This window comes from Trachemys scripta, chromosome 6, assembly GCF_013100865.1.
Source record: "Trachemys scripta elegans isolate TJP31775 chromosome 6, CAS_Tse_1.0, whole genome shotgun sequence".
In the NCBI taxonomy this organism is placed as follows: domain Eukaryota; kingdom Metazoa; phylum Chordata; order Testudines; family Emydidae; genus Trachemys; species Trachemys scripta.
This window is the reverse complement of record NC_048303.1, coordinates 99,266,539-99,547,618: the sequence shown is the minus strand read 5'-3', so window position 1 is coordinate 99,547,618 and position 281,080 is coordinate 99,266,539. Positions and strand designations below refer to the sequence as shown.

At 40.6% G+C, this 281,080-nt stretch overlaps 2 protein-coding genes across 4 annotated transcripts in view; one reads left to right on the top strand and one right to left on the bottom strand.

Moving 5' to 3' along the window:
- Positions 1 to 9,132, top strand: part of ACER2 (alkaline ceramidase 2) — a 36,318-nt gene extending 27,186 nt beyond the window's left edge. For both annotated transcript variants that reach the window (XM_034773643.1, XM_034773644.1), the window contains exons 5-6: positions 4,716 to 4,853; positions 5,577 to 9,132. In XM_034773643.1, the coding sequence (XP_034629534.1) occupies positions 4,716 to 4,853; positions 5,577 to 5,763 (325 nt within the window). In that variant the 3' untranslated portion in view covers positions 5,764 to 9,132. The remainder of the gene's footprint in view (positions 1 to 4,715; positions 4,854 to 5,576) is intronic.
- Positions 9,133 to 55,332: 46,200 nt separating this feature from the next.
- SLC24A2 (solute carrier family 24 member 2) lies at positions 55,333 to 234,348 on the bottom strand. Of its 2 annotated transcripts, XM_034774524.1 has the most exons (11): positions 234,111 to 234,348; positions 229,981 to 231,072; positions 145,681 to 145,719; positions 144,323 to 144,431; positions 118,744 to 118,794; positions 103,714 to 103,812; positions 101,601 to 101,707; positions 84,758 to 84,892; positions 68,710 to 68,799; positions 66,802 to 66,968; positions 55,333 to 63,381 (listed from the first exon to the last, which is right to left on the bottom strand). In XM_034774524.1, exons 2-11 carry the CDS (start codon positions 230,914 to 230,916, stop codon positions 63,132 to 63,134), a joined length of 1,983 nt encoding a protein of 660 aa, XP_034630415.1. In that variant the 5' UTR covers positions 230,917 to 231,072; positions 234,111 to 234,348; the 3' UTR covers positions 55,333 to 63,131. The 2 variants fall into 2 exon arrangements, with proteins under 2 accessions (XP_034630415.1, XP_034630416.1); XM_034774525.1 differs by lacking the exon at positions 118,744 to 118,794.
- Between the last annotated feature and the right edge of the window lie 46,732 nt (positions 234,349 to 281,080).

The window sequence follows — 281,080 nt, the reverse complement described above, 5'->3', positions numbered from 1 at the left end:
CCCCCGGCTCCCGGCACCGCGGCCCAGCGCATCCCCCCGGCGGCCCGACCCCGCGGCCCCGGCCCGGCACTGCGCCCTTGGACCCCGGCCCGGCCCCGCGACCCCGGCCCAGCCCTCCCTCCCGATTTTCCCGGACATGCCTGGCTTTTGGGGATTTCCCCCCGACGGGGATTTGAGCCCCCAAAAGCCGGACATGTCCGGGAAAATCCGGACGTATGGTAACCCTAACTTATTTATTTTATAGACTTATAAAAACAATTTTAAATAATCCCAAAACCATTATGTTATCTTGTAACTACTGTCTCCACCACATTCCTTAGGGGTGTCTTAAATCTCACTGTCAGCAAAAAAAATTTCTGATATTCAGCATAAATTTTCAGTCTCATCCCACTACTTAAAGCTCTTTGAAGCATGCACAATTACTCTCCTTCCTTGCTGATCACACCCTTCAAATATTTGTAGGTATGGCCATTGCTTAAGGCAGCTACATGTTGAGGTCAGGTTTTCTGTGTTAAATGTGCACAATTATGCATATGCATTTGCTTTCCACACTTACGACCACAAACACCTGATTTTTTTGAGTGTGTGCATGCACATGACCATTTAGCTAACAGAATGTCAAAGCTTGGCATGCCTTTGTATGTGTCCATTTGTTATGTGTTCAAACAGCGAATCCATACATATCCATCAGTGCCTAGGTATTTGTACATGAATAGTGGCAATATGGGTTTTTGGTCTTGTATGACCTGATCCATCTCACATTAGAGTGAGTGAAAATCTTTCCATTGACATTAATGAGTCATGAATTGGGCTTCTCATGTGTATTAATAAAGTAATCTCTTTAGACCCTGGGGCATTTTATATCTGTTTGGTAATGGGGTGCTCAGCACTGAACATAACATTCCACGTGTGGTCTCACTAGGGAAGTATAAAGAAAAACTCTGTGTCCCTGCCTTTGACGGGATGCCTCTGCATATGCAGATGAAAAATCTCTTTGCCCTTTTCTGATGCTTTATTACAACTATTTAACCTTGAAGTGGAAAAAAGCACTACAGAAGAAATCTGTTATTTCATATTGTAGCTAGCATACAAAATGCGTAAAGCTACCTTTATGTCCTGCCCCCTCTCCTCTGGATTTGTTTTGATCATCAGCCAGATCAGAGAATTCAGCCTTTTTTAAAATCTATCCTGGTTTGCATTCTACATGCAGTAATAATTTCAGTGGCAGCCATATAGGTGTTGTTCTGTTGGGAAAATCACTTTATATTGATATACTTCTTGTGAAACAAACAGAACATAACAGCAACACAGAAAGCTGGCAGTGGAAGCATGAAGTCCTTTATGTACAAACAGAGAAGTTGTAATCATTTTGAATGGCAGATTATTTATAGATGGCTTTAAAAAGGAAATGTGAGACCCTAAAACTAATGTGCAAAAGAATGCAAGAGGAAATCCTATGAACAAGATTATGCAGCATGGTAGGTTTTCTGTTGCTAATCTATAGGCTATAAAGGAATTCACTGCCAAACCTTATGCCTGTTAATAAAGAAGTCCACAGCCTAATCCCAAATGCACGTTAAAAATTCAAATGAAGCAGAATAATTTTAATAGTAAAAAGAATCTTTGGTGTCTTTTGATGGAAAAATATCTTACTAAATCTTGAATTTGCAAACTCAGATGTTGTATCACTGTAGCTACATCTTTAGAAAGCTGTCACCCAGTAAAGTGTTTTTTGTATATTTTTTTGTTTTGAATATTTGCTTATGCAAATATAAGCTTGAGAATTTATACATTGGGGAAAAAAAAAAAGAAAATTCTCCTCTTTTTTTAAGATTCCAGTACCAGTCACAACTCTGCCCAACCTCCACATATGGGCTGGAGACCCTGTGCTCCTGCCAGTCCTTCTATTCCCCCTCTCAATACAGAGTGAGCTGAGATTATATTATGTAAGAAGAAGTTGTAATGAATTTGTGCCAGGATATAGAGTTAAGGTTGTCATGGCAGCAATAGAGGGAGAGGGCTTCTGGCCTCTGTGATGTCTTCTGCTTTCAAATCCAAACAGGTAATGACAGATGTTGGAAACCACTCAGAATTCCCTCAGTTGTCACGCTGGAATTTCAAAATTGAGGGTGACAAACTTGTGTGTGAGACCAGGAATTTTTACTTGTATGTACTGCAATCAGTCATAAAACGACAGGGTTACTTAGGGCTAGTCTACACTGGCAACGCTTTAACGTGGCTTGTGTGGTCACGGCAGAGCACTGGGAGAGAGCTCTCCCAGCACTCTAAAAAAACCACCTCCACAAGAGGCATAGCTACCAGCGCTGGGAGCGCGACTCCCAGCGCTGGTGCACTGTTTACACTGGCGCTTTACAGCACTGAAACTTGCTGCGCTCAGAGGGATGTTTTTTCACACCCTGAGCGAGAAAGTTGCAGCGCTGAAAATTGCCAGTGTAGACAAGCCCTTAGACTGTAAGCTCCTTGGGGCAGAAGCTCTCTTTGTCCTGTGTTTGTAGGATCATGGTCCCTAGGTGTTTCCTTATTACAAATAATAATAATAATAGTGTTCATTGCAACACAAGCAGAATATTTATTTTTGTTGCAAATAAATAAATGTTTGAGATTTATGCTGAAATCTCTGTGTCCTTGGTCCTGAAATACCACAGGTTTTATTGAGTCTGAGGAGTGAGATCTGCAAGACAGGCTCCTGCAGGCAGCTCCAGGTCGGGGCAGGGGACCAGGTTTATAAGGGGACTTATGCTGAACTGTTTTCTCGCTATGAAATAAAATGCAACCTTGAAGAAAAGGGACTGAAATCCTGCTGAGAGTGGTTTTTGACCAATGGTTTTTGACCAATAGTAAGAACTACTCTTGGCGGTGTTTACAGATTGGGCCCCAGGAAAATCCACCCAATTTAAAAACAAAAACCAGAAGCATAATTTTCTTTTTTGTAGAAAGACCAACAAAGCCAAACCACACTTCATCCTACACAGAATATAAGAAAAAGGTCATGTCCCAAGAGACCTCATATTGTATAACTCCTGTACTGAACTCTCTCATTGGCTAAGTAACATTTAATGTCACAAGGAATCTAGACTCCTGAGCAAAACTATGGAGCCCACAGAATTCAGTATCCCCCCAAAATTGAGGTGAACAAATTTCATTACATTAAAAAAAAGAGTATTCTTACTTTACAGGCCTGGCAGCCTAAGATAATTCCCTGTACATACATTGGCATGTGCTTGGGAGGGCAGAGCTCATCAACTACAGGCCAAGCTGCTTATGGCCACAACAGATGGCTCTTTTCCCTCCACAGCAGGAACTATTGTATATGCACAGGTTTGTTTCCCCCATCCATAGTCAAACTCCAGCTTAAGCTAGATTGGGAATTTTGTTTCTGAGGTTCAGAAGCATGCAACATCAGCTAAACTGTTCTTGTCAAAGCCTTTGGGGATGTTTAAACTTTTGGGTTAGCATCATTTGGAACTGTAGATTACTTTAAATTAATAATGTGTAGAAAAAAACAGCTAGTCCTCCTCCACCCCCCACCCCCACCCCCACCCCCGGAAAGCATATCATTCTTCATAGTTATATAATTTTTAAAAATGTTTGCTATATCGAAGGGGCAAGTGAAAATTTGGCCCAAAATTTAGATGATGTCGAAACAAACTTTTACTCAAATTCTAAACCCAAAGAAATGTTTTGATAACAGAATTTTAAAAATTCAGCTACCTCTCCGTTGTGTTCTAACAGTGTGGCTGGGACCACGTTGTATTTAACCAGTTCTTGAAAACTATACTCCAGTGTGAGTATATTTGGCAAGGCTAGTAATGGACCCCAATGCCAAAGACTTGTAATCAGTTTCCATCAGCTTTACCACTGTCTCTAACAATCAGAAAAACTCCTCTGTGTTTAAAATGGTAAAAGTTTTGCTTAAATATTTGTTCTTTCCTTAAGACAGAGTGTGTTTTGTGTGTTTCAAGTTTTGACACCAAACCTTTCACTTATATGGGTGCTAATTAATTAAAATCTTGATCTTAAAAAAAAATATTAAAAACCAAAGAATTCAAGTGTAGTTCTTGTCTGGAAAGTGACTCTTGCTCATAATGACATAGGTGGGTTCCATGTTTATTGTCTTTCAATGACTCCAAATCAATTTTGCTCAGTTGACAAATACTGTAAAAAGAATAATTTTTTTCCCTAATGTTTACCATGCATCATCACCATTTAAAAAAAAAAATGCTGCAATTGGCATTTAGGTCCCTATCTTGTAAAGAGAACTGGGCAGGCAGATTCCTGCTTCCTCATGGTTCTTGTTGCAGGATTAGGGTTGTTGCTGATGTATGAAGGAAAATGGATTCCAGCTCTGGCTTCCAGAACTTTTACTTATGCTGTAGTCCTAACAGGAGTGAAAACAATTTTTTTGTCCAAAAGTTGCACATCAGTAATTAAGAGTATCCAGGAGCAGAGCTGCTGAGTAAAGGTGCCGTTTTGTTTGCATAGTCTCTTTTTTGACTGTGACAGCAGCTCAAATTGATGGTAAGTAAACTCCTCAACATATGACTTTTTCAGAATGCTGCACTGTGTGCAAAGCAGCTGCAGGCTTCTTAAAGGTGTGCAGCCTAGCATTCCAGATTCCATCCCAAGGCTCAATATAGCCAAACCGCATAGTGACTAATAATGGCTTTTCTTCCCTTCCTTATGTCACTTTTTAGGTGTGAAAATTTGCGTGTGTACAAGCTGGGCCTCTTTTCAGGTCTTTGGTGGATGTTAGCACTTTTCTGCTGGATCAGTGACAAAGCATTTTGTGAGATCTGGTCTTCATTTAACTTTCCGTATTTGCACTGTGTATGGTAAGTACTGTGTGTAAACTCTGTTGTTTCATTTAAAGAAAAGAAGCCCTTAATACAGATGTATGCACGTAGGCTGTCTTGTGCATTGTCTGTTGTTCCTGTCACCATGATGATCAGCTTTACTAGTAAGACTCCCAACCAGTAGTGTTCACACATCCCATCCACTTGATAGATATATGTGCCCTCCTGGTCTATTTAGTTTCTGCAGACTCTAACTTCACTTTTAATGAAAACTAAGTTTCTAGGCTTTACAAATGCTGAAATAACCTTCCAAGTGTAAACCAATGCAATCTTATCAGTCTGAAACAATGGGTCTGAGAGGTGACAAATCTCTGCATCCTTAAAAAAAGCCATGACAGCAGACAGGTAGACAAGGAAGGTCAGAGCTCACTCCTTCACACCTATCCACCTGTGAGCAAAAGTCCCTTTTATTCAAGACCATACTCTCAACGTTCTTCCCCAAACTCTGTGTAAGTGTCTTTTGCAGCATATTCAAAGGTCATCAAGTTTGGACCAAGAATGCTACAATTCATTGCATATTTGTAGTATAGTTATCTATATGCTACATCTTGTTAGTCCTAAGAGGACAGGGATTGACACTATCCAGGCTCAGGAGGGACAGGAGAAAAGGGTAGGGACTGATTAGTCTGAAAACTTGGTGATATATTTGATATCTTTACTGAATCCACGTGATTTTTTTTCTTTGTTTTTCATTCTCCTCAGGCACATTCTCATTTGCCTTGCTGCTTATCTAGGCTGTGTCTGTTTTGCCTACTTCGATGCTGCCTCCGAGATCCCTGAACAGGGCCCTGTCATAAAGTTCTGGCCCAGTGAAAAATGGGCTTTCATTGGTGTCCCCTATGTCACCCTCCTCTGCGCACATAAGAAATCACCTGTGAAGATTACATGAAATCAAGCACCTAGTGGAGGGGACAATCTATTTATTTTTTCATCACAGACTGTACTTAGGTCAAGGTAGTGGCTAGGGTTGTTTTTTCTGACTTCTATGCATATGGTATTCACAAGTGTTTTGTTAATACATAGTAAAATATGACCTTTCCTCACTTTTCTGGAGAGGAGGCCAGAAGGTTTATTGTGGTGCTCCTGAACATTTATATTAGAACTCTGTATTGACACTGGTTGGGTTTGTTTTGCACTCTGTTTTTGATGTAGCATCCATCATGGTATACCGGTAATTCTTTCCAAATATCAAAGTTAAGGCTATTTTTCAAGGTTGGCCAAAACTGCTGACTGTAAGAGACTGATTCTCTTTTCATGTTGGTTCTGCCAGAGCTCTATTTAGTGAAGGAACAGTGAGGGGGACAAAGGTGCCTTTAAGCCATCTTTGTGCCTCCTCTATTCTGTGCCCAGCTCCGAGTATACGTTAGAGCAATCTTGAGCGTACTTTAATTTGCACCTGGATGCATTTAGCCATAAGTTGTCATGGTGGTATTCCAGCGATGTTTTTTTCCAAAGTCATGTCTCCACATATGGACTGCAGAGGGGGGTAGTGTAGAGCCATTGTGGCAGCTCTGCACTGCATGGGAAATTCCCCAGTTGCTAAATACATTAGCAGAGCTGCAGAAGAGGATGGCAACAAAGGAAAATCGGACCCAGAATTGTTACACTGGTATAAAACAAGAGTAAGTGAGACAAGGAACAGGCCTTAAATCCAAATAAGAAATTCAGGAACCCTAAATTCCTAATGTTTTCCTCAAACAGTTCAGAATGGAATGACGGTGTCTTTTGGCTAAATTATCTACAGGATGCTAATGAGTATCAGCTTGTGTGGTGTGTAGCGGAACCTGGTAGCCATTACAAACGTATTTAAAAATGTATATATTCCCAATAAGCATATGAAGATGGTTATAAAAATCCCCTTCTATCTCTGGGCTTAAACTTTACCACATCTGGAGAAAAAAGATTAAAGGGTGAGACTTTCAAAAGCATTTGATATTGGCCTAACTGCTCCCACAAAATTATATGGGAGTTGTACCAATAACTTCAATGGGAGCAGTGTTCAGCCAATACTGAGCAGTTTTGAAAATCCCACCCTAAACTATTAACACTAAAATTTGGATTAAACTATTAATAAATAAAACAAAACCTTAGACTCCAAGTCCAGTTGGTGAGAGTTGGTTTCTGACTAAAGCCTTTCAAGTAGAAATGAAGCAGTTGTATCCTAATGCCCTAGTAGTTGTATTTAGTAAAGGTAAATGACAACTTAAAATCATATTTAGGGCCTGCATGTCCTTCCAATAAGCAGTGAAGTTTAAAACTTCAATGATTACATTCTTTGAAGGAATGTGTGGTATAATTTTTGCCATTTGTATCAACCTGTCTTGTAAAACATTAGGGACAGTCCAAAGGGGTTGTATCTGAATCCAGTTTGGTTTTAAGGCTGCTGTTTGGTTTTGACTCCTAGTTAGGGCTATGGTTGAAAGTCACTTGCACTGAAATATTGCAAGCTGTTTTCACAAGTTTTTAGGACAAAATGATGCAAGGAAGGAGTCACTGATTTTCTGAGACTTCTACCATCTTTAACTATTGTGATCAGCTGTTCTTGAGAGAGAAGGACCTTACTGTTTGAGATTCAAATCAATACCAAAACTAGGGGTGGGGCTTCAAGGAATTGGATTTGAGGTTCTGGTTATGACCTGCCTCTCTAAAATATTTAACTTCTAAGCAATATCTTACTTTGTCACCAATACTAGGCTCCAATGTGAAATAATCTCTAATGTAATATAGAAAGTTCCCCTCCATTTAAAATATATATTGCTACTTGCAGTGATAAAAGTTGATCCTTAGTTTTACAATATATATTTTGAAAAATCAAACTGAAGTGCTCATACAACATTAGTTTATTCCAGTTTGTTAAATATGCAAATATAATAATTGTTATAGCTGTAATAATTATGCTTTTCCAGTTAGCTGAGGCCTTTATTGCTTTACTTGGGATGAATTTGGGAGTTGTGAATGTTACCTAGATTTTGGTCTGTATATAGCCTCAGGGATATTTCTGTTTTAACCTTATTCTAACACCTAACACTTAATTTGGATTAGATGGGAAGTGTGTTGTGTGGTTTTAGGAAGCAAGGCATGGTAACTTACGACAAGTGTTCCAGAGCTCTTTGGTGGAACCAACTCTTCAATATCACATACTGAGGGCCTGATTCTTTGCTATCTTATATCAGTGTTGGCTCCATTGGTTTCAGTGGAGTCACTTCTGACCACACCGGTGTAAGCAAGAGGAGAACTGGGTCCTGGAACTTTAAGCATTCTCTTACACTTGGCTGCTGTGGTCACAGAAATGTACTTTATAACAGTTTTTACTTGAGAATATGCTACTGAGAGATGAAAACCCAGATCCTCTGCTATGGAATGGTGCAGCTCTTGTGGAGCAGGGGCAAGGGAGGATGTGCAAAGATCTGCGCCCCCAGTGCTGGTCTGGGTGTATGTTGGTCTGGCCCCCTGGTGTAGCTTAAGTCAGCTGGGTGTAGAGAAGCCTCAGCTAAACCCTGTATCCCAACAGCAGGGAGGGGAAGGAGGGTGAAGGAGCCACTACCTTGGATCTACAGCAGCAGAGGGTTCCCATATACGAGGCTGTACCTCCCTTTGTCAGCTATGCTAGACTTAGGGCCAAAATCTGCCTGTGGTGAAGTGAATATTGTACACTGGAGGGTCTGATACAAATAGTCCTGTAGAAAAACATAGACCATTTCAGCCCAAATGCTACTGCATTCTTTATTACAGAAATACAAAGGGAGGAAGCATCCCCAAAGTCTGAAGAAAGTGATATGTCACACTAGATTGATCAGCCCTTCCCATTTCAAGGGCCACTGTCTGTGCCAGAATAAACACATTCTTCTATTTATTAGAACATGGTTCTAGAGGAAAGACAAATATAACACGGTATGAACCAAATCGTACTCTGCCCCAATGAACACGTTAGTTTAATTGGAAAAATCATTAGTGACTAAGGGGATGAAAAGACACAGCCTGATTCTTAACTGCCCTGCACCTTGTGTTGTTATTTCCACCAGTGCAAAGTGCTACCAAAGCACTGCTATCAATGACCACATGAGATACAGGGCAGTTGAGAAGCAGACACCTTAAAGCCATAAACTCTTTCCCCATTAGTGACTCTTTCAATCTTCTTAAATTACAGTGGGGTTTTTTCTCTCTCTCTCCTTGCAGTTTTCAGAGTAGCAGCCGTGTTAGTCTGTATCCGCAAAAGGAACAGGAGTACTTGTGACACCTTAGAGACTAACAAATTTATTTGAGCATAAACTTTCGTGGGCTAAAATCCACTTCATATATATATCCTCCTACTGTATTTTCCACTACATGCATCCGATGAAGTGGGTTTTAGCCCACGAAAGCTTATGCTCAAATAAATTTGTTAGTCTCGAAGGTGCCACAAGTACTCCTGTTCTCCTTGCAGTATATATCATTTAGGCTGGGGGGAGAGGGGACGACCTCTTTTAAGCAGGTCCAATCCTGTTCCCATTAAAATCCATGGTAGAACACTAATTGGTTTGCAGGAGCAGGGAGTTATTTCCCTATGTTTCAGAAGTATAACAAAAACCAAGTAGAGGTGGAATACCCAGAGGCCCATATTTTCAACAGCATCCTTTGATTTTTGGGGGGGGGGGTGCCCAATTTGAGGCACATAGGGCTTGATTTTCAGAGGTGTTGGGTGCCCAGAGCACTAGATGAAATTAGAGGGAGCTGCAGAACATCTGACAAATCACATGCTAGCGGTTAGATTTTGTGTGGCCCCTCTAAGAAGTGTAGCAGATAACTCTGAATCTAGGGGGAAGATGATTAAGGCAGCCTTAACTGTCTTTGCACTATCCTGATCCTTGGCTGCTCCAGGGACTGAAACGGCCCCCAGAATAACTTAGACCCCCCAGGGCTATGTAAGTCATGTCAGACTCCCATCACTGCCCTATGGGTACAGCCCTACCAAATTCACGGTCCATTTTGGTCAATTTCATGGTCATAGGATTTAAAAAATCGTAAATTTCATTATTTTAGCTATTTAAATCTGAAATTTCATGGTGGTGTAATTGTAGGGATCCTAACCCAAAAAGGACATGTGGGCCAGGTCACAAGGTTATTGTAGGGAGAGTTGTGGTACTGCTACCCTTACTTCTGTGCTGCTGCAGGTGGCGATGGTGCCTTCAGAGCTGGGTAGCTGGAGAGCGGTGGCTGCTGGCCGGGAGCCCAGCTCTGAAGGCAGAGCCGCCACCAATAGGGATCACATAGTATGGTATGCCACCCTTACTTCTGCAGAGCTGGGTCCTCAGTCAGAAGCTGCCACTCTCTGGCCGCCCAGCTTTGAAGGCAGCAACGTAGAAGTAAAGGTGGCATGGTATGGTATTGCCACCCTTCTGCGCTGCTGCTGGCGTGGCGCTGCCTCCAGAGCTGGGCGTCCAGTTGATAGCTGCCGCTCTCCAGCCACCCAGCTCTGAAGGCAGCACAAAAGTAAGGGTGGCAATACCATGACCCACCGCTAAAATAACCTTGTGACCTCCCTGCAACTCCCTTTTGGGTCAGGACCCCCAATTTGAGAAACGCTGGTCTCCCCTGTGAAATCTGTATGGTATAGGGTAAAAGCACACACAAGACCAGATTTCATGGGGAGAGACCAGATTTCACAATCTGTGACGCATTTTTCTCTGCCGTGAATTTGGTAGGGCTCTACCTATGGGTCACAGCACTACCTGGAATCTTGACAGTATAGCATGTCATGGTCCTGTCCTCCAGTTCACCCCTCCCACTCCTGGACCCACCCTCAGTACACCCCCTATGTCACGGTTTGTGAGAGGATCCTCACAGGGCAGCCTTATAGCTGTCTTGTGCAGTGCTGCACTGGAGGAAACCTCGCTTAGCTGGAACTGGGGCTTTCAAGCTTCTTTATGCCTGTCCAGTCCATTTTACTCCGTGTAAAGGGGCCAGAGTGGGAGTGAGGATTTCACCCTAGGTGTGTCAATATGGGCACCCCAGAACTAGGGTTCACATTTTGCCAATAACATGTAATAAAAACAAATACAAATCTGCTGTGGAACAAGAAGAAGTAAAATTAGTGGTTTAGCAATATAAAGCGAAGATGCTGTCTCATACCAGCAGGCTTCACGCTAGCCTTTAGCTGATAACATAAACCACATTTGTTAACACTGATTGGCGTTAAGATACAGAGTATTTGTTAGTACTCAAAATAACCATGACAATGCAAATAATTGTGAACACATCAGAATTATATGTAAAATGTATAGTACATTCCCATAAACTTGAAAAATAGGTGTTAAGCATTTGGCGTTTCTGAAACGTATTAAAGCCTGAATAGATAGAAATGAGCATAGAGACCACCCTCAATCCTTAAATTAAATTCTGAATTCAGTGGTTAGTGTTTTCCACCAATATGATTTTTTCCCCTCAACATTCTAGGCCAGATCCGCAGCACTTCTTTGAGCAGCTTCAGCACGTAATAAAGGACCATGAAGCCAACTTAGCTAGTTACTTGGGGAAATCCCTGGGTGATATAGAGCCAGTGACAGCTGCATGCTTCTCATCTTTGCACCCCATTCCTAGGGAAAAGAGCATGGGGCCAGTCACTGCACTCTGACTACCCAGCTGCTGGAATGGCCCCTTAAGGCTGTGAATAGCTGGGTACAATTTAGAGCAGCACTGAACATCTGGGCTGTTCTAAGTTGTGCTGTGGGTGGGTGTCTGAATAGCACCAGGGAGGCACTAGGATCAGGAAGACTCAAAAGACTTGTGAATTCACATTTGCCCTTCTCACATCCCACCAATCCTACACTAAGGCCAGCTCTGCCAGACAGGAGGACCAGGCCCTCTGTGTTAGGTAGCCGGCAGCACATTTCTGCAACTGTGGCCAAAGAATGGCACTGGACTTCAGTTTGTAAGCAGAATAGTTTAATTAGAGGGTTGACTCTCCTGTTGACTAGGGACTCGTTCGTCTTCAGATTATGTGCAATAACCTCTTTTTTTTGTAAAGACAAGTTTATATTTCCTATCTGTGTGCTAGAATAAGGCCCCTCCCCCACACACACACTTTTCAAATAAGTCTTACTGCTGGACAGAATTTGCCCAGGGACAAAAACAGGTGCACCAGCAGGTACTGGCTTTAGGAAACAATGTTTTCAATCTTACAGCTATTTGGTGGATTAGCAAATTTAAAATATTTTGACTTCATCTTCTTTGAATTCAGATAGAAAAGATATACATTCTCAGAGATAACAAGGGGCCAAATTCTGCAGCCCTTAATTGAGTCAGACTCCCACTGAAGTTAACTGGGAGTTCTGTATCCATGCTTAAAGGAAACCTATAGATTACAGGCATAGGCTGTCTTTCTCGGGAGTTTAAAGCAGGTAAGCAGCTTCCTACCTTTCTGAAAATTTTGGATCTTCTAGAATCTAAGAGTAGGATCTTACCTGTGATCACCCCCATTTTCTTCAGTGGAGCTATGTTGATTTATACCAGCCGAGGATCTGGCCCTTCTCTCTTTTGGTGTCTGTGAGAAACAAACAATTTTTAAATTAAAATCTTTTGTACACAACCTGTTTGTTAGAGTTTATATAATAATGTTTGTTACTCTCTACTATACAATTGCTGTATCCCTTCCCTCCCTCTATAAAGTTAGTGAACACTCAGTTTGTGATATTTCTCAGGTATTAAAATAGTTTTACTACCAGCTCTTCATCAGAATGGTGATTCTGGAACCGATCATTTTCATATTGCCTGATAAATCCAGTTCAGATAGGGTCTTTTTAATACTGTGTACTAAACTGTTTTGTATATGGTAAGTCATTTTCAGCATTGTTTGTGAGACTCGTGATTGCTGAGGTTCACACTACTAGAAATGATGAGAATAAATTCTACTTATGCTTTTTATTAAATAAAAAAACAACTTTCCACATTTTAAGGGCAGGCTGTGAAATCCTGATCACTAATCTGACTGTTCACTGGGAAGTAGTTTATGTAAATGAGTGGCAATTGAGCATCTAGTTATCTCAGAAGTAAACGAACGCATGTACATGTACTCTGTATGATTTGTCAAACTAACCTCTGGCTTCTGTACTTGTAATATATGTTTATGCAAACAAAAAACATTCCATTCATGTACAGAAGTCTATTGCAGACCTTACTGTGTAAGGATGTATTCCACTCTAAATAAGTGCTCTCAGTCCACCTTGTTTGAATACTGACTTTTCAAAATGTAACTGTTGCACTTTAAACTCCTTATAAAATATTAAGATAATTTAATCTCTTCTGTCAACGCCACATGGTTCTTTGCTTTGTTTTAATTGTGAATTGTGGCCTAATGAGCCATAATGAAAACAGAGCTCTCTGAACTTCAAAGTAAAACTTTAACCTTTTTTCTGAACTAAGGCCCTGATTCAGGAAAGCAGCTGTATCTAGGAAAGCACTAAAGCTTTAAACATGTGCTTAGGTGCTTTCTTGAGCTGAGGCCTAAGGTCCTGATCCTGCAGACATTTAAGCACATGTGTGAATAATCTCTAGTGTGTAAAGTGACTTGAGTGCATGGGATTGAGGCCAAAGGGCCCAATCCAATTCCCATGGGAGGTGAACTGGGCCTTGTGTTTTTAGATTCAGCTAGTGTATTGGAAGACCATTATAGTTGACTATTGTTTTTAAGATTGTTGTTCAGAACCTTGATCACTTTTGTAGGGGTGTGTTCTTTATAATCAAAAATATTATTTGAGGGTATAACTATTTTAATATAAAGACTGTGTGTGTATGTATATAAATAAATACAACTTCCTTTATATAAAATTGTTAAGCCTTATGGACTTCAAAGGGTCTGATTTTCAACCCCATGCTAGAGTAATTAACCACTGGAATAATTTACCAAGTATCGTGGTTGATTCTCCATCGCTGACAGTTTTTAAATTCAGATTGGATTTGCTAAAAGATCTGCTTTAGGAATTATTTTGGGGAAGTTCTATGGCCTGTGTTATACAGGAGATCAGAGTAGATTATCATCATGGTCCCTTCTGGCCTTGGAATCTATGTGCATTTACACAGAGGCAAATGTGTGTCTACTTTTCACAGGCATATCCTGGAGGTACACAGGCATGTCCCGGAGGTAAACAGCCTTTATGCATACATGTTCTTTTAAATGCATATTTAACTTGTGCAGATATCTGAATGTATGCACAAATGTACACCTACAGGGGACTGAAAATCAGACCTAGTGTCTCTAAAAGGGGCAATAAACGTAATACCTGTATTTTCTGTTTTACTTGAAGACTATGTATTGAAAGTTTACAGAAAGTGTGTAATTATTTTGCAATATTAAATTACCTTACAAACAGAATGTGTTCTAATCTTTAAATTTCAAATGCTTATAATAATGTAAAGGACTGCATATTACAGTCAGCTATATTAATACAGGATGGTACAAGCTATACTATAGGGATAAGTTAATGCTGGTAAAGGGCAATGAAGAAGACTTTTTTACAGGTGTTTCAGGGGAGAGAGAAACCCTACATTGGCGATAAGACCGTTAATAAATGAGGCTGGAGATTCCATTACTGATTGATTAGCCTACTGGACTGATTGTGTTTTTTTATTCTTCTTTAAGAAAGTAAAGAAACATTATGGATAATTAGTGCTTTTGAGTTAAAAAATAATAATAATAAAAAAAGTAGGCAAGCAAATTCTTAGAAAAACGAGTAGTGCACAAATCAGCAGGTCCAGCTGACTTGAACTCTTTGAGGCCACAGAGAACCGGGGAAGTAGATTTTGAGGATTGAGTGAGGAAGATTATGGTACTGATCTTCAAAATAGAAAACAAGCAATTGTCAGACAGTGTTTTCTTACACAGTGAAATAATGGACACTTTCTATATCAACCTCGTCTCTGACCTTTTGTCTTACAGACAGTCTCTCCTGTGGCTGCTCACAGGGTGACTGGACTGGGATGTTGGGGCAGGGAGGGGCCCTGGTTGCTAGCACAAAGGTAGGGGGGTGTGGGTGTGGTGGGGAGAAGAGGGGAGAGTGTTTACTCTTCCCATTGCTAGTTGTAGTGTCAGGTAGCTTCACAGGAGCTCCAGGCTGTATGGTTGGTTGTTCAGGTCCAACCTGTGTGAGGAAGGGCTTAAGAAGATCAAACAGGAACATTTTGTCAGAAGTGTTGGCAAGGCATCAAAATCTCGAGTCTCTTAAATAGATCTGACCACTTCCTTTTCACTGTTCTATTTTTTTTTTTAAACACGTGCTGATGCTGTATGCAAAGAACATGGGGAAGTCCCTCTTCCCTTGCCTATGTAGCATTCCATCCCAACTGGGTCCACCCACCTTACAGTTGTCTTGCTGCCTATGGAGCCTAGATTCCACAGCCAACTTTTGACTGGAGCTGGTTAAATAATACAAGATGTGACTTTTAGATAAAGCAGGGGATCCCTTATAATTCACTTGTTTATTGTGTTTGCACTCACTTGCTGGCTATTTGCAAAAATGTGAGTAATTCAAAGAACTTTATGAATTTTTGCATAAAAGGTTATTCATCCAAGAATTTGTAAGATTTACATTATTATTTTAAAAGTTTCAAACATCCAATCAGGATGCAAAACCATCTGATTTTAGGTGAATAATTGCATACCATGGACAAGAAACAGTCAATATTGTTCTGTGAATAGGTAGGAATAAATGTTTGTCAGAAATGGAATCCGTTCACAAACAGGAAGAAAGGGCTCTTTGCTGGATAGCTTATTCACATTGTATAATTTCTACACTTCTGTGTAGATCTATGTATTTCCTTCTGTCTTGAAAAATACACTGAAACCTCCAGTTCACAGAGCATCCTCTTCAATAACAACTCTAGGTCTCTGCAAGCAAACATATGGTAAAACCCATGTGAAAACCACAGGCCTAGATGTTCTTACGTATGTGGCTCACTCAGAGAGGCAATTGCTGCAGTTGTGGTTAGCCAGGTGTCACAGACCGAGTTGCTGAGTTGATTATAAACTACTCGGTCATACAGGGTTGCTGTCATATCTACAGATATTTTTTCCACATCCCTTTGGCCAGGCAGCAGAATCTTCATCCAACATTAATGGAGCACCGCAGAAGTGGACAATGGGAGAACTTGAGCATCAGGTTATAAAACATGTTACCTCTAACAAGAGAAAAATAACAACACTTTATCCCCCAGATTATAAACACACTTTACCTTTGGTTTTATGAACAACTAACTACTCTGAGGGAAATGATGTTAAATTATTTCCCTCCCATTTTGAGGCTCAGACACATTGTACAAGTATGCATAGTGTGCCACATTGTACAGGTGTATACAACAGTGCACCTCTGACTTATTGTTTATATTTATATTTCCCTGCTTGGCCAAACAGCATCCACAGGGATGAGGTCTCTGAACTTGATACATTATTTAAATAATCAAAGGTGGTGTTGGTAACTTATTTACTATTTATCTTACTTACAGTAGCAGCTAGAATCCCAGTCATGGACCAGCTCCCCAATGTGCTAGGTGCAGCACAAACAGAGAACAAAAAGGCCATCCCTGGGCTTACAACCTAAGTAAATCTAGATAAGGGAATTTGTTTAAAATGTGATTTTAAATCTGATGGTTTGTGTCTCTCAAAAAAACCTAATCAGATATTTGCACCACAAGATGGCAATGTTTCACTAAATGCAAGCTGTGAATGAATACAGTTATTCACAACCCATAAGGGATTTCAAACTGATGTTAAAACATGCAGGGGAAAGCTGAGAAACTTAACATCTTTAATGAAATTAGCTAAGGAAACCTCTTTACCTTAAAAAAACCCCAAAACAAAATAGACTATGCAGGGTCATTTTCTACTTCAGTACTGACTATAAATGTATAGTATGTATAGAAGGATTCCCAGTAGAGGATGACATGGTTTACAGAAGCTATCCAGCATTGGAACATAGTGCTAAATAGAACAAATACATTATTCCAGCATTTTCCCTTCTCCCTACGCTTGACGTTAGGAATATTACCTGCGTTTTAACTACTATAGAGCCAGCAGATGGCGCTCTAGGGTAACAAAGCATCATTCCTGCATACATCTATATAGGAATGACTTAAAAAGCAAACAGATACCCCCACTTTCCACAGCCCTCCCCTACTGCATCATCTTGACTTCCTTCTACCAGCACCTATAATACAGTGAGGCACATAAAATCTCCTCCTAGGTTGGTATATTTTGCCCTATAGAATCAGTTCTGTACTTGCTGTTATGGTCTTTACTGATCTCTCTCCTTTTCTAATGCTGTGGGCCTCCAGCTGTGTACATTGACTCTAGTTTAACAAAAGATATCTATTTTTACATCTGTCTTAACAGCCCCTCCACCCATTCCCTGTTTTCTCTCCTCTTTTTATTGGCAGGGGATGGCTTACTCTAAATATCAGGTTTAGAACATCTAGACTTTCAAAACTACAGGCAGATATTTTGCCAAGGTCAAGTCAGACTCTGCCAGACAGATTATCCGCTGGCAGACATCTGCAAAGCTCCACTGACTTCAATGGAACGATGGCAATTTATATCAGCTGAGGATTTGGCCTTTAGTATTTATCCTTGGGAAGCAGATACATTCAGTCCCATGCATTTTCAGAGGTGACCTTAAAGCAGTTCTGTGATTTATTGTGATCCTTGTTCTGTTGTTAAAGAATTGCAAATTCTGCTTCCTACTGTGACTGATATCAGACAGGGAAAGGGGACGCAGGAGGAAGTGTCTGGGTCTGTCGACATCAATGAATTCATAATACTTTGGCAGCATGGCGATGCTTGTGCAAACCTGTACACTTTCATTTATTACTGCCACAGCGCTTTAACAACACAAGAGCACCAGGATTAATATACCAGCTAATTTGCTTGCTCAGCAAGTTGTAATAAAAGTGTGACTCACAGGATCCAGGTGGGGGCTGTTTTTCAGCAGCATAGGAGTGCTGGAGTGGATCTGATCCACGGTGCTCAGGACGCTGGGAAGAAAAAATATGATGCATTCCACTCCAGAGCCAGCAAATTAGCTGAAATGTTAATGAAACCACTGATGCAGTAACACATGACTTAACTTGACCAGATGTCCCTGTTTCCAGGTCAGTTTTACAAAATATGGTGCCTATGCACAGCCCTGACCCTTCCTTTCCACCACAACATGCATCCTAGTTTTTTCTACTTCTGAAACTCTTATCCCCTTTAACACAACAGAGCTCAGGCATGTCTGTGACTCCACAGTCTCATTTCAAGTGCTTTCTGTAACAGGGTGGCCTGCCTTTTTAAGGGTCAGTCAGCCCTGTTCAATTAGCCCTGCCACACCTGTGCTGTGTGCTGGATTTAGGAAGAGTAAAACCCATCAGTTGAGGGCTGACTGAGGAGAGAAACTGCTGCTAGCGGCAGCCAGAAGCCTGACCAAGGTCCAGGAGCTGACTGTGACCAGCTAGAGCCCTTTGTAAGAGTGTGGGCCTGGACTGAATGGATTGCTGAGTGACGCTACCCAAGCTCTAATGCAGACAGGCTGTTGCACCTGGGAGCTATACGTTGAGCCTAGCTGGGCTGAAGATTCCTCTGTGCCTTGCTTTTGTTGGGGTTTATCGAGAGGATTCCATTACTTTGGAAGGGGGGTAGGGGCACTCTCAGAAGTGGTGTGGCTGGAGGGCCAAGCCACTCCTATGGCTGGAGTAGGCCAAAGACTGCTGGGGGCAAACTAAGGCAGAGCACAGCAGTGCTAGGGCTTGCTATAAGGGGGTGCTCTAAGGCTATGGTTCTCGTAACACTGCCAAAACTAATGGTTTTGTTGAAATGGTTTCAGTCTCCATTTTGAAACAAATTATGCCCCAATTCTGGGGTGGCAAAGTGTCGCTGGAAGTGGTTTTTAAGCTTGGTTCTTGAGGAGCATTTCATTACACTGCTGATTCAATAGCAGAGGCAGAGCATTAGATGGGTGCTGTCATGGAGTTCAGGCCCCAGATTTAGGACTTCATTTAACAAAGATTTACAAAACCTAACTTAGAAAAAATGCTGTTTTTTAGAACCAGCCTGTTTTCATGTAACGAGTCCCCTGCCGTCTTCACAGCCCAAGCACAGCAGCAGCGAGCTACTGCATGAACACTCCAGATGGTGAAAGGGACTCATCAGCTTTCAAGTCTGAGCTGTGTGAAACACAGAGAGGGGACAAAAATCCCCGAGGCTTATATTCATGCATGACTTTACTTACCTGACTAAGCCCATTGACTTCCTTGGGAATTACTCACATGAGTAATGTTACTCTCGCACTTGTTTGCAGGATTGGGATCCTTAATGAGTTATTAGTGAGTAAGGCCCCAGTTCTGCCAAGGCTTATGAATATGTTTAACTGTACACACTGTGTCAATGGGATTACTTGCAGTGAGTACCCCTCTGGGGGTGAAAGTTCTTACAGGATTGGGGCCTTAAGTAAAGAATAGGCCTAAATTTCAATCATGGCAACCTAAATCCATATTTAGGCAGTTGAAGTGGCCTGATTTTCAAAAGTACAATGTATCCGCCAGCCCCATTGAAGTCTAAAGGAGCTGAGGGGTCTCGGTAGCTACCTCTGCTCTGTCTAACAGGTGAAATATTTAGAATCCACAATATCCCCCCTTTTTTTTTCTTCCTAAGAAAAATGTCTAATCACCTGGGGCTGGGTTGTGACTAGCACTAATGCAGCTGTGCAGGGGAGTCAGATGGGGCAAGGATCTCTCCTCTACTTACAGGGACGCATTATAGCTACAGGTAGGGGCGTGAAGGGGCTGCACACAGCAGATATAATTCTCACCCCCAGCAGCAAGTGGGCAAGGAGGGGTTCTGTTCCCCTGACATGCCAGCCAAAAGAATTGTGGGGAAACTCTGTAAACCCACCAATGCGGAGCACCCCCCTCATGATGTGACCCACCATTTCAGCAATTCTGCCTAACTCCCTTCCTCAGAGTTCGGTGGTCTGGTGTGATGAGGAGTCGGACTTGACCCTCCAGTCAGGCCATGCTGTATTACTACCCCTTCTGGGGTAGGGACGTTTGAAACAAGTAAGGTCCAATGGAATAACAGTGACTAACATCTTCCACCCCACCTGGGCTCCTCTTCACTCTCACTCCTTTTCCAGAAAAGCTGCTCCTACCAGGGCTGCTTCCCTGAAGTCCTTGCTCCTTTTTCAATGCCCAGCATATGAGTCAACACCACTCTTGTAGTTTTCCCACAGTTTTCCCTCTGCCTGGCTCCTGACAAGCCCTTCCCACAAAGAAGGAACTGCAACCCACCTCTCTCCTGGGTCTCCTTCCTTTTAACTCCACCCTGGGCCTGATCAGTGTGTCAAGGGAAAATGAATAGAGCTTTCCGGCTCTAGTTAACTTCTTCTCGGTCAGTGGGGGTGGAAGTATGTCACACTCTGAAAACTGTAACTGAAGCAAAGTGCCTCCTGGGACTCCCTCTGGGTGGCATAGCATAGTAAGGCCCTGATTCACTGCAAATGGGCACAGTGCCCTGCTGAATTCAGTGAGGCTCTATGTGGGCACATAACATTGCAGGATTGGGTCCTAAACTCCTCCTCAGCATGAGTAAGGGTGGCAGAATCAGGCCCATGCTATCGTGATTCTCTAATTATATCAGTTCATGCAAGATTTTTTTAAAAAATATGTTGACAGTGTCACAAATACATAGTTTGAAATGTAACTAGAAAAACTGGAAATCCTTGAGGAGGGAGAGAGAGAGAGAGAGAGAGAGTGTGTGTGTGTAACATGTCATTTCATTCTGTTCCCAGGTCCTAAATATTTCCAGTCCTTTTTAAATGACATTCCCCATTTCACCCATAGTCCAACAGTCCATGTTTCCTGCTCGGCTACAGAGACTGTAACGGATATACAAAACTAAACCAGCCGATCAAAGAGTTTGAACAACTTTTTCTTGATCTGCATGGGAATCTGAGCCAGCTGATGTCACTAAGTTCCTCTCTGCTTCTTGTCTCCCTGTTCCTAAATTGCAGCATGGCATTAATTCCCAGAGAGTGCACGCTTCTCTTTGCACTGTGCGAAGATGCTCTTGCCCAAAGAAGGTGCACTTATAAGAGATTTAAGGCTAAAGAAAGAAAAACTTGCACCAGGTTTCTGCCATAGGGTGTCTTTCTTCATTTTAGTTCAAGATCAGCAGACTGAGGAAGTGGCGTGTGTGTGTGTGTGTGACAGACACTCCTAGTCATTTAATGAAACAGAGCAATGCCTCATAAAACACAATTTGATGCCCCCAGGAAAGAGGCATCTGCAATCTGTCTAACAAGCGCTCATTCAGTACACTACACTACACTGTTTTCATTTTGTGTCATTTCCCAAATTGTGATGGACAAGGGTATATATTTCCTCTGAGGGAAAAGAATAATTCAACGTACAGGCGTTTAGTGTAATGCACTCCAGAAACCAGAGAAGAACAGCTGTCTGTTCTACCTGTACCAATTTGATTTAATCACATATATTAAAAAAAGCGGCGGGGGGGGGGCACTACAGAGAAAAATGTGTAGAAAAGAGGAAGGGCCATAACCCCATACAATGCTATGGAGTACATGCAAGACTATAGGTGCTTTAGAGCAGGGATGCAGCAAGTGTGTGTGTAATGGTTGGGCTGAGTGATAGTTTAGTTGGTTCTGATTACAGACTGTCTGGCCTTCCTACTTTGCCCTCTCCTTCCAATTGTCCAAAATACAGAGTCTCATACCTTGCCTGCCACTGATAATGTCCACTCCCTCTTTGAATCTGTCCACTAGTTTTCTCTTACTTTCTGCATCAAATAAAAGCTCGTTGTTCCAGTTTTCAAGGCTGTACCTATTCTAACCACTTTTCTATCTGTGCACCTCTGCTGGTGTTAGCAACAGTGGAAGCTGAATGTGGGCGGGGCAGAGGAAACTGCAATATAGACTAGATGGAGTGGCCATAAAAGCACACGAGTCCTGTCTACACTACAACTCCCACCCTTGCTAACATCAGTTATGAAGTTTGTGTGGAAAAGTTCCTACACCATAAACTGCACAAACTGGATCAGATACACTAAGAACCAGTTGGAACCTTGGCCCATTTCGAGAATCAAATTTTGGCTGGAATCAATAGTGTAAGGGGGTTGGTGCTCAATGATGGAGGATGTATTCGTATTGTTTTGAAACCAGAATTGGAAGTAGAGGTGTTGGAAGTCTTGTGAATTTTACTCATGAAATATCCAACCTAATTGTGCAGACTCCAATTGATTTCAATGGGGCCAGAATTTCACCCTTAAATGAGACTGTCTGACATTACAATACAGTTTGAAAATGGCATCTCCTTGATTAGGCATTGAGAAAGAATGTGCAATGCCCACGAACAAAGGAATTGCCATAGCGGATCAGAACAGTGGTCTATACAATCTTGTTTCAGGCAGTGGCCAGTGCCGGGCACTTTAGGTGTAGGAAACCCTGCAGTAGGCAGCTATGGAATAACTTGTCCATAAGGAAAGTGAGACAGGATCCCCAGGGTGCAGCCTGGGACTGTGGGACCCCTGTGCCCCCTTAATTTTCCAGCCTGGGCCATCTTTCACAGTGCTTTGCTAGTGGCAAGCAGCAAACCTCTCCATGTGCTGTTATCACTCAGCATAACCGCATGTGGAGCCCTACACCCAGCAAGATTGCATGAATGCTCATAGAGCCACTCATGAATCACACAGAGAAAGGCACCAGCCGAATCCCCCCTGCTCCCAGCCTTGTACCTCAGGAATATACCGTCTTGCACTGCTCAAGAGTAAGCTCAGTGTAAGCTTATTAATTGGTTCACCACTTCATCTGAGCAGATTTACCAAACACTTCAGGCAAATTCACTGATGAAGATAAACACTAAAACAAGTGTAACTATAAAAGATAGATTTTAAGTGACTATAAGTGATAGGCAAAAAATCAGAGTTAGCTACCAAAGAAAACAAAATAAGTGCACAATCTAAATCGTAAACCTTTAAGACTCTAGGCAGTATTTAGATAAAGCAGTTTTCTCACCCCACTGGATGTTACAGTTCATAATACACAGGTTTCACCCTTGAAACCTGGGCCAGTCTCTGTTGGTGTTTTCAGTCTTCTGAGCATCCTTGTTGCTTGCAGCATAGGAGGGGGAGAGGAGGAAAGGTGAATCTGCATGGGGGCCACTGTGTTCTGTTTTATACCCTTTGTCCATGTGCTTGGAGAGCACAAGTCCAGGCATGTCTGGTGGGCATTGCTGAGTTACCAGATGAAGCAATATCCCCGGTGTGTCTCCTGTGAGCGAGTCATTGAATTGTAACTCCTTGGCTGGACAATGTCTGTTCAGCCCCCATCTGGGTGGTGGTGACCTCTCTTGTCATTGTCTCTGGAGAGCTAGTATCTGAGCACTTCCCAAACCCATAGTATATTTTAGTGAAAACCCTACAACACAATTCTTATAATTTCATATGCATTGATGATATACATCTTTAGATAGAACCATAGCTTCCAGCAGATCATAACCTGTCCCCTGATACCTCACATGGCCTGCTTTAATGCAATATCACAATTATATATACATGATGAATATGGGGGTTACACCATATGCACCCCAAGGTGTAGAGTGTCACAGAAAGTTTCTTATTAACCCTCATTAGTTAGAGGTTGGCTTATGCCATGAAGCATGAAGGGTTTGTATTTTTTTTTAAAACAGAGTGTTGTTTGTTGAAGTTCCTTGCTAGTTTAACACTGTATGTTGTCATCTCTATAAATACCCAGTTCTTTTTTTGAATCCCGCTAAGCTCTTGACCTCAAAGATATCTTGTGGCAATGAATTCAATAGGCTAATTGTGTGATGTGTGGAAAAAATATTTATTTTGTCAGTTTTATATTTATATTTTCATTATTCTTGTATCATAGTAAGTTCGACTAGACATGCCCAAGTCTACTCTGTATCCTCAGACTGTAAAATGGCATTTCCTAGCTCATTGTTAATTATTCTTTTTATTATATTTAAGACATTTAAATGCTTTTGCTCTGCTCTGTAATTAGATGCAGAAATAAATAAATCTTTCATACTGTACCGCAGTTTTCTTCTAACAGTGTTTAGCCTTTGTATTTAAATAAGGAAATAATTCTCATGACTTTAACCACTTCTCTTTTTCTGTGTTTCTTCTTATTTAGTGCTAGAATTATTTATTATTATTTTTCCCTTTGGAAGCATGGATATTGTGCAAACAATCATTGTATCTCGTATACATGAATGATTATAAGAAGAATCTAGAAACAATGGCTATTATTGTGATATAGTTAACTGCAAGGTTATGCAATTGAACATAAAATCAAGAGTTACAGCAGACCTCAGATCTGGCTCCTGAGGGTAGGGACTACCCTCTTGTTCTGTGTTTGTACAGCATCTACCACAAAGGGGTCCTGGTCTGTGATTAGGGTCCCTTGGCACTACCACAATCATTGATTGGCAACCTATATTGACTTTGAGGCTGATTTGATGGAAACATTCTATGAAGAGCTTGTCTTTTTCTCTGTTCTTTATGTATTTGCCTTTCCTCAGTGAGTCTTCGAGTGAGTGGCTGCATTTGTTCCTAGAAAATAAAATGAACCTCCTAATGGGACACTGTGGATTTTGTGGTCATGTGGCTTTGGCATCACGCATGAGTGCAGAACAGTGAGCCTCAGATGGTTAGAAGACCATGGACCTTGCAGTGTCCTAGAGCGTGATTGTACATAATGTCTTCTAATTTTGGGGATCTAGGTAATTTATTTACCTAGGGGCCTATATGGATACCATGATATCTGGGTACCCAAGTACAAAGTGTCTGTAATACTATGATCCTCTAGTAGCTGGCCAATGTAGAGGATAAAAGCTGTTGATATTGGTGTCATCTAATGGAGCATCTCTTTGCTATGGTGATAGAGGGCTGTGTTTCTGGAACACGAGGTTTTGAGCTCCTGTGCAGCTATGGAGTTGTTATAATTCTTACCCTTTTCCCAGCATAAATCACTCAGCTCAGACTGTGCACTACTGGAAAAGACAGCAAACAATCCAGCGATATTGATGCTGTTGCTATATGGGTGGTGGGGATTCTGGGCACACTGTTTATCTAGACATGTCTCACCTTGTGGATCTAAAATACACAAAAGGCATCTCTTGCTTTCTCTCCATGACGACAGTCAGGGCTGCCATGGAGAGATCCAGAAGTAAGAGTATGAATACAGGGTCCTCATCCAAGGACCAGAGATCATCCAGTACTCAATTTGTATTCCACGTCTGACTGACAGCATACCACACAGTGGCAGTAACTAGATGGAATTGGATAGGGTTCTTTTGAGCTTTTCACGGACTTACTTCAGAAAGAGAGGTTATGTATGGGGAAGTAGTTTGTGAGATTATCTGCATCTAGCAATGGTTTCTTAAGCACCATTCAAACTATTGTATGCTTTAGGATGCGTGGTAAACTTCCCCTCTTAAAAAGTGTTAATGATGTCTGTTAATAGCATCCCAGATGCTCTCAACTCTCCTCCATCAGACAGAAAGGGCATGGATCACAGTCACAGGTGGTGGCTGGAATTTTTGCAGTGCTATGAATATGACAAATTCTGAAATAAGAGGTATTGGGTTATTGGGCCTGTGTTTGGTATGTACTCCCTGGTGTCCAGTCAGGTCCTCTTTGATGCAGGCCGTCATCTCTGCGAAGTAGGCTGATCATTCCTTGCAGCAAGAGGCGCTGGGTTTTGGAGTCAAGTAAAGGTGTTCAGTGGAGCATGAATTAGCAGCTGCGATGGCAGAAGAAAAGTAGACTCTCTTGGCCTCTTCCACTGTGTGGGTGTGCATGCCCAAGAGACAAGGATTAGGTCTGAGGTTCTGACGGAGGTCACTGATTCTAATCCAGTTGTCTTTAGATTGATGAGTTGCAAAAGAAGGGGCGAAAGGTCTATGGTGCTGGCAGGTTATAACATATTTGCACTGAAGTTAATCCCTGGATAGAGCATCTGTTTCTCCTCAGTTATATCTTCATCTGTACCTTAATTGTCAGTTTATCCAATAGGCAACTTTCCACTAGGGCCGCTATTAAAAATCAACAGCAATAGAGTTTTCTAATTAGATTATTGATCAAAAAACATCCTGAGCCATCCCTGTTTGTGAGATACAAACTAATTTTGTTTCTAGTTACTTTATTTCAGATGCCTTCAGTAAACAAACAATTAGATTTCCCTCTTTAAAACACTCACATCAGCCTTTTAAAGTGGAGTCAAGGAAAGTTTCCTGAAATTAGGAAGCTGCTCAGGCCACTGTAACCAAATTAAAATGGAATAACTAATAAGTATATAACAACTTACCCAGATCTCCCACAATCACTTTTTGTAGCTTTAAAAAAATCAGTTCTTTAAAACAAAACCAACCCCCACCCACAATGTATTCAGCTGCTACGTGATGCACATTGTATAAATATGTACACAGAGGTGGAGATAGTTACACATATTGAACATAGTTATTTTTCTACTGTGCAGAGGTTCCTTAGTTTCTCTCTCTTGGTAGGTTGATAGACCTGGACTGGGTGCCTGAATTTCAGACCTACTTTTCTCGTTTTCCCAAATTCACATTACTCCTGGGGAAATTCTGCGCACAATATTTTTAAATTCTGTATGTTTTATTTGTCAAAATAACACAATATAATCACACCAGTTTCAATTATTTTTGGTAATTTATTTCAAAGTACCTGTCAGCAAGTATGCCTGTAACAATACAGACAACAAAAAAGATTCAGGAAATGTTTCTTGACAAATAGATTCTGTACTAGGCATATTAATACAGAACTCTGAGTAATAATTCATTTAAACTACAATACAGAACCATATTTCCCGCATGCCTCAGAAGCAGTACAAAGGCTTGGGGGAGTCAGGGGTAATGGAGGAGCTGAGGGAGAGGGAAGTAAATTGCTGGGAAGGAGCCTGGGTGTGAACTTGGAGAGTTGTTGGGTATGGGTGGGAAAAGTATGGAACAGGTGTTTTGGTGTGGGGCAGGGAGGGATTGTTAGGGAGATTCCCCCATGCAGACCCTGGCTGACCCCTAGCCTCTCCCATTCAGTCAGGCACATCTGCCCCTGTTCCCATGTGTTCCTGCACACCTATGTGTCTTTGTACCCCCTGTCCACATGTGTCCTTCCACACCCACTCAGACACCCACTCCCCCCATCCTCATGTGGCCCTACACCCCTCCCCCTGCCCCCATGTGTCTCTGTGCCCTCACCCAGCTACTTCCCTGTCCCTATGTAGCTCTACATCTCCTTCTCCATCACCACGTGGCCCTGGACCTTCCTCCCTGCTGTAGCCCTGTGCCTCCATTCCCATTCAGCCCCTGTCCCAGTCTGTCCTCCCCCACTAGCCCTTATGAGCCCCTTTCTGACCCCCAGCAGCCCCACGCTGTCTGTCTCCCCACGCTGTCTGTCTCCTGACCTGGCCCACTGCAAAGAAGGCAGGCTCTTTCTCTTCCCTCGCTGGCCGGGAGCTGCTGCTGTGGTCTATTACCACAGCACCCTCTGGTGGGCAAAAGGCAGAACTGCAGAAGTTATTTTCTGCTAAGAGCTGCTGCTGTTCTTGCGCCACAGTGCCCTCTGGTGGGAAAAAGGCAGAACTGCAGCAACATTTTGGCAGAAGTTTTTTTTGTGCAAAAAATTAAAAATATGCTTGGCTCATTAATTATGTTCATGCACAGTAGCACAGAATTTCTCAAGGAGTATCACATCCTACATCTCTTTCTAGTTTTTGAGGAATGGGGTTGCCTATATGCCCAACCCCTAACCCACATATATTGCAGCGAACAGCAGAGGCTAACAGAGGGAGTTTGCCTGGGATCTGTCTGAGAGGAGGTACTCCAAGTGCTGCATTGGGGGGGGCTCTGTTGGTGAGTATCTGAGTGTCTGTTGCTGGGAGAGTTTGTCAGTTTGACCGTGTGCTTGATTGCTTGCTTGTTTGTTTGAAAAGTGTGAATTGGGAGTGCTTTGTTCCAGGTGGGCCTTGAGTGGGCCTGACTGGCATATAAGGGCAGTCAGCAGCGAACCAGCTGAGCGGTGAACAGCAGAGGCTAACAGAGGGAGTTTGCCTGGGGAGAGCTCACTGAGGCTTTCATCTGCGGGTTTCTCTGAGTAGTTACTGCAACAGCTGAGGAAGCTCTTAAGAGGAAGGTGATAGGGAAGGTGAGCGATCAGCTGTTGTAACCTGCACAGGTTGTGCCATGTTTGTCTTTCTTCCACAGGACAGAAGCCACTTTGTCTGTACAAAGTGCAAGCTGGCCTCCATATTGGAAGAGAAGGTTTGAGGTCTGGAGAAACAAGTATCGACTCTGCATTGCATAAGGGAAAATGAAGATTTCCTGGACAGATGTCAGGAGATGCTTCTACGACCACAACGTTCTAAAGATTCCGAGCAGGCGCAACAGGGACAGAAGGATGGTGAAGAAGTTTGGCAGCATGTGACCTCCAGAAGGAGAAAGAGGAGTGTCCATGTACCAGCAATGGAGATACAGGTGAGCAATCATTTTCATGTTCTCTCTACGGTACTAATGCGGAGAGTGGACTAGATGACACATCTGAGGGAAGGGAGCAGAAGGAGACTCCACCGATTAGAAGTCAAAAGATGCACTGTCCTAGGGATGAGGGTTCCACAACCACCACTCCCAAGAAGAGGAGGAAGGTGGTGGTTGGGGACTCCCTCCTCAGGGGGACTGAGTCATCTATCTGCCGCCCTGACTGAGAAAACCGAGAGGTCTGCTGCTTGCCAGGAGCTAGGATACACAATGTGACGGAGAGACTGCCGAGACTCATCAAGCCCTTGGATCGCTACCCCTTCCTGCTTCTCCACGTGGGCACCAATGATACTGCCAAGAATGACCTTAAGCGGATCACTGCAGACTACATGCTCTGGGAAGAAGGATAAAGGAGTTTGAGGCACAATTGGTGTTCTCGTCCATCCTCTCTCTGCAAGGAAAAGGCCTGGGTAGAGACCGTCGAATCGTGGAAGTCAACGAATGGCTACGCAAGTGGTGTCGAAGAGAAGGCTTTGGATTCTTTGACCATGGGATGGTGTTCCAAGAGGGAGGAATGCTAGGCAAAGACAGGCTCCACTTAACGAAGAGAGGGAAGAGCATCTTCGCAAGCAAACTGGCTAACCTAGTGAGGAGGGCTTTAAACTAGGTTCACCAGGGGAAGGAGACCAAAGCCCTGAGGTAAGTGGGGAAATGGGATCCTGGGAGGAAGCACGAGCAGGAGAGCATAAGAGGGGAGGACTCCTGTCTCATACTGAGAAAGAGGGACGATTGATGAGTTATCTTAAGTGCCTATACACAAATGCAAAAAGCCTGGGAAACAAGCAGGGAGAACTGGAAGTCCTGGCACAGTCAGGGAACTATGATGCGATTGGAATATCAGAGACTTGGTGGGATAACTCACATGTCTGGAGTACTGTCATGGATGGATATAAAATGTTCTGGAAGGACAGGCAGGGCAGAAAAGGTGGGGGAGTTGCGTTGTATGTAAGAGAGGAGTATGACTGCTCAGAGCTCAGGTATGAAACTGCAGAAAAACCTGAGAGTCTCTGGATAAAGTTGAGAAGTGTGAGCAACAAGGGTGATGTCGTGGTCGGAGTCTGCTGTAGATTGGACAAATGACCAGGGAGGAGTATAAAAATATCGCTCAGGCATGCAAGAGTGAAATCAGGAAGACCAAATCGCACTTGGAGTTGCAGCTAGCAAGAGATGTTAAGAGTAACAAGAAGAGTTTCTTCAGGTATGTTAGCAACAAGAAGAAAGTCAAGGAAAGTGTGGGCCCCTTACTGAATGAGGAAGGCAACCTAGTGACAGAGGATGTGGAAAAAGCTAATGTACTCAATGCTTTTTTTGCCTCTGTCTTCATAAACAAGATCAGCTCCCAGACTGCTGGACTGGGCAGCACAGTATGGAGAGGAGGTGATCAGCCCTCTGTGGAGAAAGAAGTGGTTAGGGACTATTTAGAAAAACTGGATGAGCACAAATCCATGGGGCCGGATGCGCTGCACCCAAGGGTGCTAAAGGAGTTGGCGGATGTGATTGCGGAGCCGTTGGCCATTATTTTTGAAAACTCATGGCGATTGGTGGAGGTCCCAGATGACTGGAAAAAGGCTAATGTAGTGCCCATCTTTAAAAAAGGGAAGAAGGAGGATCCGGGGAACTACAGGCCAGTCAGCCTCACCTCAGTCCCTGGAAAAATCATGGAGCAAGTCCTCAAGGAATCAATTATGAAACACTTAGAGGAGAGGAAAGTGATCAGGAATAGTCAGCATGGATTCACCAAGGGGAAGTCATGCCTGACTAACCTAATTGCCTTCTATGAGGAGATAAGTGGCTCTGTGGATGAGGGGAAAGCAGTGGATGTGTTATTCCTTGACTTTAGCAAAGCTTTTGATACGGTCTCACACAGTATTCTTGCCACCAAGTTAAAGAAGTATGGGCTGGATGAATGGACTGTGAAGTGGATAGAAAGCTGGCTAGATCGTCGGGCTCAACGGGTAGTGATCAACAGCTCCATGTCTAGTTGGCAGCCAGTTTCAAGCGGAGTGCCCCAAGGGTTGGTCCTGGGTCCAGTTTTGTTTAATATCTTTATTGATGATCTGGAGGATGGTGTGGATTGCACTCTCAGCAAGTTTGCAGATGACACTAAACTGGGAGGCGTGGTAGATACACTGGAGGGTAGGGATCGGATACAGAGGGACCTAGACAAATTACAGGATTGGGCCAAATAAAACCTGATGAAGTTCAACAAGGACAAGTGCAGAGTCCTGCACTTAGGACGGAAGAATCCTATGCACTGCTACAGACTAGGGACCGAATGGCTAGGTAGCAGTTCTGCAGAAAAGGACCTAGGGGTCACAGTGGACGAGAAGCTGGATATTAGTCAACAGTGTGCTCTTCTTGCCAAAAAGGCTAACGGCATTTTGGGCTGTATAAGTAGGGGCATTGCCAGCAGATGGAGGAACGTGATCGTTCCCTTTTATTCAACATTGGTGAGGCCTCATCTGGAGTACTATATCTAGTTTTGGGCCCCACACTACAAGGAGGATGTGGAAAAATTGGAAAGAGTCCAGTGAGGGCAACAAAAATGATTAGGGGTCTGAAGCACATGACTTATGAGCAGCATTTCTGCCGCCCCAAGCAAAAAAAAAAAAAAAAAGCCACGATCGGTGGCGGCAGTTCAGCGGCAGGTCCTTCGCTCCTAGAGGGAGTGAGGGACCTGCCGTCCCTCTCCCTTGGCCGCCCCAAGCACCTGCTTGTTAAGGTAAGCTCCTGCTTATGAGAAGAGGCTGAGGGAACTGGGATTGTTTAGTCTCCAGAAAGGAAGAATGAGGTGGGATTTGATAGCTGCTCTCAACTACCTGAAGCGGGGCTCCAAAGCTCGGCTGTTCTCAGTTGTGGCAGATGACAAAACAAGGAGCAATGGTCTCAAGTTGCAGTGAGGGAGGTCTAGATTGGATATTAGGAAACACTATTTCACTAGGAGGGTGGTGAAACACTGGAATGCGTTACCTAGGGAGGTGGTGGAATCTCCTTCCTTGGAGGTTTTTAAGGCCCGGCTTGACAAAGCCCTGGCTGGGATGATTTAGTTGGGAATTGGTCCTGCTTTGAGCAGGGGGTTGGCCTAGATGACCTCCTGAGGTCCCTTCCAACCCTGATATTCTATGATTTCTGCAAGGCCTAAAACTACACAATTGGGCTCTATTCATTTTTTAAAAATCAGATCTGATTTTTTTAAAGGGACCAGAGGTAATTGTGGGAGATTTGCATTAATTATTTATTAATAATCCATTTTTTGGTCTTTGAATGCACTGGATTGAGCAGCTTCATATTTTTGGGAAATATCTTGATTCCTTTTTAAAAAGGCTTATGTAACTGTTTTAATTTCAATGGTTATTACACCGCTGACTGCTACTTTTTGCTCACCTTAATAGATTGAATTTGAACAAGATATGCCTTTTGTTGTATGGAGAACTGTACATAGAGTTAAAATGCATAATTTCCCAGGATTGTGTATGCATGCATGTGTGTTATCTTCCCGCCCGCTCTGTATTAGTGGATTTGTCTTGCTTTCATTTAGATGCTTCATTTCATTTAGATGCACTCTGGGAAGTGGTCATACAACTGCAGGTGTCTCCCCTAAAATAAGAAGCTGAGAAAGAGAGAGAGGGTGGGAGATCAAAGCAGAACAAAACTTGCAAGCACAGAGAGAAACTTTTCCTCTTTCTCGCCCACGATCCAGAGATTCCTAATACAATAATTGCTATAGGAGGATCATCCATCTGTGTGACATACGCATATCTGTCTATATAAGGATTTTGTCTTCCATATGAGGATGTTAACAGATTAAGCCTCACAACACACGTATGAGATTAGGAAGTATTATAATTGCAGCTTGGAAGCTGAAGCACAGAGAGATCAAGAATCAGCTTTTGAAATGAGGCCCAAGATCTGGACACTCAAATATGTGTGCACAATTACATGTGTAAATGAGGGTTTAGATACCTAAATAACTATTTGCATATGCTGTTGAGGTAACTGCATAGGCCAGGACCTCTACCCACTAAAACTTTGGCCCTGCATAACATATCCAAGGTCACAGTGAAATGGTGGCAGAGCTTGAACTAGACCTCACATCTCCTAAGTCCCTGACCTGTGCCTTAAACCACAAGGCCTAACAATCCGAGGCAGACTTTTCAGATTCTTTAGCTAGCTGGGCTGAGGAAACGGCATTTGGGCTCTACAGACAGACCACTAGAAAGAAGGATTTCTTTTCATGATCCACACTTTAACTTCCTCCAGAAACAAGGAGGAGAGAATCTGCTGCAGTGGCTTCTTTGTGTACATAAATAACTGACTCTTATTGGCACAAACTACAATGATGATACCAGTTCACATCTGACTTCTTTTGTGATACCACTTTATATCATGACATCTCACATAGTAACTCTTTTCAGCTTACTATTGGTGGGCCCAATTCTTCTCCTGTCAAAGCAGTGGGACAGGACCTTCAGAATCAGGACCTTCATAGTATGCCATGTTATCCTGTGGTATATATGGTGTTAGCTTGGAAGATGACTCATGTTGCATTGTAAAATTAAACCAACTGCTCCCACACAAAATCCAAGAGTGGTCAGTACAGAAGCAATGGTGGGGCACGGGAAAAAAGAGGAATAAAAGGGGGTAAATTGAAAGACCATTTCATACAGAAATAGAAATGCTCCCCCCTGAAATTGTGCAGTATTGTAACCATGGGACGAACATCACACAGAGGTATTTCTGTGTTCTCTGTAACTTTGATCTGACGGGTTTAAAGAATCTCATCATCAGGCTCTGGTATCTTAACTTTCTCTCATTGTCCTCTTGACAAAGGCATTGAAGGGAAAGTGAATAGACATTTCTTTAGTGCTACTTAAGGGACTTTTTCCTGTGAGTCTCAGTACTTCCGAGCGTTAGCACTGCCTTTGACCCAGATAAGATCCCACACATAGCTCTTTCCAAACCAGTGAAGTCTGAGATTTCATTTTCCTCATAGAGCCAAGAGAAATATCTTCTCCAGCCACAGACCTTTAAAAAAGGAGCAGCTGTAAGAATTAACAATATATTTCTTCTGAAAGGTTCTTGAGAGAGACAGATATAATTCACCAGGGTTCCTCTCCAATTGTCTTATAAGAAAACTAAAGTGGAATATAAAATGTTCTAACTATGTAACATTAATTAAGAGTAAATCAGATTTGTCTTAAACAGAAACATTTTATTATATTTCAAACAAGCTTTAGCAGAGGAAATACATTTGTTTACTGGACATTGTATTGAAAAAGAAAGATGCTTCAATTGAAATTATCAAGTAATTTTAATAATTGACTTTAAGTTTTGCCTTGATATGTGTCAAAGCTACAAACTGCTTTGTCCGCAGTAGCATTTTACCACTTGTTAGTTACCACATTGTTGAGATTCCCTTCGAGACCTTTTCCACTTGGCTTATCCAAACACCTTGCCCAGTTCTGGGAGAACACTTTATCCAGTTCTCTGGGATCCAAAACACTCAGTTTGACTCTGGATTTTGTCACTCAGGTTCCTTTATTTTGCATACAGCAAAGCTACACTGAGTTGATCAGACTCAAACTTAGGGGGGTGGGTAAAGGGTGTACCGCACATCCAAAGTTACACAGACAACCTCATCCTTTATCTATACTTACATATTACTTTGCATTTGCTATACATTAAATCACACATTTTTGGATTGGCTTGGTTACTTTGCAGGAACTAATCCTTGTACAGCATACACGTGGAACCTGATTTTACATGACACGTTTATCTTGTCCATAGTCCCTAGCATGAGGGTGTTGCTGCTTAACTTAGCTAGCACAGACATCCTGACTCCAGCATACTGTTTATCAAGCCTCTATTTATAACTTAACCTTCCATTCACCTTCCCAATTATGCCCACTGAGAAATGAGGCATGTTAGTTATGTCAAGACAGGCCTACTCACGTTAGCTAACACCTGGTTTAAAAACAACAGAAAACCCTTTTTTCCTGATGAAGACAAGGCTTGCGAGTCCCACTGAAGGTAAGGGACTGGATCCTTAACCTATTTAAATTATCATAGCTCCATTGAAATCAATGGAGCTATAGCAGTTTACACCAGCTGAGGAACTGGCTACTCACCATGCATACAGTTAAGCATATGCATAAGTCTTTGCAGGGTTGGAATCTTGGTAGAAAAATTCGTGACTGAGGCCTGGTTTTGTTGGCATAGCTATTAGGGATGTGGGTTTGGTTGTTTGTTTGTTTTTTCAAACATAACTATGCTGGCAAAAGCCCTAGTATATTTGCAGTTGCAGATATACTGGCAAAACTGTCCTTTTGCTGGAATAACTTATTTGGCTTAGGGAACTGGTATAGTATAAACTATACTGCCAAGAGGCCTTTATTTATTTATTTTTTTTGCTGGTATATTTGTGTCTACACTAGGGCTTTTGCTTTTGCTGATATAAAATGTAAAAAACTCAGAGAGTAAGTTTTGCAGACCTGAAGAAGAGCTCTGTGTAAACTCAAAAGCTTCTCTCTCACCAACAGAAGATGGGCCAATAAAAGATATTACCTCACTCACCCTGTATCATCAACAAACATAGTTATAGCAGTAAAAGTTTTAAGTGTAACCAGGCCTTGATGTCTGAACAAACTAAACATATAGTAAATGTAGTCCAACCTATAAAACATTGCATGTACAAAGAGCTCACATAAACCAGAAACAGCAATTTAGTTACCATATGATCTTTATATAAAATATTCTGTAATTTTGGCACTTTCAGTACTTTTCTATTCCATTTATGTAATTTAGATATGAATTTTAAAAGGACATTGTCAAGTCAGGTTAAATTTGACCTTAAATTAAGGTAATGTAAAAACAAACTTCTATAAAACTGAAACCAACAGAAATGCTTCCATCAACTACTTTTTTTTCCCCAGTGGAAACTATTTAATTTAAACAAAGCTTCCCCTGGGGTGTTGGCAACCCAAAGCAGAGTTTCCAGGAGGACTGAGAATCTGAAAGTGAAATTGACTGGAAATTGGCTAGAAACAATGCAATTAGAGCCAAGCAAAAAATGCACAAAGTAACCAGCATAGACAGTAAATTCTATTTTGAAAAATTCATGATGAAATCCTGGCACAGCTGAAGTCAGTGGGAGTTTTGCTACTGACTTCAGTGGGGCCAGGTTTCACCCATAAGGATTAGTAACCAGATGTTATTTATAATATAGCTCTTGTCCACACCGAATTTGTGCACCTTAGAAAGTAGTTTAGTTAGTTCAGTGTAACCATGCTGTGGGGATACTCTTATGCCAGTTCGAGTGCCTGAAATCAATGCTTTTTAAGGTGTGGTTTTTTTAACCAAGTTTTTAATCTAAATCAGTATAAAGCATTCTTAATCTGAAATTGTCTACACGAGGGATTTGCTCCAATTTAACTACATCGCTTTTGATTTGGTTATATTAGTTCACAAACTGTGTGTATGCAAGGCCATCAGTAAACCTGTTACTGTTACATAAGTTAGCCTGATAGCATCCCTTTAACATGTTTGTGTTTTGTAACTTGTTCAGGTAATTTTTGTGGAGAAAGATGAGGCCTCATAATCTTTTAGGATTATATTTTTGATATTTTAAAATTCTCATGGGGGGAAATAGCTGAGATTTTGACCCTTCTTGACCCTGGTCCTTTCTGAAAAGTTTTATTTTCCATTTCTGTATCCTATGGTGGGTTTTGTTTTCTCAGCTAAGACTGTCTTAAATTCGTATGTGTAATAACCAAATGATGACTCACTCTAACGAAACTATTGTGCGAAGGTGCATTGGATAGTCTGCATGTATTGATTTGCCTTTGTGGAAAATCCAGCTGAAACTGTTCAGCTGCTCTGTCGATATTAATGATCATTAATTAATTAATTACTGCAGTGCCTGGGAGCGCTAGTCATAGGCCAGGACCCTATTTTGGTTACAGCTAGACAGCTAGATTTTGGAACAGAACAACACATCTGTTGGTCTAATAAAAGTCCAGTAGAAACAGACAGTTTGTCTAGACTAGAGTTGTTGGTTTTGTTTTAACGCCACTTAATGGATTGCCAGTTGACTTAATTAACTAGAGTTAAAACAGGCCTTCAGCCTAAATATACCCACATGAGGAAATCATAGGGTTGACCAGGACCAGCTCACACGTCTTTGAGCACCATTGTCATAAGGTTGCAATAGGTGCTAAGTAGTGTTTAAAGGTGAACACATTTGCTAACCATGCTTACTTTTCCAAGGGTAGATGAGGCCTCATTGGCTGTGTGGCTGGTTTACTATGGGTATGTCGACAATACAGCTGGGCGTGTGTGGACAGACACACACTCGCGCCTCTCAAGCAAACATGCTAAACATAGCAATGTGGACATTGTAGCACAGGTGCCAGCACTGGCTAGCTGCCCAAGTCCAAGCTCACCAACCCCTTGCATGGCTAGCCTGTGTTGCTGCTATTTTCAGCACGTTTGCTTGAGTAGAGCTAGCGTGCGTCTGTCTACCTGGGCTGGGAGGCACGTTCCCAGCTGCAGTTTTGACATATTGTATGTGTCCTTGGGAAAGTCACTGTTGCTCATATTTTTCCAGTGCACCCAGTTTAGGTATGCAACTCCCCCAATGCATGCATATCAGGATTTGCGTGCCTCTAATTAGGTGTTTGCATGCAACCTTGTACCTGGTAATGGTGATAGAGAGAGCGATATAACCAACCTGCCTGCTGCATTTATAAGGAGCTGAGCAGGCTGGTGCAGTTGTCTCCTAGCTTAGGGATTTTGCCATCTCCTTGTTTTCAGTAATTAGATCTCTTGCTTGTGTCCATGAATGCACCTGCTGCTAAGCATTTAGTTATTGACTTGATTCTAAGAAAGAGTGCCCCTGCAGCAGCTTTGCAGGTGCCACATATTAATCCAGGTGAGGATAGCAGCTTGTATGCAGTAAAGAGGGGTGACCAGCTGTAGCAGCCATGCCCTCTTTCTTGGCATCATGAGATATTCAAGCCTCTCATAGAAACTCATCTTGCCATGGATCTCCTTGTGGGCAGTTTGTGTCCTATGGGGAAAGCTGTGGGTGGTGGTGGTGGGGGGGGGGGTTTGCTGGATTTTCCTTTTTTTTTTTTTTGCTTCCAAGAAAAATCTGTTCACAGAGACCTCGTGTCAGGCTCTGTGTCACTAGCTTAGCTCAAGCTAAACCATGGCAGATGTCAAAGCAGCCTTGTGCTAATAAGATTTTTTTTTCCCCTGGTGAGAGAGTTAGTTTGCCAGGGCTGACTTTCAGGTAGAGCAATGTGTGCTTTTGAGCAGTGTCACCTTTATTCTGGCACCCAAACTTTAATGGAAACCAAAAGGAAACTGAGAATTCCTGATTTATACCAATTAAACAAACTTTGCTCTCAGGATCACTGGTGGTCCAAAAAGAGCTGGCTCTCCTCCTTGTTTCCAGATGCCTAACTTGCATTGAAGACAGCTAAAAATATAGATCCCAGATTCGCAGCTGGGATAAATTGGCCTTAATCCATTGATTTGAATCGAGCTTTGCCAAAGTACACCAGCTGAGGCTCTGGCTCTTGTTATATACTTCCCTAATGTTGCTTTTCTGTGCAAGCAATTGCTCCCGTTGCCACAGGGATGTTACATGATTGCAAATGAGGACAGTAGGAAGAAAAGCAGTCTGTGCAATCAGGGTGGATTGATGTAAATCAAAGCAATTTTAAGTTACCAATTTTAATCATGATTTAAATCAGAAAGCAGGAAACCTTGATTTAAATAGATTTTAATAGTGTTTTGCATTGGCACTTTAAGAAAATAACTAGGGCTGTCGATTAATCACAGTTAACTCACGCGATTAACTTAAAAATTAATCACGATTAATCACATTTTTAATCACACTGTTAAATATCAATTGGTACTTTATTGTTTATTAAATATTTGTGGATGTTTTTCTGTTTGGCTAAACAAGAAATAGAACTGAGTAGGCTCTAAAGTTTTACATGGTTTTATTTTTGAATGCAGTTTTTTTGTACATAATTCTACATTTGTAAGTTCAACTTTCATGATAAAGAGATTGCACTATAGTACGTGTATTAGGTGAATTGAAAAATGCTATTTCTGTTTTTTACAGTGCAAACATCTGTAATAAAAAATACATATAAAGTGAGCACTGTACACTTTGTATTCTGTTATAATTGAAATCAATATATTTGAAAATGTAGAAAACATCCACAAATATTTAAATAAATGGTATTCTATTATTATTTAACAGTGCGATTAATCGCGATTAATTTTTTTAATTGCTTGGCAGCCCTAAAAAGAACTAAAGAAAGGTTGAGTCTCATAGCTTGTAACCATTAAAACATGTTGATTTGTAACTAAATATAGGCTTTACACTAAAATGTGTGTAAATACAGCAGTACCAAATTAAGAAATTATAAGCTTAATTTGTTTATTCAGATGGTTACATTTTTATATTCTTGTTAGACAATGGTGAATGCTGCATTTTTTTATTTACTAGATTAATTTTTTCTTGTAACTTGTGTTAAACTCTCTTTGGATGAAAATTAAAATTTAATAAAAATACAAACAGCATTAGTGTTTATTTAAAAAAACGAATTGTAAATGTGCTTGATACTAAGAGACATGCTATTACCTAACACAGCCCCAGCCCCAGCCCATAAAACAAACTGAAGACAGCAGACATATTAAGAACCTGTAAGCACTCAGGTTCATACTGATTCAACATCACTAGGAATACAGTATTTCAAACTTCCTTCCCTCCATGCAAATCAAAGTTGTGTATGAATTTTCCATCTGACTCCTCCAGCATGTTGTGTTGGATTAAAATAGATTTTTTCCTTTAATCCCATCTCTTTCTTCAGCTTCTGCTTGTCCTACAGCAGGTGGATGATCTATTGCTTTATTTTTAAATATTAAGTCATAGGGATAGAGTAATAAAATGGAAGTGCCACCCTAACACATCCCCATATATTTCAACAACAACAACAAAAAGCATCTGGTGCAATATAAAGGAATTATCAAAGGAGAAGAAGAAAAACTAAGTGAACAATTAATTAAAATTTTGATCACAGCACTAGGACAAAGTACAATACTTAACATTTTTCTCTCACTCAAAGGCAGTTTCTCATTTATGTACAAAAACCTGAAGCATATTGAAAATTAATTTTATGGGATTACATTTATTTCTGAACATTAAGAGGTGATTAATGTAGTATTAGTCTCTATATCTAACTTACTTGCCTACTTTTGAATTTTCCCATGCTGGACTGTTGCAGTAAATCTGGGTGGGGGTGGGGGGAGGGAGGGTTACCTGTTTTATGCTATTTTTGCCATATAAAACATAGGGGCCTTGCATACCACGTATGCAGGAATCGGTCTCTGCTTCTGCAGAACTCAGGAGAGCCACAGGAATGGAAAATCTACAGCTGACTAGAGGCCTGTGGACAGTAAAAGTGGCATGCAGAGACCAAATAAAGTCCCACTCATGTGCACCTCACAAGCTCAAGAAAAACTTTCTACATCAATATGGTGGTAAACTCTGCAGCCTCATTTCAAGGTCTCACTGAAGTCTACAAAAAAAAAAAAAGTGATCACAGAGCGCAGGAGAAAAATGAAACTTGAACCATTACAGGACAGCTAATTCCAAAGGCCATAAAAATAAGAAATAAAAATCACAATGAAATTAAAACGAATCATTGCAACTTTACCGGAAGCCAAAGACAATCAGTTGAGACTAATCCTGAATTTATAAACTTTATTAAGTAAATTACATTAATAGATAAAGAGTTACAGAGAGTAAAATAAAACAAGATGGTTATGACAGCTGAAGTTAAACCCAAAAATTTAATGTGGAATATTGAAAGTTTTACCAAGTAGCAATAATCAAACCTTGTTAAATCATTTCACAAATTCTTATCATAAAGTAGTGATTTTAGCAAAATAATTCTATTCTGTACTGAAAATATTAATTACTGCTACTAAAATGAAGACTTAATACAGATTACTGTTCAACACCTACCTGAACTATTTTCAGCTATTATTACACTTTGAGCTTTTTAAAAGGTTCAAGGGAGCCCTTAAGTGCTCAGGGGGTCTGTGGAGATGCTCAACTGTTGGAAGTCCCCATGAATATAAATTCTGCAGAGTCCTCTTCAGCCCATTTTGGAATTAGTCAAGATAGTACGAGCTGAGGTAAGCTGGTAGGCCCAGGTCCCTGTTGATCTTAAAATTAAAAAAACTCTGCCACTTTCAAACACCCACCCTATGTTAACTTTCACACCATCCAAACAGCACCAAGCAACCTCAATTTTCCCTTAAGCTACATCTAATAATGTACATGAACAAAAACATCTATAATTTTCAACAATTCACATCCCTTTTTCATACCAGACCTCAAAAACAATTATCACACAGCACTGCACTTCTGCACTAATACTGATAGCTAACACATGACAGAAATTCCTACATAAACCTTCCACAACCTCAGTCCATAGCTTTCATTTAATACAATATAAAAAAACCTGATAAACACCACTACTACCACTTATATCAAGTGTCCGACTATCAAAAACACCCTAACACAAGGTGCAAAGTTAAAATTGAATATGCAGTGTAATTTGGTTGGTGTGACAGTTAAATAAAGAGTAAATACTAGAAAGTTATGAAATAGGGAGGATACCCTACCTACTAATTTTCAGACAAACATTTAGTTTTGTTTGCTTCTTTTTACAAGTTTGATAGGGAGCTTTAAAAACATTAGCTAAAGCGTTATCTGGGTTTAAAATTTAAAAAAGGTTGTTAACAATCTTGCAGTTTTTGTGTGTGGAATACAAATACATGCTTTCCTTCCCATTATATCTTTGCACTCCTAATAGGAAATAGTTTTTCAATCAAGAATATGGAGATATGATCATACAGCATTGTATTTAAGGTCGTTGTTTCATTTGTTTACAATTATTCCTCTATACCTGGTGAGAAACCCATTAAAAACAAATACATATTATAATTGGGTAGCTAACGTTTTAAGTCAAGTCATGTATTCAGAACACATTTTCTAAGATGTGATTGTTTCATGTAAAACCAGGTAGTCACCTATATAAAACATACATTTGAAATATTTTGTTACTTATCCAGATTAAATCAGCATTTAGATGGAAATTCTTGAATTCTGTTGACAATTTCTAATTGGCTAGCATCTCAAAATAGCTAGAAATTTACTTCAGTTCCATATCACATAGCTATGGCACTGCTCTGGTATTAAAAGAGAGTTTTCTTGAGAGAAGGGAGAAGTGTAAATAGTGTGCACAATGACAGTATGGGTTCTTCAGTGACTTCTTTAGAGTGGGCACAAGGCATCTCGGTTCCTTCTTATATCCTTTCCAAATGGTTCTTGAGCTTTGAACAACTTGCTGTAGCCAACAGACTAAGAATGTCAGAATGACTACTTGGTAAACACAAAGCCCAGATTCCTAAACAACATCATCAACATGGTTATGAAGGAACAGTAAAGGTTAAGTTTCATAAATTAAATCCAAAAGTCTGTCCTGCTTTTTTACCAGAATGTATATGTATGATGCACAGCATGCTTTATAGGCTGATTGCGAAGACCTTTTCTTGGGAGGCCATACATACTGTTAGAGAAGATGCATTATCAGTGTTCTCTCTTGTTGCAAAAAGTAGTTAAAGAAACAGTGAAAGAATGCAGCAGGTAACTATTCACTCATTGGTGTTGTGGTTCATCAACCATTTTCTTTTAATATGACTAATTGAGATTATTATATACTACTGCCTTTTAACAGCATTTAATAGGTGAGAGATGCTAGTTATGTTGTTGAATTCATCCTTCCAATGGATTTAAGTGCTATAGTGATGGACATGGTTATAAATCTGAAGAGAAAAAAGATTTTTTACTACAATATTTATTATAAGGTACATAAGGAATACTTAATATTGCCTTGTATTGCTTAATATTACTACCCTGAGAAATTAAGTTAATTTAACTTCACGGTGTGAGATTGTTGTATGATTTATGCTGGAAGTATCTCATAATTACAGGAATTTCCAATTACTACGTTCTCTGCATGCATTTCCCTCTGCTTTTGCATAGTTCCTTTTCATTTTTTTCTTTCTTTTCAGTTGGGGGCTTCCTTCTTGTCCAGTTGTCTCTGAAGCTGGAAAGAGTATGCAAGATTAAAATCAATAAGAAATGAACTCCAAAATAAAAAAGGATTGTATACAAATTAATTTATTCAAATAAGCCCCCGATTTTTTCAAATTACCTGATATGAACACAATCTCTGAAAAGTAAAACTGGGGCAAAAACCATGACTCACAGCTATAAAAAGCACAGGCAACCTCAAAAGAGTGCTTAGCCAGAACTTTGCCCACTGTGTAAGAGGGAAATGGTAAATAGTGACTATAATGTAATTGCAATATAAGTTAGGGGAAATAACTCTGATGAACTTGTTAAATTAGCATCCTACCAAGAAAAATAAGTGACAGAGGAATATTACCAAGAAAATCCTATTCAAAAGTCAAGATCTCCAAATTTCTCCATGACAATTCATACACAGTGCAAATCAAAATTATTAATAAAAATTCAGCATGATCTCTAAGGGAAATGTGAAATTGTAGACATACATTACAATATCAATGAAAAAAGAATACTTACACTGATTGATTTGAAAAATGCCAAAAGGAATCTCTCTCTCTCTCTCTTTTTTATTTTTACACAAATTAAGAGCAACTGCTGCAAAATCTTCTCTCCCATATTACCGGGGGGTGGGGGGAGGGGAAATCATGAAGCATGGCTGCCCAATCCCAGTCAGGCTGGCAAAGAGAATAAAGGGCCAGGACTTTAGACATAGAATTTTTGGGTGGGAGGGGAATATGAAAAAACAGTAATTGCTGAGACTTATACCCTACTTACAGGGTGCTCATTCTGACCAGCAGGCTACAGTAGCATAATGGAAGAGACTAAAGGGTAGGGACTCGATCCCTAGTTACCAGGAGGTCACTCTGCCCAAATATCTAAAATGCCCCTAATCCCCCACATAGATCAAGGAGGGAGGTAAACTAGACCCTGAGTTACAGAGTGGACAGTCAACTTCACCAGCTAACGGCACATTAATGCCAAGTGAAAAGGGGGCAGAGACTTTGCCCTCAATTACAGGGAGGTCAGGCTGGTCAAGGCAGCAAAGTCCTCAATATGTCCTATAAAAGAGAGGCTCATGACATTCAGCCTAATTACATGTGACCTTAGTTACGGGGTGCTCACTCTGTTGAGAGTCCCTTTCCTTCTCCACCTTCAGTGACTTGCTTGCTTTCCTTCTATTTGCTCGCCGTTTCTTACAGCTCCCTTCTTCTTCTCTTCCTTGGCAGTGTTGGAAACAGAGAGAGAGAGAAAAGTTAGAACTTAGAACAGGGCTCAGACTCCAAGTCCCCAATGCAAACTGAGCGTGACTTAACGAGGCAGCCTTGTTTTCCCAGAGTCTGCGGACAGCCTGCAATTCTAGCTCCAAGAGAGTTCCACCCTGTCATCATACTCTTCACTGGGATTCCACTCCCTCCCTGGGGACACACTGCTACCCAATACGTCCTATTCCTAAGGCAATGTCTCCATGCTTCTCCTCCACAGCTATTACACACTGCAGTTCAAGATTCTCAATACAAAGAGATCAAGAGTTGAATAATTTCACACTGCCCTTAGTCATCTAACACCATTGACTTTGGAATGCATGACAGCAGTACTAGTTCTGATCAGTATTATTCCAAAACTGCCAAAGGACCCTCTCTTTTGGAACTTACCTGCAACAGCTGCAGAATGTGTCATCTCCAGCAGGGTATTAGCCGCGAGGCTTGGCTGCAGAATTCTAAGCAAGCTGGGAAGGGAGGGTGATGGGCCAGGACCCTGGACAGAGTTTCTCAGGGTCATGACTAATATTGACGGATGAGGCTTGTACCCTACTTACAGGGTGCTCGTTCTGACCAGCAGGCTACAGTAGCATAATGGCAAGAGACTAAAGGGCAGGGACTTGATCCCTAGTTACCTGGAGATCACTCTGCCCAAATTCTTAAAATGCCCCTAATCCCCCATGTAGATCAAGGAGGGAGGCAAACTAGACCCTGAGTTACAGGTGGTCAATCAACTTCACCAGCTAATGGTGCATTAGGGGGCAAAGACCTTGCTCTCAATTACAGGGAGGTCAGGCTGGTCAAGGCAGCAAAGGCCTCACTATGTCCCATAAAAGAGAGGCTCGTGACATGCACCCTAATTACAGGGTTGTCATGCTGCCTATATTGCCAACAGAGACCTGAGCCCTCATTACAGGGAGGTCACACTGCTCAGGGTTCCAAAGAGCTCAATATTCCCCGTAAGCCATGGCTGTGTGACTTGCACCCTCATTATAGGGTAGTCACTCTCACTAGCCGGCCACAAGAGCATCATACCAAGAGGCCAAAAGCCCCCCTCAGCCTCACCTCTGCTCCTCCTTCATCCCCCTCACCCAGGCCTGAGGGGCTGCAGCAGGCTCCCCTCTCTCTCTTCCTGGCTGTCTTGTGTAAAATGAGTTAGCAGCTCCAAGCTGGGAGTTGCAACACTTAGATTCTATTCCTGGCTCTGCCATTGACTCACTTTGTGACCTTGGACACATCTATTGGTTTCTCTGTGCCTCAATTTAGGAATCTGTAAGTCTATGTCAATAATGTTTCCTACCTAACAGGGATATTGTGAGACTTAATTGATTGGTCGTGTCACAGAACTGCAAAGCATTATTATATGTTATTTGATATTTTGTTGACTTTTATGTCTAGTTTAGCATTATTGCCCTCAACTTCTTAAAACCTGAATTTATTTCAAGTGAAATTACCTTTTTTATGTGATGTGTGTGTATTGCAATTAACTTCAGCCTTATGGGCAACCAGTTATTGGAACATAAGAGTCTCACACTCAATATTTTTGGCTTTGAAGCTTCATTTTGTTTGAATCTTTATAAATAAATTGTTATGAAGTATTAATACACCCGCTGCAAGCTCAGGAAAAACAGAAGCAATGGGTAAATTACGAGGAACCTGGCAGCATTTGTGCTCCTACACTTTGAAAAATGGGAAAATAACATTAAAAAGAAAAACAACTCTCAGGGTTTTTTTTTTTTTAAATAGTTGACACAATTACCTTACAGAAAAAGAAAAGCTCAGTCATCACATAAATAACAAGATTTATTCATTGTGGATGGGATTTTCCACTGATGCACCATCATTGATTTTAACAGAGGAATGCAATAGCTCCAATACCATTTTTAAAAACGATAGTCTAAAGCATTTAAAAATAGTTTATAAGTAACGTACTTGACATTTACATAATACATGTTGGCATCATGTGGGGTAAGAGTTTTCTTGGTGCTCATTTGTATCATCTGCACCCACCTCATTATTGCAATGGCATTGTTAATCATAATTACTGCAACTTTCTCAAACTCATGACAATAAATCTTTTACATAAAACCTGCTAATCAAATATTATTTTTTCTCTATTCAGCAAAGTGCTGAGTACCTCTGTCTTCTATAAATTACAAAATAATGATTCTTCAGTCATTATATTACATTTTATTTACATTCCCCAGCTACAGCCATATGTTAATTCTCCAGTTCCCTTATTACAGTTCTGTTCCCACTCTGGAAATCAAATAGATCATATTATGCAACATACTATTTTTTATAGAACATTTACTTCTCAATTAGATTTATAGTTTCCCAATGTCTACAACCCCATGAAATGGTGTGTATCTGGAGTGATTCTGTTCAGCTCAGTGGAGTTACTCTATATTTACACCAGTGTAGCTAAGATCAGGATTTGGCCCATCATCATTAAACATTGCCGAAATATGTAGGTAACAAAAAGAACATGTTACCATTTGCCATTTTGGATATCATGCTGATGGTTCTTGGGTAAAGCACTGTGGCCTATTCATTTTTTGGTCATTACTATTAGCTAATAACTGAGTTACAGGATGTTGTTTTGTCTCAACACTTTGGAGACATGTATAACCTTCCCCGGTAACAAACTCATTCAGGCTGGACTGTTGGATTAATATCGAAAACCATAGGATAGATCCTCCACTGGTATAAATCAGTGTAAATCCGTTTACATCTCTCTACTTTCAACCTTCTCTGGCATTATTTTTTACCTCCTAGTGATAGCAATTGTGATTTACACAGCAAATGGGGGGAGTATGGTAATATGGGTGCTTTATACACAGATATACAGCCATGATCCTTGCTTTGAAGAGCTAACAGAGGATGAAATCTATCCCTGTTGAGATAGCCAACATAGGGTCTATGCACCACTTGTCTCACTTTAGCCATAAAAGTGGAATTTAGGTGTCACATAGGCCTTGTGCTGGCCCTCTCCAGAGGAGCAAATGTCACCTGTGATGCCCAACATAATTGTTCTCCAACTCGTTTTTTTTCAGATACACCAAAGCCTGAGAGCACCTGCAGCTCACAATACAAAACCATAGAAGATTGAATTGTTGAATTCTGTAGCATGGATACTTATGCTTCTATGTAAAACAAACAAACAAACAGTTTCACTTATTTAAAGAGACCATCCGAAAGGCCCACAGATTATGTTAGTAAGAAATGTCTACTGATTAATCATTTTTCTATGTCTGTGGGTATGGGGGGTGGTGGTAAGGGGAGAAGTAGTTTCTTATGTACGGTCTCACATCTTTCTCTTCCATGCAGTATAATGCTGTTCCAGGGACATGAAATCTTGCTGTGGGCTATTCTGAAAAGTTGAATGCCATTGAGGTTTCAGAGCAATGCATTTGCATGCTGGCAAACTCTAAGCCCTAGTGATCCTCCTCTGAGCAATCATAGAATCATAGAATCATAGAATATCAGAGTTGGAAGGGACCTCAAGAGGTCATCTAGTCCAACCCCCTGCTCAAAGCAGGACCAATTCCCAGCTAAATCATCCCAGCCAGGGCTTTGTCAAGCCGGGCCTTAAAAACCTCCAAGGAAGGAGACTCCACCACCTCCCTAGGTAACGCATTCCAGTGTTTCACCACCCTCCTAGTGAAATAGTTTTTCCTGATATCCAACCTGGACCTCCCCCACTGCAACTTGAGACCATTGCTCCTTGTTCTGTCATCTGCCACCACTGAGAACAGCCGAGCTCCATCCTCTTTGGAACCCCCCTTCAGGTAGTTGAAGGCTGCTATCAAATCCCCCCTCATTCTTCTCTTCTGGAGACTAAACAATCCCAGTTCTCTCAGCCTCTCCTCATAAGTCATGTGCTCCAGACCCCTAATCATTTTTGTTGCCCTCCGCTGGACTCTTTCCAATTTTTCCACATCCTTCTTGTAGTGTGGGGCCCAAAACTGGACACAGTATTCCAGATGAGGCCTCACCAATGTCGAATTTCTTCCCTGGGTTTCAGACGAGGCCAGACATACTTAAATGCATGTTGAGATGACGCCCCGACTCCACCTATTAAAGGTTCATTTGGCTTGAGAACATGTTTGTGTTTTTGCAGATGATTACAACTGGCAAGAAGGCTGAGTGCTTGCATAAAAGATATATAGTGTGAGCTTAATGAGCTACCTGATAGGCATGACAAAATGAAAGCAATCCAGATTCCCACTTATATTTTATCACAGGCCTTTAGAGCAACTCGCATGTGAAGCAAGACAAACCAAACTGCCTTGCACTGGTAATACTTAACAACTGCTTTACAGTGCCACGGTGTGACCCTAAGAGCATCCCTATGCCAGAAGGCAAGGGACTTCCTGGTATTTAGCAGTGACTTTCAGCTGGCCCGACCAGCTCAGTGCACCCCAAGTCACTATTGTTATAATCTGTATCTAAAAGGTATCATGTCACATGTAATTGGAAAACGAATCACTCACTGATCATTAATATTCTTACGTGATGTATGTATGGTCCACAAAGGATTACACAGATGTGCTGGAATTAGCACTAAAATGTGTTGAAACCAGGCATATCGGGGGAGTTGATAAATGTTTTTTTTTCCCAGACAAAGGACCATGGTTTCATCTGCATGAATGTGTCTCCCATGTATGTTGAGTAAGGTGTGATCAAAGACAAAGAAAAGCACATTTGCATCCAGGCAAACAAAGCCATCAGCAGAGCACATGGGGAAAAAGTGATCACTTGACATTCTCAACAGGGGATGGAAACTGCATCCCCAGGAAGTCTTCCTGCCTCTTGAAGTAGGGCCAATGAACTTTGAGAATATACATTTCAAAGGTAAACTAGACTATAGAGAGAGGGGCAGAGAACCCCTAAGTTACCCTTTACCTGAGGAGACAAGGAGAACTAGTGCCTTGGACTTTGTGGGGATACTGTCTAAGAGCTACTCAGCTATTGCTAGAAAAGGAAGATTGATGAGGAAACTGCCTTGAACAAGGACTGTAGCTTGTTAAACTAGGACTTAGTCATTAGAAAGCATATTTTTAATTTTATTTGTTTATAACACTTTCTACCGTTATCCCTTATATTTGAACTCACTTAAAACCCATCTTTTTGATTAAATAAATGTATTTTACTTGTTATCTAACCCAATCCAGTGCTTTGATTGAATTGAAGTGAATATTAACTCCTGTCAAGATAACAAGCTGTCTCTTGAAAGAAGCAGCACACTTAATATGGTCTGTGAATGTGGTCCGTGCATTGCAGAAAGACATCTGTGAGGAACTCGGAGGCTGGAATTCACTGATTGTTACCTGCTAGACAAATTTTGGGCTGGGAGAGCCCTGAGAAGTTTGCTGGCAAGGCAGACAAGTTGGTATATCAGGGAGTTATCATACAGCTTAGCTGCAACAAAGCTTCTGCTTGCTGAAGCTGAGAGGGGGAGCACAGTGCTTCACAGCTGTGGGTATCCCCAGCAGCTTGCCACACACAGGACTCAACATGCACCCACCTTCTTCTGAAATGAAGGATAACCTGAAGCTTGTCAGATAACCTGAATAGTCTGGTTATCAATTTAAATCATCAGCAGGGGTGTCACTCAATTCTCAGTACACAGGAGCAGCTCAACCAATTAAAACAAACCAATCCTGCAGGACTTTTGCATTTCATTTAATTTAACCAGGAGCTTCCAGGCCAAATGACTTTCATGGTTGTTTCATGTACGTTGTGCTGGATCATAACTTGGGAGGACTCTATTTTTCTAAAACTAAAAACATAAAGTGGTTCTGTTTCCCACACCCGCTGATCATTGTCCATTGGCTGGGCATTTTTCTTTCTGCTTTCCATGTTGCTTTCACTATATTATATGATGCCTGCATTCTTGGACAGCCTGTCTCTGTCCTGCTTCCTGAGTTCCTCTAGCTTGAACAGTTGTAATTGTGCTGCACTAATGACAAGCTATTGTTTAGACCTTTCCCCTGGACAGTTCGACTGCCCTTCTATTTGGAGGCATTGCTTCAGGGTCAGATCTGTTTTTCTCAATGCTCTCTCTCCTGTAACTCAGAATCACATGTCCCACAAGTGATTCTGTCTCTAAATCAAGCATCTTTTATGTTGCCAAAGTTATATGTGGATGCTAGAGTTCTCAGCTCTGTAAGTATCTATTCCCTCGTCTGCTTCTTGGTTTCAGGTAAAAAACAGTGTCTCTACAGTCTCATTCTGTCTGGGATCACTATTCACCAAACACTTATCAGCTGTTTCAGTCATTTTTCCTGGTAACAAACTTTACTCACTATGCATCCTTTCCCCCAATAAAATAGTAAAAATGCTTTACCTTTCTTCCCCCCCCTTTATTCCCCATGATCAGATCTATATACAGACTCAAGTTTGTACTTGTGCAATTTTTTTTTAAATCTGGAAATCCAGCTTTTCCAGTGGCCTGAGTCCCTCCATGCTGTCTGTCTGCTCTGTTTCTAGGTGCTGTTTTGTTTTCCTGTTAATCACACTTTCTTCCTTGCTGTAGTTCTCACTAGATGTACTGCTGCCACCGTATTTCAAATACCATGTTATTACCCAGCATGAGAGGACTTCATGTTTCTAAAAATTAAACCAGCTCTTTATTATGAGAACTATTTACAGAGACCTTGCAACAGCAACTAGCATTCCAGCCATATGCAAACAGATTGTCTTCCGGGTGCCTTCTCTAAATTTTTCACTCCTGAAACCTGTGCTCCTCCTTCCAAGTTCCATACAGGCTGCTACAATGCTGAAGGTTGAAGAAATTCTTCAGCCACTGGGGTGAGCAAGGGACTGGGAGTCAGGACTCCTGGGTTCTATTTCCAGGCCTAGGAGTGAGTGTTTAGCATTAGGAGTGAAAAGCACCAGGCCATTATGGATTGAATCCATCCTTGTGCAGAGAGCCATTAGCAGCTCTATGCGCCACTTAAACCCTTCAAACACGGCATATGTGGTATAAATGTCTTGTGCTGGTCTTATGCACAGGGGTGAATTTCACCCTCTGGGTCCTGTGGGATTGGGGCAGGCAGCTGTAGAGTTCAAATGGAATTAATTATGCCGTTATCAAAATCATTCTTGATTTATGTGCATTTTCTGATATTCAGGATTGGATTCTTCAATCAGCCACGTTGCACTTTGCACCAGCTATTTGACACAAAATGAATTTCAGCCAGCTAAGTTGCCCACAGGAGAATTTCTCCTGTGCAGGGGGAATCTCCATTGCTGTAAAGCTAGCACTGCAGAGGTGAGGTAGTTGCCTCCTATGATTGATGCCCACCCTAATCCAATGTACGGGGAAGACTGGGGTGTGCTGGGGCTGGCAGGGAGCATGGTGGTGCAGAGCTCTACTACACTGAGCCTCTGCTAGTGTATACTCCTTATGGAGCTTATGCTACTGGCAGAAATTAGAGTAGGCCACCTGCTGCTTTAACTTCTGCCAGCGCTGGGCATCCAAGGTTCAGGGAATCATAAGCAATTTCCTACCTCTGTCAAGGTCCACAACATCTGCTCATTCATAGTGGAGAACCAGGGCCTCTGTCTTTGATAGAAACATATGCCTTGATAACGAACAAACATTTTGCATTCTTCCTGATGCAGTGATGATTGCAGCCTGGCAAGTAATTATTTAGTCAATGTATTATAGCAAGGTATTACAGTCTTCTTTACTCACTCCTGATATGCCAAGTGATTTACAACCTTATCGTCAAGGCCGAAATAGATAAATAAAAATACAGCACAATGTTTTATTTAGGGGGGATGTTGTGAAGGCCAAAATTATAACTGGGTTAAAAAATGAGCTAAATTCACGGAGGATAGATCCATCAACAGCTGCTAGCCAAGATGAGCTGGGATGCAGCCCCATGGTCTGGATATCCTAAGCTTTGCCATCCTGTATCACCATAGGGCTTTATAATCTATAGATCATGTAATAATTTCAGTTAGCAGCACAATAATTTTTATAGTAATCTGGATTACTGCAGCTTCCTACAGATTGTATTAGCATGATAATGTTATTTCTGCCACTGGGATGCTGGTGGTGATACTCTTTGTTTTGTTAGTTTACATTCATTGAATCATTATGAAAGTTGAGTACTTAAACTCCAAGAGAAATGGGTTTGTAAATATTTTAAGTAATGTGGAGGGTTAATGGCCATAGTGTCAGATGTATCGCATTTCCTTTCTCGGCTCCTCCCCGTTCAAGAAGATTTCAACTACTGTATTTTCAAAAGTATTCAGCTCACATACTCTGCTTCCTTCCCCAGACCTAAAGACCTGTGTAGTTTGAAAGCCTGTACCTTCCACCAACAGAACCTGGTCCAATAAATGATATTACTTCACTTACCTTGTCTCTCTTTGTTTAAGGGTGAGATGGACCTTTGGTCTGACCCAGTATGGCCGTTTTTATGTTCTTATGTAATGTTACAATCAGGAGAGGTAGAGTTGCTATCTGCTTTTCAGTCCCCTCTAGAGTTAGGCAGGAGTGGGTGGGTCAGGGACATGCTGAGCCGTTTGTTTATGTGCACAAGGATATCCCTTGAATCCTCCAGAGATGACACTTTCATGGAAGTACTCTGCAATTCTCCACTGAAGGTTTTGAAGCAGGACTGCCTTATTTCTTTTGCCAGGGTAGAACACTTTCCGACACCACTCAGTGATAACTTCAGCAGACACCATTGCAGTACACAGGCTAGCAGCATATGGACCTGGGTGGCTTCAGGTGCCTGCAGCAGCTGTGCTGTCTCTGCCTTTGTTATCCTCCAGAGTGAGACCTCAGCTAAAATCACCCCCTCCTATGGAAATGCCATTGCCCTATACTACTAGAATCATGCAACCGAGCAATTCCCTCACTTAGGAAAGGGAGCGATAATAAGACAGAAAATATCATAATGCCACTATATGAATCCATGGTACACCCACACCTTGAATATTGTATGCAGTTCTGGTCACCTCATCTCAAAAAAGGTATATTAGAATTGGAAAAAGTACAGAGATGGGCAACAAAAATGATTAGGGGTATGGGACAGCTTCCATCTGAGGCAAGATTAAAAAGACTGGGACAAAAGAGATGACTAATGGGGTATATGATAGTATGTAAAATCATGAATGGTGTGGGGAAAGTGAGTAAGGAAGTGTTATTTACCCTTTCACATAACACAAGAACCAGGGGTCACCCAATAAAAATTAACAGGCAGCAAGTTTAAAACAAATAAAAGGAAGTACTGCTTCACACAATGCACAGTCAACCTGTGGAATGCATTGCCAGGGGATGCTGTGAAGGCCAAAATTATAACTGGGTTAAAAAAAATGAGATACATTCACAGAGGATAGGTCCAGCAATAGCTGGTAGCCAAGATGATCAGGGATGCAACCCCCATGGTCTGAGTATCTTAAGCTTTCAACTACCAGAAGCTGAGAGTGAACAACAGGGCATGGATCACTTAATAATTGGCTTGTTCTGTTCATTCCCTCTGAAGTATCTGGCATTGGCCACAGTCGGAAAACGGGCTACTGGGCCAGATGGACCATTGATCTGACCCAGTATGGCTCTTCTCATCTTCTTAATACATGATGAATGGGCTAGGCAGAGAGTGGTGTGCTCGTCAGTTGCTGAGCCATTTGCTCATGTATATAGGAGACTTTGCTCAAATGCCACTCCCATTTTCTCTGTATCAGCTTGGCCTTAAACAAAACAGAGGGGCTTTAAACCCAGTGGGTGTGTGACTGTGAGAAAAATCCCCACAGAGGGGAGGACTGCTTTGTGGTTCTACAAGGATGTGAAGCATTTTGGCCCAGATTGTGATTGGCCCTTGCATGGTTATGCAAGGACAAAAGGACAAGCATGAAGGTGCACCCAGTCTCTCTACCTTTGTGTGGCTGGTCACAAGAGCTTCCCCCCAAGCTCACAAGAGCTGCCCCCCCACCCTGAGGATGATCCTGGTGAAAAGGGTAGTGAGAGTGAGGGTGGGGTTTCCGGGAGAACGTTCTAGGCCAGCCTAGTATGATCTGCACATTCCCTGTGTGCAGGGAGCAGTCCCAGCAGGGACTGGGCTCTTGGAAGCACAGTTTTTCTGGTACTCCATCTGGGCTGTGTGGTTCTCCATCTCTCCCTACTCAAGGCTGTGTGGTTAAAGCCACAGTCTAGTCCTTCATAGGTTATTATGATTTATAGGCCCAGGTGAAAAGCAGGCCCAAGCCTGTTAAGGGACATCAGCCTGGACACCCTCCCCGGCCCCCAATACTAATGCACCAGGGAGTTCACCAAGTATCCCATGGTCTCCGTTCATCCAGTTAACTAGCCAGGAGCCAGTTGCATTATAGATCCCAGAAGCTACTTCATCCTTGATGAACTTTATTTAAACTGGTTCTCACTATGGACTGTGCTAGAGATCTAAAGGGCTGGCAGCTGCCCAGAATTCCTACTACACTGCCTCTCCCAGAGGACATCTGCCAGATGTCATCCTGCAAATAAATGAGCACTGTGAAATGCACAAGATAGAATGTTCAAAGTTGCTGCCATCTGCTAGCTGGGTGTGGAAGTTTAATAGTCACACAACGCATTAGAAGTTTGAGGTCTATAGAATTTGCAAGTGCATATTAGCAATTTGGAAAAATTCAGCCTAAGGACTCTGAACCTATTAACTTGCTAGTTCTCTGCTCTTCTTTTGTAGAATAGGAGTGCCCAAGTACCTGTGCTCATAGCTCTATACAATAATACCACACCTATACCTATCTGTGCATTTGCCAGGTATAATTTAGGTCTGCACTTACATGAGTAAGGATGCTCTTGTGGTTAAGACATTGGACAGAGTCAAGAGACCTTGGTTGACTCCCACCTCCTGCCACAGATTTCCTGTGGGATGCTGGACAGATCACTTAGGCTCTGATTCAACAAAATGTTTAAGTCTGTGTTAACGCCAAATTAATTAACTTTTCCCACTGACATAAATGGGACTGCTCATTAGCTGAAAGTTAGGCCCATGCTTAAATACCATGCTGAATCACGGTCTTGATCTCTGTGTGCCTCAATTCCTTATATGTAAAATGGGGATAATAATATCTCCTTATTCTGACCCTTTGTCTGTTTTGTCTAGGTTTTAAGCTCTTTGGGGCATGGACTTTTGTTTACTGTCTGTATGCACAGAATGTATCACAATGGGGCTTCAGTCTCTGTTGAGGCAATGAGGTGCTATTTTAATGCAAATAATTAATAATAACAACCTATATTTATAATAGAAGTCATAGAAATGTAGACTTGAGGAGACCTGGAGAGGTCATCTAATCCATCTCCCAATTCTGATATCATTATAAAGTAACAATAAATAGTTTAACGTGTATTTTTCAGAGCTGTAACAAGAGAATCAAGACAGAAAGAATACTAAACAAAATGACATCCATTTAAGTCTTTTTTATATTTCACACTCAGAAGACTTAGTTACATAAAGTGACTTATATGAGGACCTGATTATCAGTAGTACAAGGATGACACATTAGTGTGAAAGAGTACACAAGCACAGTGAAAAGTTCTGTAGTTATAGTGAAGAAGTACATTTGACAGCAAGGGATTATTTCCAAGAGCCTATGTGTAAATAAATATAGCTTTCATACTATGTACAAACTTGTATTCAGAGAATATATCAATGCAGAGTTATAGTACAGTTTCATTCAGTGAATAATGATCAACACACACACACACACACACACACGCTTGTAATTATCTCGGGGCTACACAAATTGGTTTTCCATGACAAAAGATTATTTTACATAAATAAATAAGGCTAGGGCTCCGGATTTCTTTTCCTTTAAGTTAAAAATAAAGGAAGGAAGAGTTTGAAAACTGCTGCATTAAAAAAAAAAATACTTTATTACAAAAATAACATCTAGTTGTCATTATAGTATACTACTAAAATTTTCAAGTGACAACATATGGAGCTGATCTTGCAAATCCTTACTAACATAAGTAGTTCTTATTGGATTCAGGATTGCAAGAATAGGCCCATTATGAGGAACTGAGACCAGATAACGAAAGCAAAAAAGTAACATCTGCAATGCTTATTTTTGACAATAATTTCAAAGCTGTTGCTTTTCAGCAGATAGTTTGACCCTGGCGAATTTAAGATACTGCAGGAATTGTGACAGAAGTATCTTAGTGTCTGTAAACTTAAAACACAAGGTGCTTATTTTACTGAGTTTTCATGTGGGGAATATATTAGAGTAGTGATGTGAATTAATTGCCATATTAGTCCTGAGACTTAATTCTTTGCAAACCCAAAATATCCAGTTTTAGGTGTACAAGGACTGCAGGATTGCTGCAGGATTAAATGCCTTGCTGCAAAATAATGCACATTATTTTGTAAAGTCATGCTGTAAATATTAAGAATATGGGCAAATTCTGCTTTCTCTTATCTCATTGTCTTTAGTAAAGTTGTGCTTGTGTAACTGAGGGTAGAATATGGCCCAACGTATATGTGTTATTCTACCTATCTGAGGTCATTTTGTTAATTACCACATTAACATTTGATTCCTGTTTTGTCTTTTTTCATCAGAAGATAGGATTGTTGCGTATTTGTAAGAAAGTGTCAGCATTTTGATAACATATGATGACTGACTTAAAAATATTTTATATTAAACATTATGTAACAGAGATGCATAATAGATTCTTTATTTAAAATTAATGCCCATATTCAGAAATCCAAAAATTAGTTGCCTTTTTTTAAATGGCTTTACTTTACACTAAGAAAATTATGCAACATAAAATACTATAAAGTGCAATATCTTTAAACATACATACAAATTTCATTTGGGCTACTCTGGTTTGATTATAAGGAGAATTTGCTGTAAACCTATGTACAGTAGAGTTACCCACTCCTAACTCATATACATAGTGTGTGTGTGTGCGCGCATATATATGTGTTAGGAGTGGGTGAACGTACTGTACATGAGGTTTATATATATATATATACACACATATATAAACTTCTTATTCTGTAGGCCATCTTGTTTAGGGCTATTCAGTCTTCATGAATTCATGAGTAAAAACACACAAAGGCCTAGTACGAGCTTTGTCTACATAGGAGTATGGGACTATGTCTTACGTTTATGTCATATGGGTACAATGCTTTGCATAACTTTGGTCTGGAAGGTTTTGGTGGCTGCTTCTTGCTTTCATTCATACAAGAAATAATTAAGACCGATACACTGACATTTCTGTACTTATGGTAACAAATTAAGAAGGATCATTTTGATGAGTGACATTAACTCCTGTGCAGAAGGTCAGTGCAAAACCTATGCACAACTTGAATCAACCTTAAGCGCTCAAATTAGGATCAAAAACTTCTAGGCCAAAGTTATTCAAATTATTTTATATATTTGCGATTCCTCAAGCTACCCATCTCACTCATATTAAGCTTCCCAGGAAACAGGAAAATATTAAACAGAATCAATTGGTCCAAGAAAAACACACACACTATCAATTTTATTAACTGCTTCATCTTATTTACAAGGGAAGGAAAATAACTTCCCAAAATACAAGTGTTTAAACTATTACATCTATTTGTAATTAGTGTTGACTGTATGCTCTAAATTGTCCCTGAAACATTTCCAATGTATATATTTTATGTTGTCTATTTTTCTCTTCAATAAATGCACACAACTCCCATTACAATTACACCTGTTTTGCCTGTGTGTCAAAACCACAAAGATTCCAGGGGTGAAATCCAGGCCCCACTAAAATCAACAGAAATTTTGTCATTTATGTCTGTGAGGCCTGGATTTCACCCTGGTCATGGTGTATCCTGATTCATACCCTCATGCAAATCCATTAGCTTCAGTGATCTGACTAGTTAAGAGCAAGATAATATTAGGCCAAAAACATACAATATTGAACTGGTCAGCATAGCAAGACTCAGTATCTAAAACCAGTGGGGTCTAACTCTTCTTTCAGGGAGCATGCATAATTTGTTTACTCAACAAGATGATCTCAGTCTTTCCCAATTCCTTGTTAATTTTTTTCCGCAATGTTTATATGAATAAACAGCATTTCATAAAATAAATATCACCCAAAATAACGATAGTCAAATAAATATTTTATCTTTTTTGTTACATCGATTAGGTCCAATTCTGCTCTCATTTACACCTTTGCGTGCCCAGTGATTTCAGTATGGGTGTCATGGAACAAAATTTGTCCCAGCCTGTTTATTTCTAATATCAAACAGCATATTCATGGACCTCCATGAAGTCAGAGCTCCAAGGTACTTACATTTTTTTTTCTACTCCCATTAGCCTTGCACAACCAATACAGTTATTAATGAGTGAGTTGGATTCTATTCCTTTCTGTGCATCAACAAGTGTTTACTACATTCCAATCCAATATGTGTAATGTAACATTACTGAAGGCAATGTGGTTGCCTAAATGTCACTGAAAGGCTAATTTGGCCTGCAGAAACTTCATTACAGGTGATGATGTATGAGAAAGAAAGAACTTTAAGCTTGAATCTCAGATCCCAGGCTGAGTTTTAGGACTGACAGTTAGAAAATAAACATGATATAGAATCAATGAGCCACAATAAATATGGAATGACATGATGCCATTTTGCAGAATCATTGTTCAGCAGCCATATTTTTTGAAAGATACAGTGGACAAAATGATAGCTGCATAAAAATATCTCATTTAAAAAGATTTCTAGGTACTTCAGATCTTTATAGAATTCAGGGTAATCATATATGTAACTTATTTCTGGTAGATCTTCACATATAGTGATAACAATAATATAAGTATAGTGACCACAAAATTCTTCAGAGTATGTTATGGACACTACATGGTTGGTGCAATACCATAACAGATATTACATATGATCTCTTGATAAGCATCTGAATAACTTGTGTCACCAGTGTATTTTAATTTTATGCTCTAGGAATATGTAGACAGTGAGATCAATTGAACAAACAAGCAGAATACAGACAGGCACATAGACACAGAAGGACTATCTGCATTTGGAAACTAAACTGGCTCACAGTAAAATGCTACAGTGAATGTTTGTTCCTGCAAAGATTTTTGCAAGTCGACACTACAGTATCTCCAAGCACCACAGTTCCATGCATCCAAATTACCTACCCCAGAGTTCCCAGCACAGTGGTCTCCACAATTGGTGTTTTCCTGTAACTAGCAAACACTTGTAGGACCTAAACAGAATTTTGCAAATATGGGGCCAGATCCTCAAATGGTAGAAACTGGCATAGTTCCACTGAAGTTAGTGGAGCTATGCAAATTTGCATTATCATTTGAATAAGGATTTGCCTGATAGATACAAGGCAGCAGAAGCTGCAAGTTTTGTTATTCTTGGGGCGGGGCAGGGAATCACTTTTAATACCTTCCAAGATGAATGTGTTGGAGGCAATCTAATGCCACCAACTTCCTTGAAAGGGAAAGAATGAGTCAGATATTTTAAACACAGCATACAAACACAGTTACAGTATACCAGTCACTAGGCCTACTCAAAAATTGTCCTTAGAATTGTCTATGTGACCACTGGACTGAAACATTTTCACTGAATACCATCTTGAAAAAATTATTGTTCTTTCTCTACCATGCCACAATGTTGTATCATATTCAGCTGCTAATGACTTCACTCTCCAGAGCACGTCACAGCTCTCCTATTGCAACTCCTGTTACAGATGTAAATAGGAATGGTGGCTTTTCCCCTTCTGAGTGTGGAACAGATTCTTATGGTAGGTGCACTAGTCTAAATGTGGAGTAACTACACTCAGAGCTTTAGTGCACTGAACAGAGATCAAAATTTGGTTTGTGTGTTTTATTGTTTTAAATGTCAAACTGGTGTGTTTGAACTTTTTTTTTTTAAACTAAACAGCAAATGCCTTTGTAAGCCTGCTCTGTTGGTCACTTGGTATAGAACTACCTGAACATTAAATACTTCCTGTCTTTATAAAATGATTTCTGTGCCATGCCTGAAAGATAATCTCCTACTAAATAGCAATCCATCATTACATTACATTTACCTCTGAAGCCACTGCTTGCTTGCTAGTTTTTCTGTTAGTTTTGACTGCCTGATCCTATTTATGTCTCATGTGGCTGTGCAAACATTTGACATATACCCTAATCTGCATATATGTGAAATAAGCAATGCTTGGAAGATCAGCCTGAATAAATATATTTAACTAGTTTGTTTAATTATACTGGTCAATTCTAACTTTCTTTTGAATTAAAAATATATTATTTTTTGTCAGATTTCTCATCTCCCTTCTTTCTACCTCCCTGAATTTCTCCTTTCAGTGTTGTGCCTGCACCAAGACCTCCTGGGTAAAGGGGAAAAACAGCTGCAGGAAACTGTTAGGCTTTTCCAGAAATGTCAGACATTGAACCTCGGGTATGTCCACCTGGGCCAGCAATTCAAGGTCAATGTCATTTTCTAACAGAGAAAGAATATCACTTGAAGGAGTGACTCACCTATTCCAGTGTAAGAAGATTTTAAATCTCATTTGAAACATAATGTGTCTGCTTTAAAGTACAGTCTCGTGAGTTGTTTCATAGCACTGCAGAAGAGACTTTTCATCACAGTGCACCTTGCTATATGTTTCTGGTACTGTTCAGATATTTATTGTAACTTCAGCAAAATGCGTGTCCTCTTGTGAGTTTGTGCATCTCAGTATATTGTGTATGATTACACATACACCTCACTTAAAGGTTCAACACACTCACAAAGTCCTGCACATATTCTTTGTGGTCACCAGCTCTTTTTATTCCTCTCATCTAAGGGAAGAAGCTCTAGGGGGCCACTTGAAAACTTTGTTTTTGTTTGATAAAGCTACTGTGAGTATTGTCATCTAAGATATCACACAGGATTTGGTGGTTCCCTCGGGATACACACAAGAGTTAGGGCCAATTCTACCCTCACTTATAGCTGTGAAAACCCTCTGAGATCAATGGGATTTTATTGGTATAACTGAGTTCACAATTTGGGCCCTGCATTTTTTCCTCACAGGACTTCTATTGCTTTCTGCTGAGGTCACTATAAGTATGTACACCTGCTTTTCTACAGGACTGTATCCATGTAAAAAAATAGTGAGTGGTGGCAGTGGCACCACTGTAGGTAGGATTGCAGCCCAGATAAGGGGATTTCAGAGCAATAGGGGATATGAAACACACCGGGCAAACATCTGCTCACAGTTACACAGGTACAAGTGCCACTAAAAATGCAAAGGGAACTGCAGGTGTGTAATTAAGAGCAGAATCTGGCTTTGTATGCAATTCTGTACCTAGGTATTTTAAATCCTAGGCACAAGAAGTGAGTAGCAGACTCTGTAGTAACTGTAACTCCTAATTTTCTTGCCTTTGTTCATTAATATCTTAACTTTAATAATATATACTTTTTTCTTTTTGTTATAAATATATATTTCTTACTGTTTGATCTACTGTTTACTTCATTTTTATGCTCTAAGCAGATATAGTTATGTAGAGATATAAACATACATACAAGGAATACAATGAGGGGCAAAGGTGCTGAAAGCATGGGATATAGAAAGAAAAGCACAGCCATAACATCAGAACAATCCACAAACCAAAATGTGCTGAACCCTCTGTTCATAGTCCTGGCATAATATTTCCACTGCAGGTGGGATTTAAACCAGAAACAACTCTGAAATGGATCACTTCTGGAAAACAGATATACAATGAAATTGCATGAACTCTAACCAAACACAGACCTTGAAAAAACAAACAGGCATTACCTCAAATAATTTTTACTCAGGTTTCAAGTGTCCCATTTTATATCCAACTATAGGAAATGTAAAATCTTTTTCTGTAGGAACAGTGATTTCTCTCTCTTTCCTGGTCCTTTTTTGTTCTAATTTTGGACCTGCTTCTCCTCTCATGACTTCAATCTGAGCAGGAATGGGCTCTCTTCTTTCATGGGGCCCCTTAGACCTCCATAATTAACACATGCTAACACTTCAGCAACTCTAGAAGATTCCTGCCTGTGTTTCAACCTGCAACCCCTCCATATTACAATTGTTAGATCCCCCTTGCTAAGTTCTCAGATTTACAGGGGCAGGCCCTCAGCTGGAATAAATTGTCATAACTTCATTATGGAGCTGTGACAATTTACATCAGCTGAGGATCTGCCCCAAAGCTGATAAGAAAGTATGCAACAGTGAAGGACTTATTCACGGCAAATAATGGTGGAAAATAGTCTATAAAAGGATATTCACTTCAGCAAGTAGGCAGCTTCCCATCATGCAGCTGCATCTAAATTTTATATGAAATACTACACACAAACAAATCCAGCCTTCTTTCTTATATGAAAAGGCAAGCCTATAGTGGTAATAGCATCAGAAAGACATTGGTACTATTTATAGTATTGCTGCACTATAGAAAAGTAGTGAATTCACTTAGTAGTCGTGTTTTCTATTTGCATGCTGGGATGATGCTAGAAGAGGCCACAAATCCCCAGTTTGGGTTTCACCTTTGACTATCATGAGTCAGCCTACAGTTCACCATCAGTGTTAGAGCCAGAGTGTTTGGACGCTGCAGAGTTTAGCAGGATTTTATTGAAACATCATGTTCACTTCGCCAAGGGCTTCTAAAGGTCCACAATGTGGATGTCCAAAATGTGTGCAAGCTCACAGCATATGAGTCCATCTGAATGAGGCGACGTCTGAGTCCTTTTCTGTCTGTTACTCATGCAGATGCTGTTGGCTAACATCTTCCACTGATACATTCAACAGGTAACTACATAAATCCCCAACTAGAGGTTTGTGCTTCCCCGAAATGGATACTAGCGTTCTCCTTGCAAGGTTATACCTGTATGTATCTATTATTCTTTGTTTCCGCATGTAGGCATATATTAATATAGAGAAAGAGATACGGGGAAACATAGCATATGTGTAGTATGTATAAGGACTTGCATTGTTATAACACACATACAGGACCTCTGTCAGTGAACAGTGAGATCTTCCAAGTGACATGCAAAGAAGCCTAAAGGTAGCTGATCTCACCTCTTACGTGTAACTGTTTGTTCAGCAGCAAATGCATCAGCTGAATAATTTTTCCACTTCAAATCCAGCCCTTTTTATCTTCTTTATGTATTTATTTTTGTAAGGGTTGTGGATCCACTGTTTATTCTCAGGGGATGCTGTCCATTGCAGATATTTGTTTTGTTCGAGAAACGGCACTTCCTACTAGATGGAGACGGGACACAAGATCACTTTGTCCTCCAGAAGGACACTGATGACTAGGAATATGAAATAGAGACCAAACATGGTGAAGCCCAAGAATTTATTCATCCTCCACTTGCAGAGCGCAATGGAGAGGATGACAAAGAGTAGCATGATGAAGAGGAGGACGATAGCACAGAACAATCCATTGCTGCTGACAATCACCGGGGTGAAGCCGTTAATTGCAGCGTACAGGAGCCACGGAAGGGGAAGACTGAAAAACACAAAGAGAAATTGGAAATGCCATAGAGAAACAAAAAGTGGTATTAAGAATACTTTGGAGGCACTTCTTCATAAAGCTGTTGATTTAAACATAATGAAGCCCATCTAATAGGCTAGTGCAGGGACACAATAAGAGAGGCATTAGGTAACATACTAAAAAGAAAAATTCTGTACTGGGTCTTGGGGGATGGACTAGATTGGGCTGAGCAGCAGGTGTGGCTAGGCTGACACACATCCTGTTTCTCAGCAGTTACGTCCAGAAGAGGCCAAGGCACAGACTGGCAGGTTGCAGAAGACTGGGCCCAGTGTACAAGGTGGTGAGGAGAATGGGATTGCCTATTTTTTTTGTCTGCACAGCACCTAGCACAATGCAGCCCTTTGGGCACTTCCAAAATACAAATATTTACTACTACTTTTCTGCTGCCCTCTCCACTGTTGGGAGGTGTGGCGCTGATAAGTGGACAGGGAATTAATGTAAATGAGTTCTCTATGCTCCCAAGTATCCTATACTTTCTTGACCCTCTTTTCACATTTTCCCAGTCTCCTCTCTATTCCCTACTCAGGCTAGTCCAACTACAAGCCTCCGCAAAGGGTGAAGGCCCAGGCTCTCATAACTTGCAAATAAGCAACTAGGTTATTTTGTGTAGGAGACAGAAGTGGAGATATCTAGGGGACTCCCTTCTCTTCCTCCATCAATTGCCATGAAGAGCTCTTTGTCACGATAGAGTGTTTCTTGCCTGCCTCACAGCTTGCAGCTATCAGCTAGGAGGCTGTCTGTAAGCTGTGTGGCCCATTCCATTTGTTCCTTTCAATCAGCTGGGGAGAAACCTAGCCCCTGATATCATACCAAACAGCCTGATTGCCAAATGGGCAGTGGATCCATGCAGTGTCACAGATCTGCACCTGGAAGAGAGGAGAACACAGAATCTCTGATTCTCTGACAGTGGAGCCTGGGCAAGTTGGGGAAGCAATGGCCCTCATGTTTTGGCCCTCAAAGCTTCTTGATGCACACCTAGAATATAACACTATGCAAAAATGTTTGAACTTAAGCTTAACTTCTATTTCTGTACTTGATGTTATTGCATTTTCCATTCTGCTGCTACAGTGTGAGGCAACATTACTCTGGAATATGTCAAATAGAAACAAATATTTAAGCCATTGACAGGAGTTTAGCAGAGCTTTGAACAGGTAGAAAAAATGTCTGAAGCTCACATAATTCAAACTATATCATCTCCGACTAACCTGATCAAATGGGAATAATTTTTTACAGTCTGAGTAGTATCTAAACTGGAAACACAGCTGAATTCTGCCTCTTTTAATCATAACTAAAGCAGAGCTTCCAAGATATACAAGGCACCTTACATTTCCAGAGATAAAAGCTAAACTATTTGAGGAAAATAAAAGGCTACATCTGAATATTGCAAAAAGAAACTTCTTGCAATATATCCACTGCCTATGTTCTAAATAAATGCACTGAGGATGCTTAGTGATTTAATGTGTGTAGGTATCATATTTATGAGTTGATTATTTAAAAACAAAACATGCCACTGGGTTCACCATACTAATGAAGAGCGAGGTCCAGAGTCTCAGCTGAGCCCAAAGTGATGGGGATAGCTGACAGGTGGTGGTATAAAGAAACCATTTGTACCCCTCCCCAATTTCTGGGGACTGTTCCGTATCAGCCCAGCCAGTGGTGTAATTTAGAGCATCTCCAGGACTGCTCTACATTGCTTCAGCTGCTGATGGCCTGCAAGGGTTGTTCTGGGAGGTGGGATTGCTGGAGTGTCCCTTACAATGAGTGTTGGGGTGTTCTGCTGTCCCTTCACCACAGGGATCCTCCTGTGACAGGATAATAGTCTATCAGCCAAATACTCTCATCTTAAGTGTGCTGTGTATCAGGGGTCTTACACACAGCACATTTAAAGGGACAAGGATCTGCCTAAAGAATTCCCAGAATTTTTTGGCAAAACCCTTCACATGCCAGAAAGTGAGTGTGCAACAACATAGGAATGTTCCATTGAACTGCACAAAGCAGAATTTGGCCTTATATATGTACTCATTTGGAGGTGTAGGGAAGAGGATTGTGCCTCTTACCTTGCATTAACCATAATTTTACCCAAAATACTAAGGAGAATGGTGGTATATGTTTGTTCCTATGAGTCAGTACAGAAATGGAAATTCTTGTATGGAGACAACTCAATCCCACAGTTTGTTTAGTCTCCACTCAAATACTATTTTAAGTTTCTCCCATGACAGCACTTTATCTTGTTAAAAGAAACAACACTTTATGGGCCATATTCTTTCCTCAGCAATGCTGGTGTAACTCAGTTGATATCAGTGGCGTTGAACTGGAGGATGTCAATGAGAGGAGAATTTGGTCCAATAACCTGTTAGTTGCACATTAGAATCAATCTGATTATCAAAAATATTATGTGAAATCTCCTCCTGCTGACATCTGATGGCAAACAAATAACTTTGGGGATGGTGATATTAGAGGTGGCCAGATTCTCAGTTCTTCAGTTCTTATTCTTAGGGCAGAGATGGGGGGGGGAGCAAAGGTGACTTTAACCCCCCACATCCTGTATTTTGAGGCAGCCAGGAACCTGCCTGGCCCTGATGTAAGTTAAAACAGCCTCAAGGAGCCTTTAACTTGTGCTCAGCTTCCCATGGCCCTGATGGGGCAAACAATGCATTACACCTGCCCATACCCCTGATCACCATTATACCAGGGGCTGGAAGCAGGGCTGGTGTAGAACCCTTTTGCTCTATAGTTGCCAGGGAGGCCCCTTGCACAGAGTGTATTCTCAGGGTGCCATTTCTCTCCACTTTAAAGCCTCCCTTCACTATAAGAACTATGTGAAGGGGCCTTAGAATACAGAATCAGCGCCGGTACGTCTGGATTTGTCAGGCTTTATCTGGAGGGTGGAACACTCAGTGGTACAGACTACAGCTGGGCAGGTACTGCAAGAACAAAAAAGCATTCATGATCACTGATCACACAGACAGCTGTAGTATGGAAACTGTGAACAAAAGGGGCCAAATCCCAAACTGCTGACTAAAGCAAAGCATGTTTTGAATACGATACCTGCAACAATATTCTTAAATATTTTTAAAATGTGAAATTTACCTGACTGAATGGTCCCTTAAGCAAAACAAAACAAACAGCAAATTGGAGGCTCAAACAACTGATTTATAACAAGCTTATTTAACAAATATTCACTTTTGACCTGATTATACAGTAACCTTGATACAAATCAAGAAAGACAGTAAAGCATGTTGCATGTGTAAGATACTGTATTTTGAAATCTATTTCTGTTACATGCAAAAGAGCAGAAAGTAATGGTAGCTAACACTATGACAAAACATTTAAGTTTTTATAACTTAGCCATAATTATCTTTGTGCAGTACTTACCCAACTGTGATGTCAAAGATGTTGCTTCCAACAGAGCTGGATACTGCCATATCACCTAGGCCTTTTCGTGCCACAATAACACTGGTAATTAGATCAGGAATAGAGGTACCTGCAGCTAACATAGTCAATCCCATGATTTCTTCACTAATGCCAATGGTCTCGCCAACCTAAAAGGTATGGGGAAAAGTACAAAAGAATGCAGAGAAGTCATGGGAGGAATGGGCATCCTTTGCTGTAAAGTTAGTTAAAATGGAAAATCATCTCGGGGCATATTCTAGCCTCAATCTTTGGTAGAATGTCAATGGAAAGAGAGTAGAATATGCTCCCAAGTTTTTGGAACATGACATTTTTTAGTTTTGGAATTAAATCATCAAGATGACCCTACTGACTGAGTGACTTTTCTAATACTTACTGCTAGTAGGGAGAAAAAGAACACATTTATATTATTAATGAATCAGTCAGTAAGGGGAGAAGTGGTTGGTTGCTTCTTTAGGGCCAAATACTGCCCTGAGTTGCATTAGTATGCTCTGGGGATGTAAGAGGAGAGGGGTCTGTAGGTAGCAGGGCATGAGATCTATGTGCTAATGACAGTACATTGCTAATGCGCCCGCTGGTGCTTTGCAGCCCCAAATAACCATTTTCTGCCAGTATGGGGATATGGTTAGACCCTCAGCTGGCTAGCATGTTTTGCACTGTCCTGGATGTGCTAGTAGGATATGTACACTGCTGTTTTTAAGAGCGCAACAGAGTGCATATCCTACTGCTTATTCTACCCTGAGCCATCCTACCTTGTGCTGACAAGATGGCTCTACGACCCACCACACAGCTAATAAAACTTTACTCCTCTTCCTTGACAACCATGGCTTCAGCAGCTAAGGGCAGCCCTTAGCTTCCAGGTTGTACAGGCAGGGACTTTGCTTTTAGTTGTGTGTAGCTTTACTGAAGTACAGTGGCATTTAAATTTACTGCACTAGATAAATAATAAGAAATTACTAGTGTGACCAATTCTGTATATGTCTCAGAAGGCAAACCACCCCCACTAACGGCAACATCAGGATTTGCAATAGAATTTCAACTGGAGCTTGCAGAGACTGAATCCTTCTGAACCTTTGTGAATCAAGCTACATGGTTCAGCTAGTGAATCCCTCAGAAACCGAACAATGCATGATTTGCACAGTTCTGGTTTTCAGACAAGAACAAACACTTAAGAAAAATATGAGGCTAAGGAAAATGACGCTAAAATTTAGACAAACATGCAGAAATGACAGCAAAAAATGAATAAAAATCAGCACTATGGAAAAGATATTTCCTTTTGTAGGTCACCTTTACAAGGATTCAACTCACTCAAATGTATTTCCATTAAGGCTGAATCCTGCAAAAAGACAAAAATCTCCATTGAGTTCAAAAATCTCCATTGAGTTGCCTGAGGAGGGCAGCAGGAACTGGGCTATTGTTAAGGATGAAATTCTCCCCAGCAAGCATGCAGGGCATTTGAAAGACTCTTTGCTCCACGTAAGCCCTATGATGTTACCGTCAGGTGAGAGGGGTCATGGACAGAGTGACTGAGAGGGGGTCTACATGCTAAGCCCATATAGGCCTTTGCATCATAGTTCCAGGCTAAAGAGGAGTAGCCCATATAAGATTTTCAAAGAGGCATTATTTACATAGCTATCAGTGAATGGTTGTTGCTGGTTCTAATGCAAACAGAATGATCAAACATTTGTCAGCAAATGTACACAACCCACCTTACCAGACACTGAGTAGTACTTTACTCTGAGAATCATTCCAGCTTGCAGAATAAGGGGTTACTCAGCATGTGGTAGGGTTGCAGAATCTGGCCCTAAATGACTAGTCACAACCTGAGACACATAGGAAAGCTTACATTTCATACCTTTATCATTCTCTTACCTGGTGTGCCCACCAGACCATTAAATAAGAAAAAACTGCTATCCAAGTGATTGCTCCAAAGAATGTGACAGGAAAAAATTTCCTGGAGGACTGAAAGAGAAATAAAACAGAAATAGTGTGCATTTATGTTAAACATTGACCAATGCATATACAGTCCCTAAACAAATTCAGAATTACAAACATATAGTGATCTAAGAAAGTTAGAAGAGGATTAAGTAGCTGCATGCCCTGATCCTGCAGTTCTTACACAGGCAAACCTCCCGCTGACTTCAATAGGAAAATAGCCTACCTCAGGATTGTAATATCAGACCCATAGCAGTGATCCTGATCATACCTAATAGTAAATATTGGTCTGCCATTCATTTTGTATATTCTTAGGCCGAAATTTGCTTCAGTGCTTTACCGAATCAGGGCCTTGGCTTTGAAAGGGGAAAACGGCTGTAACAGGCTATGATATTTTTTAGAGCCATTTTCCACTTTTGAAGTGATTCCTTGTGAATAAAAGTTATTCATATTCAAACTAGTCCTTATCTTGAGGTCTCAAAGCACGAGTATCATTATCCCTGTTTTATAGATGGGGAAACTGAGGCACAGGGCGGTGAAGTGATTTGCCCAAAGTAATCCAGCAGGCTAGAAATGGAAATTGGAACTAGGTCTTCTGAATGCAGGAGAGTGCCCCATCCTCAAGGCCATGTGCACACACTCAAAATATTCCAGGTACAATTAATATAAAAGCTTACTTTTTGCCAACAAACTCTATAGTGAGAATGTACTTTTTGTACAGTCAGCACCACAAAGGTTGCTGCAGAGTCCAGAATGATAAAGAGGTACATTTTGAAGTTTTTAGCTCATCATATTTTGCTTGGAAAAATAACCCTTTTATTTTCAATTAACATAGTAGGATGCAATTAAGATGTACTGGTTACTGTGGAACCCCTTTGCTTTGTTTTGTACAGAGGTTCATTATAAAAGAAAGGTGAACCTGTAGACACAATAATGTCTTTGAAGCCCATTAATGAGTTCCAAAATCTATATCACACCAAAGCAGACTCATTTTTAATTAGGATTTCTCCTTTACTAATGTCAGGCTTTGAATGTACAGTATTCTCATAACAAATTAATGGGTTATATTAAAATTCATAACTTATTTTGGTCTCTGTGCCTTTCAGTGTCATTCATCATCCCCACTGCCTTTTAAAGCCAGTTATACCAGTTTAAAAGGGAGAGCTTAAGTTAACTAGTTTGGCAGAGCAATCTTGATCATAATTCTGTTTGGAATAATCACAGTGTAAATCAAATTATGGCTTGATGCTAAATTTGTATTGCGAATTAATGTTTCAGCATTTGATACTGCAGGCACAGCGTGCTGAAGAATGAGAGGGCAGTGCAGAACAGGCAAGAAAGTTGGCAACATGTAACCTCCAGAAGAAGGAAGAGGAGAACCCATGTACCCCAGTGCAGATAGAGGTAAGAAACCATTTTCAGGCTCTCTGCACAGGTACTACGGCGGAGAATGGTTTGGAAGAGTCATCTGAGGAAAGGGATCAGAAGGAGACCCCATCAACTGGAAGGCATGGAATGCATTGTCCTAGGGATGGGGGTTCCATGACCATGACACCCAAGAGGAGGAGATGAGTGGTTGGGGACTCCCTCCTCAGGGGGATGGAGTCATCCATCTGCCGTCCAGACCAGGAAACTCGAGAAGTGTGCTGCTTGCCTGGAGCTAGAATTCAGGATGTGATGGAGTGTCTGCTGAGACTGATCAAGCCCTTGGACCACTACCCCTTCCTACTTCTCCATGTGGGCACCAATGGTACTGCCAAGAATGACCTTGTGTGGGTCACCACGGGCTACGTGGCTCTGGGAAGAAGGATAAAGGAGTTTGAGGTGCAAGTCGTGTTCTCATCTATCCTCCCTGTTAAAGGAAAAGGCCCAGGTAGGGACCATCAAATTGTGAAGGTAAATGCGTGATTATGCAGGTGGTGTCGGAGAGAGGGCTTTGGATTCCTCAACCATGGGATGTTATTCCAGGTAGAAGGATTGCTAGGAAGAGATGGGATCCACCTAACAAAGAGAGGGAAGAGCATCTTTGCAGGCAGGCTTGCTAACCTAGTGAGGAGGGCTTTAAACTAGGTTCACCAGGGGATGGTGACCTAAGCCCAGAGGTAAGTGGGATACTGGGAAGAAACACAAGGAGGAGGGTACAGCGGGGAGGCGTCCTGGTTCATACTGAGAAAGTAGGGCAATAGGCTAGTTATCTTAGGTGTCTGTACATGAATGCAAGCAGCCTGGGAAACCAGCAGGAAGAACTGGAAGTCCTGGCACAGTCAAGGAACTATGGCGTGACTGGAATAACAGAGACTTGGTGGGGCAGTTCACATGACTGGAGCAGTGTCAAGGATGGGGATAAACTGTTCAGGAAGACAGGCAGGGGAAAAAAGATGGAGGAGTTACACTGTATGTAAGAGAGCAGTATGATTGCTCAGAGCTCCTGTATGAAACTGCAGAAAAGCCTGTTGAGTGTCTTTGGGTTAAGTTTAGAGGTGAGAGCAAGAAGGGTGGTGTCGTGGTGGGCATCTGCTGTAGACCACCAGACCAGGAGGATGAGGTAGATGGGGCTTTCTTTGGACAACTAACAGAAGTTTCCAGAGCACAGACCACAGGCCCTGGTTCTCATGGGGGACTTCAGTTACCTGGATGTCTGCTGGGAGAGCAATACAGCAATGCACAGACAATCCAGAACGTTTTTGGAGAGTGTTGGGGACAAATTCCTGGTGCAAGTGCTGGAGGAACCGACTAGGGGCCATGTTCCTCTTGACCTGCTGCTCACAAACAGGGATGAATTGGTAGAGGAAGTAGAAGTGGGTGGCAACCTGGGCTGCAGTGACTATGAGATAGTCGAGTTCAGGATCCTGACAAAAGGAAGAAAGAAGAGCAGCAGAATACAGACCTTGGAGTTCAGAAAAGCAGACTTTGTCTCCCTCAGGGAACTGATGAGCAGGATCCCCTGGAAGGCTAATATGAGGGGGAAAGGAATCCAGGAGAGCTGGCTGTATTTTAAAGAAGCCTTATTGAGGGCACAGGAACAAACCATCCCAATGTGCAGAAAAAATAGCAAATATGGCAGGTGAGCAGCTTAGCTTTACAGAGAAATCTTCGGTGAGCTTAAACACAAAAAGGAAGTTTACAAGAAGTGGAAACTTGGATAGATGACTAGGGAGGAGTATGCAGGGGCGTAATCAGGAAGGTCAAAGCACAATTGGAGTTGCAGCTAGGAAGGGATGTGAAGGGTAACAAGAAGGGTTTCTACAGGTATGTTAGCAACAAGAAGAAGATCAGGGAAAGTGTGGGACACTTAGTGAGTGGGGGAGGCAACCTAGTGACAGATGATGTGGAAAAAGCTGAAGTACTCAATGCTTTTATTTCCTTGGTCTTCACAGACAAGGTCAGCTCCCAGACTGCTGCACTGGGCAGCACAGTATGGGAAGGAAGTGAGTAGCCCTCAGTGGTGAAAGAACAGGTTAAGGACTATTTAGAAAAGCTGGACATGCACAAGTCCTTGGGGCTAGATTTATTGCATCCAAGGGTGCTGAGGGAGTTGGCTGATGTGATTGTAGAGCCATTGGCCATTATCTTTGAAAACTCGTGATGATCGGGGGAGGTCCTGGATGATTGGAAAAAGGCAAATATAGTGCCCATCTTTAAAAAAGGGAAGAAGGAGAATCCAGTGAACTATAGACCGGTGAGCCTCACCTCACCTCAGAAAAATCATGGAGCAGATCCTCAAGGAAACCATTTTGAAGCACTTGGAGGAGAGGAAGGTGATCAGGAACAGTCAACATGGATTCACCAAGGGCAAGTCATGCCTGGCCAACCTGATTGCCTTCTATGATGAGAAAACTGGCTCTGTGGAATAGGGGAAAGTGGTGGATGTGATATACCTTGACTTTAGCAAAGCTTTTGATATGTTCTCCCACAGAATTCTTGCCAGCAAGTTAAATAAGTATGGATTGGATTAATGGACTGTAAGGTGGATAGAAAGCTGGCTAGATCATCAGGCTCAACAGGTAGTGATCAACAGCTCAATGTCTAGTTGGCAGCTGGTATTAAGCGAGTGCCCCAAGGATCGGTCCTGGGCCCGGTTTTGTTCAACATCTTCATTAATGATCTGGATGATGGGATGGACTGCACCCTCAGCAAGTTTGTGGATGACACTAAGCTGTGGGAAGAGGTGAATATGCTGGAGGGTAGGGATAGTATCCAGAATGACCTAGACACATTTGAGCATTGGGCCAAAAGAAATCCGAGATGAGGTTCAACAAGGACAAGTGCAGTGTTCTGCACTTAGGATGGAAGAATCCCATGCGCCGCTACAGGCTGGGGACCAACTGGCTAAGCGGCAGTTCTGCAGAAAAGGACCTCGGGATTACAGTGGACGAGAAGCTGAATATGAGTCAGCAGTGCGCCCTTGTTGCTAAGAAGGCCAATGGCATATTGGGCTGCATTAGTAGGAGCGTTCCCAGCAGATCGAGGGAAGTGATTATTCCCCTCTATTCGGCACTGGTGAGGCCACATCTGGAGAACTGCATCCAGTTTGGGGCCCCCCATTACAGAAAGGATGTGGACAAACTGGAGAGAGTCCAGTGGAGGGCAATGGAAATGATTAGGGGCTGGGGCACATGTCTTATGAAGAGAGGCTGAGGGAACTGGGGGAACAGACTTATTTAGTCTGCAGAGGAGAAGGGGGGGGCGGGATTTGATAGCAAACTTCAACTACCTGAAGGGGGGGTTCCAAAGAGGATGGAGCTAGACTGTTCTCAGTGATGGCAGATGACAGAACAAGGAGCAATGGTCTCAAGTTGAAGTGGAGGAGGTCTAGGTTGGATATTAGGAAACACTATTTCACTAGGAGGGTGGTGAAGCACTGGAATGGATTACCTAGGGAGGTGGTGGAATCTCCTTCCTTAGGGGTTTTTAAGGCCCAGCTTGACAAAGCGGACCTCCCATGTAGATTGGTCCAGGCTGAGGTTGATGATGGGGTGGAAGCTGTTGAAATCATGGTGGAATTCTTCCAGGGTCTCCTTCCCATGGGTCCAGATGATGAAGATGTCATCAATGTAGCGTAGGTAGAGAAGAGGCGTGAGTGGATGCATTAGGCGAGGTATATCTAGTAGGGATAAGGAGGTGCTGCTTCCGTTGTACAAGGCACTGGTGAGACCACATTTGGAGTATTGTGTGCAGTTCTGGTCTCCCATGTTTAAAAAAGATGAACTCAAACTGGAACGGGTACAGAGAAGGGCCACTAGGATGATCAGAGGAATGGAAAACCTGTCGTATGAAAGGAGACTCGAGGAGCTCAGGTTGTTTAGCCTGACCAAACGAAGGCTGAGGGGGGATATGATTGCTCTCTTTAAATATATCAGAGGAATAAATACTAGGGAGGGAGAGGAATTATTCCAGCTCAGTACTAATGTGGACACGAGAACAAATGGATATAAACTGGCCGTGGGGAAGTTTAGGCTTGAAATTAGACGAAGGTTTCTGATCGTCAGAGGGGTGAAATATTGGAACAGCCTTCCGAGGGAAACGGTGGGGGCGACGGACCTGTCTGGTTTTAAGATTAAGCTAGATAAGTTTATGGAGGGAATGGTTTAATGGGATAACGTGAGTTTCGTCAAAGGAACAGCGTGCCATCGCTGGTAAATAGTATAATGGCCAATGAGGGTCTGGCTGGAGAATCTTGCCTACATGCTTGGGGTTCTACTGATAGCCATATTTGGGGTCGGGAAGGAATTTTCCTCCAGGGTAGATTGGCAAAGGCCCTGGAGGTTTTTCGCCTTCCTCCGCAGCATGGGGCAGGGATCGCTAGCTGGAGGACTCTCTGCTAATTGAAGTCTCTAAACCACAGGATTTGGGGACTTCAACAGCAGAGTCAAGGGAAAGGGTTGGGACGGCTTTGTGGCCTGCATCATGTGGGAGGTCAGACTAGATGATCATATTGGTCCCTTCTGACCTTAAAGTCTATGAATCTATGAGTCTATGAGAGCTGAGGAAGCGTGAGGATAAAGTCACAGAGCTCAGCAACAAGTTGTGCTGTGTCATCATCAGGGATACTGTTCCTGACAGCTTGTATTCCATCTGTGTGTGAGATGTTTGTGCAGAGAGCCTCTACATCCATGGTGGCTAGGATGGTGTTTTCTGGGATGTCACCAATGCATTGTAGTTTTCTCAGGAAATCTGTGGTATCACGGAGGTAGCTGGGAGTGCTGGTGGCGGAGGGTCTGAGTAGGGGGTCTACATATCCAGACAGTCCTTCAGTGAGCCAACCTTAAGCATATTCTCACCAGCAACCACGCATCGCACCATAACAACTCTAACTCAGGAACCAACCCATGCAACAAACCTTGATGCCAACTCTGCCCATATATCTACACCAGCAACACCATCACAGGACCTAACCAGATCAGCTACAGCATCACCGGCTCATTCACCTGCATGTCCACCAATGTTATATATGCCATCATGTGCCGCAATGCTCCTCTGCTATGTACATTGACCAAACTGGACAGTCACTATGCAAGAGGATTAATGGACACAAGTCAGATATCAGGAATGGCAATATACAAAAACCTGTGGAAGAACACTTCAACCTCCCTGGCCACACAATAGCAGATGTAAGGGTAGCCATCTTACAGCAAAAAATCTTCAGGACCAGACTCCAAAGAGAAACTGCTGAGCTCCAGTTCATTTGCAAATTTGACACCATCAGATCAGGATTAAACAAAGACTGTGAGTGGCTATCCAACTACAGAAGCAGTTTCTCCTCCCTTGGTGTTCACACCTCAACTGCTAGCAGAGCACCTCACTCTCCCTGATTGAACTAACCTCATTATCTCCATACTGATTTATACCTGCCTCTGGAGATTTCCATTACTTGCATCTGAAGAAGTGAGGTTCTTACCCACGAAAGCTTATGCTCCCAATACTTCTGTTAGTCTTAAAGGTGCCACAGGACCCTCTGTTGCTTTTTACAGATTCAGACTAACACGGCTACCCCTCTGATAGTAAACATTCCTTAAAGTCTCTCGTTGTTTTGGCTCTCGCTCACATCAGATTATTTTTAATGAGCCAGTGGTAATGTTTTACAAGTTTATGTGAATGATCACTAGGACTGCTTGTGTGAGTAAGTGCTCTCCATTGAGAATACTGGTTCCACTGTCTAGCCTGTAATTGTGGCTTGACTCTACAGCACTTCTGTCTGTGAAATTCCTTTTAATTTCACTTTTAATTTTTGGGCCCATGGACTACAGGTAAGGCTATGATTTACTCATGGAGGTCATGGTGACTTTACCAGACTTCTGTGACTTCTTTGGTTTCAGCTGTTGGGACTGAAGCCAGGGCTGGATGCGGGACTGTGTGCCCCTGTCCTGCAACTGAGGCTGGAATCAGGACCTCGCAGCCCCTGTCCTTCGGCTTGTGGCGGAGGCTGCAGCAGGGGCCATGCACCCCCCCTCCACGGCTTCCCAGGGCAGTGCGCCCCCCAGCTGCACCTGGGGCTTGGCGGAGGCTGCAGCCAGGGCTGTGCACCCCTGTCCCACAGCTGTGGCCAGCTCCGGAGCGAGGGCTGTGCACCCCCATGGCTCTGTCCCCTGCTGCAGCTGCTGGAGGCGGGGCTGTGCCCCCTGCCATTGTGGGGAGCTCAGCTTGTCAGTCCCCCACACCATGGGATTCCATTCCTCTCCCCTACCTATCCCTGGGCACTGGCTGTTTTTAGTAAAGTCATGGACAGGTCACGGGTTCCCCTGTGAATTTTTGTTTATTGCCTGGGATCTGTTCATGACTTTTAGTAAAAATAACTGTGACAAAATCTTAGCCTTAACTACAGGCCATTCTCCTGCATAGCAAAACTTTCCAAACAGTAACTTCCTCAGACAGTACATTCAGATCAAACTATAAGATCCTAGGCAAATCCTGCAGCGTCCATTTGAACTATCATTTCAGAATGTAAAATGCCTGATACATGCAGCCTCTGTCTGTTCCTCCATTCTCTGGAGCACAGCTCTCCCCATATAGGCATATGAGTAATTTCCAACTTCAGGGAGAGAATTAGGCTCAGAAATGTACTGAATGTTCCCATTACTTTCCCTGAATATGACTGCAATTAGAGTCAGAGAACAAGCACTCTCTGAATATTGTCCATTCAGCATGCTTAAGTCAGTCTAAAGACTTCTTTTTCAGGGAGCTCACAGAAATTCAAGGCCAGCTCTACTACACATTACCACCTCATAGACCAGAACCCACTCAACCCACCCACATTAGGCAGAACAGGCATTCGCCTGGGGCAGCACCATCTTCAGGGACTGTTTTGTGTGACTGCAAGCTAAATGGAGTGCCTGTAGATGCTACTTGCGCCAAAGGGATGTTTTCAACCTTTTTAAATTTGCGGACACCTAAAACATTTTGAATGGAGGTGCGGATGCCTTTGGAAATTTTAGACATAGTCTGTGGCGCCCCAGGCCATGGACTAGAAATTGAAAATAACTATTCTATGGTAACGACAATCTTTCGTGGACTTCTCAGAAAATAGATGAGTCCATGGATCACAGGTTGAAAACCACTGGTGTAGGTAATCCATCTTCCTGAGAAGTGGTAGCTAAATTGACGGAATAATTTTTCCGTCAACCTAGAGCTGGTCTATACCAGGGGTTAGGTCAGTAGAACTGTCTCTCAGAGGGGCGGATTTTTCACACCCCTGAGAAACATAGCTATACCAAAGTACAGTCCCAGTGCAGTCCCAGACCTGAAGAAGAGCTCTGCATAGCTTGAAAGTTTGTTTCTTTCACCAGTGGAAGTTGGTTCAATGTATTACCCCACCTATCTAGTCTCTGTAATATCCTGGGACCAACATGGTCAGAACAACACTTCTGGCTGCTGCAACGAGTATATGTAATTTTACTTCAGTGGGAGTAGGACTGAGCCTACATGGGGCAAATGATTCAAAAGGATGATTTTTTTTAAAGACATCCATTTCTTGTTCAGTATTTTCACAATCCATTTTTTCAACTTTTTGGATTATTTTCTTATTTTGTGTAAATTTGTAGTGTTTTCTTTAACTGAAGGCAGTGAGAAGATGAGGTGGTATGCCTGTTGTTGGCAATCAGTTTTAAAATTCTAAGTAGGAGAGCCAATCAGAGCAGAGGGATTTGCATATTCTTGTCATCAAAAAATAACAATACTGTGAATTATTCAAACTGTAGCTATTGGCCAATAATGGCTGTCAGTCAACCAGAGTACAGGGTTATCCATACCATATGGTTATTGTAAAATAATGATATAGTGTTTATGCAAATCAGACAAGGAATCAACTATAATGCAGGAAACAGCAAAGCTGAGAAATATGTCAGTAACTTTACAGCATACAAGCACCCTGACTGTCTGAGCCAATTTTGTTCCATTATAATTAGCTGATAAGCAGTAGTTCAAGACTATGTGTACTTTAACAGTCTTTACCGCTTAATTATCTATTTTTAAAAGAGAAAACATTATAACTGAAAAAGTGCAAAATATAAAGCCTGTGCCAATTGTAGAAGCTGAAATCGTGCACAAATCCAATAAATATTGTAATAATTTGCATACAGACAAATTTGAAAAAAAGAGTGGGAGTACTGGATCTTCAAAAAAAAATTAGATTGTAATTATTGTCAAAGTTTCTGATATTCATCCCTGCGAGTAATTTACAAGTTCCTGGGAACAATCAGAGCTGTCTGTTCTAAAAATTTTCCTAGAAGAATTAGTCAGAGCTGTCAGACAGCAATTTTTCTCAACATTTCTTTCCAGTGGAGTATGCAGTTGTTGTAATAGTTGCTTTATAAAGATCCTAGCACCCAGTTTTATTACCAGTTGGCTCTGCTGTGGTCATGGTAACAGGACAAATCAAAAAGCATGGTTCATACAGTAAATATGCCATTTCCACTTAGAGCTGTCAACTGAATTTAGTAGCTTGAATCTAGATTTGTTGGACTGGTGTTGCTTCTACATAGTGCCTTCTTTGCTCACATATTTTTCCCGAGGCACATCTGTACAGAATTCCTAATGGTATTTGAAAAATATCAGAGTTTAATGAAGAGGATTATGATCAAAGAATGTTTTCTGCAAATGTGTTGTTTCTTAGAGCCTGATCCTGCAAGGTGTTGAGCCTTTAATTGTTTGGCAAAAAAAAATAAAGGATTTTTTACCTTTTCCCACTTTTATTACTAGCGCTTTTATTTTATATTTAATCTTAACACCTCATATATTTGTCTCATATGTACATTTATTTGTGTGAACTCTTTATTCTTTATTACTCTAGGCATTTGATATAGTTTATCATTCATCATATTTTGATCATTTAAGCTCTGATCCTGAAATTGGGTCTGTGTGGGCACACCTTTGTCCTTGTCCAGAGTCCTGTAGATGATAATGGTGCTATTTGTTGAAGGAAATATTCACTTATATGGAGTCTAATTGTAGTTAATGGAACTCTGCATGGGCACCAGGGGCAGATTAGGATTTTGTGGCGCCTCTGGGCCAGAGCAAGTGGGGGCCCCTCCACACCCCTTCCCCCCTGAATCCCCCGACACTCCTGCCGAGGAAATGGGGTCGGGGCACAGGGGCTTGCCCAGCTCCGCCCGCCTGGTGCTTCAGCCCCCGCGCCCAGCTGGAGTGCCAGGTGGGCGGGCAGAGCAGAGCAAGCCCCCACGCCCTGACCCTGTTCTCCGGCTAGAGCGCTCGGTGGGTGGAGTGGGTTGGGGTGCAGGGGTGCCCATTTTTCCAGGTCCCCCAGTTGGCTGGGGTCCCTGGGCACGGGCTCCGTTGGCCCAGTGGCTAATCTGCCACTGATAGGTATAATGATTTTCCCCATGTTGGCACCATGGCAGAATTTGAGCCTTATTATTTTTTCTTTTTTCAGAGTGGAAAGGAGGGAGGCAGTTGGGGGTGTGGTCTAGTGGATTGAGCACTGGACTGGGACTCAAGATACCTGGTTTTATTCCTGGCCCTGCCTCTAGTTTGGTGAGTGACTCTGAAGAAATCACTTCACCTCTCTGTCCCTCAATTTCCCCATCTGTAAAATGGGGATAATGATATTTACATCCTTTGTATAGCTCTTTGAGATCTATTGCTGAAAAGCACTATACAAATATGAGTTACTATTATTACAACATCTAGCCATTATTATTACTATTATTAATAATAAAAGCATTTGAACAAAAAGCCAACCGCTAAATCCCTATGGAATAAATCCATCCCTAGTGTACTGCCAGTTACTTCAACAGCATTACAGTGAGGATGGGTCTAGCTCCATAAGCAGTTGTCTTAAGTAAACAGTTTATTAAGCTAGCAAATGCTTATTAAAATGGGTCATTTATTGATTTAATTATGGAGCTGCTTTTCAACTAATACATAGACCACTGTAGTTACAGTTCTAAAAAAAAAAAAAAGTAATTATCTGTACATTGGATAAAATTCAGGAAAAACAAAAACAAGGACAGCAGGGATCTCACTGACTTAAAAATTGTATGTTTCACGTTAGAGAGTTTTGCTAAATTTGGCATTCTTTAAACCATAAGGATTTATAGAACTGACTGTAGTTAGCTCTAGTGCTGGTAAACACTATTAATACTTCCCCCTTCAGCTCAGCTAAAATATACTTCAGAAAGGAAGGTAAAGGAGAAAAGGAAAAACACCCTCAGAAGAAAGGTATGGGGAGGACAATTTTCAGAAGTGGGTACCCACAGAGGACATACAAAGCTCTATATGGACTCTCAAATCTGCACTTAGCACACAAGTGCTCATTTTATGTACCTAACTGCCAACACAAGCCTCCAAATAGGGAATTTGAATTTCCTATTAAAATTATCACATTTGCAAATTGTGTCCAAAGTGTTTAGTTTGCCTTCAAAATCTATTTGAATGTTGCCGTAGGTTTGCTCAAAACTTTGATTCACACTGTACATGTAAATCTGAATTCTGAAGCACTTTGAACCATCATAATCAACCACTATTTTGGGTGGTATGGGGGGTGTGTGACAGGCAGGAGCAAGCCAGAGAATTTTAGACACAAACAAGCTAATGAAGCATCTGTGACAAGTTAGGCAGCTGGGCACAGAGAATTTCTGCAACCATCTGGTTAATTCTTTCACAGTAATGTTCAAAGTAAACAGCTTGTCACACTGATACATCCTGTTACCTATCCTGTTATTATTACATGTGATTACAAACTGCATACAATATTAGGCTCTGTTTCCTCCTATTCCCATGTGACAAGCCATTCCTTTCTGTGAATCAAATTCTTCTTTAGTTTCTGCCACCCATTGACTTTCAGTATATACATTTATACTTCATCCTCTATGTTATGATATAGTATGTCCTATTGGGATAAATTCTTTTTTGTCAATGGGCCAGATCTGGTGTGAGCACTTCTGATGCAAACCTTCACATGACTTTTACAGTCACTTGAATATTAATGAGATTTTTGATTTTCATTAAACATTTTTGTTAACAACTGGTCTCACACAACATAAATGTTTGAGGCAAATGAATAAAAAATATTACAAGTAGTGTTGCAGTTAGTTTGAGATTTTTATTCAAAACAATCCACACTACTTCCCATGTCTAGGTGTAATTGAGAATAGAATTTGAAATCCTTTGTGTATAACTTCATACATCCTGATTCATATTAATAGTCAATTAATAAAGACCAATACAAGACTGAAACCTATATCATACTGTATGCTGTTATATGTTATTAAACAACACATTTTAAAATAGTTGTTTGAAATCTAAAAGAAAAAACCATGAAAGCACAAAAATTAGAAGGGAAGACTGAAAATTTATGCCTTTTGAGAAATCTTTATCAAAGAACAAATGGACAGTCTTATTTTAGCTTCAGAGGGTCCTGTGGCACCTTTAAGACTAACAGAAGTATTGGGAGCATAAGCTTTCGTGGGTAAGAACCTCACTTCTTCAGATGCAAGACAAATTTTAGCTTGTGTTCTTTGCACTGAACTGAAGCTTTTCAGTGTATGGGAGGGGAAATGTGATGGGAGGAAGAATTCAGAACACTGATTTAGACACTTATACATTTGTGCATCCCCTCTTTTTGCAGTTTTAAATCTATTTTTGAACTGAGAAGAAGAGATTAAAATACTTACTGAAGTATTAATCCAGCTATTGACCTTTTAGCTTTCACGAGTCTATCAGCTATTACTGTTTCGATACGTAAATACGAGAGAGCTAGGACATGACAAACTATTACAGTCATTTTTATTAATATCCAACCTTCAGTGACTGCCAACACAAAGATCAGGATGAAATTAATGGATGGTCTGCATGTGGAAAGACTGCTGGATCTCATCCTAAAGTGATAACCAAGAGATTGTAAATAATATAAATACTGGGCCAACTCCTAAATCCACCTTTTTCAGTTTTTACTCAGGCTAAACTTACTTTTAATGAAAGCTTGCCTGAGTAAGGATGAATATAATTGCATTCAAGAGACAGTTATATTTAGGAATCAAACCTGTGCGTGAAAATGTTTAACAAGTAACAACTAAGATTACTGTTCCTGAAAAAGACTAGAGAAAACAATATATTTTAAAATATTTTTTACTTTTTTTTTATTTCAATGGGATGACTCTTACTTAACATAGGACATGTGCTTAACTCTCTCTCTCTTAATCAGGGCCATAACTGCCAAATGATGATGAAATTTATGCCTTAGGAGTAATTAATCTTTTGATATTGTTCTTTTGATATTGATATCTGGTAATTTTTCTTCTTACCATAATAAAACGTTTGAAACAAACAAACCAAAGTAAAATAAAATAAAAGGCAAATGTGGGTTGTAAATTGTCTTGGGGGGACTCAGGGGCAGATGTAATAACAAACTACTTTTAACTCGTTTTTTGAAGCTGTCTAGATTTCACACTGATGGTATTAATGACCATTTTAAATTTAATTGTACTTGTGTTAAAACATCTTAAAAATAAAAAATGTTTTTTAAAAATTGATTTGTATAGGCCTGATCCCTCTTTCAGTTAGGCCTGTACAACTTGTCTGCACTGGTCTCAGAACTGAATTCGGCTTTAAGTATTTAATCTTCCGCTATACTGTGTCGTGTGGTGAGCCCATGCTGTGCAGTGACCCTGTCAGATGTCACAAGCTAAGTAGGGTCAGATAAGCTAAGCAGAGTCAGGCCAGGTCAGTACTAGTGTGGAAAATCTAAGTGCTGCAGGCAGTGGTTTTAGGGATCCAATAGGTGGCAATCTTCCCTTTGAATCAATACTGAACCAATACCTTAGCATGGTGTTCAGTGGTGAGGAGCCATTACTGGGATGGGATGTAAATCAAATGTTCTGATCAATTGTGGTAAAGCGATGTCCAATGGCATTTTTAGTAAAAGTAAACATGTTAACCCCTGTGTATTGGCTCTGATAATTATATTCTGCCTTCCTAAAACCCTTAAAGTGTCAATTAACTAAGAAAGAGCTCTGTGTAGCTTGTAAAGCTTGAAAGCTTGTCTCTCTCACAACAGAAGTAGGTTCAGTAAAACATATTACCTCATCCACCTTGTCTCTCTATATGGTACTTTTCTTCACTTTGCCATAAACTGCTGAGCCTCGTTAAATCCAGGAGGGGGCTGCATTTCAATGCTGGATGAAGTAATCCCTTTAAATCCATTACATACCATTCCTTGCAAGGGTGTTGCTGGTATACACTTCATATTTAGATCAACCTAGATATGTTTCTCAGGTGTGTGAAAAATTCATACCCCTGAACACCATAGTTATATCAGCCTAATCACAGCTAGGTTCTTCTATCAACCTCGCTACCACCACTAGGTGAGTTGTAAGGTGTTTTGTAGACATGCCCTGGGGTCTGCTTGTTCCCCTGACATTCGTGGGCACACAGTATCATCTTAACATTACAATCCTCTTTTTTGGTAGTGAGAGTCAGCTGTTTTCCTAGTATTGTGTCCCACATTCCTCACTTCTGTGCATGTTTCTTGATAGAGTCCAAGATCTGAGATTGAGAAGCAGGTGGGCTGGGAGGGAAGAAGAGGGAGACTCAGAGACCAAGTCAGGAGGATATGTATCATCTTTCTTTTAACTCACAGGGAATCAGCTCAGATCAGTAATACTGACTGAGGCTGCATTCATTTCTGAGTACAACCACTCTGAAGACTGAAGCGCCACTGGGGGTGGCTAGAGTATATTTGTGGCATCGAATCAGAGAACCATGTGGGTCTTCAGGACTGTTTGCTCTCAGGAGAAGCCCTGTTAGCACTTTGGCCATGCTGATGAGTTGCCAGAGGAAGCTATGATGCAACCTGGACCTTTCTTTGTAAAGCATTTTGAGCCTAAGTTGAAAGGTGCCTCAGAAGTGCAAAGTGACATTATTATATATAACCATTTTATTTGACTAAATCTGAATGTTTAATTCTTAAAGTGAGTATTTAGATGTTTAGATTAAACTAACGTTTAATTAGTAAAGTGAGAAAGCACAGACTTTACTGCTGTTTCGGAGACACTAGGATACAGGAACTGTTAGCAGTCTGCACATTCCTGAAAGGTAGACTTCCTATCAGCTTAAGTAATGCATAGTGGACATCAAAAAATGCAATTACCAAGGCCCACAAGAAAGAGTTTCTTTGTGCCATAAAATATTTATGCAGATACTGGCAACACATTCACAACAATACCTCCCAGATAATCATTAATACTTGGTTTAAGGTTGATGTTTGCTTCAGAATTCTGGTGCTGTATTTTCTCCACGAGTGAAACTGCTGAAAAATCACGAACTCTACTTTTACATTAATCCACTATGCTTTGTAAATCACACAAAGTTCTTTATCACATCTTTGCCTTAAAATAGAGGGATCCTAAGCTATATTAAAACTATGCCAAAGGGGGTTAAAAATGTCCAAGAAGACAGAGAAGTTTGAATCTGTTCAATGAAACCATTCCATCGTGCAAAACACATCAACTTATTACAACAGTGTGGTACTCACAGGCTTTCGGACATCTGGCAGGGTAATCCACAATGGAAAAACAATGGGGAAAACAGCAAGATACATGAGCTGTTTGCGTAGGGTGTCAGGCCAGGCCAGGCTGAGAGGCTGCTCTTCATCATCGTCTTCTGAATTCTGTCATAAAAATGGAAGTGAATAGAAGGTAAGTTGGGTGAATAAAGTCAGCGATCTCTTAGGAGAAAGTCATGCGAACTTCATGCCTCGAAGAAAGACTCATTGGCTGCAGCTATATTACAACTATTGGGCTTGAATTGCCAGCGTTGGTGCAGGAAGGTGCAAACTGCACCAGCCTGTGTCCCAAAGGGTTCTACTCCTGAAGAAGGGCAGATTATGTTTACACTGCCAGGAGTCTATGCAATAGCAGCCAGGGGGATGGAACACTAAACTGCAGCTGGAGCTTCGCATGAATCCTGCTGGCAAAGGCTGCCTGGCGATGCAGTGAATCAGTGGCCCCTCCATTGCCAGTGCTAGCCATTCTTTGGGATTGCCCTGACCAGCTTCAGGCATCCTGGCAGCGTGGGGATGTAGCCCAGTGGGCTAGTTTGCTTTATTATATTCACTGCTACTGTAGCCCAGCGGACCAGCTCACCTTCATTATATTTACTGCTTTGCATTATATTCAGCAGTAATGCAAGAAACCTACAGGCCCGTGTGCTGTAAGATATTAGCTTCAGCAAGTTAGCATACAAATGTCTGGGACCTTTCACCTAGATAAATGGAGCTAAAGCATAAGGTCCATGTATAACTGCGACCTTTAATATAAAGGATGTGTTAAAGCAGGTAGGCATAGGGGCTTTCCTAACTTCATACCCTTTTAAGCTTAACAGGTACACCACAACTTAGAACTTGGAAAGAACCAAAATAATCAGGTAGGACAGAAATAACAAATGTGATACCTAACCACAAAAGGGCCATGGTAACGAATTGACGTATATATTAAATTGAGATCATTGAAATACTAACCTATAGAAAAAAGACACTCCAACATTAGTGAGGTGAGAAAATACAAATAATAAGAAGGGAAAAATCCCCTACTGAATATGCATTGAACATAACTGTGTCAGCATAACAAATTATAAAAGTGGCAACCCAGCCTAGGGGCAGTAGGAGAGAGAGATGTAGTCCTGGGGAGGTGTCAAAATGATGGCCACTGGTGATGATGGGGAAGGTGATGGTGATGAGGAAGATGATGGCTAACATTTCAGGTTGTTCTACAAGGGATGATGTGAGTATATGGATGTGCAGATGTACATTCTGTAGTATCTCTATCTATCTTACTGAGTTGGGGTGTTTGTAACTCTGCCAAATGTATTAATAAACATAAAAGAGTTCCTATGGTCAGTGTTGCAGCTGTGCACATCAGGGTTCCCAACTATATAATAATTTTAATAATATTGGGCCTAATCTTGGGGCAAGAACCTGTCAACCCTCAAAGTGATAACTGGGGATTCTTAAGTAATCAATATAATTAATACATAATCTAAGACCAGGCTACAGGGATTGTGTTCACTTTGTGCCTCTGACACATCTCCAGACAGACTTCCACCACTGTTTCCTCCATCCTGGGTTATACTGGGCAAAACTAGAGTAACCCAGGCCTGAATCAAGACCATCCATAATGTTTTGCCCTCTGAGCTTCCAGTAGCACATCAATTTTTTAGCAACTAAGCAGCAAAACTTTAGGGAAAAACTCTCACTCACATGATGGATCTTCACTCCAATATTTTAATCTCTCTACACACAAGTGTTTTTTGTTTGTTTTTACACCCTACTGTTAATTGCTTTTCAGTCCCTTGCTTTACCACAGGATAAGCTTGGAGGGACTTCTCCTGTGACATGGGATCTTTATGGCTGGTCACATCACTTTTCCTGTTTCTCTACCTTCCTTTCACTCCTTAGCATGCAGGTGACGTCAGACCCTTTAGGACTGCCATAGAATGCCACTAATGGGCATGACCTAGACTACTTTGACACTCATACCTGTTTTCTGGCCTTTTTGCCCAAGAGGCCAAATTCATCCTTGGTGTAACTCAAAGAGGTGATGTTAATGGGATTACACCAGTTCCAACTTACACTGCTGTCTAAACCAACACAAAATTCAGCCTGAATGGTTCTGTCCCACAAAGGGCCTGATCCAACCCCCCTGAATTCATTGGAAAGTCTCCCATTGAGTTCAGTAAGAGAACGCCCAAAAAGCAATACATGGTATGAGTTGGATTTTCCTCAGAGCATGCACAGATGTGCCTACTTTTAAAAGTTATTTTAAAAATGATTAGAATTGAGATCTCAGACCTTTCTGAAAATTACATACTATTCTTCCAATAAGTTTATCCAGTGCTGTGGAACATTATCATCATGTTTCTATGAGTTAAGACCTTGTCTTAACAATGCTTAGCTAAGGTTTTTAATGGTGCTGCAAGAGGCTGGTTTCGGAATCTACTTGATTTGGTTAGTTAATTGCATAGCTCTGTAATTTTGGGGGCTTACTAATAGTTCTGTTTCAAAATCCATTCCTAATTATCCAAATGTTTGGAAGGACTAGAAAAGCTTGCATTTGATTACTCTACAAGTAACTCAGGGTTGTCATCTCTATAAAGTGATCATTTAAAATGTTCCTATCAACACTAAGGGACACAAAGCCTGATTCTGATCTAAGTTTTCCCAGTTTTATATCTGTATCACTCCAATGACTTCACTAGAGTTTTGCCAGATTTACATAGATACAATCAAGCCCATATCCACAGTCCCCTCTTGATGTGTTCATAGATGCAGCTGCCTTACCAATTATACACACATTAAGAGAAGACCGTATCTTGTTAGTCCCTATACTTCTAGAAATTCCCAACTAATCTGAGTGATGAAAAAATGACAGTGAACTGAAGAGTCACAGGTATTTATTATGACAAGGTTTTACAAACAGATATGGGTACAATTTGTCACACTCTCGCCACAGAACGTTAAGCATCTGGACAGTTTAAGAGATTGGCGTGTCCTTTTATCTTTCTGTACACTGCCAACGCAGGCAGATGCTCAGCACTTCATTTCCATAATCTATGGCAGTTTGATCTCTTTAGAAAACCTGTGCAGGTGCAAGACTACTTCCTTCGAACCAAATCTGTTCTCTCTGTCTCCAGATTCTGGTAGAAGCTTTTAGGGGAGGGGGAATCAGACGAGACTAGATACCTAGCTTTGAAATAATGATTATTGAGGTAAAATAGGAGCACAAAAGAAGCAACTGAAAGGTTGCCTAGGTAACTCTTTCTGAGTGGCCTGGGTATATTTCAAGCAGCAGACTCAGCAGGAATAAACCTCCATAAACATATTTAAAAAACAGCACTGAATGACTAAGTATTTTCTGAATTATCATATTTAGAGATTAGCAGTGATTAATAATCTTCTTTAATCATGGTAACTCTGCACATATATTGATTTGTATATGGACACACAAACACATTTGTAGAACATGCAGATGTTAAACACACAATTCATGCATGCAGTACTATCCATTCTGATCATATGCCTTTTTATTCTGATTTTTCTTCTGTGTAAATCAGGACTAACTCCACTGGCTTTTAGTGGAATTACTCATGATTTACCCAAGTACTGATGAGTTCAGAATCAGACCCATTGTTGTCTTACACGGACATAGAAAATATCACAAACTATGAAACCTCAGAAGCTCACCACATAATTCTACAGAGGGATGGAAAGGAGACTAATTATAGTGACAAATTTGGAGCTGGTGACATGAAGAGCGAGTTATCTGAACTAAATCAAAGTCTCTTCAATTCAAAAACAAAAGCTTTTACTGTCTGCACACACTGGTTTCTCTTCACCAGGTTTTAGGCACAAGTCTGCAGTTTATGTGGCAAACAATTTAAAACTCACAGTAATAAAAAAATACAAAGAATCACAAGGCAACCACATGGCACTGTGAATGGCTATGGAATTATGAACAGGTGGCAGCTTCTGTAATTCTGCATATGACTCTGGGTTCTAAGCAGAGATTTTGCAGACACTGTAGTAAAGAAAAAGGGAAGCATACACTACAATTGGTTGCAGGTCTCTTATTCTGGTGAAAATACTTAGCAGAAAGATATTATACACATCACAAATAATTATTACCATACTAGGTCTGAATACTGCCCTTAGTCATATGCATACCAGTTCCAGTGGCAACAATGGAAGCTGTGCATACATTATAATGGGCACAATTTGGTCTTTAAGGTCTAATCCTTCATTTCTAACTTGAAAGAATAAAGGATGCAGAATCAGGGCTTGATTTGCAAAGTTAATGAGCTCCGACAACTCACATTGAAATCAACAGAAGCTGAAGATGTTCAGAATCTTTGAAAACTCTGACTAATGGGGAAAAGCAATACTGAGTTATCCACAAGAGGTTGGAGTGGAGAAAAGGAAAAAAAAATCACCTTGACTCTGAGACAATATAACTGTTCCACTCAGAGCCAACTCATCCATGAACAAACTAGGGAAATACAACCTAGATGGAGCTACTATAAGTAGGGTGCATAACTGGTTGGAAAACCATTCCCGAAGAGTAGTTACCAGTGGTTCACAGTCGTGCTGGAAGGGCATACCAAGTGGGGTCCCGCAGGTATCAGTTCTGAGTCCAGATCTGATCAATGATCCAGTCCTTCATCAATGATTCAGATAATGGCATAGAGAGCACACTTATAAAGTTTGTGGTCGATACCAAGCTGGGAGGGGTTGCAAGTGCTTTGGAGGATAGGATTAAAATTCAAAATGATCTAGAGAAACTGGAGAAATGGTCTGAAATAAATAGGATGAAATTCAATAAGGACAAATGCAAAGTACTCCACTTAGGAAGAAACAATCAGTTGCACACATACAAAATGGAAAATGACTGCCTAGGAAGGAGAACTGTGGAAAGGGATCTTGGAGTCAGAGTGGCTCACAAGCTAAATATGAGTCAACAGTGTAACACTGTTTCAAAAAAAGCAAACACCATTCTACACTGAAGCAAGACACAAGAAGTATTTCTTCTGCTCTACTCTGGGCTGATTAGGCCTCTACTGAAGTATCGTGTCCAGTTCTGGGCGCCACATTTCAGGAAAGATGTGGACAAATTGGAGAAAGTCCAGAGAAGAACAATAAAAATGATTAAAGGTCTAGAAAACATGACCTATGAGGGAAGATTGAAAAAATTGGTTTTGTTTAATCTGGAGAAAAGACGACTGGGGGGTGGGAGGTATGATAACAGTTTTCAAGCACATAAAAAATTGTTACAAGGACAAGGGAGAATTTTTTTTATCTTTAGTCTCTGAGGATAGGACAAGAAGCAATGGGCTTAAATTGCAGCATGGGCAGTTTAGGTTGGACATTAGGAAAACATTTCTAACTGTCAGGGTGGTTAAGCACTGGAATAAATTGCCTAGGGAGGTTGTGGAATCTCTGTCATTGTAGATTTTTAAGAGCAACGTAGACAAACACCTGTCAGGGATGATCTAGATAATACTTAGTCCTGCCTTTAGTGCAAGGACTTGGCTAGATGACCTCCTGAGGTCTCTTTCAGTCCTACGATTCTATTATTCAATGATTCTATGGGTGAAATAACTCAAGCTAGACCAGTCAGAGATGCTTGCAATATTTCTGAATTAAACCCATCTGCGGGATAAATTTTTTGGGGAGTATTTTCAAGTGTAAATGGATTTCCGTGTCCGTACTAAAATTCCTGGTTTTTAATAATTAACGATGAAATTTAATTTTGATGATCCTTGGCTGCCTGTATGATCAGAAGTCAATGTGCCAGTCTAACAATACTAGATATGTTTCCCTCATGAAATGACAAGAAAGAAACAAAGCAAGAGGGCAAAAAGATTCATTCTCTGGTGAGATCTGGTTGAGAAAAATGTAAGCAGATACCAATCTAGCACAAAGGGCACTGCCAAGGAAGAATGCTAAAAGGATACATTTGTGAGTGTTGTGAAGTACTTAGATATCTTCATTGCCTGGATTCCTAATAACTGCAGTCGCACAGAGGTCATGTTAAAGTTAGGTTGAAAATCAGGCCGTACGTGTGTAAATGTCTATCTGTCCATGCAAATATACATTGGTGTAAGCAGATGGATGTGCCCACAAATTTTGCAGGTGCATTTTAAAGGCCTCATTTGAAAATGTGGATCAGAATATGCCAAGGAAAATATAACTATATATGTTATTCATGTTATGAATAGAACTAATTCTTTAGTATTCTAGATAACCATCAGAATATATGAATACTGTTCCTTTCAAACTGACTGCCTCAGTGAACTGTCAGTGAAGAGAATAACTTATCATTATATTCTTTATAGTCTTCCCCATTAAACTTATTTAATACCTGTCATAGTATAACAAGTGTTTTTTTTATTAAGATATGTGCGAACTCTCTACAGTTGTTCATAATACAGTAACTGTACCAAAGATATTACACAAAAAGGTAATTTGTGTGGTTTACTTGCTACACAAATCTTAATCGTATCACTATTCCCTTGTGCTATGCTCCCTGCCCCTCTCTGCCCATGGGTTATATTCACCTGTTTTCTCTCATCTTATACTTAGACAATAAGTTTTTTGGAGCAGGAAGCATCTTTTTTTATGTGTGCATGAACAGTGCCTAATACAATGGACCTAGATCCCTGACTGAGCCTCAAGGTCAGTAGTCCCCAAACTGTGGGGTGTGGAGGAACATTCGGGGGACATGGCAGGGCCCTGCCCAACCCCCCATAGGGGGCAGGGAGAGAGTGCTGGCCAGCCCCACTCTGCCCCCAGCTCTGCTCCAGCCCCACTCCCACCCCAGCTTGGGTCCCTAACCAGAGGCCCCGACTCGCAACAGCAGCTCTGGCCCCACTCCCGGCTGTGGCTCCCCATCACAGTTCCTGGAGAGGGCCCAGACAGGTTCCATTATGGGTAAGGACGGGGTGCGACGAAAAAAATTTGGGGACCACTGCTGTAAGTGCTACCGCAATACATATAAATCAATCAATCAATACAAATGTACTAAGAACTACACTAGACAGATATCCCCTTTACATGTTACATTGTGGGTCAGCAACAACAAAAAAATCAAGCTTTTATTTTACAGAAATGAAGGTTGGGAAAATAATTTTGGAATGTGTCTCCTATTTTAATTTCCACAACAAATTTACTTTCAATACTGTCTTTTGAGATACTCTCTATAAAGTCAGAGTCTGATTTTTCTGCACTTCAGCTCTTGCATTTGTCACATTACAATAAATTAAAATGACACTCTCCTCCAACTTCTGTAATTTCTTCTTTAGATACTTCCCTGTAACTCCTTAGACACCATCTCCTATTAGTTTACTCATAATCAGGCCATTTCTGAGAAAACTTTACGGTGAAAAGTAACGACTGTATGACTCAGAGCATTTCAACAATGCCAACAGATGGTGACATTTCATCAGTAACTCTTTTATTTATAACCAACAGATTATACCGATTCCCATCTGCCAAAATCATAGTGTATTCACTGCTTCTAGCAAACAGCAGAGAAGAATTGTCTGTTTAGATACTTATGCTCAAAATATATTACTCAGGAAAAACAGTTGTTCATCTAGAACTGCATCTGAAAACTGCATTTTGTTCTGGATGTAAAAAAGTCTGAAAAACAAATAAAATAACCCACTCCAAAATGTATCAGTGTTCCCAAGTGTGTAAATACTTATTAACTGCTTACAATAAATTGATTACATCTTATAACAGGGATCTCATATGAGTTAAAAATATTAAGTTTTGAGCCTCATTATAGTGTCCCAAATTAGACAAGGACTATATATTTTTCTGTTTGTGCTTTTCTCCTGTATATTGATTCCTGACACAGATAATCAGCACAGAATTAGCATCAGGTTTCCAGTGAAAATGGTAAACAGGCAGACAGGGACCACTTATGATTCACTTTGATCATGTTGAAGGATAGATATCATACCACGTGTAAGAGCGTTCCTATCCATTTTCTGCTTCTTAGTATTACAAAAGACAGTCATGGCTATTTGTTTCTAGACAGTGGACACCACCCACCAACATGATCTTTCTTAATGAGGGAATTAAGATAAAAATAGGATGACATCTCAAAATGTCACCTGCCTCAAATTGATATCTTATTGTTCAATGTTAAGATCTACTTTTGTTCTACAAAAAAGCAAATCTCAGGCTATTTTATGTCCTCACTGAGACAGAGAGGGAGGACAGCTAAGTGGGTTAGGATGCTAGTCTGGGTCTCAAGTCTGCTCCACCATAAACTTTCTGGATGATCTTGGGCAGGTTATTTAGCCTCTGTCCCCCAATTCCCCATCTGTAAAATGGGAGGATAATAATACTTCTCCCTATTTAACAGAGGTGTTGTAAGGCTAAATAAATTAAAGTTTATGAGGTGCTGAGCTCCTACAGTAACAGTGGCCATATAAATACCTAAGACAAGAGCAACCTCTCCTTGTGGAATCATGTGGCAAAAATTCAAGTTATGCTACCCTGCATCTATTTCTTCTTAGGATACATCCCATTTACTTAGGTAACTCACATTAATGGTAAGGGTGTATGTAAATCCTCCATGTACTGTGAACCACCAAGAGGAGGCTAGATTTCTTTGGCTGGATTTTATGCTGATAAGGAATATGTGGATGATTTTTAATCCATATGCCATAACTGCAATCTGTATACCTTCCAGGTCTACTGCTGGAATCCTGGGAAACTAGAAAATCCTGAACTTGTACCCATTTATTTCCCTCAAAGTTACGCTGCAGCGTTCACTGGTGGGTACAGAAAGAGACACGTAGAGTGCTGTATTACAAGCTATGCTCATCAAGCCGGCAAATGGAAATAACAATCCTAGTGATCTGGAGATGTAACTGATGAGTAAGCCCGTCTTGTAGCCTCTTTCCCACTGTCCTATTTTTCAAAAAAAAAAAAAAAAAAAAAGAGAAAAAGGTGTACAGTAGAAAAAAATGTAGAACAGACCAGTAAATAGCCATGGGAATACAATGATCAATCCCATTTTATGGCAGTGCAACGATCTCGAAGTTACATAAAAGCCAAGTTGACAAGAGAGATCTGTATAATTATTTCAGGCTCAATGAAAAGGCAAAGGAGAAGATTTTCAGGCAGCAGAAAATATATGCTTACTGATCAAAAGAATATCAGGCACTTTGGGATATATTATTACCTTTCAACAAAGGCTTTTGTCATCTCTTCCCCTTTCTTTCCCAAACTGAAGCATTTAACATATTTTGGGAAACACATCCAGTGACTGAGAGCACGCCTATATTTAGATTCAAATAACGCTAATTTGATGAAAAGGGCCACACATTCCTTGGAAGAGAATAAATGCCTCAGACAAGAGCTTTGTCCTGAAATGCACTAACCATGTGCTGCTCTTTGGTAAAGAAAGCTAAATCCACTTTACCACAGTTGCTCAAGTAAGCTGTTTAGTAATCACACTGAAACCAATGAAGGTTTAGTGATGTGTTCTCATTGCATCCAAGGTGCCTTTTCTTTTCATTAAAAGTTATCTTTGAGATGGTTGGCATATATAAGTTTTCCAATTAGGTTTCCATGGAAACTGGTGAAAGTGTGTGTGTGTGTGTAAGTGTGGGAGGCGGGAGGAGAAGGTGTTAACTTGAAATTGGATGCTATTTTTAGGAAAGCCACAGGTTAGAATGATTACAGCTGAAGCGGCTTAATCAAGTACTTGTTAAGGGGGATGGGGAGGGAGAACTTTCAGAAGGATCATTTCTCTATATGGCAACCTATAAAATATTTAATGAGATATCATCACTGTCCTTCTAGTCCTCTTTTCATTTTGTCAGACATGCTCAGTACTAAGCTATAAATATACTGTATTATATAATAGAATTTTCTCCTTCATGGAAACCTGTTAAAGGTCAAAAGGAAAACTACAATAACTAGGACTAAATCCAAAGTAAGATGGAATACACTGCAAGAGGGAAGAAAGCATAGGTTGGCTAGGACAAAAAAAGGAACATTTTACAGATTGGATTGGAAAAAAAATTATCCCAGTGTATTTTTTTCCTCTCAAGAGGGCTGAACCAACACTCACTAAAGTCAATAAGAGTCACTCCTTTTGACTTCAGTGGGACTTGGATTGGACCAAACATTAATATAACTGGCTTGGATTGGTGGACAGGGTTACAAGGGAAGGCCTCTCAAGACTCCTGCAAGCAGTGGCAGAATAAGCAGAGATCTGGGCTTATTCCATGGATTGGAGCCCTGGTCTGGCAAGAGGTCCAGCAGAACTTAGATCCTCTGCTGGAGAAAACTGGGGTCAGGAGATGAGAATTTGAAGATGGGCCTGGGAAGAAAGGAAGGAGCAAGATACTGAGGATGGGGAAGAGAGAAAGATGAATGAGGAAGAGAACAGAGAGAAAGAAGGTCTGAAGTAGGGTGAAATTCATCCAGCCTTCTACAAGTGGTTTATAGGCCTTGTGCTTGCACTTTGTATAGGAGTGAATTTCAGCCAGAGAGTACAACACTAAAAAAAACAAAAGAGGGAAGGGAGGAGAAATTAGACTCAGGAAAAAATGTACGAAAACAAAACAAAAAACAAAACAACAACAACAACAAGAACAAACTAGGGAGAAGGAAAGGGAAAGAACAAACAGAGGGATGTCAGACAGAGTTACCTTTTTAAAATAAAGTATAATTTCAAAATGTTATTACATAAATAAATAAATAAATAAAATTTCCCTATTCCTCTAGCTTTAGCCTCAGATCACCCTAAGAAGCCCCTCTTCTCTTCTTTGCTGGGAGGCCTTTGCTCATTATTTTAGTTAAAAAAAAAGTATTTGTAAACAAGAAGAAAGAGTTTATCTATACACACCTCTGGGGCTGGTATATCGAAAACAATAATTCCAGTATTCAGATTGTGGATGCATTTCACTTCAGACAAATGTGCATCAAATACAGAACTTCATAATATTATGTTTCTGATCTAAAGATTTAGATTGAGCTATCACAATTTGGACTAATGAAGGATAAAATTGCCAGAAATGTGACCCCGTGTATACTTGACATGGGAACTGAATAACAGAAATGTGATATGGTAGGCACAAGACAGAAGACAATTAGTTTCCCTTGCAGATTTTGCCGGTTCAGAATGCAAACAGGCTATGATAGCGTTCCATGATCCAGCTTCTGGCAGTAAAATTACATCCTGAGCACACTTGTTCCCCAGCCATCAGTTTTCAGAACAGCGGCTTTCCCCTGAAGGCAAATGTGGGGCTTGATCCTTCAAGGTGGAGAATGCCTCTGACACCCTCAGTTGCTGTACCAGATGACTGGCAGATTCTTTGTGGGGGCAATTGCTCCTTTTATCTAAAATTGTACCTTAATTTTCACCCTGCCCCCCCACACTTTTTCCTTCCCATAGCCTTTTTTCTGCCTTTCCTCTTCATCATCTCCTATCTTCACTGAGTTTTCCTTCCACTCTACTCAATGCCTGTCTCTCCCGCTTCTGTCTGGTCTATGCTACTTTCCCAGCATTGACTGGGCACTTCAGGAAGGCCTGTTCCTTTCCTTCTTCCTACTCTTTAGCTTTAGGGTAGTACCACAGTCAGGCCCAGCTAAGACAAATATTCTAACAGTGTTCAAGCCAAAGACAAGAAGGGGTACCTTTGTCAAGGGTCAATGTGCAAAAAAGAGATTTAGTGTTTATCTGATTCTTACAGAAGTATTTTAATGTTATGACAATCAAAGAGAAACAGAACAATTTTTTAAAATTCCAGCTTATATGGAATTTATATTTATACAAATATATTTTTATGGATAGTTAAGCAGTGACAATTTTGAAGGGTTTGTAGGGAGATGTTGTTCCCACATATCCAACCTTGAGTTTATGAAAGGTTGGCACATGTCAGTATAAGATATGGCCTCCTCCCACCTCCCTTTCCCAGGGACCAATGCCTGCCTTAAAACACAAAGGATACAATCTTTATTGTCATATACTTTCACTGTTTCTTTGTTTTAAACCCTAGGAATGTACCTGTTGGACAATCAAAGGAGTTGCTTCATTCCTATGGACCCCAAATCAGAATTCAACATATATATTTTATATTAATAACATTTTATCAAAGTATTAATTAAATGTGTGACAGACCCAGACCAGTGGGGTACAGGAGTCTGGTAGATATATACTGGTCACTGGATGAGTAGTTTTCTGTTCCCTGAGTGACCAGAGCAGGGGCTGCACTAGAGTAATCAGGAACCTGCTAGAACCAGTTAAGGCAGGCAGGCTAATTAGGACACCTGGAGCCAATTAAGAAGAAGCTGCTAGAATCAATTAAGGCAGGCTAAACAGGGCACCTGGGTTTTAAAAGGAGCTCACTTCAGTTTGTGGTGCAAGTGTAAGGAGCTGAGAGCAAGAGGTGCAAGGAGCTGAGAGGGTGTGGGTATGCTGCTGGAGGACTGAGGAGCACAAGTGTTATCAGACACCAGGAGGAAGGTCCTGTGGTGAGAATAAGGAAGGTGTTTGGAGGAGGCCATGGGGAAGTAGCCCAGGGAGTTGTAGCTGTCATGCAGCTGTTACAGGAGGCACTATAGACAGCTGCAGTCCACAGGGCCCTGGGCTGGAACCCGGAGTAGAGAGCGGGCCCAGGTTCCCCACAAACCTCCCAATTGACCTGGACTGTGGGTTCTTCCAGAGGGGAAGGTCTCTGGGCTGTTCCCCAACCCACATGGTGAATCTCTGAGGCAAGAAAATCTACCAATAAGCGCAGGACCCACCAAGATAGAGGAGGAACTTTGTCACAAATGTTAACTTGCTAACTTGAGATCATGGGCGGAGACATTATGTAACCTGTTAACCATTGGCTAATGTGCTATCTTGTCTTGCTGTAAAACCTATCCTGGGGTGTGGAACTGCCTACCCCATCACTTTCCCCTGCCCATGGAAAATCTATATATTCTATTGTAATCAATTGATTGACAGCGTCTCTGAGCCTAATAAGCAAGGTGACACTCCGCCAGCACTGTGTGTAATAAACTCCTATGCTTGACCTCTACACGGTGTGGATTTATGTTCCTTCAGTTTCAAGTGGCAATCATTGGAAAAGAAGAAAAGTAGAGAGACTGTGGAAATGGGGCCTGGAAAGACTGCCTCAAAATGTAACTGTTAGTATTTATAGATTAATCAATTTCAAGGCCAGAAGGGATCATTGTAATCATCTGGTCTGACCTTATATGAAGCATATATCTTTTAGAAAAACATCCAGTCTTGGTTTAAAAATTGTCAGTGATGGAGAATCCAGCACAATTCTTGGTAAATTGTTCCAATTGTTAATTACTCTTACTGTTAAAATTTTACACCTTATTTCCATTCTGAATTCATCTACTTAGCTTCAAATTCCAGCTGTAGTCCAGCTGAGTGGTGACAAAGACATGAATAACTGAGGCCAGGTCACTGTCTAGTTGCTCTCTGCCTATGCAAGTGAACCCCTAAAACTTTTCTTCCAGACTGATGGAGCTGAAGGTACAAAATTACTCATGCATTCTTTAGGTTGTAAGCTTCTCTACTCTTGACTGGGATAAATAATGCATCTCACCTCTACTGCAGTGCAGTACATTTTGAGCATATACTAATGCCTGCAGGATCTGACATGAAAATTTCAAGCATTGCCTCACTGAAAGTTTTAAGTGTTTAGGAAAATAAAACAAAAAACAAACCAAGCTTTGCTCAGTATTGTAACCTTGCAATAATTTTATTTGCTTGTCCTGCAGTTATTTGAAATGAAACCACCAAATTTTCTGTTTTGGATGATGAGGCTGCTTGACCCATTTTTGAACTGGCTAAGAATCCACTTCATTATAATGCAAAATTACAACATCTGAACCTTTCTATGAAATACAATTGCTCTTCCTTCACTGTTTTTCCTGAATAATTTCTCAGGAGTTAACTATAGGCAGGATCGATTTCCTTACTAAGTTATTGTAAACTGGATCATTTAGAATATTCATGTGTGCCACAAAATTATTATTTATCTACACCGCAATAGGTTATTCAGTGCTATTGTAGGATAATAAAACCTAACAATGCGCCAATGATTATATCAGCCTATTGGAATGGAATTAATATCACTCGCTGGATTTTTTTCTTTTCTTATACACATTTTTGCTTAATGTTAAAACCAGCCTCAACATTTATTTTGGTTCAGCAATGAATTCAGACTCTCAGAACATGTCCCAAGTGGACATTGAATAGGGCTGATCTACACTGGGAACTTACATTGCCATAGCTACATAGCTCAAGAATGTGAAAAATTCACACAACTGAATGACGTAGTTAAACCGACATATCCTCCGGTGTAGACAGTGCTAGGTGAACGGAAAAATTCTTCTGTTGACCAGGCTACCACCTCTTGGGGAGGTGGCTTACCTACACCAGGGGGAGAACCCCTCCTCTCAGCATAGATAGTGTCTACACTGAAGCACTCCAGCAGTGCAGCTGGAGCAGTGCAGTTGTGCCGCTGTAGTGTTTCAAGTATAGACAATAGTGATATTAGCTACCTTATGAAAGCTGAACGTTCTCCATGAATTAATGTGTAATTTGTTGAGGATCCTTTTAAAAGGAGTGATACCCAACTACTTCGCTTAGGGGGCATGTTTTGCTTGGCTGATGATGATTCTGTAGTATAGGGGGACAATCCATCTGGATGGCACAGTTTACAGAAACTGTAATTTACTGTGCAAATTTCCAGCATCCTCTTCTTTTGACACAACATTCAAGTTTCATTTTTCACAGCCTAATTAACCAGGATAATAAAGCAACATATTTTTCATGGTCTCTTTAGGTGGTCTTGTGAGCGCATTATTCCATTCCTATCTCCAGAGGTCAGATAACTCCATTAACAGAGAGGATTAAATGCATTTGGCCGCATCTTGTGCTTTATAAAACACCTATGGGGTACAGCTCTCTTGTGATCTCTCCACCACTTGCTGTGTGAAATAAACAGAAACCTCTCCAGTTAGCAGAAATCACCTCCAGTATCTTACTGTGCATCTTATGTTATTTTCAGGCTTGTCTACAAATATATGAACTCAGATGACTTCCCCCTTGTAAATGCACTTTGACTGTATTTTCTGTCCCTTGTAAGACATAACTATGCAGAGTGTTGCACCCAATAATATAATTTTGTTTTTCATAAACTTGCTTTTTGGCATTTCATTCTTTCTTTTGTTAAAAGTGTCTCACCTAGGGCCTCCTCTAGCTCCCATTGAAAAAAACTGCATTTGACTTCAATAAGAGCTGGATCAAGTCCCTAATGAACAACAATTTCTGCTCTAGAAATATTAACCAGAGATCAGAGTAGAAATAAAACAGTGGTGTTACTGTTCCAAAAGCCACACACATAATACCCTTCACCCATTTGAATTGTCAAAATGAGATGCCATTCACAATAGATTGGGCAGGTGTTTAAAATATGACTGTGCAGTTCTCTGAGCTTGATTCCCACTCAGTGGTGGGTCTTGTATATGCCTAGAGGCTCTCCTAGGTTCCTTGACTGGGGAAAAATAATCATCTTTACATATATCACACATCGCCCATTTGTGGCATGAAATTGAGACACCATTCATAGTAAAATGTGTAAGTCTGTGATTCTTCCTCTCTCTTTTTACATGAGGGATGAAATAGTTAACAATGGTGACATTTGAATGGTCAGCAGTGGGCATCAGAGTTAACACCTCACCGAGATGAATGGCGCAGTTCACACCTTTCAGAGCTATAGTTCCAGGCTCTCTGTTCATCTCTGCAACTCAGTTACACTTCATTCACGTATTTCAGGTTTTCTTCACAACCACCACTAGAGACTGCTTTATTTTTAAATGAAAAGCTGAGATTCTGGGAAACAGGATAATATCTTCAGAAAGGTTCTGTAATAGTGCATAGGCATGTATCAGCTGTTTCCAAACCCTGAGATAAAGCTTTAGGAAGGATGCCATTCTCTTTCATAAGAGGTCCGACTATGGCCTCAGTCCTGTAAACTTTTATTCACATACTTAATTTTCACTGACTTTAATGGGACTACAAAAATGTGTGAAGTTAAACATTTGCAGGACTGAGGCCATGTATGTATACTTCTCAAAAATAAACTCTTGAGCTGTGCTAAAGTAGTTAAAACATTTATTAAGGATATTTTTTACCCTGACATTTTACTTTTAATCAAAATCACTATTTTCATACTGCAATTGTGAACTGTATCTTATCTCTTATAACTGCAGAGATAATTTTTGCCTGAAAATAGGCCACTCTCTCTCAAAATGGTCTGTGTTCAAATTTTAATTCATATTTTTTGTAAAAATAAGACTTTATATATTTGTAAGAGAATGGAAAATGCTTTCAAATTTCAAGGAATTTAAGTTTGTGTGACTACTTTATAGAAATGTGCAAAACAGCTGCCAGAATGAGTCTGAGGTGTCTAGGGTGGGAAGTAGTAGCAGAGTAGAGATTTAAGGTAACAACAGGGATAGTATTTCCCTGCAGTTTCCCAGCATGGAGCAACTTTTGCTAGAACTTATCTAAGGAAAATGCTAAGAATTTGTCTGCACAGTTTAAACTTAAAGTAAACCATGGTATGAACTTCAGTGCCAAGAATGGCTTTTTATGAGGTTTTCTCTCTCCATAGTGCCTTGAGCTGTAGCTTCAGGTCTAAGAGCATGAAACAGCAAGATCCTACTTGGTAAAAGCCAACTCACTAGCTTTCCAAAATAGTAAAAACAGACAGGAATATGTTTATCAGGGTAAAGAGAAAGAGAGAGAGAGAAAATAAAAGACAGTAACCTCTTCAATTCCATGGGCAATGTTTCCATTTTGCACTGGTCCTGAACCATCATTTGGTGGTGTTACTTCAACTTCCACTTTTGTAGTATTTGGGAGTTCAATTTTTTCTGTAACGTCATCCATAAATGAAAAAAACAGAACAAAGAACAGATAAAACACTGCACTCATATTTCAGTCTATTTGAATCATCAAGTGTTACTAGTGAACCGTTTATTTTTGTGTAATGCAATTCCTTTCCCTATGATCATTCAAGGAATCTTCTAAACAATAGACATGTCAAAATTTCAGCTGTTATTATTAGATAAAGATAGTAATGGCCAGAAATCCTTGAACAGTCAGAAGTCATGAGGAAGTGCCTCTAACAACAGCTGACACAATAAGACGTATTTTATCTGATGTTGCCGTACAAAGAAGTAAATATAGCTGTGTGGTTGCATTACTGCTGCACTCACATTCATCCTGAATTAAAATCTGAGATCACAGCAGCAGTGCAAAGTGCAGTATATCTGAGATTATTTAACTGCTTGTGGGCTACTTTCCTCAGCATTATGCTATATTAACAAAGTATTCCATCCAATTGCTTGACTCAGTGTCAAAGTGCAACTAGATATAGAGTAAGGTCCTGGCAAGTGTCAAACTGATTCAGCTTTTACCAGATTCATTTGATAGTTGTTTTTTTTGTTTTTTTCCACTGCAATGAACATTAAGTGGTAAAGCAGTGGCTAAAAGAAACATGAAGGTGACTTAAGTTGTTGTTGTTTTAACAATGTATAAGTTTTGAGCTGAATATTCTTTTTGGAAAAAAAAAAGAGTAAATGGGGTTTGTGTAGGTGGTATATACGGGGCTGGGAAGCATGGATTTTTTCCAATTCATAGTCAGGATATAGAGAAGCTGTGCAGCAACTCTGTGGCTGCTATTGCAGACTGCAAATAACAGTACCCACTATACAACTAGTCCACACACCTTTTGGCTAGTGGATCAGCCGTGCGTACAAACCTACCGACCGCAAGCCTGCTCCTCCTACGGCCCAGCCCCAATCCTTTCCCCATAAGAAAGATACCTTGCAGCAGGCTACTATGACCCCCTCATTGCAGTCTCCCCCTTGCACAACAGAACATTGCTATCAAGGTTTGCGTGCCAATGCAAGATAGGCAGGATTTTCCTCTGACAGACCACATGGCTTGCAGCAACAATCATACTACCTCTCTAAGGGCAACATTTTTGCTCTTAAATCCACAGGGTAGATCTCAAACCCTATATTCTCTTCTCCTTGCAAGTGTGGAGATACATGACCCACATAAAATGCACATTTATTTCAGGTGTATGGAAAATGTATGTAAGTGTCCAAACTGCACACCTGGTGGATCTCAGTGAGTATTCTCCACATGCAGAGAGAACCCAATACCAGAGTCAAATGGCCTGGTAATGTTATAAATAAATAAAGCATCATGGTCAAAATTTGGCCCTTACTTACACCTGCCAAACATCAGTGAAGTCAATGGGGTTCCAGGAACATAACTGAGGATAGAATTTGTCTCCATATTTTTATCAATCTTACTTTAGAACATTTCCAAAATTAGTGCACATTCTTCTTTCCAACCTTGCACAACAGCTCTCTGGATGTTTTATTCTATTTTCTCTTTATGCACAGAACTCCCATTCATGTCTATGGGGGTTTCATGCACAATTTTTAGGGAGTCCGAATAGAATACATGGATGAGAGAGGAAAATTTAGCCTTGTTTGGCTCAAATGACTGACTCTAATGGACTACCAGAAATGAATGGGTCAAAATCCAGAGTAAATCTTGTAATGTCACTGGAGTTATTCTGCATTTACACGTGTACAGCTTGAATCTGACCCACTGTATGAAATAGTCCATTGGGCAAACTATGAGCCAAATTTTTCACTCAGTTATACCAATCCAACCCATTTGGAGTTGCAGGTGCTAAGCATCTCTGAAAATCAGGTTCCCATTTGGGAGTCCAGATATGGATTTAGAGGGCACTCAAGTCTGAAAAAATGTAGGTTTATTTATTTTCTTGGGTAAGTAGAGTAACACATAGCAAATATACCCCAAACAATAAGAAATAATTCTGTACTCTTATACTTACCAGCATGATTAGCAGCCCCATTCCGTCTTTCACTGTCTTCCACCTGGCACTTCTTTTTGGCAATTTTATGAAGAATTGAGGCCTTCTCTTTGAACTTTCCTAAAAGAAAACATTGTCATTGTTCAAGTGCAGCCATTCTGAGATGCTACATTTTTCTGTAATAGCTTCCAGCTTTTGCTCTATAAATCAAAACCAAGAATTAATTTCTATCTATCCCAAATAGAAAGTTAACTAATTATTAAACGTTGTTTGACATTCATGCATATACATATTTTTGTTTCTTACAGAGTTAAGAATTTAAAAAAGATGTTTGTTTTTGCCCTAAAACTCAAAGAGAATAAAAAAAATATTATTTTACTGGTGATGCAGTCAATCAAGTTTGCATAACATAAGTGCTGGTATAAAAAAATTAAAGATGAATAGCAAATAAATAAAAATGCTGTAAATAAAAAACACAATTTCTGGTCTTCTATAGGAATATAGGAATTGCTATATTAGATGAGATCTGTGGTCCATCTAGTCCAGTATTTTGTCCCCAGTAGTGACCAGTACCAGATACTTCTGAAAAACGTGTAAGAATCCCCATAATGAACAATTTCTAAATAACCTTCCCATAGGCTAATTTTATTCCCAACCCGGGCCAGTTAGTGCTACATTGTTCTCTACAATCTTGTACAGTAGCTCTCTGCTTGTCTTGTAATGGTTGGTTTATGCCCTGTGGTATCAGTTTATGTTCCTTGTATGTTTTTATCCTAATATATGTGTTTATGATTTATTTCTTCTGTCCCCTTCCTCCTTCATTGTAAATATTACAGATTAGGTAGAATGCAGGCTTAATTCAAAACGAACATATGACATGAAAGTCCTATCCTACAATTCTTGCTCTCCCTAAACTCCCACTGAAATCAGTTGGAGTTTTGGGGATGCAAAGACTTGCATGGTTTAGGACAAAAAGGTATTTCATTAAAATCAAGCAATACTACCCAAAGGATACATTCTGTCAATTAACTACAGAAAGTAAAGAGAAGCCATGCATAAACAAACTTTGATTTATATTAGAATGTCACCATTTCCAAATGTAAGTCATAATTATGATAAAATCAGCCTGTGCTGTTTACATGAAATGGACAAATGAATCAGAGGTCTAAAATAAAATAAATACCGCCTCTGCTCTCCCCCTCAAAAAAAAAATTGGGAATGCGTAGAAAGCTGGATACCATAATGGAATAATTACACGCTAATGCACCAAGAGGTCAGAAACAATCATTTATGTGGGAATGGAATAAATGGTCAACCACAATCCACCTGATGAGAAAAATAATAAAAGAATCTTATGAAAAGTCATGAGCTTTGCCTCATTCAGTTCCAAGTATTATTCTATAAACATCACACTGTAAAATAACATGTGTTCAGCCAGAAGAACAGTAGGGAATATCACAGGCAGTTTCTTTTTCAGTTGCTAAAAAAATGTATATGGAGATTTTGAAATTTTTCGCTATACAGTGCACAAGGTGAAACAGAGCGGCAGTGTAAAGTAAGAGGCCCGTTCACCTCTTCATTGTGCAGGGTCAATGCCAGAGACTATAATTCAAAGACATAGAGGAAGAAGAGACAGAAAGTTGAATAAAGAAAAAAGGATAGAGAAAGGGAAGAGCCTGTAGTGTGAGATGAATTGAAGAGGGAAAGGAAAAGAAAAAAGGAGAGAACAGTCACACCAATTATTTTATAATGTAATGCCGAAAAGGTCAAGTATTTCCATTTACAACACAGGAGTCATCTTAAGTGTGTGCACAATTTTGTGCATGCCTGACATGAGTGAAAAACATGGTGTGCCCACAAGTTGTGGAGGATTGTGTGCTTGCACTCACACAGACATGGCAGTTTGCACACATGAATTGGGGGTGGCAGTGTCCAAGATGGGTACATAAGCATTTTTCAAGATCTGGCCTATAATGTCCCAGGTATATTACTACATTCTTGGGAGCACAGGTAAATGAAAAAAAGAGGCTCTTAAAAAAGTCTCAACTTGTATTTTGTGTGGAACATTTATTCTTCACTTCATGTTTACTTGTGCTCTAAGACTCAGCATCCCTGCTGATGTTCATGCTATTTTATGATCGTTCCTTCAGCAAGAATCATATAAATTGGTGATGGAAAATACCTATTAGACTATCATCTAGTCCATAGGTGTAGCTACATGAGAAGGCTAAACTGATTTAATTTAAAGTGCGATTTTAAACCCATTTAGTTAAACGAATGCAAACACCTGCGTAGAGGCTCTTATTTCAATGCAAGAATGGCTTTGTGTGGTTTAGTTTCTGTCAATTAGGAATGGGTTTAAACCAAACCAAACTAAGCCACTCTTAAACTGAACTAAAGCTGCCCACACTGTTGAACTACACCTCTACCGCAATATAACGTGACCCGATATAACACCAATTCGGATATAACACGGTAAAGCAGTGCTCCAGGGGGGAGGGAGGGGGGCGAGGCTGCGCACTCCGGCAGATCAAAGCAAGTTCGATATAATGCGGTTTCACCCATAACGCAGTAAGATTTTTTGGCTCCCAAGGACAGTGTTATATCGAGGTAAAGTAGTTTGATATCAGTTTAAAAACTGGTTTAAATTAAACCAGTGCAACTTTCTACTGTAGACCGTGCCCATCTTTCTCCCAGTGCCAGGTTTTTCTCTCCAATACATTTTCTAACCTACTTTTAAATGTCCAAAGAGATGAAGTATCCATCACTCTCTTTGCAAGATTATTCTACAGCCAGAGATCACTTCAAGAAAATGCTTCTTAACATTAAGAGAAAATGTTATCTATTTCACTTTTTGCCCAGTAATCTTAGTTATGATCATTATATCACTGTACCTCCTTCTTCTCCATCCTTGGGGCCACAATGTGACTAGCCTCGCACTGGTGCCCAAGGGGGTGGGGAAGAGTGAGGCTTTTGTGGAGGGGCCAGCCAGCAAATACATAGCAGAGACACTATCCCAGGTGAGCACCTGTGCACTGAGGAGGGATAGGAGGAAGATGGGGCAATGCCTCCCCCAAACACCAGTCTGGGGAGTTTTCTGGGCACAGGAGAAGTGCATGATACACCCTTTCACAGAGAGACAGAGCCCCACAAGGAATCCTGACTGGACCAGAGTGCTTCTAATCATTTGCACTTGGCAAAACGCTTAAAACTTTTCATTTCAGACCTGGATTTTGTCAGTTAACCATGCCTTTGTCACTTCAAGTCTGGATTAAAGCAGTACACTCTAAATGGGGCTTTTATTACACCTATGCTCCATGATTTGCATTGACCACCAAATTATTTCTAGGGGAGTTTAAGGTATGGGTTTTGCTCTACAAAGAACTAGGTGCTGTGGGACTAATTATCTGAGACACTGCTCCTCCCCTCGTAAAATACTATGACAGTTGAGATCAGCCAAAAATGCTTGAGTTCATAGACCCCTGGGAAGCACAGGTGCCCTAGAAATCATTTCCCACCCTTTGGGTTGATATAATCCAGATCTAATGACCTACAAGAAAAGCTGCAGGGTTCATCTGCTTTCTTAGGCTTTTTCCCTGGGGTGAGGGATGTTGAATAGGATGGGAAGGGAGATAAAAGGAAGGAGGAGGAGGGGAGAGAAGTTCTAAGCAGTGCCCTACATTCATTATAATTTAGTTAAGGCTTCCCTACACATGAAAATTAATCCAGAATAAGATAGAGTGTGAATTTAAAATGGATTAGCTATTCCCGATTAACACCACATATAGATGCTCTTATTTCAGAATTAAAGCACCTTATTCTGAATTATCTTAATCAGTGGAATTCCAGAATAAGAGCAACCACATATGACATTAATCAGGAATATCTTTTCCAGAATAATTTCCCATATAGACAAACTCAGATTACTTAGGTCTTGTAGTTTGTACAGCACCTAGCACAATGGGCTTGGAGTCTCTCGGTGCTACCATAATACAAATAAATAATACCTAACCACTGAGGGGTACCTCATGCTTTATATCATTTTGGGTGCTACACAATCCTATTCAGATCCCGTTTTAGGGACATACGTGGTTTTCCCATTGCACCTCCTTGCCAGTTGTGCCCCTTCAGTAGCGGAATGCTGTGGTTCTGAGTAGTTATGATGATGTACGCTTTTCTTTTTTAAACAGAAAATTAAATCAGGGCTGAAATGTGTAGGAGTGTCCATGCGTGTGTGAGAGACAGAAGATGAGTGACTGTAAAAATACAATTCCCCTACTAGGTGATCCCTGCATTCTTTCTAAAAATATGTAAAACTCAGTGACCGCTTGGTGCCTTATTACTGTAATCAGAATTCATTCTGAAGAACAAAAAGGGACAGGACAGACATTTTCCCCCATTTCTTTTTAGTGTAGCCCAATGACTCTCAACTTTTAACAGGTGAAGAATCACTAGTTCATTAAACAAAGGGCCCAACTCTTCATTCCTTGTAAGCGAAAAGCTCCCAGTGACTTCAGAAAGTCCCCAAAATAATTACACATCATACACCGCCCAGTCTTGCAACGAGTCAATGGAGATTGTGCATGCTCCCCATCTCTTAGGAGGTGCCCAGGTTCAGGCTCACAATATACAAATGTATATGTAATGAGTATATCGGAAAGAAATTCTATCTCCTCTTAGTTTGCTATCACAGAGTAAATGTGGATTTCACCCCTCCATCTGTGTGTTTTCTGAGGGGTTGTGTTTCAGTTTCTGTATCTTTAAAAAACAAAGTAATTGCCATCTTCGTTAGGACCTCTCATGATACCCTATTCATACATGAAAAAAGAACCACATTCTAGGCTAGACAGAAAAGCCACCTGCTTGAGCGTCATTGCTCTGGGCATTTTGAGTAAACTCGTTGTTGGTGGAGAATAGAACTGATTCAGTGAGGTGCTGAGGTCAATCAAAGGATGTCTTGGCCAACAAAGCATGTGAAGCAATTCATTTAGATCAAAGGTCCATACAGAACTACAGATCCATTCAAGACTTACTTGGTAAAATGATTGTAAAAAGAGAAAAAGCAAAATAGGCATTCTGTTGCTAATTTCTGTCTGTAATCAGGACAAGCCCAGGACTGAGTACGGCATAACTAGATTTAGAGAGCCATTAGTGAGACAGGTCAGACTGAGTTTGCATTAAGATACTGTACAATCAATATATTTGGCTTTCGAATGGTTGTTTTGATGATACATAAAGAAATATCCATTTTGATGAATTCTGTTTTTTTTAAATCAATAAATGTACCATTTATTTACCTTTCAACTTCCTTGTTCTCCATTAACCTCTGATAAAATGCAAAAAGCTGCACATATGCAATGCTAAGGCTGTAGATAAGGACTCAAAAGTCAGGAAGTTCAGGTTGCCCACACAATTTTAACTCTGTCCATTTGTGCTTATGCCTTATGATAGAATGTAATTACTGACTAAAGTCTCTGAGCTCTGCTTTGCAGTATTTCTCTTTCTTTTATTCGTATGCCATTTCTTGAAACTTTGATCTTTTCATTCTTCTGGCAAAGAGGGTGAAATCCTTTCCCTACTAAAGTCAATGGCAAAATTCCCATTGACTTTAATGGAGCTCAGGTTTCACCAAGAATGTTCAGACTTACAGCAAGTGTTTGTATGGGAGACTGCTAATCACAGACCTCCACTTTTGAAAACTTCTGGTACCGCTTCTCTTCCAGATGTGCACAAACTTTGGAGTGATTATTATTGCACACTACACAAAGATTTGTTCAGTCATGTAGTGCAACATTCTTCACAGAGACAAACAGTCCTACAGACCTTACTGTTCTTTCATGGGAGTGGGCCACAGTCACCCTGGAATCATAAAAAGCTTGGAATATACTTTAGACACCTTCTACTGGCCAATTAGAGGGAAAATATATTGCCCCGTTTTGTACTCAGTACACTATTTGCCTATCTAGCCCGTGAACCTTGGTTCAAAGAACTTATAAAACATATGTCTTCTATGAGACTCTTCCAAAGGTTCACTGCAGATATCACTAAACCTCCATTGACTCCCAAAGGTAACAAGTGTATGCGTTTGCTACTGAGAATTGTTTTCACTAATTTGTTAATTTATATCCTATACCATATTAGAAAGCCTCCACCATCACTAAATATTTATTTAAGTATTACAATCATGATCAAGGTGTGCTGGAATCCTTACATTAGTTGAATCCAATCCAATAGTTGCAATTGTAACTGAGTTTCTTTTGAAAGTCCAATTGTAGCACACCTCTAAAATGTACCAAAAAGTCACACTGGCTTCAAAATTGGTAAGATAAATCTGGAACAGTTCTACAAAATCTGTTCTACAGCATCTTAAATAGATACTTATTTTATTCAGTGAAAAAATGTTTCTTCAATGAGACATAAGTGAGCTGGAAAAGTGAACTGAAAAGACCAAAACCTAGAAACTAGAAACCATATTTTGCGATTCAAAAAACAAAGCAAAAAAAAAAAATACAAATAGGGTTAATGCCTACAAAAAAGAGTCTGATGCACAAAAAGCTACTTACAAAGCAGGTACCTTTCTGACTGCTTTGGAATTTAAAATGAATGGATTTGTTGATAATCTTTTGAGGTGCTAGTCTCTCTCACCTTCTCCTGACTTCAGCAAGAAGAGCTGAAGGTATAGCCTCTATCAGGATTTGAATGCCAATAGAACAGTCCCAATCTACTCACAGGCTCCCAACTTTACAGCGAAAGCTATACGAAGGAGTGGGTTACAAAAGGAATCCTGGAATGTGATAACCCACATGCTGCTGTGTTTTATTTAATGCACCCACGCTCAGAAAGGATGACAAAAGGAGGTGTGATGTAAAATATAGTACGTGGAGATTATATTTTGTGAAAAATCCAAATGGAAAACTCTAAAATACCATACTTTGATCTAAATTAAGTTTCTAGAACACTATCTCCTGTTTGGTTTTTTTGGAAGTTATGCAGAAACAATGATGACAGATCTCTTTGGGAAGCTAAAGGGAATCATAGGGTCTCATCAGTATTAATGTTGCTACAGAGAAAACAAACAAAAATAACTTATCTCCTTACTTTCTTCATTGGTAGAAAATGTATAGTATGGTCTCAGATGATATATCTGTATTACCTACAGTACACGAAGCTTTGGGATGGAAATTGCATTACGCCAATCCATAAAGGGTGCTTTCTAAGAGGACATTTTTCTAGGTTCTTTTAATATCAATAACATACTACATGCAGCATATGTATGGTAATACGTAGCAGTTACCTACTTTATTCATAGTATATTTATAGGAATAATTTCTCTCATGTATTTATACTTTATTACTGCAAGACTAAAGAAAAATCAGAGGATCATGGATGTAGTAATTGTAGCATTTTTTTCAAATGGTATATTTAATAAATATTTTAAGATTAAAAAAATCCCATCAACCTCTTCAACCCTCAGCCCATAATAAGAAATGAAGTAAATAACTTTATTGAAACAAATATCTAAGATGAGCTTTTCTGCAAAAGGCTTAAATGTAAATGCCATAGCTGAGTGGACTGGGTTAATGAGCCACTGAAGGAAATTGGGTGGTGTATTTAAACAAATTAGCCACCAATTTATGTCAAGCAAAAGCTTCTTTCAAGCAAAATAGTTTATAATATAAATCCTTGTTAGCTAGACAATTTCATACAAGCTAACTGCATCTGGATGCTAGCTTTGTCTGGACACCCGGCTGAGTTGGCATCTCCAGTAGTAAAGAGTTTACTGTGTTTGGGTTTGTCTAGACTGAGAAAATAAATCAGCTTTGTAAACACACTCACACACACATTTTAACTAAGAAATTTGAACATAACTTTGCACCTCTCATAGACCCCTTTGCACCTAGCATAGACAGAGATATCCAGGTTTAAAAATGTATTAGTTGGTCATTGTCTCTTCTAGGCCTGGGCTGACCATGAGCAGCAAACATATTTCAAACAAATCCCAATCTGGACAAACTCTTCGGGGTGTTGGTTAAAACACATTGAGACACACCTCGTGAGGCACTGTGTCTCTTCTTCACCTTTGTTCAAAGAGACCAGAATTACATACATAATGTGAATAAAAAGTACTGGCATATGCTGGTTCTTTGTCCACTCATTTCTCTTCCAGAAAGGAAAAGACTTTCTCCAGAAGCCCATATCCTTAATTAATTGTTCAGAAGCTATAACAACATATTAAAAATTTGTTAGGCTCCACTCAAGATGGATTTCTAACGACAACCAAACTTGTCTACATTAGTGCAACAAAAAGTCTTGGAAAAGCTTTCAAAACATTTACAAATGCAAATATTATGCAAATTTTCAAGTTCTGAAGTAGCCAAACAGTACACATACTTCCAAAAATCATCAGTTCCTCCTCAAATCCGTCACATATCCTGATTATGGATACATAAATCCTCCCACATATGTATATCAAGTCTCTCTTTTCCCTCATTAATTTTCCCACTCCTCCCAAAACATTACTTTTCTTTCCTCTGCTGTTCTTAACCATCAATTCTATTTCTCCCTGTAATTCATTAGTGCACAAATTTCCAGGCTCTCTCTTTCAGTTCCTCCTTCCTTCAATGTACTCCTTAAGCGAGGCTCCTGCCTTAGCAATTGCTGTTGTTATACCTGCAGCTCCCTCCCCTCTCTCCCTTCCCCAGCTGGCTATTCATCCCAAGGCCTGGTCAAAGGTTTTCCATCCAAACATTTGATCACTAGAAAATGGGGTTTTCAACTAAATGAAAGTTTTTGCAAAAAGTATTTACTATCCTCAAAAAAAAAAAAAAAAAAAAAAAATCCATTTTTTCCCATCACAAAACCATTTTCCATCAGTTTTGGTTGAAAATTTCAGTTTGCAGCAGTTTTTGGTTTTTCAATGGAAAGATGAAATTTTCATGGACAACTGCAATTCAAACTAAACATTTGCGGTTTTCATCTACATTTGGCACAGAGCTCCCCCCCCATTTTCTGATCAGCTCTTCTCTGGGCTCCTCCCCTAGTAGTCTCTGGGTGCCTGATGGAGGAGAGGGGAAAAGCCAGTCAGCAACCAGATCACAGCAGTCAGCCCTGGATACTCTCATGCTATTCAAAGCTGGAGACTCAGTAGGGCAGGTGGAGGAACCAGAAAGTACACCTGACAGCTGAGATCTTTTGGTGAGTTGACATTTTCAGCCCTGAAAATACCACAGTAATTGTGGTATCTATTTAATGTAAAAGGGAGACAGCCAAAAGTGGAGAACTAGCTACTCTGCTGCAGTGCTGGGAGCATTTTAGAAACAACTTCATTTATTCGCTCTCACTACGAACATAGCAATAGCCTACTTACTGTGAGCAACAGCAGAAAGGGGTAAGTGCTAAACAGTCTGAATTTGTAAGGCTACTACAGCAGTAACCATGCAGAATCCACTTCCATTAAGGCAAAATGGCCACTCTTAGCTTTTTGACTATTTTATACTGATTCTACAGAGTTTGCTGCTATGCTTGCATCATTTCTAAACAACTGTGGTGAAATGGAATTTGAAAAGCCTAGAACTGTACTTTCAATTATGCTGTTCATATCTCAGCGAAGAGACCCGTTTTAAATGGAACTTCCGTCTGGGTACAAGCCACTGCGAAGAAGTGAAATGATAAATGAATGTATTATTTCTTTCTGGTCACTGGGTGTAGATTTGAAAATGAATTTGAGACTCAAGGCTCTGGTTCATGTGAGATTATGAAGAATACTGGTAATACCTCAGGCTATGTCTATACTAGAAGTGCTTTACTGGTATAGGAATACTGGTTTACGATACCAGCAAAGCACTCCTAGTGTGAATGCAGCAATCCCAGCAAATCTGCACTGTTTCCTGGTATAGTAAACCACACCCACAAACAAAATGAGTGCAGTTTTGCCAGTATGAATATGTCTACACTAGGGGCTTCCGCTGGCAAAGTTATGAGAGTCCGGGATTACACCTATTCACCTCCCTGAGCACCATAGCTATGCTGGCAGAAGTCTGTAGTATAGACATAGCCTTAGATGGAAGAGACAGAAGAGAGGGGAATCAGATATTCTGGGCAAGACTCCCTCTTACATTCTGCTACCTAGTTAGGAAACAGAATCGCTAGCAAGTGTAGATATGCTCTCTGGAGCTGGAAATGGGATCATGACGAAAAAACAGGTAGGAATATGCTCTGCCAGATGTCATGAAAATTACTAAAGGCTAGTGGAGTTTAAATGTTAAAATAATCTTTACAAAATTCTCTTCTAATTTTAAAAGGATCAACCTGACATAGCGATGAGACAATTGAGTAGCCCTGCAGAAGTTGTGGGTTCAGATATAATATTAGATTTGTGTTCTTGCCTGCCGATCTTCACTGGCCCCCAAAATTTCTACCTTCATTGAAATCAGTTGGGTTAGATGGATGTAACTGAGGGCACAGTTTTTCTGAACACCATGGTACCTGAGGAGAGTGTTTAAACTGCTCTGCTCTTCTAGTATTACCATTCAGATATGTATAGAGCAGTCTAGATAATGGCCAGGGTTCATCCATGTTACTGTTCCTTCCAGCTTGAAGAAAAAATACTAAAAAGGAAGGATAGGATGTGACTTAATAGTTTCACTGCTGCCTCAATGTAGTTGATAAGTGATGGTCCATGTAACTTGCACAATACTTTGAAATGCATATATTCCAATATAACATTACAAGGGAAGATCAATACATTCCTGTGCAGCACAGAAGCATCAATGTGGATCAGTTGTCAAGACTAGGGTGACCAGACAGCAAGTGTGAAAGATTGGGAAGGGGATAGGGGGTAATAGGAACCTATATAAGAAAAACACCCCAAAATTGGGAGTGTCCTTATAAAATCGGGACATCTGGTCACCCTAGTCAAGACATTAAAATGGGAAAGTTCTTCCAGATAAAGAGATAACAGAACTCTCTTTTATACAAAGTACAAGATTAATTTTGAAATGGACAGATCATTTAATCAACTGTGGCGGGGGGGGGGGGGGGGAGTGAGAGGAGGGGGGAATGTATATCCATTTATGTTATTGTAATAATGATTTATACTCATTTGGCACTAGATTCTGCTCTCAATTAGACCAGTGGAAAACTGGAATATCTCCACTAATTTCAGTGCTGTTGTAAAAAATTTCATTATGGTAAAGGGAGAAACTTCAAAATGTACAGCAAATAACATTTTCAATTCATACAAGTCACTTTTATCCAGTGAGAGTCAGTATTTAACAAATCCAGAAATATGAAAGCAGTATGGTCCAGCATCGGAAAGAAGGCATCAGAAAGAACTGCAGTTCAATGCAAAAATAACATAGATAGGTAGGCACTCTGAAATTCACAGTTGTGATTTCAAGATGGCTGTGTTACAGGAAATAAAGTTGTAACATTAAAACCTTTTCAGTCAATCATCATAGTTAGCTTAAGCTAACTAACTTGCACATACTACAGTGCTGTACATATTGACTTGGATTTATCTAAACATTAAGAGACAAATGGTATTTTATGGCTATGACATAACATCACTCTGACAACATGCAGCTATAAAATTGACATTTCCCCCCCCAAGATGGCAGTGGAATTTTTCTTTTGATTTATCTGTTGGAGCACTGCATAACATGGATGGGTGCAGTTTCGTCTCAATGGAACAAATATTATCTTCCCAGTCTATGTAGAATACAAGCTAGGTAATTTTTGTTATGGTATATAACTTCATGAAGGAAGAGAGGAGACTTATGAATGGCCTAGTCACAATTAAGTTATCCTGATTCTTTTACAAATGAAGTTAAATATTCAAAAAGAATCAGGTACCATTAAGCTTAGAAGAATTGTTTAATATTCTTCTGCTTCTTTGAGGCATGGTATAGTGAAGAAGTAGGTTTTACTGTATGGCCTGGAGATATAGAGGGAAGGACTTGCTCAGTATCCTTTAGGAGGATATTCCAGAGCCTTGAATCTGCTGTTGAGAAGGTTTGGGCTCCAGCTTCATTGAATCTATACAAAGGCTCTGCTAAATATAGTACAGATGACCACAGTGGCCATAGGAAGTCTTGGAAGAAGAGGCAGTCTCTGAGATAACATGGGCAGATTCCATTTAGGGCTTTGTAAATCAGAAACGTGAATGGGGAGGCAGCATAATTTGTGAAGCATAATATGTTGTCTTTGACTCATCCTTCATAGGAGCCAAGCTGCCATATTCAGTAATAGTCATAATCATGGGCAGCAGGTATTGCAGGCCAGGGGAAGTTGAGTCTCCCCAAACAGCCAGGGGTGGCCCCGCCCAAGCTCTGTCCCAAAGCTCCCGCCTGCTTCCTACTCTGCCCCCGTGGTCCGGGTGGTTCACGTGCCACCCATGGCCATAGTTTCTTCTTGAACTTCTTACCTAGGGCCAGTTACAGAGCATTACATCAGTCTAAAGGTGATGAATTCATAAAGCATTGTAGCTTGATCATCTTCTGAGAGAAATATATACAGCATTCTTACTAGCCTAAAGTGGAGAATTATGCTTTTGGTAGCAAATGCTATTTGATTGATCTGGGTTGGTAATGAGCCCAGGGCTCCATGCTTTTTCTGTTTCTGTCTAACCTGTTTTTCAATGGAAAATTGGGTTCTCAATTTTGTCAAAAAAACAAACACCTGAAAATCAAAAAGTCTGAAAAGAAAAATCAAACCCCAAAATATTTTATTCTGGAAATGCCATTGTGGTCCCTCATGGGAGTTCTCTATAGGCCAGGCTCCCCAGCTAGCCTTTATCTCACATGATGCACTGAATCTACGCACCAAGAGGGGGACCATGGTACATCTTGGGAAACGTAGTTTTATTAGAGAGCCCAGCCTCTAGAGGAGAATGTGGACATGAGGCACCACAGTGGCATTTCTGAATCAAAATATTTTTACTTGCAGTCAAAATATGGATTTTGATTTTTTTGTCAAAAAGTTAAAATTTTCTGCAGGAAATTCCTCCTCCCCCCTCATTTTCTGACTATGTCTAACAACCTCACTGTTGCTTGGGAACAATATAAATCAGAAGCTACTCTTTTCACTGGGATATCTGTCATACAGAACTGTCTGTGCTGAATGAAAAAAGATATATAGAGCTGTGTGACAGCTTTTCATTAGTACAGTTCCACAGTATAATTATATTTGAAATCAGCAATTTTTTTCAAGCATTTTATTCACTGGTGGAGGCGGCGGGGAAGAGGAGCGGTCAGAAAGTCAAATACTATGGCTGGGTAATGTACTGATCATTAATAAGCTAACATTTATAGTCACGCAAGATAAGGATAGTCCAATCTTATGCTCCAGGCCATAAAGTTGACTGCCACAAGGTCAGAAATGAAATTCCTCTCTCCTCATTTCACATTCAGGTACATCTGAGATACTTATGCTAACAGAGGCAGGATATCAGACTAGACGGTACAATATTTTGATCCTGTTGAGCAAATCCTTATGTTTCTAATGGCAGTTTGTTACTTGGTTAACATAGCACATTATTTTATTTCATATGAAGTCTATGCTATTATGACAAAATAGGAATAAAGTAGTTTGAATTCATACAACGCATTGTATAAGGCTATGTCTACACTTAAAATGTGTAGGTGCAGCACTTCAGTGTAATCCACCTCCCTGAGAGGCAGTCGCTAGGCAGACAGAAGAATTCTAGTACTGTCTATATCGGTGGTTAAGTTGGCTTAACTACATCTCTCAGGGATGTGGATTTTTCACACCCCAGAGAGCCACAGCTGTAGACTAGCCCTCAGTGTACCAGCTAGACAACCAGGCAAAGTGTGGCAAAGCTTCAACTTTCATGGTCTTCCATGCAAGTCAGCAGCCAACTCCATCTAAGGAAGAGGCCAGCATCTTGCAGCATGGGAGGGGAAGCTAGTGAAAACAGAGTACTCACTGACTTGCAGGAGCAGGCCCTTTGGCTATGAGATGCTACTTGTTTTATTTCTCTGACGAACTAACGCATATACAAGAAACAAAAACAAAATCATAATAAAACAAATAGTTTTGAAGGCTTCTCTTCAAAAAATCCTAAAATTCAGCTTGATTTTAGATACTGAAAACATCTCATTTTAACAAAAAAAATTGAGCTATTTGTCTCATATATGCAGCATTAGAAATGAATATGAACACATGGCCAATTTTTACAGCAGCCTCAAGCTGATCTTCAACTTTGAATGTGCAATTAATTACAAGTCCAAATGCTACTGTAACCACCCATTTGGCAGATGCAATCAGGTAGTTAGAACAGTCCCTGATTCTGCAAACATTTACCCACCAATTGAGGAAAACATCCCAATTAAGGAAACGTTGACTGCACTAGGACTTAAACATGTGATTAAAGTTAAACATGTGTCTCAATGCTTTCCTGAGTCAGGGCTATAAGCACTGACCTTCTAAGTTAATCGCAAGACTCCCATTGGTTTCACTGGGCATTGGATAGGCCCTAAGTACTTCCTACTTAAAAATGTTGGCAGGATTGGAATCTTAATGCTAACATCTGTGTTGAAGTTAACTATGCCCTCAAAATTATGCCAGAAAAACTGGAGGGCATTTTAAAAAATCAGGTTAACTCATAGTTGTTGAATAATTCAGAAGACTGAGGTCATTAAATAATTCTTCTCAGACTTTGTGGTTAGGTCATCCATAAATGAGCATATCTTATTGAATGTGTTATGTCAAAGCCACAGTATAAAATATATAGATATAAGTATACATTATATACTAGTATATACGTATTAGTATATATGTATTATTACTTCAGTGAAAACATTATCTGTTGTATGTCTTTATCTGAAAGAAACAAAATTGCAAATGCAAATGACAAAAATGTGAAAAAAAAGAATGATGGCGGATCACACTATGTCAGTGAAATCATGCAAAGAGGAAATACATAATTCCCCAAAAGAAGGAAGAAGAAAAAAAAAGAAAAAGCAAACACGTAAAAGGCACTAAAAAAGAATTACAAAAAGCGAATACAAACAATTCTAAAATATTTCTTACCTTCTTCAGTCATTGTGTCATAATATTTTAGTTTTCCATATGATCCAAGCTCTACAACATTACAGTAAAAGACACAAAGATAAGGAACCAGCAGACATTCAAGAAATCTACACATTTGCACATGTGCTTAATAAAGTTCAGAGTGATTATGTAAAATTTCTGCAGAATTATAGGCATACATGGATTGTTGAAATGCTGAACAGTGATTTTTTTCACTGCAAATTTCAGAAGTCACTTGCTACAGTTAAGTGACTTGGCTGGATGGGATTTGGGGACAAACACTGTAGTTAAGGACTACGACTATATCTACACTAGAGACCTTATAAAAGCACAGCTGTACTGCTGCACCTGTGCTGCTGGAAGGTCTCCTATGTAGCTTCTCTGTGTGGCAGGAGAGAGCTCTCCCGCCTGCATAATTAAACCACCCCCAACAAGCAGTGTTAGCTATGTCTGCAGGAGAGCATCTCCTGCTGATATAGCGCTGTCCACATCGGTACTTTTGTCAGTGAAATTTATATTGGTCACCGGTATGTTTTTTCACATCCCCGACTGACAAAAGTTTTACTGACAAAAGTACTAGTGTAGACATAGCCTAACATTTAGAGAGATGAGTGATTTACCTTAATTTATTTTAGATACCTTACAGAGTGCTGAGAACCTGCCCTTTGCAAATCAAGTTCTTTTAATGTGTTTCAAGTTCAGCACCCAAAAATTGAGGCACCTCAAATGACAGTCACTTTTTGAAAATGTATGCCCTAATGCATGGGACTGGGTCTCTAGGTTTTGAATTTAAAACAAAGGTTCTAATGGTAGTTCTGATGCTGACTTGCTGTCTGAACGGGGATACATAACTTAGACTTAGTTTTATCATCTGTAAAGCTACATAGTTTATATTTACCTACTCCATGGGATTATGTGACATCTACTTAGAAATGTTTGTAAAGAGCTATATGTGTACATAGTATTTATTAAGGCCAGTCAGTGGCAGAAGAAGGAATAGAATTTTGGATGACCCTCCAGACACTCAAGCCTGTGCTTATTCCTCTAGAGAATTTGGCTTTTGTGAGGCATCACCTCCTCTTCATCCAGAAGTTTTTTCAAAGTTCATTTTTTTCTGTGAAGCTGTTTCTTTTGCATGATTCATTATGAATAATTTCCAATCTTCCAGAATGTTATGTAAAATGATATTTGAGGGATTCAAAATCATGCAAAATGTACTGGAGAAAATTTTTGCACAAATGTGACATTTTTCATCAATTTCACTCAGTTCTACCTTTAATGTAAAACTTTAATAATTGCACTTCTGAGTATTCATCACTTAGCAGCAATAGAAATCTTAAAATTTATAGATATCTAACAAGCTGATGATGGAATTTTCAGATCAATTATTCTTTCCTCATATTCATGAAAGCACTTAAGAAATTAATTATAAAAATGCTAGCCCATTATTTTGTTCTTAGCCCATTGTTTGGAGCTGATGTACTGCATGTTCTATTCAAAGAGTTGTTTTCACTTGGGTAAATTTCAATAGACATCTTGATCTTAGTTTTCATTCTAAGGTATTGTGATGATATGCAAATCTGGTATTTAAAAAGATCCTTTGTTTCTACTAACAATTTCAAACACTTGATTCTGTTAGATGAGCATTTCTGAGGCCACTTATGTGATACAAGCAAAACTGGCATAAAAATAAAGTCTACAGTCTTTTCTTCATCATTATGATTTTTAAAGTGCTATACACTTTACACTATTCACTGTAAAAGATTGTGTTACACGAATAATCAACATATTAACAAAAATCGATCATATGTAATGATATGTATTCATATTTGTACACTCTATTTTCTTTTCTCCATGAGTATGTAAATGTGCATACACACACACACACATATACATATATATAAATGTTATCATTAGTCTCATTTAGAGCAAAGAGAAGTCTACTGAAGAAAATATTTTATATAGTTTTGTAAAAATCTTTCTATAACAAAGAAAGTTTTAGTCTGTACATGCTGGTTTTAATCCTAAAAAAATAAATATATATGATGATGATTTAGCACCTGAATTCCTTACCCAGGCAAAACTCCCACTGACTTCAGTGTGGCTTTTCCCTGAGTAGGGAGCTCAGGACTGGATACATTGTTTAGTTAGAACTCTGGTTATCTTAACTATAGCATTCAAATTAACTTTAAACGGTTCTTCCTCTTTTAAACTTGCTCTCCCTGATGTCTGTCCCAGTTCCCCTGGGATCAGATGCACTAAAGACTTGGGAGAGAAGCCAGTGGAGGTTCTTGACCGAGAGAGGAGTGAAAGGAGGCCCTAAAGGAAAGAGGAGCAGTGAAATGGGACCAGGAAGTAGATGCATGGGAACAAGACAGCTGATAAAGGGATGGATATAGTAATCAGGAAAGAAGGGGCCAGTAGGAGGGGCCAAATGGAGTAGGGGATAGGAAGGGAATACATCACTGTGGGAAAGAATTCTTCTACCCAAGAGATGTTGGGGAACTGACAAAACAATAGTGCGGAAAGGCACTAGTGAAAGGCAGGGGACTTGCTGGGAATGGGATGAGACACAGAGATTTCCAACAAAGGAAGGGTGAAGAACATAGACTCAAATATCCAGGCAGAACTAAGCAAAATCACAGTAGAAGGCACGAGAGGCAATACAAAGGAAAGAAGATGTATGCACAATAAGAATGCATGATGCCGGCACTGGTTGTGTTCCTGGAGTTTAGATATAGTGGGTGTGCTGCCAAGACCAGTAATTTCAGACTACAAGGATTTAAAATAGTGTAATTCCCACATTGTTAGAAAAACTACTGCCTGTGAAACTCAGACCTTGCAGGTGAGAATACATTCCCCAAAGCTTTTATAGTCCTGCTCATGCTTCGCAAGAGGGTAGTGAGCACACTGCACACTGACTGTGCTGTTTTGCAGTCCACTGTATTTACTGATGTGAGTTATCCCATTGACTTGAATAAGACTACTTTGGTGAGTATGTGCTAGTCAACAGCAGTATAGGTAAAAGAATTGGGTTCTAAATGGATACCACAAAAATGACAGTAAAAATGTTAGCGACATCCATTCTGTCATACTTTGCCACTTGGTATGTCATCTTTGGAGTTCCATGGATGCAGGCATTTCCAAGACTACAGCTCTTGCATGGGAATTGCAGCAGTGATGGGTCACAGTGAATAAAGCATGACACAGACCCACTGAAATATCTGAGGATTAAAATCCAGTACACAGACAATGTAGGATGCAATACAATACAACTAACTTTAAGATCCAGGGAGAACTGGAAGTCCTGGCACAGTAAGGGAACTATGATGCGATTAGAATAACAGACGTGGTGGGATAACTCACATGACTGGAGTACTGTCATTGATGGATATAAACTGTTCAGGAAGGACAGGCAGGGCAGAAAAGGTGGGGGAGTTGCGTTGTATATAGGAGAGGAGTATGACTGCTCAGAGCTCCGGTATGAAACTGCAGAAAAACCTGAGAGTCTCTGGATAATGTTGAGAAGTGTGAGCAACAAGGGTGATGTCGTGGTTGGAGTTTGCTATAGACCACCAGACCAGGGGGATGAGGTGGACGAAGCTCTCTTCCGGCAACTAGCAGAAGTTGCTAGATCGCAGGCCCTGGTTCTCATGGGAGACTTTAATCACCCTGATATCTGCTGGGAGAGCAATATAGCGGTGCACAGACAATCCAGGAAGTTTTTGGAAAGTGTAGGGGACAATTTCCTGGTGTAAGTGCTGGAGGAACCAACTAGGGGCAGAGCTTTTCTTGACCTGCTGCTCACAAACAGGGAAGAATTAGTAGGGGAAGCAAAAGTGGATGGGAACCTGGGAGGCAGTGACCATGAGATGGTCGAGTTCAGGATCTTGACACAAGGAAGAAAGGAGAGCAGCAGAATATGGACCCTGGACTTCAGAAAAGCAGACTTTGACTCCCTCTGGGAACAGATGGGCAGGATCCCCTGGGAGAATAACATGAAGGGCAAAGGGGTCCAGGAGAGCTGACTGTATTTTAAAGAATCCTTATTGCGGTTGCAGGACCAAAGCATCCTGATGTGTAGAAAGAATAGTAAATATGGCAGGCGACCAGCTTGGCTAAACAGTGAAATCCTTGCTGATCTTAAACGCAAAAAAGAAGCTTACAAGAAGTGGAAGATTGGACAAATGACCAGGGAGGAGTATAAAAATATTGCTCAGGCATGCAGGAGTGAAATCAGGAAGGCCAAATCACACTTGGAGTTGCAGCTAGGAAGAGATGTTAAGAGTAACAAGAAGGGTTTCTTCAGGTATGTTAGCAACAAGAAGAAAGTCAAGGAAAGTGTGGGCCCCTTAGTGAATGAGGGAGGCAATCTAGTTACCGTGGATGTGGAAAAAGCTAATGTACTCAATGATTTTTTTGCCTCTGTCTTCACAAACAAGGTCAGCTCCCAGACTGCTGCACTGGGCAGCACAATATGGGGAGAAGGTGACCAGCCCTCTGTGGAGAAAGAAGTGGTTCGGGACTATTTAGAAAAACTGGACGTGCACAAGTCCATGGGGCCAGATGCGCTGCATCCGAGGGTGCTAAAGGAGTTGGTGGATGAGATTGCAGCGCCATTAGCCATTATTTTTGAAAACTCATGGCAATCGGGGGAGGTCCCAGATGACTGGAAAAAGGCTAATGTAGTGCCCCTCTTTAAAAAAGGGAAGAGGAGGATCCGGGGAACTACAGGCCAGTCAGCCTCACCTCAGTCCTTGGAAAAATCATGGAGCAGGTCCTCAAGGAATCAATTATGAAACACTTAGAGGAGAGGAAAGTGATCAGGAACAGTCAGCATGAATTCACCAAGGGGAAGTCGTGCCTGACTAACCTAATTGCCTTCTATGAGGAGATAACTGGCTCTGTGGATGAGGGGAAAGCAGTGGATGTGTTATTCCTTGACTTTAGCAAAGCTTTTGATACGGTCTCCCACAGTATTCTTGCTGCCAAGTTAAAGAAGTATGGGCTGGATGAATGGACTGTAAGGTGGATAGGAAGCTGGCTAGATCATCGGCCTCAACGGGTAGTGATCAATGGCTCCATGTCTAGTTGTCAGCCTGTTTCAAGCGGAGTGCCCCAAGGGTCAGTCCTGGGTCCGGTTTTGTTTAATATCTTTATTAATGATCTGGAGGATGGTGTGGACTGCACTCTCAGCAAGTTTGCAGATGACACTAAACTAGGAGGCGTGGTAGATACACTAGAGGGTAGGGATCGGATACAGAGGGACGTAGACAACTTAGAGGATTGGGCCAAAAAAACCCTGATGAGGTTCAACAAGGACAAGTGCAGAGTCCTGCACTTAGGACGGAAGAATCCCATGCACTGCTACAGACTAGGAACCGAATGGCTAGGTAGCAGTTCTGCAGAAAAGGACTTAGGGGTCACAGTGGACGAGAAGCTGGATATGAGTCAACAGTGTGCTCTTGTTGCCAAGAAGGCTAACGGCATTTTGGGCTGTATAAGTAGGGGCATTGCCAGCAGATCGAGGAACGTGATCGTTCCCCTTTATTCGACATTGGTGAGGCCTCATCTGGAATACTGTGTCCAGTTTTGGGCCCCTCACTACAAGAAGGATGTGGAAAAATTGGAAAGAGTCCAGCGGAGGGCAGCAAAAATGATTAGGGGTCTGGAGCACATCACTTATGAGGAGAGGCTGAGGAAACTGGGATTGTTTAGTCTCCAGAGGGAAGAATGAGGGGGGATTTGATAGCAGCCTTCAACTACCTGAAGGGGGGTTCCAAAGAGGATGGAGCTCGGCTGTTCTCAGTGGTGTCAGATGACAGAACAAGGAGCAATGGTCTCAAGTTGCAGTGGGGGAGGTCCAGGTTGGATGTTAGGAAACACTATTTCACTCGGAGGGTGGTGAAGCACTGGAATGCGTTACCTAAGGAGGTGGTGGAGTCTCCTTCCTTGGAGGTTTTTAAGGCCTGGCTTGACAAAGCCCAGGCTGGGATGATTTAGTTGGGAATTGGTCCTGCTTTGAGCAGGGGGTTGGACTAGATGACCTCTGAGGTCCCTTCTAACCCTGATATTCTATGATTCTAAGATTCGCTCAGATTGAGCCTATTTTCTGAAGATTTAGGCCAAAATTTTCGGACTTGGGTGCCAAAAATTAGGCACCAAAATCTATATATACCAATTTGTTGTTAAAATATTTCACATTAATATTAACCTGACATAAACCTTCCAACAGGTAGATTTTACTGGATACATATTTAATACCTATTGTGCAAAAACTAGGCTGTCTTACTGCCACCAATGTCTCATATCTTGGATTGTGACAGCTTCTGTTGCACAAGCCCTGGAGTGCATCTGACTTTTGGGGTTCATCTGTAATCTTCCCATTGTAATAGATCTTTCATTTTTATCATCTTGCCATTGAAAGACGTTTTAATTAGGGAGGGAGTGAACTGGTTTGGATACAATAGGGACCTACACAAATGTTCATCCAAAATTCAAACTTAATTCTACTACCATTTATTTATTTTTTGGAGGCTCTCTGAACCTCCTGATTTCAGTCAGTACTGGAAATATTGTGAAAAAAATTATTCTTGCTGCTGTTTATGATTAGAGCTGGTTGGGATTGTGTGTCTGGGGATTGTCTGAACCTTTGTTCCCTGGATCATCCTGGATCATCTTTGATCAGCCTTGTTATCACCCTCCCCTGTGTGATTAACAAGGGGGTAGGGCTGACCTAGGAGAGAAGACCTTAAAAGCCAGAGGCTAAGTGACCAAGGGGAGCTAGCAAACAGGGGAGTTTTGTGGGAAGGAGTCATAATATAACTACTGTGGTTAGGAAGGGACACATCGCCAGTGCCAACACTGTTCCGGTCTCCTCCACCTGCGCCTGTATCCAGACAGACAACCTAACCATGGATGCCTCTACACAGATCCTGGTGTGGATTTTCAGAAACTGTGGCCTGCATTTCCCACTCTGAGAAAGTCAGGATGGGGGGACCATCAAGTGTGAAAGGTGCCTGCTGGAGGAATCTCTCAGGAAGCAGGTGCAAGAGCTACAGGAGGAGGTGGCTAGGCTGAGGAGCATCCGTGCCCATGAGGAATTCCTCAAGAGTATTCATATGGAGACATCCAAGGCTGAGGAAGCTATCCAGCTACAGAGGATTGCTGTCACACCACTAGGGGAGGAGAATATGGCTCTGTCACAGGGAGGACACCGGCTGCTGGTTACTTCTGGCAGCAAGCAGCACAGGCGCCGACTTCCCCTCTGCCCGGTGGGTGCTCAACCTCTCCTGCGCCCACCCCCACCCTTGCCCCTCCTCTTCCTGCCCCTGCACTGCCCTCGCCCCACCCCCATTCCAGCCCTCCCCCAAAGTCCCTACCCCAACCCACCTGTCCCCCCCAGCCCCGCCCTGCCCTCTTCCCCCATTCAACCCCCTTCCCCCAAGTCCCCATCCCTGCCCTGCCTCTTCTCCGCCTCCTCCCCCGAGCGCACTGCATCCCTGCTCCACCCCCTCCCACCCAGAAAGTCCTAAGCACCGCCAAACAGCTGTTAGGCAGCGAAGGGAGGAATAGCTCAGTGGTTTGAGCATTGGCCTATTAAACCCAGGGTTGTGCGCTCAATCCTTGAGGGGGCTACTTAGGGATCTGGGGTAAAATCAGTACTTGGCCCTGCTAGTGAAGGCAGGGGGCTGGACTTGATGACCTTTCAAGGTCCCTTCCAGTTCTAGGAGTTAGGATATCTCCATTAATTTAATTTAAAGCGCTGGGAGAGAGGGGGAGGAGCAGCACGCTTGGGGGTGGAAGGAGGAGGGGGGATTTTGGCTGCCAGTAGGTGTGGAGCACCTGCTAATTTTTCCGCATGGGTGCTCCAGCCCCGGAGCACCCACAGAGTCGGCGCCTATGGCAGGCAGTGTTCCACCCCTACTCCCAACCCACCCACCATAGTGATGGAAAACCATTATGCTGCCTTGGCAACGAGTGATGAGGAATCACCCCCAAAGGTGGAGGAGGGGAAACCATGTACCTCCAAGCCTGGGAGGATCGCAGCCACCATTTCCACCTATCAAGGAAGGGGAAGAGCATATTTGGATACAGACTGGCTAACCTTGTGAAGAGGGCTTTAAATTAGGTTTGAAGGGGGCTGGTGATCAAAGCCCACAGGTAAGTCGAAAACATGGAGACCTGAGAAAAGGGTCGGAATTTGGGAGGAGTATGGGCTGTTGTAGCAGGGATAAGGGCAAGAAAAGACAGAACTGGAGGTGGGGGGGGAGGGATCAAATCAGTATCTTAGATGTCTATATACTAATGCGAGAAGTATGGGGAGTAAGTAGGAAGAACTCAAAATGCTAGTAGATAAACACAACTATGACATAGTTGGCATCACAGAGACTTGGTGGGATAATCTGCATGACTGGAATATTGGTATAGAAGGGTACAGCTTTCTCAGGAAGGACAGCCAGGGAAAAAAGGGAGGAGGCGTTGCCTTTTATATTAAACATGTATATACTTGGACTGAGGTTGAGATGGAAATATTAGATGCAAATAGGAGACAGACTTGTTGAAAGTCTCTGGGTAAGGATAAAAGGGGTAAAAACAAGGGTGATGTCATGCTAGGGGTCTACTACAGACCACCTAACCAGGAAGAAGAGGTGGATGAGGCTTTTTTTAAGTAACTAACAAAATCATCTAAACCACAGGACTTGGTGGTAATGGGGGACATCAACTACCCAGACATATGTTGAGAAAACAACACAGCTGGCACAGATTATCCAACAAATTCTTGGAATGTATTTGAGACACTTTTTTTATTTCAGAAGGTGGAGTAAGCTATTGGGGAGAGGCTGTTCTAGATTTGATTTTGACAAATAGGAAGGAACTGGTTGAGATTTTGAAAGTAGAAGACAGCTTGGGTAAAAGTGATCATGAAATGGTAGTGTTCATGATTTTAAGAAATGGTAGGAGGGAGAACAGCAAAATAAAGACTATGGATTTCAAGAAGGAAGACTTCAGCAAACTCAGGGAGTTGGTAGCTAAGATTTCATGGGAAGCAAGTCTATATATTTCATTGTAGCACTGTATCGAAGACAGAAAGAACCATATAATTACTCAGTCAATAGTACAGTAATAATTTTGAATAACATAACTGATTGTTCACTTGTTCAATGCCATATTCCATGTAAAATGCACCCAGGCTCTGTGTTGAAAGATTGAGTTTTGGATGCTCTGGTACTTTGCATAAGCTTTTTTGGAATGAAAGGCTTGAGCCCAGAATTTGAGGGCCCCATTTACCACTGTTAGAATAGTGAAATCCTCACTGACATTGTACCCACTTATGCCAGCAGTGAGTTTGGCCCGAAGTATCCCATAATGCTACATAAAATAAACTGTTATTTTAAAAAGTCAATACTGTCAAACTTACTATAAGGTAAATATTATTGACACTTAACCTTTTCAAGGAAAATGTCAGGCCAAACTCGCAAAACTTCAGTATTTATTATTTTTCAAACAAAAAGAATACACAGTAGTTGTTTTAATAATTTGCTAAATTTTGCATTGTATACTTCCTATATATATTTCAGAGAATATTTAGGGTAAACAACAAACATAGAGCTAACCTTATTATTAAATTAACATAAATCTAAAGCAATTAGAAAATTTTTGAAGAGTAACCACTGAAGGTTGCAGGGTTACCTTACCTTGTATATTTTAAAAAAATCACAGAAGCTGAAAACCTCCATTGCTACATAGTGAAAGTGGCAATATATTTGACATTTCTGGTATCTAATTCTTTGGCTGCGTGGACATTAGGGTCAAATCCTCTGGCAAAACTCTCATCAACTTCAGTGGCAGGTTGGCCTACATGGCATTATGAGACATTGTGGTGTAGATGTGGTGGCAGTGAATATGTTTGTGTGTGTGGGTAGAAATTCTGTCTGTGGTTTACAGCCTGTAGAATTGGATGATTATCTCATATGTAACATGGGTATATTTATCTCTCCAATGTATACATTATCTGTTAGGGATCAAATCAGATTTGTGAACGCTCCCTTCAATATGGTAGGGAGTGCTGCTTTGTTTTCATCTGATTTTTTAAATCATTTCTACTCCTTCCCCCCTACCTAGTAGGCCAGTAACCCTGTCAAATGAGGAAATTAGGTTGATTTGGCATGATTTGTCTCTGACAAATCCATGTTGGCTGTGATGTTGCACCCAATATGCTTTATGGGAATATGCTTATGAATATCACATAATTGGAATATGCTTTATGCTAAACACCCCTTGTATGGTGTCACTAGAAAGCTTGTAATCTACTAAGTGAGTTCATCCTATTTGTTTGCATGTATTATTTCTATATCTGGAATTAGGAGAATAAGATATAAACTTGTATCACTGATATAAACATATTAAGTGGAGGCCATTAAGGGTGCTCCAGAAACAATCAATTCAAAATGGCCTTAGTTACTTGAAAGCCTTCCTGTGTATGTGTGGGCCAGCCCATGGAGAATGGAGACTAGGGGTCTTACAGTGACATGTGAACATGTGACTTGATAATGAAATCCATCTTATGTCTGGTACTTTTCCATTTAGAAGGAGGGATGGGGACCAAGAGAGACAAAAGATTCCCGCTTGTGCCAAAGCTATAAAAGGGGGTGGAGCAGGACAAAAGAGGTGGCCAGTCTGAGAAAACCCCTGCTTACCACCTGAGATGTCTGCTGGAACTAACAAGGACTGTACCAGGTGAAAGGATTGGGCCTGGACTAGGAAGAAGTCTAGTCTGTGAAAGAAGCTTATTGGAACATCTCTGAGGGTGAGATATTACCTGTAATCAGTTTCTTAATGCGTTAGGCTTAGACTTCCTTTATTTTGCTTAGTGACTTACTTTGTTCTGGATTTTATTACTTAAAATCACTTAAATACTACTTTTTATACTTAATAAAATCACTTTTGTTTATTAATAAACCCAGAGTAAATGATTAATACCTGGGGGAGCAAACAGCTCTGATAGAGGGCGAACAATTTACAAATTTACCCGGTATAAGCTTTATACAGAGTAAAATGGATATGTTTGGGGTTTGGATCCCTTTGGGGTCTGGGTGTCTGGGTGCTGGAGACAGGTAACCTGCTCAGCTGTTTTTATCTAAAGTATGCAGCTTTGGCGGCATGGCCCAGACCCTGGGTCTGTGTTGCAGCAGGCTACTTTGTCTGCCTCAAGAAGGCAGGGTTCTGGAATCCCAAGTTGTCAGGGAAAACAGGCTCAGAAGTAATTTCAGCACATCAGGTGACAGTCTGAAGGGGATCTCTGTGACCAAACCCATCACATTGGCTACTACATATGACCCTAGTAGCCTCTAGGAACTTACAAACTGATTGCTTAGCAACTTGTTCCAGTATCTTTCCAGGTATTGAAATTAGGCTGACTAGTCTATAGTTCCCTGGGTCTTTTTTGTTCCCTTTTTAAAATATAGGTACTATGTTTGCCCTTCGCCAGTTGTCTGGAACTTCACCCATCCTCCATGAGTTCGCAAAGAGAATCACAAAAGGTTCAGAGATTGCTTCAGCTAGCTCCTAAAATATCCTAGGGTGAATTTTGTCAGGCCATGCTGACTTGAATACATCTAATTTATCTAAATATTCTTTAACCAATTCTTTCCCTATTTTGGCTTGTGTTCCTTCTCTCATTATTAAACTAATTGTGTTAAGCATCTGATCATAATTAACTTTTTTAGTGAAGACTGAAGCAGAATATATAGTAAACACCTCAGCCTTCTTGGTGTGGACAATATTAGCTCTTCTTCCCCACTAAGTAGTGCACCTACACTCTCCTTCATCTTTCTCTTGCTCCTAATGAATTCATAGAATTTCCTCTTATTGCCTTTTATGTTCGTTGCTAGATGAAACTAATTTTGTGCCTTAGGGCTTGTCTACACTACAGGTTATGTTGGTATAACTTATGTTGCTCAGGGGTGTGAATACGCCACCACCCTGAGCAACATAAGTTACATCAACTTAAGTGTCAGTGTGGAAAGCACTATGAGAAGCTCTCCCACTGATGTAGCTACTGCCTCTTGCGAAGGTAGTTTTATTATGCTGATGGGAGAGCTCTCTCCCATTGGCATAGAGCGTCTTCATCAGACATGTTACAGCAGTGCAGCTGCGCCGCTATAGCACTTCTAGTGTAGACTAGCCCTTAGTCTTTTAGATTTTCTCCATACATGTTTGTGCTATTCTTTTTTACTCTTTAGAAATTTTTCCACATTTCCATTTTTTGTATGATTCCTTTTTGATTTTCAGGTAATTAAAGAAAACCTGATGCAGCTATACTGACCTCTTACTAATCTGCCTATCTTTCCTTTGTATCAGGATAGTTTGCTCTTGTGCCTTAAATACTGTCTCTTTGAGAAACAGCCAAGCTCTCCTAATTCCTTTTTCCCTCAGATTTTCTTCCATGGAACCTTACCTAACAGTTCTCAGAGTTTGTTAAAGTCTGCTTTTTTTTAAAGTCCGCTGTCTTTATTCTGATGCTCTGATTCCTCCCTTTCCTTAGAATCACATCATCTATTGTTTCATGATCACTTTCACCCAAGTTGCCTTCCTCCTTCAGATTTGCAACCAATTCTTCCCTGTTAGTTAGAATCAAGTCTAAAATGGCTGACCTTGGTTACTTTTTCCACACTCTGAAAGAAGACGTTATCTTCAACACATTCAAATAACTTTTTGGACAATTTGTGTTTTGCCGTATTACTTTTTCCAACAGATATCTGGATAGTTAAAGTCCCCCATTACTTATCAAGTCTTGTGTTTTGGATAGTTCTGTTATTAGACCCTCTACCATCATTTTGCCCATATTTCCCCCCCCCTTTTATCTTCACCCAGAGACTTTGAACTGGTCTGCCTCTCACCTCCTTTTAGACATCAGATCAAATGTATGCATTCTTGATGTACAATGCAGCACCTCCTTCCTATTTTCCCTGACTGTCCTTCCTGAACAAGCTATACCCCTCTATGCCCATATTCCAGTCATGAGATCTATCCCACCAAGTCTCTGTGATGCCAATTAAGTCATAATTTTCCTTGTGTACTAAGACTTGCAGTTCTTTCTGTTTATTCCCCTTTTGGGTATAGACATCCTATGACCCTACTGTAATTTTCCACTTTCCCAAAACTTCCAGCCCTCTGTCAAGGTCACCATTTTTTATACTTACCTGTGGACTTTTGTAACCTGCCCCTTTTGAACTTAATTTAAAGCTCTCCTCACTAGGTTGGCGAGTTAGTGTCCGAAGGTGTTGTTCCCTTTCTACATCAGGTGGACCTCCAACATTTCCCAGCAGTCCTCCTTGACAGAATGGCATCCAGGCTCAAAGAAGCCAATGCCCTCCTATCAACTCCATCTATGCAGCCATGCATTCATCTCCATGTTGCATCTGTCTCTGCCTAGTTCCTTAACCTCAACTGGCAGAAAGGACAAAAACACCACCTGCACCGCTGACTGCTTCACCCTCATTCCCAGAGCCCTGTAGTTACTACTGATCTGCTCAGAATCACACCTGGCAGTATCATTAACATAGATCTATCCTTAATTTTCCTTCCAGCAGAATCAACCTTTGAACCAAAATATTGAGCCATTTGCACCACAACATTCTGAAATGGAGGGAAGAAAGGGGGTGGTGAAAGGAAAATGTAGAAAGAAAATGGATACATGATGGGAAAATGGTACCTGACTCAGCTAGTGAAGTTGAAATAAGCGTGCAGTTAACGGACCTCTAGTCCCTGAAAATTTGTGATTCTACTTTCTGGAGAACGTAAACATTTCTGAAAAATGTTCATCTCCCAGATTCCTTGCTGATATTGAGAGTTATAGCCCAAAGGCAAACATTTCACAAATAATTAATAAATACCCCTTAGAAAATGAAACTCAGTCTTGTATTAGAGACTGAAGAGATTTTTCATACAACAGGATATACCCACAACTCCACTGTGTGGGAATCAGCAAGTAGCTGACTGCCATTCACAATAAGTAGCAAGTACCTGCCATTGGTAACTTATGAGTATTCTCCTGTGCCCTCTTGACTGTACGTGGCTTAAAGCTAGCAATGGAAAAAGAGAAGACCTAATATACCTAAATACAAGACTGTTTATTTATTATCTTATCATTCTGGTCCACTCAAAGTCAAAGATGTTCTATGTACTGTCTTGGTGTTATTCAGCTATGCAAAAGGGATGCCACAGAGAACTAACATAAGAGGTTCAGCATTACCTGTATGCTGCAGAGCTGTGCAACATGGGAGGGCTGGAGGGTCAGTGACAACACAGATCTAACAGCGGAACTACCTCATCTATATGGAAGGGGACTTGAGAGACAGGGGCTGAAGGCAGAGCAGTGGGCTATGGTAGTATTGACAGAGCTCTGCTGGTGCTCCCTGAGCTGTGGAATTGAATTCCATTCCTCTGACCCCACAGATACGAGAGATCTACTCTATGTTCATTTACAGCTCTTAGGCGTTGTCTACACACAAAAGTTCCATTTCAACTATCCTGGAATGGGAGAAGAAAAAGCTATACCAGTGGAAGGCACTTTTATATTGGTGTAATTGCATCCAGACCAGGTATTGTACCAGTATAACTATTTTTTGAGTGGGAGAAGAAGGGGGAAATCACACCACTAACCAAAATAGTTATACTGGTGTAAAATCTGTGTGTATACCAGGCCTTAGGCTCTGTGCTCTAAGGCGCCGATTCATCAAGTAACTTTAAGCACCTAAGTAGTCCCACTGGCTTGGGCCTTGCTTAGCTTCTAACTTGACCTGCTAAAAATCAAGCTAAAGCTGTTAAACTGTCTAAACTGGTGTTAACTGGGATTTTCAATTGAGGTAAACCCTCTCACTTGAACTAACTCAAAAGCATCTTTTCTTCTAGTCTAGACAAGGCTTAATGGAGTGGAGAATCAGGTTTATGTCAGTATAACTAAGATGAATATAGCTCTATGACTGAGAAGACTGAGAACAGAGGCTAAGATCTATTGAGAGATCTGTAAAAAGCCTGGAATGTATTTTCTGAACAACTTTAAACAATTTAGTTTGATAATTTTGTTTTGATTGCATTGTCCTATTGTGAGAAGGTGGTGGGTTTGGCACATGAAATTTAAAGAGTTTTGCAAAAAGTCAGAGTCCTGAATGGAAATTTTTGTGTGTCAATATCCTACAGTTGTGTGGTTTTTTTTTGTTAAAGAAGTGTGTAACTGTATTTTGATTAACTGTATATTTGGAGGTGACTTTAAGGAAGTAGAGAATTATTTTTATCTTTGCCACATTGTTTATGGATTGGTAATCAAGATTTGTGTATTCATAATAGTCAACTTCTCCTTGGTTATATTCTGAGGTGGATTTCCCAGCACAGCTCACCATATAATTTTCCTATTTTGAGGATTTTTTCTTATTTAAATCCTTAGTATTATAAATTCTAATTTGTTTTTTAAACATTTTTAACTGCTTTATGGAGTCTTCTTTGCTTTTCATTTATGTCTCCTAAAAGAAGACTGAAGTCAGAGAGGGAGGAGCGATAGAAAAATTCATATCATGACAACAAAAGAGATTAGGTTCTCTCTCTCTTCCCAATCCCCTTTACAGTCTCTGCTAGCCATTATTGTTTTTGAGGCAGTTCAATTAGCTGATCAGAGATCTACCTCTAAACAAATGGTAATAGAGGCCACTTCAAAAGTTTTACTAGACACAATTCTAGTACCTATTCAATCTAAATTTGAATCAAAGTTGGATTTGGTCTCATCAAAGATGTTAGATTTAGAACAAAGAACCACCACAGTTGAAAAAATGCTAAAGATCTAGCAGAGAAGATTAACAGGGCACAGGTGCAAAATGAGAGTTCTAAACCTCTAGCAGGGATTTAATAAAAGATAATACTTTTGTAGATTGAAAAATAGAGGTAATGAAAAAGTCTATATAATCTACTAATAAAAGGATATTAGGCATTCTGGAATTTACAGGGGAAAGAGTTATTTTGAAAGAATTTCTTGTTTGTTCAATCTCACACCAAATTTGATCCCACTCCCCATCTTTTACATATTCCATAAACCTCGCAAGTCTTTCATAATTTATTCATTGTCTGTTTCATCTGTCTCAGATGGCATAATCACAATGGCTCTGATATTGCTGTATGATGTGGAATGTATTATGACTACAGCATGCAGAAGAAAAGGGAACATTTTTTTTTAAACAAAAATCTTTTTTTTCCCTTTCTGATATTTGTTGAACTACTCAAAACCAGAGAAGAAAAGTATTGGTACAGAAGCCTAAATTCTTGTTAGACTTTCAAGCTTCCATTAGACTTTTCTACTGTGTTTGTACATCATCTATCACCATATGGGACACTGGTCCATGACTGAAACTCAAAGGTGCTACTGCAATACAAATAATAAACAGTAATTGTAAAAGTACAGCTTTTTTGCATTGATGATGCCAATGTCATCTCATTAACACATTTAAGCAGAAGTCTTTAAGGGTACTGAGGACAATATGCTCATCCTCTTTTATCACACCTTCTACTTCTTGTGTCATGTCACTACATACAGACCCATTATTCCTGGATGCAGAGCTTGCAGATGTGATCCTGCTCACATTGAAGTCAAAGGGAGCATCATCATTGTATTCAATAGAAACAGGATCAGACCCCAACATCCTGAAGTGATATCACCCATGTGGCTCCTGCTTTTATGCTAAATAAACCAAGGAACCAATGACACTTTTTGACATTAATATATGAAGATATACCTATCTCATAGAGCTGGAAGGGACCTTGAAAGGTCATTGAGTCCAGTCCCCTCCCTTCACTAGCAGGACCAAGTACTGTCCATGACAGTTTCTTTTTTTTCTTTTGCCCCAGATCCCTAAATGGCCCCCTCAAGGATTGAACTCATGACCCAGGGTTTAGCAAGCCAATGCTCAAACCACTGAGCTATCCTTCCCCCCATGCTAGTTTAGTTCATAAATACCTTTTAAAAAACTAAACTAAACTAAACTAAAGCTCTCAAATGCAAATTGATAAATCAGCTCAAAATATTACTTCAAAACAAAAATCTCTGCACTATTCTAAAATATCATTTGCCTTGCACCAAATGCACATATCTTTGCAAAAAGTTCAAACTCTCCAGCTGTCAAAATGAGATTTATTTCTGATATGTACCACAGGGAAAGCTGGAAATTCAATTTTCTATTATCTTTGGCTTTGAAATCCAAAGTAATGCTTTGAGATTCCCTGAGGAGAAGAGCTATTTAGCTTGTTTCTTTCTCTGCTTTATGATAGGTATTAACAGGGCTATCTAAAATACCATCTGTAGCTAGCCAAACATATTTGCATTTAGTTGCACACAATCCAAGATCTCTGTTTTTGCTATGTTGTTGCTCACTTTTAGGCTAAGCTAACCACAAACATTTTTCACATAGTCGTAGGTGGGTTTTTTTTAAGTTTAAGGTGAACTGAAAAGTTTTTTTGAAAAAGTGGCTGAGATCCTAAACCAGTAACATATTATTTCTGGAGGCAAAAATTTCCAATAATTCCCCATTAAAGAAAAATGTCTAGAATCTCATTCTCCTTTGCTTTCCTGAAAAGTCATGAGGTTTCTGTGTTCGGTCTAAAAAACCATTGAAAGTAGGGCATTTTGCTGCATTGGCTTCTTTGCTTTAGATGCTAGGGATCTCTCCAGATCTTTGCAAACGATCTCAACTCAGTGAGATCTTTCCTTTGTCAATAAAGATCCCTGGCACATTTTAAAAGTTATAGGGATGCTTGTCTCAATGGGAGCAGGGGAAGGAAATATCTGCAAGGTTCACTCTGTGAATATTTCACCTCAACTCAGCTTTACATATATGTAGCCATTAATTCTCTTACTAATAAAATGCAGGCACCTTTGTGGTGAAAAAAAAAGCAAATATAATAAATTGCAGCCTTTCAGCACCAGTACATCTTTATGTAATACAATATTTTGGAGGTGGAGTATAGAAGGAAACAGTAACTCATCCAACTGGAGAGATGCAAGATATAAATCTGTGAATTTGGGCAAGACACTGGGTGCAACTGTGCCCCATGATTTTTCAGGCAGAGATTCCCCTCTGTGTATGGGTCACTCCTCTCTCACATGGCAACAGGACAGTCAGCCATCTGTGTAGCAGAGTTCTTACTACTGTCCAGACCCCAAGCAGAACACTTTGTTAGTCTGGGGATTCGTGAGTGTCAACAAGCTGGAAATGAGTGGGCTGCCAACAGCCCTGCAAAGATTCTTCAGGAAAATTAATATATCCTCAAGTTATATTAACTTTCTGAAGCCCCCACCCTGTGATTGAAATCCCTCTTTAAGTGGAGCACTTTGAACAGTCACCAGTAGGAGAAACCACAGCTGCATGGTTGCAATACAGCTACATTGCCAGGGAGGAGGAGGAAGAGCTGTCAGGACACAGATCGCATATGGGATGGGGCCTTTGCACAGATGGTCCTGCCTCTCACTGTATCTGTAAGATAGTGGACAGGTTCTACAGCCTGTTCTATGTAGGGGTTGGGAGGGTAGACCTGGCACCTCAACACAACAAGTACGGAGAAATATTCGCAGCTATTTCCTTCCCCTGCTCCCATGGAGACAAGCATCCCTATAACTTTTAAAATGTGCCAGGGATCTTTATTGACAAAGGAGAGATCTCACCAAAAAGATGGCACCCTCAATAACGTAATGCCCATTAGTGACAGGCAAGGGCATTGCTTCCATACTCATTTAGAGCCACTGTTTGCATCATCAACACTGCTTTTGACATCTTCCTGGGTTTTCCTAATCCAGAAAAGTGTCATTCTAGATAAGGCTAGAACCTTATAGAATCCGAGGTTTGACATTCATAAGAGAAAAATTCAGTAAAGGTCATTGATTCTCATGTTGTTTGCTTGAGACCAACTGGTGCACATTTTATTGGGGGTTCCTTTTTCCATGTGGAGCTGATTAGAAATAATAAATCATTTATATCCTTTAGAACATGTCTGGATCATTTAGGTTACATTTGATGATGAACAATTCTGTATCGTTTGCAGTTGGCCTGCCACCAAAATTACACTAAGTGCTTCTTTGTTTTTGTTGTGAGAGTCCTTGACAGAACAACAGTTTTAAAATGTAGCCTTTTCCAATAAGGAAATAAAGATGAGGGGTAGGGATTTATATTCTTCATTAGCCTGACAAAGAGGGCTGAATCCTGATGCGCACTCAGGCCCCTTACTCCCTCAGAGTAACTATAGCCACCCTAAATGATCCTGGGAATGGTCAGGTGGGCACAGTATGGCGCAGCTTCTCAGCCATGGAGCAGCCACTCATCCATTCAATGGGTGAGTCCCACTAAAGCAGAGATAAGCTTCCCACCACCCTGACAAACCTTCCACAGGTTTCAGCCCCCAAGTCTCCCGTGCAGATGTCCTACAGAAGCTACTGCAGCTTTGGAGTTGCAATAAACAGGAGCAGCCTGGGGAGACGAGAGCCTCAAGGAATGTGTGGTCCCCAAAATCTTATCTGGTGTAAGTGGTGGGAATGGTATTGGAGGAGTCTGTCCTTCTGGACTCTGAACCCATTTGTTTGTTGGTTGATGGGCTGTTTCCTGCCATTCAGTACTGTCAGCTGGTACTCAGGGAGAGGACACCACTTGGTCCCCTCAGTGTGTGTCCAATTTAGACTCCCCGCTGTCAGTTTAGCTGGAGCTCAGGGATGCAGGAGGTGTATTTTTTCACTGCAGTGTCACTTCCCGGAAACCCCCTTGCAATACATAGCATGGGGAGAAGAGAGTCTTGGATTCCACCACCAGGGATGGAGAGAAGCAGCTGCTGACAGCTTGCTGGCCGTTGGTGAGGAGGGCCCCCATCCCACCTCATGACTGCATGCAATATTGCCTGTGGGTGCGACGGCTGGGCAGTCTGCAGAGTTTTGGCAGGTCTCTGCAAATGCTGAGTGTGCGTCAATCAGGATTTGTCCAACAGATTTTTAGATTGTTAAAATGATGACCATGGGTCTGATCCTGTGAGTTGCTGGATACCTCACATGTCCAACTCACAAGGTAGCTACAGTGGAATGAATCCAGGAAGGAGAGGTAAAAGGGCAAGGATTAGGAACACAAAAATAAATCATTCTGTCTGATCTTTTCTTTGGCTTGTGGAGGCAATTTTCAAAGAAACAGTTTGAATGGTAGAGGTTATACTTTTGGGTGTTACTAAATGTAATGCCTGCACAGACTTTGTGATGTTAAAATAAATAAGGCAGGCTGGCTAGCTTTTACTGAAAGATCTGAAGGATTCACATTTATAGAAATAGCCTATAGAATGTAGTAGGGATGAAACCAATAAGGTTTATTGAAATAATTCGAAGCATGCTATGAGATTTAATAGAGGATGATATCTCTTCCATAGACTTTTAAAACCAATGTATATAATTTAATAGAGAATTATATCCTTGTTATAGAATTCTATAGGTTGATTTAAAAATTCTATAGAAACATAACATTCTCTTTTAAATCCTATTGGATTTTTTCATACAGCCTAGTGCTTTTTACCTCTCTGGATGAAAGATCAACCTTCCTATTTTTTTTTAATTTGATGTTCAAAGAAAACCCCTGCTTCCCTGTGTTAAATTGGTGAAGGGTCAGAATTTAAAATACCTAAGGTTACTTTAGCCTGAGATCTGTATTTCTAAATACAAAGTGTGAAAGGTAAGATAGAGGCACAATGAAATGTCCTTTTGTATATTAAAAAAAACATGAAAGGTCTTTGCAGACATATCCTGAAAAGAGATTTTGCAGGTTTTTATTTCCAAACATAAAAAACAAAATAACAAAAACAAAACAAGTTTCTTAGAATAATGACTAAGCCATAGTAGTATGGTGTCCAGAAGATTAAGACAATCTACCTGTGAAGCACTTAGATATTACAATGATGGGCGCAATAGAAAATCCCCAAAATAGATATATATGGTAGATGGCTTGACCTGTGTAATCACTGTGACCATTTAACAGCAGTATTTGAACAAGAAAGAAATTGTAGAGACTGGCGACAGGCTAGCACACAGGAGAAGAGGAGGGGTGGGATATTCATAGATCTATAAGTTGCTCCTAATAAAAATAAATAGAGGGATTTTCTGCAGCTTCCCAGCAGTAAGGCCCTGATCCAAAGTCCATTAAAATCAATAGGAATCTTTCCACTGACTTCAATGGCCTTTGGATCAGGACCTAATTATACATGAGTCAGTACACTGAGTTTGATCCTGCAGCTCTTGTTGTCATGAGTAATATTGATACAAGTAATTCATCTGACTTCACCAGGACTATCGAGCGAGGAAGGGTTGCAACATCAGCACTTAAGCAGAAACAAATTTGGCACAGGACATTTCCTGGAGATTAATGACTGGCTGGGAATAGTTGATGGTCTGAAGCACAGCCAATCATTAATTTTAATCCCCAGGAAATGTCCTGCTGCAAGGTCATTATTGCTATAAGATAAAAATGGAGAAAAAAAACAATGCTACATTGATTTTGTTTTAGTGATCCAATTCAAATTGACATGCAGAGATAATTTCTAGCTAATGAAAGTCCTGTACATTTGCCAGTCAGAGTGGTTAAATTGATAGTAGTGAACATCTACACTATGGCCAAGATTTTCAAAAGCAGAAGCCTAAATTAGTCTTTTAAATCCATATGTGGAAACCTGCCTGATTTTCAAAAGTGCAGAGCATGCAACAGCTCCCACGGACCTGAGTAGCTGTTATTAATGATTATTATTATTTGTATCAAACCCACGTGTGTTAAGCAGTTCGCAAAACAAAGAGTGGGGAAAAATTCCTGCTCCCAAAGACCTTACAATCTAGAATTCAGACATGACAGAACAAGCAAAGGTGAGAACAAACAGGAGGGAAATGGGGAGAGGAAGGACAGGATCACATCAATAGAATCATGTGGTTGTGCCTAATAATTCATGTATATTTTGGGGTGAGTAAAAACTGCTTTAGTTATTTTTTTAACATAATTGCTATTTATTTCTTGTTTTCTTCCCATAAGAAATGAAGTTTTAGATGTTTGAAGAGGTAATAGTGGTGGCTTGACAAGTGAATTATTCAAAAGTGAATACTATTAACTATTTCACTTAAGTACATTAGTTGCCAAGGCAAATATTAGGTCACATAGGTCAAACTAACTTTTTTACTTAACAGACCAACTCTATGTTTGCATTCAGACCCATAGCTGCTGGCTTTTGTGGCAAAAAATAAGATTTGACTTCTTTTCACTCTTGGTAGCCTTACAAAGCCATCATAGGTCTGGGAGAATGAGCTGGATTCTTTTCTGGCACATCCATTTTCTACACATTGTTTACTGAATTACAAGTGTAGAATTTTTATTACTGATTTTGATATATGAGCTAGAAAAAAAAATAAAAACATGACTTGATTTTCCAATCCCAGAGTGTCAATGTTGTAGAACGTTTAGTAAAGATCTGTAGAACTCTCCATGTGTCTGCTTTACAAACCTCTTGGAATGCAGAAGATCTGAAGCCCTGAGTCTGAAGTGTCTCTCTGAAGAAGTTTGAACATAAACTTGGTAAGCCATAGCAACAGAATATGAAATCAGATAGTTATTTTCACATGCTTCTCCTCGACACAGCCTAACAGTCATTACTATATTTATGGGCAAATCAGGGTTATAATCCTTGTCTATTGAAGTCAATGGGAGTTTGATATTTGCACATGCAGATAGTCATTATGGTGCCTAGCTAGTGATCTGTACATTAAATTAGTGTGGTCTATCACAGTAATTACATATGCATTATGTACATTAGTTGCCAAGGCAACTAGACATGCAGGTCACAGACATTTTTGCATGTGCAAGTAGGTTTCTACTTTTTGAAAATTTAGCCCAGTCATTTAACTCTGGTTAAACTCTGTTAAATGAAACAAAAAATGTGGCTAGACTTTCTAAGAAATCCATTTAGAAGCCAAGACTGTTCAATTCCAATTTGTAAGGAAAAATCATGCCAGGATGGATATGAAGTCATGGAAGAAAACATGGGGACTGTGATAGAGATGGTGGGAACACTGAAGGAAGCTTCCTCAGATATAATTTAAGATGAATGCAATAAGCACTAAGCAACACTGTATTAAATAGTATTGACTAAATATTTATTTTACTAACATGGATTAACTACTATATACTGTCAAACATTATTGAGTTATTTGCTACAGTAATTACATGATCTGATTTTTAAAAGAGCCCAGCACCTACAGCTCCCAAATTAGAACACGGATTTAGAAAGCCCTCCTTCTGAGACTATTCTAATGAGAGGATTCTAAGTTCCTCTTTGGTACATGTTATATGGCGCAAGACTTGCAATGGGGAAGAATCGTGGACAATGGTATACAGAGGAATCAGCTAGGCCTGGGAAACATATGAAGTAGGGCTAGGCAAACAGGTTCTAGCTAAATAAAAACTGGCTGATCATCAGTCTTACTTCTGAATCTTTATTGAGGCCTGTATTGGGGTTCAGTTAAGAAGTTAATGTGATTCTCCCTAACCCACTTTTCTGCAGCAATCCTCTACGTAGCCTCTAGTAACTCCTACCTTTAAAAATGAGTTCAGGAATCCCATTTGTGTCTAGGCCCAAGTGCCTCCACTTTGAATTTCTGTATACTCTAGCACGTGACGTGATTGGAATAGTTAAACCAGAGTGTGCAGTAGCGCAGATGGAGCTATGGACCTACAAACTTATCTTTAAGGATGGGAGAGGAAAATGGAGGGGTTGTGGTGGGGGGGAAGGGGAAGAGTTTACAAGCTGTGGTAGGTGATATATCAAGCTTCTGGAGGATGGAAGGCCTGCCTCACAGGTAGGTGGAGATGGGACCTGAGTTGGGTTTGGGAAAGGAGTTGCAACATTGAGAATATCTGCTTGCTTTGATATTAATAGATTCACATCTATCCTCTTGTATAGCTATTCAGATGAAGGATTCCAAGTGGGTTGCCCCAATATGTTTCCTCGTTTACTAGGTATGGTAATAGGACTGGGCACAGTCTGTGACTGACTCTATGCTACTTAAAGGGGCAGACTTTGGCAGTTACATAATGCAGCATCTATTAAACGGAGAAGTGCAGCCTCAATTGCATCAACAGAGAGAACCACAGGGCTTCTGTAAGACCAAAAGCAGTGGAGGCTGCTTTCAGGTGGATAGGGACACATGATTTGTGTTCCTAGTATCCTTGTGGTAATGGTATAATTCTAACAAAAACGATAGCCATATTTTTTTTGGCAGATTAAAGGAACAAAGGGTTTGGATTTGTACTATAAACCTTTCTGAGTGCAGAATTAATGGTGTGGATAACAGAGGAGCTAAAAATATGACACTTTCATTTTGCATAATAAGTGTTAACTTGCGAGTCTGGAGAGTGAAATGGAAAGGGAGATTTACTGCTTTAGAGTGATGCAGAGCTGGGTTTATTTTGTTTTTTTTATTGTGTGAAAAATGTTTGCAATTTAAAAACATACCCAGTAAAATCTGATTTCTTGGTATGTACTATGAAGAGTAATTTAAACGTATTAGGGTGCTTCATATATTTTATAATCACTCAAGTTTGGAAGTGATATTCTTAGAGATTTAAGACCATTTGAGCCATTCACATCTTTTAGGAGCAATTATAACTTTGAAAAACACATGATTGCAGAAGACATACCTTATTGCAGCAGGGAAAAGTCATGTAATTGGAACACACACTTCACAAATAAATACCTGGGTTTGGATTTTTGGAAATCCACCTGAAGGGAGTAGTGGACAAGGTGATACTCAGATTCAAACCAAACCAATATACAGCTATGTTTTCCATCTAGAGGATCACACAGTGAACACATTATGTGTGTGTGTGTGTGTGTGTGTGTGTGTGTGTGTGTGTGAGAGAGAGAGAGAGAGAGAGATGGGGTGGATGGGCAGGGGTAGGAGTGGGTTGCAGATCAATAATGGCTCTGAGTTGATTGTGGATAATCGTATTCTATCTAGTCTCAGTGAATATCCATCCAAAGCCAAGATTGCAATATCTCAATGTTGTCTACATTCCATATTACAAGTTAGTTCCACGTTTAGCTTCCCTGTGATATACTGACATCAAAGCCAGGAAGAGAAAATTGACATCCCACACAAGTAGCAGTAAAAACATCTTTCTAATTTTTACATCCTTGCCCAACATGAACTCTGTTCAAGCCCAAACTAGACAGAGAGAGAGAGAGAGAGAGAGTGAGTTAGTACTTACAGTGCATCCACCAGACAGCCATGATTATTATTGGTATCGCAGTGAAAGCAATCCCTATATGTCACAATCCTTCATGGGACTGTATATACTGTGGCATTAGAATGCAAGCCCTCTCTCAGAGATTGCAAAAAACAAAACAAAAAACAAAAACAAGCAAACCAAAACCAAAGAGAAAGGAGTTCAGGTACAAACAACATTTTTGTGAGTAAAGGAGAACATCTTTTTTTGTTTTGTTTTCTACATCAGAGAAAGAAAAAAAATTATTGGGATACCTTCGGCAAGTGGGTCGAGTGTGTGAATCATAAGCTGAAAGATGCTGTTTCTCATTAGACTGTTGTGGAGAGATGCAGAGCTCCCGCCTCGCTGGAGACGTGGCTTGGTCTGAATGAAAAAAGAAAAAGAATTTAGCCTTTTCTTGAGAATGGGTCCAGTTACACTATGAGCTGTATTCATCTCCCAGTGAAAACATTTCTGATTTCCACCGGTCACATTTTGTACTAAGTAATGTCACGTATACACCCCCTTTCATCCCAAAGGATCCATTGGGATCATTCATCAGTAGACTGGGACTCAGGAGATGTGGCTTCAATTCCTGGTTCTGCCACAGACTCCCCCTGACTTATTGGGCAAATCAACTGACCCCTCTAACTTTGTCCAGCCTAGGATTTAAGGGTGCGTTGTTAGAATGTGTAACTAATATGTTCTAAAAGTCTAGCATAGACAAGGCAGTGTAGACTTTATGTGCTAAATGTGTCAAGTTAAAACCTAAAGGGGATTCTTTTAGGGGAGAGAAAGAGCAGCCGACAGTCATGGCAATCTTTAGTTTCATTGTGGAATGATCTAGCTCTGTCCTGAAGTACACCAGCTTCTCATTTCGAAGGCCTGCAGTCCATTACAGACCATTTGATATAATCAAAACGATGTAGAGAAAGGTTAAAAAAATACCCCATTTATACGATAGCATCTTAGATAGGCCTTAGGTCAGTTATAGTAACAATGTGTGCCTCTGCCTATAGTTTTCTATCAGATGCTATTGGCAAGGTTGGAGCAAAAATAAAGGACTTTCAGAATGATGCACAGACACACAAAATAACAGAGCTAAAATAAAACATCTTTAATATATTTTAACAGGCTTATAAACACCTAGAAGAGACTCTCTTTCCTGTGCCAATAATTATATAGTATAACAGCAGCTGCAGTTGTACAGCCATAAGATTCTTAGAGAATACAGCCATTTTGTGGATGGCAATATTCACAAAACATTTCATTTGGTTGGATAATAAATAATAATCAGAGCCAACAATTTGTAAAACTAACAAGCCCCTGACAAACCAATTAAAAAAAAAACAGCTGAAGGAAATATTCTGTTTTCAATGAAAGCATGTACAGGGCACATACATTAATTCTTGGTGCCAAATGAAAAATTATAGAAACTGAATACCAGAATTAACTTGTCATTTTAACACTGAAACTTAATTATTTTTAATTGTATAGCAGCATTGGGGGCGGGGGTGGGGAAGGATGATAAGTTTATTAAAATGCTGAAGTGTGCCAAAGCAAAGTAAGATTTGTCTTGCCCACACCTTCCAGAAACAAATGCCCAGACATAAAAATACAAACTGCTGCTTACCGTCAGTGTTTGGTCATCCTTGTCCCCAGCATTAGGTGGCTGCATGCATGGGGGGGAAAAAGAAATGTCACATGGTGCATGCATACATTTTCAGAGAAGAACATCGAACAATTGAAGAGACAGCTAAACAGCAAGTACTTGTGTACTGAGTGACATAGATAGATTCTATGGGCTAGAATGTGATTTCACAGCTCTGGAACTATGTGATGTTAAAGACCTTAAATATTCTGTAGATACTAGGTAATAGTGGATTCTTTTGAAAAGTTCAAGCTGAAATGCTCCTGAAACCTCTTATCTTTGCCTCTGATATGTCACTGGATTTCAGGGTCTCAGTTATAAACAATGGGCTAAATCTTGAAGTCCTCATTTTTTATAGTCTTTAGTGAGGCAAACTCACATTGGCTTTGATGGGAGTTTGCCTGAAGTTGAGTGTAGTAAACTCAGTAAGATCATCAAGGTTGGACCATTATTGATAATGATTCCAAATGATGATCTTGATATCTTAAAAAGAAGTTATGAGTCATTATATAAGCTTATTTTTTTAAACATCTTAATGGGACTCAGCAAAATGCCATGTAGCCCTAATTGACAGGATCAAACAGTTAAGAGCAGACAACATGGCAGCAGAGTATTGCCCTCCCATGTACAAGAATCAAGCTCTGGGGTGAATTTTGAAGACATTGCAAACTACAAAATAGGTGACTTGTGTCTCACAGATATTCTTTCACTCTTCTGAGCACAATAATGGCAAGACAATGACATTTATAGGATGAAAAACTGGGGAAGACTTTGGGTTTCTCTGCAAACAAGTCGACGTAGCGATGCCTAACCAATATTATATGCCTAGGTTGTTGTGATGAACAAAAGATGTATTAGTGATGGTAGCCTGGATGTTTTGTGGCACCACAGAACTATGTGTTTCTATAAATATTGTTGGGAGAATTGTGATAATGGACAATAAACAGAGTCATAATGTTTTCTTAAATCTGCTGAAGCCTACAATACAGTGTTAATTCACCAGAAAATACACACAAAAGCACCAGTGAACTATGATTAATAAAACCCTGCATACTCTACCTGTGTTACAGTCAACCTCATGTGATTATGCCCCTTCCCTCAAAAAGCAGTGTTGTAAACCATTTCCTCCATACTAAGCTTTCTTTCTTTCAATCAAACAGCTCAACAAATGGTGCTGTATTCTACAGCACAATCCCTAGGGGGAATTATCCAGTGCAATGAGCTCAGCTTTTTGACACACATCGAGATTAACTGTTAACACGCCTTTTCAGTTAGCGAATTTAACCTTGGGGGTTAAGTAGAAGAGAAATAATTATGAGCAAATACTGATACTGAAGCAGTTCATTTTTGTTCCACAGTGAGCAGAGGAAGCACAGGACTTAATTCTTTATGTCCAAAATGTCCCCAGCTGAGAACATCAATTTGAAGAAATGATTATGTGAGAAAAGACTATCTTTTGGTCTGTAATGGATTCCCCCCTATCTCTCAAGCCAGGCTGACTCAGTGCAAACAACAACTGGGAAATAGCACCTGGGGAGAGAGCTTTTATTAGAACTTAAAAGAAAAGGAAAGAAAAGAAAAGAAAATTTCTGCAGTAAAAGGTCAACAAAATATGCTCATTTATCTTTAGACAGTATTTTGATGAGTATTGTTTAATAATGGTGTGTACATATATGTATACATATATAAATTCTATAAATATATATGTACACATATATTATTCACATATACTTTCAGGGGTTGTTATTGTATAATTCCTTCCCCACAAATCTGATCTGTGTTCATACTGGGGAAAATTCACTCTAAGATGAAATTTTCACCTAAACAGGGATCAGCCCAAGACCACTTAAGTAGCTCTTAAGCCCCCAAAATAGTCTCATTGAGTTCAGTGGGTCTAATCATGTGAGTCAAGTTACTCTTATGTGTAAGTGTTTGAAAGACTGGGTCCTTAATACGGATGATAAAAATGATCAACAAAGGCTTTGGTATTTGAGGAGATATGTGGTCCAGTCCATATCTTGCATTTTGAAAAAAGATCCAACCAAGGATGAGAAAATATTACTGAGTTTTAGCCACTTATTGGACATGATCTTGCAAGGTGCAGAGCACCCTCAACTCCCATTAAAGTCAATAAGAGCTGAGAATGATCAGTACGTCTCAGAAGCACCTACCACTTTGTAGGATCAATACATAATCCTATCCAACACCCCTTCAAATCAGTGGAAAGACTACCAATGGCTTTAATGGGAGCTGGATCAGGTCAGGTAGGTATATTAAGATAAACAACTACCTTGCTTAAAAGAAAATTTATAGCCTGTACACTTTAATTTGTACAAGATAATCATTGAAGTAAATAGAAATACTGGATTTTGGCAATACATATTCCATTTATATTTTTAAAAAATATTTCAGTAGGATGGAAATACACTTCTGAAATGACAAAGGTATTCTCTCTTTCTACTACAGCAATATGAAGTATAAAACTGTTAAATGGATATTTTTTCAAATGTGGTAAATAATATATTTGTTCCTGTGCTGAAACCTTGTATATCAAGTTGCATTGCAGAATAAATATTCATGACAAAAATATAAATAGACGTTTAGGAAGAAGATGCTCACACAAACATTAACAGCAGAAATGCAAACAGTGGGCCCACATTTGAATTACTGAACATCATCAGTTTCCATGGACTTCAGTGGTAGGAAGGACATTTCACATCTTGCAGGATTGGATCCAGTGTCTCTAAGTCTTGTACAACTGAGCATACTTTTTGGGCTTGATCCTGCAAATACTTATACACATGACTAACTTTATTCACATCAGTGCTCCCACGGAGCTCAGATATTTTTGTTAATTATTTTAAAACCTCTTAATCTATTTTATATTAATTATAAACTCTTTAATACTGCAGTGCAAGCACAATTAGTTCAAATTGATGACTGACATGAATAAAGCTTTTTATAAACTCCAAATGATATCAAACAGGCTATCTGTATTTGTGTTGTACAGCATATGAGCCAAAAAACAAAAATCTAATGGAAAACGATTATACCAATATATTTCTGTTTGAAAAAATATTTTTGAATTGACTACTAGTGTTAATGTTAAAGAGACACTGTCAACTAAAAATCACATATTGCATAGAAGCAAATTTTATTATTTGTTATAATAATGTCTTAAAATCAAATATATTTGTCACTACTTATGCCCTATTTTTACCTTTTTGTTTTTTGTGGGTTTTTTTTAGTTTGGACAATGAAAAATCAGCTAATCCCATTTTTCTTTTGTTTCAGCCAGTTTCACATTCAGGTTCTCAGTGCTGCAGCATTTGGATTTTGAACACTTCAGGAGAATATTTACATTCAAAAATATTGTTTTCATTGGATTATCCTAATTGGAGAAGCCTATTTTTATTAGTCTTAGGTTTTATAAAGCTTATGTATTTAATATAAAATTTAAAATTTGGCCCAAATTTAAATCGATTAAGTCCCTTTAAACCAACTCTGAATACAGTTTTTTGTACATAGCTAGAATGATATTAATCTTTTCTTTAGAAAACAAACGTTCTGTACAGGAATGTGTGCACTTGTATCAGGACAATCACCACATATTAGCTCCTTTTTAAACTGCTATTTCCATCCTTTTGTTTTGACTTTTTAATTTCTGCATTGCAGATAGTTCTAGAACAGATACTAGGAGATGAGCACCATACTCCTTGTAATTCCACATCATAATTAACTTACAGCTGTTGATAGTTTTTATAGTATTGCAAAATACATACAATTGCATTGTGATATAGTATCCAGTGGACCATACCTTATTGTGCTTACACAATAGTATTCTTGTATCTTCATATCCATATGATGGTTAAATCTGCAAGGTTTTTCATAGCTGACCTTAGAGCCCCAAGCATTTATTTCAGGAACAATCCCATATCTTTCCTGCTTGCTATTAAGGCTGGAATATTGGAAGCCCTCCAATACCTATCCCTATGTCTACACTACCACTTATGTTGGTATAATTTATATTGCTCAGGGGTGTGAATAATCCACCCCCCTAGTGACATACGTTACACCAACAGAAGCGCCAGCATGGACAGCACCTTGTTGGTGGGAGAGCTTCTCCCACTGACCTAGCTACTGCCACTCATTGGGGGTGGATTAATTAAGTCAATGGGAGAGCTCTCTCTCGTCGGCTTAGAATGGCTACATATTTCATAGATAAAACTTTATATCCATTTTTCAATTTTTTTGGTTTAGCCTCTCACTTTAAAAACATCTAAACAAATACCCTTACATGATGCCATAAATACCTTCACCATCTGGTATAACACTGTTTGACAAATATCTGATAGTGATCCATGTAGATATTAAATCTGATACTCAGTGGGTACAGCCTGTCCAGAATGCCAAACTGACGGAGATTATCCATCAACTCTCTCCCTGAAACGCCAACGTTCACGGAACTGATTCAAATTACATAAACTGTTAGCAAATACTTTTCAACAGAGGCACAAGGGAAGGGGAAGAGCAAAAGCATGGCCTTGCTTCCACCTGCCCTTACTCACCTCCTTCTCATGCATTATGGTTAACCAGAACTGTCTATAACTGTGACATAGTTTAGTTAGACCCAAAATTGACATTAAAGTCCATGCAATTCTTTTTTAAAAATAATTTTGATTGTTCTAAACTACAAATAATAAAAATATAAATAATGATTTATTGTACTTTCCCTCTAAGAAAAAACAGTGTCCATACACGAGTAACATACTGGCTGGAAATCTGTGCAATGAACAATCTGTGTAATCCACAGATGGCATTGTTCCTCTCAGAAAATATTTTTCCCAAAGAATGGGCCAAATTTTGAAGAATTCTCACCAAACAGCTATATATTCTTGCAGGACTAATGAACTCTCACGAGGATTCTCCCAAAAGCTAAGTGCCCAGGCCTGATGATCAGTATTCTCATAGTTCTCTTTGGTCTAGTAGTTGAGCTGTCAGGGTGAACATCTATCTCTATATTATCTATCTATGCATTTAAACCACACTAAACACCGTCCTATCTGGGCACCATCACTCTCCAGATCTCCATCGTTTGTGGGGATCATTTCCAGGAGTGGGGAGAGAAGATGATGCGGAGGAAGGATGGGGAGCTAGGAAGACAGCAGCTCACTGTTGAACTAGTCGCTCCTGCCACCAACATGCCCACACGATAGCTTGGTGCAAAGTTAATGCACAGTGGATCAGCAAGGAACGTATATGAGTTCCCAACCTACTCATTCAGTGAAGCCTCCTCTAAAGAGGTGTTTGGGGTGCAACAACAGTTGGCAAAGCCATGGAAATAAGGGAAGAGCCAAACTGCCATGGGGTGAGGTGGTGGAAGACAGTTAAAGGGCACAACACCTCCATATGGATTTCTCTGGCTTCCAGTGAGTCTTGGGGAAGCTTCAAGTTTTGGGACCTGAACCCTCTGCCACTCCAGAGAGAAGGGATGGCTCTGGCTTCTAACAGATCTCAGAGAATCTTCAATTGCTATCCCTTCCAAAATCCATGAGTGAGTTTCTTCTCCCATACACAGGAACAATGAACTCATAAGTAGTTAATGGGGCTGCTCCTGCTTCCCTTGACATCTGTGGGAGTCCTCGTATTGAATTCAGTGGGAGCTGGATTGGGCCCAAAATTTGTACAGAGTTTTGAACATATGTGCAAAATATCACCATCATCAATAAAAGACACCTGGGAACTTCAATTCTTTATCAGATGATATCTTTCCAATTCACTCCAAAATCAAAATCAAGTATGCATCTGGATTTGTTTTAATTTTTTTAGGAATATATGCTTAATGATCTGTGACAATTAGACAATTGTACAGTCCCACTCTTTGTCCCAAACACAAACTAATTACAAATCAGATTAGGCATTCAATTCAGTTCGTTCAGCACCAGGTTATGGTATCAAACAGTGAAAGACAAAAGTGTAATTGGCTTTCAACATCCTTTTTATAGTTTGGACACAAAAATTGGAAACAGCTTTCCAGTAGTGGCCTCACCAATTAAAAGGTAATTATCAAATCCCTGCTCCTATTTGATGGCCAAGGATAGGCTAGTTTTTATGAGCTGTCAGGCGTGATTCAGCTCTTTAGGTGAAAGGATATTATACAAGTTTGACATGTCTTTTCTCTTATCTTAAATATTTTTCAAAACATTATAATAAATTAAAAGAGATTAATGATTTACTGGATGAGCCATCACTGGAAGTAAGGAAAGTACATTATGTGCATTGACTGGTAGAGTATAGTGCATTACAAACTGTATTTAAACTCTGTAATCTGGTTTCTCTGATTATTTTTCTGATATAGAATGTGGGGCCAAGTTAGGGGCTTTACAAAGAAGTTGTGCCAGGTATATTTTATAGGTACATATATTTTTATGGATGTCTTCTTGCATTGCTTTTCATAAGTAGCATATGGCTCATTGCAATTATTCAGGTATCAGTAAGTCACTGTTTGTCGGCTCTGAAGAAAATTATAAAAGGCAGTTATTTTAGGATGGAAGGTACCCAAATGTCCTTTAGGCTCCCTTAGACATACTCACTTATTTAAACTCCTTCAGACTCACAGACCACATTCACAGGTGTTCTGTAATTGTGGGTGGGTATCTTCTCAATGATCCTCACATACCCACTCTTCTAATGCCAAAGGGAGTCTGAGTGTAGTTTACATGCCAAAAAGCTGGAAGGTGTAATTTATAATGATCCTAACGTACTTTAACTTAAACCTTCTGCTGAATGCTCAGGGTGAAATCCTGGCCCCACTGAAGTCAGTGGAAGCTTTGTCACCCTCAATACGTAAATTACATAGGATTTCACTCTCAGTATGTAAATTACACTTCCTTAGACTGTTACCTAATTCCCTTAGACTGAGAGTAACTGAGAAGGAGTGTGAGTATGAGGTGTTCTTTCTTACATATCATCCGGTCTAAATTAAACATCACCTGAACGTGGCCTGTTAGAATTTAAAGCAAATCGCTTTGTAGATCTTATTAAGAAAAGAGCTGGAGAAGCTAAAGCTCCCCTTTTTACAGGAGGGCTTCTCAAGGGAGAAAACATCTTTACTCTCTGAACTAATACATTAAGTTTCACAAGGGCTGTTTCCTGAATTTAGCCGAGCTTGCAAGCCTGCTTTACTCACGCCCATCAAGAAATTTCTGAAGCGAATCCTGACCCTGAACAAATATTGAGACAAATTTTCAAATTTGGGTGCATAATTGCATCTGCAAAATGTGTGTACATTTCTGTTTTGTCAGAAGTCCCAGCTCTATGCATATCTAAAGGGTTTTATGCCTTCAAATCAGGTATTTTCTAAATACCAGTTTGTTCATGCAATTACCCAGTGTGTGTGCACAAATTGAATCTTATCATAGATCTATTAAGGAATTGCATCTTTGTTAATTTGAGAATGACAAATAAGTGGCTTAAAGATAAATCAGCTGTTAAATCACATTCTAGTCTGAGGCCAGTTGCTTTAGATCCAAATTTTGAGACATTTTACTCACGTGAAATAGTACCTTACTCTCCCAGTCGGTCGATGGGACCACTCCTGGAGTAAGTACCTACTGAACAGGAATAAGAGTTTAAATCTGGCCCACTTGTCTTAACTGCTCTGAACTTACTAAAAATCCGGTATCCTTGATATTTGGTTTAGGAGAGCAATGTAATAGCACAATAATAAAGGCCCTGTGATTATTTAATTACCATAATGCCAATCATAATCATGTAGTTTCAAGATGTCATTTTAATCTTAATGTTAAGACTTATCATTGAAAAGTTTGTCTCTTTTTTCCCTTTAATTGCAATCTAATATTTTTAAAGACATTGTTACAATTATTATTTAAGTCAATGTCATTTTTGGCAGTTTATAAGAAGGGGAAAAGGAGGGGATTTTTCAAAAATGGGAGACTAAACTTAAGCTCTTATACTGACACTTAGATATGTACCTACCAAATTAGCTGCCTACGAGTATCAGATTAAGTGCATAAATATAAATCTGTACTGGCTAGCTTCAGGTACCCAGATGTGAAAACTAGGCTCATTACTTTTAAAGCATGTTTAATTAATATGCTGCTATTGTATTCATAATATGACAGGTTAAAAATACATTGGAAGAATGTTATTTGAGTGCTTCACTTGTCAACCTAAAAGTTAGGAAATGCCAGAATTAAGGTTCCCTGTGTAACCTTAATTTGGTCCCCTTGTGTTTTAATTACATGATCACATACTGTTTTTTCCATAGGACCCTTATCTCATTCAATGTACAGGATGGATGGTGCTCCGGGTGTAAGGCAGCTGTTCAATATTTCTTATTACTCCCCTAATTTAATGTGTGGCCCTTGGACTGACTTACTCACATGATCCAAAACTTTTGAGTTTATATGGAATTATTAATTTCCTCATGCTCTTTTCTTTGGCATTCATCTCCATAGTATCCAAGTGTTTCATAAACATTCATGAATTTATCTTCACAACTCCCATGCAAAATGAGAGAGGAGTACTATCCCCATTTTACAGGCAGAGTGACTGAGGCAAGAGGACAAAGTAACTTCACTAATCCAATTTACAGCATCAGTAGCAGAGCCAGCATAACAACTCAGAACTCCTGATTTCCAAACCTGTGCTCATGCTGCCCAACAGCCAGAGCGGCTGAGCATCCCCAGCTCCCACTGACTTCAGTTGCAGTTGTCTCAGGTTGCGTACTGAGAAAGTGAGGAACATTCATTTAGTGAAGTTTTAGTAAAAAGGCCTGGATAGAATCTAATTCTGAGTGTGATTCACTTGCCTTAATCACAAAAGCATGCTTTTTCTTCTCATCTTATTTCTTGCAGAAGTTGGAAGGTGTGCAGTGAATGTGACAGGGGTCCTATAGTTGATAGCCTCTGTCACTACACAACCCTCATTCACTCACTGAGCACCATCCATCCTGTGAATGAAATGAATGAAGCAAGGGTCCTGTGAATAAAAATAATATGTGATAATGTCATTAAAGATGGAATCAAAATGTAAATACCCAAGGGAGCGGAATTTAGAAAATGCTGGAATTAAGGTTGCCCAGGAAACCTGAATTTTGAGTGCTTGACTTTGCTGCCTGAGGACCTTTACTTTAATGTAGTTTCCCTCCCTTTTTAATTTCCAGGTATTTCTTTAAAAGGCAGAGCCAAATTCTTTTATGAGAAACTGTGACAAGATCGCCACCATGTACCAGCAACAAGGCTTGAACTATGAACATTCTGCACAGGTTTTACATGTTAAGCTAAGAGACAAACTACATTAGCTGGAGAAAACTGTTACCCTGTGTGAACCAGGCCACACAAAAGTCAACACAAACTCAGAAACAGGGTTTCATGCACAAGTAACTTTGCTTTTTCAGACGGCATATAGAAGGCCCGAGATATGACATGCTCTTTTTGAGAGGCAGTGCGGCTACCATGATGGGACTTGGATTCTAGGCTCAGGTTGTGTGGCCTCTCAGTGGAGTGTGAGTCCTTGCTTAATAAGGCTCGGTCTACACTAGTTATGTTGGTATAACTACGTCGCTCAGAGATGTGGACATAGTGATGTAGTTATACCAACCTAACCCCCGGCATAGACAGTGCTATGTCGATGGGAAGGCTTCTCCTGTCAACATAGCTACAGCCTCTTGGGGAAGTGAAGTACCTGTGATGACAGGAGATGCTCTCCCATCAATGTAGGTAATGTGCTGTAAGAGGAGACAAGGCCTAAAATTAAGGGGATAGAGTTACTAGCATAAGCTAAAAGTTATAAGTCTGGAACTCATGGTTCCCAGAACAGGGCACCTTCCCCTAGGCTAAAGGATATTTTAATAGAGGATAGGTGGCAGCTGGAGGAGGAGGAGGATGCAGACAATCCATTTTGTCTGTGCTCCATCTGGAGTTTGACCTCTGTGTGACATGCTGAAGTGAGACCTCCAAGTGGGTGCACACAAAGAATGTGGATGGTTTGGGGGATGCTTCCAAGCACAAGGTGTACTGTGCCAACCACAGACAGAGGATGGTGATTTTTGAATTTTCATAACCCAACCAAATCTGAATGGATTACCATGAATTTAGCAAGGAGACATTAGAGCTCTTCATAAAAACAATTGCATCAATTGTTATAGTGGAAAGTGTTACTCAACCTTAGTACAGGTTAATACTATAATGATTTACATTGATCTATTGAAGATATATCTGCACCAGAAGAGACACTGCACTCTAAAGGTGATTCACCCGAAGGGAGGCCAGGCAGCAGTATCACGGTCTTTCTTCCTTCCGGATTTCTGATGTGGGAGGGCTGTAATTTCTGCTAAGGACTCTATAGGAGCCCTATTAGCATACACTGCTGAGGGGATATGCTGAATCAGTGCACTCTCTCTCATGCCCCCTTTCTGGCTGGTACTTTTCACGTCACCTCCTTTCCACTGCTACATCCTTTCCACCTCACTAAACTTTTTGCCACTGGCGCCCTGCACCTGGATTTCTGCCAGCTTCAACTGGCAGAAACCTAAACTCGATCTGAGTCTGAAAGGAGAAAAATAAAATAAAATATGACTGAAGCATATAAAATAATGAATGAACAGAGAAAGCCAGCTGGGCACTGCTAAAAATTACTGTTTTCCATAATATCAGAACAAAATGGCACTCAAATGAAATTTAAAAGGCAATAACACTTAAAATGGATAAAAGGGGAAAACTTTAATCACACAATATATAATCAGTGGAACTCACTGCCACAGGATATTGGCAAATAGTTTAGTAAGAGTTAAAAGAAAGATTTATCACAATTATACTAAAAAAGGAAAAAATAAAACTAGCATCTGCCATTACATGACCTAGGATAAAACTTCAAGGGCTACCACTAAACATACTTCAAGAAGTACAGTGATCACTCTTTGGGATTGGTAGGAAATTTCCTTCCATTGCATAGCATTACACATTTAGGTACATGATGGGGTTTTAAGCCTTTCCCTGAAAACTCTAACACTGGCTACTGATAGTGACAGGATACTGGACAAGACAGCCCTTTGGTCTCCTTAACTATGAAAATTTCTATGTTCTTATTCTTTCTGTGTTTGGGTTAGCATCTTCTCGACACCACAATGGAGATGGGGACTAATAAACCACAGAACAGCACTCCTCAGAGACTAGGACCTGAAAAGATTCTAAGTGCAAGATCAAAATGCCCTGGCTGGCACATTTTGTGACTCACCAAACATCAGTCCCAGCTATATTTTGGGACTATCCACCTTCCTGATACAGATAAGAATGTTCAGTTCTGATATTAAGGCATGTCAGACTATAAAGTCACTGAAATCAAGCCATACAAAATGCTTATACTTTTTTAGTCTGATAGGAAGTTAACCTAATTCTGAAACATCGTGAAAGGAAAATAGGAAGAGCAGAAGCAGTTTATTTAGTTCATCTAAGAACTGGAGCATATTATATTTTCTTACTTTTAAAATATAAACTTAAACATCAAGTTCAAATCTCAACAAAAAAGAATTGCTTACTCTTAATGCTGATTCTCAACCTCAGGCACAACCATCTGGTTCTCTTTGTGATTGACACCCAATAGCTACTGTCCTTCCATTTCCTCTAAAGATAATTGCCCCCAACTACAGTTTCCTCTCTGGTGCCAAATCTCCTACTGTGTTTCCATTGCTTTCTGGCTACATATGTTGGAGGAGACACACCCTAAGGCTTTCGTTGTGTTCTGGCCAGGGTGTAACACAATGGCTAACAGAGCCAGTAGTGGGGAAAAAAAACAGGGTTTGAACTTTACTGAGGAACATGGAGACAAAATATAAGTAGTGTACAACCAAGGAATCTACTAGAGTCGCCAGAGCAAATAGGAAATTCGCCAAACACTTCTTGGTTGCATAGATCCAGCTACATCAGCAAACAGAGTTGGCTTTAGTATTTTCTCCAGAACTGGAAAACATTTTGCCACCCATGCATCCCCACTCAAAAAAAAAAAAAAAAAGTACAGACTCCAGTTTCACTATCTCAACCCCTCCCTCTTGACTCTTTCCCAACATGATCACAGCCCACTCTGCACTAATGTGAATCAACACCATAATATCAATTTTTACAAATATGTAAAGTAAACCTGTGCCCTGGAAAATTGGGAATAGCCTAAAATAAACTGGGATTCTAGGCTCACCAGGTGGAGAATTGCATTCCAAAGATGTTTAGAATTTATATTTTTGCACTTTACAAACATTATCTATGTATTTCCCACAACCCCTGTGTGAGGTTGGTAAAGTATTATTAGCCCCAGTTTGCAGAAGTGGAAGCTGAGGCACCAGAAATTTATGGCCAACATTATCAAATGTGGGGGTATAAAATTAAGCACCTAAATCCAGATATCCATCTTTAGGCACCTCGATTTGAAAATTTTGGCCTATGTAACTTGACAAAGGCCACAGATGGAATCAGAGTTGTGATTGGACTCATTCCCTTCATGTGAGCAATTAAGGTTTCTCATGTTTAAGAAAGATGAATTCAAACTGGAACTGATGCAGAGAAGGTCTGCTAGGATGATCCGAGGAATGGGAAGACTACTTTATGAGAGGAGACTCAGAGCTTGGCTTGTTTAGCCTAACCAAAAGAAGGCTGAGGGGAAATATGATTGCTCTCTATAAATACATTAGAGAGATAAATACCAGGGATGGAGAGGACAAATGGATATAAACTGGCCATCAACAAGTTTAGGCTCAAAATTAGATGAAGTTTCTAACCATGAGAGGAGTGAAATTCTGGAACAGCCTTCCAAAGGGAGCAGTTTGGGCAAAAAATTTAACTGGCTTCGAGACTGAGTTTGATAAGTTTATGGAGGTGACAGTATGATGGGACTGCCTACATTGACATGTAGCCCATCGGTGACTGCCAATAGCAAAAGTCCCCAATGGCCGAAGATGGAATACTAGATGGGGAGGGCTCTGAGTTACTACAGAGAATTCCTTCCCAGGTACCTGCCTGGTGGGTCTTGCCCACTCAGAATCTAACTGATCACCACATTTGGGGTCAGGAAGGAATTGTTCCCTGGGTCAGATTGGCAGAGACCCTGTCGGAAGGAGAGGTTCGCCTTCCTCTGCAGCATGGGCCATGGGTCACTTGCAGGTTTAAACTAGTGTAAATGGTGAATTCTCTGTAACTTGAAGCCTTTCAACCATGATTTGAGGACTTCAGTAACTCAGCCAGAGGATGGGGTCTATTACAGGAGTGGGTGGCAGAGGTTCTGTGACCTGCAATGTCCAGAAGGTCAGATTAGTCTATGAGTAGTCCACTACACTATGCTGCATCTCATACTACTGACTCGCTGTTCCTTGCAGCCATAGACATAAATGAACCTACTCATATGCAGACAGCTGGCTGATAGGGAGCTTGTTGGTAAGGCCTATCAGTGGTAACATGGGTGACACTGCCTCTTTCTTTTGTAGTAATGCATAACTCGGCTCTGCTAACAACCACCTAACACTAAACCTGTTATGACAGTTTTGGAGGAGAATTACCATTGTGAGTGACAGGAATTAAGCCCCGAGAATGAATTAACACTACTAGTGGTGGTTAAATAGTGCATGGAAAATAGAGAGGTTCTATAGTTCTGAAGGTTTGAGTAATACAGCAGGGAGTAGCAAATAAATATACAAGAACAGTATATTAAGAAGTAAGGTCCTGTGCTTAGGTGCTAGCCTGGGACTTGGGAGACCCATAATGAATTCTCTGCTGCACCAGAGGCTTCCTGTATGACCCTGGATAAGTCTTGTAGAGTGCTCTCTCATACGCTACATTCCTATAGCAAGAAAAATAATGGGGATGGGAAGTGTATAAAAACAAGCATGAGATCTGAATAGTAGACCAGAACCCACATTGAAATACCTGGGGAGGGCAGTCTATTTAAAAGAAAGAATACTCTTTAATTTGCACTATGAATGAGGAAATACTTTGCAGTTGTTTGAATAATCAAACCCTGACTCCTGCAGCCTTGTTTTAGATGAGTTTGTTATTGGTTCTGATAGCTTCCCAATATTTCAATATAAGTGCCTAGATTTTCTTGTAATGTACCATACTATTGTACCGACAATTATCTGGTCATTCCAGTAAAAAAAAAAAACCTCTAGTTAGCTAAGAGAAACCTTTTGCCCTTGTTGAATTAATCATGCAAAGAAAATTATAAGATAAGCACTCTGAAATCATAATGCATTATGCAACTTTAATCTGTCTGGAACTATCCCATGAAAAAGTTTTATAAAAAAAACAGTACTCCAATTTTTATTAATCAGACATCCAGCTCTCAAATCACCTAGTAAGTATGTAAAAGCAGCCATTGTAAATACATACAGCACAGACTATTCTCTTCACAATCTTCACCTACACTTTGGGAAAATGCAATCTCTATCTAGCTAAATCATCACGAAAAGTGCTACTCTCATGTAAGAGTTTCTGGAGCTCCAATCAAGTTTTGATGAGCATAAGCCACTACCTATTACACAGTGTTTCTAGACACAGAGTTTTTATATTAACCAGAGTTTGTGCTAAGCATGAAACAAGTGTATTTGATTTTTGGAGCAGCACAATCTATCCATGTGTAAAATAGTCTGTAGCTAATGTGAAGAATAAGCAGATTAAACTCCCTCTTGTTTCTGTCCGTTGGCCTCATAAATTTGTTCTATTGATAATTGTATAGGAAATACCTTAGTTTATATATGTTATGCAAACACTGCAAAAATTATAGTTGTGGTGTCTCTGTTTGGACTTCTCAAAAACCAGGCAACATCTGAAAAGTGCTTTATTGTGGTTATTATTTTTCTTTTAATCAGAGACGGAGCTTATTAAATGGGAAAGAATCACCATGGCTACTGATGACTAATTTGTGTTCATGGTGTCCCCTTTGCATATTTGAACTTTTATATCTAGTCATGGAAATCTCCTCTTCATATCACACACATTGAGGATTTCAATTATTTTTCAGAATTCTGGTTAAGGGGAATTATTTATCAAAAGCTACTCTTTCTAGATCATAGAGGCTTAGCAATTACATGACAAAGGTTAGGGAGGTCAGGTAAAATCTGGATCTGAACAAGAATGAAGAAATGAATAAAGAACTGGTTCTTGTTTTGGTAAAGAGAAAGCTTAGCTCTGATTCTGACCCTCATACCCATGTAGCCCAATTGAAGTCCAAGGGGCTACACTGGCGCAAAGCTAGTATGAGATCAGAATCAGACCCAGAATGTTTAGTGCCATCAGAACTTGGCACTTAAACAATATGAAATACAATTACATCAAAGATCATTTTTATTTTGTAGTATGCATTTTCCTACAAATGTTATTTTTCCATCTTCAACGTGCTACAAGCTAATGGGTCAGACACTACTGAAACAGCAGCTAACATGCTGGCAATTCATGGGTCTCAAACTTTCTCCAGATGTTATTGGCCCCTGGTTACACTACAGGTTTCCTAGAGGAAATGCCCAAAGGCACCCTCAGGTGGAGTAGAACCGCCATAGCAGCTCTGAGGTCACCCCTCTTCTATCTCTTGGCACAGAGGCCATTCCAAGGAGAAAGGGGGCATAGTTAGGGTGTGCCAATGATCTGGAAAGCCTCAGGGCTGTCTCTGTCCCTAGGCAGCCTCAGGACCCAGAGATCTTAAAGTGTCTTAAAGCCACATTTGCCCCACCCCCAGGTTCTTGTACCAAATACAGCTCTGCTGGGCTAGAGGATCTAGGCCCAAGTCACTTTCTTTAGAACGATCCAAGTAGGCTCAGGATGAGAGTAGGTCAGTTGCTCTAACAGAATCAAACTCTAGAACATTTTTAGAAAAAACAGTTAACGTTATGTCCCATCCATACCAGCCAACTGCATTATCAGTAGCCATTTAAAAACAAAACATGCTTAAGATGGTTTCCTTACACTGAGGGAAACGACTGTAGATTAGCCCTTAGTATCTTTTCCCCCATTGGCTTCCACAGCATACAGAGTCGCAGAAAAGCAGTTAATAAAGAAAGTACAAAAATCCAAAACTTTAAACTAAAACTACTAACTGGCCCCTTGAAAAAAAGGACAAAACAGAATTAATAATAGACAAAGCCTTTCATCTCTCATTTCCAATCTGATCTCTGTCTAGTGCCTATTGGAAATATTTCCTCAAAACAAAGGACACACCAGCTGGCACTATTTGGCATCCTTTTGGGCATAGCAGCAAAAAGGTACAAGACTGAGCAGGCCTGGAGACTGAGTGGGTCTCTCACCAACAGGGCAGAGACATACTGTCTAACAGGACTCTGAGGAAGTTGCTGGCCATGCTGTACCTTTTTTTGTAGAAGAATCGATTTCAGTGTCCAGGGCTGTCAATTTCATCAGCAATTTGTCTGTACACAAATATTTTAAAATATCAAAGACACAAATAGCAGAGAGGCTCCTACGGCAGGAACTCATTACTATAAAACATTTGGCTTCAGAATAAAACCAATTAGTGTGCAATGTTGCAAACATTTAAAAGTAAAAATTACTTTCTTCACTCTCAGAGTCATTATTCTGTTCTGAGGGGATATGACTAGAATTTTCTTAAAAAAAAAAAGTAGCGAGGAGTAAGAAAGCAAAACACCAACACATCAATCTCTCTGACCATAGAGAAACTGAACATTGTACCCACAGAAGCAAAAGCTATCCTCAAATACATCCTTTTATCAAATAAGGGCAGACACTGAGAGATTGGAAATTTAATTTGTCAAAACTTCTCCTTTCTGTCCAAGAAAATGCCGTAGTTGTGGACAGAATTCTAAGCATCAGTGGTTAGAATTTGTGGAATGCACTCTAAGGCTAGGTCTACACTACCCGCCTGAATTGGCGGGTAGAAATCAATCTCTCGGGGATCGAATTATCGTGTCTTGTTGGGACGCGACAATCGATCCCTGAATCGACGCACTTACACCACCAGCAGAGGTAGGAGTAAGCGCCGTTGACGGGGAGCCACGGAGGTCGATTTTGCCACTGTCCTCACAGCGGGGTAAGTCGGCTCCGATACGTCGAATTCAGCTACGCTATTTGCGTAGCTGAATTTGCATATCTTAAATCGACCCCCCTCCTGTAGTGAAGACCTGCCCTAACTTACCCCAAATAGACTTCAGAAACAGGGGGTTGAATTCTGTCATCAGAGGTAGACTTGGAAGCCTTAGCTAACTTCTTGCAACAGTCACTTCACATACAGAGATAATTATGAGAACTGGAACCCCTGTCTTTTCTCTAGGTAAAACTTGAAACATGAAACATTAATAGAGTCACTCAGCCATGCCATTGTGGACCATGAAAGGAACCCACAGAAACAGGGTCAGACAGAATGAAAACAGTGGAAGAGTCAATAAATGGAATCCTTATATCTGATAAGCAAACTGAAAATACAGGAAACCTGCTGAACAAAAACCAAAGATGACATATCCAAAAGAAACAGTATTGAAGGCAAAACAAAAACTTATATATATTACACATACTCATGAAAACAAAGAGAAAGGGATTCTGCTGAACAAATCCTAGTTATACACAAACTTGTGGAACATAATTTAGCAACAGTCAGATATACAGTACAGATGCATTTACGCGCGAATCCGCTTAACGAGTGGTATAGCCATACCTCCCAGTGCTACCTATTTAACACGCGAGACTTGGTAACACACGGTATAGGAACTTGCTATGTAGCGCTACAGATTTGCTCACTAACTCACTGACATAGAAATCGACAGGAAGTGTGGAGTGGAAACGTGTTGTATGTCTTTACTGCTGATGGGGGGGAGGGAGAGGAAAGGGGCAGCAACGTTAAAGCGCTGCCGCGGCGAAGGACCCTGCAGCACTTTAAGGTCCCTTTCCCTTTTGCCCCCCCTCGGCCACTGACGGGAAAGGGAGCAGCTGCCCCGGGGCCAGCGATTTAAAAGGGCCCAGGGCTCCGGATGCTGCTACTGCAGCAGCAGAGCCCCGGGCCCTTTAAATCGTCACGGGAACCCCAGGCGATGCGGACTAGGCAGCCTGGAAGGGCTGGCTGGGGGATGCTGACTCCTAGCCCTGCCCCTTCCACCCGAGGCTCTGCCCCTTCTGGGGGCCAGAACCATCCCCGCCCCCTACCAGTAAGTGTCCTGAGTTACTATCAACCCTGTGTAGTAGTAGTAATGTTTTTATTAGATTACACATTTGAATTTATATTCTTGCAAAGCGCCGTTAACAGATAGGCCTTCAGTATTTGGGATGCTGTGAATATGTATGTAATCCTAGACAATTATACATGGGTATATAGATATCTTAAGATATTTCAGCATAGCTCTCTTAACCCCGGTGCATTAACATTTGGTTGTGACGGCTTGACTCCCGACATCCGCGCGTAAACGGGTCTGTACTGTAGTAATTCCACTGATTGGAAGGCATGAGATGCACTGTCCTAGGGATGAGGGTTCCACAACCACTGCTCCCAAGAGGAGGAGGAGGAGGAGGGTGGTGGTGGTTGGGGACTCCCTCCTCAGGGGGACTGAGTCATCTATCTGCCACCTCGACTGAGAAAACCGAGAGGTCTGCTGCTTACCAGGAGCTAGGATTCACGATGTGACGGAGAGACAGCCGAGACTCATCAAGCCCTTGGATCACTACCCCTTCCTGCTTCTCCACATGGGCACCAATGATACTGCCAAGAATGACCTTGAGCAGATCACTGCAGACTACGTGGTTCTGGGAAGAAGGATAAAGGAGTTTGAGGCACAAGTGGTGTTCTCGTCCATCCTCCCTATGCAGGGAAAAGGCCTGGGTAGAGACCGTCGAATTGTGGAAGTCAACGAATGGCTACGCAGGTGGTGTCGGAGAGAAGGCTTTGGATTCTTCGACAATGGGATGGTGTTCCAAGAAGGAGGAGTGTTAGGCAGAGACAGGCTCCACCTAATGAAGAGAGGGAAGAACATCTTCGCAAGCAGGCTGGCTAACCTAGTGAGGAGGGCTTTAAACTAGGTTCACCGGAGGAAGAAGACCAAAGCCCTGAGGTAAGTGGAGAAATGGGATACCGAGAGGAAGCACGAGGGGGCAAGAGGGGAGGACTCCTGTCTCAGACTGAGAAAGCGGGACAATCAGCAAGTTATCTAAAGTGCCTATACACAAATGCAAGAAGCCTGGGAAACAAGCAGGGAGAACTGGAAGTCCTGGCACAGTCAAGGAACTATGATGTCATTGGAATAACAGAGACTTGGTGGGATAACTCACATGACTGGAGTACTGTCATGGATGGATATAAACTGTTCCAGAAGGACAGGCAGGGCAGAAAAGGTGGGGGAGTTGCATTGTATGTAAGAGAGGAGTATGACCGCTCAGAGCTCCGGTATGAAACTGCAGAAAAACCTGAGTGTCTGGATTAAGTTTAGAAGTGTGAGCAACAAGGGTGATGTTGTGGTGGGAGTCTGCTATAGACCACCAGACCAGGGGGATGAGGTGGACGAGGCTTTCTTCAGGCAACTAGCAGAAGTTACTAGATCGCAGGCCCTGGTTCTCATGGGAGACTTCGATCACCCTGATATCTGCTGGCAGAGCAATATAGCGGTGCACAGACAATCCAGGAAGTTTTTGGAAAGTGTAGGGGACAATTTCCTGGTGTAAGTGCTGGAGGAACCAACTAGGGGCAGAGATCTTCTAGACCTGCTGCTCACAAAATGGGAAGAATTAGTAGGGGAAGCAAAAGTGGATGGGAACCTGGGAGGCAGTGACCATGAGATGGTCGAGTTCAGGATCCTGACACAAGGAAGAAAGGAGAGCAGCAGAATATGGACCCCGGACTTCAGAAAAGCAGACTTTGACTCCCTCAGGGAACAGATGGGCAGGATCCCCTGGGAGAATAACAGGAGGGGGAAAGGAGTCCAGGAGAGCAGGCTGTATTTTAAAGAATCCTTATTGAAGTTGCAGGAACAAACCATCCCGATGTGTAGAAAGAATAGTAAATATGGCAGGCGACCAGCTTGGCTTACCAGTGAAATCCTTGCTGACCTTAAACACAAAAAAGAAGCTTACAAGAAGTGGAAGATTGGACAAATGACCAGGGAGGAGTATTAAAATATTGCTCAGGCATGCAGAAGTGAAATCAGGAAGGCCAAATCATACTTGGAGTTGCAGCTAGCAAGAAATTTTAAGACTAACAAGAAGGGTTTCTTCAGGTATGTTAGCAACAAGAAGAAAGTCAAGGAAAGTGTGGACCCCTTACTGAATGAGGGAGGCAACCTAGTAACAGAGGATGTGGAAAAAGCTAATGTACTCAATGATTTTTTTTGCCTCTGTCTTCACGAACAAGGTCAGCTCCCAGACTGCTGCACTGGACAGCACAGTATGGGGAGAAGGTGACCAGCTCTCTGTAGAGAAAGAAGTGGTTCGGGACTATTTAGAAAAACTAGACGAGCACAAGTCCATGGGGCCAGATGCGCTGCATCTGAGGGTGCTAAAGGAGTTGGCAGATATGATTGCAGAGCCATTGGCCATTATCTTTGAAAACTCATGGCGATTGGGGGAGGTCCCAGATGACTGGAAAAAGGCTAATGTAGTGCCCATCTTTAAAAAAGGGAAGAAGGAGGATCCGGGGAACTACAGGCCAGTCAGCCTCGCCTCAGTCCCTGGAAAAATCATGGAGCAGGTCCTCAAGGAATCAATTCTGAAGCACTTAGAGGAGAAGAAAGTGATCAGGAACAGTCAGCATGGATTCACCAAGGGCAAGTCATGCCTGACTAACCTAATTGCCTTCTATGAGGAGATAACGGGGTCTGTGGATGAGGGGAAAGCAGTGGATGTGTTATTCCTTGACTTTAGCAAAGCTTTTGTTACGGTCTCCCACAGTATTCTTGCCAGCAAGTTAAAGAAGTGTGGGCTGGACGAATGGACTATAAGGTGGATAGAAAGCTGGCTAGATCGTCGGGCTCAACGGGTAGTGATCAACGGCTCCATGTCTAGTTGGCAACCGGTTTCAAGTGGAATGCCCCAGGGGTCGGTCCTGGGGCAGATTTTGTTCAATATCTTCATTAATGATCTGGAGGATGGCGTGGACTGCACTCTCAGCAAGTTTGCAGATAACACTAAACTGGGAGGAGTGGTAGATACGCTAGAGGGTAGGGACAGGATACAGAAGGACCTAGACAAATTAGAGGATTGGGCCAAAAGAAACCTGATGAGGTTCAACAAGGACAAGTGCAGAGTCGTACACTTAGGACAGAAGAATCCCATGCTCTGTTACAGACTAGGGACCGAATGGCAAGGAAGCAGTTCTGCAGAAAAGGACCTAGGGGTTACAGTGGACGAGAAGCTGGATATGAGTCAACAGTGTGCCCTTGTTGCCAAGAAGGCTAACGGCATTCTGGGCTGTATAAGTAGGGGCATTGCCAGCAGATAGAGGGACGTGATCGTTCCCGTCTATTCGACCTTGGTGAGGCCTCATCTGGAGTACTGTGTCAAGTTTTGGGCCCCACACTACAAGAAGGATGTGGAAAAATTGGAAAGAGTGCAGCGGAGGGCAACAAAAATGATTAGGGGTCTGGAGCACATGACTTATGAGGAGAGGCTGAGGGAACTGGGATTGTTTAGTCTGCAGAAGAGAAGAATGAGGGGGGATTTGATAGCTGCTTTCAACTACCTGAAAGGGGGTTCCAAAGAGGATGGATCTAGACTGTTCTCAGTGGTACCTGATGACAGAACAAGGAGTAATGGTCTCAAGTTGCAGTTGGGGAAGTTTAGGTTGGATATTAGGAAAATCTTTTTCACTAAGAGGGTGGTGAAGCACTGGAATGGGTTACCTAGGGAGGTGGTGGAATCTCCTTCCTTAGAGGTTTTTAAGGTCAGGCTTGACAAAGCCCTGGCTGGGATGATTTAGTTGGGAATTGGTCCTGCTTTGAGCAGGGGGTTGGACTAGATGACCTCCTGAGGTCCCTTCCAACCCTGATATTCTATGATTCTATTATTCTAAGATGATATTCCTTCTTTGAATATCATGAATTGCCACTAAATCAGGTATTTCTGCAATCCTTGTCTTTGTTGCCTTTCTGCAGTAATACTTCAGATTTTGCTTACATAATATTTATGTAGAGAAAACAAACTTCTCTGGTAACGCTGCCAGGGAATTTCCTGCTATGATAGCATGTTTACTATTAAATTGAAATGAAAGAATTCAAAGTCTTTACAGGAAATTCTTCATTATAAAGTGTATTGCTTCTAGTGGGGACTACAATACTACTTCATTTAATTATTTCTGGCATTTTATCTATCATACTGTGAGCTTCTGAACAGAACAGAGAATTAATGTTGTCTCTACTTTGTTCTTTTTCATTAAGGACCTCACAGTTTATTTTGACATTTGTGTTGGCTGGCTTCTTGATGGGAATATATATATTCTTTTCCTCTTAAGTCATTTTTCTTTTTCATTAGCAAAACAAATCTAGTCTCTCTATGGTTTAAAGTCTATTAGGATCATTTTACTTGCCTAATCATGTCTTTTCTCTGAAATACAGGCCAATTCAGCACTTGTAAATTAATGAGACCAAGAGCCCGCGTCTTGAACTTATCATGCCTGTGGCTATGGGATGTTTTGATTTTAGGGGAAACTAGAAATAAAAGGTGTGTCCCAACTTTCATTCATTTAAAAAAGTTTTGAGCACGTTTCCTTGTGAAGACAGCCTTGAAAACACAAGTTTACATAAATTGATGTAAGCCAGTCACTAGGGTTAGAAAGAACAAGCAGCTGGACTTCACTTCTGTACCAGAACTCTGAGAGAGGAATAGAACACCCGAAGATCTTCTCCCACCTTGCAATCACACTTACGTAAAATGAGTTGGTTAAGTTGAGGGTATATCCCAAAGAATCATCTTACTGTCCTTTGTCCAAAAATCCGTGGGCATATTATTATTTGTATTGCGATAGTACCTTGGAGCCCTAGATATGGATCAGAACTACATTGTGCTAGGTACTGTACAAACACAGAACCAAAAGAGAATACAAACCCCAGCTTACTGTGTGACCATGATGGTAAGTAATTGGTTATGTCTGGAGTATATGTATATGGGTGGGAGAATGGCAAAAAAAATCATGTTCAAGTGCAGTTGTGATATTCACATAATTAATGCACATGCAAAATTTTCAGATATAATTCTGTCTCCTTCTCTTGAAATGTGGCCCCTGATATCATTTTAAGGTTCCAGATTAGCTAATCGGATGGACACTTCATCAGTTTTATTGCTTTTTAAAAAAAATCACTATCTGAGAGTGAAAGATGACATACATTCAGATTTTCAAAGTTATATCACACTCAACAGCCACCACCTCTTGAGGGCCTAACAAAAAATATCCCTTAGGAATTTCAGAACTTCCAGGATTTTACCTCATCTAGTCTGGATTCACATCTTTATATAGAATTGTTTTAAATTGAGCATAGTTTGATTTATATGGGGCTAGTCTCTCCTGATTGCCAGAAATACAAGTAATCTTTCTTTCTCACAAATTGTGTCTGCATAAAGACTTATCAATGTTGACTTACAGGAGTACTTTCCAATGGAGCAAACATGAAAATTGAGAACTCCAATATGAAAAGAATTTTTAATCAGCAGTTTTCTGTCATTCCTTTACTATTATTTCACATATATTGGTATGAACAAATACTGCCATGCAGTACAAAGTACTAATTCTCATTACTATTATGAATGTTATAGCACCAATAATATTGTAGGTCTTGCTGGAGATGTATGCATGGCTAAAAGTGAACCAAACTAGGCTTTTTTAGAATAATAGCACTAGGTACTAGCTATCCAAATAAACACATTCGTGACCTAAGAGGATGGTACAGGTACACACAGCATTCTCAAGTAACTATGTAAACAAATTCCTAAGAGAGGGACAGACTTCTCATAAGATAAGAATGGAATGACAGGATGAGGATGTTTTCTTCACACTTGCAGGTGCAAGGTAGAAGGTGGTAACTAACAACATCCGGAATATAATGCTAACTTGTTTGTATCAAAGTATAAATGGTGACGTCTTAGGAGGGGCAACTTCATATCAGCCTATGGGACAGCATCCTGTTATGCTGATTAAGCCTTTACCTTGTCACGGGCAGACATGTGTTAATGTCCCTGTGGCCCATTGGATGGGGTGCTAGTACTGTGCTTTGCTGACAATAAACTTGGCAAAGGACTTTCACCACCAATCCGAGCCTGTGGTGTTTCTTTATGAGGAACAAAAGTCTGCTGAATCAGCAAGCTGCAATCTTTGCTAGTGGAGACAACACTGGAGCTCCAAGAACAGGAGCACTAGCAGCATTAACAACACTGCAGCACCAGCACCACTTAGTAACACTAACAACAAATGTGTTTGGTGCTTTGAAAACAGGTAAAAAGGCAAGCTCCCTGCCTGGAAAAGTTTACAATCTAAATAGCTGTAAAAAGAAAGGAAGGAGAATTAGCAGGCAACTGAAGTAATGTGAAGCAATGCTGAAATAAGCAAATCTTAGATTCATATTTTTTTTTACTTTTCATAGAATATCTGGGTTGGAAGGGACCTCAGGAGATCATCTAGTCCAACCCCCTGCTTAAAGCAGGAACAATCCCCAGACAGATTTTTATCCCGATTCCCTAAATGGCCCTCTCAAGGATTGAACTCACAATCCTAGGTTTAGCAGGCCAATGCGCAAACCACTGAGCTATCCTTGTTAAGTTTAGTGGCTATGATTTTCAGTCATTTATTAATTATTGGTTCTGCTTGATCATGCAGAAGAGTCATAAACCATATGTCTGACATCACAATCTGTTGTCATAGAAGTGGCTATCACATTATAAATTCTGCTTTACAGCTTTATTACAGGATCAATAAGGAATGATTGCAAACCAGTGATGTCCAATCTTTCCAACCCGAGGGCCAGATATATTAGTTCCAAAAAGTCAACTGGTCACAATCAATTCTTTGGTGCAGATTTTCTGTGCTGATGCTTCCCACAATTCCTGTTTCAAGGATTATCTTGGAATGGGGTTGGTCCTCAAAAAGCATAGAGCTGGCATAAGCTGGTTTGTGTGTCTTCTTTTCCTGCAGCCTTTTGTGTTGGGATCATGTTGTGAGCAGAGAGGACAGTAGTTGAAGTGAACTATGTTCTGGCTATCCTGAGCTAATATATGGACCCTTGGGAACCATAGCCAGTTGATGCAAATTAGAGCAGTCCCCATGCTGCTCTAGTGGCACCAGGGAGAATCAGGGAGCTGTAAGTGGTTGGACATTCTCACCTTCTCATTTCTCCCCCTCTCCTGGGCTGCTGAGTCATGGAGAGTAGCAATTCTTTGAAAGGTGTTTCCCTAGGAGCCAGAAGAGCTAGTCAAACTCCTATCCTGTTTTTCCCTGGGGCTCCTACAGCCCAACAGGGAAAGAAACAATGGAGCAGCTAGAGATATGCAATATTTCCTCCCTTGCCATGAAACAGCCAGCTAGCAAGGGAGCTGTGGCAATGGAGGGACAGCAGCTGCTGACAGCGCTCCGAGTACATGTCCTCGCTGCTCAAGTGGCTGCAGGGAGACAGATGTAGAGGCAACACTTCCTACATCCTCATGTGTAGAGATTGTGCTGATTCAAAAGACATCAGTTTAAAAACTGCAAATGTGGCACAGGGAGCATGTTTTCAGTTCATAATTAAACACATTTCTTCTTAAGAGTCACCTTCAAGAGCCACAATTTAGTGCCTCAAGTTGAACACTGCTGTAAGCAGAGGGTGAGGGGAGTACACCATTTTATGTTTGTGTCTGATTTATTTAATAGTTTTCTCCAGGAAGGAGGTCACTCTTCAATAAATTTCTCTTTCCCTGGATGTCATCGTGACTTTTCACCAGTCACTGCATCAAGTTCAAATGCTCCTGAAAAAACAGGTGGAGGATACTGTTGTCTGCACAGCTGCTGCTTCATAATTCCTTCTTAATGATACCTCTATTTTAGTCGTAGGTGACTCATTCTTGCATGTAGGTTCTGAGAGAAAAACTTTCCCTGTGGCTTTTCAAACTCTTCCTAAACTGGTTGTAATTCCAGTGTCTTAATCGTTCAGTTGACGATTGTTGTTTCAAAATATCCTGGCCAGAAAAGTAGAATGGCCACTGACGCATCCCCAGAATACCGGACATTCGAGTACTTCCCACCTGTGAGAGCCCAGCCCCACTGCATCATCCCACCCCCACAGTTTGTGCGAGGTTATGCAGCACAGAGGATACAATTTTAAAGAGAACTCTATACCCACTAGCATGATCTCACACACATGTCACTGCTGTGGGGAAGGAGTAGTGTGCTCTTCAAAATGGAATTCTCTATGCACGATACCAGACAAAACCATGTCCACTTTTATAACAATACTGGACAGAGGACAAGCCATACAAAAACAGGACTGGCCAGCTTAAAACTGGATGAACAGCCTGTCTTCGGAAAAGCACGATTCAGGTTTTGGGGTCAGATTCCTGAGTGCCTGATTTTCAGATTGCCATCCTCAGGTAAAGAGTCCCCAGGAAGAGGACTGTTTGGTGGTTTGTTTGTTTTTTTGGCTTGTTCAGGTTTTTTTTTTTTTTTGTTAATACTTTTTGAATTAGACTTTCTGTTTTTATTAGGCTCTGTAGAACCAGAAGCTGAGCTGTCCTTTCTTGGAGCATGCTTTCAATTTGAGCTTTCTTTAGACCTCCTTATTTCCCAACAAGGAAATGACCTTTGCTATGGTTCTAAAGATTTTACAGGGTACAGCCCCCGTATTATACAATTATGAAGTACTGACCTTAGTAAACTTCACTTCCTTAAAATAGCATATAGGGTTATCTTAAAAACTTTGATAGGAACATCTGCAGCAAACAACAGATTCAATTATAGCTAAATCATATATATATATAAGGAGATATAACTAGATCCCTGGCCTCCTTAGCTTCAAATGCATAAGCCTTTGAGCACTTAAGCTAAAGGAGAACCCATTTAAACTGATAGTCACAGCAAGTCCCTTTATCTTCCCCATGGTCAACATCACTGTTGATGGGAAATTTTAAAGAAAAAAGGCTATTCTAGAGTCACATAGTCTGAGAGTATGAAACTGGCAAATCCCCTTTGCTTTCATACAGCAAACATATTGTTCTCATACTTCAGCAAAACTACACAAAAAACTGGCCCCCTCTCTAGCCTTTTTGTCTCTCTAGCACACAAAGGGAGCAAAAAGTTTCAGTTCCAAAGGTGGTGTAGATTTGGCATACCCAGCTTTACATCAATTCTTCCCAGCTATCCCAACGAGGGTCGGAGGGGGCATGGCCATAAGACCTTATATTTCAGCAATTTCTGACTACATAACTGCCCCTAAGGGGCCCATACAACTTGGATCAGCACAGCATAAAGGCAGACCCACAAGTCTAAAAAAAATAAAGGTTCTTAATGATGGGCAAAAAAGAGACTAACAACATCATGATGTTGTAGAATAAGAAACTTCTTTTCCCCTCCATTGTCATCTGTTTGCAATAAACATGTGTTTAAAGAAATAAAAAAAAAACCCAATATAATAGCAAACAGATACAACCTATTTGATCTTTGTTCAACTGCAATTTTAATGTGAAAAAGACCTTTAAATATTTTTGGATATGTGCCAAGAGAAATTGAAAATGGTAGTTTTTCAGTTCAATTCTGAAGACTAACAATTAGGGTTTCCTGCCCTTTAAGTTTCTCTGCAACATGTTTGTAAATGTAGAATGCAATCCTACAAGCCTTAAAGTTCCACTGGGACTTCTTGTTTAAAGATTACTCAGATGAGTAAGAATTTCTGGGATTGGGCCTGTAGTTTCTATGAGCAAATACATTAGGATTTTATAAGCTCAAAAGGGCTTGTGAGAGTAACAATCTCTAAAACCTATTAAGCTATTAAGGTAACCAAATAAAGCATTTGCATTTTGGTCCAACTGCAATCTAACTTTAGAGCATGACACTTTCTTACAGATGTAAAGAAAACTGGAGAAATAGAGCTCTCTTCTCTGAAGGATATCACTTTTTATTTCAGCTTCACTTATAAGAGGATACAACACAAAACCTCAGCCATTTTACAACGTTTGCTTTATGGGGGTGTTATGCTTTCCATACACAAAGATTAACCATATACTTTCAGTCTGAATCATTTATTTTCAAGGGAGAAAATAAAAGAAGGAAGAACAAGGTCAAGTCAAGTGAAGTGAAGGGATTTGGGGGAAACTTTTCAAACTTCTTTGGGCTGAGACAATGAATGGAAAATTTCAGTCCCACACGAGTTTTTCCTCAGACAGTTATGAATATAATACAACAATTAACTACTAAGATGGCTCTATTTCTTTAGTGGACTTTCAACTAAAATTTAACTCAGGGTCAAATTTCCAAAACTGGAGGCCTGAAGTCCATAGACAAACAACAGGCTCCCAAAAGTGTACTTTTGATGGGCAATTACCACAGCTGTGTGTGCACACTTTCTAAATGCATACATATCAGAGTTTTAAATTTGCTAGACCTAGGAACTGATCATGCAAATTCCAACTCATGTGAAGAAGGCCATTATGTTGTTGTTATTAAATTGGGCTAACAAAAACTATGGCATTTACAGTTTCAAATATTGTAATACATGCTGTGGCTCTTTTGGATTATGTAACCAATAAGCAATGTTATTGATCAGCAAAGAAAAAGTGCAGAAGTATCTTCATTCATGTTTGATATATCCCAAGTCAAACTAAGATAATGTGTAAGACCCTTACGCATTGTCTCCTTTAAATTCAACCCTACTTACACCCATTTGCTGGTGGTGTAATTGGCATTATTTACATAATGAGGAGTTGGAAGATGAGCTTAGCAAGCTACATTTTCTTGCTATGCTGTAAATTACACAAACTTCCATTCCTTTAGACTCTCTTATGCTCAGGTAGACTCTGCAGACCAAATGTAGGGATGTTGTAAAATGCACTATGTTTATCTGGTAAAGATGTAATCACAACTTAATTTGCTATCTCTCTTGAATGTGCAATCTCCATTTTTGTCAATTATTGCATTAAATGTTCTTCAGTTTTAGCCTTCTTTCCAATCCCAGCAACATACTTCTAATTATAATCCACAGGTAAAGACTGGAAATGAATTGCAACTGAACCAACCAAACAACATTGGCTCCAATAAGGAGCAGAAAGGAAGGGTCTGTTTCCATGGCAAAATATAACTGCAGCACAATGAATTCTGCAGGAATATAGAGAAACTGGGAAGAAGGCACCTTTCTTTAGAGGTCAATATCAGACCAGAATTGATCTTTAAACATGCTATATGGCTGATTTATTTATTTTTCTGTTCCTCATTCTTTGATTTCAGCTTTCATGTTGGGTAATGTTCATTTACTATAAACCACATCAGATGCAGACATTTGTAAATAAACATTAGATAATTAAATTTAAGGCTGAGATAGCAAATATTGAGGACCCACAAATATTCAGTTTACTGTGGGTGCTTAAAAATACTTTATTTGGACCTGATTCTTTAATCCTTAATCACATCACTGAGTAGTGTTTACTTATGTGGGTAACTCCATTTTTACCAATCAGTTACTTGCAAGAGTAAGCACTACTAAACATGTCAAGTATCAGGGGGTAGCCGTGTTAGTCTGTATCTACAAAAACAACAAGGAGTCTGGTGGCACCTTAAAGACTAACAGATTTATTTGGGCATAAGCTTTCGTGAGTAAAAACCTCACTAAACATGAGTAAGATTGCAGAATTGGTCCTTTACCAATATATTGTTCATACTTTTGTTATAGTACCATTGTATGGTTCTTATCTTTTCTATCTGTATTATTTGGGCAGATTGCAAAGTGCCAATCCAGCTTTAAAAGTATTAGTAGCAACATTGATCAAAGTTAACTTCCATTGGTATTGTTGAGTTTGTTTTGTTGTTTCCATGTGTTCTTTTTAAAGATCTCAAAATATCCGTATCCAGGGAAGCATTCAAGAAGATAAAAGCTAAATATATATCTATTGCAAATAGGTATATTCAGAAAAATACTTCCTTCTAAGTTATTTTGCATAGATTTGTTTGCTTTAAAAAGGAATAAAATTAGAACCAGACGTAAATCGCATTTAAATATAAGATCATTAAACTGTCCAAATCACTCTTGCCAAAGATGCTTTATAGTCAGCTTAAACCAGCTGTGTTGTCCCTATGCAAATGAAAAAGATAAGCAGGATCTGGCATGCAATCAGTCTAATCTCATATCTCCATCTTCCTCATGATCTGCTGCACAGCTGGGACACAACTGTCCCTGACAGTGCAACACAGTGAGATCAGACAACAATCCTTGCCAGCTTTCTTTTACTGGTCATTGCTCCTGTCTGAGCACCCCCTACTTACAAAGCAGTACTTTACTGAGCTCCCCATACATTATTTCCTATGTAGCTTCAGAAGTAGCTCAGAGCATTTTTCCTGTGGAATAGAGATTACCGACAGCATGGGAATATCTGTTCATAAAGCTTTGCTGATTTAGAGCTCCGTTATGATTATTAATAAAATGCCTTCCTATATTACTCAAGGGAAAACATTTTGTTTTCATCTTAATCTACAGCTTTGTGTATTACTAAATACTTTACAGCTTGCAATACAATGGGAGGTAACTTAATATCTAAGCCAATTTATTAAAAGGTGACCTTCACAGTAAAACATTGGGGTTCTTTTTAATTGTAGTTTAAGAAATGAATGTGGAATGGCACAAATAACCAAGGTCAGAGGGGTATTTAGCACATCTTAGAGAAGGTCCCTTCATGTCCAGTCTTATGACAGCTATCTGAAGCCATAGGTGATATCACTAGGTGTGATATTACACCTACCATAGAATCCTATTGAACATGGGAGCCTAATCGCAGCAATGCAGTAAGGGAATTCCCTTCCCCTTAACACACACAATTTTGGTTAAACTATATTTATTCTCAGATGAAGTATATGGACCTGTAACCATGCCAGCTGCCTCCCATGCACCCACTATTGGCCTTGGATCACACTACAGGCAGCCTGTCTTAGCTTCCCCTTCTTAGACTGTTCAAATAAACTTTACTTCAGGCTTTCTCTTGGTGACAAAATACCTCTGTATGAGGACTGGGTTTACTAATACAAAATAAACTGTAAATAAAACTCAAAGCCCCAAAACAAAGTCCATTCATAACTCTACACCGAAAGTTTCTCTTCCTTTTCCCAGGCCCCCTACCTTGAGAACTCTACAGTCCCACCCTTGCTTGGACAGGTCTCTCTTGGACTTCCCTGCCTACCCAGAGAGCTCTCTACTGTAGCTCCCTGAACTTCCACTCCTTCATTGCACCCTGCTGCTGCTCTTTATAGGGCAAAAAGCCTGATGTCTCCCAGGTGTCGCTCATTCTGTAATCAGGGTCAGCTAGCTAGCCCCAGTCTTCCAGCCCTTAAGGGGCAAGCGAGCCACCATTTTACATAGCCATATTCAGGTCTCCCATTCCTATGTGAACATTCAGAGTAACTCCATTCACATCAGAGCTACTCCGCTGCGATAACCAAGAACAGAATTTGACCCATTATACCAGACCACATTAGGTATTATAAAGAAAATTCTGAGTCTGCTCATCTGTAGTTGAACTCTATTTACTTCAGCGAGAGTGTTCCCTGAAAAAAGACTGATTAAGGATTTCCAGATTTGACTCACATATTGCACCCAAATAAAATAAGTAAAAAACAACTAAGGGTTCAGTCCTGTCACCCTTACCACATGAGTAATCCTTCTATCACATGTAATCTCAACAATAGGGTGATTTGTGGGACTAAGGATTACTCATAATGGCAAGATTGCAGGCTTGGGGCCTAACAAATCATAAGGAAGAGAAGTAGTGCCATGGGCACATACCGACTAGGATATAAATAACTCTAGGGTAGGACTCAATCCTTCAAACTCTTAAGCATCTGTTTCATTTGACACATGAGTAGGCCCAACCAGGCACATGTGAGTTATGCATACATTTAAGTGTTTATAGGACTGAAGCCTAAATTTTCAGTCAGACTGAGGCCTGCTTTCCTGTTTACAGGCGTAAACTGCAACTAAAAATTCTGGATTTAATTAGTGGCAGGGATGATGTTCCAAGACTTCTGCTGAGAGTTTTCTCTAGAGTTTTCTCTAGGAGATGTTGTGGAAAGGAACTGTAGCCTCCCAGCACTGATTTCCTCTACTAGTAGGGAACTCCTTTATTTGGTGGTTGGTAATAATGCCATATAAGGAGATAAGGGCTCCTGAGAAGCTCTACTGGCAGAAACCTCTTGACTGGTACACAAAGTCAAAACTGACCAGGATGAGGTAAGAGATATACAGATCAGGTATCTCGCTGCTATTTGTCCTTTCTTCTGCATGCTGGTTAAGCTCAGTAAGGTAGTCTATTGAGGAAGCTGGTGAATTTGCGGCGATCTTGCCAGAGACATTGCCATTATTTATTTTTGGAGCCTGAAGTAATGGAAATTTCCTTGGCACCAAAAAAGTTGTGAATTTAACTTTTTAAAAACAAGTTATAAACTGTTAATAAAGACCAAGTAATAGTCCGAACCAGGACAAGCAGTCTTAATGCAGTTTCAGGAAATTTCGTTAAAGAGGACATGTAGTTTCAGGAAATTTTGTTAAAGAGGACATGTAGGGCCAGCTGTGTACAAATATATGGAGAGGGCACGAGAACTGACCCCCTGCAAAAGAGGCAGATACTTCCAGTTTTTTATGATTTCTTGAGCACAAGGACTGCTTACTGCTACCACCCCACGTGGCATTGAGTATCCCAAACCAAAGAGGTATATATGTTGCACCCTCTTAAAGGGAACCGTAGTTAGCCCACTACCCCCGTAAGTAAAGGAGCTCCAGGAAGTATAGTGCCTCATGAGGCACAATACCTTCCAGAGCTCTCCATCTGGCACTGAAGCTTCATGCTAGAGTAGTGCATAACAGAGGACAATCTAGCCTTGAGCTACCAAGGAAAGTCGAACAAAGGCTGGTGCCCCAGTTAACAGTATCGTACTGCATTTAGGAAGATTCTGGATGTGAAATTCAATCCACCTACCAGTTGGAGAAAGCATTTTGAGTCAGGTGCTTCTCCAGTTAATCAAGGTATTCAGGGTGATAATGTGGAGAGACAGCCCTCTACTGCTCTGTAGTCATGTGTTCTTTCCCTTTGATTAACAAAAAACACCACACACACAAAAACTTCACCACCACTCCTGTTGCTATTTAAGAAAAAAATCCTAATTTTTTTTTTTTAGGAAAGCTTGTTCATGTATCCCCTGATATATCTTGGGTATCTACCCTCAGGAGAGTCACATTTGATGTATTAAAATTGAAATATTCAACTCTTGGAATGTAATAGGTGTCAAATGCTAAGACCTTGAATAGAAAAATGCAGAACTTTCTTGCTGAGTCACCACAGACCCAGCACTCAAACCCTACATTGAGATTCTGAGTAATACTGCTGAGTCATACTGGCAGGTGGGGTCTAATTGGCTTCAACTAGGCTATGAAGTGGATGCTGGGGGTAACATTTTGAGCCAGAGGTGACTAGGACAGAGGAGCTTTTCTGGGGAAACTGCAGGAACAACCAAACTAGGGAGGGATGAAACTTAGGCTGAAAGTTAAACATAGAATTCAAGTGAATTTCAGCAATTCAGAATCTGTATACACTGAGAATGGACAGTGTTGCTATGTGCTGTTAAACAGCTCCCAGGGCTCAGTCCAGAAGTGTCAGCTTCTCACTGGCACCTACGTATAATTTGTACATGAGTTTGTTAAGTTAGTAATGTTCTTTACAGTAAGAAGTGGGACACGTTATCATTAGGATGAATGCTATTATTAATACTGCCATTAAACATCTAGTGGGGGATCAACACTTTGCTAGTTGCAACAAGCCACTAAATTGCATGTTTATCAACTTTTTCAAGCTGCTTGGTCCAGCCTTTACAAGGATAATGGTGTCCTAAACTATCAGGATCTTAGCTCCATTGAAGGTTTAGTTTCATTAAGTCAGATAAGACTCTGATCACCTTAGCAGTTCTAGCAGAGGTGATGGAGGAGGGATCTCAAAGAAGCTTACAAGTACTTTTGATATATCATACCAATGCCTGTATTATATGAGGTCTGAAGAAATATAGAAAGCTTCAAAGTTTAAATGCAGAGAAAACATATTTCTGTGCCATGAATATTTCTTTAGGGCTAAATTCTGTCTCTGCAAGTTCTCCGCATGTCAATGGGAGTTATTGTGTGGGTATCCAAGGGTAGAATTTGGCCCTTAGCCCTGGATTCAGTAATAAGTATGTGCTAACTTGAAGAATGTGCTGAAGTCCAATTGTCTTCACTGGTACATAAGTATGTGCTTAAGTGCTTTCCTGAATAGGGCCTTCAAAATATAAAGGGTGCAGGCTGAGGCTTTCAAATGTGTCCACTAAGTGTGGATACCACTGTCTTGGTGACCAGCTTGCAATTCCTGGGACCAAATTTTCAAAAGTGACATTTTTGCCTCATTTTTAGAAAGCTCAACTTTAGACACCTACAGCCTAACTTTAGACATCCACAACTCCAGCTGAAGTCAGTAGGCCCCGAGTCTGGGTTACTTACCTTTCCCTTGCTCTTTTTCCTTCCACAGAAGGCTGCAATACAGCCGTACATTCACTGCAATTTTTGGACTTTTGGGCAGTAATTATTAGGCCTGTTTGGAGCCTCAGACTTAACTGCTTGAAGCTCTTTTCTGAGGTTACATGTTTAAAAAATTGAGATGTAAACAACAGTTCTGTTGTGCTTACCACATGGAAGCATAATGTTCTAAGTATGCAGGAAAGATGCAGCCCTTAAGAGGGCTGTCTATATAGGAATTTCAACTGCTCTCATAGAAGAGTATGAAGGACTGAAAAACAGGATGACAATTTAGAATTTTTGTTTTTTGAATTATTGCAAAATATAGTACCTATTCAGGAAAACTTTCCCCATCCACAGGCAGTGTTTTCACTGCAAACATTGTACAGCATAGGTGACAAAAACTGGACATTCAATGGAATCCTTAGGTATAAAATAAAAGTTGTGAGGTGATTCCTGGTTTGCAAGGCCTGTATTTAGATGCTTCCTGAAACCAAAATGAACAAAGCCCATAAACATTAAAATAAATTAATTACTTCAGCCAAACATTTTGGGAGGCAGTGCCATGTAGCAGAAAGAGCTCTGGACTGAAAACCAGGAGGACTCAGATGTATTCCTGGCTCCATCACTAACCTACAGGAGCAAAAGACTTTAATTCTCCCTGCCTCTGTTTCCCCATCTACAGAATGAGGACAATGATACTAATTATCCTTCTTTGTAAAATGCTTTCAGATTTACAGATGAAAAGTGCAATAAAGGTTCTAAATATTACTTAGCTCAATCACACAGTACCTTCACTACACTCTTGTCAATAAGTGTTTTGTTTCTATTTCCATCCACTTTTAGTGGCAGTACATCCATTTTGGGGAGTCTTCTTTTCGATGTGGCAGACATGCACATTTCAAGATCCACCCTTTTTAGTACCTGCTATTACAGATGCTCAAGGCTACTGTTTGTTACTTAAATTCATAAATACATCCAAATGCCAAAGATTTGTGGAATAGAATTGATATGCTGAAATTATTTTCTGTTGATTCAATTATCTTCACAAAATTAAACTCTTCCTTTTTCAATACTTTAATGAAAGTCATCTGGAATAACCTCCATGAACAAACAGGTTGAGCTGTGAGGACACTATCTATAGGGACATAATCAGTGTAACTAGAACTGTCAGAGTAAAATTTATAGCATGAGGATTTTCCATTAGTGTGAAATAAATGTGTAAAACCTTCCATTTATATTCTCTGGAGTTCTACTGCTATATTAGATAAACTTTCCATTTAATGCTCTAGCAAGCTGGAGTTTTCTGAACAAAGCATATTGGAAAAGTATTTTATCTAATTAACTGGATCAGTTTCACCTGGAAGTTGTTTTCTGATATACTTGGTTCCACCAATCTAGAGGGATTGATATTTGAGCAAGACTATTGATCAGGCAGATCAGTCACTTTGCTGTGTCTGAAATGTATGCCCTCAGAACTTCTGTCCTTCAACTGCAGTTGAAATTATATTAATTATATAATAAGGCTACCTGAGAAGGAATTAGCCACCCCACCCTGCCAAATAAAGCTGTGATCCTGCTGACAGTAAGTCAATGGTAAAACTTCCACTGATTTCAAGAGGGTCCCAATCCTGGAATTGAGTGTGCACATTGCAGGATTGGCTATACAACTTGCTGTTGATTGGGATGGTCTCCAAAGTAATGGAACCAAATCAAGAAAATAAATTCCATGTAACCATTACCCCTTTAAAAAGCTTTACTGATAACAATCTGGGATGAAAGTTTCTGAAATTAAACAGGCTGAAAGCAGAGTTTTCAAAGCTTTGCAAATATCAGATATAGTACAACCCATGTAGCTGTGAAATCAGAGTTTTGGTCTCACTTTTTATATGCAGCTAATGCTAATTAGTGAAATGTATTCACAGTAAATACATCTGAGCTACCTTACTCTGCACTCATAATTTCTCCTACAATAGGTCTAGAAATTGTGGTGATCATGGAAACTTAGTGTCTCTTATGAATTCTAAAAAGTGCTTCAATACCTTGGGATGCATTATTGTAGGCCTCTCCCTTGGTGATTAAAACCAAATAGCAAAATACACATGTGAGCTTCAATCCTTACACAGGCCTGTCCGTTTTTCACAGTGGCAGGGGACATTTAGTCGGATTTGGAATAGACTTATGTTGGTATTGTGTTAATTGGAAATGGATTGTTTAATTATTCTTAGTTTTCGTACATAGGTGGCGAGATTGTTTAATCAGCACATTTGGTAAATCTCAATAAATCTTCTGCTTTAGTTAAGCCTTATACCTAAATTTGATATTACTTCACCAGAGTTTTGTTTGCTTGTAATTTGGACAAAGAGCTATCCTCTCTCCAAGGTGAAATTTAGCCTAGCACACAGGGCCCATGCAAACCCTTAACCTATAGCTTAGGTGGTGCATAGGGTGGTGCAAGCAAATTGCACGCTATACAAACTAAGGCCAGAATAGCATTAAATCATTTGTCAGATCAGCATATCTGTAGGAATCCAATCCTCCTTTCCCTTTTATGGACCCTATACATTTTGTATCTGAAAAGACGCTAAGTAAAGTAAGTCAGTCCATTTATCAGTGCCAATCTTGGCTGTAACACTTATATGGGTAAAATCACGTCCATTGTTATAGTTGCTTTTCTGCCTCACAGAGAAAGGCTACAATTATATTTACTCACTCTGTGTAGTGTATTCCACTCTGTATGTGGAGAGCAAGATTGGAGTGGACTTTGTATTACAGAGCAGTAATTAGTATCACCAGTCTTCTCTGTTTCCTTGTGTTAATGGTCATTGAGGCATGGCTATGCTAGCCTTACTGCAATAATATTAAATATATGATGAAGGAATTTATTCTTCTACATTTCTTAGTTAATATCTATCTCTGGGTAGTGTACAGGCTACAGAATGTTGATTGTTCTAAACATTCTGAAATTCTATAACTATCATCAATCATTGATATTCACAACTGCATGTGATAGAATAAAACACTTTTTGATACTCATTAGTGGCTGACTAAATTGCCTTATTCTTATCAAATCCAGAAGTTGAAAACTTGTTCAGAAGAGTCATTTTCCTGATATTGTTATAAGCCCTGCCTGTTCAGTGTTCCCCTCTGACTCCAGCCCTTCTCACTGTGATTTTGAATGACTCAGTAGCATGCTTATTTAAATGTGAGATAAATGAGATTTTTCTGAAGTTCACACATTCTGCGCTCTCCTTATTTAAATAGCATAGGGCAGGCTGCTTTGCAAGTTTCTCACTATTCTCCCTGTACTTCATATGCTTAACTGGGCTTAATGAGGAACACTGAAGTTTAAATTCTGTGGATGATAATATTGGTGCATTGATTGTCTGAGGATCTCTGTGTATTAACAAGGCATTGGAAATCAATCTGAATACCTGCCTGCATGAGACATAGCATGGCTCTGACTGTGTGGGATAAGGCAGCCAGTCTGACATTCACTGCAGTCTGTTCTGCCCTAATGACTGTTCCACCAAAATCTCTCCACTACCAAGATGACAGCCATGCAGTCTCTGAACTCCAATCACCAGAGAGTGAGCAAACCAGCAGACAAAGGGGGCACCACTGTAGGCCTCAACCATAATGACTATGTCAATGAGGCCAACCAACAACTTTCTGACACCACCCACTCAACAACAAACATTTTGTCCAAACCATGGGAACAACCATGGGTACTAGGATGGCTCCCTACTATGACAACCTGTTCATGGGTCACCTTGGGGAAGAATTTCTGGAAAAAAGCACCACAAAACCAATGATAAACCTGAAATATATCAATAATATTTTCATCCTTTGGACAGATGACCTAAACTCCCTCATTGGCTTACACCAAAACCTCAACAACCACCACCTTTCATCAAACTCTCTAGAGTTTCATCACCACCATTCATCAAACTCTCTAGAACACTCCCACCCTAGCATCAACTTCCTGATCAGCTTCAACAATGGAACTCAATAGACAACTACATACAAGAAACCTCTGTATCACCATACTTGCCTTCACGGATACAGTAATCATCCCAGACACACCAAAAAATCTTTTATCTACAGCCAGACCCTCAGATACCACAGAATATTCTCCAAGGGAAAAAGTCTGAGATTAACACATTTAAAACCTCCTTGGCCAAAGAAGGATGCCCCACCAGAGAAGTACATCTCATTATGGAATGTCCCACCCAAATACCCCGAAGGAACCTACCTCAATACAGGGGAAAAAACACCAACTGCACACTCCTAGATGTCATGCATCACCCCACACTGGAACCCATAAAGGTATCATGAAACAATTACAACCCATATATGAGGGGACTACAGCCTGAAAGAAATCTTTCCTGAGCCTCCTATTCTGGCCTTCAAACAACACTCCAACCTTGCCAAGCTCATCTGCCGAAGGAAGCGTCCCACAGACCAGGACACACCAACTCAAAGCGGCACCAGACTCTGCCAGAACAACAGATGCAAAACTCGCAGATGTTTCTCCACTGCTACAATGATCAACACCCTCCACAACACACCTTTCAAGATCCATTGGTCCTACATACACCTATTGCAAAATGTGGTGTACCTCATCCAGTGCACAAAATATCCAATAACAACTCTGTGGGCAAAACCAGACATTTGCTACACTGTCAAAGGAACTCCACAGAAAAATGATAAAAGCCAAAAACATTTTCTGACCTGTGGGTGACACTTTTCATAGAGTGATCACTCCATATCAGACCTGTCAGTCCTCATCCTCAAAGGAAACCTGCACGACACCTTCAAAAAATGAGCCTGGGACAGAGGTGAAAGTAAGCTGGTCTGGTCCAGCGTACCAGTAAGAAAGTGGCCCCCAGTACACAGCCGACCGTACCGGCAGGGCCGCAGATGGGCGAGGATGGTGGCAAAAGAGGCTGGAGCCACGGGCTCTTTAAATCGCTGCCAGAGCCCCAGGCAGCACGGGCCGGGCAGCACTGAAGGGCTGGCTGGGGGAGTCTGGCCCCAGCCCCGCTCCTTCTGCCCAAGGCCTTCCGCCCAGAGCTGCTCCCCGCCCCCCGGTCCAGGACCCTGTATACTGGTAAGTCCGTTAAGTTACTTTCACCCCTGGCATGGGAGCACATTCACAACTCTAATAGACACTAAAAATCATGGTCTTCATATAGACACTGGTTTTATGACTCATTATAATAATTTTTAACCTAAAACTCTTTTGTACTACGACTGCAAAGGTATTAATCGTCCACTTCACTTTAAGTGACTTATTGCAACACGTATCAACTTCTTATGCTTAACAATCTGTCCAACCTTGTATTTAGCAGTAACACTCTAAGTATCATTCCCAGATCCAAAAAAGAGCTCTGTAAAGCTTGAAAGCTTGTCTCTTCCACCAGCAAAAGTTGGTCCACCCACCTTGTCTCTTCTCTACCGATAGCAGTGTATGTAGGCTCCTTCTCCCTAGGGCATAAAAGCAGAAACTTTGAAGGTAGTGACTGAGGGATATCTTAGAGGATTCCAGGTTCTGCACCCAGATACTATGGTGATTGGTATCATATAAATATGAAAGACAGAAGGAGTTAGCTGGCTATTTAATGAAGTGAAAAAATATAACTTCTCGTCTGATTCTTTGAAGATTTTATTTTAATGGCCCAAGTAACAGCTAAGATAGTGACAGTGCAAAAAGTACACATTGTTAAGAAATACACTTCAGAAAATAATCTTTGCTTTAGCCAGTATGCTTTGGGCCTTGGGAAACTATGTTGCTGTATCAGACATGCTGTCTGCTGCTAGATACCTACAGCAACAGAAGACATTGTATCTATGTTTTGTATCTACTGCTCTTTCTAGGCATCTCTCTCATTACTGTGACATCCAGGAATAATATCTGTTCACATCTATGAATTCAGTATCCATGCTATATTAAAATAAAGATTGTTCAAATTATCTTACTTTAAAAAATGCTAAACGGAATTAATGTAGTCTCAGCATTGTGTTACTTGATTTCAGCTGAGTATTTTAACTAATTAAAATAAGAAAAAAAATTGTGTGTGTGTGAGTATTGCTTCTGATAATGATTTTCTTTCAGAGGTCATCTACTCTAACAGAAGAACATCAACCTGTTGTGTATTGCACTGCTGACCAAAGAGTAATACATATATTCTGAATTGGTCTCCACAGATGTGTCCTTGAGACGGAGAGATAAATCCCTACTCTAATATCTGCAATCAGCTAAAATCTAGAAAACCACAGTTAAGTAATCTGACCCAAATTTCAAACCACCGAAAAGGTAGCAAGATGTCCGGAAAGGTATTATATTTTTTCATTAGAATTCAAGCATTATACAAAGGGTGAGCCCAATCCCATTCCTGCTAAATCAATAGGAGTTTCTTAGGTGGAGTATTTGCAGGATTGGGTTACAAGGGTTTTTTATCTTTTTTTTTAAATCACTAACCATATGCATTAGGCATAATCTGGCTGACAACAAAGGATACCCTGAGAAGATAGATGGGAACTAGCCAAACTGGGTACATAATGCAAACTTTTACCACAAATGTTTGTTTAAATTTGTAGATAAATTTGCTTTGACAAGCAAGATTTGGAGATTTTTTTTGACTTTATCTGTAGCCTACTGAGTTTAATGGTTTGTATGTGTAAAAAGGTGACAAGGTTTTTGTGCTGACCCAGCATGTTAGCAGGTGTCAGAACCTTGCAGGGAACTGCTCATGGATTCCTGCTGACTCCTAGCTGGATGAGTTCTGCTTTGCATGTAAGGGAGGTGGGAATGGCTCTTGGCCATAGGCACTGACTCCGTGAGTGCTCTGGGGCTGGAGCACACATGGACACATGGAAAAAAACAGTGGGTGAGTACAGCTCCTTCCCCCAGCGCCTCCCACCCACCTCTGATCAGCTGGGTGAGGGGGCAGAATGGGGTGGGAAGAGGCGGGTGGGGGTGGGACCTTGGGGAAGGGGTGGAGTGAGGTTGGGGCTTGGGAGAGCAATGATCGAGCATCCCCAGGGAAATCAGAAAGTCGGCACCTGTGCTCTCAGCACAAAGATATTTACTATCTGAACAGTTTCTAGAGAGGAAACAAGGAGCAACCATGCCTGGGGAGAAGGCAAGGTTTGGAATTTGTTATACTGTAATTAATTTCTTTGTAAATGACCTGAGGAAGGGAGCTAATTTTGCCCCTCTATGATATGTATGGACTGCTTTGGAGCATGGTGGGGGAGGACAGCTACCTGTTCTGATGTTGGCGCCACAACAAGTTTCATGTTATTCGTTGCTGTGCATGCATTGACTTAGCATCCCAAAGCAGACCTGCAGCTTTGAGGTAAACATGAGCTATAGCTAGTTTTGGATACATTAAAAATTATTTAAAATTAATTAGGGCTGTTTCCAAAGTGACCAACCCCAGATAAACCAAGGCTTATTTCCTACTCAATCAGTTTTTTAAAATACTTGTTATTTCTTCTTACAAATTCCTAGAATCCTATATCTGGATCTTAAGCCATGGGGGCTAGCAAACACCATCAAGAAAGAGTCAGCAGGGACTGCTTTTAAAATACAGCCCTCTGAACCCTCCTATCCTAACAAGTCCAGAGGCTCATCCATGCTATGTCATGCAAGCATTTTACTCAAAATTAGGTCAAATACAATTCCAAGTTCCACAGCTTTAATAGCATTCACTTCCTTGAAAATCATAGCATCAATTTATTATAAACAAATATATTTTAATTTATCAGAACCCATACCTCCTAGTGTCTCTAGGTGACTTAAATATCTACCACTGTCTTTAAAAAATCACAGGGAAAAGTATAAAAGAATTCTATTGACTTAAAGAAATAGTAGATTCAAAATTTACTATGAAAATTTTCATTGTGGGCACAGTAAAATCCATTTCATGTGCTTTGTGAACAGATTCTACACAACTGAATTAAAAGTTATAATGATGTGAGACAGGATACACAGAAAGTTTAAATATTTGTTAGGGCATGGATATTATGTCATATAACTGGATTTTACAGAAATTTATAAATGTGGCTTGCATTTTAATAAAGGTAAATTTCTCTCATTCTTGCAAGAAACTTGCATATGCAATTACAGCATCTCTTTGTGCAAACCAGATGATGATGTACACAAATGGGAAATTATGATAACGTGTGAGCACAAGTACCTGATTTGTGCATGCAAGCTCAGTAACTGCAATTGAAAATTGTGTACAAATGGAAATTTGCATTGCTTAAAAAGAATGGACCCTATTCAGTATGGGTGAGATTCTGTGATTTGCTGCTTAGAGATGAAGCACAGAACCAGGGAGAAGACTTATGACTGACTTCCATAGTTCTTGGAGCAGCGGAATCTTCCCTGGCTGAATGGGACTTTTAGGGCTCCTTTATGCCACTTTGACCCTTGTATTTGGTGTACTGGGGCTGGAGCTAAGGTGAAGATCTCACCCTATGTTTAATTACCATGTCATTTGTTTTCTTCCCTTAAACCACATGTCAATTACAAATGCATAGAATGTAAATCAAACCAATTAAAAACAGAATATCTAATCTGGATTAAACAAAAGCAGGTAATTCTCATAATATTTTATGATAGTGTACAAGCATTCAATTTCATACAATTGGACACTTCAAAGATTATTGTACTGACCTGAAATAATAGTCTTCAAATCAGCATTAAAGTAAAACCACAGAGGAGAAATTCTACCTTGAATATCTGTATCATACACATGAGAGAATTCAAGTAACCTTTCTTAGGGCTGGTAAAGTGTGTCATACAGGAGCACACTGCTGTCCATGGTATTGAAAGGAGCTTTTATCAACAGAACTAAAAGCATTATTCCCAGAAAAGAAACTCTTAGTTCAAATGGAGTTCAGGTTGTAAGTATGTATCAATAATTTACGGGAGAAATCCTTAGAACATGGCAATTTTAAAGTCTGCTAGGGTCTTGCTAAGACAATCTAAATGGGAAGTGTTCAGATACTACAACGATGGGCATAAAAATCCTGTAAAAAGATACAAAAATACAATTGTCTTAAATCTTCTACTTCCCCCTATTTTGTCCCCCCCTCGCCAAAAATAAATTAGACTCATAGTTACAAAACTTCCCAAACACTGGAAAGTATTGAAATATAGCATTCGATTACATGCCTCCTCAAATCTATTATGCTATTGAAGCCAATTGACATGTTAAACATTGTATATTATGCTAGTTCAGCATCTGGGTGGCTGAGGACACTTTAAACCTCAAATACTATAGCATCTGCAGCCATCTTAAACCACTTCCATAGCTGCTTATATATAGCCTGATTACAATGTTTAAGATGTCTGCATGCCAAGGAGCTCCACTGCTGTTCATGAGGTGAAATCATCTAACTTTCTGAATCTTTCCATCTCTCAATTTCCCTCAAACATATCAGAAATATTCTACTTTTACAGAAGATACCATCTATGCAAGTTCAGGTAGTTTGGTGTGGCTTTGACAAGAGGTAAAAAAAAAAAATCAAACTTACAACAGAAGGTAAACATCTAACTCACTTAAGGAGTCAGTGCTGTTTGTTTTCAGTTTAGTTTGCTCCTGTCTTTTCCTGAAGTGGTCAGCTAGTTTTATTAAGATCTATCCAGAAGACAAATCACTAGGAGTTAAGTTTTACCAGAAAGGGCTTTAACTAAGCATAAATTCTCTTTAAAAAACATTAATTTCAGGAACAAAACCCAACTCCCACTTTGCAGTGAAAATATTGATACAAAGCTTCATTCTCTAGCTGCACATATTCCATCTCCTCTCTTCCAATGTTCCTTTTTGCATGGAAGGAGGTCCTAAATCTGCCAATCATTAACACAATAGCTCCTTTGATTACTGAATCCATCATATGTACACAGGAAGCCTATGATCTGAAGGGTCACTCCAATGCAGAAACTTCATCCCACAATTATGTGTATGAAATATTTAGATTCAAACTAGTTAAAGTACACATATAATAACTACTTTTACAATTTATATTTTTGTAAAGGAAGCTCCAACATTCTATTATTTCCTTGTTAGTTTCCTTCCCTTAAAGGCTTCATTTCATGATGACTCTCACGTTATTCAACAAAAGCTGTCCTAGCTTGGAGGTAACTATATGATTTAGTTGGGGTTGGTCCTGCTTTGAGCAGGGGATTGGATTAGATGACCTCCTGAGGTCTCTTCCAACCCTAATCTTCTATGATTCTATAGCTAAGGCTACGTTTTAGTCATGGATATTTTTAGTAAAAGTCATGGACAGGTCATGGGCAGTAAACAAAAACTTTTACTATATACCCCTGATTAAAACGTGGGGGGAGGAACAGCTCAGGGGGGTAGCCTTGGGGGCACCTCAGGTGCTGGGGAGGCCAGCCCACATGGTGCCATGGGTGCTGGGGGGGACGTGGCCCGGGGGTGCCATAGGTGCTGGGGGGGCGTGGCCAGAGGTGTCCTGCCAGTGCTTGGGAGAGGTGGCCTGAGGGGGGTGCTGTGGGTACCGGGGGGGCACAGCCTGGAGGAGCGCCATGGATACTGGGGGGAGAGGGTTGGCTGCAGAAGTCATGGAGGTCATGGAAAGTCAAAGAATCCATTACTTCCGTGACCCCCATAACAAACACCAAGCCTTAACTATAGCTGAACCATTTGGTAATAATGACCACAATGTAATTAAATTTAGCATCCTTGTGGGGGCGGGGAATACCAAAAGAAACCCAGCATAATAATTTTTTACTTTAAAAGGAGAACTACATAAGAATGAGGATGCTAGTTAGACAGAGATTAAAAAGGGCAGTCTCGAGAGTATAATATCTGCAAGCAGCATGGAGACTACTTAAAATCATCATAATAGAGGCTCAGCCTAAATGTATACACAAATCAAAAAAGACAGTAGGAAGACCAAAATAATGACACCATGGCTTAACACAAAGTAATGGAGGCCACTAGAGGCAAAAGGGCATCTTTTTAAATCTGGAAGTCAAATCCTAATGAGGAAAATAGGAAGGAGCACAAACTCTGGTAAGTAAAATATAAAAGTATAATAAGGCAGGTCAAGAAAGAATTTGAGAAACAATTTACTAAAGAAGCAAAAACTAACAATTTTTGTAAAGTACATTAGAAGCAGGAAGCCTGCCAAACAGGCAGTGGAGCCACTTTATGACAAAAGGTGTTAAAGGAGCACTGAAGGAAAAAAAGGGCCATTGCAAAGAAGGTAAATTAATTCTTTGCATCAGTCTTCACTGCAGAGGACGTGGGGGATAGATCCACAACAGAGCTACTCTTTTTGGGAACCAAATCTGAAGTCCTAAACTGATGTGTTTTAGAAACAACTGATAAACTAAACAGTAAAAAGTCACCAGGACCAGATGAAATTCACCCAAGAGTACTGAAGGAACTCAAATACAAAATTGCAGAACTATTAACTATCATATGTAACCTATTCCTGAAATCAGCCTCTGTATCAGATTCCTGAAAGGTAGCTAATGTTATGCCAATTTTTAAAAAAGGCTTGAGTGGAGTTCCTGGCAATTACAGACTGGTGAACCTAACTTCAGTAGCAGGCAAACTGGTGGAAGCTATAGTAAAGAACAGAATGATCAGACATACAGATAAACATGATTTGTGGGAAAAAGTCAACATGGCAGCAGGTTTAATACAGACAAGAGGAAGTATGGTTTTCCACAACACACAACTTACCTGTGGAATGCATTGCCATGAGATGTCATGATAGCCAAAAGTATAACTTCTTTCAAACAAGAACTGGATAAGTTCATGGAGGATAGGCCTTATCAATGGCTATTAACTAAGAAGGTCAGGGAGGCAGCCCCATGCGTGGGGCAACCCTAAGCCCTCTGACTACCAGAAGCCAGGAGCGGAAGATAGAGGTGAATCACTCCATAATTGTCCTGTTCTGTACACTCCTGCTGAAGCTTTGATATGGGCCACTGTCAGAGACAGGATACTGGGCAAGAGAGACAACGGTCTGACCCACTGTGGCAGCTCTTATGTTCTTATAACTATTTACACAGGTGCTACAACTGCAGCTAGCATTCTAGCTCTGTGCAGTCAAAATGACTTCCTGGTGCCCCCTCCAAACTCTTCCCTCAGGCCACCTATGCTCCTCCCTCTAAGTTCTAGGCAGGTTGCTACAGGCCCCATGCAAAGGGACTCCACTCTATGCAGTGAGTATATATCCCTGGCCCACAGATATGGCACCAGTTCTTTGCCAGGGGAATGTGATCAGCCATGGAGGAAATGTAGGAGTTGCCTCTGTTCAAGTTAAAAGAATGCAATGAGAAGAATAAAGCATTTAAAATGTACTTTATTTGTTTGACAACTATAGTTTAACATTAATTATTTATGATAATATTTCAGAATGTACTAACTATACTACAACAGATATAGTAAAAATACTGACTGACTATAGTCTTGACAATAGCAATCTGCTGTTAAATCTTTGCTGAGAAGTGTGGAGACACTGCCAATTTTTGGATTAGTGATGTATGGTTCAGTTGGGTTCTACTGTATTCTCACTTTAAATCAGATTACCATTTTTTAATTCTCTCCAAGATAATCCTCATGGCAAATAACACTCAAAGGATATTTAATTTAAAAAATGTATAGCTGTCTTCAAAAATTATATAGTCTACTTAATGTAGGCAATTGACTCATTTCATTAAGATCAGTTTTTAAGAACAGGCTGGACAAACATCTGTCAGGGATGGTCTAAGTTTCCTTGGTCCTGCCTCAGCACAAGAGGCTGAGGAATTATTTCAGCTCAGTACTAATGTGGACACGAGAACAAATGGATATAAACTGGCCGTCGGGAAGTTTAGGCTTGAAATTAGACGAAGGTTTCTAACCATCAGAGGGGTGAAGTTCTGGAACAGCCTTCCAAGGGAAACAGTGGGGGTGAAAGACCTCTCTGGCTTTAAGATTAAGCTTGATAAGTTTATGGAGGGGATGGTTTGATGGGATAACATGATTTTAGTCAATAGGTCAATAACGTGCCATCGATGGTAATTAGTAACAATGGCCAATGATGGGATATTAAAAGTTACTACAGAGAACTTTTTCCAGAGGGTCTGGCTGGAGAATCTTGCCCACATGCTCGGGGTTCAGCTGATCGCCATATTTGGGGTCGGGAAGGAATTTTCCTCCAGGGTAGATTGGCAGAGGCCCTGGAGGTTTTTCGCCTTCCTCCGCAGCATGGGGCAGGGGTCGCTTGCTGGAGGATTCTCTGCAACTTGAAATCTTTAAATCATGATTTGGGGACTTCAACAGCTGAGTCAAGGGAGAGAATTATTCCAGGAGTGGGTGGGTCAGCTTTTGTGGCCTGCATCATGCGGGAGGTCAGACTAGATGATCATAATGGTCCCTTCTGACCTTAAAGTCTATGAGTCTATGGATTTGATGACTTTTCAGGGTCCCATCCAGCCTTACATTTCTGTGATTCTATGATTAAATGGTACATATGTTGAATAAGTAGGGCCAAATTCTCCTCTTAATTACATTATTGCAACCCCACTGAAGACATTGGTATTGTACCAGTGTTAATGAGAGGAAAATTTGATCTGTAATCTCTTTGATTTGTTGAATTGAGGGACCTGTGTGTTCCATAATTCAGCAGTTGGGCAATTTACAAAGAAATCACCTTGCCAGAAAACTGTTCTCCAGAATCTAGGTATTCATTTACCCAAACAAACAAATTAAATAAATAAATAAAAATAAAGCAATCCAGCCCTTAGGGTTGTGAATATAACATTCCAAACATAAACTGCTGCAACATTGTCTCTGAGTCTGCCGACAACCTGAAACTATACCTGAAAATTTTGTAATCTGTCCTCATTCATGGGGTATTAATTCTGTAACATAAGGTTTACAAATTAAACATCAGAACTGCTAACACTGTTGACATGAGAGCTTTGTATTCAGAGGGCATGCAGGCTCAGCCCATTGCCTGAAGATGGATAGAAAACTGGCTAGATCGTCGGGCTCAACGGGTAGTGATCAACGGCTCCATGTCTAGGTGGCAGCCGGTTTCAAGTGGAGTGCCCCAGGGGTCGGTTTTGTTCAATATCTTCATTAATGATCTGGAGGATGGCGTGGACTGCACTCTCAGCAAGTTTGTAGATGACACTAAACTGGGAGGAGTGGTAGATACGTTAGAGGGTAGGGATAGGATAGAGAGGGACCTAGACAAATTAGAGGATTGGGCCAAAAGAAACCTGATGAGGTTCAACAAAGACAAGTGCAGAGTCCTGCACTTAGGACGAAAGAATCCCATGCACTGTTACAGACTAGGGACCAAATGGCTAGGAAGCAGTTCTGCAGAAAAGGACCTAGGGGTTACAGTGGACGAGAAGCTGGATATGAGTCAAAAGTGTGCCCTTGTTGCCAAGAAGGCTAATGGCATTTTGGGCTGTATAAGTAGGGGCATTGCCAGCAGATAGAGGGACGTGATCGTTCCCTCCTATTCGACATTGGTGAGGCCTTATCTGGAGTACTGAGTCCAGGTTTGGGCCCCACACTACAAGAAGGATGTGGAAAAATTGGAAAGAGTCCAGCGGAGGGCAACAAAAATGATTAGGGGGCTGGAGCGCATGACTTATGAGGAGAGGCTGAGGGAACTTGGATTGTTTAGTCTGCAGAAGAGAAGAATGAGGGGGGATTTGATAGCTGCTTTCAACTACCTGAAAGGGGGTTCCAAAGAGGATGGATCTAGACTGTTCTCAGTGGTACCTAATGACAGAACAAGGAGTAATGGTCTCAAGTTGCAGTTGGGGAAGTTTAGGTTGGATATTAGGAAAAACTTTTTCACTAAGAGGGTGGTGAAGCACTGGAATGGGTTACCTAGGGAGGTGGTGGAATTTTCTTCCTTAGAGGTTTTTAAGGTCAGGCTTGACGAAGTCCTGGCTGGGATGATTTAGTTGGGAATTGGTCCTGCTTTGAGCAGGGGGTTGGAATAGATGACCTCCTGAGGTCCCTTCCAACCCTGATATTCTATGATTCTATTATTCTAAGATGATATTCCTTCTTGGAATATCATGAATTGCCACTAAATCAGGTATTTCTGCAATCCTTGTCTTCATTGCCTTTCTGCAGTAATAAAAAGAAATGGTACTTTTATTGAAAAACATGGGCATGTCAGTTAAGAGAAGGTTTTGATTTGAATCAGCAGGACCTTACTGACCTTTTCAGAATTCAACATAATGAGAAAAGTGATTTCTCTCCCTTCACACTGATAATTGAGTACCTGCTGGCTAATAAAATGGTTTGGCTTTACATATTCTCTAGTTCTCATGCTGATTACTCACTTAAGGTAATTACTGATTTCTAAGCTTTAAATAGAACACAGGAAGCATTATCACAGGTGCCTAGCTTACTTAAAAATCATTATTCATTGTTCATTGTTTTATTGAACATCTTTGCATAGATCCACTGAAATGGTTATTCTTGAATTGGTAAAATCATTTGGGTCTAGACTGTGACTTTAGTCTTTGCAACGGAAGTTAGATGGCTGTTGTATTTTTCTTCTTGCAGTGCATGAGCTGTCTGCACACAGTTGTTAATAACTTACTACAGGAACCTAGGAAGATTAAAGTCTGGAAGGGACTGATAGATCTACTGACACATGCTATTACAGTATGTTCTTGCTTTGAATTTCCCTGTTTTATCATCATCTTCATTATCATACAGTACTGAAGATGATAGCGCACTGCATTTGTGGAGGATAAGAATTATGACTTCTCTATAAGACTATCAAATATTCAGTCAATCTTATAACAACCTCCTTCAAAGATATTTTGAAAAGTTTCCACAGAAGGAAAGATAAGAGAAAGAACAAACTCCCCGCAAAATTTAGGCGTTGTTCAAGAATGCTAATCATTTTACCCAAATGTTTTCAATCGTGTACTACTTGGTCACAAATCTTCATCTTCCTTTGTGTTGGGCTTAGTGAGACACACATACAGAGTACCAGAAGTGATTTGAAAGCATACTGCTTCTGGGCAATTTCCCTAAAAGGAATTCCACTGTGCAACTTCACATTCACCAGACGGGTGGAGAAGCACCTCTGCATCCCTTTTTCTGGGGAAATTGCTCTTGGCTGCATGAGCTAGAAAAAATAGAGCTGGTCTTAGTCAGAGTGCAGGTATGAAGGTACTCTGCATTCTACATGATGATAATACTATGCCTACTGGCAGAAAATGTACTCCAGGCATTGACTTAGTGTCAAGGGAAATATATTAGAGATTGTTGTCCCCTCCTTCAGAGGAAAATCCAACAATCCTGTTTGATAGATGGATGCAGAACACTTCCCACCAGAGTAAACATCAGAAAGGCAATTATACCAGAGTGGTACCCAGCACTATGAAAGCTGTGTTTGGTCCCCATCTCCCACTTTCAGGACTGCCATTTGCTTGTTGCTCCTGTACATCCCAAGCAATGTGAAAGCAACATACTTGATACTACCCAGATGCAGAGATCTGGCAAAACACCACTGAATATCAGTCAGTGCATATGCACATTGCCATACATGAACAGATGCATTTCAGCTGTCATCAGAGACTAGGGGCCAGATAAAAAGTAGCCCATTGTTGGGGTAGACCAGGCTTCTTAGCCCCAGTAGGCAGGTGGTTTAGGTGCAGGTCAAACAGGGCTGTCTGGCCTGCTAGCCAGTCATGGCCCATGGAGTTTTGTGGAGCAGCTCTTTCTGCTTCAGTCTACAAGCTTTGGCAATGCTTTACTTGATCACTTTGGCCTTCAAAGGGTTATGCATGCAATTTTCTCAATTATTTTGCCTGCACCTTGTAAAGTGCTGCACCTTTGTTTGTCAGCCAGCTCATGGCAGCCTTCTGCACCAGTGGACAAAATGGCCGACAAAGCCAAGGGAGCGTGACTAGTCATGCACAACCTAGTACCCCTTTAAACAAATCTTTGTGCAGGTCTACAGTCTTTATTCCTTGCTATCTCTTTACTCATTCTGTTCTTTGAAAGTGTCACACCCCAATGGCCCAAGGGGTCCTCTGGGGAAGGCAGATCAGCATTGTATATTGCTAACGCTATTGCAAGCATTGCAGGGCATTTTGGGAAGGATCAAAGTTGTGAGTGAGTGTGGAACGGAAGATTCCTTTGCAGGTCACGTGAGGCCAGAGAGGGAAGAAGGAAGAGAGCAGAGAATGGGTTAACTCCGCACTCCTGCTAGGCCCAAAGATAAGACGCTGACTCCAGCCTGCTCAAGGTCACAACACACATCTGACTCTCGGCTGCCTGCCAAGAAAGAGGGGGGCCTGGAATTTACCGATCAGCTGTGAGAAAGGAAGATGCAGCTGAGCAGACCTGCAGAAGCAGCCCATAACGAGCGAGACAAGTGAAGGCCAGCATGGAGGAAAACAAAGAGGACAACAAAGTCTAGCCGGTGTGTTTTGGGAAAGTTGAGGAGACCACAGAGAGCCAGTTTGGACTGGTACAAAGAACACCAGGGACAGAGGTCGCGGAACGAAACACCCCCAAAGGCACCCTGGACTTAAAAACCCTCCTGAGAGCTGGAGCAATTCGGAGATCAACAGCGGACCTCGGATGGCCTGGGCCCAGAACAGAACTCCTATCCACCCTACCCCCTCTTCTTCTTATGTTACACCCAGGCTTGGCCAGCCGTGGGTAAAGCATGTGTGAGTATGAAAGTGGGTTAAGGCTTGGGGCACTAACGCTTTCTTCCTTCCTCTGAGTGACGGGGGGAGCACCCATCACTCTCCGCCGTTATTTTATTATTGTATTAATAAAGCTTTAAAATTTAAACCCTTGGTGTATTTCATCATCTCCTCCCCAAATGATCCTGTGGCCTCAGCCTGATCACCTGACGCCTCAGGCAGATTGGTAACTGAAATCTGTCACAAAAGCCCTGTGGCAGTGGGCAAATGGTGACAGGGACAGGCAGAGGATGCTGCCGGGTGTCCCTAGTCACAAACCTACATTCAGGTGGTGCGAGAATGATGATCTTCCGTTGTTGACTTGAAGTAACATTGGCATCTATATCCTTCTCATGCATCACAGCAACCTGTTTAGGGATAGTGCTGCTCTTCCCAATCTGGGGAAAGGGGAGAAAAGGATCCCTAAACATTGCTCACTCCATTATTGACTTGCTAGTATGCTGTGTCCAGCTGGTCATCCAACTGTGCAGTAAAAGGCAACATCACACACAAAGAACAATGAACTTTGCATCCTGGAATATCCACACTGTTTCTGATGATGCTGGTGGGCTGGAAAGGTGCGCAGCACTCAGCAGAAGAGAACTTGCCAAATATAACAGCAATATCACTGCACTGAGTGAAACATGTCTCCCAGGTGAGTCCCAGCTTGACGAGGTTGGTGTGGATACACAGTAGTAAGAGGATTTATTATATGGACCTTTGCATTTGTGCATGTACAAAGCATTGGGTAGGAACATTTTAAAAATAAGAAACTACATCAGTGAAAATGTATATTTCAATAAAGCTCTTATGAGCAATTGTCTGTTTCTGCCTCTTCCTTTTGAATGCATTAAACCAATGATTAGTCATCTTGATCATCCAATTGAGCTCTTCGGGAAGCTGCACCTTTTCTAGCAAGAGTTATTAGGGAAGACATGCTTTTATCATTAATGCAGGCCTGGCATTAAAAGTGCATTGCTATACTGTCTCCCAGTTGATTTTTTCTTTACAATTTACAGTGCATTTGGGTGTCCCTTTTCCACAGTTTGGTTTTATGATTTTCTGCTGCTGCTGCTGCTATGCTAGTATTGTGTTTACAGCTGATGTAGGGGTCGGGGAAATACACTTCATTCAAATGCGTTTGGCTCTGTAGGCTGGATTGCAGAGGAAAGCAGTGGCTTCTTTAAATAACCAAAACAAAATTTGCTGTGAGGCTGCATAGCTTTGCTCTTTTAATACCTGCAATGCATTAAGGAGAAAAGCTTGTCCTACCTAGACACTGTTGCTAGCTATAGCAGGATTTAAGACTCCAAGTCAGCGAGGTCAATCCTGTATTAGTAACATTAGTCATTTCCATGAGAACCATTTGTGATGCCACATGTAAAGAATTATGATGGTGTCACTGCCCGGAGAGGAACAAAAAGAAGAGCGGTTGTAAAAAAGACAACTTACATTATGCCTATCCCCATTAGCTGCTCTAAATGTTTGTTTCCCATTAAGAGCTTTGGTTGATTAGTGACTGATTAAGGACTTCAGGAGTGGGCTCAGTAACCAAAATATAAATAATTGCTACTACAAGTTACAGGATGGCAGGTTCTAGGGCTCGTTTGCTAAGTCATCTTAATGCCAGGTGATAGAAACCTACATAAATATGAGGAGTTATTTCTGCTGCCAGTGGGTCATGTTAACTACAAATAGAATATAAGACAGGTTGGAACCTCTCTCTGGGACAGAGGGAGCTAAGGGCAAGGAAAAATCCTAGAAATAGCTAGGCTCAAGAGAAAGCTTAGGTTGAAATTTGCTTAGTTTTTTTTTTAAATAAAAATTAATAAAGACAAACCCGAGGAAAGAATCATATATATGGATGCTATGTTTAGAGCAGATTAGAAATAGAACCTACTTGTACTATATAGTACTTGCATCAAAGAAACATTTTCAGTGGAGAAATTGTTAGTATATTCTTCAGGATTTTTTTAGCAGCCTATAAATACTCAATGAAAAATTCTGTGCTTAAGCTTACCTGAGTTTCTAAACAATTATATGTTCAAAGGATACCTGCTTATGTAAATTGATTTTCCACAATTGGTTAAAATAGTAAACCCATTTTTATATAGCCTTAAAATAATGCTCTCTTACTTTATTTCAAGAATTCTAGATTACAGTAGGCTGGCCAGTAAGGGTATATTTCTTCCTGAAACAAGATGAGTAACATGACTGGTATGGTATGATAGTTTGATGCACCCGTTCACTAGTCTGCAGACTTCTCTGCACTATTGAAAGAGCATTTGATTAGGTACACATTTTTGGAATATAGACAGAACAACAGCAGTAGCCTGAAGAAGACCCCAGATTAATTCTACAGGTTTGACAGACTGGAATAAGTATTGCAGAACAGCTATTCTGCACTAGCTCCCCCACGTGGACATTCTTATTGCACACTAAAATTGCCTTTGTGTGGTTCAACTTAGTTCACTCTTAGAGAGCAGAATAAGAGTGTTTGCATAGGCAGCTAGTGGTGAATAGCTATTGCTCTTTAAATTCACATCCTAGCTTATTTCACAATAGCTTTGCCATGTAGACAAGCCTTCATTGTAAATGAACATTGGCCGACATGACGTTTAAGATACTCTTCAATGTCCCATGCAATTAAAAATATGACTACGGGCTGAAGAAAAACTTGAGTTTCAGTGTGTATATGGGATAGAGGGGAGAGGTGGGTTGGAGACACAAATAACTTGTAAAATAAGAATGATAATTCAAGCTAACTTTCCATCTTATAAGCAAAAGAAACAAACTGATGAACTGAAGAGTGTTATGTATCATTGTTCACTAAGGCAGCACAGTAAGTTGACTGTGAATTTTAGCATACGTGAATGAAAGTTAACTCTGAGTTTACCCAGCATAATGAAAATAAAAGAGACCTAGAAATTAATTAGAAGTTATCTAGAACTACGTAAAGCTTATAATGATTAGGCTGTAGAAAAATGAGACTTAGGAAAACAAAGGGATCAGGTCAGGAACAGCAATTACTATAATTAGCTTGGAAGTCCTGGGTCTCAATGTAATGTCATTCCTATGGGAAAAGATTCATTCAGATATCTTAAGCTGATATTTGTTGAAGAAAGATTGCTCATGGAGTGTTTTTATTTGGTTTCCATTGTTAAATTGAATGTTGCCCACTAATTATTGTTATTTAAAATAGTCAGACTATTTCAGTTCGCTTTATATTGCATATGTTCAAAAATCTAGCAGACATTAATTTGCCACTCTGCATGTTTTCAGAAACAAGGTAGCTCAAAATAAACCATGACATAAAAATAATACTGTAATCAAATATTTGTTCCATCCTTTTCTTCTCTTGTCTAGTTGTTCTGTGTACTAAGGTGTGATTCCCCAAGCAAAGTGTCAATTGTCAGAGCCTGCCTATATCATTTGCACTTGGGTATAAAACCTTTTCCAGAAGGTATTTAGTTATTGTCATTAGAAAGCCATTTTATTCTATTTTGTTAGAATCTACTATATTTAATCAATTTAAAAAGTTATGTTTGTATGAGAAAATCCTGTGAAATATTATCCTTGCTTTACTCCTATCTCCCACCCAAGAGGTTAAGATTCAAGCAACAACAAAACCCAGTATGTTAGATCCACATGTTGCTACTATAAAAAGAGATTTCCGCTGGAGACTAGGGAACTGATTAACTTAGCCCACTTTAAGCAATGTTTCTGCTAGCTAATTACGAAGTTCTTACCATGGTGGAAGATGTGATTGTTTTGGATGATGGTTTCACAGGCTACTAGATATGCACCCCTATCAAAAATAACTTCCGATACACACCAACAATATATTTTTTAAATTATGCTAACCGAATGCTAGGCTTATTATCAAGAAGGAAAAGTTAGGAAATACCACAGTTAATGCTGTCTGCATAAATTTAAGTCTGCCTTCTTGCATATATATATGCATTATGCAACAGTTTTGATTATAGAATAATGTACAAGTTCTTAAAAATACAATAGAATATAAAGTCTTTTTCTTTTTCCATTTCCTTTGTAGCCTTCTGATCCTGATACCAGCCTTGTGCCCCACCACAAATTAGAATGATCTGAGAACTTCTTTAACTTATCCTAGCAGCCTGAAGGACCATTCCAACAGCTTGGAATTGCTGGGACACAGGGACACTGGCCATGCCTCCTTTCTCTCAGACATCCAGCCTATAAGCCACTATGGCCTGTCTACACCTCCTGAAGATCTGCCAATGCAAGTGGAATCATCAAATGGCCATTAATTTGATTGTAGTGTTGCTCTGTGCAAAGCACCCAGACCAGGACCAAGGATCTGGTCTGTGGTATGAAAAAAGTGACAAATATCTCAAGCATTTTCAACAAATACCTCACATTTTGCACCAATAACAGAAATAATTTAAAGGGTTTTTCCCCCATGCAGCTTAATATTTTCTTTTTTATTTTTTTGCCCCTTCACTGGAATTTCTTACATAGGAGGCTTAGAGTCCAGGCAGACAAATGATTGCAGAGCCACTAAAGTGACTTCACATTTAATTACCTCACACATTCACATCAGAGGCTTGATTTAGTAATGCTGCATTGAGCATTTCGGAGCAGTTACTTAAGGTTATAATACACACGAGACAATTTCATCTGCAGTATCTAAAATATTTATTGAGAGGCATGTAATTTAAAATACATAGTAATGTGTGATCAACTGCCAACAAATATGTTTTGAATTATTCTCTCTCTCTCTCTCTCTTTTTTGGGCAACTTTTCAAACAAGCCTAAATGAAAAGGCAGTGAAAACTAGAATTTTGCATTTGAATCCACATGGGGCTATCTATCCACCCTGACAAAGGGGATGTACATACTCACAATGCCCCAGAAGCAGACCAGAGGCTGAATTGTGACTCAGTCATAATTCAGTACCTTATTCCCCCTTGTGCTCAATGGGTGAAGAAAGCCGTGCCGTCTCCTGGACTGGTGCAGCTTTCTTCCCTTTCCACTCCAATTCAGCAGCACTGGCTGGCACATTTTGGGGTGAGGTCAGGGCAGAGCCAAGGCTCCACCTATTCCCACCTCACTTCCTGCCCATCTACACAGTAGGAGGAGTGGTTACTCTCCCTGCCCCAAGCCCTATTGTGACTCAAGATGTTGGTAACTTGTGCAGGAGGGGAGTACAGGTGTGCCTTATGTGCATTGTGCATAAAAACCTATGTAAAATAGCCTTCCACTCATTCAATATTGGTGATCAGTATTTCAATATTGGTGATGTTCTAAGTGTTAATTAAAAATAAAACTAGTCACAGAGACTGTGTGGTTTGTGGGATTAGTGATGGGGTACAACATCTTTCAACCCTGAGTCACTGGTTCAAATCCAGCCTAGGTTGGTAGGGTCTGAAATGTAATTCCCATCTGATGTTCAATGTGAAATGAGTTTGGTGAGTTTAGATCAGGACCCAGCAGATGAGTAACCAGCTCAGAAAAAATCCTCCACAACTGTCAACCTTGTTGGCAGTGTCCAAAGAGAGATTAAAATATTGAATAGGCATGCGGCCAAAACTACCCTTTTAACCTTAGAGGGTTAAGCAGCTTGCACTGCTGCTACACTGGCTATGCCTGTTCTGTGTATCAATAGAGAACCTCAGGGCTCACAACTCAAACCTATCCCAAACTCTAAAATTTATTTAAAAAATTGAATTTTTTTTATAGTGCTACATGGCAGCTCCTTTGGAAGTCACCAGCAACTTCTGGTTCCAGAGTAAGCCATGTTCCCATCTGGGAGCATAAACTATATGTATCGAAGAGTAGAACTCTGTTAAAATACAGTATATGTATTTAAATTCCTATGAATAAGCTCTCCTGTGGGTCTCTCTTTTGCTTTCTATGTACAGATGGAGTCTGTATATACCATCAAGTCCCTCAATAAAAAAGAAGCTGAAAAATAAAATTAAAAGAAGTCTTGTCTTTCAAGATGTCTAAATATACTTAATGAGCCTGAGTTTCAAAATATTCAGTATGCAACAGCACGTGCAAAATGTTCATGCAATTTTATGTCTCTTTATACACACAATTACTTTACCTGTACATGGAAATAATTGAATTTGTGAATGTAATCCAATATGTATCCACACTCATAATAACCTATGTGTTCAAATTAGTTATTGAATTACACCCTCATATTGGTATATCCAGCTTATATAACTTATTGAAAACCAGGATATATATATTTGAATAAACTCAACTGGAGTGCACATGATGACTGATCTCTGTCCTGACATTTATCTTCAGGAATGAAAAAAAGATGGATAACTAATTAGCTACACAGTCAGGAAAATGTTATCTCTTCTCCTTACAAGTGAAAATAAATGTCATATAGCAAATAACATGTAATGTTTTAGGATATGTGCAATGTATATGTTTTAGTTCTCTGTCATTCAGGTCTCAAACTGCTTTAGATGGCGGATAAAATTTCCAAGAGTGCCCAAGACCCAGATTTTAAAATATATTTAGGCATTGCTCTACTCAGCATTGCAATGCCTAAATTACTTAGGAGCATAAGTCTCATTTTCAAAAGTGACTTTGGGTATGTCTTCACTGCAATAAAACACCGGTGGCTGGCCTTTGTCAGCTGACTTGGGCTCACAGGGCTCAGGCTGTGGGGCTATAAAATTGCAATGTAGACATTCTGGCTTGGATTGGAGTCCAGGCTCTGGGACCCTACTACACTGCAATTTTATAGCCCCGCAAGTCCTAGTCAGTTTATATGGGCCAGCTGCAGGTGTTTCATTGCAGTGTAGATATACCCTTAGGCATTTCGGAGCTTAAATCCCATTGATTTTCAATGAGACTTAAGCTGCAAGGACACTTGGACACTTTTAAAAATGTTACCTATTAAGTATGGAAAATTATAATGCATGAAATATATTACAGTAGATACCAACTTATAAAATATTTATTTGTAAATTGATGTTATCTAGGTAACAACACACTTATGTGTGGACATAGCAAAAAGCATAAGCATGCTGTGTATGGATACATTCAATATTTGTATTGTGTACATATACTTGGAGACTATAAACATTGCATGAATCATTTTTCTCACCACATGTATAAAACCAATAAAGCTTAGTATGCTTGGACATTGTGGTTCCTTTCTCTGTCAAATATTTTACTCATTGTATTCTAATGGTGTGCACTGTGCATGTGAGGTAAGACAATATAAAACTTAAGCTAAATCTTAAGTCTTAGCATGATAAAGTGTGAAGCTGTCTCAGAGTCACCCTATGGAGGACTAATTTTTTTCTCTTCCCACACAGCAAATATTATTTAGCAGAAGTTTATTTTATACTTTTTATTTTTAATCCAACTACTCTTAAAATCTGAAATGGTTCAATTTCTGGTATAACCACCTGTAGTGGGGTGGCTGCCCCACTCCAAGGTAAAAGGGATTAAGAGCAGCTGAGGGAGGCTGGTGAGGTAGGTGGCCCCAGGAGTGGCTGGCTTAATCAGGCCACAGCTGGCCCAGATAAAAGGGCTGTGGGGCCAGGAGACAAGGGAGCCTCACTCTAGCCCTGGAGTGGGAAGGGCTAGCTGCCTGGGAGCAAGGTACCTGAAGCGGAGCAGTGCTGGGGAAGGGCAAAGGGAGCTGGGGAGTTCTAGCCTGGTAAAATCCCAGGCTACAGGCCTTGTTGAAGGCCTACAAAGGTACTGAGGCTAAAGAGGTGCAGCCCAGGAATAGACAGAGGCAGCTGATCCTAACCCTTTGCCAATGATGAGTAGCCATTATGGATTGTAGTCTGCCCCAGTGAGCGGGGGCTAGATGATGACTGGCAGTAGCCACTGAGGCAAGGTGGGTTTAGAGGATTGGGGGTTCCCCTGGGAGGGGAGACCCAGAGTAAGGGGGTTCTGCTGGGGGCAGAACCCTGAGGAAAGGGGCACTGGGGTCTGGGAGGATATGGGGCCTAAGGCAGGCGAGACACTGGCCAGAAGGAGGTGCTCTGGAGCTGGACAAGAGCTAATTTAGCATTTTTTAATCTGTACTGTATATTACACTGTTCCTTGTAATTTAGGATGACCAGACAGCAAGTGTGAAAAATCGGGACGGGGGTAGGGGGTGATAGGAGCCTATATAAGAAAAAGACCCCAAAATTGGGTCAGATTCCCCCACACTGATTTCTTTTCCAATGGGAAGCTGACCGGCAAGGTCCCATCTCCTCCCACTCAACAGAGGGGCTACACTCCACAAATGCTGCAAATATGCAGTTTCCTAGACCCTTTCCTCAATGTTGCTGTTGTAGATACAGAATACCTGAGTTGAAACTTTAACAAGAGTTTAAAAAGCATCTGAATATTGATCAGCAAATCATTGCACATTAATGTGAATTAATCTGATAGTTAAAATGGAAAATATTTTCTCTGGTCTTTTCTCTTGATCACTCTCTACAGTTCTCTTGACAACACAACATAAACCTAAACCTCAACTCTTTTGCTGACACTGAAGAGACAAAAACCAAAATTTGTTGCAATCTCAACATCAGCATAAGTCATATTATTAATGCAACAGCTACCAGTGAGCTGGATAATTGCTGATGTGTCCAGTTTATAGTGTCAATGAGTTTCTCACTTTTACCACAGATAATGTCAGATCCACTAATTTATAATTCCTCACATATTAGAACTACCATAGACAGGGCTGGCTCCAGTTTTTTTGCTGCCCCAAGCAAAACAAACAAACAAACAAACAAAAACCCCGGAGTGCCGCCGCCAAAGCAAAACAAACAAAAAGTGCCGCCCAAAGGGCCGGAATGCTGCCCCTTGAAAAGTGCCGCCCCAAGCACATGCTTGGGACGCTGGTGGCTAGAGCCGGCCCTGACCACAGACTTAAAGTAGAACAATAATGTAGACTTGCTAATAGTGCTAGGTTGTGTATTCTTTATTTTAATTGAATAGTGTGTTACTGAAACCTTGTATACATTAAGCTGTTTTTTGTGATTTAAAGTATGTGGAAGTAGACTCATATGGCTTTTTCTGAGACTGTATTTGCAAAAAGTGTTGTTCAGCATGCAGCAAATGTGTGCACAAAAAGAAAGAGCTGGAGATAGCTGAGAAAATATAGTATCCTCTGGTATCAGTACTACAGTATATGATTCCCTACCATCTTACACACATTTTATACTGATGCAACTCCAATGGAATTACCAGTCAGCACATACAGCAAGCTAGAACTGTCTAGGGTGACTCTGATTTGAATCACTGATATCTGGGATGTGATTTATGTAACAATAGCATTCAATAAAAAGTTCACTTATGATGACAAGCATATCATCTGCATATGCCACTTCTGACATATAGGAAATCTTATTAGAGAAACTGATTGGAAAGGACATCTAGAAACGTGGCTTCACTATTTCAGTTGCACATCTAGTCTTATTTCTTGAGCCCATAAATTTATCTTATTTCTCCTAAATTATATACTCAGGGCACATAGTGCCCTTGATCTACCAACATAACTGCCACCGATGCCAACAGGAACTCTGTCACAGATCAAGGGAAGCATATTTCTGTTCGTTTTAATGATGCCTATTACCACCACGCAGACTCCTAACATATATATTTTCTCAAATATTTAGTTCTCTGATATTGCCTGTGTATTTGCAAGATGTTAATTTACATGTTAGATGTGCAACTTTGCCCACAATAACAATATATTTTGGAAGCACAGTGTCATATTTTATGAAGCAAATTTCACAGGGCAATATACAAACACAAAAACATATATGACAGCCAGCTGCAACTAAACAATGCTTATAAAGTGCTAGAAATATTTCCGTACATACCTGAAGAAACAATTTCCACTCACTTTCATGCTGTATCAAAACCTTAGAAAATTTTAAGTAAATTCCTTTTTGGAAAAATTGTACAGAATTTAATAGAAATGAAGACAATGGGGTTCTATAGAAATCAGTCAAATGCCTATAGAATTTGATGGAGTAATATTTTTTCTAAAAAAAAGATTGGAATCTATTTTTCATATGGAAAAGAATAACTTGTGTATAACTCGTTCAATGCTACAACAATTTCAATAACATTAGTTTAAATGTTCTGGAAACTTTACATTCCTAAAATGTTACTTCATTACAGTAGAGTTGTCCTGAGCACTGGATGGCTGGCACACTAGTAAACATGCATGCTTTCACCCAATTAGAGAGCCCTAAAGAGCCAAACAACTCTTTCATGCTCATCTCTTTTTTCCACAGAGTATGTTGCAGTATAATCAGTTTCTCTTTTCCTACTGGCCTGATCCAAAACCCATTGTAATCAATGGAAAGACTCCCATTGGCTTTGGCTCGAACCCTATGCATTGGGACTTTTGCATGGAAGCTTGTAGCTTTTCTTTTATGATCAAACAGGATAGTGCAGAACCTCTCACCTTACCCATGAGAAATTCTACCTTAAAACAACAGATGCCATAATTGCCAACTTTTCCTTGCAGCAAGGCATTCATTCCCCAAACATTTAATGTATGTTTCCTGTCTCTCTCACTTGAATAGTTAAGTCATACTTAGGTAGCTGAAACAAGAAACCTGCCCTGCAGAACAGACCAGTGGCCACAAATGTTTTATTAGCATAGATTTCACCTTAATAGAAAAACTCTCTCATGCTCCACCTTCCCTCCCATTCACAATCCTATAACATTTGTGGCAACTATAGCAATTGCCTACATGAGCAAGTAATATTAGAAAAGTGTTTCGGTGTTTTAGCTTTCCTTACCACCATGGAGCAGCTAGAAACAGGGACAGCCAGCACCATGACACCAGTCAGTTCATTGCAGTGCAATCCCCGGCTTATATGTGGAATGGATGGAGTGCTCCTCGCCCTTCAATCTGTTCCAAAAATACATTTAATATACTGTCCTCTGCAGACTGCCAGGAAGTGTTTCATGGTCTACAGTTTGAGAAACCAATAAAGTAGACCCACTGGCAGCAGCAGCAGAGGAAAACAGAAAACAAAAAACGCAAGAGCTTAGGAAAATAGAGAAAGTTAGTTCTCCTAGTTCATAGGATCATCTGTTTTCTTTTCTCTTCTCTCCCACTGCTCTCAGTGAAGTGGTATACAAACTAAAATCTAAGGAAGCCTAAGAACAAGTCATCTGGCTCCAGCCAAGGCTTAACTCCCATCTCCCCCAGGCACTTTCACCCTTACCTCAATGAAAATGTTTGGTTGCTCACACCCATCTCTGTCAGGTCTGGCAACTGAAAAATTGGCAATGTTTGAATTTCAGGTTTTTGGGTCAACTTCATATACACCTCTACCCCAATATAATGCTGTCCTCAGGAGCCAAAAATCTTACCGCATTATAGGTGAAAACGCATTATATCGAACTTGCTTTGATCCGCCGGAGTGCGCAGCCCCACCCCTCCGGAGCGCTGCTTTACTGCGTTATATCCGAATTCGTGTTATATCGGGTCGTGTTATATCGGGGTAGAGGTGTATTCTACAAAATCCATGATGGCCATGAAATAATATGATTAAGAATGAGGTATGAGACCAAAATCAGCTCTGGTGCAGGCAAATGGAGTTCCTTTTTTGATACCCTCCCCCTATTTCCAAAGGCTTTTAGAATAAAACTAGTAACTTAAATCCTGTACTATTGCATGGGTGTAATTCAGTGGTTCTCAACCGTTCCAGACTACTGTACCCTGCCAGGAGTCTGATTGTCTTGCATACCCCACATTTCACCTCACTTAAACTACTGGCTTACAAAATGAGATATAAAAATACAAAAGTGTCACAGCACACTGTTACTGAAAAACTGCTTTCTTTCTCATTTTAACCAAATAATTATAAAAAATTGATTGGAATATAAATATTGTACTTATATTTCAGTGTATGGTATATAGAGCAGTATAAACAAGTCATTGTATGAAATTTTAGTTTGTATTGACTTCACTAGTGCTTCTTATGTAGCCTGTTGTAAAACTAGGCAAATAACTAGATCAGTTGATGTCCCCCTGGAAGACCTCTGCATATCCCCAGAGATACATGTACCCTGGCTGAGAACCACTGGTATAATTCACAAAGTCATGAGTGTAAAAAAAGCCAAAAGTGGCTCAGACCTTAAAAAGTAGATAGTAACAAATGGCAATAGTCTAATAAAAAAGAGCTCTCAAGCTTCTTTGTAGCTGTTTTCATCGCTTCATACTGAATCCCCATTTTAGGCTTCAGAGAGATGTTTGGGGTGTATGCTGATTGTGTTGTATGGGAGGTTGTGTTGGGAGATTTGTGTTGATTTGTGCAGCTGGCAAATGAGGGGTATGAGTTGTAGTGAAGGTCTATTTGGGGTTATTGTGTATGCCAGTTGTGTTGATTTGTGTGTGGGGGGTAGTGTTGTGCTGGAAGATTTGTGTTGATTTGTACAGGTGGCATATGAGGGATATGTGCTGCAATGAGGGGCTATGTGTGTTTGGGGTTACTACTTGCATGGTTGTGGGAGTGGTTGTGTTGATTTGTGTCTGGAATGATGTGCTGGGAGATTTGTGTTGATTTGTGTGGCTCGCAGTTGGGCCAAGTAATCCACCATCTGTGCAGTCCCCCTCATACATCCAGTTACACTGTTGCATGTAAATTAGCTGTGGAGTAAGGGTAGCGGTTGGTTGAATTGCACCAGATATCTCAATGGTTTAGGACTCTTGGAATGGTATAGATACATGCCTTATTGTAGCTGTACACTGCACAAGTGTAATTCATAACATCAAAAGGGCGGAGAACTTAAAAATGGTTTGGTAACAGACTGTGAATCTCAGTGATGATTCAGCCTGGTGATATTCTGAACAAAAAGAGCTCTCATCCATGCTTGTTGCTGTTTCTGTCACTTACATTGACTCAACAGACATTTTCAGTTTAAGAGAGTGACATTCCTGTATTGTATAGATAGCAATAATTATTATTTTGCACTTTCATTGGGCCATCCATCTAAGGCTGTCAAACTGTTTTACGAACATAATTGAGGTATTGAAATTGCCATTTCACAGATGAGGAAACTGAGGCACCTGGAAGTGAAATGACTCACCCAGGTTCACACAGCCAGTCTGAATGAGCCCTGAATAGAATGCTGATGATTCTCTTATTTCCCAATCTTGGGATTTAAGCACCACACATGCTTCCTCTATTACCACAAGTTATTTGAAAACCACAATGTTTGTTAGTTGTGGAGCACCAGACTTGCCAATGCCACTGAGCCTGCATAACTGTATGCTAGTTTTTTCCTTTGGGTTTAGAATTGCGGAATACTGCTAATAAGTACTTCCCATTGTTATTTTAGGAGCTGTATACAAACTAACTCAGCCATTATAAATCCTCAGTCTTTCGCATTAAAAGCTAATCAAAGCAATGAACAGAGGATCCAGTCAATAACGTAGTTCTCTGAAAGTAATAGAGAAATGATTATCTAAGTTTAGCAGACATGAGTTCTTATTGAATTTGTCTAATGTGTTTTTACAATGAGTAGTCTCCATGTACGCATTGAACTTAACTTTTATATATACTAATGGTACTCCACCAGTAGTTTATTAGTCATATGGAACTCTTTGTGGAGTTACATGCAGCACTCGTGACCTGGTCAGAATATTTGTGGAGCAGTCTTTCCATAGGCTTGACTTGCATATAAACATGTATTTTAATTTACTTAGTGGCAGCACGATGCAATGAGTTTGCATCATCATGTGACATCAATATCACCATATAGCTAATATAAAGAATTGACGCACTCTTTGGAATGATCTATTTGGGGATAGGTATGTTTGAGAGGAAGTATCTGGAGTGTAAATTCCCACTCCATCAATACTGGCTGTGCCTCTGAAGCCCTGATTGGCAGGGGGACAAACAAACAGGAACTGGACAGTGAGATCGAAGGAAATTCCACCTCAATTTCCTGTGGCAAAGTCACCTTGAAAGGGGAAGAAGGAGGACATGGCAGCATGAGCAGTGGGTAGCTGTGCCTACTGTTGCTGCAGGACCACAGCAGGAGAAAAGTCAGTTCTGGGCTGGGGAACAGTTCCAGAGAGCAGCGTAACCACATGGCCCCAGTTAGTATGCGCTGCACTGCAGCTGAGAATCAAATGGAAGGAGATCCTGAATTAGTGACTGAACAGGGTGGTGCAGTGTGGCTGTGCAATGCATGCTGTGTCCTTGGGAGTGTACATTGCTGCAGCTACTAGGGAGATAGCAGAGAGCAGAACTGCCAGAACCCACAGGTGAGGGGCTGACCCAGGGACCAGACACAGGGGGCAGCCAAGACTCAGCAGAGAAATCTGGGCCAATACTAGGACCACGGCAGCAGATACTAAATGCAGAGACCCAGACTTGGCATTGGCACTGTACAGAGACTCGAGTTGGGGCAGTTTGGATTTGGACTAATCAAGGTGACTGTTACTGATAAAAGGAGTGTTTGTACTGAGATTGCACTGGCGTGATTCCTGGGTGAATCACATAAAAAAATAAAATAAAAGAATGAGCCAGTAGCAACTCTCAATCCCAAACCAGAAAATAGTTAGCAAAACATTAGATTAATTTAACCAGTACCTACTTTAACACAAACACTTCCTCTTGGTAGAGAGATGGGCCTTGCAGATGACCTAAAGCTTGACAGACAAGCACAATTCCAGACTGAGGGAGGTAGTTTCCAAAGTTGAGGGTCCCCAGTGAAGAACATCTGCCAGTAGGTCCTCTCTCTTATACCAAGAGGGCTCCAGCTAAAGTGCATTCACTGATTACAACTGTGGCAGTATCAGCACAGCAGTATTTATGTACTTGTTCTAATAGGTACTAATAAGATGCCTAATTATTATCTGTCAAATTATTAATGTAAAGAGAAAGTTAATCAGCTCTCTCCATTTTCTGGATATAAAGGATGATTTAAAAAAAAACACAACCTAAATTATCTAAGATAAGAATATATATCAAATTTCATTTAATAAGTTGATCTTTCGAGCCACTTTATTATGGATACAGATGTACAAATGATGTTACCAGAAACATTTTAATGGTCCTATAACTATATTTTATCATTCTAAAATATTTTGTCTACAATGAATCCTGAGCATGTTTGATAGCAATATTTAGAAATGATTTTTCTTCAATTGATGCCTATTATATAATGTCATTTTCCTTGCTATTACTTTAATAAACAATTTAACTGCATCTTTTACAACAGTAGGAAAAACTGAAAATTGTTTTGAGTATCTAATTTCGCAAAAAAGGTTTCCCATTCACTTTGCCAAGGAGTAGTCATTTTAAAAGGCAAAATAAGAAATGTATGTTACTGTAACATTAATGTCCTACTCTGTCCCCTTAGTAATACTTTATTTCTGAAAACATTTCCTCCAACGAAAATACCATTCCAATTCAATGTTTTCAAATAATACTATCCTTTCTGTCAAAATAGGCACAGGAAAGTAGAATAAAAGATAACAGTTTTATGTCTTGATATTCTATCACTCACAGACTAGATTACTAGAGTATCTCACCAGCAATACAGTAGTCATTTTGGTTTTGAGATTCATAACTTTTCTTCGAAAACTACATTTTTGGATGGAAATGATTGAGCCTGATCCTGCGGGGTGCTGAGGGCCTTTCTCTCCAACTTATGTCAATGGGAGAAGAAAACACTCAGTACTTCAGAATGAAGCCCTTTGTGCCTTTTCTCAGCCCAGAAGTGGTGTCTTGGTGCATGTGCGGTTTTGTTTGTGAAGGTCTGAAGAAAATCAGTCCAGCCACTTGGGAATTATCAGATAGCCGAGGGTGGAGGGAGGGAACATAGAATCATAACTCTGAATGTCCTGACTTTTGGTCCCAATTCTGCTTCCACTGAAATCAATGAAAGAATTGTGACTTGTTTCAACAAGTGTAGGATCAAGCCTTTTTTGCAGTTAACACATAATAGTAATGTAAACATTTTTCTTCAGCAGAAAAGAATTGTGGTCCCGGTTTTGTTTGAATATCATGCATTACGCTGAAAGACATCTTTTGTGGAAAAAAATGCTGTTAATCGCAAAAAATATTCTTGCACAAGAAAATTGAGAATTAAGAAATGTTTTCCTGTCCTTCCCCATATATACTGGTGTCTTGGCAATAACTGATTACTCTGTGCAAGTTCAAAAACTTGTCTCAGACCAACAGAAGTTGGTTCAATAAAAGATATTACCTCACCCATTTTGTCTATTTGAAAAACATCCTCTCAGTCAAATGAGCATCTCCTGTTCTTGTAAGCATTTCTTTGCTAGTCCCCACTCGGGGTAGGGGGTAATAGGAGTCTATATAAGAAAAAGACCCCAAAATTGGGACATCTGGTCACCCTAGTCCCCACTATACTGCACAATTACCATGTCTCCCACCTTCTTTGAAATGCTATGGCTGCTACCTTGTGTCAAGATTAGTTTGCAGTCAAGATGCTGGCCATTGATTTACTTTCAGACATTAATCCAATCAGGCAAGCAGAAATAAAGCTTCCTACAGCTCATTGTAAAATGTTCTACCAGGCTTGAAAGCCACTGGTTTCTAAGAAGATTAAATGAAAGAGATAACCACATCTAGACTCTTAAATCCTAAACTAAAGCATGAGTTTGCAATTTGGTTCTTTCTTGTTACTGTACATACATGTCTAACTGCTGTCATATGCTATTTTAAGACTAAAGCTCTACCTTGTTTTTTGTATTTATGCATCAAATGTTTTCACCATGGTCTTCAATATAGCAGAAAAGGTTGCATGGCTTTTGCCAAACAAAAGCCACCCCTCATAAATGTGCAAGACTAGCATAACCATAAGATTTAATGAAACAAAATGAATTTTTTCTGTCTGGGGTAATCTATCTGGGGCTTACTGTGGCAATGGGAGCCCTAACCTAGCTTCTCAAGCTTCTTCAGGGGATGGCTTTCCCAAAACCCAGGTCCATTTGGGGTTTGTCCGGAAACTGGACCCTTTAAGGAACAAGTTTCTGTACTGGACACATGCCACCTGCTAAATTACAACTCGAACTGTACCTGCTCTCTTATCCCACTGGATCCCTGAGCTGCAGTGGAGAAGGTGAAACCCTTCCCCGACACTCCAATATGGTAGTGAGGGGAAAATGTCTTCCCTGTCTCCAAAAAGGTGGCGGGGGAAGGGCTCAGGCTGGAGAACAAGGTTTATATAACCTCCCACAGATGTACAGGGGCCCTTGGATTACCTAAATCCCACCATCATGCCAACCAGCTCAGGTGATGCCTCCCCTGCCAGCCACTCTCTGGAACTCTTAATGGAACCACTACCCTTTTTTGCTGCCCACAATCTTGAGGTTGCAGGAGTTGCATTCTGGTGGTTAATAAGCAAACCTGGGCAAATACTGCAAAAAAATATTCAAATATCTATGTTCCACATTTTTACTGAATTCATTTTAGCTGTGTTTTCACCCCTTTTTGTTTACTGTGCCCTCTGCTCACTCCATCCCCCCTCCCTTCATCGCTCGCTCTCCCCCACCCTGACTCACTTTCACCGGGCTGAGGCAGGGGGTTGGGGTGAGGAAGGGGGGGAGGGCTCTGGGGAGGGGCTGGAAATGAGGGGTTTGGGTATAGGAGGGGACTCTGGGCTGGGGCAGGAGGTTGGGGTGCAGAAGGAGGTGCAGGGTCCCGGCAGCGCTTACCGCAGCTCCCAGGAACTAGCTGCCAGGTCCTGGCGGCCCCTAGGTGCATGGGCGCTCCCCTTGCCTGTCAACCAGGAGTGGATTTACCATGAAACAATCTGTGTAGTGGCACGGGGCCCCCAACAAGGGGCCCCCCAAAATGCAGGACAAATATCTGACAACCTGCCCCTAAGTCCCAGCCAGCGGCGCAGCAGCGCTCAGGCAGGCTGCCTGCATGCCATGGTTGGTGGCCCCACGCCACTCCCGGAAGCGGCTGGCTGCTGGCATGTCTCTGCATGCCCCTGCTGTGTGTGTGTGTGCAGGGGGAGGCAGCTCCACGCACTACCCCCACGCAGGGCAGAGCATGGAGACCCGCTGTCCCCCTCCCCACAAGGAGCATGCAGAGACATGCCAGCAGCAGTGGAGCAGGGCTAAGGTGGCTCCCTGCCTGCTCTGCCTCCCTACATTCACGCTGCTTCACTCCCGGAAGTGGCCAGCATGTCCCTGCGGTCCCTTGGTGTGTGTGTGTCTCCACACCTTGCCCGTGCCCTAAGTACTGACTTCCCATTGGCCAGAAACTGCAGCCAATGGGAGCTGCAGGGGTGGCATCTATGGGCATTGGCATGCAGAGACCCCTTGGCCGCCCCCTTGCCCAGGAGCCATTGCTGGAGGGGTGTGTGTGCCATTCGCTTTGGGAGCCATGCTGCCCAAGGTAAGTACCACCCCCTACCCTCCTTCCGCACCCCAACCCCCTGCTCCAGCTCAGAGCCTGCACCCTACACCCACTTCTGAATCCCTACCCCCTGCCCCAATCAAGGTACCTCATTTTTTTTCATTTACTTCCCATTATTTATAATATAGGAGGAGGAGGAAGGGGAAAAAATGAAAAACAGGGGGTGGGGATAAGAGAGAATGTTCTTTTTCTTGGCTGGGTCCCAAGGGGGGACCCCCAGAAATGAAGCTGTGCCCAGGGCCCCACTAACGCTAAATCCACCACTGCTGGCAGCCCTAGGTCTTGATCATTCTCCCATTATTTTTCCACAGGAATTTTGCCATTGACTTTAATGGGAGTAGTTACAGGCAGTGTATCTATAAATTCCAGCCAGGCTGGCTTCATTATTCCATAATTCCCAAAACAAACTTGCTTTGGATCTGCATCTTGAGTTGGTGGATTTAACTCCAGCGGAGACCATTTGTTCTGGTATCCAACATATAGGGAAGAGAATCATTTGTTTAATTAATCCAGACTTTTCAGATTATTTTTTTCATGACTGATTACTATTTGTATTGCTGTAGCACCCAACACAGCCAAGATCAAGGTCTCACTTTTCCAGGCATATATGAACATGTCCCCTTACCTCAAAGAGCATACATGATAAATTGAAACAAGACACTACAAGTGGGTATAATAAACATTAAGGGGGATGGGAGGACTAGGGTAATATTAATAACATCATGCAGATATATCAGCTATTGCACAACATGATGTTTTCAAATTATTTGAGAGGTTTATCTTGTAATGGATACCTGGATAATATGAATTATTTCCAACTACCCCACACCCAACTTTTGCAGTATTATTGCAATTCCAGAATTCCAAGATACGTTTAAAAAAATGTAATGTTTTTCATTAAAAATGTAAATCTGTCATAAGTGTTAACTAACTAATCACAGTGACAGAACGGAATCTAATAGGAAATCAAAAGGATTTTGATTTATTTGATCTTTAAGCACCTAGACAGTACATTGATTGAACAACAAAATTATCATAATATTAAATATCAACCCCAAAGAAAGTTCAGACTCACACCCCCAATCCCTGCCCACACAGAGAATCTCAGATTCCTCCCACACAGTTCTTCAAGCAAAAGCCTGTGTAAGTAGATAGGCCTTGAAGCCTAAATACTGGGTCTGTCAGCAAACCCTCCGCCTCCTTAAAGGGTGTTCTACATTAGCTAGAGCTGTTCTACAGCAGTGTAAAAGGGTGAAATGTTGACACTAGGTGGTTATGCAATAAATGTCACTGGTAATACCATTTACTTTAGGCTAGTCTCACAGCAGTAAGCAGTTAAGAGGTGATAAAGCAGGATTAATTCCTGAGCATAATTTATGATTAAATTGCCAGTGAAGCTTGCAGTAATATTTCCTGATGCGTTTATTTCTCCTACAACATAAAACAATTCTACACTGTTCTATTTTTTCTTTAAGTGTTAGTGCTTTTTAGAGCTGTTAATACCATCAAGCATATGTCTTTAAGCCTGTTCCCGCACCTCACCTTAAAAAAGCCAGTCAAGGTCATAGATATTTATGGCTATCCACTTAAATGAATATATTTGTAACTGGGTGAAGAAGAATAGATTGGTAACAGATCAATGCATAATATCTTAACTGAAGAAATAATTCTTCTCTGAATTTCATTGATAAAAGGGGCTCTTTTTGCGCATACAGCGGGACTGTAAAAATTGCCAAAGTAAACTTTCAGTTACAGCTGATTCCAGAACAGTAGTGGATTTTTTCTAAGCTGATTTGGAAGCAATGTGAGCTCTGAACCTTGCACCTGCTGTTGTACCAAACACAATAAAAAAGAATAACTCCTCATTGACCTCTGAAGACATAGGACCTGGTCCTGCTCCAGTTTAAATCAATAGGTGTTTTGCCAATGATTTCAATGGGGTCAAACAGGGACCGTTTTATATTGGCCGTAGAGCTGGCTGGAAACATTTAGACAAAACATTGCTTCATTAGAATTCAATGATTTGGCAAAATCAAAATGTTTCACAATCTGATTAAGTTCTGATGGAATCTTGCATGGGTTCCAGCAGAAATCTGCCCACTTTCCTGCCTGGCTTTTCAGCAACCCACCTGGTGTGCTGTTGATGACTCCAGGCTTCCAGGGTCTGTGGCTCTGGGACAGCCAGACATGTGAACTGCCTTGGGGCCAGGAAACCCAGGCCTTCCAGGACCCACAGTTCCAGGACAACCCTGCCATGTGGACTGCCTGGAGATGGGGACCATTCCCTTTTGTAGAGAATTTTGAAAGTTTTCGTTTTTGTTCCTAATTGAAACAAAACTAAATTCTGAAATATCAAAATCCTTCCACACAACAGAATTACCTTTCTCTGCCCAGCTCTAATTGGCAGCAAAATAACTGGTCATTTCCCCCATAGTAATAGATATTAAAGACTCATAGACTTTAAGGTCAGAAGAGACTATCCTGATCATCTAATCAGTCCTCCTACACACTATAGGCCCCAGAACCTCATCACCCACTTCTGTAATAGTCTCTAAATTCTGGCTGAGTTACTGAAGTCCTCAAATCATGATTTAAAGATTTCAAGTTACAGAGAATCCACCATTTATTCTTGTTTAAACTTGCAAGTGACACATGCCCATGCTGCAAGGAAAGCAACCCCTAAATTCCCCCCAGGGATTCTTCCAATCTGACCCAGGGAAAAATTCCTTCCTTTCCCCAAATATGGCAATCAGTTAGACCCTGAGCATGTGGGTGAGAACCACCAGCCAAACACCTGGGAAGGAATTCTCTGTAGTAACTCAGAGCCCTCCCTGTCTAGTGTCCCATCAGGTCCTATGTCTTCAGAGGTTAATGAAGAGTTATTAGTTGATTGTGTTTGGTTCTACAGCAAGTGCATGTAAAATTCATTCACAGTGTCATACAATATTTTTCCTATCAAATGAAGCTACTTTTCTAGCAGCCCCAATTAGTGCTGATGTAATTAAGGGTATTTCAGTCTGATTGTGACTAAGTAAATGTATAGAATTATATGAAAATTGTATACATTGGATCACATCTCCTTCCCCAAACCTGTCATATGCAATTTGTCTTCTTCTATTGTAAGCTCTTCAGGGCAGGGACTGATTTCACATGTGTTTATACATAACCTGAAGAAGAGCTCTGTGTAAGCTCAAAAGCTTCTCTCTCATCAACAGAAGGTGGGCCAATAAAAGATAATACCTCACCCACCTTGTACAGAACCTAGCATAATGGGGTCTTGATCCAGACTGGGGCCTCTGGATGCTACAATAACAAAACTGACAATAACTATAAAAAGCTATTTGCGAATGTGCAAAGATGATATAATATGGGGCAAAGGCATTTTGTAATATGAAGTCAGAGGAATGTGTGCTATTTTCAATGGCTCAAATTATCAAACTCTTAACAACACGTGTTCACGTTAAGTTACAATGCCATTACTATGGCTTTAAGAAATATTATCTGACTTGTTTTTAATTAATGGTTCTTTTAATAAGAGGATGGATCTGTTCTGACCAAAGGTGTTAAATCTTCAGTCTTCCTTTCCCCTTTGTAATTAACACTGGTTATATGATCTAAAACTGTGGGTGGCCATGATGTAAGAGCATTTATTTGTCACACATTTTTATGCTGCCACATTCAGCCTGCTAACCCAGGGGAATACATACAAAAACAAGATAATCTGAAGGTGAAAATCACTATAATCATTGCTCCTCTGAGGATCAATTAATGGTAGATGCTATGAAAAACTGAGAATAATATCTATTTAATGGTTCTAACTGCTTCCTAGAAACAGCTAGTAAGTATCATGTGCATCAGTGAGAATCCTAAGGTTTAGCGCTACTCCAAAGTCTTTAGTGCAACTTTAGTAGCACCATATATTGCTCTCTGAGCTACCGCAGTGATTTACATAGAAGTTTCCCCAATTCTTTTTAAGATAAATACAAGCAGATAGTCATTGTGTTTACACCTTTAAGTCTTGATCAGGCCAGAATTTGGCCCACTAATTTTAATGATGCAATATTTGCACACTGTGAGGAAAATCCAGTCTCCTCATTGTGTAGGCATGCAGGATCCCAAAGGCAGCGGGACTGGTGTGTGTGGAAGGGGAAAGAGGCGGGCTGGCCAGCTGTGGAAAGGCTGAGGGAGGGAGATTCCAAACTCCTTATGAATCACAAAATAGTGCTTCACAAACTCTCTCTCCATTGTCGCACTAGAGGAAAGGGAGCAAGCTGGGATAGGGTAGGTTCATTGCTAGAAGGTCTGCGAACTATGTGGATTCACTAGTGAAAAGTGATGAGTAAAGTAAGCTCAGCAGGCCACAACAGTAACTTAAACGCAAGAATTTAGTAGGTGCCACATTTACTTTGGCTGTGCATGGTGACTAAGATTTTACCATAAGCAATTATATATCAGATCCAACCTGGTAATATTGAATAGGGTAATTTTTTTCTATTATAATTATCTGAAAGTAGGGCATTGCCTAAAGATATCTGAAAATTTCACTTGTTAATTGCATGTCATTTATAGTGCAATTATTGCAATTTACTGTAATGTGCCAAGTCTTTTAAATCTGTATAGAGTACTGCACCTCTTAAAGTAGCATTTGTGACACTGAATGTAACCTATTAAGACTTTTCAAAACAAGAAAGTCAGCAAGAAGATCATTTCAAACCATGTCTCACTGGTAAAAATAATTTATATTTTAAAGATAATTTCTCTTAATATGCAGATGCTTATTTAAAACTGGCTAGTACATAACTTTAAGCCTATTTGTCAAGAATGTTATTCTCTCCGAAACAGATGTCATTTCACAACATTTAAGTGCCACCCACATACTATTTTTAGTTGCCAAACTGAGCTGGTTTTGGAATTTACCAGGTGATGAGATTTGAGTCTTTCAGCAACAATGAGTATCCTTGTCACAAAATCTTGTACAAAAAACCTGAAACGTAGCCTTCCTCAAAATGGTCCATTACCTAAAATGATGTGCTTTACTTATGCTGTTTTAACTGGACTTAAAACTGAAAACCAAAGAGTACAGTGAGAAATTCCAGTTTGAACTAAGGAACAGATTTGAGGCACTGCCAGAGGCAGAAGATGGCGAGATACAGACTGTACCCGTAGAAAAATGGGCACTGCTCAGGAACAATGTGATTCAAGCTGCAGCTTGGATATCAAAATAGACAAAGAACTGGATAAGCCAAGAGACCTAGTGTCTCATCAAGGAAAGAAAAGAACTGAAAGAAAAACTCCCAAATGCTAAGACCAATGAAATACTGAAAAAAGCAAAGGAGGATAGGAAACCATAGCGCTGTTTACCAAGTGACTCAACCCTGTGTGGAAATTTCAAAACAGGAAATGGACCAATAAAAAGCAAAGATGGAAAAATGCTTGCAACTGAGGTAGAACAGATGGGCACAGCATTTCAAAGAAGTCCTCAACAGATGCAGCTCCACTCCAGTACCAGATTTCAAAACATCTGAACCTGATCAACTTGACATTAACAATGGTCCAATATAGATGTCACAAGTGGGCTCCAGTCAAGAAGCTGACAAATAACAAAGCAGCAGGAGATGACCAAATCACAGCAAAAATGCTAAAAGCACCTGTTACCATCACCCAAATGAACCTGACACAGCTGTTCAATTAAGTTTGGGAAAAAAGAGACCCCTCCAGATCAGTGGAAACACTGAATCATTGCCAGAATACCACAAAAATGTGATTGTACTAACTGGAACAACTGGAGACAAGTTACACTACTCTCTGTTATGGAGAGAAAGCTTTATACAGTGTGATATTACACAGGATGAAAGTGACAGTGAATGTGAAGCTTAGAGAAGAACAGGCTGGATTCAAGTCCAAGAAATCCTGTGTAGATCAGATATTCACACTAAGAACCATCATAAAAGAACATATAGAATGGCAAGTTCTCCATATCATCAATTACATTGATTTTCAAAAAGCATTTGATAGTCTACAAAGATGTACATTGTGGAATATTCTTCAGTCCTACAGAATCCCAGCTAAAGTCATTATCAAGGCCATGTACAGAAAGGCAATGTGCTCTGTAAGGGTGAATAACCAGACAACAGACTGGCATAAAACAGGGCTCCATTTTATTGCTGCTATTGTTTGGCATTTCAACTGACTAGATAATGAAGAATCATAGAATCATAGAACTGGAAGGGACCTCAAGAGGACATCTAGTCTAGTCCCCTGCACTCGTGGCAGGACTAAGTATTATCTAGACCATCCCTGACAGGTGTTTGTCTAACCTGCTCTTAAACATCTCCAATGATAGAGATTCCACTACCTCCCTAGGCAATTTATTCCAGTGCTTAACCACCTGGACAATTAGGAAGTTTTCCCTAATGTCCAACCTAAACCTCCACTGGTAGAATCTAAGTCCATTGCTCCTTGTCCTATCCTCAGAGGTTAAGAAGAACAATTTTTCTTCCTCCTCATTGTAAAAACCTTTTATGTGCTTGAAAACTGTTATCATGTCCCCTCTCAGTCTTCTCTTTTCCAGACTAAATAAACCCAATTTTTTCAATCTTTCCTCATGGGTCATGTTTTCTAGACCTTTAATCATTTTTGTTGCTCTTCTCTGGACTCTCTCCAATTTGTCCACATCCTTCCTGAAATGTAGTGTCCAGAACTGGACACAATACTCCAGCTGAGGCCTAATCAGAGAGGAGTAGAGCAGAAGAATTACTTCTCGTGTCTTGCTTATAACACTCCTGCTAATACATCCCAGAATGATGTTTGCTTTTTTTGCAACAGCGTTACACCGTTGACTCATATTTAGCTTGTGGTTCACTATGACCCCCAGATCCCTTTCCGCAATACTCCTTCCTAGGCAGTCATTTCCCATTTTGTATTTGTGCAACTGATTGTTCTCTCCTAAATAGAGTACTTAGCATTTTTCCTTACTGAATTTCAGCCTATTTATTTTAGACCATTTGTCCAGATCATTTTGAATTTTAATCCTATCCCCAAAAGCACTTGCGACCCCTCCCAGCTTTGTATCATCCGCAAACTTTATAGCTGTATTCTGCATGCCATTATCTAAATCATTGATGAAGATATGGAACATAACTGGACCAAGAACTGATTCCTGCCCATTATGCCCTTCCAGCATGACTGTGAACCACTGATATCTACTCTCTGGGAATGGTTTTCCAACAAGTTTTGCACCCACCTTATAGTAGCTCCATCTAGGTTCCATTTCCCTACTGTATTTATGAGAAGGTCATGCGAGACAGTATCAAAAGCTTTACTAATGTCAAGATATACCACGTCTACGGCTTCCCCCCATCCACAAGGCTTGTTACCCTGTCAAAGAAAGCTATCAGGTTGGTATGACATGATTTGTTTTTGACAAATCCATGCTGGCTGTTACTTATCACTTTATTATCTTCTAGATGTTTGCAAACTGATTGCTTAATTATTTGCTCCATTATCATTCCGGGTACAGAAGTTAAGCTGACTGGTCTGTAATTCCCTGGGTTGTCTTTATTTATAGATGGGCACTATATTTGTCCTTTTCCAGTCTTCTGGAATCTCTCCCATCTTCCATGACTTCTCAAAGATAATCGCTAATGGCTCAGATATCTCCTCAGTCAGCTCCTTGAGTATTCTAAGATACATTTCATCAGGCCCTGGTGACTTGAAGACATCTAACTTGTCTAAGTAATTTTTAACTTGTGCAATAGTGCACAAGTGCAATAGTGCAATAGTAACAGAAACACTGGTATAGGATGGGGAGATGGAAAATGTCCAGAAGACCAGACTTTGCTGATAATATTGCACTATTGAGCAACAACTCAAAAAAGTTACAAAGATAGACAAACCAGCAAAAACAGCAGGCCAAGAAGGGCTCAAAATTAATTATACAAAAACAAACATAATTGAAACCCAGACACTGACTACTAACATTTCAATAGAAGGCAAACATATCAAGAAAATAGAACTGTCCACCTAATTGGGAAGTAGATTGGCCAATGAAGACCTCAAGAGGGAAGTGAAATCAAGGGTAAGAAAGGCACCCGTCCACAGCATTTACTAAACCCAGCAACATATGGAAATGAAAGATATACAGCACCAGAACAAAACTGAGAATTTTCAATTCAACCATAAGCTCAGAACTAACATATGGCTGTAAGAGCTGGAGATCTACTACAACTAGAAAACTAGACACATTCAAAAGCAAGTGCCTAGGAAAGATTCTGGGCATTTGTTGAAAGATTTCATCAGTGATGAAGAAACCTGAGAAATCTCCAACCAGCAGCTAATTTCCAGTAGAATGAGATGGAAAGGCTTGACACATTTGGGGCATATACTCCAGATGCCAGCACACAGACTCCCACATGAAGCTGTCAAGTGGAAGCTAACTTGTGTGAGGAAACAAGGGTGCCCATAAAAAACCTCAAGAAGAACCCGTAGTAGGGAGAGCAGAACAGTTGATTTCAACAATATAGAACAGATAGAAGCAGCAGCAAATGACAGAGGAATGGAAGAGACTAGTTTCTGTCCTATGTGCCAACATTGGTGCGGGAAGACTGTAATGTAATAACGTAATTGTACTTAACAAGGTGCCATCCCAAGAACAGATTGAAGCCTATCTACAGAAAAGGTTCAACATTTTCAGTGGCAGGGTAGACTACCCAGCTATTGCACCTCAGCTAAAGGCAGATCTGCTAATAGAGATCATAGAATTGGAAGGGACTTCAGGAGGTCATCTAGTCCAAACCCCTGCTCAAAGCAGGACTAATTCAGAGACAGATTTTTACCCCAGGTCCCTAAATGGCCGCCTCAAGGATTGAACTCAGAACCCTGGGTTTAGCAGGCTCAAACCACTGACCTATCCCTCCCTTCATTCCTTTACATTGGTATTCCAATCTTTTGTTTCTCTGTGGAGGCAACCAATAAAACTGCTATAATCATTGTTTTCACTACCTTCAAAGTTATTCCTTTTTCATTTTCTCTTTCCTCTCCTTAGATTTTGAACAGTTGTATGTTTATCTGTACCTCTCCACTTTTACCCCCAAGCTGGTTTTTGTTTTACTCTTCCCATCCTTTATTTCAGTCCTTACCTCTTTCCTTTTATCCTCTCCATCCAACTAGCAAGGGCATGGGTTAATAAATGTGGTTCTTTCTAAAAGCTCTTCCATGCTACTGCTGTATAGGATCACTAGTCAGAAACTTAAGGCTTCTATGCCAGTCTGTGTGTCATCCATTCACAGCACTTCCAGCCCCTTGCTGGCCTGGAAACCAAAGACCAAGGTTGGTTTTGAATTGTGATGTGCTGCTACTACACGACTAGGTTTGCCCTTATGTTCATATTTTAATCATCCCCCTGTACGTCCCCATTTGTCTGTCCACTTTTTTGTTCTGTCTCTCTTCTCTGATCTCTTCCCCCTTTTATCTGTCCTCCTTCCTTCCCCCTCCTGTTTGTACATCCCTGCAGAGTTCACCATGCTGCTCAGCAGGTTGTGCTTCCCCAAAGGCAGAATGGAACCGAGGAGGAGGATTATCACAATTTTTCACTGAGCACTGTCGGTATGTTTGGTGCTGTAGAAAATACTAAGGACCATATAGGCTTCACCCCCAAGGAGCTTGCAATCTGTACCTTTCTCATCTGTTTCATTAAATTGTTGTTAGCATGCCTTTGCCCACATCAACTTTTGCCAGATTTTCTTAACCTGTCCTTTTTTTTAAAGGGGGCAGGGATATTTAAATTTAAAGAACAACAGCTGGAAAACACAGGATTAAAGTAAACCCACATTAAATTTAAACCCCATAATTCATACAACAAGAGAAGACTACACCACAAAAAATGGCTGTTTGCGCTTCAGTGCTCACAATCTACTGATGCCACCTGTACGTCTCAGATCTATGTGAAACTCAAGAGGCACCTAAACAATATGGTGACACAAGCATTAGAAATATCCTTGAGAAAGACTAACAGGCAGACAGACAATTTCATACGTAATTAAGACCTATTTTTAATTTGATAGGAGATATTCATATTGATTTATATTTAAACACCGAAAGGGTGATCTACACCATCTCTATGCAAGTAGCTAGATGGACAAACAAAATGATTTAAGACTAAAAATACACCAGTTGACTCAGAAGATTGTTCTTTATAGGATGAAATTCACCCTGTGTGGTATACACTACTTACGCCCTGCTTTAGCCTTAATTATGAGGGCTCCTGCAATGGGGTGAATTTCCCTCTTAGAGCATAGCAAGTTTCTTGCAGACTTTTACTGAAAGGGACTGATAATCAAAGTATTGCCATCTACTTCAACAGGACGTTTAAGCTTTTCAAATATTTTTCATCTATCATGACCATCTAGATTTTTTACTCTTTGAGGTTGAGATTTGTTGCTAAGCCACTTAACCCTTCAGCTATCCAGCTTTATGATTCTTTATTTAGACCTCTCAGAACTCTGTTGACCTGCTGTCAGATTACAATAAAGTCTTAAAGATAAATACCATAGACAACAGTTTTCTTGGCTGACCACTTTCCAGTTTACCCATGGTAGAGCTGGTACTGCACATTTAGAAGAAACAACAAAAAGGAACAGGAAAATTATCTAGTGAGTCTTGCAAAACCCAAAAGCATGAAACAACCTTTGCAGTAAGAATCCCTGAAAACACCCTTAATCACTATCTAGTGATTGCAAAAAGCTGTCTCACTGTTCCATGCCCCACAGAAAAACATCAAACAAAAGCCAATTTTGCATTAGGGACAATTACATTTGTTGCTTTTGAATATTAGTATGGTAATTTTATAATTTTTTACCATGGCACTTTTCCTATGGAGGAAGGGATAGTATGGAAGTAAGGCAGTTCTGCCTTCAAAAATCAAGAATACCACCTCTGCAGCTCTTCTAATCTCCACTGGTTGGGGAGTAAGCATCCATGTGCCACTGAGATTAACCACTCAATAAGTATTTTTATTCTTTGCTTTAGGAAATTATTGTACAAAGTGAACCCTTTAACATTTCTATAGGAGAGACTGCTGCATTTTCCCTTTTTTTTTTTCATTTAAAAAGCAATGCAAAACAATTATCTAACACTTTAGATTAATGGTAAATAAATGAATGAAGAATTACAACAGGATTCTTATTGAAGCACTTACTATATGACAGCCCTCTTATTACCAAATGAGTTAATCCTGATAATTTTTTTCATATGAATACTAAAGGAATTGATAATTAATAGATTATTATTTCAAAGTTTTAATAGAAATTTCCAAAGTCTTTTACAACCTGGCATACAAATATGTATCTATTCTCTCAGAATCCACTTTCCCAGTCTTTTCACAAATCTGGTACAAAGCTAACTTCTCTAGAAAAAAGTTGACAATTTTATGATTGTTTAATACCCATTTTACTTTAGCTATACATGCACATGAGTGAACCACTGATGGAATGCACGAGCTGAAATGGGTATGGAGTCAGCTTTAAGAAAATGAATTAACTATTCAAATATAGTAAATGAGTGAACTTTGCAAAATGGTTTTTGTCTAATTAGTCAAGTCTATCAAGAGTACTTTAGTGTGCATTCAGAACATTTTATTTGTCTTTCAAATATTTTATTCTTCTGTTCAGTAAAGAATAAATCCTTATGATATATGTACAATATACTGTTACTTTATAGACTGAAATAGACTGACCTGGATAATCCAATTGACAGATTCCATTTTTATTTGGATGAGAGAAAAACTTCAAATAGTATATAGATGTTGTATGACAGGTTATAACATCATATGTCTTCTATAAGAAGATTAATAGATAAGGTAATCATGGACTGATTAATTATGAGTACTCTATATACTGCAGCCACTTCCTACAGAAACACGTTTAGTATAAAATATGATTGCCTTTATAATTCCTTACCAGAGAATTCATTCTTAAGAAGCAGACATATTTATGCAACTTTTGAAAGACCCTTTATTATTTAAGGCAAATAGCTGTTTGCTATTTTCCTTCGGTTTTTAATTTTCAAACAGAGATGTAGAGAGAGAAAGTTGACAGCTCTGTTTGGGGAAAATGGTTGGAATACAAAGGCCAAAAGGAGTCTCTTTATATATAAACGTTATTATATATATATGCTAAAACTGGTCAGAAAATGAAAAACATTTCACTTTCCCTCCCATTTTCATTGAATGTTATTTTGATGGAAATTTTTCTGATCATTTTCTGTCTCCAGTCCCACAACTAGGTGGACTGCAGTACCATGTGAAGCCCCATTAACTTAGTTGGCATTCTGCACAGGTGCACCAGTCTGACGGTATGCTGTCAGCAGCAGGATTGGAGCCCATACGTATATCTATCTGTGTGTATACAATACACACACACGTATACAGAGATACAGAGAGATCAAGAGCATCATTTTTATTCTGTTCCACCATTTTGTGGCTGCTGCAGAAACACACAAAATGGTAGCTAATTCTATCATACTTTACTGAACAACATAATTTTAACTAATGAAAAAATGTGACTGTATCATCTCTGTGTAAATAATCCCCCCATGCCAACATCTCATGTTCATATACAACTAGGCTCTCAATTAAACCCCACCTAGATGACAACACGCAAAGTTTGCACAAGTATTCTAAAGCCCTGAGACAAAATTCCACACTGCCTACATGCAGTATTTATGAATTCAGCTTTCTAATTAGCTTAAATACCTACTTCTTAAAGACTCTCTCTTTATAGTTATCTTCACCAAGTCGATGATAACCAGATCCATTGAATACCATTGCAAACATCTCCAGCTTTCATCACAAGGCCCAAGTATGAGGCTTATAACTGTAGTATGTTCAGCTGATAGATAATGTGCAATAAAGATATTTGTTTAAATTAAAGGCCCAGCCCTATACCATTATAATCACTGAGATGTTGCAAAGAAAAATGAAAAGTTAATTCATATAAAAATTATTAAAAAGTGATGAAATCGTGTAAATCCAAATAACTGGAAAAATAACAGGATCCAATCTGTTCTACAGATAAATTTACAAAAGATGTACTTTTGTATATTGTTCCAAATTTGTTTACTTGTTCCTGGTGAAGAAAGTGCTGTGGTAGTCATAAAAAAGGCAGCATTTGCCAAGATATACTAAAGCTACTGTCTAATTTAAGAGTATAGGGGGAAAACTGTTTACCATATCTCAAACATGATATGGTAAATGTTGGCTTGGACTAATATGGAGTAAAAAGCTACTGGGAGTAAATAAGCTTCAAAAAGCTATTGCATGCCTTATTTGCCAGTAGATTGGTATAGTGGACTATAATGGAAATCACAGAAATATTTGGGAAAACCTAGAAACCTCCATGTCACATATATTTACTACATCAAGGGCCCTTAAGACAGAAGCATTTCAGATTTATATACATATTAAAAAATAACCAACCTTTTGTTCAGAATCTGCCGTTGTTACCTTCTCAACTTTGTTCCTGTTTAAAATTTTTTTCACACATTCTTCTACTTGAACGTTGAATTTCATGAAAGTCACATAACAAAAATAAGCTATCAGTAGTGTTAAGCTCTCCCACCACATGATTAAATTATCCAAAAAAAAGATTATTAGCAAGATCAAGTCCATGATATAAAAGGACACATCCCTAAAGAGCGGCCACCAGGTAAGGTTCAAGATCTCTCTAGAAAATAAAGCACACATTCCAATAACAAACAGGATATTGAATACTGCAGATCCTACTATTGTTCCAATACCAACATTACTGTGAGATATAAAGACTCCTATCAAAGATGTGAAGAGTTCTGGAGCTGAACCACCAGCAGCCATGAATGTTGCCCCAGCCACGTCATCAGATATGGCTAGCTTCTCAGTGATGACAGTCAATGAAGGAACAAAGAACTCATCACAGACTATGGCTAAGGCTATGAACATATAAATCATTCCCATGATATGGAGGATTACTGCCCCCCTTCTTCTTTCCGCAAGAGAAAAAAGGTCTTTTGGGTACTCTCCCTTGGAGTGTTCTTCTGTTGCATTATTGTGTTCAGTTTCATATTTCATAGAAATAGGTGAATCTGGAGTGCCATTTTGATTCTGTTCCTTGACGTCCAACAGAGTTCTTTGATGCCCATGCATTGACTTTTGGCTACCTAGACTACTGGTCATCTCTGTGCTATGTGGCTCCATCTTGAAAAAGGCACTAATTGAAAGAGAGAAAGTGCTAATGGCCATTATGCTCATGAAAAGACCTATTATTCGTATCAGTCTTAGTTTTTTCCTGACATTCTGATGTCTCCTACACCTAAACAGTGGTTCCTCCAAACACCATTCTTCAAGGATAGTAGCAGCAATGTTTTTAGAGAGAGCCATTTTTTGTTCTCTGCAAGATGTTGTGGCCCAGAAATTCAGTATCAGACAGACTGTTCTTTCATACTTCTTCCTGATTTTAATGCTAAAGGTGCTTTCACGTGTTTTTCCAGAATCGAGTACTTTTATGCTTCAGATGAAGTATATTCGTCATTCATGCTTAAAAGGAAAAACAATTTTTATTAATATTATAACGTGATTAGAAACCTGACTTTTTAAAAGATGTTTTACTGTACATGATTAAACAAAGAGTTTAATACAGAATATTAAACAGTTTCCTGTGACTGTAGCAGTTTTAATTGCCCACTTCCTTTTAAGTAGTCTCCTGCAACATGTGTTAACACCTTACACCGGGGGTCGGCAACGTTTGGCGCGTGGCTCGCCAGGGTAAGCACCCTAGCAAGCCGGGCCAGTTTATTTACCTGCTGGTGCTGCAGGTTCGGCCGATCGCGGCCCCCACTCACCGCGGTTCGCTGTGCCGGGTCAATGGGGGCGGCAGGAAGCGGCGCGGGCCGAGGGATGTGCTGGCCGCGGCTTCCCGCCGCCCCCATTGGCCCGGGACGGCGAACTGCGGCCAGTGGGGGCCACGATCGGCCGAATCTGCCATGTCAGCAGGTAAATAAACTGGCCCGGCCCGCTAGGGTGCTTACCCTGGCAAGCTGCGTGCCGAACGTTGCCAACCCCTGCCTTACACTTATCAATCTATCCCACACATTTAGCTGTGACACTTTGGTTACCTTTTCCAGAACTGAAAAAAATTGTGTGAAGCTTGAAAGCTTGTTTCTTCCATCAACAGAAGTTGGTCCAATATAAGATATTACCTCACCCACTTTGTCTCTCTTATAGGCTGGGACCAACACAGCTACAACGCTGCAAACACAAATTGTAATGTAGTGTCATATTACATCCAATCAAAACTAAGCTTTCCAGCAGAAACAGCAACAAAATGTTTGTTTTAATACAAAAATAAATTCTGCACAGGAGGAAAATCCCGTGGATAAAAATCCATCAGTAATCCGACCATTTCATGCCATTCAGAACTAAGTCACTCATAGCAGATGACAAATAGTTCCAGTGGAGACTAAAAGCTGTCCCCAAAGTATATGTAAAAACAAATAAACTATTGTGTTAGTGAATACTACTAAAAGTATTCTTTTTCTTCATTATTTGTCACTGTGATTACACAATGCCTAATTCCCAAATGTTGTGAGAATATATTATATATATATACATAAAATATTAACCTAGGGACAAATATGGTCCTATTCAGACCTATTTGCAGCTCAAGCAGTTTTAATTTAAACGTTTAATTTAAATTTAACAATCCTGCAACAATCATTGAATTTTAGGTAGGAATAACTCTAGTGACAATAGGATTGAAATAAAGATTAAATACATCTATGTCTTCTTTATGTCCCATTAAGTCATGGACTTAAAGTTCCCTGAATTCAAGACAAAGGCTCCCGTTGACTTCAGCCTGCTTTGGATCAGGCCCTTAAAACACCATAAAGTGTTTGAACTACCGAAGATAAAAATATCATTTATCAATATTTTTTCTTTGTTTTTTGAAAAATAAAAGCACACGTGACATATATCTTCTAAAAACTTAAGTGCCCAATCCTGCAAACCCTTAAGCAAATAGTCTTGACTAACACAAATATTGCCATTGAAGTGTATGGGACTATGTGTGCGAGTAAGAACATAAGAAAGAGTTTGGAGTATTGGGCCATTAGCGTGCTTTAACACAGAGCAAGTACTGTGAATAATGGCTGTTTAAATTAATGAATGTAAACTTTTTTCAAAGGTATATTTTAATACAGAAAATGATGTATACAATCACTAGATATTTTATGCTGTAAGCAATAAAAATAATTAATATTACGACTGTATACCGAATATGCACATAGAAAGACTTTATATCATGCCACTTATTCAGGACATTAAGGTATAACATGTCTGATTATTACAGATTATATGAAATGTTAAAAATAAATTTAAAATACTTTTAAAAACCAGTGATTACTGTCTTGTTAAATATATAATTTCACATATTATCCATATTTGTGCACATAACAGTTGCACAGTCAGATCAATTTTTTCCTGATTTTATTAAAAAATTGTTCCCATTTCCAGATGATGCCAGGGATATAAAATTTTGTCTACAGCCCATAGGGGAGATATTTTATTTTCCATTTTAGATTGACTCCCCACCAGTCTGCCACAAATAATATTAAACAGTCAAGATAAAGAAACATTGTCAGTGGCTGTGCTTGCAATTTACACAACCAATGATCAAAATAGCTCTCCCTTGAGATATTTATAAAGGGAAATCAGAAATATAATTCTAGATGTGTGAACTGAGTGACAAAATACACCCTGTACCTTCCCAGTTTCGATAATTCTACAAAGTACTGATTAGATCGATGGACAGACACACACATTGAAGAGATTTGAGCCTATAGGATAACACATATCTAGGAATATGGAGGGTAAACCCCCTTTGCACTGACTTTCTTTTTTAATATATACCCTTCCTCTGGGTCATTGCAAAGATGTCTCAGACACACACATAGATACCACTAACTCAGTTCCAACTTTGCAAAACTTTTCCTTTCTCCAACCCCCCACCTTCACCCCAGAACACCCAATCTCAGAACAACACTTCATATAAAGGGCGAGGTACTTGGGGAGGGGGTACGATTTCCTGATTTCTCCCCCACCTCAAGCTTCAGCTTCACTGCTGTGCACCTGCACCATCTCCTTACATCTCATGTGACATCACAGAGCTCCCCATGATGGGGGCTGTGTGTTGGGAAATATCTTGTCCCACGGAGGAGGGCGGGGGCAGCCCCACTGAGGGCAAGAAAAGCATTTGGGATGGGTTTGCCTGCTCTGGGGAGGAGGTGCTCCCTCCATTTGGGTGGGTTTGCTTAATTTAGAAGGGTAACCAAATTGGGGGGGGATAGGGAGTGGGGCCCCACAAATAAACCATTTCAAAGGAATGGGGGGATTGGATACCAAACGATCAGTGTGGGGAGCAGTTCTACCCCCTTTCGGTCCCCCCCATTCCCTACCTCTGCCAAGGGCCAACGGGAGGGTGAGGGGATTAGCCCGGAACCCTTCCCGCTCGCCCCCCCCGTGCCTCTTCGTCCCCCCAACTGCCGCCGCCCCAGCCCCAGCGCGGGCCCAGCACTTACCGGGGTGCGGCGCTCTCCCTCGCCGGGCTGGGGCAGAAGGTGGTTTGCATGAGTGAAGCCCGCACGGCGCCGCCGGTGTTACAAGCCGGGACCGGTCCCCTCCCCTGCTGGAAGTGATGGGCAAACAAGGGAGTAGTTGGTGCAGGATGCTGCTGTCAGCCGGCCGCCGCCTCTTACCCGGCCAAGTGAGAGGCTGAGCTCCGGGTGAGACTGACCTGTGCCAGCTGCCCAGCATCCACTGCCGGCCCTTTCTCCACCCTGCTCCGCTCTCCTCGGCCTCGGCCACTCCCTCCCTCCCCTCTGCCTATCCGCTCTGCCTCCCTCGCTCTGGCACAGAGGACACAGTAAGTCAAGGAGCGGGAGGCTCCCCTCCCACATCAGTCTGTAGCTGCAAGCAGGTGAACATGTGCCTAGCTGTATGTGCCAGCTGAAGGTTATGACACAAAGTCACAGGGACCCACCGAAGCCTGGCAGCTCAGTGTGCGATATACATCTCTGCACTATGCAATGAGATTTCCCTGCCTATCAGCCTGTCCTATTTTCTTTCCCTCTCCTGCCTTCCCCTTCATACAATGAAGTTAGGGATGGTGAAAGACAGGGCCATGGAGACTTTCCCAGACCTGAAGAAGAGCTCGTGTGGTTTGAAAGCTTGTCCCTCTCACCAGGAGAAGTTGGTCCAATAAAAGATATCCCCTCACTTACCTTCTCTTGCTAATATCCTAGGATCAACACAGCTAAAACTATTCTGCATATGGCCATAGAGACTGGTGTCTTTCCCCAACCTGCAAAAATTTTCCTTTCCCATCCTGAACTGGGAGGAAAAGACAGAATCACAAAATTTTTCACGACCCAAAAATATGAAGAACATTTCGGTTTGGGTCAGTCAAAAAGATTTAATTTTAATAATTTTGAAATCTTCCATTTGTTTTTGACCTTTCCCCCTTTCACCATTTTTTAGTCTACATTTACTAAAATTTCAAAATAAAGTGTCATTTTGACTGAAAAAACGGAAACTTTTCAGTTTGAAAATGTCAAAATAGGACGTTTTAACAATTAACAAATATTCCAATGGGGGTGGTGGTCTGGAGATTTCTTGAAACCCACTGTTTTGCAATAGTTTCCACTTTGACAAATTGGCTTTTTTGGGGGGTGGGGGAATGGCCTGTCAAAAAATTCCCAGCCAGCTTGACTGAAGATCACCATCCACAGAACAGGTCCAGCACAAATAATGGCAACATGAGCCATCCCATCCCATCAACATGCCTCAGCTCTAACTGCAGAAAAACAAGGTGAAAGGAAAACCCATTAGTTCTTGGCCTCTCTGTTCAGACTGCCTGCTCAATGTCAATTGCAAGGTGATTTGGAGTTGTGGATGCTGGATCAAGACTATAACATTTCCTTTTTTCATATAGGCCACTGGATAGCTACTGGTAGCTTGTTTTGTTTGCTACTAAAATAGGCTGAATTTGACATGCCGATGTGATTAAGAGGCAGATTTTTAAAGGGTATTTAAAAAATGCCTAGTTCCTTTTTAAATTAATGGGAGTGAGGCACCGACATACCTTTAATGATCTGGCCCTAAGATCAATTATTATTTTTTTTAGAAATAGGAGTTCTCACATAACTGTACTTAGCTGTCTTCTCCTTCTGTTCCACTCACGGATGCCACAGTCCAGTAGTCTGTGCTATCACATTTCAGTCCCATGGAAGCCATCCTGTTCACAGAAGTTCACAGACATGAAATTGTGTGGGGTTACTGAATGAGTCACATGAAATTGGGAAGCCTGATCATAAGGGAGACTTCATTAGACACACCAATATCTTGGCAATTATCCAAGCTAGGATGAAAAATATAGAAAAAGTATATTATAGGATTATCAAATTGAGCTCAATTAAAACTTTTTTTGAAGCTTTGTGAAGTGACTCAATTTCCCCTGTAATATTTGAATATTTAGATAAAATTGTGATTAGTTACATTTGATGAGTGATTTTAAACTTGAATCAGGCCCTTCATTTATAAATTCTTTGGGGAGGACCTTTTCAAAGTTCCTACCATATTTTGTGCACTATATAAATAAATAATAATAATAATAATAATCAGGAAGAGAAAACAAACAGCATAGATGGAAAATGGAAAGTGCACAGAGAGGTGGGAAGACAACAACCAAGCAGCTATACCCATTGCAATAAAAAATGTCTTATTTTCTTCAGCCAAGTGTTTAAATCCATATTTAGGCACCTGATGTGCTAAGCAACCAACTTCTATCAAAGCCAGTGGGAGCTGCTAGATGGCTCAGCACTTTTGAAAATTGGACCACTTATTTAGGTGCCTAAATGAGGGCTTAGAGATCTAACTTCAGGCAACCATTTTTAAAAAAATCTTGGCAGTCTTATCTCCTTAATAACAACTTTTTTCATGCAAACAAGGACTGGAATAGTCTACAGTCTGACAAAGCTGGAGAACTCCTGCATTTGACATGAAATCAGCCATTTATTTTAAAAGTTAGAAAACTGATCCTTGTCTTCAGAAAATTTAGGAAGTACTTTGTTGGGAAAATTAGTTTTAAATAACATTTTTTTAAAAGTTTGCAAAAGCATGGCAATGTCTCCTTAAGATTGAGAGCAGAACATATCATTCCACTGAGAGAGAATATACTATTAAGAAGGAAGGACAAAGTAAGGCTCATGATTTTGTATTTCCTAATATTTTTCATTTTTTGCCACATTGGGAAGGTAATTTAAACATATTTTATTCCATTTATTTTCTTGATGGGGAAGTTTGGGGTTGGGTTTTAGAACAAAAAAGCAGTTGTGAAAAGTTATCAAATGGTAACCATTTATCTAAGAACAGAAATGGCTCTAATACACATTTTCAAAATTTGTCCAGACACTAATTAGAGATGTGTGGACCAAAATCCCACTCCCTCAAAAATAGGGCAAGTTCAGATCCAGATCCAAACTTTACAGTTTGAAACTCTGTCTTTCAACATATATATTTCCCCAAGAAATTGTAATGCCTTATTATGCAATATTAGGTAACTGCTGTGTGTTTTCAAAATAAAAATATAAATTACCTCTAAATGAAACCTTAACAGCACTTTAATTCTATGTTATAAATAGTTCCTATTACAAATTAAAATAATAATAAATACTGACGGTCATCTGAACACACACAATCTTCTTGTACTGATACTCTATGCAGGGAATAGTAAAGGCTAAATGTAACCTGGACCGAGCAAAACATTAAAAAAAAACCTGACCATATTATTTTAAAACCCCGCCCCCCCAGGCCACTCATATTATTCTGGAGTGAGTGTGGAGGAGTCAGGATGTAAGGGTCATTTGGAAATGCCAAGACTCCATCTACTCATATTTTCTGATCTATTAAATCTTCCAGTTTGTGTGAGACTCCTGGGTTCCTTGAACAGTAGCTTAATTCTCCTGAATGGGAACACTACACAGCCAGACAGAGGGGAGAAACTCAAAGGGCAGGATGTGGAGAGTCAGAGGTAGAGAGATACGGTGGGACAGTTGGATGAAGGGAGCGGGAGGAATTTGAGTGAGGGACCCAGAGGGAGGGAGTCGAGACAGGGAAGGAAATTTGAAGGGAGGAATGTGGGGGATACACAAAGGACATATCAGGGGATGGAGGAGCAACTCAAATGAGGAAATTATGGGTTTGACAGAATTTAGGAGGAGGAGGAGCAAGGAATTGAGATATTTGATGGAAGAAGGGAATTATGCAAATGAAGTAATGCGTATTCTTCCACATATACATCAGGGCATTATTTGCATGACTTCTTCAGCATTCCAAACTGATAGCATTAATAGGTATGTATTTTCAGGGTGGGGAGTCTGGAACTGAATAAATGAAAGGGGAGCAGAACAGAAATCCTCTAACTTCTTCATTTGGAAAAAGAACAGGAGTACTTGTGGCACCTTAGAGACTAACAAATTTATTAGAGCATAAGCTTTCGTGGGCTACAGCCCACTTCTTCGGATGCATAGAGAGTGGAACATATATTGAAGCGATATATATACACACATACAGAGAGCATGAACAGGTGGGAGTTGTCTTACCAACTCTGAGAGGCCAATTAAGTAAGAGAAAAAAACTTTTGAAGTGATAATCAAGCTAGACCACTACAGACAGTTTGATAAGAAGTGTGAGAATACTTACAAGGGGAGATAGATTCAATGTTTGTAATGGCTCAGCCATTCCCAGTCCTTATTCAATCCTGAGTTGATTGTATCTAGTTTGCATATCAATTCCAGCTCAGCAGTCTCTCATTGGAGTCTGTTTTGAAGTTTTTCTGTTGTAAGATAGCCACCCGCAGGTCCGTCATTGAATGGCCACACAGGTTATTCTTCATTTGGGATCTTTTCCAATACCCACTAAAATCAATGGAAAGACCTCCATTGACTTGAGTAGAGCTGGATTAGGTCCTTGTATAGCAGAGAGAGCAGAATATTAGTGATGAGATCGATGTTGGGGGAGCAACATAATAGATTTAAGATCTATACTGTGTGAATCTGAGGGCTTCTTCACATGAATACTTAGTTCACAGCAAGCTGGGGTGTAAATCTATCATGCACTAGCCTGCAGCAGACTAATTGTCCATGCCAGACATTAATAGTTTGTTAGCTTGCTTTGGTCTAGTCCCATTTCAAAGAGAACTAGATCAAAGGAAACTAACAAACTGGTAATGTGTGTCAGCAGCGTTCACATGGACAGTTAGTCTGCGGCAGGCTAGTGCAGGGTAGTTTCACACCCCAGCTTGCTGTGAATTAATTGTTCTTGTAGACAAGCCCTGAGAAATATTTGGAAATGGCTTCAGGTTTCAATAGCTCACCAACGTAACTCTATTTTGAATGATCTGGCCATTCATATTCTGAATAAGTTTACAATGAAACTCAAGTTAACAAATATTGTTAGTATTCACTTAGAGCTAAAGAACAGCTCTGTAAGTATGTCCGCTTGTTCTGCAGTCCTTCATTCTGCTGTCCATCACACTGAATATTCATTCCACTGGACTGTTAGTTCCTGGCAAACAGAGAGCAAATTCTACCCAGTATAGCCATACATCTTGAACAAACATAAAAATACAAATGTTTTGATTGATTTAATGAAAAGCCATGACATTTCAAGCATCCTAAAAGTAGTTATTGGGACACTGGGACATCAAAATAAAAATAGAACTGTCTCAGTAGAACTGGGACATAACATCACTTTACATACCCACTACTGGCATTTCCAATGTTTCTAAGTCTACTGCCATTTCAGCAGATGACAGCAGCTATGGTCTTATTGGGGTGCTATGGAAATGACTACAAGACCATAGAATATTTTTCTAGATGGATATCAGAGGCCAAGACCAGGTACATCAACCAGGATAGGAATGTTTGAGGAGCATATGGGCGTGGAAGAGGTTCATAATATATTTACAGGGTCTTCACAATTTCAAGTTAGTGTCAGGGCTTGAACTGCTCATACTATTAATAAACAATACACACATAGAGAAGATGGCCCTTAGATACTAGAGTTTGCTCATGTATTGATATTTAAATCTATTGCAGACTATACTCCAGGGACATCCCCATTGGTAGCAGACCTATTACTGAGAATCCCTGCTGATCACCCAAATTCTCCAGAGGCTCAGGATGATACAAAGGCGCGTGTGTACCATTTTGACTGGCTGTCCAGAATTAATTACTCAGAAATAAAAAGTAATTAAAATAGAAACCAATGCAGATACGCAATTACAAACCAGATCCAATTGTGTAAGACATGGTTGGATTAGATATTATTGGGTGTCCTACATCCAAACTGTTACTTTTCTCCAGTGAATGGGGGATTCTCTGAAGCGGATATGTGAGTACCTATGATAATCGTACGGTAGGCCCATGGTTTGTATAAGCTGACATAGTGAAAAGGAGGCATGAAGAACACTAGGACTTCAAAAACTACTGGAAACAAGCCTGAATGCTCATGTAGTGGCCCAACATAGGTAGGTCCTGAAACACAAGGTGGAATCATTCAAGTCTTGCACACTGACCAGAAAGACACTAACCCCACAAATTATAGGCCAGAAAAAAATGAAAAGCTAACCCAGAAACTATTTGACTCATAAGACAAATCTCTCAGCTAACAGCCTGAATACACTGAATCAAGTAATCATGTTCTGACACACCTACAACATAGTAGCGATGACAGGAACATAATTAGGTAACATAATAAGAATAATATCCTCAAGAAAAATATCATAAAAATAAATTCTATATTTTTCTAGTCCCAGTATAAAATGTCAGAGTACACATGTGGAAAATATAAAAAAATTAGATTCAGCAAATAAAACACACTCTGGTTTGAGTCTGATAGAACATTTTTGTTCTTAAGTGAGAAGACAAGAAATAACTAACAAGTAGTCTGACCATTGGTCTGCTAAATTGTGATGATAAATATTATATCACATATCTACCCCATCGGTAGGTGTAAATATAGATAAGAAAAGAAGAGAAAGAATTTGCTATATTTAATTTACTGTACCACATGTAGACACCAGCTGAAGTCATCCAAGAGATAAATCATCCTTCTTCATCGGTTTCTATCTCCAGAAAGATTCATGCAGTGGTGCTTATTAGTATTCTTTTTTTTACTTTTTTATTTTGCCTCCTTTCTTGTTGTTACACAGCTTAGACTTTGCAAGGGCAGGTGTATGTCTTTTGTGCATGAGGAGAAGGGAGGAGGGAACCAAGTGAAAAAACCTGAATGGCAGCGACTAGAAGTATTGTGGCAGCACATTCTGAATCTGGAAGATACTGATGAGGGAGGTTACCATGACTACCAAAGGCGGTATATTTGAATAAAAATGTATGTTAAGTCTTTTAAATGCTAATTGTAACTGGGGAATGGGTGACATCTAAAACTGCAAACACTTTTTCAATACTTTACCACTTACGATTAGTGTAAGGAGAGGACTAAAAAAGGAAAGGATGACAAATGTAAACACTATGAAGTTAAACAGAAAGAATGACACAGTTTACATCTTTAAAGTATATTATATTATTTACTTGTTCAAAATAATAAATCGGATAGGTACCTGTTAAATGTAAGCCAAAAAGCATATGAAACGCATAGGCCATATATATTAACTGGTAATTATATTCTAGGATGGTATGCAAAGAAATATTTAAAAAGCTTTTATAATCTAAAATTATTGCTATGTAACAGCAGTTTTCAATAGAATACATGGTAGAGACTGTTAAAATTTGAATTTTAAACTTCTAGAAATGGAATGAAACTCTTCCATCCAGAGATCCCATGATGTTTCACAAACACTGAGTAAACCTCATCACTGACTCCAGATTAGGAGGGTGGATATTATTTCTATTTTGTAGGTGGGGAAACCAAGATGAAAAGATATGAAGTGAAACAGAGTCACTGTCAGTGTCAAGCTTAGATTCCAAGTGTCCTTACAGCCAGTCCTGTGCTCTAACCGCTACACAACTTTGCCTTCATGGCAGCAGCCACAGGATCAAACCAAAAAATATTTATCTACAAGTTGCATTCCACTGTGGATTCTAGGCACCTGGAAAAAATATTGTTTTTAACATTACACACAATTCTTATATTAACATTTTAGGCTTAAACTATAACTATAACCATGCACCCCCAACTGACGTCTAATATTATAATAATTTACTATTGGGTGTAATGCTAGCAGTAATGTTGGTACAGGTTCGCAGTGTGTCAAACTAAGCACACCAAGAGGGGATCCTTATACAAGGATCAGTAGTGATTTAGCATTAACATTTTTGTCCCTGTTGTTATTCTCTGTGGGTTATATTGAGCCCTTTTCTGCACAATGTCAGAATAATCAGGTTTTGTGAAGGGAACTAACTGGGAATTAGGAGGAAGAAATTGTCCAAGGGAATTGAGATCATATAGTGCTGATGGTACACACATGGAATCTTGTGTGAATAGATAGTACTATGTTGGATTCACTCTTTCCATTCAGACAGAACCCAGAGAGTAACAAGGGGCTGAATACTCTCACCTCTCTTTTTTGACATCTAATAATAATATAATATATGGAGATATACCTATCTCATAAAACTGGAAGGGACCTCGAAAGGTCATGGAGTCCAGCCCCCTGCCTTCATTAACAGCACCACGTACTGATTTTTGCCCCCGATCCCTAAATGATTCTCTCAAGGATTGAGCTCACAACCCTGGATTTAGCAGGCCAATGCTCAAACCACTGAGCTATCCCGCCCTACATGAGACTGTTCAGAGAGACAAAAAGAACAGGAGTACTTGTGGCACCTTAGCAACTAACAAATTTATTCTCTAAGGTGCCACAAGTACTCCTGTTCTTTTTGCAGATACAGACTAACACGGCTGCTACTCTGAAACCTGTCATTATTCAGAGAGACAAGACATGCTACAGACTCAGATGCTGACAATATGCAGATGAAACAACACAATTTTATATCGCCTTCTCCACTGATGTAGCCTCCGTTATCACTAAGATGTCTCAATACCTAGAAGAAATCAGCAGAAAAATGAAGATGACTCTGACCTCAGCTCAGAAAAGCCAGAAGTGATATAGATAGGAAAGGGGAAACACTTTGAGGAACTTATCAATATACTACCTTTGCCCCTGAGAGAGAGAGACCCTCAGACTACAGATCATCAAGGTGGTGTGAAGATTTGGGGGTACTCTTATACATCTCAGTGTTCTGAACAAACATTGCAAGTGGTGAAAAACTCCTTCTACCATCTTTGCCTTGTAGGCTTCAAACATTCCTCTCTAATGAGGACCTAGCAACTGCGATCCATGTTTTCAATGCTTTCAAGCTAGGCTGTTTTAATTCACTCTCAATTCTCTAATCAAAGGCCATTAAGGGTATGTCTACACTGTAACACTGGTCTACAATTTTTGAGAAGTCGTCTGCTTCAGAGATAAAATGTGCTATTTATTATGTATTTTGAGTGCCGAATTCAAATATGACAATTAAAACAACTGATTGGCTACTGTTTCTAAGATATTTAAGTTTTTACATTTTATGTCTATGTATATTGTGTAGATAGTAGAGTTTTAATCATAAATTGTAAACCTAGGTCTTTTCATGTGTTTATGGTTGCTTTACATGATAATATTTCACCTGTCCTGTTTATGTAACTCTTTAAAAATCAGCAAAAGGGTTATATAAATACAATTTATTATGAAACAAAAGGCAAAAAACTATGATGTACATAGTTTAGTCCTATTCAGTGTCTACTCGGCGCTTCTTGGCTTGTCTCTTGTATTCATTAAATGGAACATCTCTTGTCACTGTCCAGCAATAGTCTGCAAGCATTGATGGGCTCCATTTGCCCTGATAGCGTTTCGCCATTGTTGCAATGTCCTGGTGAAATCGCTGACCGTGCTCGTCACTCACTGTGCCACAGTTCGGTGGAAAAAAATCTAGATGAGAGTGCAAAAAATGTATCTTTAGTGACATGTTGCAACCAAGGCTTTTGTATGCCTTGAGGAGGTTTTCCACCAACAACCTGTAGTTGTCTGCCTTGTGTTATGAGGTGTGGTTCAGAGGAGGAGGATTGGAGAAAATGTGGGTCCTGTGACATTGATGGTTCAGGACCAGAAGTTTCATCCTCTTCCTCGTCTGACTCAAGTGAGAATGATTCTGGTGCATCAGGAACCAGCAGTCTTCTCTGTGGGCTACTGGGCGTATAGCTGATGGAATGTTTGGATAATGCACAGTCCACTTTTTCTTCTTTGACACACCTTTCCAACTGGAGGCACCATGCAGAAGTAGCAATTGCTGGTATGATCTGTTGGCTCTCTCCAAATCATTGGCACTGCAAAAGGCATAGATTTCCTTTTCCTGTTCAACCACTGGCGAAGATTTGTTGCACAAGTGTTGCAGCATATGTGTGGGGCCCACCTCTTGTCCTGATCTCCAATTTTGCAGCCAAAATAAAGGTGATAGGCTTTCTTAACCATAGTGGTTATACTGCGCTTTTGTGATGCAAAAGTCACTTCACCACAAACATAGCAGAAGTTATCTGCACTAGTCACACAAGTACGAGGCATCTCTGCTCACTTTGGCTAAACAGAAATGTGTCCCTTTGCAAAATCAAACACTGACAAATAAGAGAGCATGCCACTGTATGATTTCTAGAGCTGATACAGGGCAATTTGTTCAGCAGAGCGATGTAAGCTTTGTTATGATTGCATCATCCATGACTTCTAGGAATAACATGATGCAATTCATATAATGTATGATGCAATACCAGCTTCAGATTGCATCATTCATTGTTTTGCCTAAAAAGCAAGTACTGTCCAAACCCAGTCATAGATTTATTCATAGATCCAGTCAAAGATGTATTTTAGTCATTTCTGGTTTAAATTGAGATCTCTTCCCTTTATAACTCACTTATCCTCCGCCATTCCCAAATCAAGGGTCGTATATACTGACCCAATAGCATATCTTGAAAACTAGAGCCAATCAACAATTTTAAGCATCATTTTCATTCTCAGTGACCCAGAATTAGTAAAGTTTGACTACATTTATTTCAGAAGCATTTTGGCTGTAGAGCAGTGCCCAAATGTCTACACTGTAATTAAATGGTTCCTTAGCCCCGGCCCTAGTCAGCTGGCACAGGCCAGCCATGAGTGTCTAGTTGTAGTGTAGATATACTCTAAGTGGCTTGCAGATCAGGACCAGTACTTTGAACTCAGCTGTGAAAAGAATGGGGTGCCACTAGAGTTTGTAAACCACTGATAAGCTGTGTTCCCATTGGCCTTCATTGCTAATGAGGGAAGTTGTCAGTGTCATTCTGTTGGTCTGATCCACAGCTGGTGCAAAGCAGCATAGCTGCATATACCTATGTCACTTTACACAAGCTAAGGAACTGGTTCTTTGTGTTCAGGAATAGTGAGATGTTCAGCAATACTCTGAGTCTTCACACCCTTTTAAAGCCATGTAATCAGCTGTGCTGGGCACACACAGACCAGAAACAAGCATCTGGCACTTAGCATTTATTTATTGAATTCTCAGAGGACAAAGAGATCAGGCCTAAGAGTCTGTTCTCCTCCTTTTTGTACAGGGTGAGCAAGCAGTAACAGACACATTATTGCCTTTGAGTTTAAGGTACAAAAGACCATTTATGTTCTCCTTTATACCAGTGTGAAACTGGTATAAGTCCATTATGTAGGTTACATGGAGTCCTAATATCACAGGATCAAACTAAGCTGAGTTATACCTGCTAACCCCTAATCTAAATTTGGATCACTGCCTTAAAAGATATAATGGTTAATTAACTCTACCAGATACAAAAGTCTGTCCTTCCAGTTGAAGGAAGAGTACATTGGTACCATTAGAGTTTGTATTCAATTGAAGGGATTATGCAATTAGTGCCCTATAGTTATTTACTGATTTAGTAATTCAGCACCATTATTTATTTCCTGCTCTTGCAATCAGAATGCTCCCTGCAATTTACTACATTTCTCTGAATGATATTTTGACCGAGTGTACATTTTTGAAAAAATAAATAAATAAATAAAATTCTTGATTATTGCTCCAGCTATATTTTCAAGCATGGTAGGTCATTAATAACCATTAAAATGCATACTTTAAGTGAGACAGATTTAAAGTAATTTTCCACGGTCAAAACTAGGATCTTCTGAAAATGATGCCTGTTGTGGTTATATCAGTGGAAATGTGATTATATTTTTCTTGTTCATATGCACTTATATTTTAAGTACACTTAAGTCACCACAACTGAGCTAATACCCCCCAAAATGCTTTATAAACATTAATTCACATTTATAAGTTAATTTGATTTAACTGTGTTTGAGCCCCTTTTGTGTTTGATTTCAGTGAGCATTTAGCAAACTTGTTAACTGTCTTCAGGAGCAGTTGCTGTTTTAATGGATAAACTACAATACTCTCATCAGTAGCTTGGTCACTTTACATTTTATTTTATTCAGAAGTCTTGGTTGGAACCCCTCTATTTCTTGTGTTCACAATGCCAGCTCCTCATTGTAGGCTGCAATCTTAGTTATACCCACACTGGGATTTCTCATAAACATCACTTTTGGACTGAAATAGGCATTTCCTTGTCAGTGTGCAGAGCAAAGCTGGATCAAACCCCCACCCTCTCAACAAATCCATTTACCTTCACTGCTGTTCCATTATACATTAATTGCCCTCTTCTTCTTTGTTGGTCTGCAATAAACACATTCAGATGTGCAGACTTCTTGCATTCCTTATATTTAATGTATTTTGAACTATTTATTTTGATCTGTCTGGTGATCTGTTCTTCATATGATCTTTCAGTTTCCTCTGAAACAAAACAGCCCTGTAATAGTATAACTCAAGATTAATGATCATCCTGCTTAGCTAATTCATTTTAAACAAAAATAGCTCTCAAAGGTACAGAAGTTAAGAAAAACTAGTGAGCAAAGCATCATGGACACTGAGTGAATGCCAAGCTGACTGGACCTCTAGCAGTCAGAAAGAACTGAGAGGTGATTGGGGTCATTCCCCTTTTAGATTTGTATAACCCTGTATGATAAGGGGCGCTGGGGTAAGCAACCCTAATGGGCACTGATGAGTACAAGATTCTGAGCTTGTGCCCTGTGGACCACAAGTGGAAATATGCAGAGGTCAAGCTGAACAAGAATCTGTGGTTCTCAGCAGAATTTGCAAAAATTTACTTAATAAATGGCAGAAACCAGGAAATCTCAAAGCAGAAAAATTAAAGACCCTGCTATAAACTTAATGATGCTCTTGATGGAGATTTTATGACTTCTTGTAATAATGGTTCCTTTGGCCCCCAGCCTTACAAAAAATTATCAGGCATAATGCTTGCTACTGTGAACTAACAACATTGTTAAATACTATGCCTAGTAATAAGTGTTTCCAGGGCCAGACCCTAAGATAATATTGATCAGTGGTAAAACATGGTATTTTTTAATATTGTACATACAGCATGTGTGACACATGAAATTAATCCTAAGGACCACAAAAACTAACAAATGCAAACTAGTAACAAGAAATTTATGCTACACACAAACAGAATATCAAGAGAGATTTTGGGTGCAAATAAAACGATATTTACAAGATATATTCAAATGACAAGCTGTCATGTACCTAGGTTCTCTATAGATGAGAAACCAAATTATTAGGAGGGGTACTTTCAATAGTTAGATATATAGCAGTGCATTGAATTATCTTGCATTTATGCAGTGCCTTTTATCCAAATATAAACCAATGCCCTTCAAAATTTTACTAACTTACAAATTCTACATAGAGAATTTTTTGCCCACCACTGACGTACACTGTCCATGGGGTGAATCTCAGTAATTGTTTTAACAAAACAACACTACACAAGAGTTTAAGACAAAATGTGAAAAATAACTTCTCCAATTGAAATTACAGGGGAAATACAATAACTAAATCCATGCATACTTTAACCAACTTCAACTTTATTACACCGTAATTCAGTGTTTTTGCTCAGACAGGAATGAATGAACAAACAAGTGAGAAATCTTTTGGAAGGCGGGTCCAACTTGTCCAAAAGCTCAGATGCATTACCCATTTGATACTCTAAAGGTCACTACAACAAGTTCATTACATTAGGGGCAATTTATGAAGACAGAATGTAATTACCTGAGTTGGAATTTAGCCAGAGATGAAAGTTAATCATGTGATCTTTAATGATCAAGACCTCTGTTTTGTGTCATATCTTAAAGATGTCAATTGCAGCAGCCCAGTTCCTATAACACCAGGTTTTAATGTTGATTTGATATTGACTCAGAGGAACAATCGCCACCTACTGAATCACCACCCTCACTTTCTGCCTTCAAAAATCTCCCTTTTAGGCACTGACCTTGCCCAATGCTGTTTTGCCTGAGATCTTATGTCATTGCAGCTTGATGTAGTACTAGTGGAGGGAATCAGTCTAAGGACACAATATTGTCAGTAACACAATGGAGAAAAAGAACTGGCAGATGCATCTGTACGGGGAAAAATATACAGAACACAAGGCAATTTCAGTATTTGAAAATGTATTATATGTATGTTTCAATTATGTCTTGACATAGAGAACAACGCTCAGAAGACTCTTAAGGTCCTTAAAGGATAACTGAATACACATAGATTTAAGAAGCTTTACAGCCTTTTACTTGAACTCCTTGCAATTCAATTGAGGCCTGATCTTACTCCTATTAAAGCACGTTAGTGTTTCCCTTGACTTAAGTTGCAGCTGGATTGAGCCATTGCATGGGATAAATGAATGCTCCTGATTTGTGAATTTGAAAATATTTTTCTTTATCTCTAAAGAATGTGTAGGACACAAGGGATTCGAAATTGTTAATACAAAGAATTTTACAAAATACAGAAAGACTAAAAAGTTACATTGAGGTTAGCTTTATCTTAATGCCAAAAATTAGTGAAACGTATCATCAGGTTTCCTCAGCAATTTCATTTGCTTTTAAGAATTATTTATTCATTGTATTGGATTATCCCCTTTTGTGTACCGAACAGGTAATGCCATGTGCCACTTCACTACTAAAATAAGAGCATAATTATTCACCAGACATACACAAAAATTAAATGAAATCAAGTAGCATAATCATGGTATAAAATATTGCTAAGTTCTCAATAACAGTTGATACACAAGTCTTTGTATTTCTCAAAACAGCAGTGGTCAAAGTGATTTCCAGTTAGGAATGAAGCAATAATATAAAATCTTAAATTGCACAACAGCTCTAGATAAAGAGATAAAGGATCTTTCTGGAGGCTTGTGAAATCTTTATCATAGGCATACACAAAAAGCTAATTTAGCTATAAAAATAAATCAATAATTTTAAAATGTGGAAAAACTTTTGTAAGAAATATAGTTTGCAGTGTCTGACTATCGGGTACATTTTCAGATGAGTTTGGCGCAGAATTTATGCTTAAAATGGGAGTACAATAATTTTAAGCAGATTTTTTTTATGCATTCTGCACATCTAAATTCCAAATAGTCTGGAATGATGAAAATGTGAGTTTTTCAATTATATGTATCAGAGGGGTAGCCGTGTTAGTCTGAATCTGTAAAAAGCAACAGAGGGTCCTGTGGCACCTTTAAGACTAACAGAAGTATTGGAGTATAAGCTTTCGTGGGTGAATGCCCACTTCATCAGACGCAAGACTTGCAATACTCCAATACTTCTGTTAGTCTTAAAGGTGCCACAGGACTCTCTCTGGCTTTTTTCAATTATATGGTTATAATGATTTGGCTATAGCCCCACTGTTTGTCACCCTCACTCATCATGCCACATCTATAGCTCTTTGGGAAAGGGACTGTGTCTTTTTAGACTTTCACACTTTTGGGAGCTATGAAAATAATAAACAACAATATAAAATACTCTAGGGCTAGGGTCAAATGCTCCCCCCTGCTTCTGCAAATAGAGAAGAACCTGTGGCCATAGAGCCTGTCTCAGGCATGAGTGCAATATGAAAAAGAGAGTGCAGCCTCCAAGGTATATTCTTTCTTTCCCTCCAGCCCTCCCACATTCCCTTGGCTGGAGCGCTGTGGGCTTCAAGCTCTATGGGTACAGACAGGGTAGATCAAGAAAGGAAGGTCAGTCGGGCTTCCCCAAGTCTCTCCCTTCACCTGCAAATCTGCAATTAAGTTACTGCAGATGTGTGGCCAAAATCTCTGCTGGGCTGATGTAGCTGCAATGAGCTCACTGGAGTTATGGCAGCAGAAAATATGGCCCAAAGTCTGCAACAACCTATTAAGATCCCCATACGATCTTGGGAGAAGGGTGCATTTAGGAGATGGAAGCCCCAGCTTCTTGCTAAAGGAAGAATTAAAAGGAAAGCCAGTATTCCCTCACCCGTACACAGCAATAACTAAGGCTCTACCAAATTCACACTCCGTTTTGGTCAATTTCACAGTCAAAGGATTTTTAAAATTGTAAATTTCATTATTTCAGATATTTAAATCTGAAATTTCATGGTGTTGTAACTGTAGGGGTCCTGACCTAACTGTGAAGTCAGCAGAAGTAAGGGTGGCATGGTATGGTATTGCCACCCTTACTTCTGCATTGCTGCTGGCAGGGCGCTGCCTTCAGAGCTGGAAACCTGGCCAGCAGCTGCCACTCTCCGGCCACCCAGTTCTGAAGGCAGCGCAGAAGTAAGGGTGGCAATACTGCAAGCCTCCTACAATAACCTTGCAATCCCCCCCCCCATAAACCTCTTTTGGGGTGGGACCACAGTTTGAGAAACCCTGGTCTTCCCCATGAAATCTGTATAGTACAGGGTAAAAGTAGACAAAAGACCAGATTTTCACGGTCTGTGACGCGTTTTCCACAGCTTTGAATTTGGTAGGGCCCTAGCAATAACCCACCAAAGGGAGATTTTTGTCCCTTATGTAGGAAAGATGGACTATAAAATGTATAATATGGTACATATCCTTTTAAATAAAGCATTATTGCTCCATGGTGATTATTATGAAGCTGTCTGCAGGGCAGAAATATGCATAACTAAGGCTAAGATTTTGTCACGGATATTTTTAGTAAAAGTCACAGACAGGTCACGGGCAAAACTGAAAAATTCACAGAAGCCGTAACCTGTTCCTAACTTTTACTAAAAGTATCCCTGACAAAATGGGGATCTGCGGATTCCCACAATACTTAAAGTGGGGCACCTGCAGGGACTAAGAGCTGCCTGTAGCAGCTGCAGGGTACCCCTGCCGCCTGCAGCCCGGGTGTCCTCTGCTGCCCGTGGGGGGCTGGGAGCTTGGGGGGTTCCCTGCCACCTGCGGGGATCAGGAGCTTGGGTTTCTCTGCAGCAGCCCGAGCTGCCCAACACCCCCAGAGGCCTGCAGCCGCTGGGAGCTCAGGGGTTCCCGGCCACCCCAGCAGCAGGGAGTTGGGGGTTCTCCCGCCGCTGCCAGCGGCAGGGAGCTGCAGGGGCCACCAGAGATGGCAGGAGTACCCCACAGCTTCCTGTCCCAGTGGGCGGCAGGGGACCCTGCAGAGCCCGACCCCCACAGACTGAAGTCACGGAGGCCCCTGGAAGTCACGGATTCCATGACTTCTGCGACCTCCGTGACTAAATCTCAGCCTTATGCATAATTTATACTCATGTAATCATATGACTTTTGCCAGCAGTCAATTGTTGTATAAGAGATATTCTTGGTAGAACAGTGGAAGGACACCAGAATAGATGGTCCTGCAGGAATCTGGAAAGATAATGGCAGTGGATTAACCATTATAGTGTGCTAAAAACTTCATTGCAAACACTGGATGTCTATTGAGTCTTCACTGACAAAAGATTGACATTCACGGTGACAAAGAAAGCAGTTAATCAATGTCTTATCTATTTATTAGAGGTCAAATCCCACTCTCTCCTTTCTGGGAATATAAAGCCCTTTATGTATAGTGTGGCGATAGGTCACAGACAGGACTTGGTCACAGCAGTGCAGAGAGGGTCAATGGATCTGTGACTACTTGCATTTGCTATACTTGGACCCCAGCAAAACCTGCTGTGAAGGACTGGCCTCCTCCCCGGCAGCCCCTTGTGACCTCACAACAGTCCTGCAAGTGGTTCCTCACCTCAGTTTCCCCTCTTGGTTCATCAATAAACTCAAAAACACTTTTGTCCATTTCCATCCCTTCTTGGGTTCTACTTTATTAAATTAACAAACATTCCAAATATCATTTTCAAGCCCACCCATTCTCCCAGGCCTTTCCTGCCTGTTGCCTCACTCCCCAGGTTTTAGGTTTTTCTGCTGGAGCCTACTTGTTCCCAGCAGCCTCCATATTTCTTTGCTGGAGCCTATTCATCATAAGCAGTCTCTCCGCATCCTAAGAATCCTCTTTGCAGGGTCAGCAGCCTGGCTTCCTCCTCAGAGACTTCAAGGCCAGAAGGGACCATTGTGATCATCTAGTCTGACCTCTTGCACATCGCAGGGCACAGAACCTCATCTGCTCACTCCTGTAATAGGCCCATAACCTCTGGCTCAGTTACTGAAAACCTCAAATCTTGATTTGAAGATTTCAAGTTACAGAGAATCCACCATTTATTCTTGTTCAGACCAGCAAGTGACCTGGGCCCCATGCTGCAGAGGAAGGTGAAACCCCCCTAGGTCCTCTGCCAATCTGACTTGGGGGGAAATTCCTTCCCTACCACAAATATGGCAATCAGTTAGCCCGGTGTCTATAGGTGAGACCCACCAGTCAGGTACCTGAGAAAGAATTCTCTGTAGTAACTCAGAGTCCTGCTGCTCTTATAGGGAAATCAGTTGGTTCCTGATCAGATATGCCTCCTTAGTAATCAGGGTAGGATGGACTCAAACCTCTAGTCCTTAAGGGGCAAGCCACCCTGTTATACTGCATTGGTGTTTCATGGTATGGGAAAGGTATGTTATTCTACTCCTCTCAATCCTATGATGATCCTCTACATAAAACCAGTTTACTCCATCTGTTAACTTTGTGGTTTCCTGCCCACCCATGAGGAAAGGTTCACTGGCTGTTTTGGGCCTTGTTTATAAAAACCTGTCTGTAATTAAAGAAACACTTAAGTAGATGATACTAACTGTAAAATATCAGCTTCTGTTGGTTGTATATAGGCTTGCAAGTCATGAATATCAGATAAATATAGGCTCCAATTCAGTAAATCATATAGTTTTTTAAAAAGAGCCTGCCATACAAGACTGGGGAAACTCGGTGAAAATGGCTTCTGTGGGCTTGAAAAATGTGCAAGCCAAACATATTTTTGGTAAATTGCACCCTTTATGAATGATTTGCATAACATCCAAACAGACCCATGAGATCTATTTTAAATGTTATTCAATCTGTGGCCTAGTTAGTCCAGGAGATCAAATGGATGAAACAGTCATGAGATTTGCACGAGTTGCCTGTTTTTTGTGTGTGTTTGAAGTACTACCAGCCTAATTAGAACTAGCAGCTTTATCCCAGCTTTGTGTTTTATTGTTTCAGGGATTTTGTTGGTGGGGATGCTGTTATTGAAATAGAAGGCCTCATCTGGCAATAGAAACTGAAAGTGTTTTCTTAATGCAAACACTAATTATTAATTGGATTTGTTTCTACACAATTCACATTTTGTCAGTTTTTTAACAAATACAGTAATTCTATTAAACTGCTGATTAATACATTCACCTTTATTATTTATTTCCAGCCTTTGTTACAAACAGGGTTCAATGTTGTCTTTTATTAAATCAACACAGTTTAGTGCTCAACTCCACTATTTCTCTCTGCTCTGCAACAAGTCTTAGTTTTCCCATAGTAAATTATATAGGTCCATATGCTGCATGGCAAAGAGGTGAGCAAAAATCTGCAGCAAATGGGTTAGCAGGTCTGCAAGGAGGGGAAAAGTGGGTAGAGGGAATCTTTCCCTCTTCACTGCCATACTACATGTTCATGTACATGGGGAAAGGAAGCAAGTCCAGCTGGACTGGAGGAGGAATATGGGAAACATACTGGTCTACATGCCAGGTTTCCCTTGGAAACCAGTGCATATAATACTAGTCAAAGTTACATATGTTTTCTTGTACAGGACAGTGTACATCATGCAAACCTGTTCAGAGAGATCACAGGGGTGCACATGGCAGCCAAAAGGAACATGGCAACTGTTGATATTATATTGCAAATTGTTAGCTTTCATACATTCCACAAGCTATGCTCACTCTGATACCTGCCTATTCTCTAGCCTTGCCACCATAAAAGGAGGGCATGTGGCAGAAATGTAGTCCTCTCCCCTCCTTAGATTTTTTTAAAATGAGGGAGGGGAATGATACAGTTTATTCACTGAATTACTGTTGTCAGGGCATAGATGATGAATGGTATGGCTTAGTCTTCCCCTACTTCTGCTTCTGTCACTGCAAGAGCTTCTCCTGGGGAGTCAGGTCCTTATCTATTCATAGAAAATAATATCAATTATTACTATTAATAATAAATATCATTTCATTCAAATCCTTCCAAAGATTTACTTAAGTGATGCTCAGAAGTGAGAAAACGACACTGTCCCTCATCTGGATTACCCAATCTATTATGTCTTCTTGACTAAAAGCAGTCTGGGGTGAAGCCTCTCTCTGCCTTCCTATTATATTATGGGTACCCAGACGAAAACATCTTGTGCCAAAAATTCCCATCTGGCACTGAACAGTTTAAATTCTGTTATAGTGTACTGGGACCCATTGTCTCAGCATAGTGTATCAGGTATGACATACCTTACGAAATGCACTTTCAGTTTCCAGATCACAGTTCTTGTCTGAGTGTACTTTAGATAGAGAAGGCGGGTGAGGTAATATCTTTTAATTAGACCAACTTCTGTTGGTGAGAGAAACAAGCTTTCGAGCTACACAGAGCTCTTCCTCAGGTCTCTACATAGTCCACTTCCCTGAAATTGAAGTAGTAATCTACTCTCTCGCATAGTCCATCAGTTTGACAATGACGTTTTCATGCTCTCTCTTTGTGGATTCTGGAGTGACTCAAGTCCAAAGCATGACACGCATGCTTGTGAGCAGATTGGGCAAAGTCATTGGTGAGCATCTAGGTAGCTATAGCAGTGATATGACGCTTTTGCCTTGTAGCTAATAGTTGATTATTTCTGTCCTCTTCAAAGGCTTGGAAAGCTCTGAGTGTTGTGTGTCGCCATGCTGATCTATTTGACACACGCTTCTTGAGGTCATCCAGTTTTATTGCACCAAAGCGTGCGCTGTTCTTGATGCTGTCCTTGTAGAGCTTTCTGGGGCGGCCTCGATTCGGTGTCCTTGTGCCAAGTCTCCATTGAACATTTTTTGTGGGGAGTCAATGTTCAGGTATCCTAATGATGTGTTCAACCCAGCATAGTTGGGCTTTCTATCAGCATGGCCTCAATGCTTGTGGCATTTGACTTTTGGAGAACCTCCAGGTTGGTAATTTTGTCTTGCCAGCGAATACCCATAATGGCATGCAGAGACCACATATGGAAGGCCTCTAGTTGTTTGATATGCCATTTTTAAGGTGTCCAGGTCTCACAGCCGTAGAGGAGAGATGTGAGCACAAAAGCATTGTAAAGTTTTATTTTTGTTGAGAGGGTTATGTTGTGGGATTTCAGGACTTTGTTATGTAGCTTTTTCAACTGTGACCATGTAAATCCTCTCATTAACAGTGAACAGGTCTGTTCTGACTTTTTCCCAATGTCAGGTTGGGATTTTGTGAAACTGTAGCATCTCTTGTTGTCAATCACCATATTCTTCATACATCTTGCAGGGGTCTGGGTATACTCTCAATTAGACACTCATGCTTGGACAGTAGATATACTCTGTGGCTCATCTCAGACATATCCCTGTCCTCAGGTGTGATGCAAATATCTGCCTCATGGTGTCAGCTCTTAAATCTTCTGTAATTACCACATCTATTTTTCCAAAACCAATTTCAACCGGTTTAGGGCTTTCCCAAATACAGACCAAACTGGAAACTATTGTATGCTGTATATTTGAGATCAGTGTGCGTTAATGCTCTCAATTTTCTGGCCATAAATTAATAAATAAAATCAAAACTTTAAGTAATGCAGAATGCTGCATTAACACAAAGTTGTACTGTCAGATATTAGGAGGGAGTGTCCTTTAAAAACACATTGCGACATTAAAAACAAGCGTTGAAATCCTTGTCTCTTAGAGGTCAATGAAAATTTTGCCATTCACTTCAACGGGGCCAGAATTTCCCTAGTCCTTAATGAAGCCCAAAATTACTTTTTGTACCTGCGGAGCATGTAGAGAGGCATTTTCACCTCAGTTGTAGCTGTGTAAGCCAACTGTGGCTGCCCAAACACATACCTTTCCCAGGTAGTGTTTGATGCTACCCACCTGGACTGCAAGCATGGCATTTATATGGGAGAGTAAACACTAACCATGTTTTCCAAGTTGGAGTGGTAGAGTTTCATATTTCTCCTGGCTGACTGATTTGCACAGACCTATATGGAAAAGAGAAAACAATCAAGAATTGGAAGTAGTAGTTGTTGGGAGGTGATTTCAGAAACATGAGCTCTCTACTGTCTGAGCAGTTCCACAACTCCTGAACACAAAGTTGGTTGTCATTTTGGCCTTTCCCCTAAACATAGTAGATTGGCCCAATTTACATATGCTCTAAACAGCTTTCCCGGGAGTGCAAGAAAAGCCATGTAAGATTTTAGTTCCAACAGAGCCCTAAGAAAGCAAACTTATGTTTAGATCATAAGCACAGAAAGACAAAAGGAAGTCATTCTGAGTTTTTTCCTAATAGAGCTACAGTCATACATATTTGAAGCTAAAAAGTAAATTAGAAATCATAAGATTTGTGAAAAATTCCAATGAGATCTCTTGGCATGGCTTGGATAATATGAAAATTTAGCAACAAAATGACCTTATCAAGTTGCAGTCCCCTTTTCAGCCATTAAATTTAGATCAGGAACTAATCAATGGTCATTTTGCTGAACAATTTAGGACCCAAAATAAAGTAGTATTACATTAAAATACTGTCAGAAAAAAATTGGAATACATTATCTATACAGCCTGTAAATTGTTCATTACAAGATGAGTACAGTTGAGCACCATGGCATTAAAATGCTGTTTGCTATTCAATAGCAGTATTTATCATTATCAAACAAACCATGATTCCAGTCTGATGGAGTGGGTGAAGATTTCAGTGTAGGATGAGAATTTTTCTGTAATGAAATGGAAAGTAGAGTGACCTAACAGGTTCTTACTTCAACCAGAGTGAAGATGTATTTCTGCATTCATTAACTTGCTGAAATGTTAGTGTAGACCTGAAGATATAATATAAAACATTGAAGTTCTTTAGAAAAAAATCTACACACAATATAGTCATTAAAATAGAATTTGTTTTATTGTGCTTTTATCTGAAGGGGGAAACTTATATACCTTTCTGGGGTCAAGGAGAGGTTATTGCAGTGTATTGGTAACTTGAGTGTCACTATTGCTTCAGAATTATGTAATTGCAAAAGTAATCATTTCTGTTTCAATTTTTAAAGGATTATCTTGCCAATATAAAACTTGTGGACAAGACCATGACATCATTGTTCATTCCTACTCGGTCAAAACAGCCATTTCCTTCAGTGAGAGTTTTGCCTGTGCAAGGACTGAAGAAGGATTTCAGGATTTGGCCCCATGTATTTAGGAAAATGTGATTATCCAGGCTACTAAAAGCAAGTTAGTTTACTAAAACTTAGAAAAATCCGATATACCCCCCAGCATCCACAGATTTATTTTTAGATTTCATTAAACTTAGAAAGTGAAGCAAAATGGGTCAGTTTGACTTTTGTTTCTTAATAATATTTAGCTCCTATATAGCACTTTACATCTTCTAATCTTTGTCCAGTAGTTAACAAATGAATCCTCATGACTCCTATGTGAGGTAGGTAAAGGTATAGACATTCTTTTCTCTCTATTTGTTGTCTGTATTATAAAACAGCATTGCACAATCGATGAGTGTTCTTGTTTCCTTCTGGACTGGCAGACAGAGAAAGCAAGCACCATGAATAGAATTTTGGTACTATTCCTTAGCAACTCCTCCCCTTCCACAACTCCTGTTTCTTCTCAGTCCACCCTTCTGGGGCTAGGATCCAACTCACTGATGATTAAAATGTAGTTATCACACTAAGCAACACCGAATAATATGCCACCAAAACAAATTAAGAGCATTTGCTGCTTCTCATTCAGCTGCTGCCTCCAGGGGGATCAGCAGGCAGGTTTAGATATCCTTGACAGTTCCAGATAATAGATGGAGATCATGACTCCAGTATCAGGTGAAGCATGAACTCAGCTCAGGCAGGAATCCAGGGGAATAGGTGAGTGGTCATCTGTACACCAGCAGCACATGCACAGGAGTCATATACACAACAGCATTCTGTGGGGACTGCAGCTTGATGCAATGGGATGGCTACAGAGGGTGGGAGTTTTAACTCTTGGTAGGGCCGCTAGCTAGACAAGTCAAAGGGTGCGGACCAGATGAAAAGCAGTCTACGGGTTTGCCAGGTTGTGGGTCGAGCGACAGCCCAACAACCTATTCTTGGTTGTTGTTTTTTTAAAACAAAAAGTTATAGAAAGACAACAAGGTAGGCATTCCAGCAAACAGCATGAGAGCCAGGCATGGCAGAGCCTTGACTGTGCCTTAAGCTACATCTGGAGATGTGAGAGGGATTCAGATTCATATATATATATATATATATATATATATATATATACACACATACATATACATACATATATATAATTTCTTCACCTACTGTACATTACCAATTACACTTTGCATTATACTTTAACACTGATTATTATGTTTTACATTTTGCATTACGTGCATTTTGAACAATAAAAACAATTAATCGATTTGACTCCTTTCAGTTTTTTTTCCTGGGCTCTTTCACCTTCAGATTCTCTCTCTTACACTGGCACAAAGTTACAAAGTTTGGGTTCAAACCACTATTCCTACTGAAATTATTAGGAAATAAAACCCATCAAAACATTGCTACTTGTTTTAGATTTTGTAAAAGCTTAGTTTTGCACAATTTAAACAATTGTTTGGCTTTAGATTATCATAGGTCTGGGTTGAGGCATACGGACAGGATCGTGTTGAGAAATTTGTATTGCTGGTGCCTACTCTGTAGCTGTTGTTGGAATGGGGGAGCAGGGGTGTTTGTGGAAATTGTAGTTTTCAGTCACGAGCTTTAAGTCCAGCACCATCCACAAGTACTAATGTTCACTTTAAAGAAGATACAGTATTTTTAGAAAAATAAATGTCTGCTCTCTGCCAATGGGGTAAATTTTTAGAGTTGAGTAAACTTATAGTTGCACAATCTCCGCTGATATACCTTTACTGTGTAGCTTAGCTTTATCAATATATAGATGTTCAAAAATGTAAAGATGGTGGGGAAAACATTCTAGTATTCATGTTGATGGTGCTATTTAGGATCAGATTTAGCATAATTGATGTCCAAGGCCCATGTGAAAAAGAATCACTATGACCAAAGAAAATAAAAATCTTGTGTGTATAAGGGAATAGGATTAATGGCCCAAGAACCTATCCAAATGCCGGGCACTATTTCAGTTAGTAGTGTTTGTAAAGAACAGTGAAAGATTTCATATACAGATGTTATTCTCACCGTTAGATGAGCTCTAATCTCATTTTAATCTCAGTGGGCTATATTAAACAAAAGCAGAAGGTTGGATTTTGAAATAGATTAGCCTTGACCTCACAGAGATCAGATTGACTAAGTAATTAGGTGTACTTAAATTGCTGCTGAGCAGTGTTTCTAACCGATAGCATCAGAAAAAATTATTCACTGGTTTTATGGAGTAAAAATATATACAAAACTATAGAAATCATTGTTATTTATTATAGTGGGTTGCAGTTCATGTATTTTAAATTTAGCATGAAGGGAATACTGTCAGCCTATCCCCAAATATTCATTGTACCGTCTTAAGGAAAGTAACTCTCAGGCAGCGTTGGTGGAGGATGATATACAAGTACTCTAAGTATGGGTTGCCAAGGTCATGCAGTTTTAAAAATGTATATGTCTTTGAAATAACTCTATTATAATGCACAAGCTCTCAGAATGCTGCATGAGATTTAAAATACATTTTTTAACCTAGACAAGTTGACAATGACTTTCCAGTTAAAAAAAAGCCAAACATCTGTTTGCATTACTTCTCTATTGCTGCAACATTTGGGTGTGTTGTAAGGTAGCAAGCTAAAGCCTGGGTGACTTCAGACACCTAACACAGAAATGTCTAGACCAGTGATTACACTAAGCTGTTGGGAGCCACATAACTACCTAGGTAGATGGATTGATATTTAGTATGATTAAACCGATCTGGAACAAAACAAACGTTCATGACTGTGGAACAGAGCTCAAACTCCTCCTTTTCTCATCCTCCCCCAGTATGGATAAGAAAAAAGCCCTCCCTTTTTGAAAGGACTCATCCCAACTGATTCCATTCCTTTCACTAACATAGCTGCCTCCTCCTATGTGTCCATTAATCCTCTCTTTCCAAGGCACTGCTTCCAACTTGCTTCCTTTCCATTCCCTCCAGTCACACTGCCTTCTAGATCTATGTTACTGTCTTGTCAGCTGGTAACAACTGTCCCAAGCCTGGTGCCTCTGCTTTGGAAAGACAGGATGTAAGCAATAGTTTACAATTAGAATCCAGCCTTCGGGGTTTTCTCCGAGTCTTTAAGAACACCAGAGCACATTACAGTTTCCTCATTATTACAGATATTTTATTTAAAATGATCTTTTGGTTGAATATTGTTAGTTATTATTTGTTGAGCTCTGACTCAGCCTTACACAGAGTATAGAGCAAAACCTAGACTCATAGATTTTAAGGTTAGAGGAGGATACCATGTTCATCTAGTCTGACCTCCTGCACATTCCACAGAACCTCATCCACCCACTCCTGTAACAGACCCCGTTACCTGTGGTTGAGTTACTGAACTCCTCAAATCATGATGTAATGACATTAAGTTACAGAGAATCCGTCATTTACACTTATTTTAACCTGCAAATGACCCATGCCCCGAGCTGCAAAAGAAGGCGAAAACCCTCCAGGGTTTCTGCCAATCTGATCCGTGGGCAAATTCCATCCCGACCCCATTTAGCATAGTACCTACTTCAATGACTAAAGGCCCCTTATTCTGTAACACTTGCTACCAGGCAGAGTGCTTATTATTGTGAGTAGTCCCATGGTCTTCAATAGGATTATGGACCTCAGTGAGACTTTTCCAGGGTTGACTGAGTTAAACCATGATTTAAATCACCAAGTGGAAACCCTCAATTTAAATAATAAATCTTAATCAACTTTTGTTTGTACTTGTTATTTTCGAAAGAAAGGTGCATTAAAACATGTTGATTTACAACTAAATAGAGCTTTTACACTAGATTTGGTACACCTTTTTGTTTCCTAGGTGGGTAAACTATAACTATATACATTTATTTAAGCAATTATATAGACTAATATTTTTAGCTTCTTATTAATTACTTGTACATTTTTAGCATGTTAGAAAAATGTTAAATGCTATATCGCTTATTTGCGAGATAATTAAATATTTGCTCATCATTTGTGTCAAGCTGATACTGGAATTTAAACAAACACAAAACAGCATATACAATTTATTTTTATTAAATAAAACAAGCCCTTAATACAGTACATGACCTATTGTGCCCTATTTATAAAGACTGACCTCAAAAGTTAGATGTTTTCCCGCTGATTCATTCTTTATATAGAAGAGCAGCCTTTAACTCAAAATTTGTATAGAGGCTCAGGGATTCATCATATTTATTTTTTATTTAAATGTTTAAGAGATTATAATAAATGTAGGCCTTAACATATTTTGTATTATATTCAGATTTTATTTTAAAACAGATTTATTTTTAAAAAGAAAAACATTATAAATTAAAAAAAAAATAGTCAAATTTACATACAAAAATCTGATTTTAAAAAATCATCAATTTGTATCCACCTTGGACTGTTCATAGCTGTAAGTACTACACTCAGTGGCAAGTAGTTGCAGGTTTGGGCTCTAAGAGATGAATACAACAGGACCAGATGAGTAGTAAATGGAACATCACACAGAGATACAGCTTTTCCCTCACATCAGTGGTGGATTAATGTATGGGCCGATGGGGCCAGTGCCCAGGGGCCCCAGCCAATTTGTGGGCTCCCACAGGAGCAATGGAACAAGGGTAGAAGTGGGGTCCTACTGGTGACGGAACTGTGGCCCTGCCTCCTGCCTCTTCCCCGTGGGGCCCCACCCCCCTGGCTGAGCTGGGGTAAAAGCCATCCGGGGAGCTTGGGCTGCAGCGGGGAGCCCCAGACCTTCCACCTTCCCTGGGTGGGAGCTGGGGTGCCTGAGAGCAGTCCCCAGCCTGTGTTCCCATCCCCTGGGATGAGCTGCCCAGGGCTGGTAGAAGGTCCTGGGCTCCCCACAGCAGCCCCAGCTCCTTGGGCAGCTCTTTCCATGGCCTGGCTTCTGGTGCTCAGAAGAGAAGCAGGAAGCGAGTCCCAGTGGCGAGTGGGAGCTATGGCATACCTCAGCCCCCCACCGGGAAGATGCTGGTGGCACCACTAGCAGGGGCTGCGCTTTGTGGTGGGGGAGCCTTATCAGCTCCCTCGCCGTGAAGCGCAGACACTGTCACTGCCACCACTCCGTGCCTGCCCGAGGCTACTATGCCCATGTTAAAAAGTGGGTGAGCATGGCCCACCTGCCCTCCCCAGTTCTGGTGCCTCTGGACTCCCAGGGTGTAGAGGGCCCAAATGTTCTTTGTGCCCAGGGCCCCAATAAATCTTAATCTGCCTCCTATTACGTTTTTTAAAGTAAGTGAACAATAAATTACTAATTTTTTATTAGCGGTTGGGTTCCCTGTGTATGTAGTTACTTCTGAACTCTCTTTCTGTACCACTTATTAATTATTAATCATTGATATTGCAGTAGCAATGTCTTTGGCCTCAATCAGGATCAAGTCCCCATTGGGCTAGATGTAGGGTTGCCAGGCGTCTGGTTTTTGACCACAACACCCAGTTGAAAAAGGACCCTAGCGGTTCCAGTCAGCATTGCTGACGGGGTGATAAAAGTCTGGTCGGCGGCACATTGAGGCTAAGGCAGGCTGCCTGCCTGCCCTAACTCCGTGCACTCCCAGAAGCGGCCAGTATGTCCCTGCAGCCACTAGGTGCTGGGGTGACCAGGGAGGCCCCGTGCGCTGCCACTGCCCTGCGTACTGGCTCTGCAGCTCCATTGGCTTTGACCAATGGGAGTTGCAGGGACGGCACCTATGGGCTAAGGCAGTGCATGAAGCCACACTGTGGCCCAGGAGCCATCTGAGGAAAGCGCCGCTCAGTCGGAGCCCGCACTCCAACCCCGTGCCCCAGCCCTGAGCCGCCTCCCAGAGCCTGCATTTCACACCCCCTCCTGCACGCCAAACCCCTCATCCCCAGCCCCACCCCAGAGCCCGCAACTCCAGCCAGAATCCGCACGCCAACCCCCTGCTGCAGCCTGGTGAAAATGAGTGAGTGAGTGAGGGTGGGGGGAAGTGAGCAATGGAGGGAGGGGGGATGGAGTAAGAGGGGTGGGGCCTTGGGTCAGGGAGGCCTCGGGGAAGGGGCATGGCAAGGGGAATTGGTTTTCTGCAATCAGAAAGTTGGCAACCCTAGCTAGATGTTGATGTTATACTAAACATTAATAAATCAAATATTAAAAAGAAAGAAGAATTGTATGCAGTGTAGTTGTAACAGTGTTGGTCCTAGGATATTAGTTTATGGCAGAAATGAGAATCAGCTACCGACACTGTATTTCTTTTTTGTCCTTAGTTTTTGAAGTACTGAGTGTCTCAGTTCCTCACTGGGAATTTTTATTGGTTGCTGCTGCTGCTGCTTGCTTTATATAGTATAAACAAATAAGGAGAAAGCTGCTTCTTCCTTGTCATGAAATATTAATGGAACTGCTTACCCTTCCACTCAGTGAAATGTATCATGCTATCAGGCACTGATCAGTGACTGGAGTCTGTCACACAGAGATCTCTCTATCGAACTTCCTGTTTTTAAATGGACTCTAGCACAAATCCTGAAATTTAGTACCTCTTTCCAATTTGTTTCATAGATATGAGATAGTTACAATGGGTTTAACAACTCACAAACCATATATAGGTGAAAAAATAATGGTACAGATTCAGAATGCAGCAGTCACAGAGGCTTTGAATTAGAAATTTCCAATCAATACTTCCAAACTTTTATCTGGTCATGGTTTTTTTTTGGCATCCGGGATGTTTTTAAAAATGGCTTCACAACTAAGTAGAAGGAAATCTCCTTTTTACTGCACATCAAATTTTCAAAAGCACCTAAGTGAGCCTATGTCTGATTTACAAAAGTGACTTGGGAACTAACAAACTTAAGTCATACTGAAAGTCAAGAGGATTTAGGTTCCTAACTGATCCAATTTTAATCTGGGATCTGAGAATCAAGCTGGTTTCTTTCCTAATGAAAGCTCTACATGCCAAATTAAGCCCTTTATTATACTTGTGCAACTGTATTAGCTTCACTGAATTTGCACAAGTGTAACTAATTGTTCCCACAACTAGAACTTGGTGAACTTTTCTGCTGATGCATAAGGAGAAGGGATAACCAGGTTACATTCTTGTAGCTGCATTGGCACTGAAGGACCAAGGGGGATAAAAAGTATTATAAAAAATAGTATTTTTGTCACTAAAATCAGTTGATGAAACCGAGTCTACACAAGGTAAAGATCTGTGAATTAAGAAGATGCTTGTCAAGGCTGCATCCCCACTCTATCTCTTTGAGTACAGAAGGTGGGGGCCTGCAAGGATTTTAAAAATTCATACTTGCCACTCTAGGCTTGTATTAACTCCCAAGATTACAGCTTTTCTCTGACCTTGGGAGTTAAACACTGCCACCACCCAAATGCAAAAAAATCCCTTCGACCCAGGAAGGAGCACTTGGGAATTCCTCCCTCTCAGGTACCCTCAAGCTCTCCCCCCTCCCTCCCAGGGAAGAGTTGAGAAAGAAAACAAAGGAAATTAGCTGTTGCTACCAGCTAATCGAACAACGTGCACAAACCTCTTAGGAGCAAAAATCCAATCCTGTTCTTAAAAAAGGTAAATTTTATTAAAAACAAAAAGGAAGAAAATACATCTGGAACTTAGGCTTTTGCTAGATTTTAAAAGAACAATTCCAAAAATTAAGCACCCAAAATAGCTTTCTTGGGGGTTAGCTTAAAGGTTACAAGCAAACAAAAGCATCTGGGGTTAGCACAGAGGAGTCCACAAGCCTTAAAAAAATAAGCAGAAATAAACGTAATCACGTTTTCCTAAACATTCCTAATTTACTTACATATTCAGCTTGTTAAAAGTAGTTCTAGATATGATCTGATGGTTTTCATATCTGGTTTAAACTTTACACAGCTAACTGGCTGGCTAGGTGTCCATAAAAGGGAGCTACCCCCACTTCATTTATCACAATGCTACTTTTACAAAATAGCATCTATAAGACTAGAAATGCATTTCAAGCAAAATAGTAACTCATCTGGGTCAAAATAAGGGGCATAAATAGTTTTTTGTGGAAGATCCCTATGGTATAATGGAATACCTTTGTTGAAAAATATTACAGTTCCGAGTGAGGGGTGACACAGATTTAAAGCAGTTTTTTATATTAAACTAAATCTTTTGAGGTTCCCCCTTAAATAAAGGTGACCGGCCAACATAGAAGCCTGACTTCACTCACTCACTGTGGCAGCTACAGCAACTGTTTAAATGGGAAGATAATATGCATTTATGTATCTTTCATCTCTTTAATGCCAAAGTGACAAATTATCAATCTTTTGCTCTTCAGCTCACTTTCCTCTCTCCCGATACTTCCCTATACATGTTTCTTCACTGCCTGATCGTACATGCTTGTACAATCTGCACTATTCCTCTCTGTTTGGATATCTTCTTTCCTGGACATGCTGCCCAGCTACCAGGCCTTTCCTTAGGGACATTCTCTCTCATTAGTGGCCTGGGCCCCAGGGGTGACTCCCATCTCTGAAAACAGACCCAACTCCTCCTGTGCTTCAGCAGAAGTCCCAGCAAAGACAGGTACGTTCGTTGGCCCCTCCATCCCTGTTTCCAACTGGTTTCACAGGCTTCCAAAAACAGCTGGAAACAGGGAGTGGGAGCCAGAACTTTAACTAGTCAGCTCTCTGTGGACCACCAGCAAGTGCTCTGAATTGCAAACTGTGAAGTGCTGCTTTATTCTTAGCCATTAAAAAGTATTTTATTTGTTTTTGAGCTCTCCGCATCTTAGGGTTTAATCATCCTGGGGCAAATCCTGACCCTTCTGTGAATGCGGAAGGCTTGACAGGCAGCAGAACCAGAGTGGTTAACCCAAATAGATGTTTGAGATGGAGGATGTGGGTACTCCGTACAATGGTTTACATGCCTTGCATACCACAGAGATTTACTCCACAGGATTCCCTCTGCTGCAGTGCAGATGGTGTTCTTGGGCAGGGTCCAAATGTGAATGCTGGATCAGCAACCATACATATTTACCTATCAAACTCTCTGCTCTGCATAAGGGAGCTGTGGCTGCAAAGACTAGTGTAGCCAGCGGCAGCTCCAGGGACCAGCGCTCCAAGCAAGTGCCTGGGGCGGCAAGCTGCAAGGGGCACCCTGCCGGTCCCTGCGAGGGCAGCAGTCAGGCTGCCTTCGGTGGCATGCCTGCGGGAGGTCCTCCGGTCCCGCGGATTCGGTGGCAATTCGGCGGCAGGTATGCCTGCCTGCTGTGCTTGAGGCGGCAAAAAAGCTAGAGCCGCCCCTGAGTGTAGCCCTGCAGCTGCCGCCAGAAATGTGGCTTCACAGGTACTCGACAGCCCTGAAGGATTTCCTTCCTTTGCAGGCCTGAAGCCTATTTGCTTAGGCTTGCCACAGGAAATATGATTTGGCCCTTGTGGAAATCATGGAGCAAATCGTCAGCTGGCACAAACTATATCTACAATGGAGCTATGACATTTTACACCAGTTGGGAAACTGTCCCATGTGAACTGTATTAAAAAAAAAGAGAGAGCGCAATTTGCTCCATGTCAGGAAAATGGAGTTTATATAATTGTTCCTCTTTTGTTGTACAGCTGGATTCACAAAGCCTTTGTGTAATTCCTGGACCCTCTCACGTGCATAAGCTCAACATTGATGTGATACAGCAGTTTTTAAAAAAAGTGACTGTAGGTTAATTAAATATGAGCTTGGCAGTCAGAACTGTTTTTTGAAATGCTAGCAACCTTCAAATGATTTTTGATCACATTAAAAATGTTGATTAGCTATTATATTGCACGGGGGCTGTCCATGAGTCATCAAAATCTACTAACAAAATATTTCACTATTTGAACAGAACCACCATCAAGGCTGAACACCCATTGCTTTGAAATTTGACCATGTAAATGTTTGAAACATTTATTTGTGCAGATCTTTGCTATGTGCTTCACACCTCATTCCATCTGCTCTGCTCCCCGATCCTACCTATTACTGGATGATGCTGCCCATCATACCTCAATGCTACCAGGCCTTATCATTATGAAGGATGCTTCACTACAAGCTAAGGGGACAGGAAGATTGCTGGGGAGTGGAAAGGAAATTGAGGGCTCCTAGGATCTCGTGAGGTTTGGGGATCTGAGTCCTGAAAAAACAAACCCATTGAGCCTCTAGTTCTGCTTCATGCCATCCTTGAACCAGCTCCGTTGGGTGTCAACACATTTTAATCAAATAATTTACTTCCCTCACCCCGCCACTTTGTCCCTTTCAAAAAAACTCTGTGTGGTCCTGATTTTCCTCCTAAAAATGGTCCCTGTCCATAGCTCTCAAATTATAGCACCTGTGGGATCTGCAAAATAAAGGCCCTTTGAAGTCAGTGAAGATTTTCTAAAGGGGGCAGAATCTGCCCCCAAATTATACATGTTGGAATCCCTCCCACTTCCCTCAGATTATCAGTCTTGTTGGAACAAAGAGACATTAAACACTTCTGATACATCAATTTTAAATACATTTAACTGAATTGTGAAAGTTCTCTGTAGACATTCAAAACACAAAACATACAATTTTTCAGGGTGCATCAGGAGGGCTGGGGACAGAAATTTAATGAGTTGCTATGAGACTGCAGTTGGGATTAGGTTTGTTCTACTCCATGAGTGAAAGCAGGGCTCACCTGATATTTGTATATCCCCAAACTGTAGGTAAGGGCAGGAGAGGATGGTCATGAATCACTTCCCTGTCTGCTGAATGGGAAATCAGGAAGTAGGGCAAGTTGTTCCTCTCACCACACCAATAATGAGGGAGTAGATAAGGATAGGGCCACCTTACAATTTTCAAAGGCAGTGTAGGATGCTAAGGTCCCCAAGAGTGGGGGGGGGGGGCAAACATGGAGCTTTTTGCTTTGCCTGCTTAGTTCCCTCACTAGCTGGCCACACTAAGAAATATGATTTTTCTAAAAGCTGTGGGTTTTTTTAAACTTCCCAACTTTTCACCAGTAATAAGCCTAAAACCTGTTTACTGAAATTACCACTCTTTAAGGCATTGGGCTCAAGCCTTCTTTCTCTTACACAAGGGTAAATCTGGAATAACTCTTCTGTGGTCATCAATAGGGTCACAAGTTTAAGTGACAGAAGAATCAGGCCCATTATCTCTTCCATGCCCTGGATGAGAGTTAAAGATGAATGAACTTTACATTTTAGATGAGTCTCTTATAATTTAGAAAGACAATGTGAGTGAGTAATATCTTATATTGGGTCAAATTCTGTTGGTGAGAGAGACAAATTTTCAATGCAAAGTTGACAGAAGTTGATCCAATAAAAGATATTACCTCACCCACCATGCCTTGCTAATATCCTGGGATCGACACATCTACAACTACATCTTACGTTTTAGAGAGAAAGCGGTTAAAATGGAGACTTATTCTCTTGGCATATGCCATTCAGACTATCATTTCCCACACCATCCTGAAACAGATTATCACGAGACAAAACAGCCTTTTATTTAGATTTAAGGCTGTGTCTGCCCTTAAAAACAACAACAACAACAACAACAAACCTGTCCCTTTCTTCCTTCTCGCCACTGAAATTTGATCTTTTCAGTTATAAGCATTTCTTAGTTGTTTTTGCTGCTTGTTAAAGGCCTGATACAGTATGTTCAATAATTCAAGACTGAGCTAAAAATGGCTTTTAATCTACTTTCCTCAAATATCCTCTGGGACTGAATTTAGGAGAATGTCAGGAACAATAGTTCCATGCTGCAGTTGTACATTTAAATGTTTTCTTTTTCACAAAAATCCCATCTACCAGCAAAGGTAATTGAAGTATTTTAGGGTATCATTGAATACCAGGATCCCGTTACCATGGTATCCTGCATACCCACTTAGCTCCATGTTCATGACATACTGCAAATCTCATTCCTAGGATTTATTGCTATAGATATTTCACATGAAAGTTCTTGAGTTATGAGATGGCAATGTTTTTTCTGAACAGATAGTCCACTAGCTCCATCTTATAGTTTTCTTGGATTCATTAGCTAATAATGCTTTCCATTCTGCATCTTTTACCTTTGAGATTGCAAAGTGCTTTTCAAACATTAAAACTAGAAACAAACCTGTGAAGTACCCATTTTAAATATGAGTTAGTTGAGGCACAGAGAAGTTAAATGATTTGTCCAAGATCATGCAGCACATCAATTGCTAAGTCAAGACTACAATCCAATCATTATGATCACAGTCTGCTGTGAAATGTTGGATTCTCCAGTTGGTAAAAACTGCCTCCACTCAGTCAACATTTTCAACTGGGAAATTTGCAAATAAATCACAAGTTGTATTGTTTGCCTCCTTATGTTCCCTGCCTTACTATGAGCTGGTGGGATGACTCAACAGAAATAAAATAGCAGTAATCATCATCAGCAAATCTATAGCAGCATAAATCAAACAAAATACAATAAGCAAAACATACATGTCAAACAGATTCATCTAACAGGGGGTGCACTCAGTGCTCATCACATCCATATGGAGCCCTTCCTTCTCACAGGCATTCTTCTGTCCCTTCAGCAGCCTATGCCCTGATCACCAATTGCTTCGTTGCACACCTAGACAGTGCCACAGAGAAACATTTCACCACTAAAAGAATCAGTGTATTCAAGAAAGATAATGGAACAGCTGGTGTAAGTTGTCATCGCTCCATTGAGGCCAACAAGCATAATTGAAAGCATTGATTTCAATGGAGCTGTTACAATTTACACCAGCCGAGGATCTGCCCCTTAACGTATCAAGGGTTTGACTATATTTTATACATAACAGAGTGAACCCTCTGCTGGATAAAATCAGAACTACTCAAATGGTCAGGACGTCAGTGCTTTTAGAGCAGAAGGACTCGATCTGATTCTATCTCCACTGCCTCCATGAAGTTCCACGTGCATTATATCTCTAAGTGCTGTAAAATCAACATAGTAAAGCTGAGAAAATTAAGACAAAAATATTCTCTCTCCCTTCCCCACACCCCAGCTATCTCCTTTGATTATTGTGATCTCAGCTATTAGTTGTAAGAATACAAGTGGATAAAATATAAGCTAGAAGTTGAATGTTTAGTTGATTGTATCTCTTCAAGATCTAGCTGTATGCCTCTCTGGAGTGCTGGTATTAAGGGGACAATGGTATGTTAGGATGAGGTTCCTGAATTCAAAATCCCTGCTCCCTTTTCACCAGGAGGTAGAGTGATGATTTTAGATTTTACTGCATAGATTTGTAATTATATTTTTATGAACATTACTAATAAGTAATATAATAAAATAATGATTGTAGGTGGTGCTCTATGTACCCTAAGCTTTTAAACTATTACAAAAGGTAGAGAGCCTCCAGCTATTATTTCTAGTTCAGTGTCTCAGCTTTATCTAATAAAGCATCGATCATTTTTGTGTCACTCCTGTATCACTATTTTAAACCCCTGAAACATACTGTTATAGAGCAACCCTGTCGGGCACTCCCCGCCCCACAGCACCATGACACAACAGGCATGACACAACCAGCATGCTTCAGTTTCCCTTTTCAGTGTCCCCAGGAAATCCACTTCAGGCTGTCTGGCTTAAATAATATCCCTCCTTGGGGCAAGTTTATTCTCAAAGCAGAGTTCATTGAATTCCTAAAAAACATCCTCAATATAATCCAGTTCCCACACCCTCTCTGCTAGGAGTCCTTCCATACCACACTCTGGTGTCTTCCCCGCACCTAGGCTCCTCATCAGTCCTCTTCTGTCCCTCTGACAGGACATCCCTACCAGCTGGAGTGCAACCCTGTTCTTCCCAGCAGGAATCCATACAGCCTCTCTGCTGGAGGAGCATCCCTCACACCTCCTAGCCCTTCTACTGTTCCCCTGGGCCCAGTTTGCATGTCAGCAGATAAGCCCTTCTGCTGCTCCCCTGCCTTCAGCCCCCTCTGGTCCTTGGCTGCAGCTCTCCGGCTTAGAGCCAGCAGGCACCTCACTCTGCTCCTGCTCCGCCTGCCTTCAGCCCTCTGGCTCTGGGAAGTCAGCCAGCAAACCCCTCTTGCTGCCCTCCCTGCCTTCAGCTTCCCCCTTGAAACATTTCCTGCTTCCACCCCAGGCCTCCTCCAGTCTCCAAGTCTCTGGCAGCTCTTACCTGATCCTGACTCCCACTCAGACAGCTCTAGTTTACCAGGTCTCTCTCTCACTAGGTCTCTCCCCTCTCCCTGGTCCTTTAAAGACCCCAGGTGCTGCCCCACCCTCTTAATTGGCAAAGTGGGTGCACCTGTTCTGGCACAGGGGTGCTGAACCTACTTCATTTACTGGGGCCAGCCACCCTCTCATACATACCATGTGTGTTTACTGTTTCTTTGCCTCTCTCTCTCTCTGCAACATTTATAAGGAATGTTGTTTGTTTAAAAAATATAAATTAAGAGCTATATCATACCATCGATTTTTAAGTTGATGGAGAATTGTGTTTTAAAATTGCTGGTACAGGATGGCCCTAAGTTAATTTGGTTTTAGTTAAAGGTAACCAATCAACAGCCCAGGAGACAGAAAGATTTTCTTTGTTCACCAAGCGGGCGCAAAATAGAGAATGCTGGAGCAATACTCCTCTCCTCGCCCCCTCTTTCACTGTTTCTTAATCCTGTTCTAGAGAAGACCAACTCTAGGGGTGAGAAGGTACTTTATTTCCCCATCAATGAGTCTTTGGCTAAAATAGTGCCACATAGGAATTTCTTTCTTGTGCTGTGGGCCTCTCTCAGCTGTAACAATATGAAAGTGCAAGCAGACACTTTCAGACAGCATACTGTTTTCTGGGGGAACTGTTTGGAAGTGACACCTCCTGGAGACCTATCTGAGAAGCCAGGAGGCTGAAGTAGCCATGTTGTAAGCAGCCACAATAAAGCTGGAGTTTGTTAACTACTAGTGAGATCTTATATGGCAGAAGATCCAGGCCTGGTCTACACTACGACTTTAATTCGGATTTAGCAGCATTAAATCGAATTAACCCTGCACCCGTCCACACAACGACGCCATTTAATTCGAAATAAAGGGCTCTTTAAATAGATTTCTGTACTCCACCCCGACGAGCGGAGTAGTGCCAAAATCGATTTTATCATTTCGAATTAGGTTTAGTGTGGCCGCAATTCGATAGTATTGGCCTCCGGGAGCTATCCCACAGTGCACCATTGTGACTGCTCTGGACAGCAATCTGAACTCGGATGCACTGGCCAGGTAGACAGGAAAAGCCCCGCGAACATTTGAATTTCATTTCCTGTTTGCCCAGCGTGGAGAGCACAGGTGACCACAGATAGCTCATCAGCACAGGTAACCATGCAGGCCGATAATCGAAAAAGAGCACCAGCATGGACTGTACGGGAGGTACTGGATCTGATCGCTATATGGGGAGAGGATTCAGTGCTAGCAGAACTTCGTTCTAAAAGACGAAATGCCAAAACTTTTGAAAAAATCTCCAAGGGCATGATGGAGAGAGGCCACAATAGGGACTCAGATCAGTGCCGCGTGAAAGTCAAGGAGCTCAGACAAGCCTATCAAAAAACAAAGGAGGCAAACGGTCGCTCCAGGTCAGAGCTGCGGACATGCCGTTTCTACGCCGAGCTGCATGCAATTCTAGGGGGGGCCGCCACCACTACCCTACCTGTGACCGTGGATTCCGGGTCGGGGATAGTCTCATCAGCTACACCTGAGGATTCTGCAGATGGGGAAGAGGAGGAGGAGGAGGAGGAGGACGAGCTTGCAAAGAGCACCCAGCACTCCGTTCTCCCCAACAGCCAGGATCTTTTTCTCAGCCTGACTGAAGTACCCTCCCAACCCAGTATCCAAGACCATGACCCCATGGAAGGGACCTCAGGTGAGTTTACCTTTTAAAATATAAAACTTGTTTTAAAAGCAAGCGTTTTTTAATGATTACTTTGCCCTGAGGACTTGGGATGCATTCGCAGCCAGTACAGCTACTGGAAAAGTCTGTTAACGTGTCTGGGGATGGAGCGGAAACCTCCAGGGACATCTCCATGAAGCTCTCCTGGAGGTACTCCAGAAGCCTTGCCACAAGGTTTCTGGGCAGTGCAGCCTTATTCCGTCCTCCATAGTAGGACACTTGACCATGCCATGCTTGCAGCAAGTAATCTGGTATCATTGCCTGACAAAGCCTGGCAGCGTATGGTCCCGGTGTTTGCTGGCATTCAAGCAACATCCGTTCTTTATCTTGCTGTGTAATCCTCAGGAGAGTGATATCGCTCATGGTAACCTGGTTGAAATATGGGAACTTAATTAAGGGGACAGAGGTGGCCATTCCTACTGGGCTGTTTGCTTGTGGCTGAAAAGAAATCCTTCCCTGCTGTTAGCCAAGCGCAGGGGGGGGGAATTGGCCCTGAGCTTTTCGCGTTTGGCTAGCAGGGATCTTCCCTGTTGCCAGCCACGCGGTGGGGGGAGGGATAAAGCGATCATCCCAGAGAATTGGATGCGGGGGGGGGTTAGTTTGTTTTCTGCTGCTGAAGGTTAACAGGAAAACTGCAGCAGTCAATGGGCTTTGCTTGGTATGTGGGAAAGGAGGGCGCAGAAGCCAAAAGACAATGGCTTACCATGGCTGCATGCAAGCTGAATTCTGTTGCCCGGACCTGCGTCTGTGATCTCTAACACCAAAGCCACAGGCACTCAATATTAAGATGGAAAATGTGGCCTTGTACTGAAATCACATGTGCTATGTAATGTGAATACTGTTTTTCACCATGTATCATTTTAAAAACTTCTCTCCTTTTTTTCAACCCTCCCTCCAGCAGCTGCAAATTTTTCAAGCCTCCCTCCTCCGTCCCGAAGGCTATCTCAGATAAGGCGGCGTAGAAAGAGGACGCGAGACGACATGTTCACGGAAATAATGGAATGCACCCGCAATGAAAGAGCTCATTTGAATGAGTGGAAGGACACTGTATCTAAATTTAGGAAAGATGCCAGTGAACGTGAGGTCATGAGGGACGCTCGAGATGAGAGGTGGCAGGCTGCAACGCTGGGGCTGCTGCGTGAGCAAACGGACATGCTTCGGCGTCTGGTGGAGCTTCAGGAATGGCAGCAGGATGACAGAGTGTAGCTGCAGCCGCTGTATAACCTCCCTCCCCCCTCACCATGTTCCATATCCTCCTCACCCAGACGTGTAAGAACGCGGGGCGGGAGGCTTCGTGCACCCCCCACTCCACCCCAGTGGACAGCCCAACCAAAAGGCTCTCATTATATTGAATTTGTTCAGTAGCCTTTTACTTCCCTCCTATCCTCCTCCCAAACCTCACCCAGATTACCTTGTTGGTTCTCTCCCTATGTTTATAATCACTTAATAAAGAATACATGATAGTGACTTTATTTCCTTTGAAAGAAAGCTCGGGGAATGGGGAGGGTGGGTTCCTTACAGAGAATGAATAAGTCAATAAAGGGGGCGGGTTTTCATGAAGGAGAAACAAACAGAAATTTCACACTGTAGCCTGGCCAGTCATGAAACTGGTTTTCAAAGCTTCTCTGATGCACAGCGCTTCATGGTGTGATCTTCTAATCGCTCTGGTGTCTGGCTGCGCGTAATCAGCAGCTAGGCGATTTGCCTCAGCCTTCCACCCTGCCATAAAGGTCTCCTCCTTACTTTCACAGAGATTGTGGAGCACACAGCAAGCAGAAATAACAATGGGGAGATTTCTTTGGTCAGAGCGAGTCAGTAGCGATCGCCAGTGACCTTTTAAACGGCCAAATGCATATTCTACCACCATTCTGCACTTGCTCAGCCTGTAGTTAAACAGCTCCTGACTCCTGTCCAGGCTGCCTGTGTATGGCTTCATGAGCCATGAAATTAAGGGGTAGGCTGGGTCCCCAAGAATAACTATTGGCATGTCAACATCCCCAACAGTTATTTTCTGGTCCGGGAAGTAAGTCCCTTGCTGCAACCCTTTAAACAGAGTAGTGTTCCTGAAGACGCGAGCATCATGAACCCTTCCCAGCCAGCCCACGTTGATGTTGGTGAAACGTCCCTTGTGATCCACAAGTGCTTGCAGCACCATTGAAAAGTACCCCTTGCGGTTTATGTACTGGGTACCCTGGTGCTCCGGTGCCAAGATAGGGATGTGGGTTCCATCTATCGCCCCACCACAGTTAGGGAATCCCATTGCAACAAAGCCATCCACTATGACCTGCACATCTCCCAGAGTCACTAGCTTTCGTAGCAGCACCTCAGTGATTGCTTTGGCTACTTGCATCACAGCAGCCCCCACAGTAGATTTGCCCACTCCAAATTGATTCCCGACTGACCGGTAGCTGTCTGGCGTTGCAAGCTTCCACAGGGCTATTGCCACTCGCTTCTCAACTGTGAGGGCTGCTCTCATCTTGGTATTCTGGCGCTTCAGGGCAGGGGAAAGCAAGTCACAAAGTTCCAAGAAAGTGCCCTTACGCATGCGAAAGTTTCGCAGCCACTGGGAATCGTCCCACACCTGCAACACTATGCAGTCCCACCAGTCTGTGCTTGTTTCCCAGGCCCAGAATCGGCGTTCCACAGCTATAACCTGCCCCATTAACAGCATGATCTCCAAAGCACTGGATCCCGCAGTTCGATAGAATTTCATGTCCATATCCTCATCACTCTCGCCGCTGTGCTGCCGTAGCCTGCTCCTCGCCGCCTGGTTTTCCAGATTCTTTTTCAGCATAAACTGCACCCTAAGGCATGAGGTATTTACAATGTTCATGACTGCTGTCTTGAGCTGAGCAGGCTCCATGCTTGCCGTGGTATGGCATCTGCACTGTTCACCCAGGAAAAAGGCGCGAAATGGTTGTCTGCCGTTGCTTCCTGGAGGGGGGGAGAATATACCCAGAACCACCCGCGACAATGTTTTTGGCCCCATCAGGCATTGGGATCTCAACCCAGAATTCCAATGGGCAGAGGAGACTGCGGGAACTATGGGATAGCTATGGGATAGCTACTCACAGTGCAGCGCTCCGGAAATCGACGCTAGCCCCGGTACATGGATGCACACCACCGAATTAGTGTGGTTGCATACATTCGACTTTATACAATCTGTTTTCCAAATTCGAATTATATAAATTCGGATTATTCCCGTAGTGTAGACATACTCCCAGACACAACAAAGCATAAAACATGGTAGCAATGATAATTGAGTCTTGGACAGCAGGAGAGACCATTCAGATGTGCACTAGAGAGAGCAGAATACTTTTGTGAGTACACAGTGTGTTTTGCAAGATAAGGTTGGCAACAGAAAATGGAGGGGCTGAAGCCTCCAGGGACATGATGTGAGAAAAATGCCATATCTGTGACAAATTTAATCATTTTGCAACCAAGTGTTTGTCCAGAGAGATGAAAAATTAATCTAAGGTACAGACAGTAACCAAAGAGAACAACAGTCAGTATGAGGACCTATGTGGGTGACCAAACAGATGGTAAACAGTGCAAGAAGATCCTAGTATGAAGCAGAAACAGTTGTATGCAGCCATGTTATTTGGGAAGAAAGGTATTTAATTTCAATTACATTGTGGCACAGGTTGTAACATTATCCCAATCATTCTGGTGAACCCAGACATATAGTTAGAAGAGACTAATCAGCTGTTAACAATGCACCACACCACCTCTTTAAAGCCCTTTTGGAAATGTAAAATTAAATTAAGAAATCCAAAGGACAAAAAGAAGTACAGACAAGACTTTGTGGTCATAGATGATGAGACAGCAGTACCACTTCTGGGCAGCAAGGTGGCCTGAGCCATGAACCTGATAAGAGTACAATTATGAAAATAGACAGTGGAGTGACTGAAAATACCTTGGATGATATCACCTGGAATCAGGAGACGACACACAGGGAGCACAGAGGTGTGTTTCAGGAAGATAGCTAGCTAGACGGTGTTTACAAAATATAGAGTGACACAGAATAAAGCCAGTTAAATTGTCAAAAAGAAAAAACTACCAGTTGCATGACTACAGCCCCTGAAACACCAACTGCAGAGCCTACAGAATTGTGGAATTATACCCCTGCAGAGCACAGACTAAATAATCTGTCTTGTGATGGTAAGAAAGCTACCCAGAAAACTGAGAATATGCATAGACCCAAAACCGTTAAACAAACTTTGAAACAGAATAATTTGCCTCTGCCTACAACTGAGGACATATTACCAGAGATGTCTAAAGTGAGACTTTTTACAGTATGCAATATAAAATATGGATTCTGGCACACTGACCTGGATGTAGAATCCAGCTACTTGACAACTTTCACAACCCCATTTAGGAGATACTGATGGTTAAGGATGCCAATGGGAATCAGTCTGGCAGCAGAGGTACTCCAGAACAGATTGATCCAAGCATTGGAGGGCCTGATGGGAATCTGGACAATATTAGACAAAGTGCTGATAGTGGGAGAGGGTGACAATCCAGAACAAGCACAATAAGATTAGGACTACAAATTGCTACAGTTTTTACAGAGATGCAGAGAAAAGAATATTAAATTGAACTTAAACAAGCTCAGGTTGAAAGTAACTGAGGTACCATAGTTTGGACTTGTATTGAATTCCCGAGGACTGAAAATACCCCCCAAAGAAAGTGAGGGCAACTAGAGAAATGCCAAGACCCAGCAATGTTAAAGGAGTCCAGAGATTCCTGGAAATGGTCAATTATTTGCAACAATCTGTTTGAAAGGTGGAAGATCCCGAGGCAGCTGACACATCAAGATACCTTATGGGAATGGATGGATCAACACAAGCAAGCATTCCGGAAAGTAAAAGAAGATTGGGAAGGCTTCCATTTTGAAATATTACAATGCAGAGGAACCCCTGATACTGCAACGTGATGAATCTGAGTCAGGTGTAGGGCCTACCATGCTGCAAGTGGGACAACCTGTCATTGTCAGTGACAGAGAAGGGCTATGCTCAAACCAAAAAAGAATTGTTAGTAATACTCTTTGGAATAGAAAAATTTCAATAATACACTTACAGTCGCACCATGGACATAAAATCTGACCATAAATCTCTCAAAAGCAGCTGGAGAAAGCTATTTTTCAGTGCATCAGTGCATCAGAGTACTTACAATGGATGATGATGGAACTACACAGGTATGATATACAGATCAGTTATTGTCCAGGCAAAGACTTGGTGTTGGCAGACACCTTGAGCCATGCGTACCCGCCAGGACCCAGTCATGAGGTATTTATCTGTAGAGGTGGAGGTGAAGACAATAAATATGGTACAGTACTTACCTATCTCAGAAGAAAGGCTGAGAAAGATACAGAGGTATAGAGTGAAACAGAATGCTGCAGACACTGAAACTCATGATGCTACAAGGATGGCCAGTGACAGAAGACCAATTACCTAAAGAAAACACCATTCTCGCAGATAAGAGACAAGTTATGTGAACAGAATGGCATTATATTTTGGGGAGAAAGCGCAGTAATTCCAGCAGCTCTTAGAAATGAGATTATGCACAAATTTCATTTGTCTCATCTGGGAATTGAAGGTTGCTTAAGGTAAACCAGAGAGACCGGTCATAAACTAACACAGCAAAATCCATGAACTTCAACAACAACAAAAAAGATTATAAAAACGGTGCTTTGCCATGGGACTTTGGGTTTGTCTTTCCACACTCCAAAAGCATCAAATCGCAACTGACAAAGCCCTGCTCCCCTCTGTGACCAATCTGGCTGGCCACTAGATTGATCCAGACTCTGGACTGGTAACTATAAACATCAATTGGCGGGACTGTGTGTGTGTGTAATTAAAAAGCATATGCTAACTGTTGTATTCTCAATAAATGCAGCATGCTGCCTTCTCCCCTATAAAAATCTCGTGTGCTTCTTATAAGTGTAACATTTTTGGTGGAGAATGCGGGTGGTAGCATGCTATTTCCTGGGGGGAACTGTTTAGAAGCAGCACTTCCTGAGGACTTGTCTGAGAAACCATGAGGCTGAAGAAGCCATGGTGTAAGCAGCCACAATAAAGCTCGACTTTGTTAACTGACCCTGTGTCAGAGTGAGATCTTATATGGCAGAAAACCCAGACACACTGAACCATAAAACTAACTAGGACCTCTCATTTGTTCCATACAGGCCATCAAAAAGCTATCCGACGGTAATGACGTAATGTAGCAATCTGGAGATGAAAGACTTGCTAGCCTGTTACCAAGCCTGAAACATCCAGTTCTACTGTATGGAATACTAATGTAACTAATTGTCTTATTTTATTTTTAACAACTGGACTAACTCCCAGGGAATTCCAGCACACTGCTAACCCATCAGATCAGGTATACATTTTCCCTTCTTCTGTGCTTCTTCAGGTCCCTCAACCATCTAATCTGAACAGGGTGTGGTCTTGAGTCCACTGAAGTCAGTGTCAGATCTTGCATTAACTTCAATGGGTGTAGGATAGGGTTCCTAATTAGTAATCATTTATTTGTTCCTCACTTATGTATTTCAAGTAATAATGTTTCTGATCAACAATTTATAAAATCATGGATTTGGGGGGAGGAGGTAGTGTCTTCATCACATATAAATGAACCCAGGACAGAACCTATCTACATTCCCTCAGCTCAGCAGGATGAGTCGGGTTCCATGTTCATTGAGAAGTACAAATTGGGAATTTGTGACAATGTAAATGTTAAAGAATGTGACGCTTCAGACACAAAGTGAATTTAATAATTACCTGATCTCAAGTGAAAAACACTTTAAAAATTAAAGTCTCTTATAACAAAAGATAACTTTCATATTTGCACTGAATTCACATTTTAATTCCTTTTTTTCCACTGGATTTATACCCTTAGATATATCCACTGTTGATTTATAATCCTTAGAACCATTTCTTTGGCTGCAGGGTGAGGTTGAGGGAGCAGTTACATCCAATGTTACTAGCAATGTTACTTTCTTCGGTTAGCTCACTGTTAAGGTTAAGATTTTATCAAGGTTACTTTTAGTAAAAGTCACGGACAGGTCACTGGCAATAAACAAAAATTCACCGAAGCCCATGACCCGTCTGACTTTCACTAAAAATAATGGCGGGAGAAGGGGACGACTGAAGCCCGAGATCCAAGGAGGGCTGAGAACCCGAGCCCAACACCTGCTATAGCTCCAGATGCCCCCTCCCGCAGCAGCTGGGAGCTCTGGGTGTCCCCACTGGCTGACAGCTTAGGCCATGTTGCCAGGGAGTTGAAGCAGAAAATGTCACAGAGGTCTCTGAAAGTCATGGAATCCATGACTTCTGTGACATAATCTTACCCTTACTTATTGTGAAGTGACACACCCTCACTCTGGTGGAGAGGAGACTAATTAACTCTTCTGGGCCTGTTCAGTTCTAACAAGGCCCACCTGCAAGACTTGTTCTGCCTGGAAGAAGGGGGAGCTTAAAGGGAAAACCTGCTATAAAAAGGGGCAGTGAACAGGAGGAGGGCTGCTCAATCTCAGAGACTGCTGACAGCAGAGACAGGCCAGCAGAGGAGACAGCAGCAGGCTTCACCACTAGGGTTACCATTCGTCCGGATTCCCCCGGACATGTCCAGATTTTTGAGCTAAAAATAGCGTCCGGGGGGAATTTGTAAATATCCGGACTTCCCCCCCCCATGCAGAGCGCGCGCGGCTAACAGGGCAGCCGGACGGATGGTGCCACTTACATGAGGCTCTGACAGCCAGAGAGACCCTCCCTCCCTCTCTGCATTCGCAGATCACCTCCGACAGTCTGGAGCTCCTCCCCTGCTCCTCTTCCCCTGCCAGCCAGCCTGCCGGAACGAACAGCTCAGGCTGTTCCTGAGCAAGTTCACAGAGACCTTAGGCGAAGGCCAACAATAAGGGGGCCAGGGGGTCGAAGAAGGGGCAGGGAGGTTTTGGATGGGGCAGTCAAGAGACGGGGGGGGGTGTCAGGAGTTCGGGGGGGGCTTTCTGGGGGAGG

Excerpts from the sequence above, each read along its gene's own strand:
- SLC24A2 (XM_034774524.1), bottom strand. The coding sequence starts at position 230,916 with ATGGCTCTCTCTAAAAACATTGCTGCTACTATCCTTGAAGAATGGTGT. Across the intron at positions 118,795-144,322 it reads ACTCGACCCACTTGCCGAAG|AGCTTGGATCATATGGAAAA; the intron begins GTATCCCAATAA and ends GTAATGTTGTAG. Across the intron at positions 63,382-66,801 it reads ATCTTTGACATCACAGTTGG|TCTTCCCCTTCCGTGGCTCC; the intron begins GTAAGTACTGCA and ends TGTGTTTTTCAG.